This window comes from Bos indicus x Bos taurus, chromosome 15 (assembly GCF_003369695.1).
Source record: "Bos indicus x Bos taurus breed Angus x Brahman F1 hybrid chromosome 15, Bos_hybrid_MaternalHap_v2.0, whole genome shotgun sequence".
NCBI lineage: Eukaryota > Metazoa > Chordata > Mammalia > Artiodactyla > Bovidae > Bos > Bos indicus x Bos taurus.
In genome coordinates this window covers 37407437-37692314 of record NC_040090.1, presented here as the reverse complement: position 1 = coordinate 37692314, position 284878 = coordinate 37407437, and the positions used below count along the sequence as shown (strand labels likewise).

The 284878-nt window shown below is 46.2% G+C and overlaps 11 protein-coding genes and 1 pseudogene across 16 annotated transcripts; 9 read left to right on the top strand and 3 right to left on the bottom strand.

The window, feature by feature from the left end:
- Window positions 1-6136: 6136 nt before the first annotated feature.
- LOC113905622 (interferon-induced very large GTPase 1-like) lies at window positions 6137-48291 on the top strand. Its single transcript, XM_027563159.1, has 3 exons — window positions 6137-6269; window positions 16158-16227; window positions 39163-48291. Exon 3 carries the CDS (start codon window positions 41131-41133, stop codon window positions 45646-45648), a length of 4518 nt encoding a protein of 1505 aa, XP_027418960.1. The 5' UTR covers window positions 6137-6269; window positions 16158-16227; window positions 39163-41130; the 3' UTR covers window positions 45649-48291.
- A 363-nt stretch (window positions 48292-48654) lies between these two features.
- LOC113905016 lies at window positions 48655-64254 on the top strand (annotated as a pseudogene).
- Window positions 64255-67495: 3241 nt separating this feature from the next.
- On the top strand, window positions 67496-69020 carry MRPL17 (mitochondrial ribosomal protein L17). The gene is made up of 3 exons (XM_027563158.1): window positions 67496-67763; window positions 68078-68146; window positions 68476-69020. Exons 1-3 carry the CDS (start codon window positions 67590-67592, stop codon window positions 68749-68751), a joined length of 519 nt encoding a protein of 172 aa, XP_027418959.1. The 5' UTR covers window positions 67496-67589; the 3' UTR covers window positions 68752-69020.
- A 22439-nt stretch (window positions 69021-91459) lies between these two features.
- DCHS1 (dachsous cadherin-related 1) lies at window positions 91460-128083 on the top strand. The gene is made up of 21 exons (XM_027563148.1): window positions 91460-91655; window positions 106028-107938; window positions 113800-113988; window positions 114080-114311; window positions 114421-114657; window positions 114981-116006; window positions 116228-116421; window positions 116630-116726; window positions 116831-116988; window positions 117194-118058; window positions 118147-118386; window positions 118480-118605; window positions 119409-119618; window positions 121373-122251; window positions 122376-122489; window positions 122658-122869; window positions 122958-123112; window positions 123312-123442; window positions 123558-123841; window positions 124200-124338; window positions 125004-128083. Exons 2-21 carry the CDS (start codon window positions 106148-106150, stop codon window positions 127613-127615), a joined length of 9891 nt encoding a protein of 3296 aa, XP_027418949.1. The 5' UTR covers window positions 91460-91655; window positions 106028-106147; the 3' UTR covers window positions 127616-128083.
- A 754-nt stretch (window positions 128084-128837) lies between these two features.
- TPP1 (tripeptidyl peptidase 1) lies at window positions 128838-136747 on the top strand. Its single transcript, XM_027563149.1, has 13 exons — window positions 128838-128946; window positions 129060-129131; window positions 129378-129517; window positions 130791-130941; window positions 131151-131278; window positions 131436-131614; window positions 131795-131993; window positions 132141-132329; window positions 132579-132648; window positions 133106-133226; window positions 133311-133469; window positions 133637-133762; window positions 133961-136747. The coding sequence occupies exons 1-13, from the start codon at window positions 128903-128905 to the stop codon at window positions 134099-134101; spliced, it is 1719 nt and encodes a 572-aa protein (XP_027418950.1). The 5' UTR covers window positions 128838-128902; the 3' UTR covers window positions 134102-136747.
- An 867-nt stretch (window positions 136748-137614) lies between these two features.
- On the top strand, window positions 137615-139049 carry TAF10 (TATA-box binding protein associated factor 10). The gene is made up of 5 exons (XM_027563156.1): window positions 137615-137868; window positions 138007-138161; window positions 138403-138467; window positions 138557-138671; window positions 138855-139049. The coding sequence occupies exons 1-5, from the start codon at window positions 137637-137639 to the stop codon at window positions 138942-138944; spliced, it is 657 nt and encodes a 218-aa protein (XP_027418957.1). The 5' UTR covers window positions 137615-137636; the 3' UTR covers window positions 138945-139049.
- ILK (integrin linked kinase) lies at window positions 138994-146453 on the bottom strand. Of its 4 annotated transcripts, none has more exons than XM_027563151.1 (13): window positions 146349-146453; window positions 145776-145893; window positions 141595-141760; window positions 141333-141428; window positions 141066-141162; window positions 140887-140970; window positions 140702-140787; window positions 140469-140578; window positions 140234-140361; window positions 140017-140138; window positions 139822-139921; window positions 139584-139714; window positions 138994-139405 (listed from the first exon to the last, which is right to left on the bottom strand). In XM_027563151.1, exons 2-13 carry the CDS (start codon window positions 145862-145864, stop codon window positions 139256-139258), a joined length of 1359 nt encoding a protein of 452 aa, XP_027418952.1. In that variant the 5' UTR covers window positions 145865-145893; window positions 146349-146453; the 3' UTR covers window positions 138994-139255. The 4 variants fall into 4 exon arrangements, with proteins under 4 accessions (XP_027418952.1, XP_027418955.1, XP_027418954.1 ...); XM_027563154.1 differs by having other exon boundaries at window positions 145776-145888; window positions 146349-146448; XM_027563153.1 differs by having other exon boundaries at window positions 146214-146413.
- A 72-nt stretch (window positions 146454-146525) lies between these two features.
- RRP8 (ribosomal RNA processing 8) lies at window positions 146526-160527 on the top strand. Its single transcript, XM_027563150.1, has 7 exons — window positions 146526-146762; window positions 147915-148284; window positions 148507-148966; window positions 149057-149186; window positions 149316-149422; window positions 149506-149602; window positions 149830-160527. Exons 1-7 carry the CDS (start codon window positions 146664-146666, stop codon window positions 149947-149949), a joined length of 1383 nt encoding a protein of 460 aa, XP_027418951.1. The 5' UTR covers window positions 146526-146663; the 3' UTR covers window positions 149950-160527.
- Window positions 160528-173229: 12702 nt separating this feature from the next.
- Window positions 173230-235813, bottom strand: DNHD1 (dynein heavy chain domain 1). Its single transcript, XM_027563147.1, is given in 45 exon segments — window positions 173230-173613; window positions 173801-174588; window positions 174810-174959; window positions 175121-175212; window positions 175911-176112; window positions 176201-176323; window positions 176489-176675; window positions 176870-177832; window positions 177954-178132; window positions 178310-178462; window positions 178661-178933; window positions 183612-184083; window positions 184299-184730; window positions 184862-185044; window positions 185288-185437; window positions 189433-189535; window positions 189612-189816; window positions 190016-190224; window positions 190492-192088; window positions 195964-196252; window positions 196494-196686; window positions 196860-197046; window positions 197247-200142; window positions 200243-200340; window positions 200635-200760; window positions 202528-202735; window positions 203276-203370; window positions 203751-203949; window positions 204049-204176; window positions 205989-206338; window positions 206340-206476; window positions 206969-207126; window positions 211820-212063; window positions 212154-212419; window positions 214091-214142; window positions 214288-214425; window positions 214534-214788; window positions 222389-222545; window positions 225468-225578; window positions 225659-225862; window positions 230018-230191; window positions 234014-234827; window positions 235072-235145; window positions 235349-235418; window positions 235734-235813. Coding segments are annotated over 43 exon segments (14355 nt in total). The 5' UTR covers window positions 235136-235145; window positions 235349-235418; window positions 235734-235813; the 3' UTR covers window positions 173230-173262.
- Window positions 235814-246481: 10668 nt separating this feature from the next.
- On the bottom strand, window positions 246482-250512 carry TIMM10B (translocase of inner mitochondrial membrane 10B). The gene is made up of 3 exons (XM_027563146.1): window positions 250390-250512; window positions 250095-250190; window positions 246482-249909 (listed from the first exon to the last, which is right to left on the bottom strand). Exons 1-3 carry the CDS (start codon window positions 250435-250437, stop codon window positions 249697-249699), a joined length of 357 nt encoding a protein of 118 aa, XP_027418947.1. The 5' UTR covers window positions 250438-250512; the 3' UTR covers window positions 246482-249696.
- Window positions 250513-250621: 109 nt separating this feature from the next.
- Window positions 250622-255733, top strand: ARFIP2 (ADP ribosylation factor interacting protein 2). Of its 2 annotated transcripts, XM_027563143.1 has the most exons (8): window positions 250622-250735; window positions 251541-251681; window positions 251938-252034; window positions 253029-253147; window positions 253324-253545; window positions 254083-254240; window positions 254386-254560; window positions 255007-255733. In XM_027563143.1, exons 2-8 carry the CDS (start codon window positions 251583-251585, stop codon window positions 255160-255162), a joined length of 1026 nt encoding a protein of 341 aa, XP_027418944.1. In that variant the 5' UTR covers window positions 250622-250735; window positions 251541-251582; the 3' UTR covers window positions 255163-255733. The 2 variants fall into 2 exon arrangements, with proteins under 2 accessions (XP_027418944.1, XP_027418946.1); XM_027563145.1 differs by lacking the exons at window positions 250622-250735; window positions 251541-251681; window positions 253029-253147 and having other exon boundaries at window positions 251975-252034.
- Window positions 255734-257908: 2175 nt separating this feature from the next.
- TRIM3 (tripartite motif containing 3) lies at window positions 257909-283680 on the top strand. Of its 2 annotated transcripts, none has more exons than XM_027563141.1 (12): window positions 257909-258045; window positions 266438-266603; window positions 273679-273910; window positions 274138-274289; window positions 274487-274667; window positions 274950-275682; window positions 275802-275905; window positions 281010-281177; window positions 281362-281530; window positions 281781-281851; window positions 282831-282971; window positions 283101-283680. In XM_027563141.1, exons 2-12 carry the CDS (start codon window positions 266473-266475, stop codon window positions 283251-283253), a joined length of 2235 nt encoding a protein of 744 aa, XP_027418942.1. In that variant the 5' UTR covers window positions 257909-258045; window positions 266438-266472; the 3' UTR covers window positions 283254-283680. The 2 variants fall into 2 exon arrangements, with proteins under 2 accessions (XP_027418942.1, XP_027418943.1); XM_027563142.1 differs by having other exon boundaries at window positions 257924-258071.
- The last annotated feature ends 1198 nt before the right edge of the window (window positions 283681-284878 follow it).

Below are 284878 nucleotides of genomic sequence, written 5' to 3'. Positions count from 1 at the left end.
ATTGGTTTCAGTATCCCCACCTGAGACTGAGATAGAGTTTACACCGGAGATTCCTTTAAGCAGAACTTAAATGGGAAGAAGAGATGGAAAGAACTAATATTTTGAGCCCCTATCTCAGGTTAAGCCCTGGAATTCTCATTTCATCAACACAATGAAAAGTCACAAGAAGAAATGTTACTGAACTTTTATAAACCTGAGTCCATTAGCACATGTAATGCCAATCTACTGACACCAAGGTTCGGTGAAGGAAGTGAAAGTGAAAGTCACTCAGTCCTATCCAACTCTTTGCAGACTGTACCCATGGACTATATGGTCCATGGAATTCTCTAGGCCAAAATACTGGAGTGCATGGCTGTTCATTTCTCCAAGGGATCTTCCCAACCCAGGGATCGAACCCAGGTCTCCCACATGCAGGCTGATTCTTTACTAGATGAGCCACCAGGGAAGCCAAAGAATACTGGAGTGGGTAGCCTATCCCTTCTCCTGGGGAATCTTCCCTACTCAGGTATCAAACCGGGGTATCCCACACTGCAGGTGGATTCTTCACCAGCTGAGCTACGAAACATGCTGCATTTATTAGAGAGCCATACAAGGAGTCATATGGGCTCAAAAGGTCCAGATTCCCCAGTAGATTTCAGAAAAGTCTTCCTTTTTTTTCAAAGGCAAAGTGAGTGAGAAAATCACAGGTATGTGATAAGCTTGTGTATAATTCTCTGATTGGTTGATGGTGATATAACAAGTTGGTGTCATAGAGGTTAATACCATCAATCCTCAGACTCCAATAAGTCTGGGGGCCATGTTCTCATAGTCATAATGCAGTTAACTCTTACATCTGGTGGAGGTTTTCTAGTATTTGCAAAACAACTCAGGAAGTTGTATCAGACACCATTATCTAAGTATTTCAAGAAGAAACTAAAGGTCCTGTGACTGCTATATGGCTGATCTGTTGTTTAAATTGTTACCAGTTCTCCTGGCCCAGCTGCTATTTTTTGTTACTACAAATTCACAGTCTTTAAATCAAGTCTTGAGCCAGCCTTTTGTGACTCAGGAGTGACCTGGGAGACTAAAGCTTTTCTACAAAGAGGCAGATGGAGCACATGGGAGGGTGGGCAGTTTGGTTTGGGGAAAGCCCTATAGGGTCCAACTTAGTTACTGGAAAACTGAGAAAGATTAAATGTGTCACCAAACTTCTTGGAAGGAAAGTTATGACCAACCTGGGTAGCATATTAAAAACCAGAGACATTACTTTGCCAACAAAAGTCCGTCTAGTCAAGGCTATGGTTTTTCCAGTGTCATGTATGGATTTGACAGTTGGACTGTGAAGAAAGCTGAGCACCAAAGACTTGATGCTTTTGAACTGTGGTGATGGAGAAGACTCTTGAGAGTCCCTAGGACTGCAAGGAGATCCAACCAGTCCATTCTAAAGGAGATCAGTCCTGGGTGTTCTTTGGAAGGAATGATGCTAAAGTTGAAACTCCAATACTTTGGCCACCTCATGTGAAGCGTTGACTCATTGGAAAAGACCCTGATGCTGGGAGGGATTGGGGACAGGAGAAAAAGGGGACAACAGAGAATGAGATGGCTGGATGGCATCACCGACTCGATGGACGTGAGTTTGAGTGAACTCTGGGAGTTGGTGATGGAGCACACCAGGCCTCCCTGAGGTTCATGGGGTCGCAAAGAGTCAGACACTACTGAGCAACTCAACTGAACTGAAAGTTTGCATAGTTAGAAAGTAACAACAATGGAGTTTGGGTCCACTTTCCATGAAAATACATACCTTTAAGAAGACTAGTACTGATAGCCATTCCTAAACTTGACAAATCTGTCCAAATTTTTATATCCCTGTCATCTGCAAGGATAATGCCACCTAAATATTTGCTTAGAAATTCATGTTTTCTAAAGGGAGTAGACTGGAAGTAGGGTCAGACAGCAGAAGCAGGAAAATCTCAGGGTTCAAAGAAGAATACACTCTGCCTTTCTACCTCTACCTAGGGCTAGCAAAGCCCTACTGGTTGCAGCTGGCCACTGTCCTGAGAGGTAGGGGGAGAAGTCCACTGAAGGCAGGATCTGATGCCTCTGTGTCTTTCCCTCTGTAATATTGTTATTTATTTATAACGAGAAGTATATAAGTAATCTTTGTCCCAGTTCATAAAACATGTTCTTGAAATGCTTATAAATTCCTAAGTAATAAGAATGGTAGAACTTTTGTTCTAATGAGGCAACTGTAGTTGTGCCCCTGGATGGGAGATAGTCACCAGAAAGACAAAGCCATGATTAGAAGTTTCATATTTTCAGGCCTCCACTTCCCATTTTCCAGAGAGGGGCTGGAAATTAACTTAAAAATAGATTAATCCTATGTGAGAAAGCCTACATAAAATCCCAATAGCATGAGGTTTGAAGGGCTTTCAGTTTTGTGAACATATCCACATATACCAAGAGAGGGATGGACCCCCTACTCCACTGGGACAGAACCCACCAGACCTCAACCTATGTATCTCTTTATCTGTATGTTCATCTGTATCCTTTATCACATTCTTTACTCAACTAGTAAACATAAGTCTTCCGTGAGTTTTAGAAGTTGCTCTAGCAAGTACATCAAACCTGAAGAGGCAGCTTTCGGGAACTTCTGATTTATAGCCAAGTCATACAGAAGTTGAGGGTAATCTGAAGATCTACTGCCTGAATTTGACATGTGAAGCCAGTGGCAGTCTTCTGGGACTGAGCCCTTAACCTGTGGGACCTGACAGTACATTCAGAAAGATACATAGTGTCAGAATCAAGTTAAATGTAGGACACCAGCTAGTGCTGCAGAATTGCTTGTTGTGGGGAAAGCCCCACACACATGTGGTGTTGAAACAAAGGAAAACTGTTGTTGTTTTTTTTCTAAAACACCTAGGTTGTCTGCTTTTTATCCTCCTCTTCTTCCTCTCTTTTGATGGGATACAGTGTAGGTGACCCAACATGTGCCACTTGGGTGTGTAGATTATTTCAACCTGAAGGTAAGGAAGTTCCAAAAGACTCAGAAAGAAACTTTGAACTTCTACCTAACTGCCTAAGAGAACAGAATATAGAGCCTGTTCCAGGAGGGAGATACCACTAAAGATAACTATGCAACACTATACATAACTATAGTATACTATGAACTAGGTGTGCTAAACACGGAGGAACTTAGCAAGGCCAGTTTGATCAAAGTCCTCTCTGTGTCCTATTCTCTCTAGATTGACCAGTGAACATTTGTTTAACAAACATTAAATCTCTATGTTTTCCTGTGAATTACTTTACTTCCCTTTGAAGTCCCAGACTCCTACCTCTTTCTCCTTAGTCCAATATGATTTATAAATGTACCTCACCTTGCCTTACTATCTTTCAAATTTCTCATGCCTATGTTAATTCTCCAAACATATGTATTAAATTTAGTTTTGTACTGTGAATGTCTTATGTCATTTTAATTATCTGACTAGCCAAAAGAAATAAAAGGGGAAAAAGAAAAATACCACCACCCCTTTTTTTGTTGTCAAGTATCACCCACCTGATTTCAGAAGAGGCCAACAGAGTCCCTTAACAGACATATTCTCTTAGTCAAAGAGCCAGTTAGAAGGAAAGAATCAGGGGGAAATGTCAGACAAGAGAGACCCAGTGATCTCAGCTGCCCTTTTCTCTGTAATCAAGGGGTTAGACATGGATTGGTTCATGCCAGGATTTTTAGTTGAAGCTAAAAGAAGGCTGAAATTAGGGTGAAGCAAGTGAGGCACCCAGACTACAAAATTTACAAAAATTTCCCTTACACCCTAAACTCTTCTCTTGCCTCACCCTAGTTCCAGCCCTGGGTGCTCGGCTCTCTCTAGTATCACTGTGGAGGACTGGGTGATTTCCTTTTTCCTCAGTTTATTCAAAATAAGGCTATAATTTTTCAAAGAGAACTTAAGTTAAAATCTGGCAATAAAAAAAGAAACAAAAAAGCCCAGAGAAAACATCTTTCAAAAAACACTCACTAGTCATTGAACCAAAGTTCATGTTAAAAACAAACATTTCCTGGAATTGAGAGAAAAGTGAAAAAGAAAGCGAAAGTCTGTTTCCTGTATTGGGCGTTGACATGGAGTAATGGGAGGTAAATGTGTGGTGAAATAAACTTGGTTTCAAATCCGATTTTATTCTAAGGGATTGCTTTTAGTCCACTAATTTATACATTTACTGAAATCTTACCATGTACAGAAAGTTTACTCACTCTGTGAGAGAATCTGAGGTGCATCAGACTCTATGATCTCTAGACCAAAGCATAGCAATAGAGAAGACACCGGCACTGACACAAAGCCCAGCACAAGGACGCAAGGACACGCACGTGCACAGAAACACTCAGAGGTGCAGATTGAGCAGTGGAGGGAACCCCGCCGCTAAACACACGTCCCTTGATAGTTCTTGTTCTGACAGATTTGATCATCAACAAATTGTGTGCTGGGGAAAAGAATTCATACGTGAACGTCTACTTCAGGCCAAGCACTGGGTGAGATTAACCTACCTCATTTTATCCTCATTAATATTCTGCGAGTGGATGGTATTACTGAAACAAATTCATTCCACTCCTCAACTGCTCCTCATTACTTAGGTCACCCTCTCCACACACATAAGCAAATATAGCTAGGAACTGCTGGATCCTGGACTCAAACTAATGCCTGACATTTAAACTCTGGCCTACTAGAAAACACTTCCATTCCCATTCTAAAAGCAGGAAAAGGGAAGTCTTATTGGAAGGGTACCATTCAAGCCCTTCTTATAACTTCCTCATGTCTCACGTCACTCACTGAAATAGCTGTTAATATTCTCACATAAAACTGAAGAAACAGGCTCAGACAGACCAATCATTTTCTTATTCAATCATGACATTCTGCTCATCTCTATGGTTCATGCACTATGCATGGGATACAAAGCTGAATAAGACAAATCCCCCACAACTGGGAGGAACAAAGGGAGGTGGGATGTTTGAGGTCTGGGGATGGGAGAAATGAGGGAGACAAGCAGCAGTTACAGAGCAGCACACTGTGACGGGAGCATCGCAGGTGGAGTCAGTGCTCTGAGAGCAGCACAGACAGCTCAGTACAGGCCCGTGTAGGGGGGACGGGCAGGTGCACTGGGAGTGGAAAGGGGAAATATGAGATGACGTGGGTAGCATTTCTAGAGGTCCTGGGAAAACTGAGCATGAGGTTCTCCTCCAAGAAGACATGTGCAGACATACACAGCTTGAAACAGAGGAACAACAGAGCAGGCAGTACTGTTTACAAGCAAAATTATAATGAATTAAATCATGGGGTAAGATAATAATTAATGAAACAAAATGCTTTACATGAGATGTGTAAGGGAAAACAGATTTTTAACATTACTCAAAAGCTCTGCTTCCCTTGTAGCTCAGTCAAAGAATCCATCTGCAATGCAGGAGACCTGGGTTCAGTTCCTTGGTTGGGAAGATGCCCTGGAGAAGGAAATGGCAACCCACTCCAGTATTCTGTCCTAGAGAATCCCATGGACAGAGGAGACTGGCAGGCTACAGTCCATGGGGTTGCAAAAGTCGGACACGACTTAGCAACTAAACTACTACAAAAGCTCTAATACAAAATTAGAGAACAGTAAAATTCTCTTTCTCACTATAAAAACACAGTATGCTTTTAAGAATTTAGCTCATGTTAGTGTTGAATCATCCACATCAGCTAATACACTTTTGAAACTTTGTTAATTTTCGAATCAATCACACAGCGAGAACAGTAAAGCAGTTAAAGCAAGTTCCCTGAGGAAGACATTCTAACGTGCCCTTGTCTCTTTTCTGCAATTCTTTCCCTATCCTGCTTCTCCCATGTTCTTTATCTGGTGCTCACCCCAGGCCACCATAAAGAAACATGCACACACACATTACTCTTCCATTTGCAATAACGTTAACACCCAGGAATCACAGTGTAAACACAATTACAAATCACAATTATCTAATCACAATTATATAAATAAATATAAATCACAATTATAAACAAATGAATGAAAGAATAAATAAATAAATGAGTAGGATTCCTTAAAATCAGCTGATCTTTTAAAAGATGGGGAAAAAACACAAAAGTGAAACCAGTTTTTCACTTCCTGCTTGCCCTTTTACCACAGAAGGAGCTGAGGTCTAGGCTGGAGATTTCAATAAGCAAACTGCCAGACTCAGGAAAGGAACCTGCTCTGCTTTCTCACTCATCTCTCTGGAGCAAACTGAAGACAGGAGCTTGGCCTCCAGGAGACAGGTAAGTGAAGGAAAAGGAGAGTAATGGGTAGACAGAGAGATACAACAACATACTCAGAGACTAAAATAAAAACAGAAATTGATGGAAACGGGAATAGGGGCAGTCAGAGATCAAGGCAGATTAAGGCATGATGAGAACACAAATATGAATCTAACATTCTCATTGTTCCAATAAACAGCTCCAAATCTGAGGGAAAGGGAGTACATTATCAAAAGAGACAAAGAATTTGGTGACTTCTATCGTCAAATAAAAATAAATCTACACTGACATAAAAAGAGACTTCATTTGAAAGGATTATTGAAATAAAGGGAAAGAGACTATTGTAATAGAGAAAACAATTCAAACAGAACTGCAAGCATCTCAAAGGACAGGCAGAAAGGAATTTTCTTTTGTAGGGAAGGGTCAACAGGCTAGAAAGAACACAGAGTAGAGGGTGTGTATAAAAGGAAATATTTTTATTCTTAGGAGGGATCATTAAGGAGGGTTTGTAGGCTGGATCAGAAAGAGGATGGGTCAACATGAAGGGGGCTAAAAAGAAGAGAAGTTTAATTAATGTTTAGTTTCAAACACTCCAACTGATCAAGGGGACAAACAGCTCAGTGAAAGCTTCATGAGGCAAAGAATGGAATTTAAAGGGTCTTTGTCTGATGGTATATTTAAAATAAGTACCAAGAAAGATCTACTGTATAGCAATAAAGAAAGAGAGAGAGAAAAGCAGTTTATTTTTAAAAAGGGGGTCTGTGTCTGGCCTCCTTATAAGTAATAGGGGAACACACCAACGAGTCTTACCTAAGTCATATGCAAAAAGGTGGCTCTTTGCAGTAATTTAATTCTCAGAGCACAAAAGGTTGCATGGAGTTCTTTTAACCATCACTGCTTTCCAAGAGCAAAGGACTCATGAAAAGTTTATTATGACTCATGTAAGTAAGAGGTGCTATGGTAAATACAGAGAAGAGGGGAACTAACTGGACCTGGAAGAATAAAGGAAGGCTTCACAAATAAGGAGAATTGGGTTAGGAGTATAGTGTCCTGGGAAATGCTCATCTAATATAATATTTTGCTGATCTAATATTTGAATTGATATCAAACAGATTAACAGGACAAAGTTAAGTTTAATTACATACTTACAGAATCCCCACCAAGACTCAAAGATGGTCTGGCAACTGAGGCATATATACCATCTCAAGCTAAGGAGAAGGCAGTAGGGATCGGGGCTTCAAAGAGGAGGGAGACAATTAAGAAGATGGGAAGAGCAAATGATTGGTAAGCAAATGTTTGTGATGCCATGGAGATATGTCTTTCTGATAAAAAAGCTGTGTCTGGTAATAGCTCTTTCTGGTACAGTGTTAGTCACTCAGTCACTCCAACTCTTTGCTACCCCACAGACTGTAGCCCACCAGGCTCCTCTGTCCATGGAGTTCTCCAGGCAAGAATACTGAAATGGGTTGCCATTTCCTTCTCCAAGACTTTCTGATACAGGCCCTCTATATAATTCTTTTAGGCAGTTCAAGGAGAGGTAAAAAAGCTTTTCCTGAGTCTCCTGGGTCTTAATTGCCTTCTGCTCAGAACAATCCACATGTCAAAGTGGCAGATTTGGAGATGGCATATTCTGCTCCACCTCAACATACAGGGTTAAAAAAACTATGAGATTGAGGAAAGATGACAGAGTACAGCTTTTAAGGGAAGAAACTGAACTAGAAGTTCAGAAAAGGAAAGAGAGTGGTTGTAAAAAGAATTGGGTTGGGACTTCCCTGGCAGTCCAGTGGTTAAGACTTTGCTTTTTGAGGTTTGATCCCCAGTGGGGGAGCTAAGATGCCACCTGCCTTGCCACCAGGAAACCAAACCATAAGAGAGAAGTAATATCATAACAGAAGGCTCAGATGGTAAAGTGTCTGCCTACAATGCTGGAGCCTGTTTTCAGTCCCTGGGTCGGGAAGATCTGGAGAAGGAAATGGCAACCCACTCCAGTACTCTTGCCTGGATAATCCCATGGACAGAGGAGCCTGGTAGGCTACAGTCCATGGGGTCACAAAGAGTCAGACACAACTGAGCGACTTCACTTTACTTCACTTCAAAGAAAAAAAGGGGGGACTGGGTTGATTGTTGCCAGATTATGAGGGGGATTGAATGCTAGGGCCAAGTATCATAAACCAATAAGGATTTTTAGAGTTTTGTAAACAAGTTAATGACTTACCTATGAGTTTTAGGATGCACTGTGAAAGGTGGGCCATACAAGGACAGAGATACAGATTCGAGAGCTTATTATACAGAGCAGTCAAATAGCGCAAACTAATGCCCAGCACTTAGTAGGTTACTAAGAGGGACATAGTTTAGGTGAAAAAATAGGAAAAAATGGCTTCCAAGAAATAAAAGGTGCCCACATCACCATTTGCCCATCAAAATGGAATAATACCCGCAAAAGGCCAGAGTTAGGAATTCAAAATAAGTTTTTAACTGGATAAGCCATCCAACACCATAAATCCAAGTCCAAAGAGGACCTACAGAAATAGTAAAATCTACAGTAGGAGGTAGAGTTTAAGAGGCAAGCTAACATTTTGTTACTTTTTTCTTTTTTATTGAATATAATTCACATATAATATTAGTTAAACTGTGTGACATGATTCCATATGTGTATATATTGCCAAATGATAACCCACAGCAAGCCTAGTAAACAACCATCACCACACAGTTATACTTTATTTTCCTTATGATGAAAAATGCTAAGGTCTTCTTAGCAACTTTCAAATCACAATTGTGTATTATCAACTATAGTCATCATGCTGCACATAACATTCCCAGGACACATTCCTTTTGTAACTGGAAATTTCAGCCTTTGTACCTCCTTCACCCATTTTCCGTCCTTCTCCCCCACCCTCTGGCAACCACCCATCTGTTCTCTGTATCATTTAGCTCGTTTTTGGTTATGTTATGTTTTGTTTTAGATTCCATATGTAAGTGAGATCATATGGTATTTATCTTTATCTGACATTTTACTTAACATAATGCCCTCAAGGTCAAACCTTGTTGTCACAAATGGCAGGATTTCTTCTTCTTCTTTTTTTTTTTTCTTTTTTTTGCTGAATAATATTCCATTAGAAATGTACCACACTTTCTTTATCCATCCATCCATCAATGGACATTTATGTTGCTTTCAACTTTGGTTATTATAAATAATGCTGGAATGAACATGGTCAGGGAAGGGGAGGATCTTTTCAAATTAGTATTTTCTTTTCCTTTAGATAAATACCCAGTGGTGTCACTGGTGGATCATGATATTTGATAGAAACTGGAAAAGGCTAGGCACTGCATAAAGAGCCTAAAGCAGCTCACGATTAGCAGCAGAGTCCTTGAACACATATTCTCTAACTACATGATCAAAAGCAGTCTCAGGTTACTCTCCATCCAATCGTCTGATTGCTTCTTTGCTAACACTTAACCTGAAATTATTTTCCTTCAAATATTTTGAAGCTTATGGTCTGCCTCCCTCAGTAGAGGTAAACACTAGAGGCGGGGAGCTAACCTGCTTTATTCATTGGTCAACACACAGTACCTAAAGCATTTCCCAGCATGCTGCAAGCCCTCAATAAATATGTGTGAAGTAAATGCTGATGTTTAAAAAATCTTTACCAAACTTCCAATCAGCAGTACTTGTATGATCTCATTCACTCAAAGGCACAGTATCATGATGGGTACAAGGGAGGAGAGCTGGTCAAGAAAGAGAAGCTCCCAGATTTAACAGGACAGAAAGCTGGAAAGCCTCCCTGGACTGGATAATTAGAATGTGAATATCAGGCTTCTAGAGAACTTTTTCTAGAAAAAGGTGAGGGCAGAAGTGAAACTAAATAATAATAAGTGGATAGGATGCATTCAGCAATTTATTTCATCAACAAACATTTACTGAGCCAGAAGTGCTAAATTTGAAATTCCTTTTTGAGAAATCTGGCAATAAAAGAAATATAAAGAAAAGCTTACGGAGGAGGCAAGATCCACTCTATATAAAATGGGAAGATGTGTGTTTTCTTATCCAAAGTGAAGCAACCACAAAGTAAAATACTCAAGATATTTTAGACCCAAGATAAAGATAAAAAAAAAAAAAAAAAAAAGCCCAACGGGAGGTGAGTAGCAGCAGGATTTAGAGAACAGAGTTAGTATTGCAAAGAGGTTGCTGCTGCTGCTGCTAAGTCACTTCAGTCGTGTCCGACTCTGTGCCACCCCATGGACTGCAGCCTACCAGGCTTCTCCATCCATGGGATTCTCCTGGCAAGAACACTGGAGTGGGTTGCCATTTCCTTCTCCAATGCATGAAAGTGGAAAGTGAAAGTGAAGTCACTCAGTCGTGTCCAACTCTTAGCGACCCCATGGACTGCAGCCTACTAGGCTCCTCCATCCATGGGATTTTCCAGGCAACAGTACTGGAGTGGGGTGCCATTGCCTTCTCCCTGGAAAGAGGTTAGGGATGCCTCTTCCTTAGGGACCAGAGGGAAGAACACAAGAATGGATAAAAGACTCTTAATTTGAAGGTGACAATCTTTAAAGATGAGGAAGGTCTGACCACATAGCTTTTACACTCTGTAGAAATGGAAAGAGACGTCACCAAATGTGAGAGAGATGTAATCTTTCCTGCATTCATAGACCCCTCTCAATGCTTCTGGACTATCGGTTCAAAGGACCTACTCAGCCTTTTTCGAATTTATTTCTCTAGCCCCAAAGTGACTGGCACTTAGGACTAGACCAGTAAGTGTAAATTATATGTAAAATTATGAAGATGAGTCGTTTGATTGTAGGAAGTGAAGAGAATGAAGAAGAATCAAACTAGACTTTTTGGGGCCCTGAGACACTGGGAAGATAGCAATAGAATGGATGCATTGAGAAAACAAAAGGCAGAGAGAGGTTTAAACAAGTTACTGGGTGCAAGCTGGGATGCACTTATATTCCACCTCAAGGGTCTCACCTGCTGGTAAGAAGTACAACTCTGTCCTAAGCTGTTCCCATGCTGGTTTCACATTCCCTTGGGCCCCCAGGGATTCAACTTTTTTTCTTCAGTCTCCTCAGTTATCCAAAAACATCCTCTAAACATTTGGCTGCTCCTGGTTCAGGTCCAAGTTCAGTTTCTTTCTGTCCTCAAGACAATGCCTCATGTTTCAACTGTACCTAAGGTATTTGCTACTAATCACTAGGTACATGAAGACAAAAATGCAAAAACTAAGGAAAGGGAAAAGATCTTCTCTTGCTATGTGGTTTTAGAATGCTTCCAGAAGCCTCACTAGGCTAAAAGCAAATTAGAATATGGGAATAAAATGGTCTCAAGGAAGTCATGTCTAAGTGTAAGCATACACTCTTGCATAAATGGGCCCTATGTTTTTGCATTTGAAAGGTCCCACAGAAGATGGAATCATGTGACTTACTCTATCCTAGTTTAAAATTATTTTCTTATTTTTATGTCAATTTTATTGAGAAATAACCTATGCACAAAAAAATGCATCCATTTAAGGTACACATATTGATGAATTTTGACAAGCTGAAACCACTAAACCCTTGAAACCATTCCCATGATCAAGACATAAAATATTTTCATGATCCCCAAAAATTTACAGTGCCCCTCTGCAGTCTATTCCTCTCTCTGCTCCAGTCCCAGGCAACCAGATGTGCTTTGGGTTACTATAAATTAGTTTGAATTTTATATAAATGGAATAATATAATAAGTATTCCTTCATTAATGCCTTCTTTCACACAGCATAATAAATTTTAAATTCAACCATGTTGTTGCTTGTATGAGTAGTTATCCATTTCTATTATTAAGCAGTATTTCATTGTATAGCATATTTTGTTTAACTATTGGATTGGCCAGAAATTTCATTCAGGGGATGTTACACAAAAACCCAAAAGAACGTTTTGGCCAACCCAGTATCTATATATTTATGGATATTTTTAGTATTTCCAGTCTTTAGCTATTATGCAAAAATCTACTATGAACATCTATACATGAATCATTGTGTGGACAAAAATTTTTAATTCTCTTGGATAGATATCTAGAAGTGAAATGTCTGTGTCATATGGTGTGTGCATGTTTCACAAATGCCTAACAAGTTTCTGAAATGGTTACTACCAATAGTGAGCCATGGTCTAGGGGCTCTACATCCTCTCTGACACTTGATATTGTCAGTCTTCTTAATTTTAGTCTTTCTAATGAGTTTGTTCTGTTTTCTCATTGCAGTTTTAATTTGAATTTCCCTAATGACTAATGACGTTGACCATCTTTTCATGCACTTACTGACCACTCAATATCTTCTTTTATGAAATCAGCTATTCAAACACTTTGCCCTGTTCTTACTACATTCTCTTACATATTATTGAACTGTAAGAGTCTTTATATAATTTGGATATCAGTTTTTGGTCAGATATATTCATTGAAAATATTTTCTTCCATTCTTTAGTTCGAACTTTAATTGTCCTAATGTAATTTTCAGAGAGGCAAATTTTTCATTTTGATTGTCTAATTGATCAGTTTTTTTATGGCTCATGATAGCATATTGAAAAGCAGAGACATTACTTTGCCAACAAAGGTCCGTCTAGTCAAGGCTATGGTTTTTCCTGTGGTCATGAATGGATATGAGAGTTGGACTGTGAAGAAAGCTGAGCACCGAAGAATTGATGCTTTTGAACTGTGGTGTTGGAGAAGACTCTTGAGAGTCCCTTGGACTGCAAGGAGATCCAACCAGTCCATTCTGAAGGAGATCAACCCTGGGTGTTCTTTGGAAGGAATGGTGCTAAAGCTGAAACTCCAATACTTTAGCCACCTCATGCAAAGAGCTGACTCATTGGAAAAGACTCTGATGCTGGGAGGGGTTGGGGGCAGGAGGAAAAGGGGACGACAGAGGATGAGATGGCTGGATGGCATCACCAACTCGATGGACGTGAGTTTGAGTGAACTCTGGGAGTTGGTGATGAACAGGGAGGCCTGGCATGCTGCGATTCATTGGGTTGCAAAGAGTCAGACACAACTGAGTGACTGAACTGAACTGAAGAAAGATTTGCCCACTGCAAGGCCATGAATATTAATATTTTTCACTCTTCTTTCATCCAGAAGTTTAATAGGTTAATTTTTACATTTAAGTTTTGGTCTATTTTGAGTTATTTTGGGTGTGGTGTGATGAGGTATTTTGGGTGTGGTATAAAGCAGGGTCAATGATCAGCTTTTTTCCACATGGATATCCAATTGTCCCAGCACCACTTGTTGAATAGATTTTCCACTCCTCTTTGCACATCGGTGTAGCATATATGTATGAGTGTATTTCTAGATCCTCTGTACTCTTCCATTTCCATGGACTTATATCTGTCTTCATTAATACCATCTTGTTCTTGGTGGCTGTGTGTAAGTCTTAAATTGAGACAATGCAATGATCTCTTTCTTTTTTACATACATAACCAAACCACATATACATGTGCAATTTACTTAGGACAAAAGAGTCAAAAAGAAACATTGAGTTAGGGGATGTCAGAGAAGATCTCTGAATACAAGTTACCTGATGTTATTTTTCTGTCACATAGATGTCCACACAACTTTATCTGGGTTTTTCTTAGACAACAGGAAATTAAACAAAGATTAGGCTCTCCTTTTTTACAGGGGACAAGTCATTTAATAATAACCCTAAATTTACCTGATAGTCTCTGAAAATCACCATTTCCCATTGGCCTGACTTTTACCCTAAAGAACTATAAGTCTTTCTCTAGTTCTGTCCAACTGTACCCTCAAATCTGTCTCAGACGGACCATGTTCAGGCTTTTTAGCTCAGGAAATTAACAAACAGATTCTCAGGGGGTTTTCCATATAAGGTCTGAGATTATCAGCTTTCTTTTTATGTGACTATGAAAGATTTGAGCCCAATAACCATAAAACATGTGCCTGTGACTTTACCCTGATTAGGAACAACACAGACTAACTTTACAGTCCTCCTGGGATGGAACAAAGACTGCTTTGGTCTTTGCTCCTGGTCTCTTTGATCCTTCCTATACTGACCAATGACTTCTCAAACCATAGAGAAGATCATGCCATGAGATTAGAGTCTACCAGTATCTACAGTTTAATGAAGTATCACAAATTGACCACATAAGCATGCCCAGATGGAGTATTAGAACACTGCCCATATTCCAGAACAATCTCTCATACTCTTAGCTACTTATCATTAATCTCTCTACTTTGTAACACTTTGCACTAGTCAGTACTCAGACTTGTGATATTATAAATTCATTTTGGCAGGTATTTATCTTTCTGTATATGGAATCATATTATTTGTATGCTTTTGTATTTGGCTTGTTTCAAAATTTAAAATTGTGAGATTTTACCCATATTGTTGTGTTCACCATGATATTGTTTTTATTATTGTATGAATATGTCACCTTTTATTTACCATGTGACTGTGAAAGGACATCAGGATTCTTTCCAATTTTTTACTTTTATTAATAGTGGTGCTATGAACATTCTGGTGGATATGTCTTGATGTGTGTTTAAACAGAGTTCTACTGGCATATACATAAGGATGAAAAACTTGACTTATTCCTGTCACTTATTTGTATGTACCTGTAATTTCTTCCTTTGAATTTTTTTCTTGTCTACTTTTGTGATACCAATTGAGATTTCTTTATTTCATTTTATTATTTCATTAGTTAGGCTGATGGACAGAGAAGCCTGGGGGACTACATTCCATGTAGTCACAAATGTTGGACCTGACTGAGCATGCACACACAGAGAGAGAAAGGAATCACCCTTTTATGTCATTACTAACTTTCATTCTTATCTTCACATTCAAAAATAAATTTTTACCACCTTGGTATATTTTCACTCTCATTACCACCACACACACACACACACACACACACACACACACACACAGTATCCTCACCTATACCACCTTATCCTGTATTGAGCTAATTGGAATTTTTAAAGTTTTTATTGAAGTATAGTTGCTTCACAATATTGTATTAGTTGCTACTGTACAGGAAAGTGAGTCAGCTATACAAATACATATATCCTCTCTTCTTTGGATTTCCTTCCCATTTAGGTTACCACAGAGCACTGAGTACAGTTTCCTGAGCTATACAGTAGGCTCTCATTTGTTACCTATTTTATACATAGTATGTATATGCCAGTCCCAACTTCCCATTCATCCCATCCTCCTTTCCCCCTTGATACCTATCTATGTATTTGTTCTCTACATCTGTGTCACTATTTCTGCTTTATAAATAAGTCATCTATGGCAATTCTTTCAAATTCCACATATATACATTAATATATGATATTTGATTTTCTTTTTTTGACTTAATTCACTCTGTATAAAAGTCTCTAGGTCCATCCACATCTCTACAAATGACCCAATTTCATTCCTTTTTATGACTGAGCAATATTCCATTGTATATATGTACCACATCCTCTTTATCCATTGCTCTGTTGATGGACATTTAGGTTGTTTCCATATCCTGGTTACAAACTCCTGGAGTTAGTGATGGACAGGGAGGCCTGGTGTGCTGCAATTCATGGGGTCACAAAGAGTCAGACACAACTGAGTGACTGAACTGAACTGAACTGAACTGAATCTATATGGAGGTCAAAGATTTCAAATGCTGAAGAGGCCTTCTTCGGGTTACAATCTCCCACATCTCCTAAAGGAAAGCATCTCCCCATTTTGAGACAACAAGAAAATAAGAGAATTGCTAAAACATTAGCAGAAAAGACAAACAGCATCTCTATTAACTTTCAGTCTATACCAAAATGTTGAAAGTTATTTTCCACGTAGCAGCAATTTCCATATGGCTATTTCCTATTATCTCCTAATTGGAAATTGGAAATTTCCAAATTGCTATTTCCTAATATTTCCTATTATCTCATGGCAGAAGCTTCAGGAGATGGGAAGTCACTTCTGAAAGAAAACCTACAGGATCGGCATTCCTGACTGTAGTTATGGTATGTAGTTTCTAGTTAAAGTAAAACTCAAACAAAAAAACAAACAAACAAAAAACAAACCTTGGCCTTAATTTAGACCCTTCAGTCTTGATCTTTCCTTTCATTCTCCTATGTATGTAAGCTTCCCAATCTTTATTGGACTTGACATATTACCGTTAAATCCTATATTTATTCTCCCTGGAGTGGTGGGTCTGACATTCTACTTTCAGTTTTCATGGTCTCCTAGAAATTGGAACCTGCTTCTACCTTGGGGAGCTTCTCTTTTTCGTACATTTCAATTCTTGGTCCCATAAGATGCTCTAGTCCTTGGAATTTATTCATCCCATTCAAACAGCCTTTGTCTCTTTTCATGATGTTTTCCCTGTTACACTTGCCACTTTTCAGGTTACTTTAGTTCACAGGCCAATCTTAACTGAATACCATCTCTTAAAATTTGCATCTACCACCTGGAATAGGTATAGGCACCAAATGAATTCCATGTACAGAATAGCTCAGTTATAATCCTAAACCACCTAAACTCCAAGTCCCTTTGGTCAACTAAAAGGATATCTTGAAGGTTATATGTATCTCCATATAATAGCCATCTTACTTGTTTGGATGGCATACACTCCCTGGGCTATGCTTCTCTCTTAATTCCTTTCTATACTATACCCTGATACACTGAAAAATTCCCTGAAACCTAATCTGCATACGTATTCCTTCCAAGTTCTCTGGTTTAGGTCTTCAAGTCTCCACTAACAGTTCCTTTCTCCAGATTTTCCTAAACTGTGAAGCATGCACTTATAAGTAAGAGTATCTGATTCTCCTTTGGCTAGGTGGTGGCAAACTCCTTTAGATCCTCCACCCCTTCAGTGGAATTTACCTCATTGAGTCCCACATCCCTCTGGGCACTGAGACTGTGGTTCCATCAGAGACTTTAGAAAAATCTAAAGATAGGAGGTGTTACATTTATTGAGCTCTTAGTATACGTCAAATACTGGACTGAGGAATTTACAGACAAATGGATAGAGAAGCTGTGGTATATATGTACAACAGAATATTACTCAGCCATAAAAAAGAATGCATTTGAGTCAGTTCTAATGAGGTGGATGAACTTAGAGCCTATTATACAGAGTGAAGTAAGTCAGAAAGATAAAAACAAATATGGTATATTAACACATATATATATATGGAATCTAGAAAGATAGTATTGATGAACCTATTTACAGGGCAGCAATGGAAACAATCCTAAAAGATGATGCTGTGAAAGTGCTGCATTCAATAGGCCAGCAAATTTGGAAAACTCTGCAGTGGCCACAGGACTGGAAAAGGTCAGTTTTCATTCCAATCCCAAAGAAAGGTAGTGCCAAAGAATGCCCAAACTACCACACAATTGCACTCATCTCACATGCTACCAAAGTAATGCTCAAAATTCTCCAAGCTAGGCTTCAACAGTACATGAACTGTCAACTTCCAGATGTTCAAGCTGGTTTTAGAAAAGGCAGAGGGACCAGAGATCAAATTGCCAACATCCGTTGGATCATCAATAACAGCAAGAGAGTTCCAGAAAAACATCTACTTCTGCTTTATTGACTATGCCAAAGCGTTTGACTGTGTGGATGACAACAAACTGGAAAATTCTGAAAGAGATGGAAATACCAGACCACCTGATCTGCCTCCTGAGAAACCTGTATGCAGGTCAAGAAGCAACAGTTAGAACCGGACATTGACAATAAACTGGTTCAAAATCGGCAAAGGAATACATTAAGGCTGTATACTGTCACCCTGCTTATTTAACTTATATGCAGAGTACATCATGAAAAATGCCAGGCTGGATGAAGTACAAGCTGGAATCAAGACTGCTGGGAGAAATATCATAATCTCAGATATGCATATGACACCACCCTTATGGCAGAAAGTGAAGAAGAACTAAAGAGCATCTTGAGGAAAGTGAAAAAGTTGAGGAGAGTGAGAAAGTTGGTTTAAAACTCAACATTCAGAAAGCTAACATCTGGTCTTATCACTTCATAGAAAATATGAGGAAACAGTGACAGACTTTTATTTGGGGGGCTCCAAAATCACTGCAGATGGTGACTGCAGCCATGAAATAAAAAGACGCTTATTCCTTGGAAGAAAAGTCATGACCAACCTAGACAGCATATTAAAAAGCAGAGACATTACTTTGACAACAAAGGTCCATCTAGTCATAGCTATGGTTTTTCCAGTAGTCATGTATAGATGTGAGAGTTGGATTATCAAGAAAGCTGAGCACTGAAGACTTGATGTTTTGAGCTGTGGTGTTAGAGAAGACTCTTGAAAGTCCCTTGGACTGCAAGGAGATCCAGCCAGTCCATCCTAAAGGAAATCAGTCCTGAATATTCATTAGAAGGACTGATGCTGAAGCTGAAACTCCAATACTTTGGCCACCTGATGCGAAGAACTGATTCATTGGGAAAGACCTTGATGCTGGGAAAGATTGAAGGTGGAAGGAGAAGGGGACGACAGAGGATGAGATGGTTGGGTGGCATCACCAACTCAATTGACATGAGTTTGAGTAAGCTCCGGGAGTTGGTGATGGACAGGGAGGCCTGGCGTGTTGCAGTCCATGGGGTTGCAGAGTCGGACACATCTGAGCAACTGTACTGAACTGAATGGAAACACAGACACAGAGAACAGATCTGTGGACACAGTAGGGGAAGGAAAGGTTGAGATGCATTCAGAGAGTAACATGGAAACACACATTACCATATGTAAAATAGATAGCCAGTGGGAATTTGCTATATGATGCATGGAGCTCAACCCAGTGCTCTGTGACAACCTAGAAGGGTGGGATGGTAAGTTGGAGGGAGGTTCAAGAGGGAGGAGACATATGTATACTTGGCTGATTCATGTTCATGTATGGCAGAAACCAACACAATACTGTAAAGCAATTATCCTCCAATTAAAAATAATAATAAATAAAAATTATTTTAAACACACCCTCCCCAAAAAAGAGGATAAGGGTTTGCCTTACAGATATCAACCAAACTAGAAGTCCTCTAGGAAGCTTAAGGGTATTATTTCCTACTATTTCATCAGGAGGGCAAGGCTTAGAAGGGTTTGTCTGGAAAAGATCTATAAATGTGGTTTTTGCCTAGAGGAGTGAATCCCACTGACATTTACAGAAGATCCACAAAGCTCTTGAGAAAACCTGTTCAGCAGAAACACTACTAAGCTGATGTTGGAGAGAGTGTCTGTTTATGTCTGTCAGATATAGCTGGTTTAGAGTATTGTTCAACTCCTCTATTTGCTACTGATCTTCTAATTGTTTATCCATATGGAAAGTACAGCATTGAAATCTCCAACTATTATTTTAGAACTGTATATTTCTGCTTTCACTTCTCAATTTTTGCTTCCTATGTTTTAGAGTTCTGTTGTTAGGTTCCTAGGTTTATATCTTCCTCATAGGTTCACATTTTAATCAATATTTAGTGTTCCTCCTTGCCGCTTGTAACAATTTTCAGCTGAGTCTATTTTATCTGATCATAGCACTGATATCTCAGTTCTCTTTTAGTAACTATTTGCCTGGAATGTCCTTTTCCTTTCTTTTACTTTTGACCTATTCGTTTTGGATATAAAATGTGTCTTTTCTAGATAGCATGTATAGCATTTTGCTTTTTAATCTATTTTGAGAATATTTACCTTCTAATAGAAGAGTTTAATGCACTTATTACTGATAATGAAACATTTACTTCTGCAATTTTGCTTTGTCTTTCATATGTTTCATATCTTGTTTGTTCCTCAATGTCACCATTAACTGCCTTCTTTTGTGTTTGGCATTTTTGTAGTGTATGATTTTGATTCCTTTCTAATTTATTTTTCTGTATATTTAAAAGTTATTATATCATTGGTTGTGCTGGAGCTTACAATCAACCTCACAAACATGTAAATATCTATTTTGAAATATCATATTAACTTCCATAGGTATGTAAAAATTCTGATCATACATTTCTCCATCCCTCTCCCCTTTATGTTACTGTGTCACAAATTACATCTTTCTACTTTGTGTGCCCATTTAACATAGGCTTATCATTCCCATTTTATGATTTGTCTTTTTGATCAAACTGGGAAAGGAAAAGGAGTCACAAATGGAAAATACACTAATACTGGTTTATATATTCCTTTACCCGTGTTATTTCTTCCTGTGGCTTCAAGTTTACTGTCTAGTGTCCTTCCATTTCCACCTGAAGGTCTCTTTTTAGCATTTCCTATAGGACACATCTAGCATCACCAACTCAATGAACATGCATTTGAGCAAACTCCAGGAAATAGTGAAGGACACGGAAGCCTGACAGGCCACAGTCCACAGGGTCACAAAGACTGGGACACAATTCAGCGACTGAACAAATAGGACACATCTACTAGTGATGAATTCCCTCAGCACTTGTTAATCTGGGAATGTCTTACCGTCTCCTTTATTTTTGAATGATAGTTTTGCCAGGTATAGAGTTATGGGCTTTTTCTTTCTTTAGGTGCTTTAAATATGTCATCGCACTGCCTTCTGGCCTCCATGTTTTCTGCTAAGATGTCCAGTCTTTTTCTTAATGAGTCTCCCTTAAATAGGACATTCAGTTCTCTTCTGCTGCTTCAAGGTTCCTCCTTTGTCTCTGACTTTTAAAAGTTTTATTAGAACATGTCTCAGTGTGGATCTCTTGTGTTTTTCCTTCCTAAAGTTCATTGAGCTTCTTGAATGTGTAGATTCATGTATTTAATCAAAGTATGACTTGTTGGTCATAGTTTCTTCAAAATTCTTTTACATCCCTTTCTCTCTGTTCTCTCCTTATGAAACTTGCATTATTTGATGTTCTATTGTTGATGGTGTCTCACAGATCTCATAGGCTCTCTTCATTTTTGTTCATTCCCTTGTCTTTATGTTCCTCAGACTGGATAATTTTTAAATGACTTCTTTTCAAGTTCTCTGATTTTCAACTCTGACTGCTCAAATCTGATGTTGAAATTCTTAGTGAATTCATTTCCGGTATTGTAATTTTTAACCTAGAATTAGTTTGGTCCGTTTTTATAACCTGCATCTCTTTAGAGGTGTACACTCTTTCAGGAATATCATTCCCCTGGAGTTATACAATTTTTGTGCATGATTTCCTTTACTATTTTAAGCATATTTAAGCCACTTGAATTAAAGGCCTTGCTGAGTAACTTCTATGACTTGATTCCTCATAGTTTCTATTAATTTTTCTATGAATGGGTTATATTTTCTTCTTTGCAAGTTTTTTAAATTTTTTGTGGAAAGCTGAACATTTTGTATTTTATAATAAGATAACTCTTGAAATAATAAACTTTCTCGTGCTCAGGGCTTGTTTTGGTTGGTTCCTGTGGGTTTTGGTTATATGTCTAGCACTTTTCTACCTTTTTCTCTAAAAATATTAGTGGTATGTGCTCTTAGGAATGTGTCCTTTATCTTATGGTAAGTTTATGCATTGTTTTAAGTTTTTTTTCCCTGGAAAAAACAAAAACATACCCAAAGCAACAACAGCAAGAAAAAACATACCCAAAGCAACAACAGCAAGAAAAAAAAAAAACACCTCTTTGCATACTGGCTCAGTGTTTAGCATGCCTTGAATGCTTTGTTGTTCAGTCACTCAGTCATGTCCAACTCTTTGCGACCCCATGGACGGCAGGATGCCAGGCTTTCCTGTCCTTCACCATCTCCCAGAGCTTGCTCAAACTCATGTCCATTGAGTTGGTGATGCCATCCAACCATCTCATCCTCTGTTGTCCCCTTCTCCTTCTGCCTTCAATCCTTCCCAGAATCAGGGTTTTTCTAATGAGTCGGCTCTTCGCATCAGGTGGCCCAAGTGTTGGAGCTTCAGCTTCAGTATCAGTCCTTCTAATGAATGTTCAGGCCTGATTTCCTTTAGGATGGACTGGTTGGATCTCCTTACAGTCCAAGGCACTCTCAAGAGTCTTCTCCAACACCACAGTTCAAAAGCATCAATTCTTGGGAGTTCATCCTTCTTTATGGTCCAACTCTCACATCCATTCTTTTACATTACCTTTCTTTGGGATTGGAATGAAAACTGACCTTTTCCAGTCCTATGGCCACTGCTGACTTTTCCAAATTTGCTGGCATATTGAGTGCAGCACTTTCATAGCATCATCTTTTATGATTTCAAATAGCTCAACTGGAATTCCATCACCTCCACTTTGTTCATAGTGATGCTTCCTAAGGCCCACTTAACTTCGCATTCCAGGTTATCTGGCTCTAGGTAAGTGATCACACCATCGTTGATTATCTGGGCCGTGATGATCTTTTTTGCATAGTTCTTCTGTGTATTCTTGACACCTCTTCTTAATATCTTCTGCTTTTGTTAGGTCCATACCATTTATGTCCTTTATTGTGCCTATCTTGATTCCAACTTGTGCTTCATCCAGCCTGGCATGTGGCATGATGTACTCTGCATATACATTAAATAAGCAAGGTGACAATATACAGCCTTGACATACTCCTTTCCCAATCTGGAACCAGTCCATTGTCCCATGACCAGTTCTAACTGTTGCTTCTTGACTTGCATACAAGTTTCTCAGGAGACATGTAAGATGATCTGGTATTCCCCTCTCTTTAAGAGTTTTCCATAGTTTGTTGCAATTCACACAAAGGCTTTAGTGTAGTCAGTGAAGCAGAAGTGGCTATTTTTCTGGAATTCTCTTGCTTTTTCATGATCCAACAGATCTTGGCAATTTGATTTCTGCTTCTTCTGCCTTGTCTAAATCCTTCAAAAATTAACCAGGGCCTTTACAATTCTGCCTTAGCCTTTAGTTTCTGCTTCTCTTGAACCTAAAGATCATTAGAGGTATAAATCCTACACAGGGAACTTTTTACTGTTCCACTTCCCCACAAAATGTCTCTTCTCAGTCTTTCTTGCCAAGTTTTCAGCATGTCTATTGTTTATCTCAACCTTAACGTCTTCCCCCAGATAGGAGGGGTTGTCTATTTACCTTTCTTGTTTGCAAGGAATGCCCTCCACTTGGCTGCATTCTGATGGAGCTGTGTGCTGCCCAAAACAAAAACCAACTGCCTTCCTTCAGTCTTTCAGATAATCCCCAGAGGGCTCCAAGTAGACAAACACAATCTTTGAGATCAGGGTCTCCTCCTTTCCCTTTGAAAGCAGGGACAAAGGTCTCAGAATGGGAACGTGGCCTATAACTTCATGACTCTCTCAAGCAAGGGAGGAAGGTGGCCCAAAGGCAAGTAAAAATGCCACAACACTCCCCTCCCATTTTTTTAAATTTAAATTTATTTATTTTAATTGGAGGCTAATTACTTTACAATATTGTATTGGTTTTGCCATACATCATATGAATCCTCCACGGGTGTACACATGTTCCCCATCCTGATTCCCCCTCCCACCTCCCTCCCTGTACCATCCCTCTGGGTCATCCCAGTACACCAGCCCCAAGCTTCCTATATACTGCATCAAACCTGGACTGGCGATTCATTTCTTATATGATATTATACATGTTTCAATGTCATTCTCCCAACTCATCCCACCCTCTCCCTCTCCCACAGAGTCCAAAAGACTGTTTTATACTTCTGTGTCTCTTTTGCTGTCTCGCATACCGGGTTATCATTACCATCTTTCTAAATTCCATATATATGCGTTAGTATACTGTATTGGTGTTTTTCTTTCTGGCTTACTTCACTCTGTATAATAGGTTCCAGTTTCATCCACCTGATTACAGCTGATTCAAATGTATTCTTTTTAATGGCTGAGTAATACTCCATTGTGTATATGTACCACAGCTTTCTTATCCATTCATCTGCTGATGGACATCTAGGTTGCTTCCATGTCTTGGCTATTGTAAACAGTGCTGTGATGAACACTGAGGTACACGTGTCTCTTTCAATTCTGGTTTCCTCGGTGTGTATGCCCAGCAGTGGGATTTCTGGGTCATAAGGGAGTTCTATTTCTAGTTTTATAAGGAATCTCCACACTGTTCTCCATAGTGGCTGTACTAGTTTGCATTCCCACCAACAGTGGAAGAGGATTCCCTTTTCTCCACACCCTCTCCAGCATTTATTGCTTGTAGACCTTTTTCTTGATTAGCACACATAAACCTTTAATTGTTTTCCAGATTTTCAACAAAGTAGATTCTGATGTTTTTTCCTCATTTATTGTTTCAGTAGAAGGATGGACCCCTGGAGTTACTTATCCCTTCATATTTGCAGATGTGCTCCCATGTAATTTACTTTTCATAATGGTTGTGCTTAATAACTGTCTTACAAAATCCTGAACATTTAACAATTTTCTCATGAGACAGTATAGGCTGGTTCCAGGATACCATGAAATATGGTCACTGAAGGCATAACAGATGTTTACAGAGGTTTCTGAGAGGGCACTAAGAGGGAATCTATAAGAAAAGTTTCCCCAAATCAGTAAGAATTGAAGGCCTATTACTGAGATTTTATTCCTCCCTGAAAACACTCTTGTATGCTTTTCTAACCATTTTATCACTTATTCTTGTCCCCTACACATACCACACTTCTAATCTCAATGAGAATTTCTCACAACATAGACCCTTACCCGCTCTAGCTCTCAGTTATCAGAACTGCTGAAGATTTTAGGCTCCTTTCAGCATGCAAAGTAATAAAATATTGCAGTATCATAAGATAAGTGTCAGGTAATATTCTAAATCAAGCCTTTGTAGAGGAAAATGTATGAACCAAAATTTCATAGGCTGTGTTATTATTTTAAACATTATGGTTATAACTAGGGTCATAGGGTATAAAAACAGTACTGAAATGTTTATTTCTAAACTAAACTTCTGTTGCAAGAATGAAGTTGAGACAGAGTCTATAGTACATGACAATATTTCCTTATGTGGTAAAGTTTTCTATCCTTGCCAAGACATTGCTAAATTAAAAAAAAAGAAGAAAAACTATTGTTTCTGGAAAATGAGAGAAAGAGAAATAAAACTGAAAGCATTTCCACAGCAGTGGGTAGAAGCAAAGGAGGGGCTCACTTTGACAGCTGGGTGATGAATATGGCTTATATGTGTGATGTTCCACCCAGGGGCACTCACACACAGACACACACAAGATAATCCACTTTATAATCAGTAGTCCTCTTCTTATAATAATATTATATTTATTATAACATTATAATAATATTATAATATTATTATTTATTATATCAATTTATGTATGAATTATCTGTCTCCTCACCCTGGGTGAGCAAGGACGTCTCTGTCTTCTTCAGCGAGCAATCTATAGAACCTAGAACATTACTGGCAAATGACCAGTATTTGTAAACACTGAAATAAATGTAGGGCATCCTTGGTTTGGGCTTCCCTCGTGGTTCAGATGGTAAAGAATCTGCCTGCAATGTGGGAGACCTGGGTTCAATCCCTGGGTTGGGAAGATCCCCTGGAGGAGGGCATGGCAATCCACTCCAGTATTCTTTGCCTGGAGAATCCCCATGGACAGGAGTCTGACAGGCTACAGTCCACGGGGTCACAAAGAGTTGAACACGACTGAGTGACTAAGCACAGCACAGCACAACCTTGGTTTATTTTTGTATTAAACTAGCTTAGATAAACACAAGAAAGAAGAAAACAGTTTCATTGGTCTTAACAATCAGTAAGATGAAGACAGAGTACAAAAATATGTTATTTAACTTAGCAATCAGAGACTGAAGGACAGGATTGTGGTATTAAAAGTCATATGGCACAACCTAAACTTACGAAAAATAGTAAACAGAATGTTCATTAGCTTATTTAGCCATAATATATTCATATTTGAGGGCTTCCCTGGTGGCTCAGATGATAAAGAATCCACCTACAGTGTGGGAGACTTGGGTTCAATCCCTCGGTTGGGAAGATCCTCTGGAGGAGGGCAGGGCAACCCTCCTCCAGTATTCTTGCCTAGAGAATCCCCATGGACAAAGGAGCCTGGTGGGCTACAGTCCATGGGGTCACAAAGAGTCGGGAGCAACTAAGCACATTCATATTTGATGACTCAGAGAGTAAAGAATCCGCCTGCAGTGTAGGAAACCCAGATTTGACCCCTGGGTTGGGAAGATCCCCTGGAGAAGGAAATAATTACCTACTGTAGAACTGCCTAGAGAATTCCATGAACAGAGGACACTGGGGGACTATAGTCCATGGGGTTGTAAAGAGTCAGACACGACTGAGCAACTAAGCACAGCACAGCACATATAGTCATACTTACTACGATAATGTTTCAAGTTTTTGGAAATATTATAGTGAAAGGAATAAACAGGCTGAGAACTTAAAGAGGAGACAAACACCAACCTGTATTTATCTAGAATAGGAATGCCTGAGCATGTCTGGGGGCTAATATGAAACAATCAGGGGATAAGGACATGCAACGAATGAAATAAGGATAAATGAGAGAACAAAGCTCAAAGATGGTGGATAAACCTTATGCATTCTCTGGAGAAGGGAATGGCAAACCACTTCAGTATTCTTGCTTTGAGAACCCCATGAACAGTATGAAAAGGCAAAAGATATGACACTGAAAGATGAACTCCCCAGGTCGGTAGTTGCCCAATAGGCTACTGGAGAAGAATGAAAAAATAACTACAGAAAGAATGAAGAGACAGAGCCAAAGCAAAAACAAAGCCTAGTTGTGGATGTGACTGGTGACGGAAGTAAAGTCCGATGCTGTAAACAGCAATATTGCATAGGAACCTGGAATGTTAGGTCCATGAATCAAGGCAAAATGGAAGTGGTCAACCAGGAGATGGCAAGAGTGAACATCAACATTTTAGGAATCAGTGAACTAAAATGGACTGGAATGTGCATATTTAATTCAGATGACCATTGCATCTACTACTGTGGGCAAGATTCCCATAGAAGAAATGGAGTAGCCCTCATAGTCAACAAGACTCAAAAATGCAGTACTTAGGGGAAAAAAAAAACAGAATGATCTGTTTACTTCCAAGGCAAACCATTCGATATAACAGTAATCCAAGTCTATGCCCCCACCAGTAATGCTGAAGAAGCTGAAATTGAACAGTTCTATGACGACCCACAAGACCTTCTAGAACTAACACCCAAAAAAGATGTCCTTTTCACTTTAGGGGACTGGACTGCAAAAGTAGGAAGTAAAAAAACATCTGGAGTAACAGGCAAATTTGGCCTTGGAGTATAAAATGAAGCAGGCCAAAGACTAACAGAGTTTTTCCAAGAATAAGCACTGGTCATAGCACACACCCTCTTCCAACAATAAAAGAGAAGACTACACATGAACATCACCAGATGGTCAATAATGATATCAGGTTGATTATATTCTTTGCAGCCAAAGATGGAGGGCTCTATACAGTCAGCAAAACAAGACCCAGAGCTGACTGTGGCTCAGATCATGAACTCCTTATTGCCAAATTCAGATTTAAATTGAAGAAAGTAGGGAAAACCACTAGACCATTCAGGTATGACCTAAATCAAATCCCTTATGATTATATAGTGGAAGTGACAAATAGATTCAAGGGATTAGATCTGATAGAGTGTCTGAAGAACTATGGACAGATGTTCGTGACACTGTACAGGAGACAGTGATCAAGACCATCCCCAAGAAAAAGAAATGCAAAATGGCTTTCTGAGGAGGCCTTACAAATAGCTGAGGAAAGAAAAGAAGCTAAAAGCAAAGGAGAAAAGGAAAGATATACCCATGGGAATGTAGAGTTCCAAATAGCAAGGAGAGATAAGAAAGCCTTCCTCAGTGATCAATACAAAGAAATAGAGGAAAACAATAGAATGGGAAAGACTAGAGATCTCTTTAAGAAAATTAAAGATACCAAGGGAACATTTCATGTAAAGATGGGCAAAATAAAGGAAAGAAATGGTATGGACCTAACAGAAGCAGAAGATATTAAGAAGAGGTGGTAAGAATACACAGAAGAATTATACAAAAAAGATCTTCATGACCCAGATAACCATAGAGCCAGACATCTTGGTATACAAGATGTATACCTAGAGCCAGACATCTTGGTATACAAAGTCAAGTGGACCTTTGTTCATCACTATGAACAAAGCTAAAGGAGGTGATGGAATTCCAGTTAAGCTATTACAAATCCTAAAAGATGATGCTGTGAAAGTACTTCACCCAATATGCCAGGAAATTTGGAAAACTCAGCAGTGGCCACAGGACTGGAAAAGGTCAGTTTTAATTCCAATCCCAAAGAAGGGAAATGGTAAAGAATATTCAAAGGACTGCACAATTGCACTCAATTCACACGCTAGCAAAGTAATGCTCAAAACTCTCCAACCCAGGATTCTATACTACATGAACCGTGAACTTTCAGATGTTCAAGTTAGATTCAGAAAAGGCAAAGGAACCAGAGATCAAATTGTCTACATCCTTTGGATCATAGAAAATGCAAGAAAATTCTAGAAAAATAGCTACTTCTGCTTCGTTGACTACACTAAAGCCTTTGTGTGAATTGGAAAAACTTTGGAAAATACTTAAAGAGATGGGAATACCAGACCACCTTATCTGCCTCCTGAGAAATCTGTATGCAGGTCAAAAAGCAACAGTTAGAACCGGACATGGAACAACAGACTGGTTCCAAATCGGGAAAGGAGTATGTCAAGGATGTATACTGTCACCCTGCTTATTTAACTTATATGCAAAGTACATCATGCAAAATGCCAGGCTGGATGAAGCACAAACTGGAATCAAGATTGCCGGGAGAAATATCAATAACCTCAGAAAAGCAGATGACACCACCCTTATGGCAGAAAGTGAAGAAGAACTAAAGAGCCTCTTGATGAAAGTGAAAGAGGAGAGTGAAAAAGTTGGCTTTTAAGCCAGCATTCAGAAAACGAAGATCACAGCATCTGGTCCCATGACTTCATGGCAAATAGATGGGGAAACAGTGGCAGACTTTATTTTGGGGGGCTCCAAAATCACTGCAGATGGTGACTGCAGCCATGAAATTAAAAGACGCTTACTCCTTGGAAGGAAAGTTATGACCAACCTAAACACCATATTAACCGACTCCACTGTTCTTGCCTGAAGAATCCCAGGGATGGGGGAGCCTGGTGGGCTGCTGTCTATGGGGTCACACAGAGTAGGACACGACTGAAGTGACTTAGCAGCAGCAGCAGCAGCAAACACCACATTAAAAAGCAGAGACATTACTTTGCCAACAAAGGTACATCTATCAAAGCTATGGTTTTTCCAGTAGTCATGTATGGATGTGAGAGTTGGATTATAAAGAAAGCTGAGCACCAAAAAATTGATGCTTCTGAACTGCGGTGTTGGAGAAGACTCTTGAGAGTCCCTTGGACTGCAAGGAGATCCAACCAGTCCATCCTAAAAGAGATCAGTCCTGAGTGTTCGTTGGAAGGACTGATGTTGAAGCTGAAACTCCAATACTTTGGCCACCTGAAGCAAAGAACTGACTCATTGGAAAAGACCCTGATGCTGGGAAAGGTTGAAGGCGGGAGGAGAAGGGGACGACAGAGGATGAGATGGTTGCATGGCATCACCAACTCAAGGGACATGAGTGGGTAAACTCTGAGAGTTGGTGATGGACCGGCAGGCCTGGTGTGCTGCAGTCCATGGGGTCACAAAGAGTCGGACACAGAGCGACTGAACTGAACTGAATAGGTATACAGTCATATCTCATTTTATTGTGCTTTGTGGATATTCTGTTTTTTACAAACTGAAGTCTTGTGGCAACCCTGCATTAAGCAAGCCTACAGGCACCAATTTTTTTTTTCTCTCTACAACCCCTGGCAACCACTGATCTATTTTATAGTCTCCATAGTTTTGACTTCAACTATTTTATATAGTTGGAATAATAAAATATGTAGCATTATCAGACTATTCTTTCACACAGCAATGTGATTTAAGAGTCTTCTTTGTCTTTCACAGCTTTATAGATCAATTCTTTTTTTTTTCCTAAACAGTAATAATAACCTAGATGGCGTATTAAAAAGCAGAGACATCACTTTGTCAACACAGGTCCATATAGTCAAACCTATAGGTTTTCTAGCAGTTATGTACAGATGTGAGACTTGGACCATAAAGAAAGCTCAGTGCTGAAGAACTGATGCTTTCAAATTGTGGTGCTGAAGAAGACACTGTCTCTATAAATTACGTTGGGAAGAACTGATGCCTTAACAATATTAAACATAAATACCTCTCCATTTATATAGATATTCCTTTATTTCTTTCATTAGAGTTTTGTAGTTTTCCTTATATAGATCTTGCATATATTTTATTAGGTTTATATCTAAGTATTTATTATGCAAGGGTACTAGTTTAAATGGTATTGTGTTTTTAACCTCAAATTCCAATGGCTTATTGCTAGCATATTAAAAAACAATAGTTTTGTATTCTAACCCTTATATTCTACTACCTTGTTGTATTCAGTAATCAGTTCCAGGAGATATTTTGTTGATTCTTTGGCATTTTTTACATACTGTCATCTACAAACAAAGACATGTTCTATTTATTTCTTCCCAAATCAGTATATTTTTATTTCCTTATCTTATTAACTAACTCTTCCAATAGAATGTGTGATAGGAGAGATGAGACGGGATATCCTTAACCTATTTTTCTTTAAGAGGACAGTTTCTAGGTTCTTAGCATTAAGTGTAATGTTAATAGTAGGGCTTTTGTTAATGTCTTTTATCTAGTTCAGTAAGTTCCCCTCTATTCTTAGCTTGCTGGAAGTTTTAATAATGAATAAGTATTGGATTTTGTCAAATGGGTTCTCTCCATGTGGTTTTTCTTTTCAGTTCATTGTAGTATATTACATGAATTGATTCTGAACGTTGAATTCACTTTGCTTACCTGAGGTAAATCCCACATGGTTGTGGTATATAACTCCTTTTTACATTATTAGATTTAATTTGTTAATTTTTTTTCATAAGAGATATAGGTTTTCGGTTTTCTTTCTTATAATGTCCTTAAATGGTTGTGGTATCAGGGTAACACTGACCTCATGAACTAAATTAGGAAGTACTTCTTCTGCTTCTGTCCTCTGAAAGAGATTGTAGATATTTGGTAGTTTCTTCCCTAAATGCTTGGTAGAATTCACCAGTGAATTCCACTGGGACTAGTGATTTCTGTTTTGGATGGTTGTTAAATATTGATTCAATTTTTTTAACAGACACAGGCCTATTTAGATTATTTATTTCCTCTCATGTAAGCTTAATAGTTGGTCTACCAAGGAATTGATACCTTTTATCTAGGCTATCAAACGAAAGAGCAAACAGTAAAGATGCTTGGAATGATTTCTATTTTTTTTAATTTACCAAGGCTAGACTTATGGCCCAGGATGTGATCTATCCTGGAGAAGGTTCCATGTGCGCTTGAGAAAAAGGTGAAATTCATTGTTTTGGGATGAAATGTCCTATAGATATCAATTAGGTCTAACTGGTCTATTGTATCGTTTAACCTTTGTGTTTCCTTGTTAATTTTCTGTTTAGTTGATCTATCCATAGGTGTGAGTGGGGTATTAAAGTCTCCCACTATTATTGTGTTATTGTTAATTTCTCCTTTCATACTTGTTAGCATTTGTCTTACATATTGCGGCGCTCCCGTGTTGGGTGCATATATATTTATAATTGTTATATCTTCTTCTTGGATTGATCCTTTGATCATTATGTAGTGACCATCTTTGTCTCTTTTCACAGCCTTTGTTTTAAAGTCTATTTTATCTGATATAAGTATTGCTACTCCTGCTTTCTTTTGGTCCCTATTTGCATGGAAAATCTTTTTCCAGCCCTTCACTTTCAGTCTGTATGTGTCCCCTGTTTTGAGGTGGGTCTCTTGTAGACAACATATGTAGAGGTCTTGTTTTTGTATCCATTCAGCCAGTCTTTGTCTTTTGGTTGGGGCATTCAACCCATTTACATTTAAGGTAATTACTGATAAGTATGATCCCGTTGCCATTTACTTTATTGTTTTGGATTCGAGTTTATACACCGTTTTTGTGTTTCCTGTCTAGAGAATATCCTTTAGTATTTGTTGGAGAGCTGGTTTGGTGGTGCTGAATTCTCTCAGCTTTTGCTTGTCTGAGAAGCTTTTGATTTCTCCTTCATATTTGAATGAGATCCTTGCTGGGTACAATAATCTGGGCTTTAGGTTATTTTCTTTCATCACTTTATGTCTTGCCATTCCTTCCTGGCTTGAAGAGTTTCTATTGAAAGATCAACTGTTATCCTTATGGGAATTCCCTTGTGTGTTATTTGTTGTTTTTCCCTTGCTGCTTTTAATATTTGTTCTTTGTGTTTGATCTTTGTTAATTTGATTAATATGTGTCTTGGGGTGTTTCGCCTTGGGTTTATCCTGTTTGGGACTCTCTGGGTTTCTTGGACCTGGGTGATTATTTCCTTCCCCATTTTAGGGAAGTTTTCAACTATTATCTCCTCAAGTATTTTCTCATGGTCTTTCTTTTTGTCTTCTTCTTCTGGGACCCCTATGACCCTAATCTCAAAAATATACAAGCAACTCCTACAGCTCAACTCCAGAAAAATAAATGACCCAATCAAAAAATGGGCCAAAGAACTAAATAGACATTTCTCCAAAGAAGACATACAGATGGCTAACAAACACATGAAAAGATGCTCAACATCACTCATTATCAGAGAAATGCAAATCAAAACTGCTATGAGGTACCATTTCACACCAGTCAGAATGGCTGCAATCCATAAGTCTACAAGCAATAAATGCTGGCGAGGGTGTGGAGAAAAGGGAACTCTCTTACACTGTTGGTGGGAATGCAAACTAGTACAGCCACTATGGAGAACAGTGTGGAGATTCCTTAAAAAACTGGAAATAGAACTGCCTTATGATCTAGCAATCCCACTGCTGGGCATACACACTGAGGAAACCAGAAGGGAAAGAGACACGTGTACCCCAATGTTCATCGCAGCACTGTTTATAATAGCCAGGACATGGAAGCAACCTAGATGCCCATCAGCAGATGAATGGATAAGAAAGCTGTGGTACATATACACAATGGAGTATTACTCAGCCATTAAAAAGAATACATTTGAATCAGTTCTAATGAGATGGATGAAACTGGAACCTATTATACAGAGTGAAGTAAGCCAGAAAGAAAAACACCAATACAGTATACTAACGCATATATATGGAACTTAGAAAGATGGTAACAATAACCCTGTGTACGAGACAGCAAAAGAGACACTGATGTATAGATCAGTCTTATGGACTCTGTGGGAGAGGGAGAGGGTGGGGACATTTGGGAGAATAGCAGTGAAACATGTATAATATCATGTATGAAACAAGTCGCCAGTCCAGGTTCGATGCACGATACTGGATGCTTGGGGATGGTGCACTGGGACGACTCAGAGGGAGGGTATGGGGAGGGAGGAGGGAGGAGGGTTCAAGATGGGGAACACAGGTATACCTGTGGCAGATTCATTTTGATATTTGGCAAAATTAATACAATATTGTAAAGTTTAAAAATAATGTGATGGATTCATTTTGATGTTTGGCAAAACTAATACAATTGTGTAAAGTTTAAAAATTAAAATAAAATTAAAAAAAAATAAATTGGATAAAAATGTAAAAAAAAAAAAATAAAATAAAATAAAATTAAATTAAATTTAAAAAAAAGAAAAAAGATATAATAATTAAAATGTAAAAATAAATAAATAAATAAAAGGCCTCCTGTCTTCTAAAAGAAAAAAAAAAAAAAAAAGAGCAAACAGTTTTTCATAGTACTCTTTTTTTCATCCCTCAAAGTCTACAGAATTCATATCCATAACCCATATTTTACTTCTGATATTAGTAATTTGTCTTCCCTCTTTTCACAGTCTGAATTATTAGTTTTGTTGGTATTTCCAAAGAATCATGTTGTACTTTTACTGATTTTTTTTCTATTGATTTCCTGTTTTCAATTTTATTGGTTTTTTAGTTCTTATTTCTTTTCTCTTGCTTATTTGGATTCAATTTTCTCTTCATTTCCTCAGATGGAAACTTAGATTATTGTTTTCATATAACTATTCTTTTGTTATGTATGCATTCAATGTAAATTTCCCTCTAAGCACGCCCTTTCACTGTAGCCCACAAATTTGGTAAGTTGTACAATAAAATGTTTCTTATTTTATTTTCCTGTGTTAGTTTTACAGTTATATATTCTTGACTCTTATATTTGACATTGTTCTAGAAATTGCAACATATATTCTAAAAAATCAATAGAATCTTTGACCTTCCTCTCAAATACCCCAAGGAACTGAGGGTCTTTTCAATCCATTTGGTTGCAGACTCCAGCCTAAATGCAATTGCCATCATGTATTTTAAACCCCACTGTTTTATGCATTTATTTAGATTTTCCCATATATTTATTCCTTTGTTCCTCACCATCTTTTCCTGCATCTCTGACTATTCATTGGTGATATTTTCCTTCTCCTGAAAAAACATGCCTTAGTAGTTCCTTCAATGTGCATTTCTAGGTAGCAAATTTTGTTACTGTGCTGTTTTCAATTATGTTTTTCTTTCACCATAATTCTTTAAGGATATTTTAAACTCTGTATAGAATCCTACTTTATCAGATGTTTTCTTTCAGTAGGTTTAACCTTCCATCCTACTGCCTTCTGGCTTCCATCAGTGCTGTTGAGGTCATTGCTGTCTCTAATTATTATTTGAAGATAAAATCCACTTACCTTAGACAGTCCTCAGAATGGGAGAAAGTAATACCAAATGAAAAAACCTACAAAGAATTAGTCTCCAAAATATACAAGCAGCTCATGTAGCTCAATACCAGAAAAATGAACAATCATATCAAAAAGTGGGCAAAAGACCTAAAATGACATTTCTGCAAAGAAGACATACACATGGCTAATAAACACATGAAAACATGCTCAACATCACTTACTATTCAGTTCAGTTCAGTTCAGTTGCTCAGTCGTGTCTGACTCTGCGACCCCATGAATCACAGCATGCCAGGCCTCCCTGTCCATCACCAACTCCCAGAGTTCACTCAGACTCACGTCCATCGAGTCAGTGATGCCATCCAGCCATCTCATCCCCTCTCATCCCCTTTTCCTCTTGCCCCCAATCCCTCCCAGCATCAGAGTCTTTTCCAATGAGTCAACTCTTCCCATGAGGTAGCCAAAATACTGGAGTTTCAGCTTTAGCATCAGTCCTTCCAAAGAAATCCCAGGGCTGATCTCCTTCAGAATGGACTGGTTGGATCTCCTTGCAGTCCAAGGGACTCTCAAGAGTCTTCTCCAACACCACAGTTCAAAAGCATCAATTCTTCGGCGTTCAGCCTTCTTCACAGTCCAACTCTCACATCCATACATGACCACTGGAAAAACCATAGCCTTGACTAGACGAATCTTTGTTGGCAAAGTAATGTCTCTGCTTTTCAATATGCTATCTAGGTTGGTCATAACTTTCCTTCCAAGGAGTAAGCATCTTTTAATTTCATGGCTGCAGCCACCATCTGCAGTAATTTTGGAGCCCCCCAAAATAAAGTCTGACACTGTTTCCCCATCTATTTCCCATGAAGTGATGGGACCAGATGCCATGATCTTCATTTTCTGAATGTTGAGTTTTAAGCCAATTTTTTCATTCTCCTCTTTCACCTTCATCAAGAGGCTTTTTAGTTCTTCTTCACTTTCTGCCATAAGGGTGGTGTCATCTGCATATCTGAGGTTATTGACATTTCTCCCGGCAATCTTGATTCCAGCTTGTGTTTCTTCCAGTCCAGCATTTCTCATGATGTACTCTGCATATAAGTTAATTCCTTGAGACTTCAAAGAATTTGTCTTAAAAATTTAGATATTTTAGATAACTCAGTTGGAAAAGTTGTTCTCTCTTCTAATTATGTTTTGGCTGCACTGGGTCCTTATTGCTGTGTGCAGGCTTTCTCTATTTGCAGTAAGTGGGGGCTACTCTAGTTGCAGTGTGCATATGCACACTGCATATATCTCACCCACATCCTGTCTTCACTTCCTTTGCATATATACCCAGGGCTTCTCATTGTTATGGCTTCTTTTATTGTGGAGCACAGCCCGTAGGGCACATGGGTTTTAGTAGTTGCAGCACATGGGCTCTAAGCACAGGCGCAGGTGTTGTGGTCACAGGCTTAGTTGCTCTGTGGCATGTGGGATCTTCCTGGACCAGGGATCAAACCAGTGTTCCCTACATTGCAAGGTGGATTCCTAACCACTGTCCACCAGAGAAGCCCAAAAAAGCTGTTTTTTTAATTACTGAGTCTGCCATTAAATTTAGATTCAAATTTTAGTGACATTGGTGAAGATGGAAAGCACAAAATCAAAATGACTGTAAGATGACATGACAATTAGAGTGATTCAGTAAAGACAAAAATGAAGGAAAAATCTAAGGGAGAGGTGGTAGGGGATTAAAAAGAATTGAGATTTAGGAGAGATTGAAAAGGATAATTTGAAAGGACATGAAACTACATTCACATTAGGAGGAAGAGGATGCATAGGATTATAATAGTGACATTCAGTAGGACAGGAAATACAATAAGAGAGGAAACCTGAATTATGTGTGAAGTTGAAATGTGTGAAATCTCATCTCATATAATGTGTCAAAGACAAGGTGGTTAAAAACATAACATTGAGACAACACTGCATATAAGAGTATTTGGTTCTACATACACACATTAAGATGGAATCAGTAGATAAAGAGAATTTGATTATACATATATAGTTTATAATATAAAATAGATATATATAATGGTATTAACTAGTGTCAGAGGAAGAGTGAGAAGAGGGTGACAAGTATAAATCAGCTAAGAAGTGCATTTTATTTATTGAGATAAATTAACATATAACCTTGCATAAGTCTAAGGTATACAATGTTCTGATACGATACATTTTTATATCACCAAAGGACCAAGATAGAGTTAGCTAACACCTCTATCTCATCACAGTAGCATTTCTTTATTGTGGTGAGAACAAATAAGATTAAGTCCCTTGGCAACTTTATCGTTTATAATACAGTATATTGTTTATAATTGGGGAAGGCAATGGCACCCCACTCTAGTATTCTTGCCTGGAAAATCCCATGGACTGAGGAGCCTGGTAGGCTGCAGTCCATGGGGTCGCTAAGAGTTGGACACAACTGAGCGACTTCACTTTCACTTTTCACTTTCATGCATTGGAGAAGGAAATGGCAACCCACTCCAGTGTTCTTGCCTGGAGAATTCCAGGGACAGGGGAGCCTGGTGGGCTGCCGTTTATGGGGTCACACAGAGTCGGACACAACTGAAGTGACTTAGCATAGCATAGCATACCATTATTTATAATCACTATGTGTGCTATGTGCTCTGCTTAGTCGCTCAGTTGTATCCAACTCTTTGCAACCCCATGGACTGTAGCCCGCCAGGCTCCTGTGTCCATAAGGATTCTCCAGGCAAAAATGCTGGAGTGGGTTGCCATGCCCTCTTCCAGGAGATCTTCCCAACCTAGGGATCAAACCCAGGTCTCCTGCATTGCAGGCGGATTCTTTACCATCTGAGCCACCAGGGAAGCCTAGATGTCTAGGACTTATTTATCTACTGATGGCACATTTGTACCTTTAAACAGTATCTCCCTAATTCCTACACCTTCCAATCCTGGTAACCACCATACTACTCTGGTTTTACAAGTTTGGCTTTTTTAGATTCCACATGTAAGTGATATGATACAGAATTTCTCTTTCTTGGTCTGACTTATCTCATTTAGCGTAATGCACTCAAGGTCCATCCATGTTGTCACACACAAATGGCAGGACTTCCCTCTTTCTTGTGACTGTATAATATTCCACTGTGTGTCTGTGTCTGTGCATGCTGTATCACATATGCTTTATCCATTAAGCCATGGGCTGACACTTAGGCTGTTTCCATATCTTGGCTATTGTTAATAATGTTTCAGTAAACATGGAGGTGCATATATCTCTTCAATATCCTGTCTTCACTTCCTTTGCATATATATCCAGGACTGGAATTGCTGGGTAATATTGTGATCCTATTTTTCACTTTTGAGGAAACTATAATCTTTTCCATAGTGGCTAAACCAACTTAAATTCTCAGCAACAGTATACAAGGGTTCCCTTTTTCTACACCCTCTCTAGCATTTATTATTTGTAGAATATATGATGATGGCCATTATGATTGGCTTGAGGTGATACCTCATTATCATTTTGATTTGCATTTCCCTGACAATTAACAACGTTGAGTGACTTTTCATGTGCCTGTTGGTCATCTGTATGTCTTCTTTGGAGAAACATCTATTTATTCTTTGCCTACTTTTTCCTAATATTCTTTTAATGTAGCTATCCAATTTTCCCAGCATCATTTATTGGAATTTTTTTTCCATTGTTTTCTCACCTCTTTTGTCATAGATTATTGACCATAAGTGTGTAGGTTTATTTCTGGGCTCTCTATTCTATTCCATTGATCTATATGTTTGCTTTTATGTCAATGTCATGCTCTTTTTATTAATGTAGCTTTGTAGTATAGTCTGCATAGGGAACGTGACACATCCAGCTATTTTTTTTCTCCAGTCAGCTTGCAATTGAGTCTTCTGTGGTTCCAAAACAATTTTTAGAATTAATTTGTCCTACTTTTGTGAAAGTATCCTGGGTATTCTGATAGTGACTGTATTAAATCTATAGATTGCTTTGGATAGTATGGACATTTTTAACAACATTAACCCTTCTAATCAAGGAACACAGGATATCTTTCCATTCCTTTTTATCATTTTCAAATTCTTTTATCAGTGTTTATAGTTTTCAGAATATAGGTCTTTCACCTTCTTGGTTAAGTTTATTCTCTGGTATTTTATTCTTTTCAGTATGATCATAAATGGGACTGTTCCCTGAAATTTTTTTCTGATAATTCATTATTAGTGTATAGAAAAGCAACTGATTTCTGCAAATTAGTCACAGAATTCTGCATATTAACATGCAACAGGCTAACTGAGTGTCTTTTCTTCCCATAGCCATGGACACAGCAGAGTCTAGGCCCAATGAACCCCTGTTTAGAGGCAAAAATAGGCAAGATCTCCAAGAGATGCTCAGAGAAGTAGGACTGGCAGTTGAATACTAGTTGTCAAAGCTGCAGGAACACCTGGGTGTGACTTCTGCCCATGCCTTACAACACTAGAAGAAAAAGACCTCCAGAAACTGAAATGCCAGGTGCAACATTCCTGGGAGAAAAGGGCCCTGGAGAAACTGCTTAACCTGTCATGCTCAAATACTCTTTCAGAGTTACAGGAGTCTTGGGTGGAATCATTAAAGAAAAGGAAGATGGAGGCAGAACAGGCACTGCAGGAACAAAGAGAAATGCTGGCAGAACAGAGGCAACAACAGGAAGAGGCAGTGAGGAAAAAGGAAGCAGTGCTGAGGCAAACAATGGAGATCCCCAAAGAAGTCTGGCCATCACCTGAAAACCCCCCAGGAGAAGTCATGCAAGATATGCAGAGACAACTCAAGGTCATGAAGGGGGCACTTTCTCACAGGAAAAATCTTTCAGATAAAGAACTGGTGAGACATGCTTCTGGAGGACTAGCCCTACAGGGAATTTACAAAACCAGTGACCAAAGGTGTCTTATAGGGAAGAAAGAGGAGCTACTCTGCATCCCCACGGAGTTTGTACTCCTTGGCCCTACTCAGGGTACATGGACAGAAATGAAGGAATTTACATCTTCTCAAGAAGAATCCATGTTCACTCAGACTGTAGAGAAGCTGGGCTTCAGTGTAACTGCCTTAGCAAAGGGTGGAGGTTGGGGAATTAGCCTGGAAGCTGGTATGGATCATAGCATGCATTCAGAATCCAAGAAAATACAACAGTCACATTCTACACACTCTTATTTCTGCTCAACCAAGTTCAGCTATATCCCACTGGCCTCCTTCCACTTTCCCATTGACCAGCTCCAACTTTCCAATGCTGCTCTCCAGGAATTAAAATGCATTGAAGACCTTTTGGGTAAGTCAGAAGACCCAGACAAACTACACTTGTTGAGGCATAGGGTTGAAGCCTTCTTCCAGAGGTTTGGTTCTCATGCTAACCAGGGCCCTCTGCACCTGGGAGGAATCTACTGGTGGAAAGCCATTTCAGAGGGTTTCCAAAAAGAGCAGCTGGCAGAAGTGAAACAGCAAGCAGCAGAGGCCCTGGATAGTTACATAAGGGGCAGTTCCAGTGGCTTTGGAGTGAACATTGGTACAGGTCTGGATATGTCAGACTGTCATTTGAAAAAAGCCTCTCAGAGAACAAGCTTCCAAAATCTCCATACCAAAGTCAAATTATCTGTGGCTCAGACAGGTGGCCCACCAGTAGCAAATGGCCTTTCTGACTGGAAAGAAGGTCTAGTTGCCAATAATCAAACCTGGTGTGTCATTGACCGTGGACTTCAGCTGGTACCTGTTTGGGACATTGTCCTCTCTGGCCACAGAAGTGATTTTAAGGATCCTTTTAAAGTAGCTAACTGCCTGAAAGACAGCTATACTGATCTGACTGAACTCACTGCCCAGATCCAGGAGAGAGAAGAATTACTGAATATTAAGAAGGAGGCTAGGATTGTCCTAGAGGATGTGAAATCCTGCGAAGTTTTTAATCCTGAAGAACAGCCTGGAAGGCTGAGAAATTGCATGCAAAGATTGAGTCAAAAAACTGAAAGTAATACCATTTGGACTAATACACGTCTCAAAAACTTGGGTCTGAAGAAATCTCTGGTAAACACTGTCAACTTTTGCAAAAAATCTTCCAATTGTGGAACGAAGTATATTAAATCTCAGGTGAGCAGTCTTTTGGATCCTCACATCCATAAAGTAAAAAACTTTCCTCAGGCTCATTCCATTATGCAATGGATATTTCAGTCAGAACCAAAGGAAGACAATGTCCATATCACCCAATTTTCCGAGTTAATTGAAATATTAAAAAAAAAAAAAAGAATGACCTTAGGGAAGTAATGGCAAACTCTGGATCCACAAAGTTGGTGGAGGAAGCTCAAAGAAAGCTGACTTACAAGGTCAGCTTGTCTCTTGGCTCCTTCTTGAAAAACCTCCAAGAAATGGGGAAGCCAGACACACGCATCTTGCTACTTTTGATAGCATCTGGTGCAGGATATCATGTGGGTGACAATAAATTTCAGTATCCCCTGGGGCATGATGAGTTAGACTTCCTATTGGATAAAATGCAAACTGCGCAAAATAAATACCAAGAGCTCAAAAATATTTGCAACTACAGGGCTCAGGCATTTCTGGTGCTCACAGGTCTGACAGCAACAGTAGGTATCAAAGCTATTTCCCCAGAGGAGAAAACACAACACTTGGCATTGATCAAACAATACATGGGACGATCTTTGACTAAAGAAGTTGTATATGTCCTCACCAATCGCAGAGATCATGATTGGGAAAACCTAGAAAAAGACTTAAGACTGCTCATTGATGGGAAATATGAGGCTGCTGTCTCTTCATTGCAAGTGGAGGAGGTGATAAAAGAATTGCAAAGTGTCTTCCATGAAAAGAAAGAGCCCCATGAACCACATGATAATGAAAAGAAAAAGGAGGAAGTCATAGAAAATGGAGCCTTCCAAGATTTACTCCAGCGTCTAGGCCTAGAACATTACTACCCAAGAAAAATGAGCAGAGCTAACTTCCAACTAATCCACAAGACTTCTGTGTACAACACCCAGCCCTGCTCTGAAAGAGAACTTCCCTTCTATTTCCTACAGAAGCTATTGATGCTGGATTATGGGCTGAGATACCTGATCATCAAACATGAAGAATACACAGAGAACCAAGTCTATTCAAGCACCTCAAATCAAGAAAAGGAGGCTTTTGATCCATATGAAGATCTACCTGAAGAAAGTGCTCATCCTACTGAGCCTTCAGCAGCCACTAATGTCAGACCCTATGTTCACCCTATGGATATTCAGATGGCAATTCTTCACTGTGCAGATGATTTTGCCAGACAACATATTTTGGACAAACTTTCCATTTGTCAGTTTGCCCTCCCCCTTCTCATACCTAATCCTTGCAATGCTCAAATTGAATTCTCTCTCTGGTCTCTCAGTCAAATTCGAAGGAGCTGGCAGCAAGTAGGGAAATCAATAAAAGGGGAGAAGGACAATTACACGAATCAACAGATGTGTCGTGTTTCTGCCCCCATTGTGTCCTTTATTAGAGCTGGAACTGGCTTCTCTGCCTCCAAATCTCAGATCATGAACTGTCTTCTCAGTGAACGCAAACATGATGTCTTTTTTCACCGACACTGCAAAGGCAGCAGCAGAGACTATCTCTTGATGGGAGGAGTGGTGGAAGTCGCCTGGTTCTGTCCTGGGGTGGAAGAGCAGGACAGATTTGACAACTGCTTGACCTTTACCAATCTTCATGGAGATGCAAAGGAATATGAGAAGCAACTGGCCTTTTTGCAGGAGGTCTCTTCCATAATTGTGGTCCTCATGTCAACTTCTGAGGATAATAAAGGAAACCAAAAAATAGTCCGTGACATGTGTCAGTCATCAAAACCTTTAATCTTCTTGCTTGATGATAAAGGGAAAATCACAGTCAATGACTCTGGCCCAAGAGTGAGAATTGGGATCAGGAACAGAAATGAGGCAGAATTAATAGGGGAGCTCACAACTACAATCAGACGTTTGCTGGAGCTCTCTAACACTGCACTCAGCTTGGAAAACTGTGCCCAGGTTGCTCACAAGCAAGGAATGCTTATTGATGCAAACCAGAGACATTGCAAGGAAGCCAAAGAAAAGGCAGAGGCTATAATTACCCTATTGAGAGAAATGGAAATACCTCAGGTCAAGGAAAACTTACTACCTCTTCAGGGAAAACTGTGGCAACTTTGGTGTAAAAAGGACAAAGAACTCTATCATCTGAGAGAAAAGGGGAATCGCAGCATTGAACAACACAAAAGTGAGACTGAGACAGAAAAACAAATGATAAGACATGAACAGTTCAGAAAAGCCTTTCCTCTCAATGCTTTAATGCGTTCTGTCCTTGAAATTCTCCAAAATCATTCAGAAACTCACACCAAACTCTACTTCCTCCAATGGCTGAATGTAGCTTTGGACAACCTGACTGCAGGACACTTGGAAAATCTAAATGAGAAGAAAAAGGAATTGATTCAAAAAGAAAACCAAGAGGCCCCAAAGAGTAGCTCTCTGAAAGACTGGCAAAATGACATAGAAGCTATTTCCAGAGAGATTAATGACTGTACCTTGGGAATTGAGCACATTCTCAGAGAAGTTGGCCAGATCTATGAAGCTCTGGAAGAAGCTTCACCCATGAAAGATACCCTATTTTTCTCCCTTCCCCACATTGCTGCAGATCTGATGATATCTGGGGTTCCCATTGAGCTGCTAGATGGGGATGTTTCATATGTGCCCCTGAGGTGGGTGGCAGCTGTTTTTGACAAGCTCTCTGAGAAACTTGGAAACAAGCGGCTCTTTGTTCTCTCTGTCCTTGGCCTGCAGAGTTCAGGGAAGTCCACCCTGCTGAATGCCCTTTTTGGGCTGCAGTTCACTGTCAGTGCTGGGAGGTGTACCCGGGGGGCCTACTTGCAGCTTCTGAAAGTGGAGGAGACATTCACAGCTGAACTTGGCTTTGACTTTGTGCTTGTTGTGGACACAGAGGGACTTCGAGCCCCAGAACTCAGCAACAAGTCCCAGAATCATGACAATGAGTTGGCAACCTTTGTCATTGGAATTGGAAACTTGACTCTGATCAATATTATGGGGGGAAATCCATCAGAAATGCAAGATATTCTACAAATAGTTGTCCAAGCTTTTCTGAGGATGAAACAAGTAAAAATCTCTCCCACTTATCTCTTTGTCCATCAGAATGTGGGGGAAGTTACAGCTAAAGACCAAAATATGGAAGGAAGAAGGCGGCTAAAGCAGACATTGGACAAAATGGCAGCAATAGCAGCTGAGGAAGAGCAGTGCTCCAATGTAAGCTGCTTTAGTGATGTCATTAAGTTTGACGTCAACACCCACGTCTACTACTTTGCTCACCTCTGGGATGGCAATCCCCCAATGGCCCCTCCCAATCCTCGCTACAGCCACAATGTTCAGGAACTAAAAAGCAGAATTCTTGTGACTGCCCAACAGGAATCGAGGGGAAGCATCATGAAGATATCAGATGTAAAATTCCGAGTTCAAGATCTGTGGAGAGCCCTACTGAATGAGAACTTTATTTTCAGTTTCAGGAACACTCAAGAAGTCATGGCCATGAGCAAACTGGAAACCATGTATAACTCCTGGACATGGGAGCTGAGGAGTCATATGCAGAGATTACAGGACCAGCTGATCAACCAGATTCAGAATGGAAAAATCCAGACACTCAAAACATATACCCTGGAGGCTTCTGTTAGAGAGATATATGAAGCCATCAAGCAAAAACTTGAAAAATATTTTTATGAAGACCCAGATAGTGAAGTGCTGGTTCAGTGGAAAGGAAATTTTGAAAATAAACTAATAACCCTTAAAGAGGAACTAATTTTAGATGTCCAAAGAAAAGCCAAAGAACTTATTAGTTTAAAAAAAAATCAAGAAAAACTGGATAACAAAAAGTCAAGTTATGAAAAGGAATTATTGGAAAAAAGCCGGAATTTGGCTTTATCACTAAATGGCACCGAATTGAGCGAGGAAGAGCTCCATGAGAAATTCAACTCAGTTTGGAAAAAATGGGTCTATGATGTGTCCTCAAGTCTCCCTCCAGCCACAGACCCTGAAATTAAAGTGGATTCTGAAAACATCCTTTTGGAATATTTCAAAAAGGAAAAAGACATAGTAAGCATACTGAAGAACTCTTCTGGAGAAAAGTTTGAAATCAACTATGATAACCATGTTAAGATGAACAGGAAATCTGGGGAACTCTCTACAATGACAATAGAGAACCAGGATATACACTCCATAAATACAACTACTGACTGCCTTATTTCAAAAGTTAATGAAACTGTTAACAAAATATGTCAGCAAAAGCATGATTACAATCTAACTTATTTCCATGAAATCCTGAGAATAATAGAAGAGGAGGTGAAGTCTGAACCCACTCAGAAAAGATACACATTTACAAGAAAATATGAAATAGACTTATCATTGTATTTATTCCAAAGAGCATCAGTGAAGTTTAAGGAGATGCACAAGGCATTCAAGAGGGCAAATGATCCTGTACACTATCTGCAATGCAAGAAAGATGATTTCTTCATGAGCTTTAAGATCTCTTGTCAAGGAGCAACTTCAATTAAAATGTTTGTTGATTTTCTGTGGAAGAAACTCACACCTGCTGTCTCCAGCACCATAAGGAAAAACATGGCCCTCAAAATTGCTGGGGACATTCGAACCACCTGCCGGGCATTCAGTGAAAACAGAGCTAACCTGGAGAAACACATTCTCATCTCTCTGGCAGAAGAGGAAAATTTTGATAACTACTGCCAGTACCTTCATAATCCCAGAATCATTTTTTAAGAATTACATTGAAAACCATGTTAAAAGATATTTGTCTGACACAGGAAGTGAAAAAATAAAGACTTTTCTACAAATGAGTTTAGATGACATCAAGATTGCCATCCTCTCAGCTATACATGCATCTACAGCAATAGCTAAAGATAAAAGCAGCACAGTGTCTGGGTGGTTAGATTTGTTCTGTGATCACCTGGGGAGTACCTTGATCTTCCCACGAAAAGACTTAATAAGCATTGAACACCAGGAGATAAAAGATATCGAGTTTATCAAAGAGGCCATGAGTAAAGCTTTGGATTCTGCAATGAACAGTGAAGAACAGAACTGTTTGTCTAGACTTGTAGAAGAAATGATTCCTGAAATCCAGAAAATGCTCTTTGAACATCTCTGTGGCTGCTGGAAACAGTGTCCCTTCTGTAAAGCAATTTGTACAAACACAATCCCTACCCATGAAGGAGACCACAGTGTTCCCTTCCACCGTCCAAAGGCTCTCAGTGGATGGGGGTGGTATCAAACAGACCATTTTGTCATTGAACACTGTACTAGTCTGGTAGCAAGTGATTGTGATTTTGTTTTGAATGATGGCAGGACAATCCTATATAAGACCTATCGACAAGCAGGAGGGGAATATGCCACATGGAGCATCACCCCAGACACATCCACCCAGCCATACTGGAAATGGTTTGTCTGTCACTTCAGATCAAAGCTAGAAGAAAAACATCACAAAAGATTTATCAATAAAGGTGAAATTCCTGATGCCTGGAACAAAATCACAAAGCAGGATGTGCTTGATGACTTGAAAAAAAATTAATACTCGATGACCAGATAAGAGTTCCAGTATCTAAACCAAGAAGGCACATTACCAGAACAAGCCTAAAATACCAGCCACTCAAAATGAAAACCTTCCTCATATCAATTTTTTTTCAAATGAAACATCTAAAACTAAATCAATCATAGCAAGAGTTGAAGATTTCTTGAGTAAGAACATTATTTTTCTTTGCCTCAATTCCTTCTTCTTTAAAAACAGATAACTGATACATATGAGTACATGATAAAATTGAATAGTCCATTTAATATAACTGCATATTTTATATTATTCTGAATGTTTTTATTTTTAAATATGTAACATTATATAAAGCTTTAAGAAATTCATTTTTATAGAGGGAAATTAAAATCATTGCAGACTGCTACAAAATCTATAGAATAACTATATGAATATTTTTATCAACATACAGTTATTCACTGGAAGTTACAAATTCTTTTCATTTCTAAGTGTATTTTTTTTCACTCTATGAAATTGTGAGGAAGAGTTATTAATGCTTGAATGCAAAAACAATCATAGGAAATTCAAGATTTCCAATTCTCAAATATAATGCCATTTAGAGCTATTTTATTATAGGAATTAAAAAAAAAAAAAACAGAAACTTGGCCAAGATAGAGCCTGCATCAATTCAGGAAACAATATTAAACAAGTATGAAAAATAGAAGTTAAATAACTTTTTCTAATTTAACCATTTTCTCTTCTTCCTGGGCACTTTGGCACTTGCCTGTGCATGTTTTTTTTTTTTAAGGTAAAGAAAAAATTCACTGGAGTTTAGGTATTCAGAGCCTAGAGCTCTGTACAAGTCTGAGAAGGACCCGTTTATGGAACAAGATTTATGACCAGGGAAAAAGGGCCATTTTAATTAAGGCTGTGGACCAGATCGGGGCTTCCCTCATAGCTCAATCGGTAAAGAGTCTGCCTGCAATGCAGGAGACCTGGGGTCGATTCCAGGGTCAGGAAGACTCCCTGGAGAAGAAAATAGCAACCCACTCCAGTATTCTTGCCTGGAGAATCCCATAGGCAGCGGAGCCTGGCTAGCTACAGTCCATGGGGTCACAAGAGTCAGACACATCTTAGTGACTAAACCATAGTGATAATTCAATAAGAAATGTTTCTGAATATTAAAATGTAAGAAAATGCTTATCTCCAATCAAGCACCTTTGTGTCTTTTCACACTATTTGAGCCATAGAGTCATGATCAGAAATAAAAACGGAGAACATGCTGAAGCCAACCAAGGACCTGAGAAGGGAGGAAATCTCCATTCTGCAAACCTATACGTTCTGAAACAATGACTTATGCTAGGTTCTCAAAGCTGATGATCTGAAGGACTCCTGATGCAAAGGAAAAAGTTACTCATGTCTGACATAGAGCCATTCATTGGCTTCTATTTAAGGGTACACTCTCTACCCCTCCACAGTCTGTATGAAAACATACAGTGCAAAGAAGAACAATCAAAGGACTTGGATCTTCAGAGTGGGGTGATAGGAGCACTCACTCTGCTATCTCTGTGCCCCAAGCATACTCTTCAGTTTCAGGTCAAGTGACCATGTCTCCAGAAGAAATCATGAAACAGAAAAGCTGTATAGAAAGCAGTTGTTTGAATAGATGGATTTTCCTTTTGTTCTTTAATAGTCTCACTGAGAGTTGGAGGAGCCTCCAAATAGAACAAAGTTGAAATAGTGATAAAAACAGAACCCACGCACAATATAGCACCTGTCTCTGACATCACTGCATCCTTGATAACTGTGCAATGTTAACATTTGTTCAATGCTTTTCATATTTGTTCAATAAGTCCATTAAAACTTTTAACTAAGAAGTATTATAATTAACTTTGATTTTCAGGCAAAATTCTTGTGTATAAACAAATAATTTTTATCAATTCCTCAGGCATTTAAGTAGAGTGATTACTAAATGCAATTCAGAGACAGTGTCAAAAGTTCCCTACAAAATGGCTAGACATAAGTTGGGAATGAGGGTAGATGGAAACATATGAATATGGTTTTCTGTGATAGTCGTGGAGAGTAAAGTGCCATCAAGGTGGGGTCAGGATCAAAGTGTCAATGGGCTAAGGTCAGTAAGAGAGATATTAGGAACACTGGAGTAGAGTGACAGAGTTCATAGGGATGAGAATCCTATAGTCATGAAAAGTGGGAGATGCTGGGCCCAGTGTAGGTCACAGGGATTAGAGATGGCCAGAGTTGTAAGGTCACTGGAGGTAAGGTTCACATGATCAGTACAGTCTCTCAGAGTCACTGAAAATGTGGATCATGGAAACAAAGGAATTAGGGGTCACCACATCAATAGACGTACGGAATTTCCAGAGTAATTTAAGCAAGAGAGGACAAGTCCTGCAGGAATGGGGCTAGGAGAGTGATGGATTCTAGGACAAGATAAATAACACAAATACGATGTGAGTTGCTTCACAGGTGGCACCAATGGTGAAGAACTCACTTGCCGATGCAGGAGATAAAAGAGACAGCGAAGTTCAACCCCTAGGCTGGGAAGATCCCCTGGAGAAGGAAATGGCAACCCACTCCAGTATTCTTGCCTGGAAAATTCCATAGACAGAGGAGACTGTTGGGCCACAGTCCATGAGGCTGCAAAGAGTTGGACATGACTGAGCACCAGCACATGCTTTAAAAAAGATGGAAATTTGCACTAAGAAGATTTTCACTTAGGTCTCTAAGTAAATGAAATGTATTATGGACTGTTACAGACTAAATATTTCTGTCATCCTGAAATCCATAGGGATTTAAGATAGACTTATATGTCTTTTAATTTGGAGGAGATATCAAGATTGAAGGCAAAAAGAGAAGAGGGCAGCAGAGGATGAGATGTTTAGATAGCATCACTGAGTTTGAGCAACCTTCAGAAACGGCAATAATGGTAGTTAACATGGAGGCTGGGGCTGCCTGCTCATGGTCACTAGTGTCCTCTACTCCTGAACAAGATGCTGAATTTCTCCAAGGTCCATGGGATACAGATTGGATCCTCTGCCCAACAGTTTTCTCACCCTGCCCACCCCTCCCACTGCCCACTTTAGCAGAGACAACTGGAAATATACTGCCAGAAGCAGGAATGAGGGGAAAGTCAAACAGGTTACCCTGGGATGTCAGCAAAACAGGTCAGCAAACAGTTGAAGACATTAGGGCAGTGAATGAACACAGAATGAACACAGAAGCAAAATGTGTTTTTCTGAACACAGAAGCTTCTAATGAACACAGAAGCAAAAATTCTCAAAAAAAAAATATTAGCAAACCAAATTCTAAAATACATTAAAAGGCTCATATACAGTGATCAAGTAGGATTCATCCCAGGATGCTGGGATGGGTCGTTATCCACAAATCCATCAATGTGTTGTGCTGGTAGCTTACACTATCAGGTCATTAAGTGTATGGGCGCATTCTGAAGACTCCACAAAAGCACAACCACAATAAGCCCCTATTGTATATTCAACAACTAAAAGAAAAACCACAAATAGCACCAGCTACCCTTCAGCTCTCATCCCTCAAACCAAATAATGAGAATAGAGGAGGAAAGGAAGTAAAGAAATGAGAAAAAAACAGGCTATGACATACTTACTCCCTACTGTCCAATGAAATTGTAAATCAGGCCTGAACTTGATGGAGGTGGTGAAAGGTGGTCAAGGAGCCAGCTTAGGATTTAATGAGAGATGGAAGTTTTGATAGTAGATAGGACTAAACTTTTTAATGCCTAAGACTTTAGATATTCTAATACCAAAAGTGACTAGAAATTTCCCAAGAATATTACCAGGAATGGGGGAGGGGAGAACCAAAATAACATGGTGGCAAGCAGAGAGTAGAGATAAATAAAGGAATATTCCAATTATACACCACTGAGTCCTACTCATTCAATGAACAGGTTACACACAGATGAAGAAAAATGAGGAAGAGGGGCAAGAGGAGAAATAAACTGGCAACACAGATGAGTCTCTTCTGGAAAAGGAAGGGGCTGCTTCCAGGAGATGTTTTCAATTACTTCTCATTATTAACTAGTACAATATTGTGATATAATAATAAAGATACAAAAAATAATAATAATAATAAAGATACATCCAGTCTTTGTCCAGGTTCCTGGAGCAGAGCTCCTAGAATTTTTGGAACTTCGTGAGTTACAGGGATGAGAGGAGCCTCTTTTGTTACTCCTAAAAAATCCCTGTCGAGAATACTTGAGTTTATGTTAATAAGGTGACTCTGTATGAGCCCCCTAGATAGTTTCAGGATGGAGGTTGCTTGCCAAAGAAACCATGTGATTAGAGGGTTGGAACTTTCAGCTCCAAATCCCTTCACACCTCCAGGAGGATAGAGACTGAGTTAATCCAGAGTTGCCAATGATTTAATCATGCTTATGTCATGGGACCTCCATAAAACTGAAAAGGAAAGGGTTTGCAGAGCTTCTAGAGTGGTGAACACCCCCACACGCAGAAAGCTGGTGTACCCTAACCTCCACAGTCACAGAAGCCCTTGTATTCAGGACACTTCCATACCTCATATTATTTACCTCTTAATCAGGTTCTTCATTTATATATTTTCTAACATCCTTTATCAGAGAAGTCAATGGCACCCCACTCCAGTACTTTTGCCTAGAAAATCCCATGGATGGAGGAGCCTGGTAGGCTGCAGTCCATGGGGTTGCACAGAGTTGGACACGACTGAAGTGACTTAGCAGCAGCGGCAGCAACATCCTTTATAAGGATATATAAATATATATCTCCCATATATATTTAGCTATAAATAAGAAAAGTCCCTGATTTCCACGTGCTGTCATAGCAAATTATCAAACTAGAAAAGAGGGTCATGGGAATCCCAAATTTTAAGACAAGTCAGACAACTTGTAGAAAACTAGGTACCCAAAATTTGCAATTGCTATCTGAAGTAGGAGGGCAGTCTGGTGGGGCTGAGCCCTTAACAAGGGAGGTCTGAACCAACTCCAGGTACTTAGTGTCAGAATTGAATTAAATTGTAGGACACCCAGTTGGTATCTGCACAGAATTAGAGAACTGTTTGGTAGGGAAAACCCACATTTTTAGTGTCAGAAGTGTTCTATGGTTGGGAACAGATCTTAGTAATTATGCTGCTGCTGCTGCTAAGTCGCTTCAGTCATGTCTGACTCTGTGCAACCCCATAGATGGCAGCCCCCCAGGCTCCCCCGTCCCTGGGATTCTCCAGGCAAGAACACTGGAGTGGGTTGCGATTTCCTTCTCCAATGCATGAAAGTGAAAAGTGAAAGTGAAGTCGCTCAGTTGTGTCCAACTCTTAGCGACCCCATGGACTACAGCCCACCAGGCTCCTCCGTCCATGGGATTTTCCAGGCAAGAGTACTGGAGTGGGGTGCCATTGCCTTCTCCATAGTAATTATAACTAGACTTAAATTGAAGAAAGCAGGGAAGACCACTAAGCAATTCAGGTATGACCTAAATCAAATCCCTTACGATTATACAGTGGAAGTGACAAATAGATGCAAGGGATTAGATCTGATAGACAGAGTGCCTGAAGAAGTATGGATGGAGGTTTGTAACACTGTACAGGAGGCAGGGATCAAGACCATCCCCAAGAAAAAGAAATGCAAAAAGGTAAAACTGTTGCCTGAGGAGGCCTTACAAATAGCTGAGAAAAGAAGAGCAGCTACAGACAAAGAACAAATGGAAAGATACATCCATCTGAATGCAGAGTTCCAAAAAATAGCAAGGAGAGATGAGAAAGGCTTCCTAAGTGATCAGTGCAAAGAAATAGAGGAAAACAATAGAATGGGAAAGACTAGAGATCTCTTTAAGAAAATTAGAGATACCAAGGGAACATTTCATGCAAAGATGGGCACAATAAAGGACAGAAATGGTACAGACCTAACAGAAGCAGAAGATATTAAGAAGAGGTGGCAAGAATACACAGAAGTACTAGACATAAAAGATCTTAATGACCCAGATAACCACGATGGTGTGATCACTCACCTAGAATGCATCCTGGAGTGCTAAGTCAAGTAGACCTTAGAACACATCTAGTGGAGGTGACTGAATTTCAGCTGAACTATTTCAAACCCTAAAAGATGATGCAGTTAAAATGCTGCACTCAATGTGCCAGCAAATGTGGAAAACTCAGCAGTGGCCACAGGACTGGAAAAGGTCAGTTTTCATTCCAATCCCAAAGAAAGACAATGCCAAAGAATGCTCAAACTACCGCACAATAGAACTCATCTCCCTTGCTAGCAAAGAAATGCTCAAAATTCTCCACGCTCGGCTTCAACAGTACATGAACTGACAACTTTCAGATGTTCAAGATGGATTTAGAAAAGCCAGAGGAACCAGAGATAAAATTGCCAACACCCGCTAGATCATAGAAAAAGCAAGGGAATTCCAGAAAAATATCTACTTCTGCTTCATTGACTATGCTAAAGCCTTTAAATCTGTGGATCACAACAAACTGTGGAAAATACTTCAAGAGATGGGAATACCAGACCACCTTACCTGCCTCCTGAGAAACCTGTAGGCAGGTCAAGAAGCAACAGTTAGAACGGGACATGGAACAATGGACTGGTTCAAAATTGGGAAGGAGTAGGTCAAAGCTGTATATGGTCACCCTGCTTATTTAACTTATATGCATGGTACATCATGCAAAATGCTGGGCTGTATGAAGCACAAGCTGGTATCAAGATTCAAGGGAGAAATATCAATAACATCAGAAAAGGAGATGACACCACCCTTATGGCATAAAGTGAAGAGGAACTAAAGAGCCTCTTGATGAAGGTAAAAGAGGAATGAAAAAGCTGGCTTAAAATTCAACATTCAAAAAACGAAGATCATGGCATTCAGTCCCACCACTTCATGGCAAATAGATGAGGAAACAATGGAAATGGTGACAGACTTTTTTTTCTTGAGCTCCAAAATCACTGTGTATGGTGACTGCAGCCAAGAAATTAAAAGATGCTTGCTCCTTGGAAGAAAAGTTATGACAAACCTAAACAGCATATTAAAAAGCAGAGACACTACTTTCCCAACAAAGGTCCTATAGTCACAACTATGGTTTTTCCAATAGTCATGTATGGATGTGAGAGTTGGATGATAAAGAAAGCTGAGTGCTGAAGAATTGATGCTTTCGAACTGTGGTGTTGGAGAAGACTCTTGAGAGTCCCTAGGACTGCAAGGAGATCCAACCAGTTGATCCTAAAGGAAATCAATCCTGAATATTCACTGGAAGGACTGATGTTGAAGCTCCAATTCTTTGGCCACCTGATGCGAAGAATGGACTCATTGGAAAAGACTGTGATCCTGGGAAAGACTGTTGGCAGGAGGAGAATGGGACAGCAGAGGACAAGATGGTTGGATGGCATCATCAACTCAATGGACATGAGTTTGACCAAGCTCTGGGAGATGGTGAAGGACAGGGAAGTCTGACGTGCTGCAGTCCATGGGATTGCAAAGAGTGGGACATGACTGAGTGGTTGAACTACAACAACTAAGTCCATTTGGGATATCAAGAGAATTATTACCTCCGTCTTATTTCTTTTGTAAAATATTGTAACCACCCTCTTGATACCAAAGCCTTTTACAGACAAGGGAAAGTCCTAATCATACCATCTTCATCTGCATCCTCATCTCCAATTTTGTTGTGCCTGATAACTACAAACCCTATGCTCTTTTCCTCCACCTCCAGACTCTAAGCCTTTCATGTCTATGGAAGTTTGAAGATTAGAGGGAAAGAGACTGGTACAAACTGCCTGGTCACATCACATCATACTGGGTGAATTCTCAACATCCTTATTTATTTCAAAAATCCCTTTACCATACTGAGGAATGACACTTTTGAAGCGTGATCATACATTCAGCACAATTGCAGAACACCTATTATGGACAGTGTACTCTGACATTGTACCTGTCAGAGTACACTGCCCATGAACTACCACTATTAGTTTCCTATTGCTACTGTAACAAATTACCACGGATTTGGTGACTTAAAACAACAGGTTAATTCTCTTATAGTTCTAGAGGTGATATGTCCAAAATTAGGTCTTATGGGGCTAAACACAAATTATTGGCAAAGCTGCATTCCTTTTGGAGGCTCTAAAGCAAAGTCTGTTCTCTTGCCTTTTCCAGCTTCTAGAGGCTGCCCTCCTTCCTAGGCTCACAATCTCCATCCATCTTCAAAGCTGTCAGTGACCAGTCAAGTTGTCCGCATGCAACATCACTCTATCTCTGACCTCCAACACCTCCCTCTCATAAGGACCCTTCTGATTACATTCGTCACAACCCCCATAATAATCTCCCAATCTTGTGACTAAATATCTTTAGTCACATCTGAAAAGTTCTTTTTGCCATATAAAGCAATATATTCACAGCTTCTGGGGATTAGAAAATAGATATCTTTTTTTTTGCAGGGGGGGAGTTCCTTTATTCATTATATCACACCGACTCATAGAATGAAAGAGAAATAACTCTTGGAGAGTCAGGAGGCTATAAAACCTGTAATTTTTTTAAACCTATTTTTAACTGAATACAAGAGTTATACTACCAAAAAAAAAAAAAAAACCAACAACACAAATTACACATGTATAGCTCATGGAATTATTCCATAACACACACATCAATTTAACCACCATGGAGGAAAAGTTACAGAACATCACCAACCTCCTAGAATCACCTCCCTCACATGTCCTCTTCTAGTAACTATACCCTCTCTCTATTCCAGAGGTTCAACACCATAGATGAGTTCTGTTTTTGAACAGTCAAATTGAATGATTCAGTGTAATTGTTTCATGTCTGACTTCCATTCACTCAATAGTGTTTGGGAAATTTATCTGTTACTAAATGGAACTACAGTTGGGTTTTTCATCATTGTATAATATTCCACTATATATCACAATTCATTTATCCATTATACTACTTACAAACATTTGAATTTTCTTCAGCTTGTGTTTATTTAAATACTGCTGCTCTAAGAATTCTTGCACATGTCTTTTGTAGCATTTACTCACACATTTCCATTAGGTATATACCAGGAGAATAATTTCTGGGTCATAGTTTATCTACATATCTAGATGTCTCTTCAACTTTAGGAGAGAATAACAGTCAATTTTTAAAGTAGCTGTACAAAAGACTGTTCTATATTGATCTATGGCAAAACCAATATAATACTGTAAAGTAAAAAATAATAATAATGATAAAAAAAATAAAAACAACGCATAATCAAAAAAAAAGGAAAAAAAATAAAATAAAATAAAGTAGCTGTACAAATTTATAACCTGGAGCCTGGAAGGCTGCAGTCCATGGGGTCGATGAGGGTCAGACACGACTGAGCAACTTCACTTTCACTTTTCACTTTCATGCATTAGAGAAGGAAATGGCAACCCACTCCACTGTTCTCACCTGGAGAATCCCAGGGACAGGGGAGCCTGGTGGGCTGCCATCTATGGGGTCGCACAGAGTCGGACACGACTGAAGTGGCGTAGCAGCAGCAATATATGAGTGTTTCCATTGCTTCTCATGTTTATTAACACTATTATCACTCTTTTAAATTTTAGTCACTCTGAACTATGTAGTACTAGTAACTCACTATAGTTTGCATTTCCCTGATTACTACTGAGATGGGAATTCCTTCATTCCTTGTGACTATCTGAATATTCACTTTTATAAAGTGCCTGCTCAAGTCTCTCATCCATATTCATTTTGTGGTGATTTTATAGTTCTTTCCATGTAGGCACTTTATCAGATATATGTGTTGCATAATGACTTCTCTACCAAAAAAAAGTACATAAAATTGAAATTTGAATGTCAATTGATTTCTTATGGATTCAGCTATTATTTCCAAACTTGTAACTATCAATTCACCCTATAGAGGTGCCCCCTAAGCACATAAAGCAAATATTAACAGGCATAAAGGGAGAAATGAACAGTAATACAATAAAAGTACAGGAATTTAAGCACGCAGTGTCCGAGGGCACTAAGGCTGTCACCAAGTATACCAGCTCCAAGTAAATATAATATGCCTAGCCACTGTTAACAGAGAAGGCGATGGCACCCCACTCCAGTACTCTTGCCTGGAAAATCCCATGGACGGAGGGCCTGGTGGGCTGTAGTCCATGGGGTCGCTAACAGTCGGACACGACTGAGTGACTTCACTTTCACTTTTCACTTACAGGAATTTAAAAGCCCACTTACATCCCTGAACAGATGATCCAGGCAGAAAATCAATAAAGAAATATGGGCCTTAAACCATGCATTTGATCAGGTTGACTTATTAGATACACAAAAAATATCATTCAAATAAAACAGAATACATATTCAAGTGCCCAAGGAACATTCTCAACAATAAATCATATGCAACTCCATAAAACAAGTCTTAGTATATATAAGAAAACTAAAATTATATCAACTATCTTGTCTGACCACAGCAGGATAAAACAAGAATATAACTAAAAAAAAACTAGAAAAACCATAAACTTGTGGTCTAAACAACATGCTACTAAACAACAAATGGTTCCTTGAGGAAATCAAAGATAAAATTTAAAAACCAATCTCAAGACAACTGAAAATGAAAACACAATGCTCCAAAACCTATGAGGTAGAACAAAAGAAGCTCTAACAGGGAGGTACATAGTAATATAGGCCTACCTAAAGAAAACAAAGAAACAAAAAAGTCTCAAATAAACAAACTAACCTTATACCTAGAGGAATGAGAATAAAAAGTACAAACAAAACCTGAAGCTCATAAAAGAAAAATAATAAGCTTGGAGAAAAAATAATTGAAAAAGAGACTGAAAAGTGAAAAGATCAATGAAACTAAGCTAGTTCTTTGATGAGATAAAATTGATAAACTTCTAGCAAAACACATCAAGGAAGAAAAAGAGAGATAAAATAAATGAAATCAGTAAAGAAAGAGAAGCTATTAATAATTGTGGTTTTGCATTGCTCAACTTTGCTGTTTTTAGATATTGGAATACATTCTTAAATAAATGTGGTTATATTGCACATCATTTTAAAGCTCATTTCTCATTTTATGTTATGTTGCTAATGATATTATTGTGTATTTTATATTTATTTTAGACTATAAGACAAAAAGCAAATTCTAGCAATTTTTTTACTCGAATTCAAAATGGGTTGTAAAGCAATTTGGAGAGTTTTATAAATATTATGAGGTGTTTCAATATATTAATAATTGGTTCCTTTATAATATTTTTAAATTCATTTTACATTATAAAACTATTTTTCAGAAGAACAGAATTCATCAGTCTTGGTCAAAAGGCACAAAAAAGGTTAAGAACAGGTAGGCTGGATAATCAGCAAGGTTTCTTTCAAATGGATGAAGTTTATAGCTATTATCTACTCTGATGGGTCTACTGTCCAACTTTTAAATGGCTTTAGGGTTTCTAAGACAGTGGGTAGGGAATAAAAGGGTGAGCTTCTCTCACATCTCAGTTGGTAAAGAATCCCACTGCAATGCCGGAGACCCTGGTTTGATTCCTGGGTCAGGAAGATCTCCTGGAGAAGGGATAGGCTACCCACTCCAGTATTCTTGGGCTTCCCTTGTAGGTCAGGTGGTAAAGAATCCACCTACTATGCAGGAGACCTAGGTTCAACCTCTGGGTTGGGAAGATCCCCTGGAGAAGGGAAATATCCACTCTGTATTCTGGCCTAGAGAATTCCATGGGCTAAATGAAAGTTCCAACTCCCAGCGATGAAGAAATATGTCAGCTATGGTAAGAGACAGACCCAAAGCAAAAGCAAGTCAGATGCACTGCAAATACTACATACAGTCAGTGTCATGTGTGAGTTCAGATTCATAAGAAGAAATGTGCTAGAGAAAACTTTTTAATAATTTAAACTCAATAGCAAAAGATCACAGAGAAAGGGATGTACTGTGAGAGGTACAATTAGTGAGATGTTTGGTGTTGAAGTGTGATGAAAGGAGAGTTGGACTATAAAGAAAGCTCAGTGCCAAAGAATTGATGCTTTCAAACTGTGATGTTGGAGAAGACTCTTGAGAGTCCCTTGGACTGCAGGGAGATCAAACCAGTCAATCCTAAAGGAAATCAGTCCTGAAAATTCATTGGAAGGACTGATGCTGAAGCTGAAACTCCAATACTTTGGCCACCTGGTGCGAAGAACCAACTCATTGGAAAAGACCCTGATGCTGGGAAAGATTGAAGGTGGGAGGAGAAGGGGACGACAGAGGATAAGATGGTTGGATGGCATCACCGACTCAATGGACACGAGTCTGAGTAGGCTCCAGAGTTGGTGATGGACAGGGAAGCCTTGTATGCTGAAGTCTATGGGATTGCAAAGAGTCGGACACGACTGAGCGACTGAACTATAATGAAAGGTAGCTAACAAGCAATGTACCTAGCCATATAGTAAATTCTCAGCAAATATTTATCAGATGAAAGAGAAAGTGGAAGATAAACAATTGATATAAGTAAAAGTGAAATCATCAAGGGACACAAAGAAACAAAAATCCAAATTTTCTTTTTTACAAACTTTTATTGAAAGACTTTGCAGGGGGTTATTGAGAGCAGCACAGAACTAGGTTGGAGGTAGGCAGGGAGAGGAGATAGGATACATGAATCACAGTCCTTCTCTGACCTTAAAGGACCTTATAATTTCATCAGCAGGCAGTTCATCTCACAAATAATACAAGGAAATGAAGTAGAGAGGGGAAAGAACACACGTGAGGAGAATAAGCCAAGCTGGAATTATCAATAGTCATCATTTCCAGAGGGAAGTGTCACCACAGAGGGTTATGCTGATTTCTATCCAAACTCCATGTCCCTCTCTAGCCCTGGACCACTTCAACTTTAGTTGCATATAGATTAGTGATTTATTTTCCTAAATTCAACTGCTTACAAGATTTCTTGTTTTCATTTGGGATGGTTTGATTAATTATATTCTTCAATATTTCAATGATTCAAATTTGGGAAACTCATTTTCACTAAGCCCAATATGATCACAATTCCATCTGACAACAGAGACGAGCTCTGTCTTTGTCCAATCCTTCCTAGAACGCTGGACTGATCCAGAAAGGTGTGAAGACCCTGACCTAAGAGGAAAAAGAAAATCCAGAAGGAGGTAGTCCCTATGATACTTCACAACATTCAGGATTCTAGGGATAGAATCAAAAGTTGGCTTGGAATCCAATCGACAATTCCTTTTCACCATCATCACTAAATTCCCTATTGAACACTTGATCCCTGTACAGGCTGCAGGACATTGCTTCATGAAGGCATCAGCAGAAGAGGATGCAGTCATTCAGAGTAGAGGCTTCTGACACCAGAGCAATTCTATTCTTAAAATCTCTCAGACAGTGAGTAGCAAGGGTTGGGAGGTAGACATAGCCTGGCCCAGTGTAAGCATAAGAAGGTGAATTGTCTGTAAAGAATTTTAAAATAGTAAGAAAACTGAAAGAAAGTTAATCTGATTTTCATCACATTGCATGACTATGCTAAACAATGTTAGTGATACAATAACTCTCAAAGAAAAATCTTTTGTTTCTCTAAGTGCTAAACAACGGATCGTTGTTGTTGTTGTTCAATTGCTAAGTCATGTCCTACTCTTTGCAACCCCATGCATTGCAGCACCCAGGCTCCTCTGTCCTCAACTATCTCCCAGAGCACACATTAGGCACATTTTGTGCCTCCAATCCTTGTGGTAGAACATAGCTCTGCTTCTAAAACTATAAATTTAAAACAACCCTAGTCATGTAAGATTTTTCTTTCCTGAGTTATCTTTTGCTTTGAGATGAAGTTTCAAATGAGGTCAATCAGACACAAAAGTATCTGCAAACAGCCAGAATATTCCTTGAACACCAGTAAGACACCAAGATTTAAAATTGTTCCTTGAACATCAATCCACAAAATTGTAAAGAAAGCCATTACTGATGCACCAACAAAATGTAAGGAAACTGACATACACAAAAAGAATCAAAGCATGAATACTGCTGGGAGAACAAACAAGAGAGGACAGACTCTCATAGCCAAAAATGTGAGTTTGGCTCATAGTTTTGAGTTTGCTCAAACTCAAGTCTATTGAGTTGGTGGTGCTGTCTAACCATCTCATCCTTTGACACCCGCTTTTCCTTTTGCCTTCAATCTTCCCCAGCATCAGGGTCTTTTCCAATGAGTCAGCTCTTTGCATCAGGTGGCCAAAGTACTGGAGCTTCAGCAACAATCATTCCAATGAATATTCAGGACTGATATCCTTTAGGATGGACTGGTTGGATCTCCTTGTAGTCCAAGGACCCTCAAGTGTCTTCTCCAACACCACAGTTCAAAAGCATCAATTCTTCAGTGCTCAGCTTTCTTTACAGTCCAACTCTCACATCCATTCATGACTACTGGAAAAACCACAGCTTTGACTATCCTGACCTTTGTCAGCAAAGTGATGTCTCTGCCTTTTAGCATGCTATCTAGCTGTGTCATAGCTTTCTTTCCAAAGAGCAAGCGTCTTTTAATTTCACAGCTGTAGTAACCATCTGCAGTGATTTTGGAGTCCAAGAAAATAAAATATGTCACTGCTTCCACTTTTTTCCCATCTCTCTGCCATGAGGTGATGGGATCAGATGCCATGATCTTAGCTTTTTTAATGTTGAATTTCAATCCAGCTTTTTCACTCTCCATTTTCACCCTCATCAAGAGGCTCTTTGGTTCCTCTTCACTTTCTGTCATTAGAGTGGTATCATCTGTATACCTGAGGTTGTTGACATTTCTCCCAGAAATCTTGATTCCAGCTTGTGATTCATCCAGCCCAGCATTTTGCATGATACGATTACAATTGATATCATATTATAATAAAACACATGTAAACTTCAAACTATCACTTTTTACAAACTAATCCACTAAAACATTTTATTCCACAAATTAATTTGAAAAATTATCAGTTACATAGTCAGATTAGGCCATATATATTACTTTTCACAGTACTGATAAACTCATAACAATTTGTAAACTTTCAAGTTCACATCAGGCACATTTTGTGCCTCCCATCCTTGTGGTAGAACATAGCCCTGCTTCTAAAACTATAAATTTAAAATAACCCATCACTCATTATCAGAAAAATGCAAATCAAAACCACTATGAGGTACCATTTCACGCCAGTCAGAATGGCTGCAATCCATAAGTCTACAAGCAATAAATGCTGGTGAGGGTGTGGAGAAAAGGGAACTCTCTTACACTGTTGGTGGGAATGCAAACTAGTACAGCCACTATGGAGAACAGTGTGGAGATTCCTTAAAAAACTGGAAATAGAACTGCCTTATGATCCAGCAATCCCACTGCTGGGCATACACACTGAGGAAACCAGAAGGGAAAGAGACACGTGTACCCCAATGTTCATCGCAGCACTGTTTATAATAGCCAGGATATGGAAGCAACCTAGATGCCCATCAGCAGATGAATGGATAAGAAAGCTGTGGTACATATACACAATGGAGTATTACTCAGCCATTAAAAAGAATACATTTGAATCAGTTCTAATGAGATGGATGAAACTGGAACCTATTATACAGAGTGAAGTAAGCCAGAAAGAAAAACACCAATACAGTATACTAACGCATATATATGGAATTTAGAAAGATGGTAACAATAACCCTGTGTACGAGACAGCAAAAGAGACACTGATGTATAGATCAGTCTTATGGACTCTGTGGGAGAGGGAGAGGGTGGGGAGATTTGGGAGAACAGCAGTGAAACATGTATAATATCATGTATGAAACGAGTCACCAGTCCAGGTTTGATGCACGATACTGGATGCTTGGGGCTGGTGCACTGGGACGACCCAGAGGGAGGGTATGGGGAGGAAGGAGGGAGGAGGGTTCAAGATGGGGAACACAGGTATACCTGTGGTGGATTCATTTCGATACATGGCAAAACTAATACAATATTGTAAAGTTTAAAAATAAAATAAAATTTAAAAAAAATTAAAATAAAATAACCCTACTCATATAAGATTTTTCTCTCCTGAGTTATTTTTTGTTTTGAGATGAAGTTTCAAATGAGGTCAATCAGACACAAAAGTATCTGCAAACAGCCAGAATAGACACCAAGGTTTAAAACTGTTCCTTGAACATCAGTCCACAAAATTGTATAGAAAGCCATTAACTATGCACCAACAAAATGTAAGGAAAGTGACATAGACAAAAAGAATCAAAACATGAGTACTGCCAGAACAGATGAGATGACAGTCTCATACAGCCAAAAAATATTAAGTTGGTGCAAAAATAACTGTGGGTTTGCATTGTTGAACTTTACCATTTGATACTGGAATACATTCTTAAATATATATGGTTATGTTAGGTATCATTTTAATGTGCACTTCTTGCTTTATGGTTTTTTGCTAATGACATTACTTGCTGTCTATTTTATATTTATTTTAGACTACAGAAAAGATTTTAGACAAAAAGCAAATACGATTGATTTTCTTATTCGAATTCAAAATGGGTCATAAAGCAGAGGAGACAACTCGCAACGTTAACAACACATTTGGCCCAGTAACTGCTAACTAATATACAGAGCAGTGGTGGTTTAAGGAGTTTTGCAACGGAGATGAAAGCATGGAAGATGAGGAGTGTATGGCCCAGTCATCAGCGGCTGACAACGACCAATTGAGAGCCATCATCAAAGCTGGTCTTCTTACAACTACACAAGAAGTTGCCAAAGAACTCAAGTTGACCATTCTACAGTCATTTGGCATTTGAAGCAAATTGGAAAGGTGAAAAAAGTCGATAAGTGGGTGCCTCATGAGCTAACTGGAAAGTAAAAAAATCGATGTTTTGAAGTGTCATCTTCTCTTATTCTATGCAATAACAACAAACCATTTCTCAATCAGATTGTGATATGCGATGAAAAATGGATTTTATATGACACCTGACAATGACCAGCTCAGTACTTGGACCAAGAAGAAGTCCAAAGCACTTCCCAGAGCCAAACTTGTACCAAGGAAAGGCCATGGTCACTGTTTGGTGGTCTACTGTCAGTCTAATCCACTATAGCTTTCTGAATCCCAGTGAAACCATTACATCTGAGAAGTATGCTCAGCAAATTGATTTGTTGTTCAGTTGCTCAGTCATGTTTGACTCTTTGAGACCCCATGGACTGCAACACGCCAGGTTTCCCTGTCCTTCACCATCTCCCAGAGCTTGCGTAAATTCATGTCCATAGAGTCAGTGATGCCATCCAACCATCTCGTCCTCTGTCGTCCCCTTCTCCTCTTGCCATCAATCTTTCCCGACACCAGGGTCTTTTCTAATGAATTGGCTCTTTGCATCAGGTGGCCAAAGTATTGGAGCTTCAGCATCAGTCCTTCCAGGAAATAGATGAGTTGCACCAAAAACTGCAATGCATGCAGCTGGCATTGGTCAACAGAAAGAGCCCAATTCTTCTCCACGACAACACCTGACCACATGTTGCACAACCAATGCTTCAGAAGTTGAATGAATTGGACTGTGATGTTTTGCCTCATCCATCATATTCACCTGACCTCTCGTCAACCAACTATCACTTCTTCAACCATCTCGAAAACTGTTTGGAGGAAAAACGCTTCCACAACCAGCAGGAGGCAGAAAATGCTTTCCAGCAGTTTGACCAATCTCGAAGCACAGATTTTTACACTACAGGAATAAACAAACTTATGCCTCATTGGCAAAAACGTGTTGATTGTATTGGTTCATATTTTAATTAATAAAGATGTGTTTGAGCTTAGTTATAATGATTTAAAATTTGTGATCCAAAACCACAATTACATTTACATTTGCACTAACCTAAATGAATAAAGACAATGTTTGATGCTGTACATTTTCACCATGTGGATATTTCTTTTTTAAAGCAATGGATCAAATAACACGTGTCAATATTCAATTTCCCTGAATTTTGCAAAGAAAATCTAACCAACTTTTACCAGTAGAAATTTAGGATGAATTTTCTGATGATGATGTTATACTGAAATGCGGAGATAACTGAAAGCTGCAAAAATTAATCCCAAATAAATGAGACACAGAGAATACTGCAATTTCTGAAATTTATTGTGAACTGTGGTTTGTATAATTTTCTGCCAACATATCCATATGTTTAAGACTTTTCTTATTTGCATAATTGTTGCTTCAGACTAAGGAAATTTTTCAAAACTAAAATTAACAAGAAGTGTTCTCTGGTTATCTAAGAGGAAAACAGAATGACAAATATAAATATGCTTTCTAACAAACATGGGTATGTGTCTAGGGCTTCCGTAACAAAATGTCACAAACTGGGCAGAAATTTACTATCTTATAGTTCAGAAGTCCAAAATCAACTTGTCAGCTAGGTCAAGCATTCTCTGAAGGATCTAGGGAAGAATCTGTTCCACATCTTGTGACAGGGACAGAGTAAAGGAAAGAAGGAGGTGATTAAATAGTTAACCCCACTAAAGGATTGCAAGTAGAAAAATATATGGGAGACCCCTGTAAGTTAATGATTACTCAAGAAAGCAGGTTTGCTTAACCACAAAACCAAGCAGGCTTGCTTAGCAACAAAACCATGTAACAGAAGCAAGAGACATGCCCCAAACAAGAAAACAATGGTAGCATGAGCCCCACATCCTGACCAATGAACTCAGTAAGTTAGGACATGCTCTGTGCACACATAAAAAACAATAATTTGTGGACCTAGCTTGACCACGTAGGGACAAGAAAACTCCCCTGCCCAGCCTGGAGGAGGAACAAGTGATGGAAGCATGACCTCTACTCAAGAATTACGAAGAAGTCTTCTTCTCCTCCTCCTCACTTTTTGATTATAAAACTGTAGCCCAGTAAGTTCTTGGGGTGCAGCAACCTCTCGTCTGCCTGCTTGTAAGTCTCACAAGCGTCCTATTCTAATAAATCAGTTCTTATCTATCACTTTGCCTCTCGCTGAATTCTTTCTGCACTGAGACATAAAGGACCACAACTCTTCAGAGCCTCCCAAAAGGACACTTGACAGTTTCACTTGCTCTTAAGTTTCTCATGTTTGCCAGAAAGCCTTGTCTTGCATTAGACAACTCTGATCTCTGCCTTCCTGGTGACATGGCATTGCCCTTGTGTGTCTCTGTCTCTTCACAAGTGTTCTTTTTATAAGGACACCAGCCATTTTGGATTAGGCATCCACCCTAGTCCAGCTGCAGTCCATGGGGTCGCAAAGAGTGAGACACGATTGAACTGAGCAACTGAACTGAACTGAACTAGTGCAGTATGACCTCATCTTAACCAATTACATCTGCAAGGACTCTATTTTCAAAGAAAGTCACACCCTGAGGTACTGGCTGAAGGAGATACAGGAGGTATGGGAGTCGGATAGGACTTAGCATATATTTTTTGTGGGGGGACACATCTGAGTACATGCTGCTAAGTTGCTTCAGTCATGTCCAGCTCTGTGCAACCCCACAGACAGCAGCCTACCAGGCTCTCCCGTCCCTGGGATTCTCCAGGCAAGAATACTGGAGTGGGTTGCCATTTCCTTCTCCTCCGACCATGGGATTTTCCAGGCAAGAGTATGGAGTGGGTTGCCACTGCCTTCTCAACAAGGAACAATTTTCACTAAGTCATGGCAAAGGAGATCAGGCCTGGGATTTCTTTGGAAGGAATGATGCTAAAGCTGAAACTCCAGTACTTTGGCCACTTCATGCGAAGAGCTGACTCATTGGAAAAGACTCTGATGCTGGGAGGGATTGGGGGCAAGAGGAGAAGGGGACGACAGAGGATGAGATGGCTGGATGGCATCACTGACTCGATGGACATGAGTCTGAGTGAACTCCGGGAGTTGGTGATGGACACGGAGACCTGGCGAGCTGTGATTCACAGGGCCGCAAAGAGTCGGACACGACTGAGCGACTGATCTCTCATGGCAAATCAGCTGACACAAAGGCTTAAAACCAGAAACTATAATGTTATTGTTCATTTCTTTAACACATAAATGCATATGTATGTTTTCCCCTTTTAAAATAAAAAACACAGTGATGTAATTTAAAAATATTAAATCATTGCTTTTCCTTTAAGCACAGTGATTTTTCTTGAACTAGGATGGTTCTATGTGCTTTGAGAATTAAAAATGTCCCCTGCCACATCAGTAAACAAACTATGTTGCAGTCATCAGCCGCTACAGGCACCTCCTCTCCACCACAGTCAACCCCAAGTAAAATCAGGACAGAAACATAACCCTCCTCAGTGAATCATCAGACACTGCAGCCACTCACTGAATGAATAGAGCAACCTGAGGAGACAGCATGAAAAAACAGGACACTAGCCCCCAATAGCTGAGGTGCATATCAAAACAATGATCTCAGTGAGCCTAGACTCTTATATCTTCTCATACATAGAAAAGCACTAAATTCCTTGAGATATCTGGCTTTCTTTAAGAGTAATCTTTTGATGCTCCAACTACCCTGTCTTCCCTGCAAAATCTCTTATATTTTCTGCCCCCCACCCACCCTAAACCCCTTCTACAACCCCCTCTGCCACCATAGCCTCTAGAAGTTACCTTAGCTACTGTATCGTGGGATCAAGTCCTCAGTTTTGTCTGCTAGATAAAACAACTCTCAACTTTAACGTTGTGCTTTTTTTTTTCCAGTCAACAACTTCAAGGAAAGAAAATTTTCACCATCTCCGTTTCTTTCCTATTATTGTTATTCATTCATTTCGCCATTACTACTGAAAACAATTTTCTTTTCAAAATGACACGCTAAGCGTGTCACATGCCCCGCGCCTCAGAAAGAGCAGGTCCGCCGGCCTGAAGACTGGAACACCGCCAGGCACTTTCCCCTTAGGTACTCACTCTCCCAACCAGCTCCTGGCAGAGCTTCCCAGCGCGGGGTCCTATGACCACTGTTGCAGCACCAGAGAAACCGTCAGCCTGCTCACTCCACACTAGGGGGCGCCTGGTTCCCGGGCAAAGCAGCAGCGCTCGCTAGACCAAACTCCGCCCGTCTCTCCTCCTCCAGACGAGGTCAACGCCCCGTCCCCGCCCTCCCCAAGGCTGCCAACGAGGCAGGCTCCGATACACATGCGCAAACACGTCCACCACGCAGCTACGTAGGGCGCGTGAGTCCTCTAAGCTCCGCCTCTCGGCCGCGTCTCTGAGTTTCCAGTTCCGGCCTCACAGGGGCGGGGAGAAGCTGGGAACATGCGGTTGTCGTTCGCCGCCGCGATCTCCCACGGCCGCGTATACCGCCGCCTAGGCCTTGGTCCCGAGTCCCGCATTCACCTGTTGCAGAACTTGCTTACGGGACTGGTGCGACACGAACGCATCGAGGCGTCATGGGCACGCGTGGACGAGCTGAGGGGCTACGCCGAGAAGGTAAGGGGCGTGACCCTCTTGTTCCTCTCCTAGGTCTGGCCTGAGGGGGCGGGATCCGGCTGGAGTTGGGGAAGAATTGGGACCGCCCTGGTAAACAGTGCCGGAAGTCTCTTTCCTTATTACCGTGAGCTGAACCTACTCCTGTGGCCCCTCAAATGGAGACCTGATTAGGACTGCGTGGTTAGAGGTACCCTGAATTAGCGACATGCTTTGCTAGTGTCTGGAATGAATAGGTTGTAGTTTGGCATTAGAGGATTAAGATTGACGCCTCCTTTCTTGCTCGGATTTTGGTCAGTGATGTTGTGTCCTCACAGCTTATTGACTACGGGAAGCTGGGAGACACCAACGAACGAGCCATGCGCATGGCGGACTTCTGGCTCACGGTGAGTGCATCCTGTCCACTTCCCAGATCTTATCCTTTGGTCCCTAAGTGGAAGGGAGTTGTTAGAGGAAAGGGAACTGGGCAGAATTAAGGTAGGCACTTACGGACAAATGTGAACTAAGTTAGAGATATATGTCCTACGTTGAGTTCAACGTGAATCTCAGTCTACACAATTGTCTGTAATTGATCACTTTATAATACCACGTCAGAGGGTGAGGGAAGGGATGTAGGGGGGTGTGTGTTTGGACCCTACCTTTGGGGATGCTGAAAGTTAATGTCTCAATGATGGTGCCTGACTCTGCTGTCTCCTGGAAAACTCTCCCCCTCTAGGAGAAAGACTTGATCCCAAAGCTGTTTCAAGTACTGGCCCCTCGGTACCAAGGTCAGAATGGGGGCTACACGAGAATGCTGCAGATCCCAAATCGGAATCAGCAGGATCGGGCCAAAATGGCAGTGATTGAGTACAAAGGGAACTGTCTCCCACCCCTGCCCCTGCCACGCAGAGACAGCGACCTTACACTCCTAAACCAGCTGCTTCGGGGGCTGCGGCAGGACCAGGAAGCAAGCACCCGCAGCTCCCACCCAGCTCAAACACCAGAAGTTTAACTGAAGCCAAAGGGCATGTGGCCCCCATCAGTGCCCATGATCACAGGCCTTGGGAGCTCTATTAAGCTCTAAGAACTGGAGCTTGAGTTGTAAAATGGACTGTCTGATTGGAGTCTGGAGCCCAGAACTTTCTGAGAGCCAGATACCCTTTTCTTGGCACAATAGGTAAAAATTCATTGTATGTATGTAAACTGATTGTTTTCCCCCCTTTGGATTTCTGGAGAATGAGAACTGAGATAGTAAATTCATGGCATGTTTCTGGCTCTTAATCTGGGTTGTGTTGAATTAACACAGTTTGGTTTTTCTTCATGCCTGATTATATGGGGCATGTATTCTGTAATTCCAAACTAGCCCCCATAGGTGATTGAGTTTTGTTATCTAGCATAGAGACTGAGCCCCTGGGATTTCTTAAAGATTACTTCCTGACAAGGGTAGGAGGGTGAACATCTAGAAGTGAACTTTCTGTAATAATCTGGTACCCTAGGAACCTTCAAGGTTCCATTCCTCTGTTTCTGGACAGGATCACATGTTACCCTCAAGTGCTCCCCTCAAATCCTGAATGGACTTCAGAGGAGAGGACCATCAACCTGGCCAGGAGAGTGGAAGCATTTAGCAGAGGATGTTGACTGCAGGATAAGCTCCTTCCTTTTGGGGTGGGAATGGAGGGGTGAAGGAGAGGGTAGAAGTGGAAGAAAGATTAGGAAGTTAAATCCGTGGGAATTTCCTGGAAGTTTTCATTGTTGTCAAATCTGGGCCTCTCTGGGAACTCGGAAGAGGGAAATCCGGCTTCAGAATGGTCAGGGGATGTGAGAAGTAGGAAGTTCCTTTATGTGCACTAGGAACTGTGAAGCCAGACTGGGCCCAGCCAGCCTGCCCATCCCTCACACTCAGAGGCTTCACTTGGTGATAGTCATGGGAAGTCTTAGAGCTGTCATCCCTGCATGAATACGGGATAGGGCCTAGCAGATCCCAGATTGCTAGTACAGTGGGAAAAAGAGATTTTTATCTTAGGGCAGACCTTCAGAGGGTATTTGGCCCACCAAACCCATACACTGTTTGAGATAATAAGGTTGCAGGTGGAGGGCTCACCAGTCTAGCAGACAGATACTAGCCTTGGTGACAGCTACTCTGGTCCTGTTTCAGGACACCTGCCCAAGTCTGAGAAACTGATCTGCTCCCAACACAGGTCTCATCTCTTTTACTGTACTCCAGTTGGTCTTCACTATTACAAAAAAGCTCTTTCTGACATTATATTTTGAGTAACATATAGTAGACACTTAGAACATTTATTGACTAAACATTGAACTCTGAATGCTTCTCCAAAAGAATTTGTCCCCTTTCTGTCTTTTTTGGCACTAACTCATTTCCCTTAGCCAGATATCTTGGAGTCAGCCTTGACTCCTAGAAAAAGCACTTTCCTTAAAATTAAAACCACATCTTTAAGTATTGGTAACAGGTGGGTTATGACTGGACTTTTGTATCTTTTCCTCTTAGGCCCCAGAAATATACCTTCCTTTGGGGCTTTCAGTAGTTCCCCAAGTGTTTTATTCAGCATCTGCTAGTACCCAGCATCATTTTACGCACTAGGGATATACTAGTTAACAAGTGTTGGCCATATGTCGGGCCCTGGGCTACATACTAGGATATAGAATTGAGAAGAAACAACCTTTGCCATCAAGGAGCTCACAGCCTGATGGGCCATGTCCAGTGCCACAGTGGTCTCAAGAGACACTGCATCCCCTTTAATGTTTTAGTCTGTATAGTAGATAGAGTATGTGAATCCTAAAGCATTTACTAAAGGCTCAGGGATTGTGCAGTGGTAAAGAACTCCCCTGCCAGTGCAAGAGACGAGTTCAATCCCTGGGTTGGTAAAGTCCTCTGGAGTAGGACATGGTAACCCTCTCCAGTATTCTTGCCTGGAAAATTCCATGGACAGTCTGATGGGCTGCAGTCCACCAGGTTGCAGAGTTGGACTGGACTGAACATAAACACTGGGATAACACCAGGGAAATAACAGTGTAGCAGTTTCACTGCTGCTAAGTCACTTCAGTCGTGTCTGACTCTGTGCGACCCCATAGACAGCAGCCCACTAGGCTCCTATGTCCCTGGGATTCTCCAGGCAAGAATACTGGAGTGGGTTGCCATTTCCTTCTCCAATACATGAAAGTGAAAAGTGAAAGTGATGTCACTCAGTCGTGTCTGACTCTTAGTGACCCCATGCAGTGCAGCCCACCAAGCTCCTCCGTCCATGGGATTTTCTAGGCAAGAGTACTGGAGTGGGGTGCCATTGCCGTCTCCAGCAATTTCACTAATCAGGCCTATAAATGGCAAGTCTTCACCTAAATAGGTGAAATATGCCCCCAAATCCACGCTAGCACCTATTTAATAAATTCTAAACTCCCAAGAGAGGCCTATATATACTAAAAATTCCCTCCTCCTTGTAAAGATTCTCTATTCAGGCTCCAGCTTCACCAAGTATGCCCATTCTCCTCAAAACGTAACAAATTTAGTCTCAATAGATCAATGGCAGTGTAAGCTCAGTATCCAAAGGAAACTACTACAAAAGTCAGAGACTTAATGTTACACTCATTTTCTGCAGTAAAATTAGCACGTCATGTGAAATTTATTTCCATATCTCAAATCTGTAAACACGCCTCCCTAGTCTAAAATCCAAGACCTCTCTATCCTGGATTACTCCCACAGCCCCCTGATTTACTTCCCTCTACACTGCAGCCATAGTGATAGGGATATGCTGTCTTAATTCTCTGCTCTTCTTTTCCAATAGGGAAGGAGTCCATATTCCTTACTGTGATTCTCCTCAGTGAGTAGGCATCTGCTCATTGCTCCAACTTCTCTTGTCTCTAATTTTATGTTCCAGAGTCTTGGAGGTTTCCCTATACATGGGCTTCCCAGGTGGTGCTAGTGGTAAAGAACCTGCCTGCCAGTGCAGGAGACATAAGAGACACAGGTTGGATCCCTGGGTCAGGAAGATTCCCTGAAGAAGGGCATGGCAACCCACTCCAGTATTCTTGCCTGGAGAATCCCCATGGACAGAGGAGCCTGGCGGGCTGCCGTTCATAGGATCACAAAGAGTCGGACACACTTAGCACTTCCCTGTGCATGGCTTTCCTTAGTACATTTTGTTCATCTACCACCCAGAGAACTCGCTCCCTTTTACCTACCTGACTTGTACACACTTTTGGCATCTCTTGGGTGACTGCTCTGACCATCTTCTTAGTGACCCTAGGTGCCACTACAGTGTTTTCGTAATGCACTGAATTTACCACATTGCATTACAGTTCCTTGCAGTGGGTTGATTCCCAAACAAATGCCCCAGATTAGTCTAAAGGCAGTCAATGGTACATCCACCCCCTTGCTATTGATGGGTTCAGAGATAGAGAGGTCTTAAATAATTTGAGGCAGTGAGAATCCAGGCTCTGTAAGACTAAGATCACATATTATTCTGATAAACAGGCAACTGGCTCAAGGCTGAAGATGATACTGAGAATGGTAGGTCAGAACAACTAAAAGATACTTTATAATGAGAATCTTTAGTGATTATTCCCATTTGTGCCTGAGTTTTTTCTATGAATTGCTACCAAAAGTAATCTGATAAATTGTTTTGTAGTGTTGAATCTTTAGTGTTTCTCCAAATTTTTTTTACTATGACCCATAGATCAAAATACATTTATGTCAGAACACAATATTGATGTGTGTATATATATATATATGTATATATATATATTGTTGAAACAAAAGCATCACAAAATGTTATTTATAAACATCATGTACATTGATATTGTCTACTCTCTTCTAGTTTACTTTTTTAAAATGAGGGTCCCAACTCACCAAGTTGATTTTACAACTCAGTAATGTTTTACAACCTAGCTCTGAAAAACCTGATCTAAGCCAGCATTATAGTGATTCAGTATTAGCTTTCCTGGTTAAAATCCAAGCTTGTATCCTGGCACAAAGGCCTTCTATGACCTGGCCTCAGTCACCTCTCAGACTTGTCTCCTACCTTAATCCTATAGTTAATTTGTTATTCTCCAAATGTATCATACCTTTCTGCATGATGGTGCCTCTAGTGTAGTGCTTGCCCTCTTTCAGGTTACCTCCTACATGTCATTCAAATCTCTACTCAAAGTCAGTTTTTTGAGGCCAACTTCACATCGCCTTCCATATGGGAATAGGTCCATTCTTGAGTGCAGTAAGAGTCCTGAGGTATGGCTGTCAAAGCATTCTCACACTACTATAGTTGCCTGTCTGCTTGACTGACTCCTTCACTCAACTGAGCACCCAAAGCCAGGAACTGGGATTCACCCTTCTGGATAACTCTGTTCCTACAATTGAACCTGAATTCAATATATGTTTTTAAGATGAGGAGGGGTCACTACATGTTATCTTTGTCATAATCAGCTCTGTGGCTCAGCTCTGAGCTACACTGCTGAATATACCAAAGCTGAAGAAACAGGCTCCTTCCACTCCAGGGACTTAGGTGTTCATAATGACAATCAAGAATGTAAACTTGTGTCTAACTGATTTCCCACACATTTCATATTTCAATTTCCTGAAATATTTCTAACCTACCTACAGACAGAAAATACCTGTACATTTTCCAAGATGTAGCCAGAAGCTGATCTGTTGCCTCCTCTAAGAAGTATTCACTGAATTCCGCAAGCTAAGTTAGTGACTTTTCCAGTGGTCCAGTTTCTCACAGTACACCCTTCGTTTTAGCAATGGCACAGTTACATTGTTCAACACCCATCACTAGCTGATGAATTCCTAGAGGATAGGGGAGATGCCTAATCAACTCTTGGGCCACCCAGTAGAGAACATGGGAAAAATAGGCATCTATAAATGTCTCAACTGAGTCAACATATTGTACTAAGTTCTTCAGCCAAGTTCTGCATTTTAAGTTTCCTAACTCCTCCCTTCCCCAGTTTCCTCTTACTTCATCTGAAAATGAACTTCCTGCGATGCTGATTCCCCATTGTTCACTACTGGATAATGTCCGTACCCATGAAGTTTTCCTCTGTGCCCTTAAATGTGGGGGCATATTGTAGCTCTGACTCAGAGACATGAATTCGGTAGTTAAATTTAAGCTGTCCTAATAATAAAAAGGGTTTCCCTGGTGGCTCAGATGGTAAAGAATCTGCCTGCAATGTGGGAAATCTATGTTTGATTCCTAAATGGTCTGTGTTTTTATTTTGAGGAAAGGAGTTTCAACTTTTGTGACATTTTGCATTCTGTTCCACAATGTATATGTTTAATATAAAAATAATGGTTTTAGTTCTTACAAGTTAAGTATTGTACATTGAACACACACATAACAAATTCTATCAAAATTCATGCTGTAGGAAGATGAACTTTGTTTACACTGTGGCTTCACGTATACTTTGGCACACCACTGTGTGGCCCAGCATGAAAAGCCAAAGCAGTTTTACTGCTTTTCACTTCAAGAAGATGAACATGTGAAAGCTGTACCTAGAGATGTAACTGAAAACTCAATCCCATTGTCCAGACTTAATTGCTAACTGCTTTTCTTAAAACTGGTCTCAGAAGGTTTCCTACACAATTAACCTTTTCCTTTTATCTCACATGGAACAAAGGAAAAGAAAAATAGTTCAGTTTTATATGTGCTGAGTTTGAGATGCCTGGGAGCGTGTGGAGTTTTTAGGAAAGAGTTCTTCCCTGGGAAAAGAGATTTGAGAGTTCTTGGCAGTTAAAGCTAAGGAAATGGATGGGATGACTCAGGGTATATATGTAGAGGGAAAGGAGACTGAGGTCAGACATTAGGGGACAGACAGGATACAGAATATGAAGGAGACTGAGAAATTGCCTTTCAGAGAGGAAAGAGAACCTGCAAAATTCATCACAGTACCCAGTACAGTGTCTTCCTTGTACATAGGAGAGACTCAAAAATTAATTACCAAATGAATTTAGCAAACATAGTCCTTCTTCATTCAAAGCACAGTGCTAGTATAGAGAATACAGGGATGACTCCTCCAGGGCCCAACAGGCCATTTGGAGGGACCAATCATGAATAAGCACAAGATAGTAAGATGGATAGCTAATAAAGTGGTGTGCACAAGGCATACTGGAGTACTAAGAAAGGAGGAGATCAGTAAGGAACTTTTCAGAGGAAACAATGCTAGGGCTGAATCTTGAATGAGTAGGCATTCATCAAGCGTTGGGTAGCAAGGTCCCCTGGGAGGGCACTCCAGGCAGCAAGATCTGCAGGTAGAAGTGTGCTGAATTATGAAACAGAATGGAGTGGTTGAGAAATTCCAAGTAAGTAATTTGGTACATCTGGGATTTAGTTTTGAGGATGAAGTGGAGGAAATGAAGCGAGAAAGCCAGGCAAGATCAGGTTACAAAGGGCCCTGTAAGACATGATAAAGTGCTTGGATTTTATCCTGAAGACTAGGGGAAGCCACTGAAGGATTTTTAAATGAAGAGAAAAGGGATCAGATTTACAATTCAGAACGATCATTCTTGCATCAGACCGGAAGATGGGTTAGGGGACAAGACTTGAAGCAAGGAAATCGAATAAGAGGCTAGTTAAAGAATCCAAGGGGAGTTGAGGGAAGATTAGACTAGGACAGAAGCAGAGGGAATGGAGAGAAGCCAACAGATCAAACAGGTATAAAGGACATAGAATAGACTAGATATCACGTGTGCTTCATGAGGTAGAGTAAGAAGTTAAGAGTCAAGCACAATACCACATTCCTGCTTGGACAGTTGAGTGAAATAATTCCATTCACAGAGAATGAAGACAGCAGAGGAGAAGCAGATCTGAGATGAGCTTTGCTGTAAACATATTCATGTTACAGAGCTGCCTTGTGAAGAGTTGTTCTGGAGTTGAGAGAATATATAAGATAGCGATACACATGTGAGAATCACACACATATGTGGAAACTGAAGCAACTGGACTGGATGAGATTTCCCAGACAAAAAATATAGAGTAAAAGGAAAAGGACAGAGTCAACATTCAAAGGCCAGACAGAGAAAAAGAAGCCCTCTGAGGAGGGTAAAAAGAACTACAGCTAGAACACTGGTGTCTCAAAATCCAGGGGATGTGGGGTCAGAAGCATCTTCCGATTCTGAGCTTCTGGGTACAGACACTAGATGATTTGTGTATTCTTGGAACCTGATGTTGGCCAGGCTCCAAATAGTAGTTATTATAATGAGTATCTTTGGCCATCTGGCTTGAAAATTAGGATATTCACTGTTACCGCTAATGGAGCAGTCTCTTGAGAGGGGCAAAAGCAGAAACCATAAAAACAACTACAAAAGTGTAGTGACAGTGAAAAGGGAGGACAGGGACTTCCCTGGCAGTCCCATGGTTAAGACTGCCTTCCAGTGCCAGGGGCAGGTGGGAGGGGAGTGCAGTTTCAATCCCTAGTCATAGAGCTAAGATCCCACATGCCTTACAGTCAAAAACCAAAACATAAAACACGCAGTATTGTAACATTCAGTAAAGACTTACGAAAAGGGGTAGGGGGAGATAGAACAGAGATACAGCAGCAACTTGAGGGTAAAGGAGATTTAAACAGTAAATTTTGAAGAGTAGTGAATTCATTTTTTGCTACAGCTTGAATATTTGTGTGCCCCACCCCCGAAATTCATATGTTGAAATCCTAATGCTCAGGGACTTCCCTGGTGGTCCAGTGGCTAAGATTCCACATTCCCAGTGTAGGGGGGCTCAGGTTTGATCACTGGTCAGGGAACTAGATCTCACATGCTGCAACTAAGAGCCCTCATGCCGCAACTAAAAAAGATGTCCCAACTAAAGATCCTGCATGCCACGATGAAGATCGAAGACCCTGAATGTCACAACTAAGACCAGTGCAAATAAGTAAAAAAAAATTTAAGAAAGAACTCCTAAGCCCAATTGGATGATATTGGGAGGTGGAGCCTTTGGAAGGTGCTTAGATACTGAGGGCAGAAGCCTCACAAATGGGAATATTGTTCTTATAAAGAGGGCGCAGTGAGAAGATGCCGGCTATGAACCTGGACAAGGGTCCTCACTAGAATTCAGCCATGCCAGTACCTTGATCTTGGATTTCCCATCCTTCAAAACGGTGAGAAATAAATTCCTATTGTTTATAAATAACCCAGTTTGTGGTATATTTGTAATAATAGCCCAAATAGACTAAGACAATTTTATAATGGGTACTTTTGCCAGGCCTTAGTTATGGAGATAGACACTTAAGGATTTAGACAAATTTAAGGGAAAAGTGTAAAATCTTTTGTTGAGGGCAAAGGGGCTGGAGGAGATCTTTCTCATTCCCTACTCTGGCTTCCACCACCTTTATGTAAAGCCTCTTTTCTTGAGAACTCAAAACATGGGTTGTACCACCTCCTCCTGATGTTCTCGGCCTTAACTGCTAGTGGATGCCTAAAGCACCTGCTGGCCCAGTGCACAGGAGGTCAGTTGGCAAGCCTGCACGTTGAACATGTCTGCCTTTGAGGAGAAAGCATGCAGTGTGTAGCCCAGAGCTAGTCACAAAATGGATCAGATTTATCAGGATGGGCTAGAGAGGATAGACAAAATACCAGGAATTCCAAACATGACTGAGAAAACATGGAGCTAGCAGAGATAGGAGCAAGTACAGGATAGTCCAAACTCTGAAGGGGTTTTATAATACTAAGAACCACTTCTCCACATCCATCTTTTTTTATAACTGACTGGGCCATTCATTGCACAAGCCGATTGGGGATGAAGGTTGAAGAAGACGGCTTCTGATCATTCACACATTCATTCAAGTCTTAGGCATAGAGTCTTACCATCCCAACCTGGGATGGTCCATTCAAGGTGCTGGCTCCATAGTTCTTTATTGTTCTCTCCTCCTGAAGCCCATCTCTCCAGCCTGTTCTGTTTACCAGGCCTTCATGTCTTGTTATAAGCACTTAACCTCACCTCCTACTTCTCAAAAAAAAAAAAAAAGAGAGAGAGAGGCTATAAGCATGGTCTTCTCAATTCTCTACCCTCCTGATCTTTATCTACATCCAGGAATTAGGCAATTAGCTGAAAATCTATTTACTGAAGACAGGTCACCCATTGACCAAGCTCCCAAAGGCTCAATTCATCAAGTTTTCCAAAGTTAATCAAGTTTAAAAATTGGTTTTGAGCACCAAAATCTAATCTGATAAAGTTACCAAGTCACCAAAAATTTGTTTCTATCAATAGTTTATAAAATTTATGGAAATTGTGTTGCATGGAAAGGTTTAATAACTTTGTAGGTTCACTTTTTTTTTTCTTCTTTTTAGTTTTCAATTAATTTCAGGTTGACTTAGTTTAGTTTTACCAAAGTCGTCTCTTTAGATCTATTGTGTACCACATTTCAATCAAATTGTATTGAATGTCACTATTGTGTGTGATACTCACATCAGAAACTTAGGATTCAAATACCCAAAACAAATAGGCAATGCTTATTTGATCAAGCTGATAAAAAAAAAAAAAAAAATCTAGGAATTAAAAAAAAGTTAAAAATAGCACTTTCTAACTCATTCTGTGAAGCCATTAGTACCATGAACTAAATCCAGAAAAAGACATTGCAAGAAAATATCAATATCCCTTATGAACATAGATGCGAACTTTTTCAACAGAATACTAGCAAACTGTATCCAACAACATAAAGAATTATAAACCAGAACCAAGTCAGTTTTACTGTAGAAATACAAGGACAGTTAACCATTCTGAAATCAATCAGTAAATAAAAACCAATTGTATTTCTACACACTAGCAAGGAGCAATCCAAAAAATAAAACAATTTCATTATAAAACAAATAATAATAGCAAAAAGAATAAAATGCTTAGGGATAAATTTAACAAAAGTTTACACACTGAAAACTACAAAAGATTATTGAGATAAAATGTAAAATGCCTAAATAATGTAAAGAAAACACATGTTCATGGATGCAAAGACTTAATATTGTTAAGATGCATATCCTCCCCAAATTGATTTAGAGATTCAACACCATCCCTATGAAAGTTCTGCTGCCTTTTTTATTTGCAGAGATACTAAAATTCATATGGAAATTCAAGGGACTCAGAACAGCCATACAAAATATTCTTGAAAAAGAACAAAATGGGAGGACTCATACTTCTTCATTTTAAAACTTATACAAAGTAAGCAAGACTATGTGGTACTGGCATAAGGATAGACGTGTAGATGAGACTAGAATTGAGAGGCCAGAAATAAACCCTCACATTTATAGTCAATTTTCTCTTAACAAGGATGACAAGAAAATCCAAAACAAGTCTTTTCAACAAATAATGATAGAACTAGCTATCTACATGTAAAAAGTTGCCACTACCTCACCCACATACAAAAATTAATTCAAATGGATTGTAGACCTAAATGTAAAAGCTAAAATTATAAAGCTTTTTAAAAATAGTAAATCTTGACCTTGGATTAGATGATGATGTCTTAGATAGGATGCCAAAAACACAAACAAGAAAAGGAAAATAAGAGGGAGAAGGGGCAACATAGGGGTGGGGAACAAAAGGGTTATATAATGTGATTATATGAAATCATGTGTGAAACTGAAAACTGTAAAGCACTACAGAATTTAAAGACTCATTCAATTAAAGTTTTTTAAAAAGGAAAATTAGATAATTATTTAAGGAACAGAATATCCAAGAACTGTGAACTGTGGAAGACAAGAATTGTGGGACAATAACAATATATGTAATGGGAATACGGAAAAAGAGAAACAGAAGAAATATTTGAAGTAATAATCCTTGAGAATTCTCTGAAATTAATGGATGACACCAAACCACATATCCAGAAGGTTCAGAAAACATCAAAATGGACACTGAAAAAACTAGGTGTACAAGACTGCAGAATATTTAAACTACAGAATATTCAAACCACAGGAAATCAAAGACATAAAAAATCCTGAAATAAACCAGAGAAGAAAATATTCAATGGCCAATAAACATATTAAAAGAGGCTGAACATCATTAGTCATTCAGTTCAGTTCAGCACTCAGTTGTATCCAACTCTTTGTGACCCCGTGGACTGCAGCACACCAGGCTTCTCTGTCCATCACCAACTCCCAGAGCTTGCTCAAACTAATGTCCATTGAGTCAGTGATGCCATCCAACCATCTCACCCTCTGTCATCCCCTCCTCCTCCTGCTTCAATCTTTCCCAGCATCAGGGACTTTTCCAATGAGTCAGTTAGTATTGGAGTTTCAGCTTTAGCATCAGTCCTTCCAATGAATATTCAGGATTGATTTCCTTTAGGAATGACTGGTTTGATCTCCTTGCAGCCCAAGGGACTCTCATGAGTCTTCTCCAACACCACAGTTCAAAAGCATCAATTCTTTGGAACTCAGCTTTCTTTATAGTCCAACTCTCACATCCATACATGACTACTGGAAAAACCATAGCTTTGACTAGACAGACCTTTGTTGGCAAAGTAATGTCTCTGCTTTTTAATATGCTGTCTAGGTTGGTCTACTACTCTGTCCAGCCCCCTTCTGTTCCATCCATCCCATCCTCTCCAGCTAAAAAAGCATTCCAGCCTTTTCTAAGCCTTTTCCCTGCATAAGCCCAGAGGATGGATACATAGGATGGAGCCAGAACGGCCATAGAGTTAACATCAGGACCACCCCATATGTCAGCCCTGCACTCAGGCCCTATCTCAGGGGCTCCTGCTCCCTAGTGAGAGGAAGCACTGGCATCTAGTCAAGGTCATGTGCAGAATCTCACCCAAGGTGTCAGAAGACCAGAAACACTGCTCTGACTTGCCAGCCAGCAGAGCTTCCCTGAACCCACACGGGCAGCAAGGGAACCCTTCTCCTCTGGCAGGGGAGCCAGGCCGGTGGGAGATTTGGGACATCCGGACAGCATGGTGCAGAGTCACCTGCCCCTGTCCTACCCCCAGCATCTTGGCCAGACAAAAGTACTTACAGATTCCCGTGTTCAGCTACTTGGTCTTGCTCTGGAGAAGGACATGGCAGCCCACTCCAGTATTCTTGCCTGGAAAATCCCATGGACGGAGGAACCTGGTAGGCTATAGTCCATGGGGTTGCAAAGAGTCAGACACAACTGAGTGACTTCACTTTCACTTTCTAGGTTGGTCATAATTTTTCTTCCAAGGAGCAAGTGTCTTTTAATTTCATGGCCACAGTCACCATCTGCAGTGATTTTGGAGCCCAGAAAAATAAAGTCTTTCACTGTTTCCATTGTTTCCCCATCTATTTGCCAACTTTTCCACTCTCCTCTTTCACTTTCATCAAGGGGGTCTTCAGTTCCTCTTCACTTTCTGCCATAAGGGTGGTGTCATCTGCGTATCTGAGGTTGTTGATATTTCTCCCAGCAATCTTGATTCCAGCTTGTGCTTCTTCCAGCCCAGCGTTTCTCATGATGTACTCTGCATAGAAGTTAAATAATCAGGGTGACAGTATACAGCCTTGACACACTCCTTTCCCAAGTTTGTTGTTCCATGTCCAGTTCTAACTGTTGCTTCCTGACCTGCATACAGATTTCTCAGGAGGCAGGTAAGGTGGTCTGGTATTCCCATCTCTTTCAGAGTTTTCCACAGTTTATTGTGATCTACACAGTCAAACACTTTGGCATAATCAATGAAGCAGAAGTAGATGTTTTTCTGGAACTCTCTTGCTTTTCTATGATGCAGCGCATGTCTGTACATTAGTCATTAGGATGTTCCTGTACATTAGTCACTAGGGAAGTGCAAATCAAAACCTTTGAGATACCACTTCATACCCACTAAGATGATTACAATACAAAAGATGAACAATAAGTGTGTTGGCAAGGATGCAGATATATTGGAGCAGGCATACATTCCTGGAAGAAAGGTAAAATGTTGAAGTTGCTATAGAAAAATTTGGCCCATTTCCTCAAATATTTCCTCAAAATGGTAAACATAGTTTACAATATGAAGTTAACAATATATTATACCAGAAGGGAACTGAAAGAGTGTGTCTGCACAAAAACTTGTATGCAGATGTTCACAACAGCATTACTCATAACAGCCAAAAGGGCAAAAAATCCAAATGTCCATCAACTAATGAATGAATAATCAGAATGTGATATATTAATAGGATGGAATACTATTCTGCCATAAAAGAGAATGAAATACTGATGCATGCTACAACACATATGAACTTCAAAAATAAGCTAAGTGAAAGAAGCCAGACACAAAAGCTACTTACTATATGATTCCATTTAAATGAAATATCCAAAAAGCAAATCTCCAGCAACAGAAAGTAATTATTCATTGCCAGGGGCTGAAGGGAGAAGGAAATGGGGAGTGATTGCTAGTGGATATGGGGTTTCTTTTGGAACAAAACATTCTGGAATTTGACTGTGGTTGATGGATACACAACTCTGAATATACTAAAAGCGACTACAAACTGTACACTTTAAAAGGACAAACTTTATGAAATTGCGTCCCAATAAAACTGTTACTTAAATAAAAAATAAAATCAGAGTAAAAACTTTATTTAGAAGTTAGTAGCAACTACATAATCAAGGATAAGGATCAGCAGAGATATTCCTAAAGTACAGTCTTCCTATAGTGACAAAAATGGGACCAGCAGAAATTCTACAAATGTTTCTTCAGTGTCACTATGGCAGGAGGCCCATTTATTAATGGTCATCATGAGATCCTAGAATAATTATCTTGAGCTAATAAATTTATATAATTAATTTTATCACTGTAGTAATTATTAATACCATTTACCAATAAGTAAAGTGAAGAGGGGAGAAGGCAATGGCACCCCACTCCAGTACTCTTTGCCTGGAAAATCCCATGGATGGAGGAGCCTGTTAGGCTGCAATCCATGGGGTCGCTAAGAGTCGGACACGACTGAGTGACTTCACTTTCCCTTTTCACTTTCATGCATTGGAGAAGGAAATGGCAACCCACTCCAGTGTTCTTGCCTGGAGAATCTCAGGAACAGGGGAGCCTGGTGGGCTGCCGTCTATGGGGTCACACAGAGTCGGACACGACTGAAGTGACTTAGCATAGCATAGCATAAAGTGAAGAGGAACTAAAAAGCCTCTTGATGAAGGTGAAAGAGGAGAGTGAAAAAGTTGGCTTAAAACTCAACATTCAGAAAATGGAGATCATGGCATCTGGTCCCATCACTTCATGGCAAATAGATGTGGAAACAGTGGAAACAGTGGCATATTTTATTTTGGGGGGCCCCAAAATCACGGTAGATGGTGATTGCAGCCATGAAATTAAAAGACGCTTACTCCTTGGAAGAAAAGTTATGACCAACCTAGATAGCATATTCAAAAGCAGAGACATTACTTTGCCAACAAAGGTCCATCTAGTCAAGGCTATGGTTTTTCCAATGGTCATGTATGGATGTGAGAGTTGGACTGTGAAGAAAGCTGAGCACCGAAGAATTGATGCTTTTGAACTGTGGTGTTGGAGAAGACTCTTGAGAGTCCATCGGACTGCAAGGAGATCCAACCAGTCCATTCTAAAGGAGATTAGCCCTGGGTGTTCTTTGGAAGGAATGATGCTAAAGCTGAAACTCCAGTACTTTGGCCACCTCACGCGAAGAGTTGACTCATTGGAAAAGACTCTGATGCTAGGAGGGATTGGGGGCAGGAGGAGAAGGGGATGACAGAGGATGAGATGGCTGGATGGCATCACTGACTCGATGGACATGAGTCTGAGTGAACTCTGGGAGTTGGTGATGGACAGGGAGGCCTGGCGTGCTGTGATTCATGGGGTCGCAAAGAGTTGGACACAACTGAGTGACTGAACTGAACTGAACTGAAGGAAATATTATGTGGCCATATTTCAGCCCATATCTATATACCTATTAAAATTATAAATGTACAAAAAAGTATTAAAAAAAAAACCAAATTATTAGTTTGAAAATGTTGAAAAACAGAAACTCCCCCCCCAAAAAAAAGATTGTTTATATTTGACATTTGAGTCATTTTACAATAGTTACAGAACAAAATACACAAGAAATTCTCATTCTCAAAAGTGGTGGATTCAAACTAAGGAAAACTTTAGACTACACTGAACTTTTGCCAGGCCAGCCCTGGCAAAAATGACTTCAGTGAAACAGCTGCAAATAAATTAAAACTAAAACTGAGCTAAACTACACTTCAGATTAGTCAACTGACAATTTGTAATTTTCAAAACTAGTTAAAATACATACAGCCATGCAAATGGTTGTAAACTTTACACATAATTAAACAAAATTTTGGTAAATTGGCAAAATTGATGAATTTCAGCAAATTGATCACTCTGTGAACTGAAATTTAGAGAACTGGCTCTCCTTACTTCCTATCCCAGAGGACAGGAGTCCTTCTTCTTCTCCACATTTAATCCTTCCACCTGTGTTCTAGATTCCATCTGGTTCTGCCTTCTCTGGCTCCTGCTCTGTGGGAGAGAATCAAGAGTCTCCCTTTTTCTTCCCTAGAGTCTCTACAGGGAACTGAAATCCTTCAGAGCCTGAAAAACATACTTACTCTTGGAAGAGCCCAACTCAAGCAGTGCTGGACTCCGGCCATTTTTTAATACTCTTGCTCACTTTCTCCAGGGCTGGGCTCTACTGAAGAGCACTAATAATTGTGGCTTTCTCATGAGCATTTGAGCAGGGGCTTAGTCTCAGAGCAGTCTACAACTAAACACTGATGCTACCCAGCGCCTCGCCCCTCACTAAGAAACAAATGATTAATAGAGCCAGCAAGAATTGATAGTCTCCCATCCTGTCATTCAGGATCATCGTTTACAAGGCAGGCCTTTGGGGTCACCTTTCCTTTCCCATGTGGTCTTCCTCACACTCATCTGTCCTTCCTTGCCCCTGGTTAATTTACCCTTTCACTGCTTCCCAGAGTTAGCCCTTTCTATCTTGGGCTCTTCTCCCAACTTTTCCGTTCTGAAACCCCAAAATTCTCAGCCCCATTATATACCTCTGTGCCTCCACTTCCTCTAAGAGAGCTGGCTTTGTTTAAGTACAACATTTCTTCACATTCTTCCACACGTCTATGGAGAGGGAAGTTGTCTCCATTCTCGGAGCTTCCAAAGGCCCAAACACACACAAGCACTTCATACCTCCTCCCAGTCCTTGAGAATCATACCATCTTGTTATTCAAACCTCTGCCCTCCTCAGTGTTGTCATGAAATGACCTCTCTTCTTCATCAGAGACTTAAGTGTAGCTGTGCTTGTATCTTTTGTTCTCTTGCTAGCATCTTCAACTCCATGGTCCTTTGAGCCTATAAGGCCAACAGCCATCATCCTCATAACAGTGTCTCCCCTCCTTTAACACTTTCCTCAAAATCCCTAACATTCTGCCTCCCTCATGTTCCATTTTTCACAAACACCAACTCCTCTCCAGAGAGAATGGGATCACCAGGTACAATGGCCTGAAATTCCCATGTCAACCCTCCACCCCTACTGCCATCATAACCTCATACCTGCACTTATCTGCATCCTCACCCATCTTCCCGTTTAGTCTTGAAGGAAGAAGTACCTCTCAAGGTTAAAAACCAGTTCCTTCCAGTAACCATGGTTAATTCCTCACACCTGCCTCTCTTCTTTGGGCCCTTTCTCCACTAGCCATTGCCCCTCCATTAGCTTCTTACCTGCGGTGTTAAATGTGATCCTGCTGCTTACTTCCCAGCAACAGTTCCTCAGTCCTTCTTTTCCCCATTCCTCCTCTCAGCCTCATGTTACTATCCTTTGTCGTTCATTCCCTGCTTCACTCACTGAGTAGTAGTAGTTCTTTATCCTGCTGTCTCACTAGCATTCCTTCTTTATTATGGAAGGAATCTTTATATTCTTTCTTATAGTAAGCATATACTGTGCTTAGTTGTTCAGTCCTGTCTGACTCTTTGCGACCCCATAGGCTGTTGCACACCAGGCAACATGGCGATTCTCCATGGGGATTCTCCAGGCAAGAATACTGGATGGGTTCCCATGCTCTCCTCCAGGAGATCTTTCCAACCCAAGAATCAAACCCAGGTCTCTTGCCTTACAGTCAGATTCTTTACCATCTGAGCCACCAGGGAAACCCAAGAATACTGGAGTGGGTAGCCTATCTCTTCTCCAGGGGATCTTTCCTATCCAAGAATTGAACCAGGGTCTCCTACATTGCAGGCGGATTCTTGACCAGCTGAGCTACCAAAGAAGCCCATATTCAGCATGAATGAATATTATTTATTAATTTGCCCATCAATGAAAACTTAGGTTGTTTCCACATGAAATTAATTAGATGTATGAGTTTACTTCTGGGTTGTCTATCGTGTTCCATTGATCTATATGTCTGCTTTTATGCAGATATACTGTTTTGATTACAGCTGTGTAATACAGTTTGAAATCAGGAGGTGTGATGCCTCTGGCTTCGTTCTTCCTCTGTCTTTGAATCATTAAGATCATCAGCTACATCTTAATTTCAAAGTCTAACGGAGACCTGTGAGACCTCATCTAAGTGTGGTAATTTTTCTCTGATGACAACTCTCATTCTAGAAGCTGTTTCCTTCCTTGGCTTTTATGATAGCACATTGGAAACTACTCTCTTGCTTAGTTCTTATCCTGTTGGCCACTTCTTCCCAATCCCCTTCATGGCTCTTCTTTTGTTATCCACCCTAATGCTGCCCAGGCACTCTTTCACTATATATTCTCTGCAGGTGACCACATCCATTCTCATGGTTCCACTTAACCTCTATAGACTGACAGACTGGTGTCTCCAAAATATCTTTCCTCAGCTTACCTGAGTTCCAAATTTTATACTCAACCACCTCCTACACATCTTCATTGGGATATCTCACATACATATTAAAGTCATCATGTCCAAAACCAAATTCATTATCATATCTCTCTCCTCTCAAACATGCTCATCCTCTTCTTCCCAAACATAGTGAGTAACATCACTAATGTACAGACCAGGAAGATGTAAGTCATCTTACACTCTTCCTACACCAGCACTCCTCACTTCTAGTTAGCCATCAAGAATGTAGTCCCTAGGGACTTCACTAGTGGTCAAGTGGCTGAGACTCCGAGCTCCCAATGCAGGGTGCCTGGGTTTGACCCCTAGTCAGAGAACTACATCCCACATGCTGCAACAAAGATCCTGGGTGCCACAACTAAGACTGGGTGCAGCCAAATAAGTAAATAAAGATTTTCTCACAGACTTAGAAAGCTAATTTATGGTTGACAGGGGGAAGGAACAGTTAGGGAGTCTGAGATAGTCATGTACACTACTATATTTAAAATGAATAAACAACAAGGACCTATTGTACAGCACATGGAACTCTGCTCAATGTTATGTGGCAGCTTGGATGGGAGGAGGGTTTTTGGGAGTATGTATACACGTATATGTATAGCTGAGGCCCTTCGTTGCTCACCTGAAACTATCACAACATTGTTAATCGACTATACTGATTTTATATATGTGTATATTTTATACATATGTATATCTTTATACAAAATAAAAGGTTAAAAATTTTAAAAAAGAATTGTAGTCTCTAAAACTTCTCTCATTTCTCACTCTTCTTTTCTAATCCTACTAACTTAGTTTAGATCCTCACTACAAGCCAGGCTTTGCCAACAAAGGTCCATCTAGTCAAGGCAATGGTTTTTCCAGTAGTCATGTATGGATGTGAGAGTTGGACTATGAAGAAAGCTAAGCACCAAAGAATTGATGCTTTTGAACTTTGGTGTTGGAGAAGACTCTTGAGAGTTCCTTGGACTGCAAGGAGATCCAACCAGTCCATCCTAAAGGAGATCAGTCCTGGGTCTTCATTGTAAGGACTGATGCTGAAGCTGAAACTCCAATACTTTGGCCACCTGATACGAAGAGCTGACTCATTTGAAAAGACCCTGATGCTGGGAAAGATTGAAGGCGAGAGGAGAAGGGGACGACAGAGGATAAGATGGTTGGATGGCATCACTGCCTCAATGGACATGAGTTTGAGTAATCTCCAGGAGTTGGTGATGGACAGGGAGGCCTGGCACGTTGCAGTCCATGGGGCACAAAGAATCGGACACAGCTAAGCGACTGAACTGAGCTGAACTATGCCTGCAATCCCATGCTTTCCTCTATCATTATACTACGCAGTGCCAATGTACAGATCTGTCTTCACAGCTTTTGAATGCTCCTTAGTCATATCCTAACAATGTATCCTAAGCATAAAGCTGGCACATAGTGGCCATTAATATGTATCTTCAATAAAGAGAGGTAAGCAAATTTAGGTTCTCTTATTTGAAAAACTCTCCGGTCCCCTAAAACACCTGTCCCTTGCCCCTGCAATAGATCTCGCTCCTCCCTGTAGTCTAGCCTTTTGAAAGAACAGGCTGCACAGCATGTCTGCAGTTCCTCATCCCTTACCCAGCTCCTTTCCTGAGTGCTGACTAGTTTCCACCCTTACCGCTCCCCTACCCTGTTGTCCCCAAGGTCACCAGTGCTGTCCCTCTGGCCCAATCCAATGGATGCTTTTCAGTCCTTGCCTCCCTGGCCTCCTCTGTGTCAATCAACCCTGATCAGCACTCCTTGCCTCGTGACTCCTTTCACAGCCTTTCACTTGGCTTCATTGGCACTGCATCTTCCTTTTCTTCTCCTTCTCTGGCCACTTCTTCTCACTCTCCTTTGATGACTGTGATTCTTCTCCTCAACACTTAAAGACAGACCCTTAGAACTTCTTAGGGTCTGTCTCAGGCCACCTTCTCTTCCCAATGTACATTCTGTCCCTGGGAAATCTTACTCACTCCCTTAGCTTCATTTACCACATTTCCCCTATAAGTCAACCCAAACCTAAGATGATTTCTCATTTTCCCAGTGAGAAAACCCAGAAAGCTTTTTGACCAAACTGAAAACATGTACCTTCATGGATGAGGCTGAAACAGCCAAAATTCTACTTCTATCAGTTAATGGACTTTATTATACATATATTTAAATTCATATATCATCACAAAGGGCTTCCCAGGTGATGCTAATGGTACAGAATACTGCCAATGCAGGAGACACAAGAGATGCAGGTTCAATCCCTGGGTAAGGAAGATCTCCTGGAGTAAGAAATGGCACCCCATTCCAGTATTCTTGCCTGGAAAATTGCATGGGCAGAGGAACCTGGCAGGCTACAGTCCATGGGGTCACAAAGAATCAGACACAACTGAGAAACTGAGCACAGCACAGGATCATCATGAAATATAAATATTTATGAATAATACATTGATTCATAAATATGGCTTTCTTTCCATATTCCTAGTTCAATAAATAATTTAATGCATCTTTTAACATGAATTAGCCAAAGCAGTATCTTCCTCATTATTAGGGTCACTTTTTCAGCCATCTTATCTATTTTCCAAAACAGATGACCTTCTCTTCAGTCCGAGGGCAGAATTTGGGCGAGGACACAGCACAATTTGAATCCACATGTAATGCAGTCATTGGAAACTTTATCCCAAGTTACAGGTCCCATTTGCATCACACTAAGACAGTTAGTGTTTGGCTTGCATCCTGCAAGAGTATATTCATGACCTCTAAAAACCACTTAATTTTTTTGCCTTTTAAAAATAACCTTTTAGATTTTTTTTTTTTACTGAAGTATAATATTCATATAGAAAATCATCTAAGCCATAAGTGTTTGGCTTAATGAATAGTCACAGAGTAAAACATCCATATAGCATCAATCAGGCCAAGAAAGAGAACATTTCCAGCAGTCTAGAATCCCTCACAAATACTACAGTATTGCTTTTTAAAGCACTGTTTATAAAACATCCTTAGAAACACCCAACACATGCAGTTGTAAGGCTGTATTACCAGGAATAGTTATCAAAGCTGGGACTATCGATTCTGTGGCAAGTGACCTATACAGGCATCCATTATTGAGGACATTTCAGGTTACTGTTCTTGGTCGAACAGTAAAAATAGATAGCGTTTATGGACCACTTACTATGTGCCAAGTATATTTACATATATTAAATAATTTAACCCCAAGTCCTGCTTTGTAGATGAGAAAACTGAGTCAAAGACAGGTTAAGTGAATTTCTAAAAGCCACACAGCTTGTAAATGGCAGGGTCTGGACCCCAAGTCAGGCAGTCTGGCTCCAGAGTCCACAAGCTTAGTCACCATACCATACTGCCCTATCCAGTGGTTTGTTGTTCAAAATAAAGTAAATGAGAGCAAACCCTGTAATATGAGAGACTTTGTAAGGACTCAAGTATAAGGTTACTCCCTCTTTCCTTTGGTATGATTTTGGAAAAACAAAACAGCAAAAACCTCACCCTATATTCAAGCTTATATGGTATTTGCAGATGATTCCCAAATATTTATGTCCATCCCAGACCGCTGTTCTAAGCTGCAGACCCACCTAGCCAACAGGCACTTCAAAGTCAGCAGCCCAAATCAAAAGTCATCATCTTCCTAAATCAGCCTTCTGCAAGGTACTCTTCCTCCTTTCGTCCAACGCAGTGAATGTCACCACCAAACCCAGCTGTCCAAGCCAGAAACCTGGGTGCTATCAAGGATTCCAGCGTCTTCTTCATTGCTCTTGAAAAAAATCACACTCCCTTCTGCTTTCATCGAAACTGATCTCTCTTTCCAGAAGTTCCTGATTTCTTTATACCACTTGCACAAGTCTCAAGTCCAGAATACCTTTAGACTAACAGCCTACACTCAGTCATAAGGAAAGACAGAGAAGAGGGATCAAAACTCTTCTAGTTCTTATAACACTGTACACCTCCATCTGATGGACTTATTTTCATTTTCTCTCCCAGTTGGCCCCTCAAGACCCTTCCCACCTCCCTGCCCAGTTTCCATCTCGCTTTCCTTTTCTGAGAAGTATATACCCTGAGTGAGAACACCCACCCTAAATCTTTTCGTTCCAGTCCCTTCCATCTGGAGCCTCAACTTTGGGATAAAAGAGGAAGCGAGGAAGGGAGAAGTAGGCGACGAAAAGGGGGAAAGGAATAAAGAGCATGGGATAAACAGAAGTGATCGGAGAGAATGGAGAGATTCACTAGGAAGAAGAGGATGGGGAAAGAGAGATGACAGAGGAAATTGGGAGGTAAGGGGATGTGGGGATGAAACACGGAGAAAGGGAGAAGGAGAAGCGGTTGGGGGGAAAGGTGGGGAGACAGGAAAGGAGAAGGGCAGGCAAAGGACATGGGGAGAACTGGTGCGGAGAAGAGGTGAGGCGAGAGGATCCAGGAGAAGGGATGGAGGATAAGGGTCTGGAGAGGAAAGAACGGAGAGATGGAACGAGAAGAAGACGATGGGAAGAAGGGAGAGGGGAACGGGGAGAAAAGGGTTCGCAGGGGAGGAGAATAGAACAGTGAGGGAGAAGAGGGGACGGTGGCGGAATAGGGGGCGGGAAAGAAGATGGAAGAGCAGGACGAGAAGGAGACTGGGACTCAGAGAGGGGATGCGGAGAACGGGACGGGGAAGGGGGACCGGGCGGTTGGACCGGGAGAAGGGAAGGGAGCGGGGACGCGGGGCGGCGCTGGGGCCGGATCCGGCCGGGGATGGGGCCGGGAAGTCGAGGGGCGGAGGGAGGACGGGCTGGGGGGGCAGCGGCGCGGAGAGCGGGTGGGGGCGGAGGCGGGGGCTCGCGGGCGGAGGGGCGGGGGTTCGGGTTACCGCGCGGAGGGCGGGGGAGGGGAAGGGAGGGGAGGGGAGGGGGCGCGGGGCCGCGGCGGCGAATCTCGCATCCTCCGCGGGGCGGCTGTGGAGGAGGCGGCGCCCCGGCGGCGGCGGCGGCGGACGGACCGATCGACGGGCGGGGGCGCGCGGACCGACGGCCGGTCGCCGGGAGCTGCTCGCGGACTGAGAGACAGCGGCGGCGGAAGATGCGCAGCCCCAGGCCCCGCACGGGCGGGCGCTGCCCGGGGGGCTGACCGCGCCGGACGGCGCCCCAGGACCGGGCGAGGGAGCCCGCGCGGCGCGGAGGTTAGTGCCCGCGGCTGCCCGGCCCGTCCGGCCGCGCCCGCCGGCCCGCCGGCCTCTCCCGGGCGGCGGTGGCGGCGACCGAGCCGGGGGCTTTGTTCTGAGCCGGAGACAATGGGGGAGGGGGGGCCTGGGCCTGCGGGATGAGGGCTAGCGTGAACGTGAACGTGGGGGCAGGGCTGGGGGTCTTTGTGCTGCGTGTGTCATCGCGTCGGGTGTGTGGCGGCGTGAGTGTGCCGGGGGTGTGGGCAGGGTGTGTGTGTGTTCCTCCGAGTGTGAGTGTGAGCGCGAGTGCATCGCCTAGTGTGAGTCAGTGCGTGTCACTGGGAAGTTGTGTGTCTGCGTGTATGTGTCTGGCCGTGTGTACGTGCGTGTCACTATGATGGGGTGTGGGTCAGAGTGAGTGTGTGTCTGGTGAACGAGTCCTTGTGAGGGAGTGTGGGTGTGTGTGTGTGTGTGTGTGTGTGTGTGTGTGTTGCCCGCCTCTGTGGGAGCCATGTGTCAGAATGTGGAGGATGGGTGTGTGACAGACAAACTGAGACAAAGAAACTGAGGAGGGAGAAGTAAAGAGAAACAGGGAAGAGACAGGCCAAGCCCAAGCTGGAAGCCTGTCACCCAGACTGTTGAATTTGGGTCCAGGATGCCTAGATCAGAATCCCACACAGGGGACAGAGGGAGGTCACCACCAGCCTCAGCCCACGTGGAGGGGGTGGGGAAGGGGAGGTCCAGAAGCACAATGAACTCAGTGTGGCGTGGGCTGGGCCCGCAGCCACGGGGTCATAGGCCAGAAAAATATTGTTGCTAATGTCAACTCCTCAAATACCCACAGGGGACACAGTCACAGGCAGCACACATCCACAAGAGATGCCTTCACAGCCATCACATGCCCCTCGGAAGCACTGACAGAGCCAACATACGTTTACAGAAGGTGCTCTGAGAACAGTGCACACCCACAGCAGAAATGGTGCAGCCAACACGGGACTCTGTCAAAGCCAGCACACAGCAAGGGAGACACGGTTGCTGCCAGCACCTTTCCTGAGACACTGCCGGAGCAACATGCATCCACTGGGAACCTGTCACAGCCCACCAACATCTAGGTTGTACTTCAGGGCTGTCTGTACATAGCAGGTGTCTCAGAGACCTGACAGTAATGGGATGCTGTGTTGCAGTCACTCTTACCAACACCTTTTTGTACATCCCATAAGAAAAACTTTTAGGTGTCATGCACACGCCACAGACTGAGCAGTCCCAACTGCTGAATAAACTCCCATTAACTTATGATGCTCACACCAAGTCTTCTCACCCATAGACCTCCCAGGGTTACCCTCTGGTTCCTTGAAAACTTGGGGACTTAGATCAATCCTTCCCTCACCCCGTACCCTGCCATGGTTCTAAGTGTCCCTCCAAGTGCAGCCTCACAGTCTTGAGTTCTTCAGCTCCTATTGCCATCTCCTCTCCCAGGACCACTCAGTGCAACTGGTCTGTCTCTGAAATTCTGTACCTGCATTCCACTCTGCCCACAGCCTCCTGAGTCCTTTGAGCTCCCTGATGCCCTCACTCCCATTCCACTTACCCTTCAACCTCACAGTGATCCCTTGCCCTTAACCTTTTTGCTTTTTCCTAATCTTCTCTTTCTGGCTTTATACTCTCCTTCCAGTTTATATGCCCAAGACCATCACTTCACCCACTCTTTGACCGCTCTGTTCCTTTGTTATTGTCTTTAGACCACCCGTCCCACAAAGTCTCAACCCAGCTGGAATCATTTCCCAACCACACCAAGTGATGCTTCTATAAATTCATGCTTCTATAAATTGCACCCTCAACTGGGCCCTCCATAAATAAACAAATAGATGAAATATTTTCTAGTTTTTTACATCCCTTCACCTTACATCCCTCATTGTCTTCAGCAGATTAATTAGTCAACCCACTGGATCATTTATTCTGCAAACACCTATTAAGCACCTACTGTGTGCCAAGCAGTGTGATAGATGCTAGCATTACAAGGGTGAACAAAATAGATGTGGTCCTTGCCCTTATGGAGCTTACAGGCCATGGGGTGAGCACGGTGATGTGGCAGCACGTAGCAGGCCAACCTGAGCCCTTGAAGGGGAACTAGACGAGGGTTTGGGAAGGAAGTGGCATTGAAGCTTATGCTTGATAGATAAGTAAGAGGCTACCAAGCAAAGGAGAGGCGGCGGTGAGGTGGAGCATGTGGAGAGTATGCCAAACCAATGGAGCAGCACTGGAAAACCCACATTAAGAAAGTATTGTATGTCTGAGGGGAAAAGCAATCCAATGAGCCTGGCACTGATAGCACGACGTGAGGGTGGGTCAGAGAGTCTGGGAGAGGTGAGAAAGGGTTAGTTAGGTTGTGTGCTTCTAGGTCACATGATTGCTTCCTGACCCGGGGAGAATTGAAAGTCACCGAATCATTTGAAGCTGTGGTGTGATATGATCAGATTTGTCTTACAGAGACCACTCTGACAGCAGTGTGGAGACTAGAGGGAGGCATCTGAAAGGAAGGGGATAGCTGGCTGTTGTAGGAACCCAGGAGGGGATAATGCTGGGCTGAACTGGAAGAATGGCAGTAGAGGTCGAGATAGTAGGTAGCTTCAAGAATGCTTTAAGCAGTGGGGTCAGAAGGACTCAGTGACAGAATGGATACGGGGGCTGAAGGAGAGGGAGGAAGGAAGGAAGAGCAGACACAACAGACAGACCTGGTCTGTCAGCCACCCGGAAAGTTGAGGCCATCCAGTTTGAATTCCCTCAACTGTTGCAGATCCCATCCACTTCAGCCTCAGGGGAGACCTCACTCAACGAAGTAATCTTGAGTCTTATCCATGTGTCTGGTTTCTCCCTGTGCACTCGTTCCTCCTATGAGCACATGAAGAGCCTCCAGGCTCTCCTACTTTCCTGCACTCTGAAATACCTGACTATCTAAGACGCTCTCTCGCTTTGCTTCACTGCCGTGTTTTGTGAAAAGCTCTTCTGCACCAAACTGTTCCCACCTCCTGACTTCCCATTTATTCCTGCCCCATCTATGTAACTGCTCTCCCTAAGATAACATGACTTCTCGTTTGCCAAATTTAGGGGCTTTTTTCAAAAGTCCTCAACTGCTTGACCTCTTGGAAGGGTCCAACATTGTTGACTGTTATTTCCTCTTTGAATCATTCATGTCTTATGCCTTTTGAACCACTATTTTATTCTGTCAACATTCGATGAGCTCTCATGTCCCAACCACACTGCTAGGTGCTGGGAATATGATGATGGAAGACACTGTTCCTACCCTCGGCAAAGGAGACAGGCAAATAAACAGATGATGATACAGTAGGGTGGGATCTGTGCATCCCTCTCTCAAAACACCTCCTGACTGTTCCTTCTCTGTCTACTTTGGGGGCTCCTTTGGGTGGCACCTAGGGCTTCCCAAGTGGCGCTAGTGGTAAAGAATCCGCCTGCCAATACAGGAGACACAGAAGATATGGGTTTGATCCCTGAGTCAGGAAGATCCCCTGGAGGAGAAAATGGCAAACCACTTCAGTATTATTGCCTGGAAGAACCCATGGACAGAAGAGCCTGGCAGGCGACAGTCCATGAGGTCGCAAAGACTGGACACGACTGAGCGACTGAGCATGCATGCATGCTGTGTGATTGAGTGACCCCTAAGTGTTACGATTTATTAGAGGTCTGACTTGGACCTTCTTATCTCACTGTATACACCCCTCTGGGTGATCTATCGCATTCATTTCCAGGGCTTTAGTTATCATCTGAGTAAGCTGATGACTCCCAAATAACTCTTTCTTCCAGATCTCTCTTCAGACGCCCAGACCTGCAGACTTGCTTCCTTTTGGATTTTTACTACTGAGCCCATACTATAGAGTCCCCTAACATGTCCCAGACCTGAGCTCATCTTTCCTTCCTCCCCAAAACCACCGTCTCCACTCAGTCAACAAGCTACAAAGCCAGAAATTAACTGTAGCCACTCTCTTCTCTACATGTCCTATAACCTAGAACCTCTTAGTTCTTCTTCCTTCCCAGCTTTCTCTGATGTGCCATCCCCTTTTATCCATGGGCTCAGCTACTGCCTCCATCTCACCATATTTTCACTTGAACTACAGCAGGAGCCTCCTAACTTGTCTCCCTAGACAAGTCTACTTCTAGTCTGCTCTTCCCTCTTCCAATCCAATCTTTTCCGTAAAATGCAAATCCAGCCATAGCATTCCCTGCTTGCGTTCTTTAGTATCCTTACACTATCTTGGGTGAGACTTCTACATTAATGAGGCTTCAGAGATCTGTCACGATCAGACTTCCCCCAGCCTCCCCAGCCTCATAGCCTGTCCTGTTTCCATAGTTCCCTCACATTGCAAGTCCCAGCCATGCTGAATTCCTTGTCGTTCTCCAAAGACGCTGCATTCTTCCATGCTTCTGGCCCTTTAGACATACTGCTCTCTGCCTGAAAAGCCCTTTACTCCCTTTGTCTCCTGGCTGACCCCGTCCCATCCTCAGCTCTCTTCTCAAGCTCTCCCTCTCCTGACCACCAGACCAGCTTGGAATCCTCTTGTCTCACTGTTGTCATTGCCTCTTTGCTTTTTCTCTCTCTGCCTGGGCTGGGGCGTCCTTAATGGCAAGGTTACATGTTATTCATCTTCACATCCCCCAGGTTCCTCTATAGACGCTTGGCAATGAACAAATGAATGAATGAGGCACCTCACAGCTCCTCCCTCACTCTCATTCACTCTTCAGAAGACTGACTCCTGGTCTCAGCTGCCCACACAATAGAGTCATTTCCACACATGCCCACTTACCCAGTAGAGACGTTTCCAGTCCCCTCCCCCACAAGTTGTCCTTCCTCCCCCTACGCTCTCCTCTTCTTTCTCTTTCACCTGGGCTTCTCTTTTCCTGGATCCTCTTCCTCTCCCCCAGTCTGTACTTTATTTCTCTTTGATTCAGCTGCCAAATATCTAATAAACACCAGAAATTTGCAGATCCAAATCTGTTGGACCATGTGGTTGTTGGGGTTCTTGGAGGGAGTGGAAGCTGAGGAAGCTGTGACATGCTATCAGGCCACAGAACCTCGGTTCTGCTCCATCTGTTCTACTCCACCAGGCCCCCTTCCTAGGAGGTGTCACAGGCTGCCCCTTCTGCTAACAGCCCCCTCACACATACCACGCTGTGCCCTCCTGTTCCTGGCACCCAGACCCTTCCCGTATCAGGTTCCCAGATACTTGTGCCCTCTTCCTCTTTTTTTCTGTCAGTAGTAACAGAAGTAAGATCAGACTTTCTGATGCCCTGGCACCTGCAAGCAAAAGCCCCTCTGATGGGTTCAAGCTATTGGATCCCATCACCTTCCTGGGTTCCTGCTGCCTGCCCCTGCCTTCAGCTCTGGTGTCTGTGTTTCCAGGTAATCCTCTTCCTTCTGGACATTTAAGCCTCTGCCACTTAGGAGGGGTTTCTCAGTTCCTCTGTCCCCTGTTGAGAGGGCATCTCTTCCTGGCAGTCCACCTAGAACCCCCAGGCCTGTTGTTTATGTTTTTCTGTCTAAGTTGCTCAATGGAGGGAGCTATTTCTTCTCAGAGCCTGGAACACACTCTCATATTCTTGGTGAGGAAGGAGGAAAGGAAGGAGGAAAGGAGGGCTATGCTTCACACTTTCCAGTCACACCATTTGTCACCTGGATCACCTTAGCTTCTCTGAGCTTCCCTTTCCTCAGTTGAATATGGAGGTAACAGTAGAGTTGTTTTGAGGATTGAGAAAGAAAACGGCTATTAAATGTTCAACTCTTAATTTAGTTTGTTTTACTTCCACAATCTCAGTCCCTCCACTACTCTTCTTCTTCTCAACGTCTCATTCCCCCAAACTCGTTCTTCCCTCTACATCTCCAACTTCTCTGCCTTCTCACCAGCCTCCTATGTAGCCTGGACTCTCCTTGTGAGAGTTAGACCTTAAGACCAGGCTCTTGCTGCTCATCCCGCTACCCCTAGCTCCCTCACCCTGCCCTGCCCATCCCTGCCCAAGCCTCCCAACCTGTGAACACCATGAAGGCAGGGATGTGGTCTGTCCAGGTACTGCTATGTCTCTACTGCTTAGTATGGTGTTTGGCACATTGTAGGTCTTCAATAGATACTAACTGAATAAATGTATCAATGAATGCCCTGGACCCATCCCTCCTATTTTTCCCTCTGTCTTCTAGAAACCTCCAAGCCTCCTCTGGTCATTTCCCCTCTCACCACCTGACCTCACACCCACCTGACCCTCAGCCTAGACTCGTAACTGCCGTGTCACTGATCACCTCTGATCCACCTTGTGTGCGAGCTGGAATTACTCTCCTACCCAGAGTTCTCCTCAGGCACCTTCCCTGTTTGGTTGCCTGGCCACTTCCATGACCCTTTATCAGGCTGCTCCAGGTCCTCCAGCAGAGAAGCAATGTTGTAGATGAGAAAGCACTAACTTTGGAGTCTGTCGGAGCTGAGTTCCAGATAATCCTCTGCTACCTGCTCTGAGTTTTTGTCTCCTCACCTGTAGAATAACACTTACCCCAGGGTTATTGTGAATGTCTGGCACGTAGTAGCAGCCAACATTCATTGAGCCTTCACTGTGTGCAGGCCACCATGCTAAGTTTTTCGTGCCATTCTTTCATTTAACTCCCCTATCAACTATATAAAGCAGGCACTTTGATCCCCGTTTTACAAAAGAGAAAACTCAGGCCTAGAAAGATTAAACAATTTTCCCAGGATTACACCAAAAGCTGCAGCATCTGAATTTGACTCAGCAGAGCCCATCTTCCTAACCACTGTAGTAATAGTTCATGCTTGTGCACTTATAAAATGCCTACTCTATGCCACACACTGTTCTAACTACAAGTACACTGTAGTGTTATTATTGTTCCTATTTTATAAAGGAGCAAATGGAAGCACTGAACATTTAAATGGTTCACTAAAGGTTACATAACTAGCAAGTGAGAAGCTGGAGAGAAATCCCAGAGTTGGTTTGGCCCAAGTCCAGTCTTTGGCACTGTCCCGTCCTTCCTCACCGTGACACATTGCCTCTCTTTTCGAGGTGTGCAGTAAGCACATGTTGAAGGATGAATCTATGCTGACATCTTGTCTATGGCTACTTTATTCATTCCCTGTCGTTTCCCATTGCAGGAGGCTTGCTCCCTTAGGAGTCTCCTGAAATGATTCTCCCCAAGATCACTATGACCTTATTACTGCTAAAACCAATGGGCATTTCTCAGTCTTCATCTTACTTGGCCTCTCAGCAGCATTGGACTCTACTGACTCCTCCATCCTTGTTGAAATGCTGTTTTCTTAACTTCTGAGATATGGCCTCCTCTTTGTTCTCCAAGAAGAATCAAGCTCTCCTTGGCTGCCCCTTGAATCTACTCTTCCCCAGCGTTCTGTCCTAGTCTCTTTTTTCTCTCCACACATCCTAGCTGATGGGTCTCCGCACCCATGGCTCTCAGTTACTCCTTGGTTGGTCCAAATCCATATCTCCAAACAGACCTCTCTCCTCAGCTCCAGACCTGCAAATCTGTGTGAGGGACATCCCCATGAGAAGACCCCAACAGGCACCCCCAAAATGGCTCTCCTCTGTGGTATCCTAATGGCCCCACATTGGTCATCAGACCAGCACTAACTGGAGTCAGTCTAGAGCTCTTTTATTCCCTCACCCTTCCTGAAGGGTCAGTGGCCAAGTCTTGTCAACCTCACCTCCTCACATTTTTCTTCTGTGTCTACTCTGTCCCACTGCTACTGGCCTGGGCTGCAAACACCTTATCCTTGGTGCCCCTCCTCCCATGGGTTCTCTTCTCCAGGTCTCCACTGTCTTGCTAGGTCTCTCCCTTCAGCTCCCCTGTAATTTCTGCCTCGATCCATCTTTCCCTTCTCCGTGAATCTCAGGCAGTGTGGAGTGCATACTCCTGGGATAAGATCAAGGCTATGTCAAAAGGAGGACAAAAATAATCACTTTTTAGGTTTTGGTAAGCTAAGTCTAGATGGTCAAACTTTAAAGATAACCACAAGAAATAGAGAAATAAAATGGATAACTTTAAAGTCAGTGAAGTGATAAAGACATACTAGAAATGATAAGAACCTAATTCTGAAGAGTAACTTTTCAGGGGGAGGGAGAAGCCATGCAACTGGAGTGGGTACAATCCGCAACTAGATTAGTAATCGTTAAATAAATAAATGTTTTATTAAAAAAAAAGAAAAGGGTATGTTAACTCAGGACAGTTGTTTCACTCCCAGCCCGTTTCCTCACTGAAAGGTGGGACGCCTCCCTGACCCGGGCTGTTAGGATGATTAAGATGATTAAATAAGGCACCGTCTATGAATTGCCAACACACTAACAGCTCAGAAAAGAAATTTTCCTTCTGCCTTCTCTGCTCACATCCGTCCCGGCCTCTCCCTGAGGTGCCTAATGGGAACCAGTCCTCGGGAGGGACAGAGCCAGGCCCAGGCACTGCCCAGCTGCCCATCCATGAGGTTGTCCAGGGGACATCCAGGGGAGCCAACTTGTCAGCCTTCTCCTCTTCCTCCTGTCTTCACTCCTCCTCTCCTCTTTTCTGCTCCCCACACCCGCTCCCCAGCCCTAACTCCTTCCTTTATTTATGCCCCCCCTCACTCCAGCCCAGCTGTTCCCGTCTCTGACTTGCCTCCCCTTTCTGTGTGAACTCCTCACTCTTTCCTTTGCCGACACACACTCACTCTCCCCCAGTCTTGCTCTCAGTCATCCCCTGTGAGAACTCTCACCCCTCTTCCTTTCTCCTTTATGCCTGGCCCTGTACCTCCACCTCCCTTTGCCCAAGGCTACCCTCTTCTTCCTCCCCTTCTGGGCCAATCTGCCTTTTGCAGCCCCCTCCTCACCCTGTTGTCTTTCTGGTCCCTGCCCCTTCCTGGCCCTGGGACAGGAAGTTGAGGGAGGAGGCCTGCGAGGTGCCAGCTCCCCAAGCCTGCTTCCCCTCTGCACCTCAGGCCACTCCTCTGCTTCCTCCTGGAGCACCCTTCCCTTATGGTCCCCCTGCGACTCCCCCACAGCCCACCTCTTTCCTCTCCCATGTTCCCCCTGCTCCCAGGTCCTGTAGACACACAGGCTGTGTGTGTGTGTTGGAAGGGCGGGGGGGTGTGGATTGACATCACATTGCAGGCCCCAATGAACAGTCTCGCCCCTCCCCCTCCTAATGAGAACCAGCTGTGGTTCCAGAGGCCCAGATGTGGGGCTAGAGGGGGAGAGCAGGATGGAGCCAGAGGACAGAGTAACAGGCCCGGGACGGGGCAAGGGCATGTAGCAAGGAGATCTGGGCGGGGGAAGCACTGTGACCAGTCTAGGGGGAGAAAGAAGACAGATCTGGGTAGGAGGCAGGACAGACTGGGAAAACAGACAAGATGGATGGTTTAGACCAGATCTGGGGGAAGGGGTGGGACAGACCTGGAGAGGGAAAGAGACAGGAACAGGGAGGAGGAGCAAGTCTTGGGGAAGAAGCAGTGAGAAACCCTGGACAGATGGGGAGATGGTGCTGAGAAGAGAGTTGGAGAGAGGATGAGACAGTCTCGGGAGAGAGTCTGGAGTTCGAGTTTGGAGCTGGAAGCCCTGGAGCAGGAAGTGATGAGGCACAGTCCAGACAGGCCTCAGGGACCTCAAGGTCACAGCTGCAGCCGCAGAGCTGACCACGAGTGCCCCGGCAGCGTGTGTGAGAGCGTGCCGGCGTGTGGGTGGGTCTGCCAGTGAGAGTCTGCGCACGGGTGAATGTGGTCTGTCTGTGTCCATGAGAGGAAGGGTGTGTGTGAGTGTGTGTGTGTGTGTGTACGTGTGTGCGTGCTTGTCTACGTGAGGCCTATGGGAAAGTGTCTTTCTGTGTGCATGTGTCTGTGTGGACAAAGGCATGCCTGTGTGTGTCTGTACGTGTGCCTGCATGTGTGGATAATGGAGGAAGGTTCCAGGTGAATGAACGCGTGTGTGTGAGTGATAACCTGCTTCTCTGTATGTGTGAGGAAGGGTATCTCTGTATATGTAAGAGTAGCCTCTGTCTGTGTGAGTGTGTGTATGGAGTGTGCCAGTCTGCCCATACTCGAGTCTGTGCATCTGTGTGCCTGGCTCTGTGTGGGCCTGTGACTTCATGAGGAGGCACCTTTGTGCGTCCACTGTGAGGGTGTATGCAGGAGTTTGCATTGGACAGGGACCCAGGAGGGCACCAGGAGGGCACCAAGGTCTGCACAACTTGGGAGAAGGGGCATCTGCCTGGGCCTGGATGCCTCCTCAAGGCTGATCACTCACCTGAGAGCTACTTCACACCATTCATGCATCTTTTCATTCAGAAAACATGCTGATCATGTGCCATGGCCTGTGCTACACAAAACGGTGATTAAGATACAGTCCTGGCCCTCGAACAGCTGACATTCTGTCTCTGGGTGCAGAGAACCCTAATATAGAATGTAAGAAGTACATTGACCTCACTGTCCGTTATCTTCTCTGCCCACCCTGCTTTCTCTGCACTGACTGATTAAATGAACAGGACCTGTTCCGAACCCTTGACCCTTACCCCAGTCTCGAGGCCTAGATCCCCGACCCTGGCCATTGCACCACCTCTGTACACGGAGCCTCTCCCCTCTCTGGTCAGGCCTGTGTTCACTCTGCCCTTCTTGTTCTCAATTCCTCTGATCTGTTATTCCATGTGGCAGCTCCTTAGGCTTTGCAGACTTGACCTCTGGGAAGAGGGGTCTTAGTGAACCCTCCAACTCTGAAGCCAGGATGAGGCTTCATCCCTCATCAGGGATGGTGCTGGGAACCCAGGTGAGAGCACCTACAAAGTGCCCAACTCTGGGCTCCCATTTCCATCACCTGTGATTTTCACAAAACCACAGATAGTAGGCATTACCATGGCCGTTATATGGATTAGGAAAATAGCATTCAGACTGGACTCAAACTTAGGGTCCCAGCTCTTTTCATTGCCTCACACAGGTGGGAGAGATGGGGTTGGAAGTATAAGTAGAGGGTCAGAAATTCTTATCCCTGGGGAGGACAGGAAGTCCTAGAGCAGAGCAAATCTTGAAAGACCAAAGGACACACTTCAGTAGCCACTTCTGTGGCCACACTTCTGACCATGGTGCCTCGGGGCACAGGCTCACGTGCATCTGTGTGTGACCGAGTTGGCATGTCCAGGGACATTTCCCCTTCTGTCAGTAGGTGAAGGTGGTGGTGTGCAGTTATGAGATTCTGGCCATGCATTCTGCACTGATTGCCTGCTCTCACGATACCTCTACCAAGTGCTGGAGAACCTGAGACTAAGACCCTCAAGCTGCTGCCCTTAGGGATCTCCTGATTGAGTGTGGCAGGAGAGGAGAATCGGGCAGACACATGAGCAAAACAGGGCTGCTATGCAGTCTGTTGTCAGTGTGCATCCAAAGCAGTGAGAGCCCAGTAGGCTACACAGTAGGCACTGCAGGGAGGTCAAGGAGATAGCATAGAAACATCCACAGAAGACAGCATCTTGAAGTTCGAACAGGAGACGGCCAGTTGGACAGGACCTTTAAAGGATATCTCAGGACGAGAGCATAGTTCATACAAGGCAAGAAGTTGTGGGGGGAACAGTTGAGGGGTTTAGTGTAGGAACGCAGGCTGCAGTGGGGGAAAGTGAATGTGAGGCACAGTGGAGAGATGGCGGGGCTCAGGTCAGGAAGGTGTATTAAGGGGGTTGGGCTTTGTCGTGTGAATAGACATTCTATACTTAGTGTCCATGAACCCTTAAAACTGCAGACACAGTTTGGGTGTATGCATCTGCTTTCTTTTTATCCAGAGTGGGCAGCAGTTTTCTGCCATCAGCAGCGGTGAACCAGTGGAAACCTTTTGTCAGGGGTGGTTTGGTGAGAATTGTGAGGATAGCTCCAGTGAGGAGGACGTGGATTAAGGGATCCAATCCAGGAGGCACAGGGAGGATAAAGGACTGTGGAAGGAATCGAAAGGAGGGATGACAGTGCTTGGACCTGGACAGCAGCAGTGTGAAAACAGGAAAGTGCAGGCTTGAGATAGTGTCTCATTGAGATAGTCAGGTTTTGACTGAAGAAGAGCAGGGAAAGCAAGGAGAGTTTCTGAGTGGTGATGCTGTTCGCAGGAAAGGGAAGGGAGGAAGAAAATCAGGTTGAGGTGAAGGTTAGGAATACCTTGTAAGGGAGTCCGTTTTCTGGGGGGTTACATGTCTCCAGCACTCTCCAGAGCTGGAGATTGCAAAGTCATCAGCAAATAGACATAAAATGATCAATACTAAAGCTGAAGTTCCAATACTTTGACCATTTGATGCAAAGAGCCAACTCATTGGAAAAGACCCTGATGCTGGGAAAGATTGAGGGCAGGAGGATAAGATGGTTAGATAGCATCACCAACTGAATGAACATGAGTTTGAGCAAACTCCAGGAGATAGTGAAGGACAAGGAAGCCTGGAGTGCTGCAGTCCATGGGGTCACAATGAGTCAGACACAACTGAGCAACTGAACAACAAAGAAAATAAAATGACTGATAACATTTTTAATTGAAGGCATGGGAGGGGATAAGATCACCGAGGCAGTGTGAAAAGTGGGAAGACGTGCGGCCCTGGACTGAGTCCTGAGGGGCACCAGTTTTTAAGGGCAGAGGAAGAACTTGCCCAGGAGACTGAAGAGTGGACATAGAAGCACAGTGGAAGCAAGAGGTGGGATGTCACCATGTGAAGCCAAGAGGGCTAGGCTTCAAGAAGCCAGTGATCAGTGATTCAGTATTCCAGAATGATGCAACAAGATGAAAAAGTGTCCATTGGATGCAGAGTATAGTGATGGTTGGAAACTTAGTGAAAGCAGTGTCACGGGAGAGGAAGCCTCTCTGCATAGACGGAGGAGGGTGTGAGAAGTGAGAAACTGGCAGAAGTGAGCAAACCTTTCTCCACTGATTCTGCCCTCACTCAGTCACTAAAGGCCTTCCTGGGACTTTAGGCCTCCTTCTCCTTGAATATCAGCAGTATTGGAAATGCTGTCTCCCTTAGCATTGTTGGCACCACCCTTCCCTGGATTTCTTTCTCTCTCTTTGGCCAGTTAAGGATGCCTCTGTTCAGCTAATGGTTCGGGCCAGAAATTTGCCCATCATCCTTGACTCTTCCCACTCCTCATCCTCTGCCTTCAAGCCATCGTCAAGCCCTGGCCATTCTACCTGCTAAACCTTCCGCAGAGCTATCCACTTCTCCCCATGTTCATTGCTGACACTCATCCAAGACTCCATCAGAGCCACACCCTGGCCTGGTGTGTCATGAGGGCTGTCCTAAGATAACTTCCCCATCTGTGTGATCCTGTGTTTACAAAGGGGCAGCAGCGGTGATTTTCACAAGATGTAAGTCATATTGCAGTACCCTCTCTTAGAATGCTTTCATGGCTTCCATTTGTCCTCAGCATAAAGTTCAGATCATCAGTATGGCCTCTGACCCCCTGCCCCATTTCATCCCTTCTGCCTCGGCACTCTATACCTCACACACAGGCCCTACACACCCCCAGACACTCTCAGCCCTTTCTTGACAGTAGACTCTAAGCCTCTCTTTCTGTTCCTTCTTCTGAGTCTTCTCTCATTCTCTTCCCCTTCTCTGCCCACCGTTGTCTAGCTAACACCTACGTTAAGTAGATCCTGACTTGAATGCTGTTTCCTCGGAGAAGCACTCGCTGACTCCTTACTGTGATCAGCCCCTCCTTGCTCTCATAGCTCCCTGCACCTCTCCCTCGAGGGCCACATCACACTGCTAATTACTTGTCCAGTTCCTGGACTGTTTTCTTTATTCACTGGTATGTCTTCAGTTTCTCCACAAAGCAGGTACTCAATCTCTTGTTGAATAGAGTAGAGAGGGAAGTGGAGCCAAAGGGGTGTGTGTGTGTGTGTGTGTGTGTGTGTGTGTGTGTGTGTATGGGGGAGAGGGAAAAGGAGACAGAGAGGAAGGGAGAGAGAGATTTAAGCATATTTAAATGTTACTAGAATACTGGCAGAGAGGAAAATGTTGAGGTTCAGATGACATTGCCAAGCACATGGTTATTGAGGTATTAGTCCTGAATAAGAAGAAAAATGAGAAAGAACTGGCCACATGTTTAAGTCTAGAGATGGAAAGAAGGGAATCTGAAGGCATTCAGACCTGAACAATAGGAATAAAACAATCTGCTGGGAGATGGTGGGGAGCAGGAATCAGGATGGATAGGACCTGTCAGTTAAAGGCTGCGGTGGATCCTGAGGAGCTTCCTGGGCCCAAGATGGTTTGAGGCAGCATGAGGGCCCTGTGGGGAGCTGAACACACTTCAGTCCTGGTGTGGCCTGGACCCCAGCCTCCCTGGAATGTTGATTCCTCCCCCATCATGACTGTTTTCCTTCTAATTTTCTCCCAGGTCAAAGAGAGTGAGCTGGAGCCAGGGTCCAAGTTGGACCTGATCCAAAACCTGAGATCAGGCTGCTCCTGGAGCCTGGCCTGGAGCTGGATCCCAAGGCGCAGCTGGACTGGCCCTGCCATGCAGAAGGAGTGGGCCACTGCACCTTCGTGCCCGGGCATGCAGATCCCCAGGCCTCTCCCCCTGCTGTCATTGCTGATGCTGCTGCTCCTGGGGGCGGGGGCTCCAGGTGCCTGGGGTCAGGCTGGGAGCTTGGACCTGCAGATTGATGAGGAGCAGCCAGCGGGCACGCTGATCGGGGACATCAGTGCAGGGCTTCCAGCGGGCACAGCAGCACCTCCCATGTACTTCATCTCTGCCCAGGAGGGCAGCGGGGTGGGCACGGACCTGGCCATCGATGAACACAGTGGGGTGGTCCGTACAGCCCGTGTCTTGGACCGAGAGCGGCGGGATCGCTACCGCTTCACTGCAGTCACTCCCGACGGTGCCACTGTGGAAGTTACCGTGCGAGTGGCTGACATCAATGACCATGCTCCGGCTTTCCCACAGGCTCGGGCTGTCCTGCAGATACCTGAGCATACAGCACTTGGCACCCGCTACCCACTGGAGCCTGCTCGTGATGCCGACGCTGGCCGCCTGGGAACACAGGGCTATGCCCTGTCTGGTGATGGGGCTGGAGAGACCTTCCGGCTGGAGACACGCCCTGGTCCAGATGGGGCCCCAGTGCCTGAGCTGGTAGTTACCGGAGAGCTGGACCGAGAGAACCGCTCACACTACATGCTGCAACTGGAGGCCTATGACGGTGGTTCACCCCCTCGGAGGGCCCAGGCCCTGCTGGACGTGACACTGCTAGACATCAATGACCATGCCCCAGCTTTCAATCAGAGCCGCTACCACGCTGCTGTGTCCGAGAGCCTGGCCCCCGGCAGTCCTGTCTTGCAGGTGTATGCCTCTGATGCCGATGCAGGTGCCAATGGGGCTGTAACTTATGAGATCAACCGGAGGCAGAGCGAGGGTGATGGACCCTTCTCCATTGATGCACACACGGGGCTGCTGCGGCTGGAGCGGCCGCTGGACTTTGAGCAACGTCGGGTCCACGAACTGGTGGTGCAGGCTCGGGATGGAGGGGCTCACCCTGAGCTGGGCTCAGCCTTTGTGACCGTGCATGTGCGAGATGCCAATGACAATCAGCCCTCCATGACTGTCATCTTCCTGAGTGCAGATGGCTCCCCCCGTGTATCTGAGGCTGCCCCCCCGGGCCAGCTTGTTGCTCGAATCTCTGTGTCAGACCCAGATGACGGTGACTTTGCGCATGTCAACGTGTCCCTGGAGGGTGGAGAGGGCCACTTTGCGCTCAGCACCCAGGACAGCGTCATCTACCTGGTGTGTGTGGCTCGGAGGCTGGATCGGGAGGAGCGCGACGCCTACAACTTGCGAGTTACTGCCACAGACTCAGGCTCACCCCCACTGCGGGCCGAGGCTGCCTTTGTGCTACACGTCACTGATGTCAATGACAATGCGCCTGCCTTTGACCGCCAGCTCTACCGACCCGAGCCTCTGCCTGAGGTTGCCCTGCCTGGCAGCTTCGTGGTGCGGGTGACGGCCCGGGATCCTGACCAGGGCACCAATGGTCAGGTCACCTACAGCCTGGCCCCAGGCGCCCACACCCGCTGGTTCTCCATAGACCCCACCTCAGGCATTGTCACTACAGCTGCTTTGCTGGACTATGAGTTGGAACCTCAGCCACAGCTAATCGTGGTGGCCACGGATGGGGGCTTGCCCCCTCTCTCCTCCTCTGCCACAGTGAGCGTGGTCTTGCAAGATGTGAATGATAACGAGCCGCAGTTCCAGAGGACTTTCTACAACGCCTCGCTGCCTGAGGGCACTCAGCCAGGAACCTGCTTCCTGCAGGTGGGTAAGCCCCCCAACACACAGTGGAGTGGTGCTGTGGACGGGAATGGATCAGAGGGTCGCAGGGGACCTCAGAGCAGGAACCAAGACTTGAAGGTGCTAGCTGTTGATGGTGACATTTGCCAGAGGGTTCAGTCTTATTCAGTGAGCTGCACAGTCTGTGCAGAGGGTGAGGGTTACTGAGAAGATGAGAAAGCAGGGTGCAGGAGCTGGGCCAGGTGATCAAGGGGTTGAGAGAATCAAGATTGGATATTGAGAAATGTGTCTTGTGGTGTGAGGAGGTGAGAGGGGACTCTTTAAAGTTTCAAAGCTGTTCTGCAAGGGCAGAGATGGAGATTCTGCACACCCATGTGGCTCCTGTTCCCCAGGGGAGATGCCAGCATTTACAGAGCCCTCCAATCCTAGATCAGTGCTGGACTGTCCTGGCAGATATATCCATCCATGCTCTTGGAGCTGAGCCCTAATGCGTCTTGGGATCAGGCACAGGGATGAGAGATAACAGGAAGTATTCAGTGAGATCCCAATGTCCAGGAAGACCTCTCAGAGGACGAGGCAGGAGCCCTGGACAGGCTGAGGGAGCCACAGACTTCCTGCAAGTCAGGCCTGGAGGAGATGGGTGGGGAGGCATGCAACTGGAAAGGCAGGCCAAAGCCAGATTGCAGAAGTCCTTGGACACCAAGCTGTGAGGGGTTAGGACTTTACTTGGAAGGCAGAGAGGGTCGCTGAACTTCTTTGGTCCAGAAAAGGCAGGATCAGATGGTTTTTTCTTCGTTTAAGACTTTATGTTTGGGAGGCAGTTTTTGATTCATAGCACTATTAAGTGGAAGGTGTAGATTTTCCATATGCCCCTTCCCTGACTCACACACTGTCAGCATCCCCCGCCAGAGTGGTACATTTGCCGCAACAGATGAATCTACATAACCATCATTATCACTCAAGTCCATAGCTTACATTAGAGTTCGCTCTTGGTGTTGTACCTTCTATGGGTTTGGATAAAAGTATATTGTATGTGTATAATGGACATATATAATGACATACAGTGTAACACATAGAGAGTAGTTTCACTGCCCTAAAAATCCTGTTCCCCTCATCCTTCCCTCCTCACTACAGATTGTTTTTGTTTGGTTTTTTATTTGTTTGTTTTTGTTGTTGTTGGGCTTTATTTGGCTGTGCCACATGGCATGTGGGCTCTTAGTTCCCCAACCAGGGATTGAACCCATGTCCCGTGCAGTGGAAGCATGGAGTCTTAACCACTGACCCACCAGGAAAATCCCATGTTTTATGTTTGTTTGTTTGTTTGTTTGGAAGCTAACTTGCTTTAAGGGTGAAAATAGATTAGATCAATGGTAAGAAATACATTGAAAACTTAACTTAGCACTGTAGGCCTGGCACTGTGCTGGGTCCTGAGAACAAGGAAAGGAGACAGTCTTATTCCCAGGCAGGTCACAGTCTAGGCAAGGAGATACACCAGTAGCTAGTGATACATCATGTGGCATATGAAGCGCTATGGAAGCCTAGAGGCAGACCTTTGCAGAAGCGGTGATACTTTGCCAAGGGGATAATATGGGGTGTATGGACAGGAACTCCAAGCTCACAGAAAAAGCTGAAGGACACCATGATATGTGTTTATGGGCAGCATTGTTCAGGTTGGCCTCAACTGTGCTGATGAGAGAGTTATGGGGAGACAAGAGAGTAGACAGGGACCGGATCATCAGCTTTGACTTTATTTTAAAAATCACAGGGAACCAATGGGAGGTTCTAGGCAAATCTGATATGTCTTCTGGAAAGATTGCTTTGGCTCTCCCACAGAATTATGGATGCAGGAGAGGAGACTGGAGGCAGGGAGGTCTCTTAGGAGGAAATGTTTATGTCTCAGAAGACCCCTGATCATCTTCTAGAAGCTGCTGTTTGCCTAGACTTTCAGGCCAGTGCCTGGACCTGGCTGACCTCCCATTTGGCCAGACTCTGGGTGCTTGCCTGCCTACTGCTGTCCAGCTTCCACCCACTCTCCCATGTGTTTACTCTCCCTCTTGGCCCAAGACCAGTGGGCTGTGGCTTCTAACTTCCCTCCTCACTAGTGCCTGAAGCAAGAGGGCATCTCTCCAGGTGGTTTCCTGGAGTTTTTACTAGTGGTAATCATAGGGAAGCAGGGGTGAAATTGACCACTGGGTGTTCATAACCTTTACAAGAAGTCTTAATATTTGATTCATTCAATATTCATTTGAATATCTGTCAGTAGGGACACAGAATACAGTAATGATTGAGTAACTGCTACCTAATTCATAGAATTTACAGTTTAGAGGGGAGATTCATATGCAAAGAAACAGTTCTACTGCAATAAAAGAAACTTCCATATGGAGATATATATGAGTTACAGATGGGCAGTTTGAATGTTTTCCCAAAGGAAAGGACCTTTGAGCTGAGACAAAGGATAAGCAGGAGCTGACGAGGGAACCAGATAAGGGAAGGGTTCCATACAGAGGTGACATGCAGAGAGAAGAGCAAGAGCCTGACCTGTCTGACATGTTCAAGGACCTACAAGTGGCTCAGTGTCTCTGGAGTTTAAGGTGTGAGATGGAAGAGTGAGATGAGACTGCAGGAGGCCAGACAGTGAGGAATGAAGCCAAGCCAAGGAGTGTGAGCATTTTTATTTAGAAGACATTGAAGCTTTTTGAGTAGAGGAATAATTTGATCATATTTGTTCTCTCAAAAGATGCTTTTGTTAGTGCAGAGCAGTGGTTCACAACAGCTGGTGATTCTGCCCTCTGGAGGGGACATTTGTCAACATCTAAAGACATTTTTGGTTGTCACAACTGGTGGGATTGATCAGTACCTAATGGATTGCATGCGTGCGAGCTCAGTTGCTCAGTTGTGTCTGACACTTTGCGACCCTTTGGACTGCAGCCTGCCAGGCTCCTCTGTCCATGGGATTTTCTAGGCAAGATTACTGGAGTGGGTTGCATTTCCTCCTCCAGGGGATCTTCCTGACTCAGGGATCGAAGCCACGTTTCCTGCATCTCCTGCATTAACAGGCAGATTCTTTACCACCAACTGGGAAGCCCATTTAGTAGATAGAGATGCTGCCAAGCATTCTAAAATGCACGTGACAGCACCACAACAAAGAAATGTTTGGTCCAAAATGTCAGTCATGCGGAGGTTGAGAAGTCCTGGTGTAGAGGACAAGACTGGAGGGTTAGACACCTATCAAAAGGGAACTATAGTAGCCCAGGGGAGAGACGACTCAGGCCTGAGTCAGAACAGTGATAACGGTAATGGAGAGGAATAGACAAATAAGAAGGATAATGAAGATTTACTTGGTCCCCAGTTGACTGATATGTCGGCAGAGGAAAAGGGAAGAACAGATTTCTGGCTCGAGCAGCTGCGTAGATGGAAGAATCATTAGAGAGAGGTTGGAATGATCATGAGTTTAGTTTAGGACAGGTTGGATTTAAGGTGCCTGTGGGACATCCAAGTGGAGATGTTGAGCAGGCATCTGGATGTACAAGTTGGGAGCACAGAGGAGTGGTCTGGGTCAAAGTACAGATCATCATCAGAGCCACAGCAGTGGAAGAGAAGGCACTCAGAGAATGTGTAGAAGAAGATGCCAAGGAAAGGTTCCAGGGAACAACAGTGTATAACAGACAGAGTAAGGGGAGGTGGAGGAAGGCTGGACAGTGGGGAAGCAGTGGCAGGAGAAGCAGGAGACACTCCTGGGAAGGAAGTCAGCATGGAGCAAATGCAGTAAGTTTGTGGTCTAGTAGGAATTTTAGATAGTTCACACATGAAGGTCTTTATTTCCTCCTTGCATTAATGAATTTGATGAGAGCTGGAGGCTGGGGGAGGGTGGGGAAACAAGAGGAGAGAGGTGAGGTTAGTTACAGCTTTCAGGCAGAGCTGGAGAGGGAGCTGACCAAGGTTGGACTGTGAAGAGGGGCTGAGAGCCTGCTAACAATGGAGGCTGTGCCTTTGCAGTGAAACCTCTGAGCAGAGGCTGCACAGGCCAGAAAACTCACTTCTGCCTTGGTCATTTCCAGTCACTGACCCCTGTGCCTTTTGGGGTCACTTCCTGACAACCTCCTTGACCACTATTTATTGCTTTCTTCCTGCAGCAGGTCAGAGGGCAGAGGCCTTTAACAGCTTCTGGAGATGGTGCCGCAGCTGTGCTGCTGCCCACCAGATGGATGTGGGGGAAGTTTGTCTCCTGGGATATCCGGGCCCATGGCCACAGTAAAGAGTTGGAGCAGGAGCTGTTTCCAGGGCTCAGCATGGCAAGGTCTTAGTGTCTCTCAGGAGAGTAAACAATGGCACAAATCACTTCTGTCAAGGGCCTGGGCAACAATCAGAAGTCCTTGGCTCGGCTTCTCTCTGAGCAACATTTTCTGGCTGAGAAAGGGGAACTCTCCAGCTTCCTTTCCACAGCATATCATGACCCTGAGGCCCTCATAGCCACAAAGAGTACTTTGTCACAGCTACAGCAGTCTGCACCAGCTAACCCACTGTTGAGGGCCTAATGTGCACCCAATTTATAAAACTTGCTTTGAAAGAAGTTTTTGTTGTAAGGCAGGGCAATCCAAATGTCTGTTTACTCAATGAAAAAATTTACATAGAGTGCCTACTGTGCGCCTGGCCCTGTCTTAAGCTCTGAAGCTTTTGGAATGGGGTTTCCCGCTGATCTGACTCTGAAATGTTCAGAGGCTCCTGACTTTGGTATCCAATCATAAACCCTACCTGAGCCAATCTGGGAGATGTCTGAGAAGTCACCAAGAAAGCCTTTCCCTATTTCTTAGTTTGGGAGAACCCCTGGAACTTAATGACCTGAATATTGTCCTATAGACCTGCAGTTCTCTGTCTCTCATTTCCAGTGAGATTGGCTCAAGAGATGAAGGGATGTGAAGGATGTATAAGCCACATCCATAAATGCATAGAGCAGACCCTCATCAGCCCAGCGATCAATCAGATCCCACTTAATGACCAAACTCAATAAAGGGCAGGCCTATAACAGCAGTCTGAATAACTCTGTAGGTCAGCCAGTGCTCTGCTTGGAGTGATTCTGAGACTTGGTGATGTTTATTAACTTGTTGTGACCCACCTGGAACTTGATGTCACAGCCCTTAGCACTTTCCTTTTAAATATAGTTGGTCCTCATCCATTTGCAGATTCTGTATTTGTGAATTCACCAACTGTCTAAAATTTCTCTGTAACCCTTGAATCCACACTCATGGAGTTTTCACTGTCATTCCCGGACATGTGCAGAAGGATGGAAAATTCAAGTCTCTCGATGAGCACATTCCAGCTGAGGTCGAACAAGGCAATGCCCTGCCTTCGTGTTTCAGCTCTTATGTTGTAAACAAGGGTCCTTTTCGTGGTCTATTTGGTGCCACATTTTTCACATTTTTGTGCTTTCTGTTTGGTGACTTTGTTGTTTAGAATGGTCCCCAACTGTAGTGCTGAAGTGCTGTCTGTGTTCTTAAAAGCAAGAGGGCTGTGCTGTGCCTTATAGAGAAAATACATGTCAGTTTCACTTAGATATGAGTTGTGCCATTAGCCCTGAGTTCAGTGTTAGTCAGCCAACAATATATATTAAATAAGGTGCCTTTAAACAGAAACACACATAAAACAAAGTTATATATCGATCAGTTGACAAGTCAGTTGTGATCAGAGGCTCATAGGAACCTAACACAAGTGGTGAGATCTGAGCTGGGTTTAGAGTTTAGCCCGTAACCTACCAGTCCCTTCTGTGTATCCACCATCCAAAGACTCTGGGCACCAACTGGCCAAGGGTCTGCTCCTTCTAATTGATACTTAACTATGGCTTTTCTGGCCAAAAAGATGGGGCATCACTCACCCCAGCCTCTCCCCAGGTGACAGCCACAGATGCAGACAGTGGCCCATTTGGCCTCCTCTCCTATTCCTTGGGTGCCGGACTTGGGACCTCAGGGTCTCCCCCGTTCCGCATCGATGCCCACAGTGGTGACGTGTGTACGACCCGGACCCTGGACCGCGATCAGGGGCCCTCAAGCTTTGACTTCACAGTGACAGCTGTGGATGGGGTGAGTGGGCAGACTGTGGGCAGGTTGCGGGGAGGGCACTCAGCAGGGCCAATCAAGACCCACCTGACTTAATGGCTGCATGTCTCACTAGGGAGGCCTCAAGTCTATGGTATATGTGAAGGTGTTTGTGTCAGACGAGAATGACAACCCACCTCAGTTTTATCCACGGGAGTATGCTGCCAGTCTGAGCGCCCAGAGTGCACCAGGCACAGCTGTGCTGAGGGTACGTGCCCATGACCCTGATCAGGGACCCCATGGGCGACTCTCCTACCACATCCTGGCTGGCAACAGCCCCCCGCTCTTTGCCTTGGACGAGCACTCAGGTGAGGATCCTCCCATTCCCAGGGCTTGCCTCCCCACCTGCCCTCCACCCCAACCCTTCCAGTGATATTCTGTTTCCTTATGTATCTCCACTTCTGTCCCTCCTCCCAGGACTATTGACGGTAGCCTGGCCCTTGGCCAGACGGGCCAGTTCCATGGTGCAGCTGGAGATCGGGGCTCGGGATGGAGGTGGCCTGCAGGCGGAGCCCAATGCCCGAGTCAACATCAGCATTGTGCCTGGAACTCCTGTACCACCAGTATTTGAGCAGCTTCAGTATGTCTTTTCTGTGCCAGAGGATGTGGCACCAGGCACCAGTGTGGGCGTAGTCCAGGCACACAATCCACCAGGTATCCCTTATCATTATATCCATGTGGTGCCGTACCCAGACACCCCAATGTAAGCCTCAGGTATAACACCACTGACAGTCCCAATACAAAACTCTCTGGTTCTAGTCCGCCACCTCCTTGGGCGTGGTGTAGGCACTCTGCTTCATCCCCAGGTACACGAATATCAGCCTAGTGCCACCCAGCTTCTCTGCCAACACCTGCCTCTCCCCTAATACTTTGAGAGGCCCAGATGTGGACACTACCTAGCCCTTTTGGGGATCAGAGTCTGGGCTCCAACTTAGAAGGTGTCCCCATCTCTTTTCTGACTGCTCTCTTTTCCCTAGGTCGCTTGGGACCTGTGACCCTTGCCCTATCGGGGGGCGATCCCCGAGGACTCTTCTCCCTAGATGGGGCCACTGGGCTGTTACAGACACTTCGCCCTCTGGACCGGGAGCTGCTGGGACCAGTGCTGGAGCTGGAGGTGCGGGCAGGCAGCGGAGTGCCACCGGCTTTCGCTGTAGCTCGGGTGCGCGTGCTGCTGGACGATGTGAATGACAACTCCCCTGCCTTCCCTGCGCCTGAAGACACAGTGCTGCTGCCATCGAGCACTGCCCCAGGGACCCTCATCTATACACTGCGGGCTCTGGACCCCGACTCAGGAGTTAACAGTCGAGTCACCTTTACCCTGCTTGCTGGGGGTGGTGGGACCTTCACTGTGGACCCCACCACAGGCCACATACGGCTTATGGGACCTCTGGGGCCTCCGGGGGGGCCAGCCCATGAACTGGAGCTGGAAGCCCGGGATGGAGGCTCCCCACCTCGCACCAGCCACTTTCGACTGCGGGTGGTGGTACAGGACTTGGGGACCCGTGGGCTGGCTCCCCACTTCGACAGCCCTACCTACCGTGTAGACCTGCCCTCAGGCACCACCCCTGGAACTCAAGTCGTACAAGTGCAGGCTCGAGCACCAGATGGGAGCCCTGTCACCTACCACCTTGCAGCAGATGGGCCAGGTAGCCCCTTTGGCCTGGAACCACAGAGTGGATGGCTGTGGGTGCGGGCAGCACTGGACCATGAGGCCCAGGAGTTGTACACACTGAAAGTAATGGCAGTGTCTGGATCCAAAGCTGAGTTGGGGCAGCAGACAGCCACGGCCACCGTGAGGATCAGCATCCTCAACCAGAACGACCACAGTCCCCGCTTGTCTGAGGAGCCCACCTTCCTGGCTGTGGCTGAGAACCAGCCCCCAGGGACAAGCGTGGGTCGGGTCTTTGCCACTGACCGAGATTCAGGAATCAACGGACGTCTGACCTACAGCCTGCGACAGCTGTCAGAAGACAGCAAGGCCTTCCGCATCCACCCCCAGACTGGTGAGCACTGGGACCCAGAATCTGAGATCCCATAGCCTCATCCTCGGAATGGTGAACACCCAGACACGATCCCCAGAGCCTGGTCATGGGGACCAGGACTAAGCTCGAAGTTTTCCCCAGGCATTCCTTTCCACACTCCCCCAACCCTAGCCTCTCACAGACCCCAGGCTCTTCATCTCTGGCTACCCCATACATGCTCTCTGTCTATCCTGCACTTGCAGGAGAGGTGACCACACTACAAACTCTGGACCGTGAGCGGCAGAACAGCTACCAGCTTCTGGTGCAGGTTCAGGATGCAGGGAGCCCACCCCGCAGCACCACAGGCACTGTGCACATCGCAGTGCTTGACCTCAATGACAACAGCCCTACCTTCCTGCAGGCTTCAGGGGCTGCTGGTGGAGGCCTCCCCATACAGGTATGTGAAGCTGCAGGGCCCTGCCTTGAAGAAGTAAGAGTATGTGGGTGTCCACTTATAACTCTAGACAGAGGTAAAAGAAACTGCATCTTGGAACAGGTGTGAGAGTAGAAAGGGGGCTTTGTCTGCACAAAGGTTAGGGGAATATATCCTGGGTTGTCTCAAGAACAGAGGGAGACAACTGTAGATGAGTTGTGTGTTCCCACAGGTACCAGATGGTGTGCCTCCAGGAACATTGGTGACAACCCTGCAGGCCAAGGATCCAGATGAGGGGGAGAATGGAACCATCCTGTACATGCTAACTGGTATATGGGGAGTGGAGAGAAGGGAGTTGGTGGTGGATGGCCTGTCCTCATGATACGCCCAGCTCTGAAATGGAAGCCCTCACCCTTGCTCTGCCCATCCCCAGGTCCTGGCTCAGAGCTCTTCTCCCTGCACCCTCACTCGGGAGAGCTGCTCACGGCAGCACCCCTGATCCGAGCAGAGCGGCCACACTACGTGCTCACATTGAGCGCTCATGACCAAGGCAGCCCCCCTCGGAGCTCCAGCCTCCAGCTGCTAGTGCAGGTATGGCTGCCCTTCCTCCAATCTATCCAGGTCTCCTTGGCCACCAACGTGGGCACCCCCTCCCAGAGTGCCATCTTCCTAAGCCCTTGTGCCCTCTCCTCTAGACGGCTACTCTGACCACCCCTCCTAATGCTCAGCAGTCCAGCCCAGATTCCCTTTTACTTGGGTCGCCCTGATTCCGTCCTCCTTCCCGGGTCCATAACAGGTGCTTCCCTCCACTCGCTCGGCTGAGCCTGCACCGGAACCCTCAGAGCCAGACCCGGTGGCGCCTGTGCCTGTCGTGCTGACCGTGACAGCAGCCGAGGGGCTCCTGCCCGGCTCCCTGTTGGGCTCTGTGGCACCGCTGGAGCAGGCGGGGGTGGGCGCCCTTACCTACACACTGGTGGGCGGCGCCGACCCAGAGGGCACCTTTGCGCTGGACGCGGCCTCTGGGCGCTTGTACCTGGCGCGGCCCCTGGACTTCGAGGCGGGTCCGGCTTGGCGCGCGCTCACGGTGCGCGCCGAGGGGCCGGGAGGCGCGGGCGCGCGGCTGCTGAGAGTGCAGGTGCGCGTGCAGGACGAGAACGAGCACGCGCCGGCCTTCGCGCGCGACCCGCTGGCGTTGGCGCTCCCAGAGAACCCGGAGCCGGGCGCGACCTTGTACACTTTCCGCGCGTCCGACGCCGACGGCCCCGGCCCCAACAGCGATGTGCGCTACCGCCTGCTGCGCCAAGAGCCGCCTGTGCCCGCGCTTCGCCTGGACGCGCGCACCGGAGCGCTCAGCGCCCCGCGAGGCCTGGATCGGGAGACCACTCCCGCTCTGCTGCTGCTCGTGGAAGCCACTGACCGGCCCGCCAACGCCAGCCGCCGCCGCACAGCACGCGTTTCCGCGCGCGTCTTTGTCACGGATGAGAACGACAATGCTCCAGTCTTTGCCTCGCCCTCACGTGTGCGCCTCCCTGAGGATCACCCGCCCGGGCCCACGGCGCTGCACGTGGTAGCCCGGGACCCCGACCTGGGCGAGGCCGCACGGGTGTCCTATCGCCTGGCAGCTGGCGCGGACGGCTGTTTCCGGCTACACCCCAGCACCGGTGAGTTGGACCGCTGGGAGGGATGGGAACGAGGAGGATGCTAATGCAGAGCGAGTGTTTTCTTCCAACCTGCCCACCGCTTACCTAGGAGCGCTGTCCGTGGTGCGGTCTCTGGACCGCGAACAGCGAGCTGAGTACGTGCTGACTGTGGTGGCCTCTGACCACGGCTCCCCACCGCGCTCGGCCACGCAGCTTCTGACTGTCAGTGTCGCCGACGTCAACGACGAGGCACCCGCTTTCCAGCAGCAGGAGTACAGCGTCCTCTTGCGGGAGAACAGCCCGCCTGGAACGTCTCTGCTCACTCTGCAGGCAACCGACCCCGATCTGGGTAAGCGTGAGGGGATAAGTTGGAAGAGGGAGGGACTGGGTCAAGAAAGGGTATATTCACCCTGTGATCTTACCCCACGCTGGCTCTCCTCAGGGGCCAATGGGCAAGTGACTTATGGAGGCATCTCTGGCGAAAACTTCTCCCTGGATCCAGACACCGGGGTCCTTACCACTCTTCGGGCTCTGGATCGGGAGGAGCAGGAGGAGATCAACTTGACAGGTATACACTGACAGGCTCCCCAAAGCCTGAGGTGGCATAAACACCATTGTTACATGGGCAGGACCCCCAAAGTACCTTCAAGAAACTTCTACTCTTACAGCACAGCTTGTATTTTTAATCCTTTGGGGGAGTTTGTCAGAGTACAAGGTGAACTGACTTCTAGGCTGTAACCACTGTGATTATACTCTCAAACACATAATGTCACAGCTGTGCCTTCTAGGATTCCCTCAGATTACACTGCAGGCATTTAACAGAGGTGCATATGGAGAAGGCAATGACAACCCACTCCAGTACTCTTGCCTGGAAAATCCCATGGGCAGAGGAGCCTGGTAGGCTGCAGTCCATGGGGTCACGAAGAGTCAGACATGACTGAGCGACTCCACTTTCAGTTTTCACTTTCATGCATTGGAGAAGTAAACGGCAACCCACTCCAGTGTTCTTGCCTGGGGAATCCCAGGGACGGAGGAGCCTGGTGGGCTGCCGTCTGTGGGGTCGCACAGAGTCGAACATGACTGAAGTGACTTAGCAGCAGCAGCAGCAGCATATGGATACTGAGTACCAAAGAGGTTAGCTCAGGCTAACACAGCTTGGAAGTGGCAGAGCTGGGACTTGAACCCAGATCTCTTGTTATCTCATTTAGTGCCTTTCCTGTTACACCACCACATGTATGTATGCATGCCTGAGTGCTTGTGGGGTGTGAAAAGGTAGACATATTCTGATTTTTGTGTGCACCTGGTGAACACATGTGGTGTGGATTCCTCCATGGGAGCAGGATAAATCTCATTGACTTTGCTTCCCAACAGTATATGCCCGGGACGGGGGCTCGCCTCCACTGTTGACCCACGTCACAGTGCGAGTGGCTGTGGAGGATGAGAATGACCATGCCCCAACCTTTGGGAGTGCCCATCTCTCCCTGGAGGTGCCCGAGGGCCAGGACCCCCAGACCCTTACCACGCTGCGGGCCTCTGACCCGGATGTGGGAGCCAACGGGCAGCTGCAGTACCGCATCCTGGGTGAGAACCTTCCCGTACCTACTTGCCCAGGGCTACTTCTTGTTGGCCTGTGTCCCAGACCCAGTGTGCCTGGATCCCCTTTTCCTTCCCTTTATGTTTCTGGGTCTCCAAGCATCTCTTTCTATGCCCCTCCAGTATTTGATCTCCCTCTTTGTCTCTTTTTATCCTCCTGTATCTTTTTTTTTCTTGATTGTCTCTCCCTGTAGAGTAGTTGTTCTCAAACCTTTTCATCTCAGGAACCTTAACATTATTTTTTTTAACTTTTTATTTTATATTGGAGTACAGTTGATTAACTATAACAGTTGTGATAGTTTCAGGTGTACAGCAAAGTGATTCAGTTATCATAAACATGTAATCTATTCTTTTTCAAATTCTTTTCCCATTTAGGTTATTACGTAATGTTGAGTAGAGTTCCTTGTGCTATACAGTTGGTCCTTGTTGGTTATCCATTTTAAATACAGTAGCATGTACATGTCAATTGCAAACTCCCTAACTATCCCTTCTCCCCACCCTTCCCCTTTAAGGTCTCTAAGTCTGTGAGTCTGTTTCTGTTTTATAAATAAATAAATTTGTATCATTTCTTTTTAGATTCCACATATAAGTGATATATATTTCTCTTCCCTGTCTGACTTTCTTCACTCAGTATGACAACCTCTGGATCCATCCATGTTGCTGCAAATGGTGTTATTTCATTTTTAATGACTGAATAATATTCTATTGTATATATGTACCACATCTTCTTTACCCATTCATTGTGGATGGAAATTTAGGTTGCTTCCATGTTTTGGCTACTGTAAACAGTGCTGCAGTGAACACTGAGGGATGCATGTATCCTTTTGGACTATATTTTTCTCCAGATATTTTCCCAGGAATAGGATTGAAGGATCATATGGTATCTCTAGTTTTTAAAGGAACCTCAATACTGTTCTCCATAGTGGCTGTACCAGTTTACATTCCCACCAACAGTTTAGGATGGAGGAACCCTTATATCTTAATTTTTAAGAACTGTAAAGAACTTTGGCTTATATGATATCAGCATTTATTGATGTAATAAAATATGATATAATAATTGAACATTTAAAATATATAATAAACACATACCATTATTTACCACATTTGATATTAAAACTGAGAACACTTTTAAATATCATTGTAAAACAAGCCAATGAAACATACCACTTGCTGTATTTCTGCATAGGCCCAAGGAGATTTACTGTCCATTTTGTTGGACAATAATGAGGTTGCAAAGATTAAACAGGTATGATTGAACACAAGCTAACAAAAGCTGAGTGAATCTATTGAAAACACATTTATGCTTTAAACTTTTTACCTAGAATATTCTTGAAATCACAACATTACATAAGCACACATTCCATTAACCATCCAAGTTATGACATCATCACATGTCATGCAGCATCTGGACTCCGCTCTGCATTTGTGAGTTGATGAGAATGGAAAAGTCATATAATGTCTTAGTATTGCTATGAAAATAGTTCTGATCTTATGTACTCCCAAAAGGGTCTCAGGGGGATTCTTGGGGCCCCCAGACCACACTTTGAGAAAAACTACTTTATAGTCTCTTTCTTTACCTTCTGTGTTTCTCTTTGTTTCTCTGCCTTTATTCCACTTTCCCTCTCCTGCCCTTCTCCCTCTCTCTCTCCCTCTCTCTCCCTTTCTTCTCCGTTGCCTGTAAATCACCCTCTCTCCCATGGGCTGACACAAGTATGTTTCTGTGTGCATGCCCTTCTCTGCAGATGGGGACCCCTCAGGAGCCTTTGTCCTGGACCTAGCTTCTGGGGAGTTTGGCACCATGAGGCCACTAGACCGGGAGGTGGAGCCAGCATTCCAGCTGCAGATAGAAGCCCGGGATGGAGGCCAGCCAGCTCTCAGCGCTACGCTTCTTGTGACAGTGACAGTGCTAGATGCCAATGACCATGCCCCAGCCTTCCCTGTGTCCTCCTACTCTGTGGAGGTGCCTGAGGACGCACCTGCAGGGACCCTGCTGCTGCAGCTGCAGGCTCATGATCCTGATGCTGGGGCCAATGGTCGTGTGACCTACTACCTGGGTACAGGTGCAGCAGGAGCCTTCCTGCTAGAGCCCAGCTCTGGGGAATTGCGCACAGCCACCACCCTTGACAGAGAGCAGTGTCCCAGCTATGCCTTTACAGTGAATGCAGTGGACAGTGCAGCTGCTGGGCCCCTAAGCACCACAGTGCCCGTCACCATCACAGTGCGTGATGTCAATGACCACGCGCCCACCTTCCCCACCAGTCCCCTGAGGCTGCGCCTGCCCCGCCCAGGCCCTGTCTTCAGCACTCCAATTCTGCCTCTGGCCACTCTGCGAGCTGAAGACCGTGACACTGGTGCCAATGCCTCCATCCTGTACCGGCTGGCAGGCACACCACCTCCTGGCACCACCGTGGACTCTTACACTGGTGAAATCCGTGTGTCCCGCTCCCCTGTATCTCTGAGCCCCCGAGATCGTGTCCTCTTCATTGTGGCAACTGACCTTGGCCGTCCAGCTCGCTCTGCCACTGGTGTGGTCATTATTGGGCTGCAAGGGGAGTCTGAGCATGGACCCCGCTTCTCCCGAGCCAGTAGTGAAGCCATGCTCCGTGAGAATGCACCCCCAGGTGAGTCCCTAACCATGTCTCCCAGCTTTGTATCTCTGGATGGGCTGGGGTTGCTCAGTGAAAATGTTCCCCAAACTCCCTCAGTCTAGTGCTCACACTTCAACCAATGCCCTCCTTTCTTTAGGGACTCCCGTTGTCTCCCCCAAGGCTATCCATGCAGGGGGCTCGAGTGGACCCATCACATACAGCATTCTCAGTGGGAATGAGAAAGGGACATTCTCCATCCAGCCTAGTACAGGTAAGGGAAGGAGCAAGGGGCTCTGGGGGACAGGTTCCTGGGGGAGCTCCTTTTTGGGCCCCAGGAGACTCCGGTTGAGGAGGGGCTGCCCTGCAGTGGTAGGCCTCAGAGACAGAGGCACTCGGGCAAGCAAGAGGTCTGTCAGTGATCCATTCTGCCTTCCCCTAGGAGCCATCACAGTCCGCTCAGCAGAGGGGCTGGATTTTGAGGCAAACCCACGGCTGCGACTGGTGCTGCAGGCAGAGAGTGGAGGAGCCTATGCCTTCTCTGTGCTGACCCTAACCCTGCAAGATGCCAATGACAACGCGCCCCGCTTCCTGCAGCCCCACTACGTGGCCTTCCTTCCAGAGTCCAGGCCCTTGGAGGGACCCCTGCTACAGGTGTGGAGTGTGATAGGAAGATGGGGGCAGGGCTGGGCAGACTTTGTCTGCCACCAGCCCAGTGCCAGCAGCCTCCTGTTCCCGCCAGGTGGAAGCAGATGACCTGGACCAAGGCCCCAGTGGACAGATCTCCTACAGTCTGGCCGCATCCCAGCCAGCCCGGGGATTGTTCCATGTAGACCCAGCCACGGGCACTATCACCACCACAGCTATCCTGGACCGCGAGATCTGGGCCGAAACACGGTGAAGCTTGGCTCTGTAGACCCTAAGACTCTTTCCTGGGTCCATGCAATTTCGAGTCCTGCATTAAATCCCCTTCAATCCCTAGGCCACATCCTGAGTTCCCCGCTTCCACCCCTGCCACCTGTCCTGAGCCCTCCTGTCCCTGCCCAGGGTTCTCGCTTATCCCAGGCCCCACCCCCTGATTGTGCTCTGTGTTCAGGCTGGTGCTGATGGCCACAGACAGAGGAAGCCCAGCCCTGGTGGGCTCAGCTACCCTGACGGTGATGGTCATCGACACCAATGACAATCGCCCCACCATCCCCCAGCCCTGGGAGCTCCGAGTGTCAGAAGGTGAGGACTGGGTCAAGTGAGAGGTATAAAGGGTGGTAGGGAAGCATTATTGCCCACCATGGGGCTCCAGGACTGTATGTGACTATAATAAACACACTCGTGCCATGTACTGCAGATGCACTGCTGGGCTCGGAGATCGCACAGGTAACGGGGAATGATGTGGACTCAGGACCAGTGCTGTGGTACGTTCTGAGCCCTTCTGGGCCCCAGGATCCCTTCAGTGTCGGCCGCTATGGAGGCCGCCTCTCCCTCACGGGCCCCTTGGATTTTGAGCAGCGCGACCGCTACCACCTGCAGCTCCTGGCACACGACGGGCCTCACGAGGGCCGGGCCAACCTCACGGTGTTCGTGGAGGATGTCAATGACAACTCCCCTGCCTTCTCACAGACTCTCTACCAGGTGCCAGTGCCCCACCACCACCACCCCCGGGCCCAGGGCTGCTCATGATGGAGGGAAGTGACAACGCTAGAAGGAGCTGTGGTGGGCTGTATGTTGGAACTGACTTGGGGACAGAGCTTGGGGGGGTATAAAGGTCCCATCTCAAACCAGCCTTCTAAGTCCTAAGAACTGTGTCCAGGTTCTGCATTCAGGGCCCAGAAATGGGGGAAGGGGGACAATTCGAATATTAAGGGGTATAAGGGCTCCAAGCTGGAACCGGTGCCACGCAGAACTCATGGGACCAAGCTGCAGAACGCAGGCTGAGTGAGCAGCAAGGCAGCTGAGAGGCTCAGCTATAAACCTTTGTCTTATACCTCAGGTGATGCTGCTCGAGCACACACCCCCGGGCAGTGCCATTCTCTCCGTCTCGGCCACTGACCGGGACTCGGGCGCCAACGGTCACGTCTCCTACCACCTGGCTTCCTCTGCTGAGGGCTTCAGCATTGACCCCAACAACGGTGTGTCCTTCCTGGCATCTACCCCTTATCTTTGACTGTGCTGGGGCATATTTTGACCTCATCCCTAGAATTTCTTGCCTGAACTCCTAACTCCTAGATCTCTGACCTAGGGAGGACATTTCCCTGCTTTTGTATCTTTTCTTTAAAATTAATTAATTTATTTGTTTTTGGCCATGCTGCATCTTCATTGTTGCTTGCAGGCTTTTGTGTAGAGACAGTGGGCAGGGGCTACTTTTCATTGCAGTGCATGGGCTTCTCAATGTGGTGGCTTCTTTCATTGTGGAGCATGGGCTCCAGGCACACAGGCTTCAGTACTTGCATCATGCAGGATCAGTAGCTGTGGTGCACAGGCTCTGGTTGCCCGCGGTATGTGGGATCTTCTTGGACAAAAAATCAAACCCTTCCATGTCCCCTGCATTGGCAGGTGGATTCTTTTCCACTGGGCCACCAGGGAAGTCCCCCTTCGTCTCAGTTTTAAGCACTGTCCAGACTGCATGTCTAGAAGCCATTCCCTGAATCCTGGAGCCCCTTCCATAATCTCCCAGCACACAGGCCATTCCCTGGAATCTGACTTCCAAGGCTAACTCCCCATCCCCGGAGGGTCATTTTGCTCACCCACAGTCTCTACTGATGGCATATTTCTCTTCATTCCGTTTTCATCTCAGGGACCCTATTCACAACAGTGGGGACAGTGGCCTTGGGCCATGAAGGGCCAGGCATGGTGGACGTGGTGCTGGAAGCCCGAGACCACGGAGTGCCGGTTCGGGCCGCCCGAGCCACAGTGCACGTGCAGCTGCAGGATCAGAACGACCATGCCCCGAGCTTCACGCTGCCACACTACCGCGTGGCTGTGACTGAGGATCTGCCGCCTGGCTCCACCCTGCTCACCCTGGAGGCCACAGATGCCGACGGGAGCCGCAGCCATGCCGCCGTGGACTACAGCATTGTCAGTGGCAACCGGGGCCGAGTCTTTCAGCTGGAACCCCGGCTGGCGGAGGCTGGGGAGAGTGATGGACTAGGCCCCCGGGCCCTGGGCTGCCTGGTGTTGCTTGAGCCTCTAGACTTTGAAAGCCTAACCCAGTACAACCTAACTGTGGCAGCAACTGACCGGGGGCAGCCACCTCGAAGTTCGGCTGTGCCAGTCACCGTCAGCGTGCTGGATGTCAACGACAACCCACCTGTCTTCACCCGAGCAGCCTACCGTGTGGCGGTGCCTGAGGACACGCCTGTGGGAGCCGAGCTGCTGCACGTGGAGGCCTCCGACGCTGATCCAGGCCCCCATGGCCTTGTACGCTTCACCCTCAGCTCAGGCGACCCTCTGGGGCTCTTTGAGCTGGATGAGAGCTCCGGGGACTTGCGACTGGCCCGCCCGTTGGACTGTGAGACCCAAGCTCGACATCAGCTTGTAGTGCAGGCTGCCGACCCTGCCGGGGCACACTTTGCTCTGGCACCAGTGACCATTGAGGTCCAGGACGTGAATGACCATGGCCCCGCCTTCCCTCTGAGCTTGCTCAGCACCAGCCTGGCTGAGAACCAGCCTCCAGGCACTCTTGTTACCACCCTGCATGCAATTGATGGGGATGCTGGGGCTTTCGGAAGGCTCCACTACAGCCTGCTGGAGGCTGGGCCGGGGCCCGAGGGCCGCGAGGCGTTTGCGCTCAACAGCTCAACTGGGGAGTTGCGGGCACGAGTGGCCTTTGACTACGAGCACACTGGCAGCTTCCAGCTGCTGGTGGGCGCTACGGATGCCGGGAACCTGTCCGCCTCAGTCACTGTGTCAGTGCTGGTGACCGGTGAGGATGAGTATGACCCAGTGTTCCTGGCTCCAGCTTTCCACTTTCAGGTGCCAGAAGGTGCACGGCGTGGCCACAGCCTGGGTCACGTGCAGGCCACAGACGAGGATGGAGGTGCTGACGGCCTGGTGCTGTACTCGCTGGCCGCCTCGTCCCCCTATTTTGGTATCAACCAGACTACAGGTGCCCTGTACCTGCGGGTGGACAGCCGGGCACCAGGCAGTGGAACAGGCACCTCCGGGGGTGGGGGCCGGACCCGACGTGAGGCGCCACGGGAGCTGAGGCTGGAGGTGGTGGCAAGGGGGCCTCTGCCCGGTTCTCGGAGTGCCACCGTGCCTGTGACTGTGGACATCACCCACACTGCGCTGGGCCTGGCACCTGACCTCAACCTGCTCTTGGTGGGAGCCGTGGCAGCCTCTCTGGGAGTCGTGGTGGTGCTTGCCCTGGCAGCCCTTGTCCTGGGACTGGTGCGGGCCCGGAGCCGCAAAGCTGAGGCGGCGCCTGGCCCGATGTCCCAGGCGGCACCCCTGGCCAGTGGCTCACTGCAGAAGCTGGGCCGAGAGCCACCCAGCCCGCCGCCCTCAGAGCACCTGTATCACCAGACCCTCCCCAGCTATGGTGGGCCTGGAGCTGGAGGACCCTACCCCCGCGGTGGCTCCCTGGACCCTTCACACTCAAGCGGCCGAGGCTCAGCAGAGGCTGCGGAAGATGACGAGATCCGCATGATCAACGAGTTCCCCCGCGTGGCCAGTGTGGCCTCCTCCCTGGCTGCCCGCGGCCCTGACTCCGGCATCCAGCAGGATGCAGACGGACTGAGTGACACCTCCTGTGAGCCACCTGCCCCTGACACCTGGTATAAGGGCCGTAAGGCAGGGCTGCTGCTGCCGGGTGCAGGAGCCACTCTGTACAGAGAAGACGGCCCCCCAGCCACTGCCACCACCTTCCTGGGGGGCTGTGGCCTAAGCCCCGCGCCCACCGGGGACTACGGCTTTCCAGCAGATGGCAAGCCCTGTGTGGCGGGAGCGCTGACGGCCATCGTGGCCGGTGAGGAGGAGCTCCGTGGCAGCTACAACTGGGACTACCTGCTGAGCTGGTGCCCTCAGTTCCAGCCGCTGGCCAGTGTCTTCACAGAGATTGCCCGGCTCAAGGATGAAGCTCGGCCGTGTCCCCCGGCGCCCCGTATTGACCCACCGCCCCTCATCACTGCCGTGGCCCACCCAGGAGCCAAGTCTGTGCCCCCCAAACCAGCCAGCACGGCCGCAACCCGGGCCGTCTTCCCACCAGCCTCTCACCGCTCCCCCATCAGCCACGAAGGTTCCCTGTCCTCGGCGGCCATGTCTCCCAGCTTCTCACCTTCACTATCTCCTCTGGCCGCTCGCTCACCCGTCGTCTCACCATTTGGGGTGGCCCAGGGCCCCTCAGCCTCAGCTCTGAGCGCAGAGTCTGGCCTGGAGCCACCAGACGACACCGAGCTCCATATCTAGGTGTGGCCCGGACCGGGCCCCGACCTGGGATGCACACAGTGTCCCCAATGCAGGCCCCATCTGAGCCTGCCCGGGCAGCCTTGGACCATGATTGGCCACTGGGGAGGCCAGCTCCCCACCCCAGAGTCCTCCAGTAGGGGCAGGTCTCACGTCTTGCTCCAGCACTGGCAGAGCCCCAGTACCGCGAGGCCCGGTTGGGCGCTGACCTATGGCCAGGTCCGACGCAGGGAGAGAGATGAGGAAGGAGGCAGCAGCCCCGGGGTTCCCCTCAGTGAGGGCTTCTTGCCCTGTGCCAGCACCCTGAGATGGAGCTGAGACTTTATTTATTGGGGGGTAGGGGAGTGGGGCCAGCCCCTGCAACTTTGTTCAGGCCCAACTCCTTTGGGTTCCACTGACACCCCTGCCCCTGCCCAGAATCAAGTGCCAATTCTCACTCTGGAGCCTTAATAAACTGCAGTTTGTATCCAGTGTCCGGATCTGTTCTCTGGGCCCATAGGGACGGGGCAGTGATGGAAAGGCTCCTGACACCCTGTAGACACCTCAGGAGGCACAGAGTGGGATGGACATAGGGGTTTCTAGGGTGGGGGTGAGTGGGGATGGCACTGGAAACCAGAGCCTAATCTGAGGCTGTCACATGTCTCTGAAGTCAACCTTTCCCTCTAACATGGGCAAGAGGCCAGACGAAGGCAGACAGCAGGAGCTTGCTTGTGGCAGCAATCCAGAGAGGAATTGGCTGGCTGGGGAGACTTTGGAGATGACCAGCTCTAGGCTTGAGGGTCTTCAAAGAGGTGGGGTTGGATACAAGAGTAGCCAAGTGGTTTATTTGTTTTTTGTGGGGTCATTACATATAATATATTCATATATAATAACAGCTCACATTTGTTGAGCTTCTGCCATGTGAGGCTCTCCGAGGGGTTTGCTTGCTTTATCTCTGTAAATTTTCAGTGCAATCTGCTGAGGCAGAGCAGTTTTAACCTAACAGTCTCCATATTCTACATGAAGAAACCAAGGCTCCGAGAAGCTGTGACTTTCCTGATATCATACTTCTTGTAAGGACCCGGATCTCTGGGTCTATGGGCCTCCAGAGCCCCTTTCTTAAGCACCGCCTACACTGTGGTGAGTCCTGGGCTCACCCAGTGTTTGACAGTCCACAGAGGGAGCATCTGAGTGGCCGCCCCACCCCTTCTCCAGCATTCAGGACCACCCATTTGAGGGCGGGGCCAGCACGTCACTAGTTCCTAGGCAGAGGTGGTGGTGGAGGACTACAGGGTTCATGTGATCTGTCACATGACAGCCGACAAGCCGAAAGGCAGAATGGGACCCCGATCCGGGTGAGAAACTGGGGGGCTCCGGGAGAAGGGAATCACGTTGGAGGGAGTTTATGTTGGAGGGTGGGAACAGCAACAGTCCAGCTCCTGCTGAAACCCATGTGCTGTCCCTGCAGCCTCCTAGGGCTCTTTGCCCTCTTTGTCGCTGGCAAATGCAGTTACAGCCCGGAGCCTGACCAGCAGAGGAGGTGAGTTGACTTAGCACTGACCGCCCCTTCCCCATGGCTTGTCCTGCATCTATTATCCTGGTTCTAGCCTCCCTCACTGGCTTACCAGCTCCTGGTACCCCCCACCATAGTTCCCAGGCTCAGTCTGATCATCCATCTCCTGTGATTCAAATCTGCTTCCGGAATCTTCCCCCAAATCTAGGTCTAGTACTGAACCTTCCCATCCCCACTTTAATAATGAAGTCTGTGTGACCCCTGATCCTGCAGGCTGCCCCCTGGCTGGGTGTCCCTGGGCCGTGCGGACCCTGAGGAAGAGCTGAGTCTTACGTTTGCCCTGAGACAGCAGAATGTGAAGAGACTGTCCGAGCTGGTGCAGGCTGTGTCGGATCCTGGCTCTCCTCGCTACGGTGCTTGACGGGACCAAGGGGCAGGATATGGGATGCAGTGGAGGGACACGGGGCTGGGCTGAGCATGGGACAGTGCAGGTCATGTCAAGGGCATTGTCTTGGGGCCTGCGGAGGGGGTGGTATAGGACAGATGAATGGCAGTGACCCTCACTGAAGAGTTTCTGAATAAAAAAGTGAATGGGAAGTAGACTGTCCAAAACTAATTCACATTCTTCCCTCCAAAACTTTCCACCTGTGTTCATCAGGCTAAAAAACTGAAAGTGGGTATGGTTAAGAGCACAGGCTTGGTGATCAAACCTGAATTTAAATTATGACTCTACTGCTTACCAGCTGCCAGACAAGTGGGGAAGTGGCATCCAGTACATGTAAATTTAGCTCACTACCTCAGATTTCACCTCCAACCCCTGCTAAATTCACTCTCATTTATTCCTCCACTCAAACCCTAAAGCTGTTAGTTCCAGCTCTGAAACAGTCCACTCTCTCATCGTTCCTTGTTGCCACCAACTCAGTTGATTACTCTCTCACATGGACTGCTGCCCAGCCCCCTCGATGGTCTGCCGTCTCCTCCCCTCCAGTCTACTCCCTTTAAACTTCACATTCTCTTCCAAGAGTTGGTGTTTCGCTCTAATGGTCAAGCTGGACCGTGTCCTTCCTCCGAGGGAGCCCCTTGTGGTGGGGAAGGAGTGGGAGTGGTAAGCATGTGAGGGGGCAATCTAAGGCTCACCCAGGAGGTGTGTGCATGATCCATGCAGAACGGTGACTCACCATCATGTTTAGCCTGAAATCAGTAAGTATCAAGATGTGAGTTAAATTAGATATCATCTTATAACTGGTCCTGAAAGTTTTGAAAACTTTTATTGGAAATAAACTTAAAATGAACATTTTTTTAAAATTCCACTGGCAGTCCAGTGGTTAGGACTCAGTGCTTTCACTGCTGTGGCCTGGATTCTATCACTGGTCAGGGAACTAAGATTCCACAAGCTGTGTGGCACACCCCCTGACCCCCAAAAGAACATTTTTAATCTATTAATCTCATTTGTTTTTCATGATCATGCGGTATTTGCAACCTACTCTCCTTTAGGATAAATCCATATTCCCCCAAGTTGAGCCTACACCTGTATGGCCTGCCTTTTTACTAGAAGCTTCCCACCCATCCCTCAAGCCCCTGCTCCAATTTCCCTAGGAAGTCCCAGTGTCTCCTGGTTGAAGTCCAAAAAGAGCAATTTGGAAAAGCAATGAACGAAGGCATTGCTTTTCTACTGAATCCCTGCAGGCAAGTACCTGACCCTAGAGGATGTGGCTGAACTGGTCCGGCCATCACCATTGACCCTCCACACGGTACAGAAATGGCTTTTGGCGGCTGGAGCCCGGAACTGCCACTCAGTGACCACACAGGACTTTCTGACTTGCTGGCTGAGTGTCCGGTGAGAGGGGATAATTGCCTCATAGAGGGTATTGATCACCCCATCAGGGAGATTTGTCTCCCTACCAGGGGGAGGGAGCCAAGAGTTTGCAGGTGCTGTGGGTGAAAATGTATGGGAAGATAACAACTAACTACCCGGTGATGCTCAGGCAGCCTCTTCTGCTCTGCTCCATGCTTTCTGACCTGTGTTTTCTGAACTCTGACCTCCAGACAGGCAGAGCTTTTGCTCTCTGGGGCTGAGTTTCATCACTATGTGGGAGGACCTGCAGAGACCCATGCTGTGAGGTCCCTACATCCCTACCGGCTCCCAAAGGCCTTGGCCCCGCATGTGGACTTTGGTAACACCCAGTGGGGCTGCTGGAGGTTGGAGGGGCAGAGCCAGGGATGGGAGAAGTTCAGGTGCCACAGGGGGTGCGAGTGGGGGTGGGATCACAGCGGTGAAATGAGGGTTGGAGTCTAAAAGATCTCTTCCTCAAGCCTGACTCCTCCCCACAGTGGGGGGACTGCATCGTTTTCCCCCTACATCAACCCTGAGACAACACCCGGAGCCACAGGTGCCAGGGACTGTTGGCCTGCATCTGGGAGTGACCCCATCCGTGATCCGTAAGCGTTACAACTTGACGGCACAAGATGTGGGCTCTGGCACAACCAACAACAGTCAAGCCTGTGCTCAGGTGAGCCATGCAGGGAGCCTCAGCATCCTCGCAGCCTCCTCAAGGTGCCTGACCAGCCTGGTGATGACTCTCTGACTCTAACCCCTGGGCTCTCATCCTGTGATCTGGGACAGCATCCCCTGACCTGACCCTTGGGGCTGTGTCTTCTGACACATGAATCTCCTCTGACTCCCTCTGTAGTTCCTGGAGCAGTATTTCCACGATTCAGACCTGGCTGAGTTCATGCGCCTCTTCGGTGGGGACTTTGCACACCAGGCATCGGTAGCCCGTGTGGTTGGACAACAGGGCCGGGGCCGGGCCGGGATTGAGGCCAGCCTAGATGTGGAGTACCTCATGAGTGCTGGTGCCAACATCTCTACCTGGGTCTACAGTAGCCCTGGTACTGCCTAGGGGACTGATTGGTGGGGACAGAACTGGGGGGGAGTAGTGATCTTTGCGCCCTCAAGGGAATTCCATGAGCTAGAAGGAGATCCTGACAACTTCCCAAATGATTGCCCTTGTGCCCCCTACTCCAAAAAACATCCAGGCCGGCATGAGTCACAGGAGCCTTTCCTGCAGTGGCTTCTGCTGCTCAGTAATGAGTCAGCTCTGCCATACGTGCACACCGTGAGCTACGGCGATGACGAGGACTCCCTCAGCAGCACCTATATCCAGCGGGTCAACACTGAGCTCATGAAGGCGGCTGCTCGGGGTCTTACGCTGCTCTTTGCCTCAGGTGACCTCCTACTCTAAACTTAGACCCCACCACCACCCACGCCCCCTCGAGATGAGAACTTTGACCCCAGAGTAACTCCTGGACCTGATCTCTTAACTCATAATCTGAACTCAACATGGACCACTGACCTGACCTCAACTCTGACCTCTTGCAGTAATAACTAACACGTGAATTTCCTCTCTGACATCTGAACCCACATTCCAAGCTCTGACCAATGAAACTGAATGCTAAACCTGGTCTCTCTCCCAGGTGACAGTGGGGCCGGGTGTTGGTCTGTCTCTGGCAGACACCAGTTCCGTCCCAGCTTCCCTGCCTCCAGGTAAGCACCCAAGCCCACCATTTACTTGTGATCTCATGGTCTAGAACCTTTGCCTTGACCCCACCAGGTGCTCCTGTGGGTCAGCACTCAGTTGTACCTGCTCTGATCGTGATCATGCAGTATTTTCAGTCTCTGCTCTGATTCCTGCACCCCCTCTTCTTCCCGAAGGTCCCAGGCCCTGAATCTCCTGAGTAGGACAGAGATCCCAGTGTTCTGCTTCCTCGGTCCCCAGGCATTTTAGTGGGAGATTTGGTGGATGTTTTGTAGGGAGAAGTGTGCACAGTCACCTCAGACCATGCCTTGAGGGCCACAAACCTCTCAGTCTTCCCCATGTACATACTTCACCAGAGTGCTTTCCCAGTCCCTCCAGCAAGACCCAGGCCACAGTCACTCAGCCCTATGCATTCTGGAGGTGTCTTAGAAGTGCTACATTCTGAGTGCTGTCTTCTGCCCTCAGTCCCTATGTCACCACGGTGGGAGGCACATCCTTTCAGAACCCTTTCCGAGTCACAGATGAGGTCGTTGACTACATTAGTGGTGGCGGCTTCAGCAATGTGTTCCCACGGCCTTCGTACCAGGTACGTGTGTGTTTGTGTTGGTGGAGGAGAGATGGGTGGAATCCTCAGTTCAGCAGATGGTACTTACTCAACAGTGTCTTTCAGGAGGAAGCGGTAACCCGGTACCTGAGCTCCAGTCCCCACTTGCCACCATCCAGTTACTTCAATGCCAGTGGCCGCGCCTACCCAGACGTGGCTGCACTCTCTGATGGCTACTGGGTGGTCAGCAACCATGTGCCCATTCCATGGGTGTCTGGTACCTCGGTGAGAATCAGTCTGGCTCCAAACCTCCACCCAGGGAATATCCCTACCTTCCAACCCAAGACCTTGCACCCAGAACCCCTGACTCCTCAGAGACCTCCTACCCATCCCTCCAAAAAAGTCCAACCACTCTGAATCCCTGACCTCTACTTGCACCCTCACCCTTGCAGGCCTCTACTCCAGTGTTTGGGGGACTCCTATCCCTGATAAATGAACACAGAATCCTCAGAGGCCTACCCCCTCTTGGTTTTCTCAACCCAAGGCTCTACCAGAAGCATGGGGCAGGACTCTTTGATGTGAGTATGGAAGGGAGGGTTGTGGCCACTTTCATATGAAATGACAACATTCATACTCGTAAGAGTATGTTGAGTGCTAAGATGAACTTGAGGGCAATTCTGATGGGGTGGGATAGCCTCTGGAATGTGAATACAGGGTAAGGGGCTATAGTCTGTTAATATCAGCAGGTCCAGATCTGATGCCCACCCTCTCCCTAGGTAACCCGTGGCTGCCATGAGTCCTGTCTAAATGAAGAGGTGGAGGGTCAAGGTTTCTGCTCTGGCCCTGGCTGGGATCCTGTGACAGGCTGGGGAACACCCAACTTCCCAGCTCTGCTGAAGACACTAATGAACCCTTGACCCTCTCCTGCTAGAAGGGTGGGCCTGTCCTCTGCCCCACAGCAGGTGGCTGGGTCCCTTATTCTGCAGTGTTGGAGGCCCTGCTGAACCCTCAACCATTGACTGCCACAAACAGCTTATCTCCCTAACCCAGAAATGCTGTGAGCTTGACTTGACTCCCAACCCTACCTGTTCCATCATACTCAGGTCCCCCAGCCCCTGCCCCAGGTTCCTCAACAGGTGCCATAACCAGCACTATTTGGGAGCATCCCCTGCATACAACCACTCCCACCCCCACCCCCCGGGGCCCCCTGCTCTGTTTCTTTTCAACCAGGCTTTTCCAATGTGTTTTCTACACTGTCTGTGTACACTATTTCACTGCATCCTCACTCCTCAATTCATTGCCATGAGACCTCTACTCTTACTGTTTCACTCTTTCCTTTTCCCTGAGAAATACTCCCAACCTTTGCTTTGTGAGCTCCCTGTCATAGAAGCCTACTGCCTCTTCTTTCTTAGCTTCCAGGGCTTAACTTCTTCTCTGACCACTCCCTCTTCCTCCTTCATTCCCTTTTCCCTCCTTCTCTTTCTCTGCTTCCTCATTAAACGTTGTTGTATTTTGTTGCTCTATCCTTTTGTAAAATTTTATAACTCTTGGTTTTTATTTTATCAAAGTATATGGGCACATTGTCAAATACTTCTTTAAGTCTTACTGCAAAAAAATAGCCACCCCTTGTATATTACCACCATTTCCTGCTACTTGAGGCAATCATTTCAACTGTTTCTGATGATTCTTTAGTGTGTGCTAAGTCGCTTCAGTTGTGTCCGACTCTTTGTGACCCCATGGGCTGTAGCCTGCCAGGCTCCTTTGTCTTTGGGGTTCTCCAGGCAAGAATTCTGGAGTGGGTTGCCAGGCCCTCCTCCAGGGGATCTCCCTGACCCAGGGATGGAACCTGCATCTCTTAAATCTCCTGCATTGGCAGGCATGTTCTCCACCACTAGTTTATCTCTAAATAACATGCTTATATTGCTGTTTATTGATTTCCCCCTGCCCAGTTATAGCCATTACTGACTTCCTATTAGCCTGTGATCATTCTTCTGCCTTGTCCCAATCACTCAAAATCCCCACCACCCATTCTTTTGTCCTCCCAATACAATTCTATCTTTGTCTGAGCTGCATACAGGATTTGCATTACAACTGTGTAAATGCTAATCATACCTAATCCATGTAGTATCATTGCTCTATCCTTTGTCTTTTGCTCTTCTCACTTGACTCATTGTCCACTGGAACAAATCAATGACTGGCATCCACAGCCATCACCGTCTCACTAAATCAGACTTTCCATCCTACAGTGATTGATACCTCAAAAGCAAGATGTGTAATTCACAACATTTCATCTCCCTTCTTCCCAATCCCAAACTGTTCTCTTTTGTTTCTTATTTATCAATGACACTATGCTTGACACTTCCAACTGAGCCAGAAGCCTAAAGTATCATCCAAGTTTCCCATTTCCTTCAACTCCTCCCATCATCACCTTGTCAACAAGTGACTACTATCTACTGACTCTAGCTCTTAAATACATCTTTATCAACCCAAAAGTTCTTCCAATTATATTTCCAAAGTGTATCTTGAATTCATCTACTTCTCTCCAGCTCCACTGCTACTACATTAGCTGTGAGCCATATTCCCGCTCCTCTGAATTGAGGCCCTTGCAAGAAGTGTCCTTACATCCTGCCTTTCCCTAAACCATCTACCAGTTGTTTATTCACTAAGTTGTGTGTGACACTTTTGTGACCCCATGGACTGGGACTTCCCAGGCAAGAATACAGAGTGGATTGCCACTTCTTCTCCAGGGTTATTCCTGACTCAGGGATGGAACATGGGTATCTTGCATTGGCAGACATGTTCTTTAACACTGAGCCACAAGGGAAGCCGCAAAACCAACTACCAGAGTAAGATGCAAATTTCATGAGGTCATCTACTTAATTAAGAGCCTTCAAAGATTACTGGATATAGGTCAAGCTTTTTATCATCACTTACAAGCCTATCTCCTTACTTGCTATTTGTTTCCGAGTAACAAATTGTTTATCCTTCCCTGTCTCCCTGCACCCGCCTCCATGCACTTTCATTCACTGTTGCTCAAGATATTCTTTGCCCTAACATTACCCCTGGCTCCCTGTGCCTGGTTGAGGTCCAGAATTCTTTCAAGACTCAGCTCACCTTCTCTTGTGAATCTTTTGGCTCCCTGAAGCTAGTTGATGTGGGTATGACAGGAAAATCTTAGATTCTTGGTTCTGATATACACTAGAGAGAACCTGGGGCAAGTAAGTTCAACTCTCTCAGACTTTTTCCTCATCTGTTAGGTGAGGATATTGATACCTGCCTCTAATATTCAGGAAATCATTAAGTGGAATAAACTTAATGGAATGCCTAACACACAGATGTAGGCAGCAACTATTAGTTCCCTTCCTCCCTTGCACTGCACACCTTGTGTCTACCTCCAGTATTTTAACTCCCATATATTGGTGAAATGGCCAGTTTAACTGTTTGCCTCCCTTTCCAAGACCACTAGTGCCTGGAGGACTAGAACCTTCTCCTACTTAACTTTGTATTTGCAGACCCTAGCTCAGGACTGACAAAAATAAATTTTTGCTGCGTTGAAAACCCCACTCTTTCACTAGCCGTGATTTTACATAAATTGTTTATTAAGACTGAAAGACAGCCAGCCCTCTGTATCCTCGGGTTCTCCATTCACAGATTCACCTAACCATGAACTGAAGATTTTTTTTTTTTAATTCCAATTATAAAAAACGAAACTTGAATTTACCATGCACCAGTAAACTATTTACATCGCATTTGTATATTATAAGCAATCTAGAGATGATTTAGAGTATACAATGCAAATACTACGCCATTTCATATAACGGACTTGAGCATCCACGGATTCTGGTATACAAGGGTTGGGGACGGGAGTAGGGGGGAGTCCTGGAACCAATCCTACCAACCTCTCACCACCTGTAAGGACGGTGGACTGTATCTCTTTCCCCATCTGCAGCAGCACTGTGTCAGCTGTCCGGTTACCTTCACTTTGGGCAGCTGGCGGGGAAAGAGGCTATTCAACTCCACTACAAACCCTTAAAAGGCTGGATAAAGGAACTAGAAAAGATGCAGACTGGCAGGCGACCAACAGTCGAGAGGTGTCGGGGCGATGAGCCTCAAAGCAAGGATTTTAGGCGTCAGGCTGGGTGAGGGGCCCCAAACCCACAAAAAAGAATCCTCGACATTGAAGGGTTCCCATCCCAGAGGATCCACACTGGAGAACAGCGGGTCCGGACGCGAAATGTCCAAACTAGTGGCAGTTCCTCAACACTTGGTCTCCGCCCTCTGGCCTTTGTCCTGTAGCGGCTGGATGGGTGGGGAATAAAGGAAGGAGGCTTAAGGGAGGAGCAAACGTGGTGTGGGACGGACGAGTCGTGGGCGCGTGACGTCACCCCTGGTGTGTGCGTAACGTGAACGGAAGCGGAAGCGGCTCTGTTCGCCGCCTCTCCCACCGGCCCGATGAGCTGCAGTGGCTCCGGCGCGGACCCCGAGGCGGCGCCGGCCTCCGCCGCCTCGGCCCCGGGCCCGGCGCCCGCGGTCTCGGCCCCCGCCGCGCTGCCCGCCGGCACCGCCGCGGAGAACAAGGCCAGCCCCGCGGGGACGGCAGGGGGGCCTGGGGCTGGAGCCGCGTCAGGGGGCACTGGAGCCGTGGCGGCGCGGGCCGGGGAGCCTGCCGAGCGGCGCGGGGCGGGTGAGGGCCGGGACGGGTGAGGGCGAGGGCCGCGTTTTGGGCTGGGCCCAGCGGCGGGTGAGGGCAGAGGGTAAGACAGACCTAGCGGAACCCTCGAGCCTCCCACCTCCGTGTCTCAGTTTGCTGGTTTTCCTCCAGCTCCGGTGACGACTGGCGGCGCGGCGCCCCCGGAGGGGGCCATGTCTAACGGGGTTTACGTGCTGCCAAGCGCGGCCAATGGAGAGGTGAAGCCGGTGGTGTCCAGCACGCCTCTAGTGGACTTCCTGATGCAGCTGGAGGATTACACGCCTACGGTGGGCTTCCCGCCTGAACAAGGCTCCTGACTCGCTGTCATTGCCAACTTGTGCCACACCATCTGGATTTGCTGCGTCCTCTTGTGTTTATTTCCCTTCCTAGCTTTTGTGATTTTCCCCTTCTGCCCACCCAAACTGGGAACTTCCTGATAGCCAGGCCTGCCCTCCATTTCCCTTACCCCAGCTCTCAGCCCCGCAGTACCCAGGGCTAACGCTTACAGTCGTCTAATTGATTTCTCAGATCCCTGATGCAGTGACTGGTTACTACCTGAACCGTGCTGGCTTTGAGGCCTCCGACCCACGCATGTGAGTAAACTCAGGGCAGGTTAGAGTGTTGGGTTGCTTGTGTGGAGTTTGTTGTCTATGACCTTCTCATACCATTTTTTTCTCTCTAGAATTCGGCTTATCTCCCTAGCTGCCCAGAAATTCATCTCAGATATTGCCAACGATGCCCTACAGCACTGCAAAATGAAGGGCACAGCCTCTGGCAGCTCCCGAAGCAAGAGCAAGGTGTGAGGGGAGGCTCATTGATTCAGTAATTACCTCCTACAGCAGCAGAGGCTTAAATTATCCTGAAACCCCTTTGAGGGAAATTAAGCCTTAGGGGAGGTGAAAGACCTACACAGGGTCACCCGCCTGGGATTGAAATCTGGAATTCCTGTGTTCAGCTGGTGCTCTTCCCTCTTCCCTCAGGACCGCAAGTACACTCTAACCATGGAGGACTTGACCCCTGCCCTCAGCGAGTATGGCATCAATGTGAAGAAGCCGCACTACTTCACCTGAGCCACCCAGTCTAAATGTACTTGTCTGTTCTCTTGTCCCCACACCAGCCTGTTTTCATAATAAACTTTATTGTGACAGGCAGGGCTGATCCCTCCCATGCTGGGAGACACCGTGTGGCAAGTGACAAAGCTTTGAGCCCATTCCCTTTTGGGGCCACAGTGGTAGGGATGGGGGCAGGGGATGGGCCCCATGGCTGGGGTAGTACCATGACTAGTGGCAAGGGAGGCAACCAGAGGCCTGCTGCTTTGGGGAGGTGCACTCCCCTAACCGTGTCCTGACACCTCTGAAGTTCAGACAAGGACTTTCCAGCTCTACTTGTCCTGCATCTTCTCCAGGATAGGCACGATCATGTCAAACTTGGGTCGCTTAGCAGGGTCTTCATTCATGCAGATCTTCATGAGTTTACATACGTGGGGGGAAATGCCTGGTGGGATGGTAGGCCGAAGGCCTTCCAGTGCCACCTGAAAACAAGGAAAAACAAGGTGAGTCTCAGAACTTGAGTCTCATGTGGGGAGAGACGTCTAGCCCTCAGGACAGGATTCTGTATATTTGAATCAGTGTGGCAGGAGCCCAGCCCCACTACAATTGTCACTACCACTACAGTTCCCCCAACACAAGTATATCCAGTTATGCTCTCACCTTCATTCCAATTTCCATGTTGGAGAGGTCAGCAAAGGGTACCTCCCGTGTCACCAGTTCCCATAGAAGCACTGCAAAACTCCACATATCTGCTGAGCGTCTGTTTGTGTCTTCAGGCTTCTTTTGCAGAGCTGGAGGGACAGGACTTATCTGTTCCAGCTGCTTGTCCTGTCTCTGTTCCCTTCCATTACTACTGAGCTGCCCCTTCTCTGCCTCACATCATAATGCCATCACTCACCTTCAGGAGCCACCCAGGCAGGTGCATACATGCGCCCGGGGCACTGGAAGGAGAACTTGACGTCGGCCATACTGATTCGAGCAGTCATGTCCTCATCAATCTGAGGAAAAGAAGATAGTTGTGTGGAAGGAGGTAAGTCCTATTCTAGGGAAAGGACCTCTGGGGCCTGGGCCGGGAGTGAAGTTGTGATCTCACCATTACACTACGGCTGTTGAGTGCATGTCGTGGGATGAGGGGCTCTAGTGTGTGTAGGAAGGCCATGCCCCTTGCCATGTCCAATGCAAACTTCACAGCCTGGCTCTGGTCCACAACAAAATCTAATTGAGAAGGCAAGAGTTAAATCACTTGGAGAGGGTCACAGACTCTCCTTCCCCACACTCTGCTACAGTGAGATTTAGCACCCCGTACTCACTGGTGCCTTCATGTAGCACATTGTACAGGGATCCGTATGGCATCCAGTGTGTGATGAGGGTGGGGTGAGGAGCAGGTGGAGACTGACAGGCACCAAGCACTGGGAGCACATTGGGATGTGAGAAAATCCTGGAAGAGGGAGAGAATGTTCCTGGCTGAGATCCAGCATGAAAGATCTCCTGAGTGCTGGACAGGGTTCCTTGAAATCAAGGCTTCCAGTTTAGGCCTTGCCCCACCTGAGCCGGGGACACTCCTCATTGAAGTCTCTGCTCTTCCTTGTACTCCAGTCTCGAACCTTTAGCATCTTCACGACAATGTCATTGCCCTGCCAGCGGCCCTTCCATAGCTGAGGGGCAGATAAGGGTTAGAAGGCTTTAACTAAGGCCACTGTTTTCTTGCCTACTAGCTGGAGGAGAAACTTAAAACAGGTGCACAACAGGTAATGGGGTGGGGTGGGGTGGGGAGTTACCTCTCCAGAGTGATTCTCGTTGAGCTTCGCCAGGAAGTTGAGCTGTTTGAAGTCAATGCCGGAGTGTTTGTTCAGAGTCCCATTTCCTGAGAGTGTGGGCAGGTCAGGTACCCAGCTTCCCTCTTTCCCAGCCCCAGGAGTCCAGGACTATTCTCTCACCACCCCTCCCCTCACAGCTGACTCACGGGGCCGAGTGCGGGTAGTCCCCTTCCAGAATGTGTCCTTGTATGGTATACGGTTCAGATTCTGGCCCATCTTCTCTGCCCGCTCTGGGGAAGAAAGACAAAAGTCTTGACCTCAGCTGTTGTGTGGAAAGAGACAGGCTAGGACAAGACGAGGACACAAGCAGTGGGTGGGGACAGACCTCGGAGCAGCTCTCTCAGGGGTGGCTTAGCTTTGTCCACAGGCATCTCTCCATACTTGTTACAGATGCTGACAAGGGCCCCATTTGCCACGAGGTCCTGGAATTAAGAGATGGCTGTGATGAGGGCATTCCCAACTAACCATGAGTGCAGATGCAGTACAAACCTTGTGAATGTTGTTCACAGGAAGGGTTGAGGGTTCCAGAGTCTCCCGCTCAAGCTCAGACTTCCTTCCCACCCATCCCAGAGCTCAGGGCCTGAGTACTCACCTCTGCCACCTGATCTTGGCCCCAGAAACAGGCATAGTGCAGGGGCACATTCCCATGCTCATTCACCGCATTGATGTCAGCTTTGTACTGCAGCAGCTGGTCCCCGTGGCCAAACAGAAAGAGGTAGAAGGTACAGTCAGTCCCACATGAGAGAAGTGTACTGAGGCATGCAAGGAGGGAGATGAGTACACATACTTTGTACGTTATATTATAGTGCCTGTGTCTTACTTCCCGGCATGTGCGTCAAAGGGTTCATACATACCTTCTGTACAATATCACGGTGCCCATGACTGGCTGCCAGGTGCAGAGGGGTATCATCCCCACGGTTCATCACATTGATTCGTGCCCCCCGCATGATCAGCATCTCAACCACAGCAGATCGGCCTTCTCGGCAGGCCCAGTGCAAGGGGGAGAAGCCATGATCGTCCCTTTGAGGAAGGCACAAGGGTCATTGATTTGGAAGTGGGATGGGGGCAAAGGCTTTGACACAGGAAAAACTTAATATTCACTCTGCATACTCTCCCTGGGAAGCCTTACCTCTAGAACTTTGATGCTCTTCATGCCAGCAACTCCCAAAGCTGTCAGACCTTCCTCTGAGTGTCAAACCCAACCAACCACTACCTGAAATCCTAACAATTCCTGTTTTCATCTCCCTCTAGCCTTTCTTCCCTGGGTACTTTCTATCTCATTAAATGGTAACATTCTTCATCTGGTTTTCTCTGTACCCCTTTGGCAACATCTGTTAGTTCTTTCTGTTTTCACCACATCTTGTACACTGCCTTACTACATTATGGTACTTGTCACACTGGATTGTAAAAATCTGTTAAATGGGCTGTCTTGTCTATTAGACTAAGCCTCTTGAGAATTGACAACAGCTGTTCAGTGCATGTTAATACGAAGGAAGGGAAGCTTTGAGAAGAAAAGCCACAGTTTATGGAAGAGGAAGCAAGCTTACTGATTGGTTTTGGTTCTGATACTGAAATTAAAATCTAAAAAGGGAATGGAATTAAACTGATGGTTTGGAGGGGTTTATAATGAAAAGGAGAAAGGCTTTGGGTAAGTTATTCATGAGGCAGATACTGCCACATAAGACAGGATTCTTAAGCAATCCTAGGTACAGAAAACAAGAAAATGAGAATGACTTAATTAGAAAGCTGTACCTAACTTTTTTCTTTTCCCAGGAACTTCTCTATTTTATAAAGTTAAAGGTACAAAAAACAACAAAAAAACCCCACAATTGGGTGGAAACTAGGCCTGCCTGACAGCCTGGGGCCATAAAAGGAAATTCCCTCCAGTCCTGGGCTGCAGATCCAAGGGGCGGAGCAAGGGGGCGGTCCCGTGGTCTGGGCCGTCAGCCTCCGGATGCCTTAGTGCTGCGGTCACTTCCCGTGTGGGGGCTCTAGGCGGGGCCTGGAGCCGATCAGGGGTATGGTCACCCCAGACAATCCAGATGTCCCCAAAGCCAAAATGGGTGGTGGGTGTGACCTTTAACTTACTGATTTCCCTCTACAGCTGCCCCCATCTGTTCACAAAGATAACCAAAAGCTTTCCTGGGAGGTATTTCCCTCCCTCTTCCTAAAGCAATCACCACCCCTTACTTATCAGTCAGTTTTGCATCCCAGCTCTTTAATTTGTGCCCCAGTTTATCAGCCGCTGGCAGTCTATGACCCCAGAGAAGGCCAGAGCCTGAGAGCAAAAGTATGGGCACAAGGGTTCTAACCACTGCCAGGCTCCGGTCACCCCAGAGCCTGAACTTTAATCCCAAAGAGACCAGCAGGAAATTGACCCTTACTTCATACCCACAATATAGCCAACTGGGGCCCCGAAGCCTGTCCACTCATACCTGCACCACTTTCACTAATACCACTCTTTCACGTTTTGGCAGCAGTCTTCCTAGATGCCAGCTTCATTGGAAAAAGTTACCTACCCTTTATGATGCCACCAACAAAATAGTAGCTGTGTTCTCTGTCTTTATCAGAGCACCGTTTGAAGAATTATATGAAAAATGGAACGAGTGTGAATTACAGAGAAATAGCATAGAGTCTAATGGGGACCCATAAAGCCTGGATGAAAGTGACAGGTGATCCTTAACTCTCAAACCTAAAATCTATTTTCTCCTCACTTTAAAAAAAATTCCACTATCCTGAATCAGCATCACTACTGCTTTTCTTGCCTTCCTGCCTCAGCCAACCTTAAAGAACTTGTCTACATTCACTTTCTCTACCTCACATTCAACCTGCCCAGGAGACCACTGCCTTGAGGGCAAGCATTATGTCTGATTCTGGACTTCTAGCACCCAGTACATGTTCAGCATAGTTCCTTAAATGAAGGAACCAAGTATAGTATGGTTTTTTCCACTTGTTTTCCTCCGAAACAGCTCTCACAGAGATCATTAAATATATAATTAATTGTAAATTCAATGGTTACACTTCAGTGCTCAAGTTCTTTGACCTCTTAGCAGTCTAGAGTACCACTGACCACTCTCCTTTCATTGAAACATTCACTTCTTTAAGCCTTACTAGTATATTTTCCTGTTTCTTCTTCAACCTCTAGTTGCTCCTTTTTGGTCTTGTAGGTTTCTCATCCCGTTTCATATCCACCTCTTCAGGTGCCATCTACATGCTGTGTGTGTGCCCGTGTGTGCTTGCGTGTACATGCTTAGTCATGTCTGACTTTGCAACCCAATGGACCAGCCTGCCAGGCTGTGTGTATGTGTGTGTGTGTATGTGCATGCGTGCATACAAACTCAGTCATGTCTGACTTTGCAACCCCATGGACCAGCCTGCCAGGCGTGTGTTGTGTGTGTGTGCATGCGTGCATACACACTCAGTCATGTCTGACTTTGCAACCCCATGGACGAGCCTGCCAGGCTCCTCTGTCCATGGGATTTCTCAGGCAAGGATACTGGAGTGGGTTGCCATTTCCTGCTCCAGGGGCTCTTCCAGACCCAGGGGTTGAACCCTCATCTCCTGCAGGCTCCTGCACTGGCAAGTAGATTCTTTACTGCTGAGCCACCTGGGAAGCCCATCTTCATGCTGCTGCTGCTGCTAAGTTGCTTCAGTCGTGTCGGACTCTGTGCAGCCCCATAGACAGCAGCCCACCAGGCTCCCCCGTCCCTGGGATTCTCCAGGCAAGAACACTGGAGTGGGTTGCCATTTCCTTCTCCCATGCATGAAAGTGAAAAGTGAAAGTGAAGTCGCTCAGTCGTGTCCGACTCTTAGCAACCCCATGGACTGCAGCCCACCAGGCTCTTCCGTCCATGGGATTTTCTAGACAAGAGTGCTGGAGTGGGGTGCCATTGCCTTCTCCGATCTTCATGCTAATATCGCCCAAATCTTTGTCTCCAAGTCACATCTCTCTCCTGGAATCCAGCAGCCTATTCCACATTTCCACTTTATTGTCACTTAAATGTGTCGAGTGGAACTCACCACCCTTCAGCCTTGTCCGTATCAATAAAAGGAACCACTATCTGCCCAAGCCAGAACCCTGATCATCATCTTTGACCTTCCTCACTTTCCACACCAAGTCTCACCGATTCTTTATACGAAAGATTTCAGGAATTTGATCACTTTTTTGCCTGCCCCAATTCTAGTCTAAGCCATCACCACTTAAGATGGGCTAGGCAGTTAGTTGCCTCTCTTCACATCACCATTTGCTCTTCACAGAGCATCCAAGATGACACTTAACAAATGGACAATCTCATCATACCATTGCTGCTGCTGCTGAGTCGCTTCAGTCGTGTCCGACTCTGTGCAACCCCACAGACGACAGCCCATCAGGCTCTCCCATCCCTGAGATTCTCCAGGCAAGAACACTGGAGTGGGTTGCCATTTCCCTCTCCAATGCGTGAAAGTGAAGTAGCTCAGTTGTGTCCAACTAGCGACCTCATGGACTGCAGCCCACCAGGCTCCTTCGTCCATGGGGTTTTCCAGGCGAGAGTACTGGAGTGGTTGCTAATTGCCTTCTCCCATTACATGGTTCTAAACCCTTGCCCTTGCAATAAAAACATTATTATAGCCTAAATACTCTTGCATGATCTGACTGACCCTTGCAGACCTTTCCAGTCTTAACTTCCGTCATTCTACACTTGTGCTTAGAGCTTTAGCCCACAGAAGCCCAGCAGTTTTCCCTCCTCTAGCCATATGGAGCTCCGGACAGTTTCTGGCACTCTGCTCCGTGTCTTGCCCCCTAGCTTTTGCCCATGAGCTTCACTGAGGTTAGAAAACTTCTCTGCAGACTCTGCCTGTAAATTCTTATTCAGTCAAGATTCAGCTCAAACAACAGCTTCCGGTGTGGAGACCCTCTGCCCCGCTGACAGGCTGTGCTTAACCCTCATCACACTGAATAGGAAAGTTAGCCGCCCGCACCAGAAGTGAGCACCCCACATCGCGGAAAGGAGTCTGTCTTTGCCCTTCCTCTCGCCCCCCAGCCACCCTAGCTCACCCCTGGTTGAGGTCGTTCTCCGTGTTGTCCAGCCACAGGCGGACCGCAACCGCGTTGCCCTCCCGGCACTGAGTGAAAATGTCGTCCATAGCAGCGTCCCGGCACAGAGTCCCCTAGACTGGGAAAGTGCGGGAACTGTAGAAGGATCTAGGGGGGTGGGTGAGCCCCAGGCTTTGTCCCCTACAGGAGAGAAGTGTGTTGGGCTGGGGGTCTGGGCTCTGCGTCCCCAGCTACTGGATGTGTGAAAGGAGTTAGGGAGGCAGCGGGATGGTACTGGACTGTGTCCCTTGAGCGCGAGGGAAAGGCGGATCGGGCGAAGTAGGCGTTGATTAAGAGGCAGTGTCTCCCGAAGGGATGTCACGAGAGCAAGCACAGAGACCCTAACAGCGAACAGAGCTGGGGGTGGGGGTGGGGGTGGGGAGTTTAGGCGCCGTATACCCTGAAGGAGGCGATCGGAGGTCCTTGCCGGGGATCGCCCTCGTTCCTCACTCGGAACCGAGTAGATGGAGTGAGGGGTGACCGCCTGGTAGAGCTCGAGCCTTGGGGAGGGGGCACGGGTGCCCCCACACTCACCGGGACTCGGGCTAGAGGAGCCTTCTCCGGGGAACTCCCGTCCGGCCGCGCCCGCCGCCCGGCCCCGCCCCTGGCCCTCTCAGGCCAGCGCGGGCCTCCTTCTCCCAGCCCCTCCCTCCCGCCTTTCTTGCCCTTCTAGTCCACCAGTGTTTAAACTCGATGGTTTTCGGCACTGCGCCGGCTGCTCTAGCCACTTCAGCTCTCACTCTTTGGTTTCCTGCCCTGTTCCGGCGTCTCTGAGAGGTCTGATTCCTAGAGACGCTGTCTGCACGTGGAGAAGCGCGTGGATCCCGCAACCTTGCGCTCCCCAGCCCCATGTTCGAGGAGCCGGAGTGGGCCGAGGAGGCCCCTGTAGTCGCGGACCTCGGGTCTGTAGCCTTAGGGCTTCGGCCCACGGCAGTCTCTCAAATCAAGGTGAGTGGCCCCGCAGGGGTCCTCAGAACAGACTCTGCTGGATTCCGGATCTGGGGCGCGCCGTGTGTGTAATTAGGGGGAGGAGGGCCGCCTGCAGCCTCCCCAAATCCGGAATTTCCAAAAAAAAGTGACTTTGGAACTGAGAGAATTGGTGAGTAGAAGTTAGTGAAGCAAAGAGGGTTTCTTGGAAGGAAAGGCATGTGGAGAGACCCGGGCGCAAGGGAGCATGACACAGAATGAGAGGCAGTGTGGTAGAAATCGGAGGGCTACGTTAGAATATTTGCGCATGTTAAAGATAAAAGCCAATGGAGTGTTTTAGCAGGGGAATGATTTCTTCAGATTTGCGTTTTGAAAAGGTCACTGGTTGCCGTGTGGAGATTGGAAAGAGCAAAACTGAATGGCAGTGAAGGGCTGTCAGTACTACTGTTCAAAGGGAGCTGGTGCTGAGGGGGTACTGAGAATCTCCATGATGAGTAACCCGTCTAGTAGGACTTCAATCCAGAACGGTCTCCCAGACAGTGGACCTCCTTTAAGCCTCTGCCAATGTGAGGGCTACTGCACTTGCTCAGGCTCTTTCTGTCCTTCAGTCAGCCTGTGACATGAAATCTGCCTGCTTTATTCCCTCCTCTTCAACCCCTCGACCCATTGCTGTAATCCCCACCACTGGCCTCTGTCTGCAGCTTGTCCCTTTCAGTGTTTTTTTTTTTTTCTTTCAGTTCTTTACACTACAACTGGAGGCATCTTTAATACACACATGTGTGATCATGTCACTCTTATTTTCAAAAATCTTCCTACTTGTTATAAAAAGGTATTAGCCAGAGGTAGAAACCTGAGATTGAGGGTTGGAACTCCTGGTCACTAGCCTTGGTCCTGTAGCTTGTGGCCTTACAGTGTTTTTCTGGGAACCCCATCACCTCATCTATACAATGAAGAAAGTGAGGTGGGTGGTTTCTCTGCTCTCCAGCCTCCCAAAGGTTGAGATGGCAATTTTGAAAGTTCTTCAGGCCCTGGCAGTCTTCGTGATAAGCTAGGTGGTTGATTGGGAATAATCCAGATGCCTCTAACCAGCATCTGAATGAGGTCCCCATCTCTCTTCTACTCCCTAGGCCCCATCCATTCTCGCCCCTTCATTCATCCCTTGTTTTCCCCCAGGGCTCCAACTGCCGCCAGCTCTTGGCCACATTACGGGCCCTGGAGGTAGCATCTCTTCCCCAGCAGTCCCCTAGCCTTCCTGGCAGTGACTCTGAGGAGGAGGAGGAGGTCGTGGAAACAAAGAAGAAACGCCCAAAAAAGGGCTTGTTTGCTGGTGCGTCTAATGAAGTAGAGGAGAAAAGGAAGAAGAAACGTCACAAACGGGGCCCACCTAGCAGTGACTCCAAGGAAGAGGAAGTGGAAAGGGAGAAGTGCCACAAAGGGGCTCTTCTTGGCAGTGACTTGGCTGAAGAAGAGAAAAAAAAGAGGAAATGCCAGAAACAGATCCCTTCAAATCTTGCCCAGCCCCTGGACAGTGTTGACCAAACAGGTAGTATATGGGGATGATGAGGGCTGGGGGTGTGGGGATCAGCTGATCCTACATATAACAGAGTTCCTCTGCCACCAGTAGGTTTGGGGTTAGGGAATAAGTACTTTCACATAGACCACAGTTTCTCTCTTAGGGACGGGGGTATGGCCAGGGTGACGTGCTAAGCCTCTGAATTCAGGGCATCTTGCTCCCCAGTATGCCTTTCTGTCTCTCTTTCTTCAGGTTCTAAAGCTTGGAATTCTAGTGCTACAAGTGATCCCACCAAGCCAACCTGTGAGACCCCTTCCTCTAATCCTCCCCATACCTTGAGTCGCAAGCAATGGCGGAACCGGCAGAAGAACAAGCGTAGACAGAAGAACAAGTTTCGGCCATCTCAGCCACCAGAGCAGGCCCCAGCCCCGGCCCCAGCCTCTGCAGAGGAGGCAGAGGTGCCTTCTGCCCCCAGTCCAGACAACCATGGAGCCCGGGCAGAGGCTCTTCGAGCTCGCATGGCCCAGCGTCTGGACGGTGCCCGGTTCCGCTACCTCAATGAACAGCTGTACTCAGGGCCCAGCAGTGCTGCGCAGCGCCTCTTCCAGGAAGACCCTGAGGCCTTTCTCCTCTACCACCGTGGCTTCCAGAACCAAGTCAAGAAGTGGCCACTGCAGCCGGTAGACCGCATCGCCAGGGATCTTCGCCAGCGGTTAGTGAAAATTGGGTGCTGTGAGAAGCTAGGTGTGTCAGTCCCAGGCTCAGACTGGACCAGTGAGCTCTTCCTCCCTTCCATTCCCAGGCCTGCGTCCCTGGTGGTAGCTGACTTTGGCTGTGGGGACTGCCGCCTGGCTTCAAGTATCCGGAACCCTGTACACTGCTTTGACTTGGCCTCTCTGGACCCCCGGGTCACTGTGTGTGACATGGCCCAGGTAAGCCCCTCTCTCCTTCCATAGAATGCACTCTGCTCACCCTGCATCCTTGTGTCTACTCCTAGCATTCAGTGCTGGCTTCCTCCTTCCCATAATGTGTGCTTAGTACAACATTCTCACTCTCCACAGGTGCCTCTGGAGGATGAATCTATAGATGTGGCTGTGTTCTGCCTTTCACTGATGGGAACCAACATCAGAGACTTCCTGGAGGAGGCAAATCGAGTGCTGAAGCCAGGGTAGGTGGTCCCAGGACACAGATGCATGACTGTGCACATGGCGCATGTCAGTGTACTTACCCAGAACTTTCCGTCCTTCTCAGGGGTCTCCTGAAAGTGGCTGAGGTCAGCAGCCGCTTTGAAGATGTTCGGACTTTTCTGGGGGCTGTCACCAAACTGGGCTTCAAGGTCATCTCCAAGGTGAGGACCCCAGGAAATCTGTCCTGTTTTTGTCACATGTGTGGCCCTTCAGGCTAATAATGGTGTTCAGGAAGGAGGTCATTGTCAGACACAGATGTTTGCTCCTTGAAGGCTTGAGTAGTGGGAGAGAGCTGGGAAGCTTTCTGAGCAGGGGTGGGGCCTGGACAGAGGTGATTTGAAGAGCTGGGGTGAGGACTTAGAGCTCACTGGGTCTTTTCTGTACCTAGGATCTGACCAACAGCCACTTCTTCTTGTTTGATTTTGAAAAGACCGGGCCCCCTCGGGTAGGGCCCACGACTCAGCTCTCAGGCCTGAAGCTTCAGCCTTGTCTCTACAAGCGCAGGTGACCTTTGGAGCCCCCCTTGAATGAGGAGGCAAATCTTGAACTCCAAACTCAGTACTCTGAAGACTGTATCCAGCCAGACTGTGACCTGGGGCCTGGTACCACCCTTACTCCATCTCAAGAAGAAAATGTAATGAAACTCTTGGCTCAACCCTGATGTAAAGACGGCTTCTTGGTTCTAGGAAGCATAAAGTCGTTAGGGCTAGCTACAGAGTAAGGAGTTCATTGTGAGAACACAGGAGTATGTGGGAATTACGGATCCCCTCAGTGTCATGGAAACTACATGGTTTGGAATTCAAGGCATCTCTGGGTTTGGTGTCTGTTTCCATCTCTCAGAAGCCATATGAGCTTTCTGTCTGAGCATCTCCACTCTCTGTTCTAATTTTCCTGTTGGTACATCAGATCCCTCTGCTCACCCAAAGCTTCTACAAAGCTTTAGTCTGCTCGGGCCTTTAAGGCCGCAGGCAGGCATTGCTTCTTGGCTCTAGGGCAGCTTAGCTCTAGAGCAAGTGCAGCAGCCCTCACATCAGCAGAGGCAACTTGGCTGTTGTCCACCAACATCATCTGGACGTCTCGGTCAAGATGGTTTGATTGTCCCTGTACTGAGTACTTTTTCCCCCTGATTGTCATCTCCATCTTCGGAGCTGAATGGCCCTAACCTTCCTAGCATCTGTTGTTCTGTTGGGCCCTGGTGTTTGTCTGGCTGAGAGCACAGATATTGGAATCAGGTTGGCCTGTCATTGACTGCTGAGAACCTTTTACTCTTTGAATGTCTTGCTACTCACTTGGTAAATGATAGAATTACTGACTCAGGATTGTTGTATGGGTTAATGAGGAAATCTGTAGCCAAGGCTGGGCACGTAGGAGATGCTCAGTAACTGTTGCTGTGGCTGTTGTGTGTTGCAAACCTTACTGTTTCTAAAGACCTTCCCTAAGCAGGATTAGGGGTTGAAGAGTAAAGGATGAATTTGTTGATTGAGGAAGACTCTGGGAAAGCTCAAGATAAGCCTTTCAACAGCCTTATTTTATAAGATTTTTAGAGATTCTTAATAGATTGTGAGCAGTTCTTTGAGTGGGGGTGATGTGGGAGCTGGGTCTCTATAAATCACAACTGATTGATGCCATTTGGGGTGGGGATTGGCAGAAGAATGTGTCTGTTGTTTCTGCCTTGCAGTGGGCCTAGATCAGCATATACTAGGCCAAACTATGGGCAGAGAAGACTAGTTCTGGGAGAAGATGACTGGGATGACAAGTCCTTGGCCTCTTCCAAAAGACATCTGCCGTGGGCCCAGGTATAAAGATACAGTCTGTTCTACCTATTTCTAAGGGCTCCCCTACTGGCTCAGACGGTAAAGACTTATTTCCAAGAACAAGACCTGAGAGGAACCACTGGCACACAGGTTCCAGGACTCTGCACCAGTTGAGTGCCTCCAGTAAGGGGGTGTTTTGAGGCAGGTTGTGCAGGCCAGAGGGCATGTTTGGAGGCTGGGCTGTGAACCATCCAGCAGACACTGTTCAGTACCTCTGCACGTGCTTCTCGCTGCCGAATACTCATCTGACTAGCAGAGTCTTACTCATCCTTCCAGACAGCCTAGTTGTTTCCTACTCCATTACTCCCAAAGCAGAACTAATTTCTCCATCTGCATTCTCAAAGCACTACAGGAAGAGGTCAACTGCAACATTTAAATACTGTGTGGCGATTGTTTTGTGCATTAGGCTGCAGTCTTCTCAGCTCATATTTATCTTTGTATTTCCAGAGCTGGTCACTTGAGATCCATCTAAGGAGGTGATAAAGATGACAGGGTTTGTGGAGCAGTGAGAAGCAGGGGTGTTGCAGGAACCCAGGTTTGGCCAGATGATGAGGTCACTAGTGACGGTGCAAGGAGTGGGCAGGTGGGAGAACTTCAGCTAGGAGGACTGGTGGGGCATTGAGGCTTGGTGAGAGGAATTCTGAAGCAGGTCTTGGGTTTCTGGCTTAAGCGACTGGTTGCGCTGGTGACGCCATTCAAAATGTTGGGATTTTGGTACCTAGATGATGATTTGGAAGCGGGACATAAACTCAGCAGCCAGGGGAGGTAATTCAAGTCATCGTAATAGATAAGATATCCTGAGTAAGATAACGAGAAGAGAAAATGGCTTGGAAGAGAACTCTGAGGAGCATTTAATGGATAAGTAAAGGAAAACGAACCAGTAAGGGTGACAAGAGAAGGTGGGGCCAGAGGTGGAGTAAAACCAGGAAGAGTGGGTTTCTTAATGTGGAAGGAATGGGAAGGTTTTAGGCTGTTGGATGCTCTTGAAAGGTCTGTTAAAATGAGAGAAAGGTCAGATTGTGGCAGGGAGAGGATTTCTGCTTAATGTTGAGGGGTTTGAATTTATAGTGGTATTATTCATGAATGTATAGTTACACCAGTTGGCCCAATGTTGTGGTTATCTCTGCCTGCTCAGGAATCTAGGTGTAACTGTAGGAAAAATGAGTACTAAGGGATCATCCAGAGTTGAAACCTTACCACACAATTGAAATGAAATTGAGCAAAGGAGTTTCAGACCATTCACAAATTAGTAATGTCTATGCTGGGCCATGGAACTTTGTAGAACAACTGAGTGGAGTGAAGACAGGAGTAGGTAGTTTCACTGAGGGTAATTAAAAAAGTAACCTGGGAAGATGGGAGGCTGTGGTCAGAAACTGGAATGTCCAAATAGTTCATACTGGAAGCAGAGCAGACCCAGGCAGTGGCCAAGTTAAAGAGTGTAGTTATAGGAGTGAGTGCCTGAGAGGAGTGCATGGGAGGTTGCCTGGAGATTGATTATTGCATGGGGGGCTCAGATATTGGGAGTGGGTCTGCATGGACTTTGAAGTTCTCCAAGATGATGACAGAAGTTAGCATGGAACAGTGCCAATGTCTTGAACAAGGGGACAGATTCAGGAAATCTGCAGACATAGTAGGAGAGGCCGGATAGCACAAATTCAGAAGGACAGAGGGTCACACAGCCTACTAGAGAGACTTCTGTTTGGGGGATGATGTGAGGCTGGTGAGCGCCAGGCAGCCAAGACAATACCCTGACAGTTGTCTCCAACTTACCGGGATCCTCTGGGGATTATAGGGGCAACTGTTGCGGCAGCTTCGTGGGGTGGGAACCTCTTGGGATCATGGGGAGGCAAGCTGTAAAGTCTAAGGACATCTGCCTCATTATAGAACATACATCACCTTTTTACAGTGTCATAGCCCTGTTTCCTCCCAGGTGTTACGTATATTCCTAGATCTTGATTAGTTTTTCCTGTTTTGTTATCATGCTCAACAGGACAGCTGGGGTCTGCCTTCCTCCCTCTCTTGCTTTCCTTCCCTTACTTAAAATTTGGATTCTTTCTTTGCCTGTTCTGGCTCAAGCCACCTGAATAAACATCTTTCTGGGTCTGACTCAAGCCCCCGACTCCCCCTATCTCAGGCCAGCCTCCACCTGCTTTTCCATCAATTCTGAAAGCAGGACTTCTGAGTCTGGGTCATCGCTGCTCCATTATCAGCTTCAGGACCATCTCTCGTTCAAGCCTGGGCTTCAGTGTCTGATACTGAGAGCCTAGACTGAAGAAAGAACAGTGTATACTCCCTTAAGAAGAAGCAGCATACCAGCTGTTTAAGGAACAATGAGATCAGTTTAAGGTACAATTTGAGAATAGGATGAAGGAGTGGCAGTCATAGTAAGAGGTAAATGAGAGTGGGAAAGAGTCTAACTGGAGACTCCACTGGGAGCATTCAGGAAGCTTGAGGTCTTTATTCCTAAAGCCAAGAAATGGTACACCTGGAGTCTGATTCCTGGCCTGGAAATGCAGAGGGCAAGCAGAGGCTCACTTTCAGTGGTGGAGCCCGGGGCGTGCTGCTGCTTTTGCATTGGTGTGTGTTCTAGAATTTGCTGAGGTGAACAATGCAGGAGTGTATCCTGTGCACTTTGTAGCAGGGGAAGCATCAGGTGGTCTAGAGTGCTGTCCAGTAGGACCATTGAAGAGGTAAGGAAGCACAGAGAAGTTAGGAGTGTGCCATCTGGACTAAGGAGGGAATTGTAGGATACCACCCAGAATAAAGCTGCACCCACCAGGGTAAAGGGGACTGTAGAAAAAGGACAGCAAGATGGCCCCTTTAAATCTGTGAGGCCCATGGGGCCCAGAAATATCCAACTGGGCAAAAGCTGTCTTATCCCCTTCCTTCTCTGCAGTTGGGCCCAGAGCAGTCAGCAGCTATTAGGCACAGAGGAGATGGGAAGAGCAGAGAGCCTAGAGATCACCCCCCTGCCCTTCTCCAGTGCAGGCTTCTTGAATTTAGTGGGACAGAGCTGAGAGGTGAAAACAGCTAAAGCCAGAAGAGGTACAGATTATTTATTGTTACATAGGATTAGATGTTGTAATCACTTGAGATTGGGTTTGTATCTTATACTGATCCTAAGAATCTGGAACTGAGAATGAGCCGTAAGTCACAGGCTTGCCACAGCTTTTCTCTGAATGAAAAAAGGTTGGAGGGGTGGTGGGAGACAAGAATACAGTTGGGTTTGGATAGCAGTCTGTGCTCATGCTTCCTCAGCATCCGTTTCAGAGGTTGACTACCCCTGCAGGCACTGTTGTGCTCCAGCTTTTGTTCTTGTAACACAGTCCTAAGGGAACACAGTCCCCAAAGAAACAACATGATCTTGGCGGAGACACAGCTCAGCTCCAGTCACTCAACCACTTAGATAATTGCACAAAGTCCTTTACAGGTTTTCACAGAGACCTCTAGGTTGTCCTCCATCCCCGGTGACTTCCCAGGCTGGCCAGCTGGTTCTGACTACTACAGTCACCACATTACCAATCCATTTGCTTCCACTCCTGTTCCCAGAGCAATTCATTTGCCGCACAGCCAAGTGAGCCTTTTTAGAATGTAAGTCAGATATGTCACTTCTCTGCTTAAACTCTTCAATGGATTCTCACTGTTCTGAGAACGAAAGGCAGACTCCTTTCCAGGGCCTAAGTGATCTTGCCGAGGCCTCCCTCTCCAACTGCATCTTAATCCACTCCTTCCACATGAAAAACTCTAGCTGCACAGGCTTTCTTTTCATTCCTCAAGCGTTCCAAGCCATTTCTACTTCTGGTTCTTTATAATTGCCACTTCGTCTTCCCAGGGCACTTTTCCCTGGTGAGTTCATTTTCATCTTCCAGATCTTCACACTAGCATCACGTTTTCTGTAAAAAACAGGCTAGATTTCACCAGAATGTCCTTTTCCTGGACACATAGTTAAATTACATTTCCCAGCTCCTTGCCTCAAGGTGAGGCTGTGTGCATAGTCCTTCCGGTGGAAGGTAAATAGAAGTGATGTTTCACTACCAGACAGGGCAGTTAAAGAGTGGATGAACCTTCTCTGTATTCTCCACCCCTTCATCTGCCTTTCAAGGTGACCTTGATGCAGGTATTTTGAAGATGGAGTCAGAGAATAGACCTCTGGATGTTTGAGCCCCGGCTTAGAGGAAAATTGCTTGACCAAGAACATCCACGTTGGTTTTTACAAAGAATACCCTCTTTTGCATTAATTTAGTGAGTTTGGGGACTGTTACAGTCGTTAGCATTATATGCCCTGGCTAATATATCTTCTCTGGACATCCTGTCCACCTTAGTCTTAATCACAAAACAAGGAAACCCGTGTTTCCTTCAGGGTGCTTCAGACATTTAATTATTTTACCAGATGCCAGTTTACACTATCCCTTGTCCTATTAATAGGATTGGGGAAAAAATGCTCACATGAGGAAATTGAGAGAATGATTTTACCAGTTACATTTTGATTGTGAGCTCCCTCCCCCCCCACCCCCCACCAAAAAAAAAATCCTCCTAAAGAATATCTCAAGTTAGATTTTTCATCTCATAAGACTAGAAACCTGATGGTTGTTGGCATTGGCTCAGGAATTCAAGGATCTTAGCAGTTAGGTCTGTGTGGTTCTCTTGGTCTCGATTCTCATGGTCACAAGAGACACCTTGTGATTTGATTAATCAGGAACACCCTACTTAGCCTCCTCAGGAGCCTCACAGATTACCACAGTCCCTGTCTTTTTGGTCTTACTTCAAGGGTCCTTCTACATTGTTAATACTCTGGTGTAAATATGTTCCATTATTCCCTAGAACATGACTGAGATCAGTCTGAAACACTAACATTTTAAATACATTTGCCTTCCCCACCCCTTCCCACATCTCAGTGACTTGTCAGCAGCTCCTCCAGTTTAAGGCTGTTCTCCCTCTAGCTCAGTGGGGGTGGGGAAACTCACGGTTCTGTTTACTTCACTCATTCTTTACCCCTCTGTCACTTCTAGGATTGGGATGGGGAAGGGTATATTAGAGGCAAAAAGGCTAAACTTTTGGTTTAGTTTGGCTTTATCAGTGTGTTCTACTAAGACAAGCATTTAAATGGTTCAGTGTGTGAGGTGTTGGGGTTCTTTGGAGCCACCCCCTGCCCCCTGGGGGCTTTTGCACTAACTGGCTCTGGTTCCCTCCTTAAGATACTCATCCCACACCCCTCAGCTTCTGACCCTGACAGTGTATCCATAGCCTCCTAGTGCTAAAGAACCTCACCCTGGCTGGCAGCCCTCCTGAGAGAGGTCTCAGCAAACATCTTAAGAGTGGTTACCTTTTTGGGAGCCCCCAGGAAGCTCCCACATGTTTGTCCAGCCAAAGGGCAGAAGTGCAGCCCGACTAGCATCTGACTCCTCTCCCCTCGCCCTGCCGCAGCTAGCCTGACTCTGACCTCTCCATTCTCTCTGGCTCCAGACCCTTTTAAGTGTCTTGGGTTACTTTCTCCCAACAAGTCTCCACCCCAGTGGCCTTGTTGGAACTGGGGCTGTACGTTTCTGAGTGCAGCAAGCCTCCCGCTAGAGAATGTGATGCTGAATGAATATAAGGTCTCTCCCTGTCATGGGAATACAAAATGACTACAAGTGGTCCTCTTAGAGCCCTCCTCACCTGATTGAGGATAGAGGGAACAGCCCTACTTCTTTACCTTTCAGGGGGACGTTCTCTCTATTCCTCCAAATTCCCATCAATCAAGCTGGTATTTCTAACTTCATGTACGGTAGGAGGGTTAGTGAGCTCTGGATCAGCTTTATTATCTAAGAGTAAATCCTATGTTGGGCTTCCCCAATGGCTCTTCATCCACCTGCAATGCAGGAGATGTGGCAGGAGCTGCAGGTTTGATTCCTGGGTCAGGATCCCCTGGAGAAGGAAATGGCAACCCATTCTAGTATTCTTGCTTGGAAAATCTCATGGACAGAGGAGCCAGGCGGGCTACAGTCCATGGGGTCACAAAGAGTCGGACATGACTTAGTGACTGAACAACATATCCTATATAGATATATCTAGGGCCTTTATTTAATATCCCCTTATTGTGCCAGTATTTTTTAAAAAATATTTATTTATTTGGTTGTCTCGGGTCTTAGTTGTGGTGTAGGGATCTTTCGTTCCGGCTTCTCTTTAGTTGTGGCTTGCGAGTTTAGTTGCCCTGCAGCATGTGGGATCTTAGTTCCCCCACCAGCATTGAACCCATGTTCCTTGCATTGGACGGCAGATTCTTAACCACTGGACCACCAGGGAAACCCTTGCACAAGCATTTTTATAAAATGTGAATTGTTCTTGTGTGTGTGCTTAACTTACCGAGTACTGTCAACAAATTTTGTCTTATGTCTTACTTTTTTCCTTCACTCAACTATATTTTTAATATCTATCTGTTTATCAGGGCTCAGTCAGGAGAATAGAAACCACACTAAATGTTTCAAATAGAGGATATTTAATGCAGAGAATTGATTCCTAGTGACAAAAGCCAAGTCAAAAGAAAATGCTTGATGTAATTAAAAATTGAGAACTGGAGAAATCAGATACTGTCCAAAGGCCTGGGAAAACCAAGCGGAAGAAGCAATGTGATTATCAGAAACCAGGAGCTCAGAGAAGCGGCCGCTTTTGACTGGTCAATACTCAGACTTTGGTGGGGGAGGCTCCCTCCACATAACCTGGCCTTGAAGGTGGGGGCACACGGTCTGACTCTTCTCTGGCTGTCATGCCAGAAACTGATCTGCTGCTGGTATCTCAGAAGTGTAGCGAAGCTGCTGCAGAGTGCAGAAGAAGCCGGTAGCCAGAGCCAACTGTCTGCAGCTGAAGTACGTAACAGCAGCTGGAAAACAGGAATGAAGACCCTCCCCCCTGTGTTTCACTTTCAGTTTCCCTTTATGACATCTCTTTGGCAGAACGTAATGGAACCACCTGGCAGTGGATTCTGGGAAATACAGTTTGCAGAGTCACAGCTGCAGCAACACAACTCCAGAGTGTGTATGTGGGGGTTGAGAGGGAGGTGTGTTGCAGAGGGGGATACAGAGAGTGCAGGAGCCAAAAGAAAATAGATAAATAACCAGAGCATTCCATGTATTAATAGCTGCTCATACATCTAGATTGTTGTTTCTGTCAGCTCTGAAGTTTTTCCTAATAAGCATCCACCATAGTGAGCTTATCCATTCTCCTGGTTGCCTCAAATTCTTTGCCATCTGGATAAATTAAAACCCTTGCAGTTTAGGATTCTGAGTACAAAATGAGTTCCCCCAGTTATATGCACTCTGAGATTTGGGAGGTAAGTGTCATGTTCCTGCTGCTTGGCTGTTGCCAGAGGCAGGTTTAGATGTTGGGCTTTCTGCAGCAGCATTTGCATCGAAGCCAAGGACAAAAGGATGCATACTGTAGTGGCTAAAGTTCAACGTAGAACTGGAGGTTCAATAGGTAAAATAAATCTACTTTGTACAAGTTTGGCTTTGATGGTTAAGAGGGAAAATTATTGGAAGGATATCATAAGTTACTCAGAGAACTAATGGAAAGTCCAGGGAGTGAGGCTTAGAGAACAGACAGGAGCCAGGGGAGGATGAACAGCTGCAAAAACTAAGGTCAACTTTAGAGTCATCATGGTTAGGATGGCATTGCTGGCACCATTGCTACTTGACTTTTTTCCTCACTCTTGTCGGTACATAGAGTGATGCTGAGAATTGCATTTCCCTCTAAGTTCATGGCACTTTAGGATTGGTTCATGAAAGGCCCCTCTCCCATTCTTTGTTATTTTGTTTGTTTCCTTTATTCCCGATTCATACTTCAGTTTCTCTTATAGCTTCACAACATATTTGTTGTGTTCGCCTGGACACCTGTGTATCCTTGGCAAAATAGATGGTGGTTTTGGTATATGTGTGTTTTGGCAGAGACTGCCAGCTGATCCTCACACCCATTTTCTTCTTTGTGGGAAATCAGCTGGACTCTTTCCCAGCTTCCCTTATTCTTAAGTGTGATCAAGTGGAAGATAGTAGAACTAAGGTGTGCTATTCCTACGACCTGGGTCCTTAAATTTTCCTATGCATGGTCCCCCATGTTATTTCCAATTTGGCCTTGGAGCATACGACCTTGAAAGCTACACCTTGAAAGAGCCAGAAGATGGAAGGAGCCTGAACACCACTTAGAGGAGAGCCACCCACCAATTGGGAGCATCTGTTCTGGATGTCTCGTGAGTGAGAAATAAATTTCCATCTTTTTCAGCCAGTGACTAGTGATGTTTCTTTAAAATCCCTTTTAATCGAACACATCAGAAAAGTAAATAAAACAGGGCCCTAAAGAAAAGTAAACAAAAATGTTAAGCCTAATGGTTTATCACAGGCCAGTGCCCAGGTAGGCACCACCTAGACTGAGAAACGAAGTGCTGACAACACCCAGAAGCCTCTTTTATGTCACCTCCCAAACGGGAGCAGCTTTCTCTCAACATTACAGAATTGCCACCATCCTGACTTCCAGAACACTGATTTCCTTGCTTTTCTTTATAGTCTTATGGTTGAGCTGTTTAGTTGCTCAGTCGTGTCCAACTCTTTGCATCCCCGTGGACTGCGCACCAGGCTCCTCTGTCCATGGGATTCTTCAGGCAAGAATACTGGAGTGGGTTGCCATTTCCTTCTCCAGGGGATCTTCCTGACCCAAGGATCAAACCCACATCTCTCATATCTCCTGCACTGGCAGGAGTGTTCTTAACCACTAGTGCCACCTGGCTGAAATACAACCAGTTTTTGTATGTTGACCATGGAGCAGCACCCTTGCAAAGTAACCTCACTTACTCTAGTGATTTATCTGTATTCTTTTATTTTTCTACACATATTATCCTCATAATATGTGATTATCATATCAGTTTATTTCATGCTTTCTAATTCTGTATCATTTATTCTTAGCCATGATGTACTCCAGGAGGTCCATCACTGTGTTCAAGTGATGTTGGTAGAAATCTTTGAATCATTCTCAGACCTGAAGGAAGAACTTTCAGTGTTTCATCACTGGGTGTGATATTTGAAGTGAGATTCTGATTAATGGATGTCAGATTAATAATATGCTCTACTTGCTATTACTTGTATTATGAATCGAATTTTGAATTTTGTCAAATGCTGCTTCTGAATTGAGATGATCATATATTTTTAAAAATTCTGTCCGTGTAGCAAATAAAAGATTTATTTATTTATTTTATATGTGAAATCAACCTTAATTTTTTGGAATAAAATCAACTTTGTTGATTACACCCATTTTACATATTGGTGAAATCAGTTTGATAATATTTTGTATAGGACTTTTTAATCTGTGCTTATGTGTGAACATAAATGATCAGATCAGATCAGTCATGTTGCAATCTTCCTTTTCCCACACAATGCAGTGTTTTTAAGTTCTTTTCATATTGTTCTATGTACTATAACTCACTTTTAACACCGTCTTCAAATGTTCTAATGACTTCCCATCTTATAGTAAGAGTTCTTACTATAGCTAAAAAGGCCCTGTCTTGTTTGGATTCCAGATAGCTCTTGAACACTCACCGCCTTTACACACACCCTTCCAGCCATACTGTCCATTTTGCTATTTATTGAATATTCTGGGTATGCCCCTGCTGTTGCGTTATTCATCTATCTGGAATATTATTTCCACAGATATCTTTATGGCCCACTTCCACACTGTATGCAGGTCTCTGTTCAAATGTCAGTCTATCAGATTAACCCTGTAGCCAATACTTCTTATTTTTCCTCCCAGTATTTTCTACTGCCTTAACTCTGCTTAGTGTTTCTTCACCTTTTAGATTACGTATTTATTTGTTTATGTAGTTACTGTGTATTTCTCTGCACTTCCAAGAGAGCAGGGACTTCTCTTATTTAATACTGTATCCCTGATAGTACATACTTGCATCCAATATCTGTTTAGTGTTCCAGTGTGTATCTGTTTAGAACATTTAGCTTAGCCATTCCTCTAAAGACCTTTAGATTATCCAAGTCCTTGTGACTACAAACATTTTGGGGAAGGATTTTCTTATAAATGTTCTCTTAAATGTAATATGAGTCTTTGTTCCAGATTTCAAGTTAATTGGTCAGGCCAGTTATCCCATAATTAACAACTCTAAAATCTGAACAAAATACAAACAAAAACCAACTATTTGAAGGCCCTGGAAAGTGAACAAAAAGCAGGCAGAAAGCAGAGGAGAATTTACCCATGAAAGACTTTAACTGCAATGGGTAAGAATTGGGATCTTTGTGGTCTTTCTGTCTGAAGGCTTTCCTTCCCCACCCCATTTTCCAGCCCCACCCTATCCCCAAGTTCCAAAAGCAGAAAACCACAGCCTTACTTGCTCAGAATAGCAGAGGACAGAGTTCAGGGCTGGTAAAACTGCTGGAAATGTAAGAGCAGAAATCTGGAAGAGAGAGTGGTATAAGGGGTGAAACCAAAATATGGACATAAACTCAGCCCAAATCCCTGGATGACCACTAAATTACATGTGCATAGTGGAGACTCAAGGGGAGCAAAAATAGCTGACAGAATCCAGTGAGGACTCTACCTTTGAATGATAGAAATGCACTGAGGAAAGGTTTGCAAATTTGCTGCTTTTTTGCCTGTGTGCATTCCTCAATCCATGTCCAACTTGGGATGGCAGCTTACGTGTCAGAAGACAGGGTTTGGCAATGGAGTAAAGCTGGAAATTTAAAAGGAAAGTCCCAGAAGCAAAAGAACCATAGAGATGTGTCCCTAAATCTGTCCAAATCTTTGACAAATGACTAAATTGTGTAAATGCAGGTGAGATGCTCTGAGGCCAGGCTGAAAAAGCAGCTGCTGGAAGCCAAAAAAAGTAAGCAGGTATATCAACTGTTGCATACATACTACAGGAAATATGAAATTTGCGTTTTGAGCCCACTCCCCCCCCCATCTCAAAAGTTCAACAACAACAACAACAAATTGTCAGAACGTAACAGAATGCAAATTTCCATTTGGTTCTTGTAGTTTCTATGTTTCTACAGCATATTATCTATAATACCCAGTTTTCTCCCCAAATTACAAGATATGCAAATAAATAGGAAATTATAGCCCAATTATATAATTATAAAAATATGAAATTATAAGCAGTGACTTAAACTCCAGGTAAAAGAAAGTCAATAGAAACTGACTCTAGTGGGCTCTCACACTGGATTTAGCTATCACATAGTTCAAAGTAGCTGTTACTAATGTGTCCAAATAATGAAAATATGTCTAAGAAATTTAAGGAAATTAAGGCCTCAGTGAATACACAGATGGGGAACCTTGCCAGAAACATAGAAACTACAAGAAAGAACCAAATGGAAAACATCAGTAAAATTACAAACTTCTAGCAGGACTAACAGAGAAAAGACACAAATTATCAATATCAGGAATAAAGCAACAAATAGCACTACAGACTGTGTAGACAGATACATAAAGATAAAGGAATGCTGCAAACAACTCTCTGGAGGTTTATTTAACAACTTCGTTGAAATGGAACAATTCTCCTCCCCCTAAGGACACCAGAATACAATTCATACAGTATAAAATAAATAGCCCTATAACGATTAATGAAATTAAATTTGTAATTCCAAACCTCCCATGAAAAAAATCTCCAGGCCTTGATTGTCTCACTGGGGAATTCGACCAAATGTTTCAAGAGGAAATAACGCTGATTCTTCATAATCTTTTTCAGAAAATAGAAGGGAACGCTTCCCGATTCATTTTAAGAAGCTATTGCTCTGATACCAAAACCAGAAAGAAAGAATGTAAACACAGACTAAAATCCTGATTAATATAAATGTAAAAATTCTTAACAAAATGTTAGCAAATAGAATCCAGCAATATATAAAAATATATACCATGGCCCAGCAGAGTTTATTCCAGGAATGCAAGGGCTGGTTCAATAGTAGAAAATCAGTCAACGTAATCCACCATATTTAAAGGCTAAAGAAAAATTACAGGATTATATCAGTTGATGATAAACAAGGATTTGACAAAATTCAACAACCATTCATAGTCTCAGAAAACTACAAATAGAGGGAAACTTGTTCAACTTCATAAAGAGCATCTAAAAAATCTGCTAACATATTTAATGGGTTAAAAAAAAAAACAAACTTAATGTTTCTCCCCTAAAACTGAAAAAAATGCAAGGGTCTCCACTTTTACCATTCTTATTCATAGACAATCCCAAGGAATCTACAAAAAATTCCTAGAATAAGTGAGTTGAACATCATAACAACATAAAAAGTAGACCACAGAAGTTAACTGCATATCTATGCCGTTTCCTGGTGGCTTAGACAATAAAGAATCTACCTGCAATGCAGGAAACTGGGGTTTGATCCCTGGGTGGGGAAGATCCCCTGGAGGAGGAAATGGCAACCTACTCCAGTATTCTTGCCTGGAGAATTCCATGTACAAAAGAGCCTGGCAGGCTGTAGTCCATGGGGTCACAGACTCAGACACGACTGAGTGATTAACATACAAAAATTAATTGCATTTCTGTACAGTAGAAACACGTAGACACTAAAATTTAAAATAGCATTTACATTTGCTTGAAAAGAAATTAAATACTTAACTATAAATAATACATTTGTAGGATTTCTATGCTAAAAACTGTACAGTGGTGATGAAAGAAATCAAAGATCTAAAAAAATGGGCTTCCAGGTGGCACTAGTGGTAAAGAACCTGCCTGCCAGTTCAAGAGATGTAAGAGATGCTGCTTGATCCTTGAGTGGGGAAAATCTCCTGAAGGAGGGCATGACCACCCACTGCAGTATTCTTGCCTGGGAAATCCCATGGACAGAGGACAATCCATGGGGCTGCAACGTGTTGGACACGACCAAAGCAACTTCATGCATGCAAGCAAATAAACGGAAAGACACACCATGTTCTTGGATTGCAAAAGCAGTAAAGACGTCAGTTGTGTACCCGCATGGGTATGGAGGTCTAAACACAGTTTAGTTCAGTCGCTCAGTCGTGTCCAACTCTTTGCACCCCCATGAATTGCAGCACGCCAGGCCTCCCTGTCCATCACCAACTCCTGGACTTCACCCAAACTCATGTCCATCGAGTCGGTGATGCCATCCAGCCATCTCATCCTCTGTCATCCCCTTCTCCTCCTGCCCCCAATCCCTCCCAGCATCAGAGTCTTTTCCAATGAGTCAACTCTTCGCGTGAGGTCGCCAAAGTACTGGAGTTTCAGCTTTAGCATCAGTCCTTCCAATGAACACCCGGGACTGATCTCCTTCAGAATGGACTGGTTGGATCTCCTTGCAGTCCAAGGGACTCTCAGAGTCTTCTCCAACACCACAGTTGAAAAGCATCAATTCTTTGGTGCTCAGCTTTCTTGACAGTCCAACTCTCACATCCATACATGACTACTGGAAAAACCATATCCTTGAATAGAAAGACCTTTGTTGGCAAAGAAATGTCTCTGCTTTTGAATATGCTATCTAGGTTGGTCATAGTAAGTGTCTTTTCATTTCATGGCTGTAATCACCATCTGCAGTGATTTTGGAGCCCCCCAAAATAAAGTGTGACACTGTTTCCACTGTTTCCCCATCTACTTGCCATGAAGTGATGGGACCGGACGCCATGATTTTAGTTTTCTGAATGTTGAGCTTTAAGCCAAATTTTTCACTCTCCTCTTTCACTTTCATCAAGAGGCTTTTGAGTTCCTCTTCACTTTCTGCCATAAGAGTGGTGTCATCTGCATATCTGAGGTTATTGAGATTTCTCCTGGCAATCTTGATTCCAGCTTGTGCTTCTTCCAGCCCAGCGTTTCTCGTAATGTACTCAGCATATAAATTAAATAAGCAGGGTGACAATATACAGCCTTGACACACTCCTTTCCTGATTTGGAACCAGTCTGTTGTTCCATGTCCAGTTCTAACTGTTGCTTCCTGACCTGCATATAGGTTTCTCAAGAGGCAGGTCAGGTGGTCTGGTATTCCCATCTCTTTCAGAATTTTCCACAGTTTATTGTGATCCACACAGTCAAAGGCTTTGGCATAATCAATAAAGCAGAAATAGATGTTTTTCTGGAAATCTCTTGCTTTTTCAATGATCCAGCGGATGTTGGCAATTTGATCTCTGGTTCCTCTGCCTTTTCTAAAACCAGCTTGAACATTAGGAAGTTCACGGTTCACATATTGCTGAAGCCTGGCTTGGAGAATTTTGAGCATTACTTTACTAGCGTGTGAGATGAGTGCAATTGTGCGGTAGTTTGAGCGTTCTTTGGCATTGCCTTTCTTTGGGATTGGAATGAAAACTGACGTTTTCCAGTCCTGTGGCCACTGCTGAGTTTTCCAAATTTGCTGGCATATTGAGTGTGGCACTTTCACAGCATCATCTTCTAGGATTTGAAATAGCTCAACTGGAATTCCATCACCTCCACTAGCTATGTTCGTAGTGATGCTTTCTAAGGCCCACTTGACTTCACATTCCAGGATGTCTGGCTCTAGGTCAGTGATCACACCATCATGATTATCTGGGTCGTGAAGATCTTTTTTGTACAGTTCTTCTGTGTATTCTTGCCACCTCTTCTTAATATCTTCTGCTTCTGTTAGGTCCATACCATTTCTGTCCTTTATCGAGCCAATCTTTGCATGAAATGTTCCCTTGGTATCTCTGATTTTCTTGAAGAGATCTCTAGTCTTTCCCATTCTGTTGTTTTCCTCTATTTCTTTGCACTGATGGCTGAGGAAGGCTTTCTTATCTCTCCTTGCTATTCTTCTTGCTATCTGCATTCAGATGCTTATATCTTTCCTTTTCTCCTTTGCTTTTCGCTTCTCTTCCTTTCACAGCTATTTGTAAGGCCTCCCCAGACAGCCATTTTGCTTTTTTGCATTTCTTTTCCATGAGGATGGTCTTGATCCCTGTCTCCTGTACAATGTCATGAACCTCCGTCCATAGTTCATCAGGCACTCTATCTATCAGATCTAGTCCCTTAAATCTATTTCTCGCTTTCACTATATAATCATGAGGAATTTGATTTAGGTCATACCTGAATGGTCTAGTGGTTTTCCCTACTTTCTTCAATTTAAGTCTGAATTTGGCAATAAGGAGCTCATGATCTGAGCCCCAGTCAGCTCCCGGTGTTGTTTTTGCTGACTGTATAGAGCTTCTCCATCTTTGGCTGCAAAGAATATAATCAGTCTGATTTCTGTGTTGACCATCTGGTGATGTCCATGTGTAGAATTTTCTTTTGTGTTGTTGGAAGAGGGTGTTTGCTATGACCAGTGCGTTCTCTTGGCAAAACTCTATTAGCCTTTGCCCTGCATCATTCCGTATTCCAAGGCCAAATTTGCCTGTCACTCCAGGTGTTTCTTGACTTCCTACTTTTGCATTCCAGTCCCCTGTAATGAAAAGGACATCTTTTTTGGGTGTTAGCTCTAAAAGGTCTTGTAAGTCTTCATAGAACTGTTCAACTTCAGCTTCTTCAGCGTTACTGGTTGGGGCATAGACTTGGATTACTGTGATATTGAGTGGTTTGCCTTGGAAACAAACAGAGGTCATTCTCAGGTCGTTTTTGAGATTGCATCCAAGTACTGCATTTTGGACTCTTTTGTTGACCATGATGGCTACTCCTTTTCATCTAAGGGATTCCTGCCCACAGTAGTAGATATAATGGTCATCTGAGTTAAACTCACCGATTCCAGTCCATTTTAGTTAGCTGATTCCTAGAATGTCAACATTCACTCTTGCCATCTCCTGTTTGACCACTTCCAATTTGCCTTGATTCATGGACCTAACATTCCAGGTTCCTATGCAATATTGCTCTTTACAGCATCGGACCTTGCTTCTATCACCAGTCACATCCACAACTGGGTATTGTTTTTGCTTTGGCTCCATCCCTTCATTCTTTCTGGAGTTATTTCTCTACTGATCTCCAGTAGCAATTTGGGCACCTACCAACCTGGGGAGTTCCCCTTTCATTTTCATTTCATCCTATCATTTTGCCTTTTCATACTATTCATGGTTTAAACACAATTCCTATCAAAATCCCAACATGACTTGTTTGTAGTAGATAAGATGATTCTAAAGTTTGTATGGAAATGCAAAGGAACTAAAATAGGTGCAGTTTTGAAAAAGAAGAACAAAGTAGGAGGAATCAGTTTACCCATTTTCAAGACTTACTACATAGGTACGTAATCAAGACTGTGTGGTATTGCTGGAGGGGAGTATAGATACAAAATCAATAGAACAGAGAACCCAGAAACAAACCGATACAACCATGCCCAGCTGATTTTGACATAAGTGCAAACACAGTTCAATGGGGGAAAGATAGTCTTTTCAACAAATGGAGCTGGAGAACTTGAACATCCACAGGCAAAAATAAATATATTCATACACACGTAAATCATATCTGTCTTGACCTAGTGTCACACCTTGTACAAAAATTATCTCAAAATGGATCACGGACTTAAGTGTAAAATGATATATAGTATAAAACTCTTAGAAAAGAAACACAGAAGAAAGTCTCTGGTGTCTAAGGTGAGGCAAAGAGTTTTAAACTTGGCATCAAAAGCATAATTCAGAAAAGAAAAAACTGATAGGCTGAGATTTCACCAATATTTAAAACCTTCACTCTGTGGAAGACCCTATGAAGATAGGAAGCTACAGACTGAGAGAAAATATTTGCAAACCACGTATCTGACAAAGAAGTATCTAGAATATATAAATAACTGAAAACTCAGGGGTCAAAAACCTGGTAGCTTTATATTTACTAAAGAAATTGACTTTGTTACTAAAAACTTCCTCAGCAAAACAAAACAAAATCTCCAGGCCCAGATGGCTTTAATGTGAAATTATATCAACCACTTAAATAATATCCATCTGACACAAACTCTTTTAGTAAGCAGAGTAGGACAGAACACTTCCCAAGTCCTTTTGTGTGAGCCTAAGACAAACCCAGAAGCAAAATTACTAGGACATATTGTATTTAATTAATATCACTAAGTGCTGCCAAATTGCTCCCCAGAATACACCAGTATACCCATCTACCAACAATACATAAGGACTCTTGTTTTCCACTGTCTACTCAACATTTCTTACATTAGAAGCAAAAAGAGTGCCACAGAGAGAATGGATTCTGGAGACAAATGCCTGGATTCCATAACTGGCTCTGAATATTTTATAATAAGCTATAAAGGGAGTATAACCTTTAAAAACTGTGAGTCACTATATTATATACCTGCAATTTACATAATATTGTACATCAGCAATATTTCAGTTTATAAAAGTGCAAAAAAGGTGTTGGTGGCGGGGGGTTGACTTGCACGATTGTTAAAAAGATTAAAAGAGATAAGCAATTTGAAAGTGACTATTCCAGTACCTGGCATAAGACATGTAGGATCTGCTCCCCAAAATGGGTTAATCTGTTCATCTAAAAGGACTAAACACTCAAAAGACCCATGTCTCTACATCCAGTGCTGGCACCAACCAGTCTTCCATCAGACTCATACTGCCCAGGGATGGGCTAACCGTTCATCCATGACCAAAGAGGGGCCTCCTTCACCCGATTCACATACATCTGGAGAAAGCTATATTCAGTAGGGACACTCGAATCCCCTTCTAATCAATGGCTCAGATCCTCAGGGTTGATGGTGACTTCAGTTCAGTCACTCAGTCGTGTCTGACTCTTTGTGACCCCATGGACTGCAGCACGCCAGGCTTCCCTGTCCATCACCAACTCCTGGAGCCTGCTTAAACTCATGTCCATCGAGTCATGATGCCATCCAATCATCTTATCCTCTGCCATCCCCTTCTTCTCCTGCCTTCAATCTTTTCCAGTATCAGGGTCTTTTCCAGTGAGTCCTTCGCATCAGGTGCCCAAAGTATTGGAGCATCTGTCCTTCCGATGAATATTCAGTACTGATACTGATGGTGACTGTGCTGGATGCTTACTCTGTTCTTCCATGCAGAAAAAATTCCAGTGTAAGGTAATGCTGTCTTAGTTTCCATGCAAGAGGATTTGTCATCTTGTAGTTTTAAAAAGCACTCTATTTAAATGGTATTAAATGGTATTCAAAATACCATTCCTTGCATGGCTCTCAAGCACAGGCTCATAGTCATATGGTCTAAAATGGGTCCAATTTTCTCTCACAAAGTGAGAAAAGTATGTCAAGTAGAGTGAGAACTTCAAAACTGAGTAAGGGCACACTTTACTCAAAATAAGACCCAGATATTATTTGGTTGTAATACTACAGACTAAATCTTCTTAAAGAAAGAAATATATATAAACAACAAAGGTAAAAAAACAAACTGGCTCTAACTTTGTGACATTGAATAACTGACTGAATCTGTATTTCAGTTTCCTGACCTGTGGTATGGAATAATAATATTATAGTACCTAACTTACAGCTACCAGGGCTCCTTAGGCATTAGTGGATAAACTGGCACTTTCTTCTTTTCTGTTTCAAACATTTCCCATATATATGCTATTTCTGAATAAGGATTTTCAAATTGAAAAGCTGAAAAAAATATGTTTCAGGTGAGCTGCAGAGTACTAGTCAATGAAATTTTTGGTCTTTGGATTATTAATGCATATATAGTACAGAGCCAGATCACAAATTTCCTCACAAATTTGGATATGCAGATAAAATTTAGCTCCTTTCTCAATTACTGATCTGATTTCCCTCACAAGTCGCACTCCCATCCTCCCAGAAGAGGCTAGAAATAAATTTTGTTCAGTCTCTTTAGGTTTCATTTGTTCGCTTTGAAATACATTCTAAAATTCTGAGCATTCTACCTTTGTTCCTCTCCAAAGTGGCAGCTGGGTGTTGCGAGAAGGGCTTGTGTGGCATTTTGATGTCAGAAGAAATGGATCCCTGGCCTAATACTGGCTCTTGGGCATGCACACGCTGGAATCCTCTGGGTAGGGTTGGCCTAGTTCCACACCTGGGCGTCTTGCCAGAATTTGCTTCTAAAGCTCATGAATTCGTGGTCTTGTCTTTTTCAGCTGTTGGAGCCTTTTGCCCCTGCCTGCCAACTTGGCCTCCTCTCAACAACTCTTGTTTGCTGCTGCAGACCTCAGTGATTCTCTGCCTCATATTCCCTTGAGCTTAACAGATCTCTATTCAGTTACTACACTACGCAGGGATCAAGGGACACTTCTTCCTGTCCATGCCACTCTGCCTTCTTATTGCTCTTGTGGCCACAGTAGGTCAGTGTTGCAGAGCATTTCCCTTCTAAAATCACAGGTAGGGAAAAGAGGAAAAGCCTCTTTGCCCTCACTACCTCAGTTTACTTCTGAAGTCCCAGATCATGTTTATTTTATCATATTCCTCCCTCCCTTGACTCCACTTCTTCATCCCCCACCCCTCCCCCACCACCTGATCTTTCAGGACAGGATGGGACATATCTCTTCCCTTTGTCACATGTCTTACTTCTTCCTTCCTTTCATTGTTTGAGACTTTACTTCCCTAATGAGATTTTTTTAATTTTTAAATTTGGGTTTTTTGGGGGTTTTTTTTTGGCCATGCCACTGGACGTGTGGGATCTTAGTTCCCTGACCAGGGGTCAAACCTTGGCCCCATCAGTGAAAACACAGTCCTATTCACTGGACCACCAGGGAATTCCCCCTGAGATTTTAATTTATCTGACAGACAATTTCAACTGTGAAATTGTTGAATCTGGAATATTTTTAGACTCATTGTATTTGGGCTACACTGTCACTTGCTACTTATAACCTCTACTTGTCTAAGTTGGTACTTATAACCTCTGATTGTCTAAGTTTAAAAACAGTTTGCTGTGCATAATTCAAGAATGAATTTCAGTCAATTATGCATCAGTAAAGATTAATTTAAAAAAAAAGAAATTCTAGGTTTAAAAAAAGAATACATTTTGGTCTAGAGAATGATGTGGATTTATAGAAAATATTCTGGTCTAACCAATTGCAGATGGTTTTACTTGTGTATCACTATTGTTCCTGTTCCCAGTGGGGAAAATAGTATTGATGGTACATATGGACAGAGAGTTCATTTATCCAAAAGGACTTCTTTAATACTCTGCTAATCTCCTCACCTAAAGGGATAGCCATGCCCCTGGTTATAGAAAAGAAAAGGGAAGAGTTTCTGAAGAAAGAGGGAGCTTTTGCCTCTTTGCTCAGCCTTTGTTAGGACATCAGTTGCACTGCAGTCACTAGCAAGTGGGGTAACTGAAGAGCCTATGCACTGATGCTCGGTATACATCTCTGCTTGCATTTCCTCCCACCATGTAGCTCGTACCTAATCATACAGCAAGGGAATTAATTTGTACCTAGTAAATTCTGGTGCCTGGGGGCAAGGAGAGGAGCTGGTGTTGGCTTTTAACTGGTACTGTCTGCTACATTCTAACCCAACTTTTATCCAAGAGGTTTGCGCTGGGGTAGAAAGCAATCATGAAACTAATAATAACGGAACATATCAAAGCAGAATTCCTGATTCCCTACCTCCAACCTGTCTCTCTCTTTCTCAAATTTCTCATCTTACTTAATGACACCATGATCCACCCAGTTGCTCAAGTCATCCTAGATTTGCCCTTTTCCCTCACATTCAGTCCGTCGGTAAGTTCTACTGGCTTTGCCTCCAGAATATTTCCTAAATCCATCAATTCTCCATCTCCATGGTTATGATCTTAGTCCAAACTCCCATCATCTCTCACTTGATTTACTTCAATAACCTCCAAACAAATCTTCCCCCTTGTTACTCTGGATTACCTTCCATCCATCTACCCACCATGGGTTTCCCAGGTGGCACAGTGGTAAAGAATCCACCTGCCGCTGCAGGAGACACAAGAGACACGGGGTTTGGTCCCTGGGTCAGGAAGATCCCCTGGAGTAGAAAAGGGCAACCCACTCCAGTATTCTTGCCTGGAAAATTCCATGGACAGAGGTGCCTTGTGGGCTATAGTCCATGGGTCGCAAAGAGTCAGACACAACTGAGCAACTGAGCACATACACACATCCACCTGCCATAGAACAGCCAGAATGGTCTTTGAAAAAGATAATTTCCCAGCTAGTACTCTCCAGTAGATTCTGTCTTACACTTTTAAAAATACAAGCTCATCATCACGATCTGCTCCGGTTTATACCTTTCCATACTTTCGGCTCACTTCGCTCCTCACTCACAGTGTTATAGCTGCATGTTCTGTTCCTTGAACACCCCAGGTTGTTCTTGCCTCAAGCTCTTCGCATCTACTGAAGGCTCTATGTGAAAGATAGGTACTCCTAGATTTTCTCCTCCTAGATCTAGCAGATCTACTCCTAGATCTTCAAATAGCTCCATTTCAAATATTCAGCAAGCCTTCCTTGACCACCCAAACTAGATTAACTGCTCCCCTCCATTCACACTCCAACACATCAGCCTGTTTTGTTTTCTTTATAGCACTTAAAAATCATCAAACTTAACTCATTTATATGTTGGCCTTTTTATTGTCTCCCAGCATTAGAATAGCCTCATCAGTGCCTGGAAGAGCACCTCATTCCAAAGAGGGCTCATAAATGACCATTGAATGAACATAGGACCTTGTGTGTTATTTTGCTTTTGTTTCTTCATGTGTGTGCTGAGAATACATCTTGCGGTGATGACTAGCTGGGCAGAATTGGGGCATTCCCAGTAGTACTACTAAGTGCCTGAAGAAATGATCTTGAGTTCTAATGTTCTCCCTTTAAAAATATCCCTTGTGGGTTTAGCACAGAGCTGAGAGCACAGTTGTGAGCTGGGCAGGGATTCAAAGTCCTATGTGTTAGCCATCCTGAGATCTGCCTAGCCCCTTGGAAACAGGACTAACCCCAGGTCCATCTCCCCACGGTGTCCCCACACTTGCCTCTCCCCAAGGGCCAGGCACACACCCTCTTCTACCTTCAGTGTGAACAGACCTCCTCTTTCTCGGATGCACACACTGTCCCCTCAGTGTGTCACTTTGTCTGTGTGCACACATCTACAACCCTTATAAGTCTCAGAAGCATTTCATCACATCAGTCCAACTTTATTTTGGCTGTGGGCTCAGGACAACGGAGGGCTGCATACGTGGACTCTCCTTTGGATGCAGGTGGCAGGGCTCAGCTTGGTGGGCAGGGGCAGGTGCATCAGGACCTTCCTCCTGTGTAGCCTAGTGGTGCCCAGGGGCCCTTCCAAGTACACAGGACAGGAATACACTGCCAGGCCGCCTCGGGGTGGCAGGTCATTGGCCCCTGGGGCCTGGGCACTGACGCTGACAGGAGGCAGAGGGCTGGGTTGACTGGAGGAGCTGTCCTGCAAGGCCCCTGCTACCGGGTCCCACTTGGCATTGTGAAGCTGTAGTCCAATCAGCAGCAGCCCCATCTCTGGAACTGTGGGATGTGGGCCATTTGCCACCTGGGGGTGCCAGAAACTGATCAGGCACCGCTAAGAAACTAAGGGGTCCCGGTGGAGTCAGATCAGAGAAGCAGGTGAGCTACTGAGGAAGTAGAACCAAGAGGAGCTAAGGTGAGGGGCTTAGCTACACTGCGAGGTGTAACCAGGAATTTGAAGGGGCGGAAACGAAGGGGTAGCACGAAGATACCTGGAAGTGCAGAGGACTGATCAGCTCCTGACGTTTGTGGGGGAGCTGACAGGAGCTGGAGGCTTGGCAAGCTAGGAAATTTGTCGGGGCGACCACAGCAAAGGTAGCTTCCCATCGCAAGGACAGCAGCAGGCGGCGCGGGTGGCAAAAGGCTGACAGGTGAAAGATGCGCTCTGGTACTTGGGTTCCCACACCCAGGTAGCGAAGCAACAGCTGCCCACGGCGCGACAGCTGTCGCAGCCAGTGCCAGGGTGGCTGCGGCCCGGCAGGCGCATGGGGTCGCCAAGGCGGGGGTAGGCGGCCAGTCCAGAGAGCCTGAGCCACCTCGGCACAGCGCCGGGCGGCACACAGGGGCGCGCCCTTCAGCTGCTGCAGCAGGCAATCCAGGTCCCTCTGCAGCGCGCCCACCAGCTGGCTCAGTTCTAGCACCTCCGTCTTGAGGAAGCCCTCCACCGGGAGCGGCGCACTCAACCCCAGCTCCCCGAACCCCACGCCAGACTCCTCTTGGCGCGTGGTCTCGGTCAGCTGAGCCTGCAGTGACTCCAGTCTCCGCTTGGCTTGCGCTAGGCGTTGCCGCAGCCGCCTTTCGGCACGCCGCGAGGTCCCGCGGGCCGCGGGCACCCAAGTAGGTGAACATCGCTGCAGCGCACTCAGGATGGCGCGGCTCTGGCGTCGCAACAGCCATGTCTGGGAGCCAGCACTCAGTCCGCAGATCCGGGGTTCAGGTGGTGTGGGCAGTAGGTGCATCTGAGCCTTGCACTCTTCCAGAGCATCCAGCTCCTTTAGTTCTTAGGGGTTGGAGAGGAGGGGTGAGAGATAAAGACCATCTTTTTCCACCCCAGACCCAAGGAGTAGGCCTTCCTCTGACATTTGAACCCATCATTATCCCATAACTGTGTCAATATCCTCCTTTCTATACCTTTATTGGTACCTTTGTTATATTCCCTTGAGCAAGGTGGCATTACTGTGCTGCTTCCCGCCCCAACACAGATACCTGACTGCAGCTCACCTGGGCTGGGCATCAGAGTGGCCAGCAGATACTGAGGTGTGTGTGGCTGGGCTCCATTCCCGCTGCTGGAGCTCAAGCAGGCTCGCATGAGGCTAACCAGGACCTCCCTGTCCTTGTCATCTCCCACAGGACCCCCATAGAAAACTGAAGCTGAGGGTGAGGTCAGAGCCCCTCAGTTTCAGTCCCTTCCATTTCCACCACCTCCCAAACCGAAGTAGTACATTATGTCCCATCTCAGTGCTCCCCCAGCCCACTCCCTTCTGGGTTCTCCTGGGGGCTGGTGACCACATGGGGGACAGGAGGAGTCTCACCGGCCAGCTCCCTCATGGCAACACTAGGATTGCTAAGGCTGGCCCACAGCTGGTCTTGGATCTGCAGGACGTGGGTCAGGGTCGCTTGACTCCTGAGGGTGGAGAGCAGGAAGTTGGGTTTCAAAACTGTCTATATGCTGAGGATTTTCACATCTTTCTCTCCAGCCCAGACTTCTCTCCTGAGCTCCAAACCCATGAGGCTTATTAGTCATTGCCACTTGGCACCTCTAATTTCCTTTCAACTGAAATCATTTCCCCCCACACCAGCTACCCAGTCATCCAGTGCTGAAATCTGAGACCCATCCTTGACTCTTACTTCTTCCTCACCCCATCTCATTTCTCGATACTGCCAGAGCCTCCCCAAACTATTCTGCTTGCCTCCAGCCCACCCCATCTGATCCGTTCTCCACACTGCTGTCAGACTGATCTTTCCAACAAACAAATGGGATCATGTTTCTTCTATTTAAAGCCCTTTAGTGGCTTCCCACTGTCCTCAGGATCCGATCAGTCCCACAAGCCTGACCCCTAGCATGTCCACCTCAGCCACACTAAAGCCTTCTCTCTCCTGCTAAGCTTAGTTCCCTCTGCTCAGAAAGGCCTCATCTCCTCCTGATCTGCCTCTGCTATCAGGACTCAATTCAAAGCAAGATTCCAAAGTCCTTGGCGACGCCTTCCTTGACTTCTCCTTGCCCTCATATTTTGGAGCTCCCCAGAGATGAATCCCAGCATGTGAAAAATATTCAGTGTTTGTTGAGCGACTGACAGAGCAGGATGGGTGGGGATCCCTCACCAGTGCCCCCTGTGAGCCTGCAGCTTCATTCCATAGAGCTGCCGGTGTAGCAGGAGGCCATGTAGGAGAAGCAGAGGCAGCACCCTGCTTGGGGGTTGCACAGAGAGTCCTTGCTGGACTAGCTCCATACTGTCGACCAGGACATGGCCCAGCTCCAGGGACTGGTCCCAGAAAACAGGCATGGAGTGCTGAGTGAGCACGGCTGGGGAGGAAGGAAAGTGCTGAGTCAGCACAGTGCAGTTGCCCTCTGGGCTCCAATCCAAGAGCCTATGGGGAAGCTCCTTCCTCACCTGGTAAGGAAGCAGTAGCTTCTGCAGACACAGTAAGCCAAAGACGGAAATCCCTGTGGACAGCAGCCACATTCCCATTTGCTTGTTGAGCAAAAAGCAGTTCTAACTCCAGGTCCGAGACCTCTAGGGGTCAGACATGGGGCTGAGATCAATTTCTGGATAGGGATCAGACTTGAGGCTAAGGGGTCATACAAAGGGGATGAGGGGATAGACCATGAGACCCAAGTTCAAGCTCAGGCCCAAGTTCAGGATAAAGTCCTAGAAGCCATCTCTAGACAGCAAACCCACCCTTGGCTCCATCCAACAGTCCCAGCAAGGGCTGCAACAGCTCTTTTGGCCAGTGAGGCATAAGATGACAGTTCTCCAGCACCAGCCATTCCCCCCTGAGCATAGCCTTGTGGAGAGAGCTGATCACGATGGAGACTGGGTCCCAGGTTTCAGAGCCCAGAGCTATCACCTTCAGATGCTTCTTTCCCTGGAGACAAACAACAAAATGGCAGAGTAACTCAAAGAGATCCTAGGATGACCCAGAGGACCCAGAGTAATGCCACAGATGACCCAAAGTCCCTGAGTAATCCAGAAAGAGAATGCTCTGGGGGAGCGGGGGGGTACCACCCACCCCAGCCCTAAGAGCCCCGTCACTCTGTGGCCCAGAGGCTGGGCTCAAACCTGTTTATGTCTGGCAGCCAGCTTCTGGATAACGGTCAGGTGATGCAGGGTGGCAGTGGGATGACCAGGTGGTGGTAACAAGATCAGTATGGGCTGAGTAGCCTGAGTGTGTTCAATGGGGATGGTGTGGGCACTCAGGTTTTCATCCAGGGGCCGGCCCAGGAGGCTGGTGGTGAAGGTTGCCAGGGTGCTGACCAGGCACTCAGGTCGCAGCACACGCCACAGGATCAGCTTCTGGAGGAGGCTCAGTGGGTGAGCCCCCGGCCCTGGTGCAGGGCCCAGCACACTGGATGATAGCGACAGGTAAGCCTGCCAAACACTGGCATGGCCCGCCAGGGATGCACACAGCCCAGCGAATGGGGGCAGCACCTCTAACATCTCACATTCGTGCCAGGTTCTCAGCCCTAGCCAGGCCGGTCGAGCCACACGTGGGACTGGTTTTTCACAGCCTGTGCTGGGAGAGACTGCCAGTCCAGGCCAGAGGGCCAGCCTCTCCAGCTCCGGCGCCTTCCTTGCCACTCGCAACAGAGCCAAAGCACCCAAGACACCCACCAAGGGTACTCGGGTCAGGCCCAGTGTAGCCATGGTTGTACCTAGTAGCTGGTGGGTCAGCTGTCTCTTCAGCTGCAGCAGACGGCAGGTTACTTCCTCCCGCTGGTGAATCTCACCCTTTATGCTGTGCAGAGCCTGTTTGGTGGCAGCCAGACAATCCTCTGGACTCAAACGGAAAAGTGGTAGTAAGTTCTGCAGTGAGCTAAGAGCCTTTATGATGGTCATGCCATGCCAGACCACACGCCGATAGGGTGCCCACAGTGCCACCTCCTTCAGCTTCAGCTCTTCTAGGTCCTCTAAATGGGCATGCAGCTGACACAGCTCCGCCTGGGCCCTCACCACGTCTCGCAGGAACTTGGCTGGTTTCTGACGCCGTGGGCCCTGGAGCAGTAGCATCGTCAGCAGCCGCTCCTACAAACAGTTACTTATTGCATGGACCTGGTCCTTCTCCACGTAGATCCCCGCTCAGTGACATTCATCTCCACCCCCATACTGGGCCCCATCCCAACCCACAGACTGAATCTCCAAGCACCTCAACAGCCCCTGCAGCTTCCCAGGAGTCCAGGAATCTGACGGTCAGGTCCCACCAGTGGGTCTCAAGCTCAGGACGCTCCGTGCATAAGATTTCCCGCAGCATCCGTTCTTCTAGGATTTCTGTATTCACACCCAGGTCCAGCACATTCAGCCCCTTCAGCAATTCACAGCCTAGCACTTGGAGTCACACAGGAGAAATGCTTAACCCCTTCCCTTTGGCAGAGCCAGGGGTGAGGGGCCCAGAGAGTGTGGCTACCAGCTATGGTCCTGAGCCTGCTCTAGGTCAGACTGAGTGAAGCTCGGGCCCTGGTATGTCCACAAAGGTGTGCTGGCAACTCACCCACTGGGCCTCACCTTTTTCCAAGGCATTGAGGGGGACAGTAGTACTCAGATAGAGGCAGAAGCCAGGCTGCACCTGGGGTGGGCTTAGCTGTTCCCGCTGAAGTAGCCATTGCAGTTCTGGGCAGTCTAGGCCCAGCTCCATGTTGGTCAGTAGCACGGGCAGGCCTGCGCAGGGGAGACAAGGACACCTTACCCACCATGTCAGCACCTGGGTGCTCCCATGCACTAAATCTGGCTCCAACCCAGGGTTCTTCCAGAGGATTAGTGCCTGGGGTGGAGGTTAGACTGGGGGTTGAGAGGCCTGTGGGGCCACTGGGTAGGGCAGGACACAGGAGACCTTGGGCGGAGGGCTTGCATTCTCACCATGGGCAGCTGCCTCCTGGAGCCGAGGCCCCAACTCTGGGCTGGCGCCTGAGAAGACTTGGAGGTCGGGAGCGGGTGAGGACTGAGTTTCCTCCTCATCCTGCTGTTCTTTCTCCTCTTGCTCCTGTTGCCCTTCCTTTTCCTCCTTTGTCTCCTTGATTCTCCTTTCTTCTGCCTTCTGCTCCTTTGTTTTATCACACTCATCACTATCATCATCTTCATCTTCCATGTTCTCCTCTTTAGACTCTTTTTTATTTCTCTTAAAGCCCTTCCCTGTGGCAGGAAGATGAAGAGGTGTTCTTCTCAGGGAGGGAATCAGGCTCCTGGGGAGCTTTATTCACCCAAGGACTCCAGCTCATGAAGGAAGGTCTGGTCTGCAGGAAGACACCTTAGGAAAGTCACTTAAGCTCTCTAAGACTCAATTTCCTCATCTGCAAAATGGGTTGATATGAGTGCATTACTAACACCACATAGGGTTCCTGTGAAGATGACGTGAAACAATGCACAGAAAGCACTCCGCTGGCGCCTGGCAAGCACTCAGTAGAGGGCAGCTCTCAGTAACTATAAAATTCCAGGGAGGGGTTCTAGTCACCCCTGAAACTAGCTCCATTTCTGCCTTTCTGTAGGTTGGCTCGAAGAGTCAGTGCATTTCCCTTTTTGCCTGAGCTAATTCTGTCACTAACAACTATACGAGTCACCACTAGCATAGAGATCAGTGCCTGGAAGTATCAATTTGTAAAAGAAAGTCCATAAACTGTGGCCTTGGCCACCACATGGGCAGTGCTATGGACATGGGTGGTTGTAACCAACAGCTATCTGCAGTCCCCTTCTCTTTTGCCTCCTCTACAGCAGGAGCTGGAAAAGATGAATAGTGTTTTGTTTTGTTTTATGTTGGGAAATTTAAGAATAAGTTTTTTAAAAAATTAAGTGTTTAAGAAATCGGCAAGTAGAGGTTGCCAGACCCACAATGTTTGTTTCCTATTGCTTAACAAATTACCACAAACTAAACAGCTAAAAACGACACACATTTATTATCTCTCAGTTTAGTAGGTTAGAAACCTGACCAGACGCTCTGCTCAGAGTTATACTGGGCTAAAATTGAGACTAAAATCATGGGTTGCACTGCTCAACTGGGACTTGTGTGTTCTTCCAGGCTTACCATTTTATGGGTTTTGTTTGTTGTTTTATTGAAGTACAGTTGGTTTATAGTGCTGTTAGTTTCAGGTATACAGCAAAATGATTCAGATATCTATAGGTGTATTCTTTTTCAGATTTTATCCTTTATAGGTTATTACAAGATATTGAATATAGTTCCCTGTGCTATAAGTAGGTCCTTGTTTTTTATCTGTTATATCGATAGTAGTATACAATAATATCTGTTAATTCCAAACTCCTAATTTATCCTCCCCCTCCTTTCCCTTTAGTAACCATAACTTTATTTTCTGTAAATATGCCTGTTTTGTAAATAAATTCATTTGTATCATTTTTTTTTTAGATTCCACATATAAGTGATATATGCTATTTGTGCATCTGGCTATCCAGATTTCTGGAAGATCTTTTATTTTTCTGATGAAAGGGACAGATATTGGCTAGGAGCACCTCTGACATGATGCTTGGAGGGATAGTAGCATTTGATAGCAAATATGGTGGCTTTAAAACAATAGAAATTTATTCTCTTAGTGGCCTTGAGACCAGAAATCCAAAATCAAGGTGTTGGCAAGACTGCACTCCTTCTGAAGGCTTTAAGGAAGATTTCTTTCTTGCCTCTTCCAGCTTCTGGTGGTTCTAGGAGTTCCTTGGCTCGTGGCTACATAACCCCACTGTCTTTCCCTTCACATGGCCTTCCTCTGTGCACCTATGCCTTATCTTCTATCTCTTATAAGAACACTTATCATTGGATTTAGGCCAACCCTGGAAATCTAGGATGGTCTCATTGCAAACCCTTAACTTAATTATATCTACAAAGACTCCTTTTCCAAAAAAAGATCACATTCATAGGTTCTGGAGGTTAGGATGAGGATATATCTTTTGGGTGGACACCATCCAACCTACTACAATGTGATAAATGACTATACCAAGGGTCATAGGTCAGAAAGCTAGAAGATTCTGGGTGCTTGGAGGCAACACTGAAGCCCTATACCTGCTTATCCCGGTCCTTTTTATAGGTTAAAAAGGACTTATCCAATAAAATAAGTCCATTTGTTTAAGCCATGGTGAGTGGGACTTTTGTTACAGGCAGTAAGCAGCAGTGAGGATTTTTCTTTTCCTTACTGGTAAGGTAGCTAAGCTATGTGTAGCTAAAAAGCTGGCTTATCTCATGGGACTTGGCCCCTGTGCTCACTGAACTTTAGTGGACTTAGTAGAAGATGCTGGAGCAAGCTGGCTACACTTCTTCTTAGTGAAACAATCTCCAGAAAGAACTTTAAGGGAATTCCTTTCTTCTCATATCAAGCAGTGTTAGATCACACATGATCAGATACTCATGAGCCTTGCTGACTTCTAAAAAATGATTCTGTACATCATATCACATGGAATAGGAACTCACGGGCTATTGGAAAATCAGGGATGCCTCCAGGTTCATCGCAAGCACTTTTCTCCCTGCATTCCCTGCCTAAGTAGTCTCTCTCCCCATTTTGATCCACATACTTCCAAGTAGGGGCTGCATTCCATGGCCAGTCAGCCTAAGCTCCCCCCTAATACTGTTTTCTTACTACAGCCCTGAGTTAAGGGCCAAGGTTTAGATGGATGACAGTTACACTAAGGCTTAGTGGAATTGGTGGAGTCCCCAGAACCAATGTTAAGAGACAGAAGCCAGAAGTTGGGGCTTAAATTCAACAACGAGAATATATCAAGAGTTCTGGCATCAGTTTAATAGGATCTTTACAAATGAAATCTGGAGGGGAAAAGATGAGAGATTTTAGGGGATTAACCAGAAACTCCCCCCTCTGGTAATAAGTGTTTGCTTAACTTTACAGCACATTCTAAGCCCCCATACCCATTCCAATAGGAAGTGGACATTTACAGTATAACGGCTACCAACAGGGTACTCTTGCCTGACCTTCCTCTCACAGATACTTCTGGGGGACAATGGGCAAGGAAAATTATACTATTTATCAGAACTCAGGGCAGCTGAACTGGCTGTCCAGCAACTGACTCCAATGAATTCAATTAGCCAGTGAAATGATGCTAATCTTTTACCTTCTGTCTGGCATTGCACAGTATCTGCTAGAGACCAATATAATGTGTATTTCTTACCCTTTCCAAGTTTCTAAACAGAAGTTTATTATAGTTATCTTGATTTGATTTTGCTTCTCTTTGCTTATCAGGTGTATTCTTAAGGTGAGATTCACTTAATCTAGGATAGTTTACAGAACCACCATGAAAAGCCATATCCAGATCTGATCAAGATTCAGAGTTTCAGGACTCAGAATTGGATATAGCAGCTGGATGTTTCTTTAGGGTGTCTCTTATTAGAGAGGGGGTAAATTAATTTATAGCTACACATGTGCTAGCGGTATAGTGGATGTTTTTGCAATGGTGTATGGGCACAACAGAAAGTCATATACTGGACAGCCAAGGGATGGACTGTAGTATCGATAGCAGTAAGACACTGGTAGTAATAATGACTACTGACTCAATGGACATGAATTTGAGCCAACTCTGGGAGATAGTGAAGGACAGGGAAGTCTGGCATGCTGTAGTCCATGGGATCACCAAGAGTCGAACATGACTCAGTGGCTAAATAGCAACAAGAACAAATAATGACTAATGTTTTTGAGAACTTATTATACATTAGGCACTGTGTAAACTCTTTTTTTCATGAATTATCTTAATTCTCACAACACTTTATGAGATAGCTATAAGATCCTGATTTTATTGGCAAACAAACTTAGGCTTTCAGTTCAGTTCAGTTGTTCAAGTTGTGTCCGACTCTTTGAGACCCCATGGACTGCAACACGCCAGGCCTCCCTGTCCATCACCAACTCTCAGAGTTTACCCAAACTCATCTCCATTGAGTCGGTGATGCCATCCAACCATCTCACCCTCTGTCATCCCCTTCTCCTCCTGCATTCAATCTGTCCTAACATCAGGGGTCAGCTCTTCGCATCAGGTGGCCAAAGTATTGGAATTTCAGCTTCAACATCAGTCTTTCCAATGAACACTCAGGACTGATCTCCTTTAGGATGGACTGGTTGGATCTCCTTACAGTCCAAGGGACACTCAAGAGTCTTCTCCAACATCACAGTTCAAAAGCATCAATTCTTCGATGCTCAGCTTTCTTTACAGTCCAACTCTCACATCCATACATGACTACTGGAAAAACCATAGCCTTGACTAGATGGACCTTTGTTGGCAAAGTAATGTCTCTGCTTTTTAATATTTTTTAAACTTAGGCTTTAGAGAGATTAAATACCTTGCCTTAGGTCACACAGCTAGCAAAGTGCAAATATTTGACCCAGGTAGTCTGCTTATAGAGCCCCAGTTACAGACTACTTTATTATATACCTTCTGTTCTAGAAATCTATTATTTTTACCAGTACAACCCTCAGCCCCTTCTTCTGGGAAATAAACACTCTTCCTTCCTTCCCCTAGGAAATGCTCTTTCTGATGCTCTACTCAGATGGGTCCCTGATCTAAGCAGAAACAATGGAAATATTTCCCCAGAATTCCTGATAAATTTGAATAGGAAAACTCTGAGTCATAGTCCAAGGTTCTAATAGTGCTGAGCAGACCAGGAAGTGGAAGATTATGGTCAGCCACATAGATTCACAATCATTGCAGTATGGGCCCAAAAATATACATGTGACCTGATTTATGAATATCATATTGGCTGAAGAAATCTGGGATACCCTGGCCATGAATATTTAGTGTCTTCATTGTGAAAGGGAAGAGTGCATGTGGCTGAGAGTGTTGAGCAGCTCAGATATCAGTTTATTATCCCTGGATTTACCTGTGCCATTGGTGGGACTGGTGGCCAAGCGTCCAGCCTCTTCCAGAGGCAGCGGCTTCAGCCAGATGAGGGCTTCGTTGCCGGGGTCAAGCAGCAGGGGCCAACGGCAGCTGAAGTAGTGAGTGCAACTTCGCAAAAGCAGCGCCGCCAGGCGGGCTGACTTTGCCTGGGGCTTCTTGTCTCGGTCCCACTGGAACTGTTCAGATTCGGAGCTCAGCAAGGACACAAGGCTGAAGGGAGAGCGTATGGAGAGCAGAGGGTTCTTTGGCAACCTAGCGACAGATTTCTGCATCTGCTTCAGGGCCTGTGCCACGTCATCTGGGCCCAGCGGCTCCTGACAGCCCCTGCAGAGAGCCAGCCACTTGTCCAACAGCTCCTGGCGTCGCACTGGTGGGAAGGGACCCAGGTAGTTGATGGCAGCTGAACACAAGAGGGTATCTCCGAGCACCGTGGAGGAGTGACCCTTCAACTTCTGGTGTGGAAGGGAAGACCAGACAGTGTGTGGGCTGGCGGGGAGGGTTCAGGTAGAAGGTCTGGTGGGGAGGGAGCAAGGCAGGGTGTGGGGGAAAGCGTGGCAAGGAGGGCAGACTGGGACAGAGGGAGGCGGTGAGGGCATGGGGAGGGGCAGAGGAGTGGTCTGCAGTGCAGAAATGAGCTTTAGGGGGCAATCTAGAAGGAGCTGGTTACCTGGAGTTCCGTAGTCCAGGAATGCATAGGTGTGAGCAGGGCAGCCTCAACCGGCCACTTGTGATGTTTGCCACACTGAGCCTGCCCCAGATTCTCGACCACACGCTTGTGGGAAGTTTGGGCATTTTCCAGATTCTTAGACAGGGCCAAACTGTGCTCTAGAATCTCCTGGGCCTGGAACTCATACTGGCCCAGGCGGGCCTGCTCCCGAGCCAGTGTTGCCTCCACCTGCCGCAGTAGCAGGCCCGTGGGCAGTCCTCGGCGCTGTGCCAGCCCATAGCACAGAACGGCCCAGAGCCAGGCTGCCAGGCTTGCTATAGGTATGCTCACTGCCCGCAAGTCTGCATCGCTCATGCCTGGAGCTTTCAGAGCCAGGTTTAACTTGATTATCTCTGCGTCTGTCATCTTCTCCTTGGGGAAGAACACCAGCTCCTGGGGGAGTTTGTGTTAAGAGGGGTGGAGGAAGACATGGATGCTCTGACCTTGTCCCAACAGCCTCGCTCTGCCAAGTTGCCGCTTTATGCCTGCATTTCTCCTCCTCCGTGGAGCCCCACATTTCTTACCTGATAAAAATCCTCAGAGCATAGCAGCTGCTTGGCACTGGCCCAGCCTGTTTCACGGTGGAAGAGGTCGCACAGAGCATCAGTCACCTGGACCACAGACTCTGGTGGTGCTCGATAGCTTCTTATCTCCTCAAAGTCAGCCACCTGCAGCTGGCTCAGGGGCCCCAGAAATGCCTTGCCCATCTAAACAAGGAGAGACGTGCAGTTGCAGTGAGCTCCCAGAATGTCCTTTCTTCCTTCAAGGTATTTCCAGGAGGGACCATCTTCTCCTAGGGTCTCCAAGGGACCACACCCCAAGCCATCCTATTACCTTTGCCCCAGGAGACTCCATGACAAGCCAACCCATCCTCTCCTCTGGGCATCCTAGGAGAGGTTGTTCCCTTCCAAGAGGGGATCAGTGCAGGGCAGGTGGTAGGAAGAGCGCACCTGCTCTAGGAAAGCCTCATACTGAGCCCGCAGGGCATCCCGCTGCTTGGTCAGGTTCTCAATGAGGTTCTCCTGCTGCCGACACTCTGTCAGCTGCCGCTTGTACAGAATCTTGCTTTGGTCTAGCTGATGATTCAGTCTGCCAAGGCTCTGTGAACAGAGTTTAGGCTCTGCAGCTCCAGATCTTGGGCCAGGTGGGACTACCCCAAGGGAAGACCCCACATGGGCTTGGACTCAGCCATACTCCTGACAGTTGTATGACCAAGTTGACCATTAGGGTGACCCAGTTGAACTCCAAGTAGGCTACAGATACGTGCTGAGCTCTGAAACTGTCATTCCCCAGTCTGTGAGTTATACATCTAGTCAGGCAGCCTCACTGTGTGGGTTGGGTGCTTCTGACCTACCATACAGGCCTAGGCGATCTGAATCCAAAGCCTACGTGCTTAACCACTGGGTGACACTCTATCTTCCTTGACCCGCTAGTGGCATTTGTCACAGAAGAAGCTCCTCCCTGTTGAAACATTCTCCTCTCTTGACTTTCATCAGACCATGTTCTTCTTTGGCTTCTGTGGCTGCTCTTCCTCATTCTCTTCCTCTGCTATCCCTTAAATATTTCTCAAAAAGTTTTCAGGGCCCCCTTATCTTATCATCTTTCTGTGTACCTCCCTAAACTCATGGCTCTGATTATCACTTATATTTTAACAACTCCAAATCCTTATATCTAGCCAGATTCTTCCCCAAGACCCACACCTCCATATCCATCTGCTTAGTGGGAATTTCCTCTTCAGTGTCTCACAGACCCCTCAGACTCCACATATTCAGAAATGAATGTATTGGTGATGGCTCCTCAGATCTCTTACAATCCTATTCATCTCTTCATGTATTCTTTCCTCAGAGATCTGTGGCAAAATACATCCAAGTTTCCCAAGGAAGAAACCTGATGGTTACCCTGACTCCACCTCTTCTAGTCCCCCAAATCAAACCCATCTTCAAGCAAGGCCTTTCTGTTTTATCTGCAGTATGTCTCTCATGTCTACTTCCATCCCCAAAACCATGACTCACACCCACGCGCTCTCACTCCTGATCTTTTGCACTGGCTTCCTAACTCCTACTCCCCCTCCTCTAATCTGCTTTTCATGCTGCAAGCCTATTTGGTTTTCTCAAAGGCAAATATCAAATCATCATGTCTCTTAACACTCGCTGCTGTTATATTTGGTTTACAGTACCTCCGTGACCAGGAGGCTTCTGTTCATCTTTCCAACATCATTTGCTTTTCCTCTCCCAGCAGCGTGCTCTCCAGCCATTCCTGACTTTCAGTTCCTCCAACCTGGCACACACACTCTTGCTTCTGGGCCTTTGCACTTGCTGTTACTTCAGCCTGCAACATTCTTCCCACCCCCTTTCATACCAAATCTCACCTGACCTTCAGGTATCAACTTTGATGTACTTCATCCTTGTGTTTACATATTTAACGAATGCTTTTGGTGCTTACCAATGCCTCTGTGCTACACAGTGTGGTACTATGCTCTCTCTAGGAAGTTTTTTTTTTTTTTTTTTTTTTTTACTTCTTTTTTATTTTTTTAATTATGAAAAGATGATAACACATTTACCAGAAACTTGGAAAATACAGAACAATGGTACATATAGTTCTACTATATATTTCAATTATTTTTCAAGTAGATAAATTAAGATTTTTAGTTGGAGTTCAACATCAAGCTCTCAAAAATTAATAGAATAATTATACAGAGAAATATAAGGATACAGTAGTCCCAAAAAGCACTATGAACCAATTCAACACAAGACTTATACAATTTTAGGAAGTCTTTCTTGACACTTCAGAGCATCCTGGACTCACTCTGTCATAATGCATTGTTTTGTAACTACTTGCACGAGCCTATATCTTCCAGCAAACTAGGTACCATGAAGGACAAGGAGAGCGCCTGTCTTTATCAGGAGGCCATCTACCATCAGTACATGATGACATATTGGGCTTTTGCTACGTGCCAGCACTTTGAAGTACTTTACATGTAAAGGCCTCATTTAATCCTCATCCTAACCCCTCTGGATCTGAGTTTTTTCATCTGTAAAATAGAAGAAAGAATGGCCTCCTTAGGAAAGTGGAGGTGAGAATTCTATCTACCTAGATAGGAGTCGGACACGACTGAGCGACTTCACTTTCACTTTTAACTTTCATGCATTGGAGAAGGAAATGGCAATCCACTCCAGTGTTCTTGCCTGGAGAATCCCAGGGACGGGGGAGCCTGGTGGGCTGCCATCTCTGGGGTCGCACAGAGTCGGACACGACTGAAGCAACTTAGCAGCAGCAGCAGCAGATGTAAACATAAACGTCTCCTGCATTGCAGGCGGATTCTTTACCAACTGAGCCATGAGGGAAGAAGTCAGGATAGATGTAGATATGCACAAAAGTATTAATGAGTGCTCACACAAAAAATACGGAATTCAATTAAGCTTTGCTGAGCACAGTCATAAATAAATGAACCAACTGAATATGAAAGGGAAAAGAGATGGAGGGGTCCAAGATGACTCCTGGGGTTCAGCTTAAGTGACTAAGTGGAGGGCGGTGCCATTTCCTGCAGTGGGCAACTGAAACAAGTACACACGGTTATGGCTGTTAAGTGAATGCCCCTGAGACTATGAACATCTCTTATCCAGCTTTGGGCTTCTTATGTTCTGATCCAAGGATCAGAGAATAATAGCTCCCCTAAACTATATAAAAAATCCCTGGTATTAATCATTTGGAGAAAAAGCAAGACCTGAGATAGACAACTGGAATTTGGAAATCATGGGAAAGAGGACTCCCGTTCATCAATGAACTTCTTAATTTTTTGCATCTCAACCGAGTCTTAATTTTTAATCTAAGCTAGTGATCCTCCATGGTGAATGGTAGGCGGGCAACAGTACTACGAGGACTCCACAGGACACAATGAAAACCACGTATGGAGATACTGTGTAAGCCATGCCCCTGGGGCTGTGCCACGCCGAAGGATAGCCCTGACCCATCAGAAGAGGAGGGTTCGGCATGGGGAGCTGGAAGACCTGAAACCCCAGGAGAAAGCAAGTCATAGTATCTGCTTGTGGACTGATCACTAGTAACTATCTCACTGTAGTTACTCCTGAACCTTCATCAAAGTTTTGTGTAAGCAGGAAAGGGGAAAAAATGCAATATCAGAATTCCTCTTATTAAAAATGAAACAAAAACCAAAAAAATGTCTATTTTAGGAAAGCATTTTTAACTAAGAGTGTTTGACTACAGAACATGTAATGATGCCACTGCTACCAATTTTAGCTAGATATGAGCGGTTTGCTTATTCAAAGAAGGAAATTGCTCTGTATAAGAAAGCAACAGGATTTAGAGTAAGGACTGGGAAAAAAATCTCTTGTTACATAAGCATTGCCTTTGGGAAGCGCTAAAGGAAAAATAGGGTGACTGAACAGCATTGGGAGCAGTGCCGTGGAGATGGGACAGGGAGAGAAAACTCTGTCACTAGGAAATGCCCTGTAGAGGAAGGTGACAGGAAAACTGAGATCTAGTAAAGCATTTAAACCTATTTCTGGTTCTGTTCGAGAATGTAAATTGCCCCCACTGCCATCACCCATCTGCATTTCCCCACTGTACCTGACAGTGTCCATTTTTGTATACAGAGTGTATAAATTTGTATATTTGGTGTATTGTGGAAGGACATGCTGCAGGAACAAAGGGGTATGGGAAGAGAGGACAGCTACAAGAGGTGTGCCAACCAGCAGTGAGCAATAGAGAATCCAGGAGAAGAGGATTAAAGTGAGAGGGGACCATGAGGATGTAATCCTGCCCCATCCCCAATGGGAATCTCTGCAGAGCTTGGGGAGCATACTGAACTTCACACAGTCAAGGTACTAGGGACAACCAGAAGCAGACACTTGGGTTTCATGCATTTAGAGGAATCAGCCTGATCTCAGATGTGCCACAGGGAAGTTTGAGCCTGAGCTCTAGAGGAGGAGGCAGCAGGGATTAGAGACAGCCCCTGGGGGAAGAGGGGCTCTCAGGAGACCAGAACTAAGGTTCAGTCTGGTTGGTTTCTGCAAAGTCATTGTTTGGGCTCCTGCTTTGACCTACTGTACATGCCTCAAACTCCTCTCCCCCTTACCTTATGGGAGCCTTTCAGCTGCTCCTCCAAGTTGAAGACCAGGGTGGTGTGGGCACTGTGCTTCTCAATCAGCATCTTCAGATTTTCCAGGGCATTCTGTATCCTGAAGACACAGTGTGCCAGTGAGTGGACCTGAGGGAGTGGAAGGAGATACAGGGGAGGGAATGGGGGTCACTCACCGCTGGGCCCTGTTCTTAATGTGCAGGGTCATCCATTGCCGCTGCAGTACGAAGGTGTCCAGGAAGTCCAGGAAGGTCTTGGGAGTGACGAGTGACAATTCAGGGCACAGGTGCCCTTGGTAGCTGGCAGCCGAAAGGTGGATGAGAGCCATGGCTTTGGCCACGCTGGGAACTGAGGCCTGGATGTCTGGGAACCTCAAGGAGTCTGCAACAGGCATGACTTTAGCCTGGACTTGTGAGCTTGTAGGGGAAGAAAGGAAAGGGACCCTCTCTCCTTGCTCAGGAAGGAGGGCAGAAAAGGTGAAGGGAGGCTCAACCAGGTTCTAGAGAGAGACTGACCCAAGTATCAGTCCTCTTTAGAACCTGGTCTAGATGAGGGGTGAGGGCAGGTAAGGAGGGCTCACCGTTATCAAGGGGTGGGCTCTCAGCGCCCTTCAGGTGATGCTGGGCCACAGCGACCAGGGAGTCTTGGTCCCAGGGTTCATAGCGGTCAGTGCAGGCGATGGCCAGTTGAAGGAGCCTCAGGAAAAGGGTGGAGGGTAGCTGTTTGCGGGCCTGGTCATCTCCGATCAGGATGAACATGTGCAGGTGACTCCGCACCTGATGGCAGAACCTGTGGGGCCGGAGCTCTGATGCCATCCTCTCCTTCATCCCTGTCTGCCCACAGGTCCCCACCCCAACCCGACCCTCAGCCCTGCTCTTCTGTGATGCCGTCCTCTCCTTCATCCCTGTCTGCCCACAGGTCCCCACCCCAACCCGACCCCACAACCCTGCTCTTCCGTGCCCCCTCAGTAGCCCTTAAGTTTTGTGGGGGCTTTTGGCCTTTGGCCAGGGTGGAACCAGAGCAGAGCGACCCCTGGCTTGGGGGTCTTGGCCTCACCTCTGCCACAGAATTTCCTTCTTGATGTTCTGCTTGACACTAAGGCTGTCCCTGGGGAGATGTCCTTCAATGTTTTCCAGATCTGCCTCTGTGTACAGGTCAGGAAAACTGCCTGAGGTTGCCAGGGCCAGCAGGCGATGAAAGGTAGTAAGATCCACACCCTTGGGCACCAGCAGGGCCACTGGCTGGCCTAACATGCCAGCATGCCAGCTGACCTCCCTTAGACACCGGAGAATGGCTTCCTCTGATCCACACGGCAGACGGAAGAGGCGGGTCTGACAAATGCCAGCAGCCAGAGTGATGGCAGTACGGCGCCCAGTCCCCTGAGCCCCTGCGAGTAAGAGGCCATGCTGCTGGGGCCTGGCCAACACCCGGACCAGGCGGGCCACGTGCCGGGCCATCGAGTGGCACCGGGCAAGGTGGGGGTTCAGCCGCAGCTGAGCAGCTGAGGTGGCCAGCTGCTCCTCCAGGCTCATCCACTGGCGTTCCAGGTACAAGTTGGAGCTCTCAGAGTTGGACTCTAGTATCAGTTCCTGACTGAAGACCAGGTCTGAGGGCTTCTCCTGGGGCCGGAGTAGCAGCATTGGGAGCAACAAGGGTGAGACCATGTCTTCTTGGGCTGCCTTCTGACCCAAGTTCTTAGATTTATTTGGCTGGAGTTTGTAGCTGGAGGTCCTTGTGCCTTCCTCCTGGCTTATCTTCTGACTCATGTTTCCTATGGTCATCTTCCTTACTGGTGCTACGGGTGGTGCTGAATCATTGCATGGTGAGCCTGTGATGACCGGAAGGTCGTACGGGGCCTCCTCCTCCTCCGTCTCACTCCCGCTGTTGCTCAGGTCCTCCCACTGAGCCAGCTCCCCTTCAGATTCCACTTCAGGCACCTTCTCTTCCTCCTCCTCTTCCTCATAACCCTTGCCCAGGCTCTGGGGTGCTGGCCCACAGCAGAAGACATTCTGAGCTACCTCTAGGAGCAGTCTGGCACAGAAGGAGCGTTCCTTGAGGCTGTCCAGCCGGTCACAAAACGTTCTCTGTGCCTCATGCAACCAGAGGCGCACGATGTTGCGCGTGGCCATCATGATCATCAGGCGGGTGCCACGTAAGCCGGACACGCGGCGCAGGTGCTCTTGATGGTTGAGACAGTCCACAAAACCCCGGGAGCCCACCCTGATGGGCAGCAGCTGCAGGCTGCCCAGAAGCTGGCTCACAGAATGTATGGAGAAGCGGTAGTGTGGGCGGAGGGGTGAGGGCATAAAGCAGTTGCCCACTGCCTCCCAGGCCTCCAATGAGGCCCGAACCAGGGCTCTTGCTAGAACACTCTCCCGCTCCACAGAGGGGAAGCGCTCGAGCCAGGCCTGTATGCTGGGCATGTGCCTGCTCAGCAGCGTGGCCTGGGTCACACTGCCCAGGGCCAGCACTGTGAAGAGCCGAGAGAGGCGCGGGCAGAGCAGCTGCTCACAGAAGCCTGGCACCGTGGCAGTGGCCAGGAAGTTGACTCCAGGCTGCAGCGTCTGCAGCTCCAAGGTGCTGTGGGTGTACACAGTGCCATCTATGGCCTGACGCAGAGTCTCCAACAGTGGCTGACAGCTCTTCTCTGGGTCTGGGGGCCATGAACAGAGAAAACCTGCGTGAGGCCGAACAACAGTGTCACCCTGCTCCTCCTCTCCCTGCCTCTGTGGGTCTGCTCCTGGCACACGTGGGGTTCTGAGGAAGCTTATGCATCTGGGATGTTGGGACTGGGTCATGTCTGAGTACATTGTTCTCTCTCCCTAGAAGTGAGTGATTTTTTTTTTTCCTTCTTCCCTGAATCCTACCTCTAAGACCAATTACATATTCATTAAGTGAAGGTTAGTGAACAGAAAGGTTTGGAAACCTGATCTGACCACAGTAGAGGGAAAAGTGCAGTCACTACAGTCAAAGATAATGGAGTTATATCTCATGCAGGCTTTTATAAAGTCAACTTTATTGAGAAATTATTTCTATAAAATAAAATGTACACATTGTAGATAGTTCAGTGACTTCTGACAAATGTATATGTCCGTGTAACCAGCACCCCAGTGATATTTAGGACACTTTCATCACCCCAGAAAGTTTCCTCCTGCCCCGCTGCAGTCAATCACCTATCACACCGTCCCAGGAATTTCTATCTGATCTGACGTCTATCATTATGGATTAGCTTTGCCTATTCTAGAACTTCATACAAAGGCAATCATACAGTATGTGGTTTACCACGTCTGGCCTCGTTCACTCAGCGTGATTCTGAGATTCATCCTATTTTGCGTGTATCAGTGATTTGTTCTGTTTCCTTGCTGAGTGATATTCCATGATGAAAATATCACAGTTTGTAGATCCACTGACACTGATGGACTTTTGTGTTGTTTTGAGGTTTTGACTATTCAGAATAATGCTGCTATGAACATACATGTGCAAGGCTATTTGAGAACATACACGTGCTTTCATTTCACTTCGGTAAATACCTGTGAGCAGAACTGCTGGGTCATATAGTAAACATACATTAAATAGGGAAGAAACTGTCACACTTTTTCTCCCCCTATAGTTGTATCATTTTCCTACCAGCAAAGTGTGAGGGTTTCAGTTGCTCCACATTTCACAATTACTATCAGTCTTTCTACTTAGAATCTTTCCAGTAGGTGTGAAGTACTGTCTCACAGGTTTTACATTTGGAGTTCACTGATGCATAACCGTATCAAACACATTTTCATGTGCTATTCGTCACTCACATATTTTTCTTTTGTAAAGTGTCTACTCAAAGTTTTTTGTCCATTTTTTAAATGGAGTTTTTCTTACTGAGTTGTAAGAGCTTTTTTATGTTTTCAAGGTACAAGAGCTTTGTTAGATATATGTATCTTGAATTTTTTCTATGGATTTTTTTTTTTTTCGTTTTCATAAGTGTCTCTTGAAGGGCATAGGTTTTAAATTTTGGTGAAATATAGTTGTATCCTAAGAAATCATTGCTTCTAGCCAAGTTCACACAGATTTTTCTTCAATATTTTTTTAAGATTTATAGTTTTAATTTTTATACTTGTCTATAATCTATTTATAATTGATTTTTGTGAATGTTGTGAGGTAAGATTCAAGATTCTTTTTTTTTTTTCCTCACACATACATACAGATGTTTCTACCCCAAGAATTATACTTTCCCCCAGTGAATTATCTTGGAGCACTTGTTGAAAATCAAATGACCATAAATGACCATATAGCAGATTCATGATTCTGTTCCATTAGGCTGTATCCATGTCCTTATACTGATATTGGTATTTATTACTTGATTACTGTAACTGTGTACAGTAAGTCTTAAAGTCACTAGTTTAAGCCCTCCAACTTTCTTATTTTTCAAAGTTGTTTTGGCCCTTCTAGGTCTTTCGCATTTCCATGTAAGTCTCAGAAACAGTCTGTCAGTTTCTAAAAAATAAAAAAAAAAAAATACAAAATAAACCAGACTTTCTAGTTTAGACTGGGGCTGCACTGAATCTGTAGATCAGTTTGGGAGAAGGAACACCTTAACACTGGTGACTCATCTGATCTAAGAACATGATATATTTCTACATTTACTTAATTCTCTTTTATCTCTGCAGTATTTAGCAATTTTCAGTGTGTATCTTTCACTAAGTTTATTCCTAAATACTTTAAGCTTTTACATGATATTTTAAATGATACTTAAATTTTTAATTTCTGGTTGTCATTAGGATGTAGAAATAATAATGATTTCAATAGATTGACTTTGTATGCTGTGAGCCTGCTAAATTCACTTATTTATTCTGATAGTTCTGTAGTTTTGTTTTTGCTTTTGGTAGATCCTTAGGACTCTCCATGTAGTAAATCATGTTATATGCTAGTAGAGATAGTACTTCTTTTCTAATTTTAAAGGCTTTTCCTTCTTTCTCTTATTGTATTGATAGCAGTCTCTGTTCACTATTAAAAAGCAGCAGTGAGCGTGGACACTCTTGCCTTGTGACTGATCTTATGGAAAAAATGTTCAATATTTCACAATTAAGTATGTAATTAGCTATAGATTCCAATAGATATCCTTCATCAAATTGAGAAAATTCCTTTCTATTCCTAGTTTGCTGAGAGTTACCATAAATAGTGTTGAATTTTATCAAATGCTTTTTCTTTATCTACTAGGATGATCTTATACTTTTCTCCGTTATTCTCATGTCATGCATTATACCAATTGATTTTTGAATGTTGAGTCAACTTGCATTCTTGAGATATATCCCCACTTGATGATAATGTGTTGCTAAATTTTACTTAATATCTCATGAGGATTTGTTTTGCATTTATATTTATGAAAGATCATGGCCTATAATTTATTTTCTTGAAATATCTTTCAGAACTTGGTATTAGGGTTTGGTGGCCTTATCAAATGAGTTGAAAAGTATTTACTCCATTTTCTGAAAAACTGTAGGTTTCCATTTTTTTCTTAAATATTGGATATAATTGAACTGTGTAATAACCATCCAGGACTGGGAATGTTTATTATTATGAATTCAAATTTTTAATAGATCTATAGGGCTATTCTTTTCCTATTCTTTTTCTTCTTGAGTTAGATTTTGATAAGGTGTGTTTTTCAAGGCATCTGAATTACTAAATTTATTACTATAAGTTTTTCTACAATATTCCCTTGTTATTCTTTTTAATATCTTTAAAATAAAACCTCTTTCATTCCTGATATTGATCATTTATATTTCCTATTTTATTTCTTGATTTGTGTTACTTAGGGATTCATTTATCTTTTTAAATTTTTGCTTTGCTGATATTTTCTATAGTTTGTGCTTTTTATTCTATTTCATAGATTGCTGGTCTGATCTTTATTATTTATCTCCTTCTAAGTATTTTAACTTGCTCTTCTTTTCCTAGATTCTTAAGCTGAAAATATAGATCACTGGTTTCAAATTTTTCTTATTTTCTAATTAGGAATTTAAAGGTGTAAACTCTCTGAGCACTGCTTTAACTACATTCCACAAATTTTGATATATTGTGTTTTCATTATTATTCAATTCAAAATAGTTTCTAATTTCCCTTTGAGTTTCTTCTTTTATGCGTGAGTTATCTAGAAGTGTGCTGTTTAATTTCAAAAATTGGGGAATTTCTAGTATCTTACTGGTTTTTGTTGCTAAAGTCAGAGAAAATATTCTGTAAAAGTTAATCCTTTGAAATTTGTTGAGACTGATTTTATGCATAAGGTCTATCTTGGTGGATGTTCCATGTGCACTTGAAAAAAAAGTACATTTTGCAGTCAGTGGATATAATGTTCTCTAAATGTCAATATGGTCAATACTGCAAGGGATGCAAGGGACAAGATTATTCAGTGAGCATATGTAGACTAAGAAGATATTAAGAATGGAACACTCAAGTCTGGACTGTAGATATAGGTCTGAGAGTCGATAAATACAGCTAAGGATTTTAGAGTCAAAAGAAAGGACGATGACTCCTTCCCTCCCGACTCCTCACCGGAAGCAGCCAGGTGCAGATCCTCCAGCAGGAAGAGGAGAAAACCTTTAGAATCCAGGTGCCGCGCAGTCCATGGGCCGGCTTGTGATTGCCCCTGGACCTCCCGGCTCAGCAGGAGGCGAAGGTGGGTGGTACTGACAGCGGGGTGAACGGGGCTGTTTATGTAAGGGTGCTGTGGCTCCACCAGCACTTCCACAAAGGTTGTCTTCCCTGTTGCTGCCTCTCCAGCCAGCAGCACTGGGTGTCCCTCTGACAGAAGCAGGTCCACCACGTACAAGAGCCGCTCAGTCTGCAGGACAGGAGCAGGGCTTACTGTGGCAGCTCCTGGTTAGCACAGTAATCTAGCTGAAAGTAAAGGTCTTAGGAGGCTTACATTAAAGTTGTATTTGCAGAACACTTCATGTATTCTTGTGATTTTAAAAACGTTTCAAGGAATGGGAGCAGGCAGCCCTCGGCTATGCCGAGGACATGTACAACCCAGGATATCTCTTTGAGCCCCAACCCCAGCTTCAGCCCCACTGTCCTCACACCTGGGGAGAAGGGTAGAAGGTGCCCTGAGTTCCCTTGATGCGGCTGCCCAGGTATTGGCCAGTGAAGGGGGCCAGTGTCCCATCTTCGGGGCATACATGTAGGTCAAACACCGAGTCTGAGGGTGGCAGCTCACAGTAGTTGGAGAGGCAACTAATAGAATCCCTCAGGAAGGTGTCATAGAGGGGCCAGAGCCTGCTCAAATGAACATACGGTGAGAGTGTCATATGGTTACAACAGTTCCATTACACTCAGTTTCCATACACTCACACACCCCACCCTTCTCCAACAATGGCGCCAGGGTTTGGACACCCATGGGTCATTCCATTTCCGCCCTCTCCATTTCCCCCCTCCAGCCCTGTAGATACCTGGAGGGAAGGTGGGCTCCGAAGCCCCAGATCACAGCAAAAAGAAAGCTGCTGATGGCCAGCAAGTGCTCCCTGCGCTTACTAGGCACGGCATCACTGTCAATCTGGCTCTGGTGCAGACAGCTGTTTTTTGAGGCCTTGATGCTTCGAGCCACTATACACTTTGAATCACTATAGCTGAGGTCCTCTATGAAGGTCACCATGGCCAGGAAAGGAGCCCCAGTAGGAAAAAAGAGGAGGGGGTGGGAAAGAGAGTAGAGGTTGGCTATCACTTCTCACTTTCAGTCCCAAGACCCTAGTCCACCTAAGAACCTGGGCCACAAGCTTCAGCTTATATCCCCTCTATCCTCAAGGCCATATAGCTCTCAAATCAGTCCTTGCCTCTACCTGGGATATGTGCCTTCTCCTCCTCATCTATGCGCAGGTATGGGTTGAGCAGACAACGCAAGATGCGAGCCAGGCTGGTGACTTCAGCCACACCTGGGCAAATGGCCCGCTGTCCATGTACCTGCAGCAGAGAGCTAACACCCTGGCAAGTGAGGAACTGGAATGTTGCGGGCACCAGCCCTTCAGCCAGGTGGCTGAGCTCAGTGACAGTCTGGGGCTGCAGGCGGTACTCACGGGGCAAGGCTGCCATCAGGACGCTCAGTATACCCTGCCAAGTCTGCTCCCCCCCACACCACACCAGGGCACAACGGCCCACCACTGTGGGGGACATGCCTGTGGTATCGCCCATTTCCATCAAAAGAAAAGTACCTGGGGGTCGTGCTATTTGCTGACCATTGGGGAGGCTAAGCTGTGGGGGGTCACCTAGGAGGCAAGTGATAGAGTCCAGCCAGGAAGAACTGGCAGCTCCATCACATATTATCCAGTGATGAATCCCCACTGATTCCTGTACCTGCCCCCTCGGGCCCACGGTCCTACACCGACTGGCTTCACGCAACAGCCTGGGGAAGACACCATTGTGCCAGCAGGGGCCCTCCAGCCATCCCAGGAACTCCTGAGGGCTGAGGACGCCTGGATACAGGTGAGTAATTTCCACAGGCTGGCAGCTCTGGGTTGTGGGGTCCTCCATGGCCGCCAGCCGATTCTGGATCTTAAATAAGCTGTGCCAACACATGGTCTTGCCACTGCCTGCTGGGCCCAGGAGCAAAATGCCTGAGGCCTGGCCCAGGGCCTGGCTCAGTTGATCTAGGGACCCCAAAATATCAGGGCTGGGATGCAGGCCTCCCTGCCGTAACTCCTCCACCAGCAGTGACTTCCTCAGCCTGGGGGTCACAGGCTCTGCCAGCACCTGGGAGGCGGTGAGAAAGAGCCCACAGAGCAGCTTCTGGAGGTCCTGCAGATGGGCCCCCTCCAGGAGGCTGAACAGTGGGGAGCGCAGCAGGGTGCGCAGCAGGGTGGCCTCCTCCATGGTGGCCAGGCTGCGGGACTGCTCAGACTCGGGGTCCTCCTTGGTCACATTCAGAGCCTGTATCGTGTCTTCTAGCACTTTCCTGAGGAGGGGCAGGCGGCAGGGCAGGGGCCCAGACACCAGCTCACGCTCTAGGGAGAAGAACTTGGATAGGCGGGTCGCGATGCGGGAAGCATCCCGGATCCCTGCACCCAGCAGGGTCAGCTCTGCCACTTGCTGCAGGTCGGGCAGGGTCAGCGCCACGGGCCGCAGCAGTTGGCGCAGGTTGGCAGGCATGGCAGGGCTCAGGGCCCGCAGCGTCAGGAGACAGCCGTAGCCAAGGCGCATATCCACATGATGTCTCTCAAAGAAGCTGCTGCCGAGGAGCCAGGGGTGGGTGGGGTCGATGGTGCTGGTACTTCGGGAAGCTTCCTGGTACAGCGGGGCATACAGGTGGCGCAGTTTGGCCAAGCGCTGGCCCAGGGCAGAGAGCAAGCCAAGGGGCAAGTGCTGAGCTGCTTCTAACAGCAGCCAGGCACCTCCCTGCAGGGCACCATTCAGGTAGTTGCTCAGGCTGCGGGCCTCCATCTGCGGCAAGCAGGGCATCACCACCAGCTGGCGCCCCAGGGCCTGGGCCAGGCTCTTTACTATGGCTGCCTTGCCCACACCACTGGGGCCCAGTAGGGTCCCGCAGGCCACCTCTTCCAGGGCTAATAACAGCACGAGGGCTGGCCGCTCAGGCAGCAGGCTGGGTAGGGACCCCAGTCTGGGACCCAGGTACTCATAATTGTACAAGAAAGATCGACCCAGCACATCTATCCAGCATGCAGCTGGGGACAGAAAGGTCTCAGTAGACACAGCAGTCTTGAGACCCTGCAGGGGGCTTTGTGGAGCAGTGTGAGGGGAACCCAGGTGATACTTGAGTTGGCGGACCCAGTGGAAGTCTGTCAATCCACTGACCTGGTGCTCTTGCAGCAGCTGGGATATGTCCCGATGGGTCACCGCCATGACAAGCAGGGCACTGAGCAGGCTGGTCTGGCGGACAGAGGGCAGGGGCTGCTCACCCTGAGAGGCCCTCTGGGCCCGGAGAAAATGCACCAGTACCTCTAGCTTGCGCACATGCATGGGGACCATGGCCAGGGTCCTCTCTTCAAGCAGAGCCTCCTCCATGCCGGCCCACCACACCACTTCCTCCGCCACCAACACACACTGCCATGGGAAGGCCTGGACTAAGTCCAGCCAGTGCTGGACATACATCTTCACGGGCAACTGGCTTTCCTGGGGAAACTGGTTTTCCTGCTTGAAGGCCTTGTCTAGGGACGGGCCCAGAGCAAGACGGGCAGCCACGCAGTCCTGCAGATTGTGCACCAGTGCCAAACGCAGACTCTCCTCCAGGGAAGCCAGCCACTTGGGCAGATCGGGATGCAGAGGAAGGGGCCCCCGCAGCTGCACCTCCTCCCCACCCACCCCGAACACCGCGAGTGCCTCCACCTGAGTCTCTATGCTTGGGCTTGACTCCGGGTCATCCGTGCCTTTTGCAGTTTCACTGGACTCGAAGCTCACGGCATGCACGTGAGGAAAGCAGCGTCGAGCCCACAGCTGGGCCTCACAGGACTCCAGTGGGGCAGCCAGCAGGGCCACGAGCTCACTGTCACTGAGGAAGAAGAGGCGGGGGAAGTGGGCGCGCACGGCATAGAGCACACTCTCCAGTGCCATGATGATGCCCTCCAGGTCCATGGAACCCTCCTGCAGCAGTTGTTGCAGCTGCTGGCCTTGGAAAAGAGGGTTCCGCTTGGCACTGGGCACTATGAGTGACAGAACCAGGGGGTCAGCTACAGAGATCTGCATCAGGGTCCGATACTGCGCATCCATGGCCTCGAAACGGGTGCTCTGTGGTAAGAGAGGGCAAGGTGAGGGCAGCGCCCCCACTCCGACCCAGAGCCCTGCTGCTCAGCAGCACTGGTCCACCCTGCCACACCCACTTCCCTACCAGCTCAGGACTCGGAAACTGGATCTGCATCTCATGCAGAACTTTATTTAGGAAGATCCACTTCTGCTGGAAAGTCACCCACACCTGCAGCAGGGCACCTGTGAGGGCAGTCAGGGGAACAATGGAGGGAGACTAGGGTTCTAGCTTCTGCAAGAGGGACCAGCCTCCTCCTGCCCTCTTGGGGCGCCCTACCCCCAAAAAAGCTGCTTAGTAGGACCCCGGGACCTTGCACGAAGGAGAGAAAACCTGCAACGTGAATAAAGACCTGGTCACTTTAGCCCAAAAAATGGCTCTGAAGGTGGTGCTCACTCTGTCTTCCCCAACCCGCACCTCTCTCCCCGTCATCTCCCGTCAGGTCCCACCTATGAGCCCAGCTAGAGGCCTGCACTCACTCAGGCCGTGCATGATGGTCACCCACTCCAGAGCAATTCTGTTTAAGTCTCCTGACTTCTGGATGGCCAGGATCTTGAACAACACCTGAAGGCTTTCATGGATAGAGTCCTGCAGTCTGCTGTAATCTAAGGAAGAGTGGACTTGAGCTGAGCTGAGCTGAGCTAGCAGTCAGATGGGGCAAGGGCGCAGGCGACTGATACCCAAAACACGCTGAAACGCACAGATCTCAAACTATTCTCTGGAAGATATAAACATTTTTTCCTCCACTAGTTGAACCATATGCTCACCAACAGTCAGAGTGTGTTTGCAAAACTGTTTATGTGAGTTCTGTTTATTATGTGAGTTATATTTTAATTATAGAATTTAATCTAGTATTATGTTAATCAGTGAAATACAGGTGGGGAAAGAGTTGCTGGTTCTATAAAAACTATGGAAGCCTTCAGAAGTAAAGGAAAACTATGAAAAAATAAAGGCATGATATTAAATTAGGTGTCCATGCTGTTGCTTTAGTCTTGTCCGGCTCTTTGCTACCCTATGGACTGTAGTCTGCCAGGCTCCTCTGTCCAAGGGACTCTCCAGGCAAGAATACTGGAGTGGGTTGCCATGCCCTCCTCTAGAAGATCTTCCCAACTCAAGGACTGAACCCTTACATCTCCTACACTGCAGGTGGACTTTTTTTTACCACTAGCACCACCTGGGAAGCCCAAATTAGGTATAGACAAGTCAGTTTTTTTAAACTGTGAAATTATAATAAAACTCTAGAAAAATTCTGGACTCAGCTTCATAAGTGTCCTCGTGTCACTTCTCAACTTTCAGAAATGGAAAGTGGAAATAGCAGACAATGTATTAATACTACAAAGGCAGTGCGGAACCTCTATCAGTTGACTGCAAATCAAAGAAAAGCTCTTGTCCTCAGGTTAAAAGGTTAGTAAATACATGTACATTATATGATTTAAGCTAACATAAAAATCTTAAGCCATGTATGCATATTTTATGACTGATTGCCCTATTTAACTTTTTGAATCCGCTGGCTGTTTTTAATTAGACCGGATAAGAGGATTTCTCCTTTACTGGCAGTTCCCTAATTATTCCATTTTAGGTGCCTGGACATACACTGCGCCCTCTGTCTGGCAAGCCCTTCTGCCTTTGCATGTTTAGCAAACTTGTACTCCTTCAGAAGTCAGCGTGAGGCCTTTTCCTAAGGAAACGGAAGACTTCTCTCAGTCTCCTGCTTGTTTCAAGTTGCTCCTCTTTCTGATGGCTCAGTGGTAAAGAATCTGCCTGCTAACCAGAAGACCTGGGTTCAATCCCTGGGTTGGGAAGATCCCCTGGAGAAGAGACCAGCTACCCACTCCAGAATTCTGGCCTGGAGAATTCCATGGACTGTGCACTCCATGGGGTCGCAAAGAGTCAAACACGACTGAGCGACTTTCACTTCTACTTTTTCACTGCTCCATCGCACACCCATCTCTGTTCTCTTGTCCCTGTCTGGGAGTTCACAGGAGACAGGACTTTGGTCTGATAATCTCAAGAGTCTCCTGAATTTGGCTCAGAAGAGGCAGGTGAGTTTGACGAGGGAAGGACAAAGGAATGAATGAGCTGGTGCAGCCTAGAGGACAGAGCATTGAACACTGTGGAGATGTGACCATAAAGGGGAGACCTTTGCTGAAGAGGCCAGACATTGGGCAGGAGAGAGGGAGTGAGGGGCTCCCAAGAAGATTAAGACTGTGTGGGAGCTGCATGGAAGATACTGTCTCAGAAAAGACAGATGGCTCAGGCTGTCCAGGAGGGCAGGGGCCCTGGCTAGAGAAGACAGATCTGGCAGAACTTGGTGGATGAATATGCCCCTCACCCTGTCTGGCTATCACTGAGCCCTAAGAGGGCCTCCTCACCTGAGAGGATGAAGGTGCCGCTGTCCTTGCCCACTACCTGCCACTGAGGGCTGCGGGTTGCTTGCCTCTTGGAGCGCTCAGAGACTGGGGACTCGTAGGGCACATGCAGGATGAAGTTGAGCAGTCGCAGCTGGCGTGCTTCCCAGGCCCGCCGCAGCCTCAGGAGCGCCTCGTGGGCATGAGTCCGTATGTTTTCAGTCCTCCAGATCTGGAAGAACGGAGACTTAGGAGCCGGGACTGGGGCATGGCTCAGGGGATAGCCCTGGAGCTTGGACTCGAGGTCCAGGGCTCAGAAGAGAGCGGGTCTCGGAGAGGGAGACCGAGGTCATTGGCTTCAAAGGCAAGCCGCCAGCATCACACTGTGACCTAGGGCTGCTGCCCTGAAACCCACTCTTTTGCAAAGCTCTGGCCGAGCAGACAATACATCAATCAACTCATGCTCTTTGGGGACAGGGTAAGTATTGGGGGACATCTGCCATCCTGTGTGCCCACCACTTAGAGGCTGCCACCCACTTCCTTCCCCTGTAGAGGAGGGACATACTCTCAGTCACAGAGAGTCTGGAACCACCCATCAGATCCCCATACTCCCCAGGAGGATAGCAATCTCAACCCCCTCCCCACAGACCAATATCTGCCGTCCCCCTTGTCTCAAGGGGCTGCTGGGTCTTAACTGGCTCTTTTAGAGCTTAGCAAACAGGCCTTGGGCTTGAGCTACCCCTCCTCAGTGGGGTTGTTGGGGAGGGCCCACCTGATTGATTCGATCTGTAAACTCCAGCAGCGGACAAGAGAGCAGCTGGCCCACTGTTAGGAGCTCTATGCTGTAGAGACTGCTTAGCCCTAAGGCTGGAGGTGGAGGGACAGCAAGTCAGAGCAACACTCGGTCTTTGGCAGAGCCCAACCTAGCCCAGCCCAGACAGCACATCTCAAAGCATGACATAGAGGCAGGGGCCCAGAACCCAAGGTCCAGAGCACAATTCAGAGTCCAGAACTAAGACTCCAGCCTAAGTCCAGCCCTGGGCAGCAGAGAGGATCCACGTGGTAGTGTGGGAGATTAAACATGCTTGTCTCAGTGAGGGGAAGGAGGCTGTGGTCCATGGGGAAAGGTCAGGGCAGCCCAGGGAGGAAAGATGCTTCTCCAAAAAAGCCATAGAGAAGTGAGTTGTCCCATTGTTCTACCCCTATGTCCTTCCCTCCCCCAGCCCTCTGACTCTAACCAAACCCACCTCGCAGGAGTGCTTGGCAGTTGAGGTTCTGCACCTGGAGGCTGCCCAGCTTGTTCAGCAGGGGAAGGAGGCTGCGAAACTCCTCCAGCATGTGCATGCAGCGCTGCAGCACTGGGCTATGCAGCCCCAGGGTCGCACTTACCCGGGCCGCCTCTGTCAGCCAGCCGTCTGTCTTCTCCTGGGCCAGAGCCAGATTGAACTGTGGGGGGAGAGGCACACCGGCAGCTGGAGACCCTCCCACCCCCAGCCCTAGAAATGCTTCACACCCGGGCAGGGGCTCCAAGGAGGGCGTCAGCACCTTGGCAAAAGCCATGCACTTCCATTCACTGATGTTTTCAGAGATGACTCTGTACAGGTGCCAGATGTGCTGCTGCTGCACGATGGGGCGGGTCCCACAGACTGGCAAGGGCACAGGACTCTCGTCCCCTGTGGAATAGGCTCGGGGGTCATGTGGGGGCATGATCAGTCAAGATCCCATACTGACAGAAGGGAGGGTCCTGAAAGTGCAGGGGACAAGGTTGGGGGGTGGGGGCGTAGTATCCAAAACTGTTCAGTACAATAAACAAAGGGAGAGTTAGTCCAGGGAAAGAAACTCTAGGAAAACGTGATAGGGATGAAAGGGAAGGTGTCCTCGTCTACTGATTAGAGTCTGTCTCTCTTATGCCACTTCAGCCACACCACCCTTCACTATTGCTCAGATACTCCAGCCCTGCTCCCTCTTGATGAGGGCCTTTGACTGGCAGCTCATTCTTTCTGGAACACTCTCTTCTAGAGAACTATATGGCTCACTCCCTTACCACATTGGAGTCCTTGATCAAACGTCAGTTTCTGAATGAGACCTAGGCAGTGCCCCCCCCTCATTAAGAACTGCTATCCACCCTCCCTGACATTCTTGACTCCTCTTAATCCCAAGGACAGAGGAGCCAATTTTTTGACTTCAGAATCCAATATTTAGCCAAGCTGTGATATAAGGACATTATACAGTCATTCTTAGTCATAAATACCTTAGAAATTCTAACACCTCCAACTCCCTTCTTAGAAAAAAACACAATTACTCAAAGAGTTACTGCAGCCATCCAAGGAAGAGGTGAAAAAAACTAAAAAGATGTGGTATTTTTAAAACTGGAAGTGGGTAAACAAAACCATGCAACCTTAGATGTCAAAATAGTTGTTAACACGGTTACAGAACAAAGCAAATGTCAAAGATAGCAAGTAAAATAAAAGACACAGAACAGAAAATAAACTGTAGCATTAATGGTCTAGATCTAAGATCCTAGATTGTTGTATTAATAATAAAAACTGGGAGTTTGGTGAAGAGACAGGGGTGGAAAAAGGAAATAAAATCAGTGCTGTACAGTTTTCCAGGTTAAACCCCACAAGGCCAGAGTCCCCTACTCTACTTTTCCACAAACATCCCAACCACTAGCAGGAAAGGCCAAGGTCTGTGGTCTACATCAGCTAGAGCATGGGATGAGGGTCCCCCAATACTTGACCAAAGGAAGTCCCTTGTTTTAGGATGGTCCCAGAGCATCTCCTCCCTGGGATTGGGGACCTCACAGTCAGAGATGGTAGCGGTTGGCAGCTGGCTAAGAGTCAACTCAGAAGCAATATGCCCTTGCAAAGGATACAAGTGAGCGACAGAAGTGACCGCACCTGTGAAAAGAACCTGCAGCCCACAAAGTCCTTCCGGTGCAGAAGGGAAGCAGCCTAGCCGCACACTGCACAGAAGGGCCAAGACCAAGAGTTCGGTCCGGCTTTCCTCCTCGGGGCCAGGGAAGCCCTCAGCAGCCACCTCTCTCCACCACACTGGCTGGAAGCAGTGGCCATGGAGCATCCACACCCGTTTTTATCTGGGACTTGCTGCCGGCTGTAGGCCTGAGTTGAACAGGGCTACACAACGGCTAAGGACTACAATGAGAACACATTTACATTTCTCTGCACAGGCTTTTAGCCCTCCGATCCCATCACATTCTGATGGAACACTCACCTATTTGCTTTCTCCTCCAGACCATGAGCTCCCATCTAAGCACAACGTTTATCCCCACCCTAAGCACAACACTTGACATACCCAATGGATTTAGATTTTGTCCTGCGATCTTTGCATATGAAAGAGACTAAAATGAAGGTATGTGATTCTAAGACTTGCTTAGGATCACCCAGGACACAACCCAGGATCACACCACCCAGGATCATACCACCCAAGGGTGGTGGTGGCAGAGGGGGCGGGGCCCTGGGTACCAGTGAAGGTGGTGTAGGCATGGTGCAGGTCACAGAGGCTGCTGACTGTGCTCTGGTACTGACGCTCCAGGGAGATTAGCTGGCGCTCGGTGCTCCTCTGCTCCTGTGCAGGGTCCATGAACGGACCAGACAGGGCCTTCTCAATCACGCCTTCCAGCTCCGCCAGTGCCGTGGCCATCAGCTGCTGCAGCTTGGGCACGATGGCATGCCGCTTGCTGAGCAGGAACTCTGAGGCCTGGCTTTTCTCATACTGGAATGACTCCCATGTGTCCATAAGCTGAGGGGCAGACAGAAGTGTGGTCAAGCAGAGCTGGTGGTGGTGGGGAGGAGCAGCGGGAGGGGCAGAGGAGATGCCTTCTCACCGAGATGTCCAGTGCCTCATTCTCAGCACTGAAGAGGCCAAAGTGGTTGCGGATGAGCTCATAGAGTGACCGCGTGTATTCCATTTGCTCCTCCAGCTCAGCGTACCGCTCATTGGCCTCATTCAGCTGCAGGGATGACAGCATGAGACCAGCACCCTCATAGCCCTGTGCATCTCTCTGCACCCATCCTGAGGGCACTCCCTCCTGCTAGAGGCTCCAGGTCCCAGCAGTTGCCTTTTAACCCACCGAGATCAGGGCAGTCCGGGATCAGATCCCCATCTGACCGAGGTCTCCCTGGAGACAGCACAGCTCCTCCCCCATCGAGTCATTGCCCTGAGGACAGGGCAATGGATCTCTACTTAAGCATACAGAGAGCAGAACTCTGTCTCTGAAAGCAGGACTGTCTCTCTCTCATCACATCAGGGCCTCCCCATATCATGAGGATACTGAGGGCCATGTGAACAGGATGAGAACTGGCCAGGGCAGGTCACACAGGTGAATGCAGTTTAAGGGCATCAAGCCCCACTGGGAGCTCAGCAGAGACCGGAAGGGAGTGTGCTTAGCACGTGAGCGGGATGGCCCTGGATAAGCCGGGGAGGAAGGATTGGGAGCGCCCACCTTCTGGGAGCACCATGCAATGGAGTGGATGTCTGAGTTGATGGTTTGGAAGGCCTTCATGAAACCTGTGAGCTCCGTTATCAGCTGCTGACTGCGGCTCTGGCATTCGTTCTGTACCTGTTCAAGAATGTCCTTCCTGATGTTTACCAGCTTGGATTCTGAAGACAGGAGAGAGTGAGGCGTGAGGGGCTGCAGTGCCCAGGGAGCATCCAGGGGAGGCTGGAGTGAGAGCAGCTTGAAGGGGAAGCCAGAGCATGAACTGGTTCCCTCAGTCACTGAACACGTACTGGACCCCTGCCTGGTGTCATTAGCTGCAGTTCACTGGGGCCCGTGCTGGGCACCAGCAGACAAGGGTGATGAGTGAGACAGAAAGGTTCTCACCCAGAGAGGCTCACAATATGGCAGTAGAGACAAATATATAAATGGACAATCACGTATCAGTGCAATAAATGCTCTCCAGCCGGCCCTCAACCTGGCTCAGTGAAGAGGAAGGAAGTCTGCAGAGACTGGGAAAGGCGTCCTCAGGGCAGGGGGCACTGGAGCCGACTGCACTAGGTGGTTAAGGCTCCCAGGGGCACACCCAGTGGATGAAAGCATGTGCAAAGGCAGGGGAACGCCATGTCCCTGATAAGCAGAATGCCCACCAGATAAACAGTTTCTGTCTGAGGAGTCTTACTGCATCTGCTCTAGCAGAAGAAGGACCAAGAAGAGTGTGCACTTTGCCTTTTGTTTTTTAAGGATTAAAGAAAACAAGCTGTCAGGTGGATTTGCAGCTGGAAGATAATCTTGGAAGCTGGCTTTGGCAATATGAACTCCACTGTCGCCAAGGACAGGAATAATACCAATATGATGGGGTCATATGGTAGAGCAAGGATTCAAACGCTGGCAGCCTGGCTCCATCTTGTTATATTTTATGCTTTGAAGGGTTAAAAGTAAATTGACTCATCTTTCATGAGCATCTCTGCAACTGGAAAGTAGGATAGTGAGTTCCAGGGACATATAATTGAGACATACAAGGAATGGATCTGATGGGGTTTTGAAGAAAGTAACCAATAGGAATTGGCACCAAGAGCTGAAACTGAGAAAACCAAGACAAGGGAAAGTAGGATAGTGAGTTCCAGGGGCATATAATTGAGACATACAAGGAATGGATCTGATGGGGTTTTGAAGAAAGTAACCAATAGGAATTGGCACCAAGAGATGAAACTGAGAAAACCAAGACAAGAGAACCTCCAAGGGGTACTCAAGGTTGAGCAGAACACAAAGATGTGAACTTATCCTTTTCCAAACTGTCCCACTGGCCTCTGACAGTAGCTGGACCCTTGCAATGGTGCTGCTTTCTGAGCAGCAGCACCAGGTTGGTGAAGACCAAGAGCTCAACAGTGACACCATGTGGTAAGAAGGAGCAGTAGACTGATAAAGTACCAGGGTTCCTCCGGGTTGCAAGTTGGAGATGGATGAGAAAAGACATTTGAGAGATACTTAGGAGGCAGAAGAATGGAAAGGATTTGGTGACAGGTTGGATGTGGTGGAGTTAGGGAGATGGGTGAGAAAAGTACGAACTCAAGTTTCTGTTGAGGCCAACTCATTATCATTTTCTATTAAAGGGAGCCCAGATAGAAGAGGAGCAAAGTCGCAGGATAAATACATAAGACTAGAAGGATGAAAGTGAACAGAAGAGAACAAGGTGAAACGAAAAAAAAACTAAGCATTTGCTGCATGCCATACTCAATGCTAGGAATATTACAAATAGTATCTCATTTAATCCTCCTTCCCATAACCCAGTGAGTGGCTACATTATTATGTCCATGTTACAAATAAAGAAACAAGCTCAGTGATATGAAGTCATGCAAACCAGTAAAAACAGAGCCACAGTTCTGAACCCAGCGCTTTTCTCTCTCCATCTGTTCCTCTTAAAGAGGTCAGTTGACCTTGGATTAAGGACAAAGAAGTCAACAAATTAGAAAGAACACCGACTTCCTGAGCAAGAGTGGAGCAAAGCCCACTGCAACCAGGGTCAGAAAGAAGGCAGGCCAATCACATGCCCTCCTGCTTCTGCCTGGCCAGCCTGAACCCTCTGTACATTTAGGAGGGAGGGTGGGGATAGGAGTAGGGAGTTCTGTCACCTAGGAGATACCTAAGGAAGCCTGTGCTTTCATCTGTGGAGGGGCAAAGGCAGGGAGAGCTAGGCAAGCAAGCACTTTGATGCCCAGCTCCAAGGCCTCCCACCTTCATAAACCAAGCAGGCCTAGAGGGTATGAGTCTGAAAGTACCTAATCTCTGCAGAAAGCAGACATTGCCATCTGGGGATGTTAGGTCACAAAATAGAACCTCTCAATTTCCTGGAGGAACCAGCTTCCCAATCTACTGTGCTCTGTGTCTCTCCACAGCCATCTCCTGGGTGGAGGCATTTAGCCAGCAAACTGTAGTGTGAGACACGCTTCCCACAGGAAGGGAAGAAGAGAAAAGAGGAACGAGGCTACGTCTTAAACCAGACTTCTCAGAGATCCAGGGAGACCAACAACTGGGCCTTGGGCTCGTGTGGGTAGGTAGACACCTGAAGTGGGAAACTGAGATGGGCTGAGGGGCGAATAGATAGCAAGTGGGCCTGAGCTCCACTTTCCATGTAGTCACTCTGGGGAGATGACTTGCAGGGTGCCCTTATACTCGTGTGACATGAGACAGTCACAGCAGAGCAGAAACCAGGGCATGAGAAAGAGGATCAAAGTTAATGTTCCCAAGACCCCACAGCTCTCAGACGGCAGTGGATACAGGAAACAGTGGAGAGTTGATAGCCAGCAGGCCCGGATGGTGTTCCTGGGTTGAGGGGCGAGGGGCCCTTCAGCAGAAGCTATGGGGGTGGCCAGCCTAGGACAAAGACTGGATGAAGGGTTCACTAAAACGTCAAGGACATGTGGTGTCAACAGGAGCCAGTGCAGAGCCAGGTCAGCAAGGGCAGACCCTCTGGGTTCCTACCAGCTGAGAGAACACCGGCCAGCTACTCCAGCTCAGGACGCAGCTGCAGCGGAAGCAGCAAGGTCAGAAGGAGGGCAGAGACCTCATGGAAGTCAACAGAAGCCAGCCAAGAAGAGCACACGGCCCTGAAGCCCCCTCCAATGCCAGGTGCCACCCTGGGAGGAAAGTGAGCTGAGGACGCTTGAGAAACAGAACAACCCAGAACCGTAGTATGAATTTTGAATTGACCAATTACCCCAAATAGACTGAATTAGACCAAAAGTCCTACTTTAAATGGAAAAAAAAATGTGTTCACTTTCAATTGGAATACAGTTGTCCTTAGGGGAATTGGTTCTAGGACTTCTGAGGATATCAAACCCCACACATGCTCAGTTCCCTTATAAAATGGCATAGTATTTGTTTATAACCTATACATGACCCCCTGTGTACTTTAAATCATCTCTGTGCTGTGTGCTAAGTCACTTCAGTCATGTCTGACTCTGTGTGACCCCATGGACTGTAGCCCATCAGGCTTCTCTGTCCATGGGACTCTCCAGACAACCATACTGGATTGGGTTGTCATGCCCTCCCCCAGGAGATCTTCCCAACCCAGGGATTGAGCCTGCATCTCATGTCTTCTGCGTTGGTAGGCAGATTCTTTACCACTAGCGCCACGTGCGAAGCGCCTTAAATCATCTCTAGTTTACTTAAAACACCTAAAACGATGTAAATGCTATGTAAATAGTTGTAAATACAGTGTAAATGCTATATAAACAGTTGTCGGTTCAAGTTTTGCTTTTTTGAGACTTTCTGGAATTATACCCACAGACATAGAACATACAGATATGGAGGGCCAACTGTCTGTTCTTTTACCATCAGCAGAATTTAAGGCTACAGCACAAGCCAAGATCAGTTAAAGAGAGTAACTTTTTATACATACAAATCGTGGTGTCGATTTTGACTGCTACATGTGGAGAGAGGGCACCCTTGATTCCTGAGGGTCTCAATAAAGAAACTGAATTCTTCTAGCCTAAGGAGCAAGCAAAGATTTTCCTCAGTCACATTTGGTCTGACTCCTTCCACACCATAAGAAGAGAAAATGTCAGGTGACAGAGACACCTTTCCTGAGAAGTGTGGGGGATGAGCTGGGCCAACACAGATGGAGAGGCCGTCCCCTGTAGTGGACAGCTGGCAAAGGGAAGGATGGGACCTGGGGCTTTGCGAGGCTCTACTAGTTCCTGCACCAAAGGTCTCTGGGGGACGCTGAAGGCCCAAAGGGCCATGTGGATACGGTACAGAAGGCGAAAGAGAGAAGGGAGGATAGGACTTCGCTGGTGATGCAGTGGTTAGGAAACCGCCAGCCAGTGCAGGGGACACAGGCTCCATCCCTGGATTCCACATGCCATGGGGCAACTGTACCCACGTGCCACAACCAGTGAGGACGCAACTACCAGGCTTCGCAGGTGGCTCAGTGGTTAAGCCTCCTGACAACCCAGGAGACAGGAGATGCAGGTTCGATCCCTGGCTCAGGAAGATCCCCTGGAGGAGGAAATGGCAACTCACTCCAGTATGCTTGCCTGGGAAACCCTGTGGACAGAGGAGGATGGCAGAATACAGTTCATAAGGGTCGCAAAGAGTCAGATATGACTTAGCAACTGAGCATACACGCACGCTGCAACTACTGAAGCCCACATGGCTAGAACCTGTGCTCCACGACAAGAGAAACCACTGCAGCGAGAAGCCCCTACTCGAGGGCCACCGTAACGCGAGAGTAGTCCCCATTCGCTGCAAGCAGAGAAAGGCCATGGCATGCAGCAACGAAGGCCCAGTGCAGCCACAAATATATAAATAAATAAAATTTTAAAAAGCCAAGAACGGAGGCTAAGCAGCACTCACCCATCTCCGCCCGTATGTTGCGGCAGCTCAGCAGCAACAGCCTGCCTCTTGTGATCAACTCCATGGGTATCCCGGAGACTTGGGCCTGCCAAGCGTTCAGGCGGGTCACCAGCATCACGTAGTTCTTAATAGGATAACCTCTCATAGACTCCAGCTTTTGACACCCCCAGGCTTGCAGGAACTCATAAACGCCTGTCATCCAGTGATAATCCCTGCAGAATTCCTGCACCTCCTGCAGCATGTCCTAGAGGCAGACAAGGGGTTTAGGGCAGAGGCGGGCGGCTGTGACAGGAACTGGTGGCCACCATCCCATTCCTTAAACCTCTGTCCTCACCTCCAGCAGGGCCTGTTGGACAGCCAGTGCCTGCTGGATTTGGGAGCTGTTGTCCAGGTCCTCTTGCAGCTGCTTATAATCAAGGGGTAAGTACTGGCCCCGAAGCCGGTGCCCATGGACCTCCAGGGCTTCAGTAACTGTGCGAGACTTCCAGGGCCACACCAATCCTATATTCGGGCCACAGAAGACGTCCACAGCATCGCTGGGCTGGCCCTGGAACTTGGGCATCATGAAGTCTGAGTCTGAGTAGTCTTCTTCATCTTCGTCTAGTGGGGGACATACCACGATTGTCCATGAGTGCCCTCCAGGGACCATATACAACCTCTCCCTCTACCCTGAGTGTGGACACACACATTACACACCTTACACATTCTCTATTCAAGAGTGAGTTTACACATACATCTATATCATAAGCATAGTGTCAGGGAATCTGTTAGGGTTTAGATGCAGACAGCAAAATTTACTCCAGCTAGCATATGCAGTGAAAGCATTAGTCGCTCAGTCGTGTCCAACTCTTTGCAACCCCACTGACTGTAGCCTGCCAGGCACCTTTGTCCATGGATTCTCCAGGCAAGAATAGTGGATTGGGTAGCCATTCCCTTCTCTAGGGGATCTACCCAATCCAGGGAAGCCCAGTATAAGTAGCTCAGTATAAGCCCAGTATAAGCAATTCTTTTATAAAATTACATGAGTTGTGAATGACTGCAAGAACTGAAAAACAAAACCACTCTAGGCCATGTGTCCAGGGATTAGTGCTGCCTGGCAAATTGGGATGTCATCGCCATACCACCAGCTACATAAACACATGATCATAAATGATTACGAGCCCCACCAGCAGAACAGATGGCATGCGTCCTGCCTCTCTCCCCTACTTACCTCAATTCTGAACTGAAGTCACATATAGCTCTAAATAACCTATGACTCCCAGCCTCGAGGAGGTCTGAGAAACGCAGTCTCAGAAATGCAGAACAGAGGAGGAGGTGCGGAAGGAAGCTGAGCAAGCCAGTCCTCAGCACCTGTCTTAAGGAATATCCTTGAACCCAGCCTTCGCCTTAATTCTTGGGTTTCCCTGGTGGCTCAGAGGTTAAAGCATCTGCCTGCAATGCGGGAGACCTGGGTTCGATCCCTGGGTCAGGAAGATCCCCTGGAGAAGGAAATGGCAACCCACTCCAGTATTCTTGCCTAGAGAATCTCATGGACAGAGGAACCTGGTGGGCTACAGTCCACAGGGTAACAAAGAGTCAGACACGCCTTAATTCTTAGAAACTGGTTAATTGCCAACTTCGGTATTTAAGATTTGCACAAAAAGGGAGAAGAGGCATCAAAATGTTCATAAATTAGATTCATACAGCAAACACGTAAACACCACGGTGCCCCCTCCCAAGGGCCCGTCCTCAGATCTCTTCCCTTCCCCATCAGGACTCACTTTCTAGAACTAACCCAGTTTCATGGTTTTAAACACCATCTATTTTCTCTGGAATTTGTGTCTAACTCAGATCTCTCCCTGAATTCCAATCCCATTTAAACAACTGCAGAGTCCACACCTCTACCTAGATGCCTACCTTGCACCTCAAACTTTTAACAGCCGCAAATGGGCTCTGACCTCCACCCAGTCCCCTCCAAATTGCTCCTCATGCAGTCTTCCAACTTCAGTAAACAGGAACTCCATTCTTCCAGGTTGTCCAATCAAAAACTTTGAAGTTATCTTTGACTCTCTTCTCTCACATACAAAGCACCCACCCATCACAAAATCCCATTGGCACACTCACGAGGAGCAAAACATGCCTCTACCCTCCTACCCCGCAACACATGTTCAGACCCAGGTTAGAGCTGCTCCATCCATGTCCAGTGCCTGACTCTATGGCCATGAGGACACTGCATGTGCCCTTCTCCCTCCTTCCACCCTTCCTCCCCACTGCCTAGGGCTCCTTAAATACCTTCAATATACAGGGACTCCCAGAAGGCCTTCAGGTCTGTAGACTGCATTACCTTCATGCCAAGGTGCAAAGAAGGGGCAGAAAGAGCAAACAATGAGGGTTCAGACCAGGCTGAGGGCTTCTGATTCTAGATAATAGGAACAGGGTATTCCCTGTAGGGAATTCCTCCAGCCAGCCCCCTGCCCAAGCCATAATACCTTCAGGGCAGACGCCTTCGTAGACCTTAGGCCCACAGTTAAAATCTGGATCATATTTTCAATACAGGGCTCATGAGACAGCTGACCACGACTGTCAAAGACCAGCTGTGCTGAGAGTAAAGGTTTCTGCCTTGGGGCCTGTAAAGAAAGGTCAGGAGAGGTTGTGGGGCCAGAGGGCAGTATTGCTCCCCACCAGTCGGCCCCTGACTGCCTGCCCACCTTCCCCCATGCTATCCACCACCTCACTTGCAGGATGTTGGCCACAAAAGAGGTTATCTCCTCCTCTATGATGGACACGAGGTTCTGGCAGATCATATAGTCTACCAAGCGGGCCAGCTGTCCCATCTGCAGCAACCAGGCCTCCGCCTGCTTCAGCCTCTGCTCCAGCTGCTCGCACTGCACCTTCTGAAGGTACACGGAGGTCTGGTCTGTCCTGATCCTCTTGCAGTTTTTCAGCCGCTTCTGCAGGCCCTGTTGCATGTGGTATGTATCCTCGTGGATCTGTCAGGAGAGTGGAAAGTTCACTGGAGAAAGGGGGATGGAGACCAAACTGGCCACCCACTGGTCTGTTGCAAAGCTCTTGGGTCTCAGAGTCTAAAACCTTGACCCTAGATATGCAGATGGAGGGCTGCTTCTTAGTAGAGATTGGCCCTGGAAATCTTTAAGTGACCAGAGAAGATGTGAAATGGAGAACATATATTGAGAGGCTACAATAAGTTGATTTGATAGGCCAGGCCTGTCTGCCAAATGCTCCCAGTGAAGTGAGAGTTGCTCAGTTTTGCAATTCTCTAAGCCAGAGTGGGTAGCTGTTCCCTTCTCCAGGGGTTCTTCCCAAACCAGGGATTGAACCCAGGTCTTCTGCATTGCAGGTGGATTCTTTACCATCTGAGCCACCAGGGAAGCCCAAGAATACTGGAGTGGGTAACTTATCCCTTCTCAAGCGGATCTTCCCAACTCAGGAATCAAACCAGGGTCTCCTCCAATGCCCCCGGCGGGGAACTCAAATAGAAAGTTTGTGCGTGTGTAAATAGAGAGATTTGCCGTGCATAGATTAGACAAAGAAAAAAAAAAGATATTCAACAAATAAGGCTCAGTAATTATTCCAGGTTATGGTGTCCAGTCACTAGGCCTGGGTGATATGGCATGCTGACCAGCATAACATAGCCTTCTGTGAGAGCAGAAGCTCTCTGTGGCTACTGACATAGACTTTCTAGTGGGGGACGGGAAATGTGGGATAAAAGCCTGGGAGCTTCTTTGTAGGTTCATCTCACAGCTGGGAAGTTCCTCAGCCTACAAGAGTGCTGATAGTTGCCACCTCTCTGGCCTGTCCTGATGAGGAACAGCGGGGAGACACCAGGAAGGTATGTTTGGCCAGATGGACCCTTTTGTCCCTGTGCTCTCCTATCCTTTTTGATGATCAACAGAGCTTGTGGTGAGAACTATGAGGTAGCTATGAATTGAATTCTGCTCACCCTGAGCTCAGATCCTAGTCTTCTGAGACCCAGACACAAGGCAGTTAAAACCTAAGCTAGGCATGTCGTATACAAACTTGCCCTGGATACTTGGCGAGGTGTCCTCTTCCATGCTCTAGCAATGCCCTCAACATCCAGTGGTTCCTATACCATAATCCTTAGTCCAGTGCACCATTATCAATTCATGTGACTCGTCCACCACACTGTAAATTCTCCAAGGAATTTACTCCTTATTTGCTTCTGTCACACTTAACCCTAACTGCTTAACACAGAGTCTGGCATGGTTAGTTCCATTGTAAATGTTTATAAAAATAAGGTATCATCTCACATTGTAAGAGGACTTACCGGTGACACCAAGGATAAAACCATGAACAACAAGGTCCTACTGTATAGCACAGGCAACTATATTCAATATCCTGGGATAAACTATAATGGAAAATAATATTTTAAAAAGAATGTATATATATATATATGTGTGTGTGTGTGTGTAAAATAGAGTCACTTTGCTGTACAGCAGAGATTGGCACAACATTGTGAATCAACTATACATCAATAAAAATTAAATAAATAATAAAAATAGAGGGAAAATGGAGATTCTAAAAAAAACACTAACAACAACAATAATTACTACAATAGAGTATAATCTATTTAAAACCTTACCACTAGGGACATTATATCAATGCAAAGAAATAGAAGAAAACAATAGAATGGGAAGGACTAAAGATCTCTTCAAAAAAACTAGAAATACCAAAGGAATATTTCATGCAAAGATGGGCTCAATAAAGGACTGAAACGTATGGACCTAATGCAAGCAGAAGATATTGAGAAGAGGTGGCAAGAATACACAGAAGAACTGTACAAAAAAGATCTTCATGACCCAGATAACCATGATGATGTGATCACTCACCTAGAGCCAGACGTCCTGGAATGTGAAGTCAAGTGGGCCTTAGGAAGCATCACTATGCGAAAAGCTAGTGTAGGTGATGGAATTCCAGTTGAGCTATTTCAAATCCTAAAAGATGATTCTGTGAAAGTGCTGCACTCAATATGCCAGCAAATTTGGAAAACTCAGCAGTGGCCACAGGACTGGAAAAGGTCAGTTTTCATTCCAATCCCAAAGAAAAGCAATGCCAAAGAATGCTCAAACTACTACACAATTGCACTCATCTCACACGCTAGTAAAGTAATGCTCAAAATTCTCCAAGCCAGGCTTCAATAGTATGTGAACCATGAACATCCAGATGTTCAAGCTGGTTTTAGGAAAGGCAGAGGAACCAGAGATCAAATTGCCAACATCTGTTATATCATCGAAAAAGCAAGAGAGTTCCAGAAAAAAAATCTACTTCTGCTTTATTGACTATGCCAAAGCCTTTGACTGTGGATCACAACAAACTGTGGAAAATTCTTCAAGAGATGGGAATACCAGACCACCTTACTTGCCTCCTGAGAAATCTGTATGCAGGTCAAAAAGCAACAGTTAGGACTGGACATGGAACAACAGACTGGTTCCAAATCGGGAAAGAAGTACATCAAGGCTGCATATTTTCATCCTGATTATTTAACTTATGCACAGAGTACATCATGTGAAATGCCAGGCTGGATGAAACACAAGTTGTAATCAAGATTTCTGGGAGAAATATCAATAACCTGAGATATGCAGATATGCAGAAATATCAATAACCTCAGATATGACACCACCCTTATGGCAGAAAGCGAAGAACTAAAGAGCCTCTTGATGAAAGTGAAAAAGGAGAGTGGAAAAGTTGGCTTAAAAATCAACATTCAGAAAACTAAGATCATGGCATCTGATTCGATCACTTCATGGCAAATAGATGGGGAAACAATGAAAACAGTGACAGACTTTATTTTTAGGGGCTCCAAAATCACTGCAGATGGTGACTTACAGCCATGAAATTAAAAGACACTTGCTCTTTGGAAAGAAGAGCTATGATCAATCCAGACAGAATATTAAAAAGCAGAGACATTACTTTGCCAATGAAGGCCTGTCTAGTCAAAGCCATGGTTTTTCCAGTAGTCATGTATGGATGTGAGAGTTGGACCATTAAAGAAAGCTGAGCACCGAAGAATTGACGCTTTTGAACTGTGGTGTTGGAGAAGACTCTTGAGAGTCCTTTGGACTCCAAGGAGATCAAACCAGTCAATCCTAAAGGAAATCAGTCCTGAATATTCATTGGAAGGACTGATGCTGAAACTGAAACTCTAATACTTTGACCACTTGATACGAAGAACTGACTCACTAGAAAAGACCCTGATGCAGAGAAAGATTGAAGGCAGAAAGAGAAGGGGATGACAGAGGATGAGATGGTTGGATGGCATCACTGACTTGATGGACATAAGTTTGTGTAAGCTCCGGGAATTGGTGATGGACAGGGAAGCCTGGTGTGCTACAGTCCATGGGGTCTCAAAGAGTCAGACACAACTGAGTGACGGAACTGAACTGAGGGGCATTATCTTTAAAGTTCTAAGGAGATTCCTAATGGGGCTTCTCTGATAGCTCAGTTGGTAAAGAAACATTGTAAATCAACTATACTTCAAAAAAAATAAATAATAAAAATAGAGAGAAAATGGAGATTCTTATTAAAAAAAACAAAGTAACAACAATAATAACTACAACAGAACATAATCAGCATACATTTTAAAAACCTTACCATTAGGGGCAATATCTTTAAAGTTCTAAAAAGATTTTAAAAACCTAGAATTCCATATCTAGCCATAGTATCATTGAAGTTTGAAGATGAATAAAGACATTTTTAGATATACAAAGACTCTAAAAATTTACCATCCACAGATTCTCTCTGGAAAAAAAGGAGTATATTTCTGACAGAAGAAAATGAATACAAGAAGATAAAGTGGTCTACAAGAAGTTGCAATGAGAAAAAAAAAATTGTGAAATATATTGTTAATTCTAAATGAGAAGCTATAAAACAAAAATATTTGTAACAATGTAGGACTAAAATTCCAGGAGATATCAGAAAAAGCATAATGAGAAGGGTGAAAGGTAGGAAGAGGAGATAAAGAAAATTAGAAGAATACCAAGATTTTATTCTGCTTGGGAGAAAGATATAGATAGAAACTCGGCATTTATTCAGTCAACAAACATTCACTGAGCACCAACTGTATGTCATACACTACAATAAGTAATAGAAACATACTAGTTAATGAAACAGATAAAAATTCCTACCATCTTGTTGGAGTACATACAATAAACATAATAAATAATATACAATAAACATATAAATAGTAAATTTATATTGTATGAAAAAATTATGAGAGCTGTGAAAAAAAAAACAACAGGAAACAAGGAATCAGGAGTGCTGGTTAGGGGACTTCCCTGGAGGTCCAGTGATTAACAATCTGCCTTACAATTCAGGGACGCAGGCTCGAGCCCTGGTCAAGGAAGTAAGATCTCACATGCCAAGGAACAGTTAAGCCCACACCTCAACTACTGAAGGAGGGAAGGAGGAAGAAAGGAAGGAAATGGGTTTATACCAGTAATGCAAAGGTGGTCTAACACTGACAATTCACCACATTAACAGACTCAAGGAGAAAAATTACATGATCATCTAAATAGAAGAAGAAGAAAAAAAAAATCACTGGACAAAATTCAACACCCATTCATGAAAAAAACCTCTTAACAAACTAGGAGTTGATGGAAACTTCTTTAAAAATTGATGAGTATCTAAAACACTCACATATAACATCATTATTTGTTTCTAATCTATCTGAGTTATTCAATAATGCTACATTTTAATGGACAGCAGCATGCTTTTATTCAGCACAGATTATAAGCTTGGTTCTGTAACAGTTCAGTTGCCAGCTGTGATGGTCACTGATTCTGCCTTACTGCCCTTGCACCCCACCTTTGGGGTGACTGCCAACAGGGACTGGTTCCATTCCACTCCACACAGCAGCACAGGAAGTGGCAAGTGTTGCATTTGCTTGTCCTTTCATTTTTTCAATGGTGATTTTTAAAAAGTTAATTTTAATATAGACACGTTTTTTATGGCTTTTAATTTTTCTGTTTTAAGAAACCCTGGGATGATAAAAATATTATCTCATGTTACCTTCTGAAAGCTTTTTAAATTTTCTTTTTGCACTTACTGTGTCTTTTACCCACCATGAACTAATTTTTGTATATTGTATAGCAACTATCACAAAACAGCAATGTTTTAAAATATCATTTATAATAGCAACAAAAAGTGTCTAGTATCTAGCAATAAATCTAATGAACACAAATATATTCAAGACCTCTACAGGAAACCTGCAAAATCTTGTCAAAAGTAATTAAAGAAATAAAAATAAATCAATAGATCTATGTCATTGATTAGGAAACTAAATATTGTTAGGATATCAATTCTCCCCCAAATTGATCTATAGATTTAAAGCAAGTGAATAAAAAAAAATTCCAGTAAGGTATTTTGTGGAAATTAACAAGCTGATCTGAAAATGTATATAGAAATTAAAAGAACTAAGAAACCTAGGGAAATCTTGAATAACAAAAAGCTGTAGGTCTTACAATACCAGATATTAAGACTTATTATTAAGCTACAATAATTAAAATAGACAAATAGATTAATGGAGCAGAAGAGAGTCCAGAAACAGGCCCACACATACACAATCATCTGATTTAAGAAAAAGACACCACTGTAATTTAGTAGGGAAAGGACAGTCTTTTCCATAAATGAGAACAATGAAACTTGACTCTTACCTCACACCATACAGAAAAATTAATTTGAAATAGATCATACAACTAAATGTAAATGATAAGGTAATAAAATTTCTAGAAGAAAATATAGGCGAATACAGGATAGGACACTAACCAAAAAATAATCATAAAATGAGCTTCAAGAAAATAAGAATGTGTGCTCATCAAAAGACACTATTAAAACATTAAAAAGGCAAACCACAGACTGGGATAAATGTCCACAATATTTATATATTTGATACCAGGCTTATATGCAGAATATATAAAAGAACTCCTACAAATTAATAGACAACCCAATCAAAACTGAACAAGAGTTAAATACATCACAGAAAAGAGTACCAAAATGGCCAATAAACATTTGAAAGGATGCTCAACATCACTGGTGATCATAGAAACACAAACTAAAACCGTACACTCACCAATATGGTTAAAATTAAAAACCTCAACACTCTCAAGTGCTGATGAGCTCACAGGACAACTAGAAGTCTGATGGGAATATAAACTGGAACAACTACTCTAGAAACCTGTTTGGCACTGTTAAACATACCTAAACCCTATTCTAGCAATTCCACTCCTGGAATATATACCCCAAAGAAATGAGGGTTTAAGTCTATCAAAAAACATACAAACTTCATAAGATTATCCACAATAGTAAAAAACTGGAACTAACACAAATATCCATCAACAGGAGAATTAACAAATAAATTGTGGCTGCTGCTAAATTGCTTCAGTCGTGTCCGACTCTGTGCGACCCCGAGGCAGCCCACCAGGCTTCCCCGTCCCTGGGATTCTCCAGGCAAGAACACTGGAGTGGGTTGCTATTTCCTTCTCCAATGCATGAAAGTGAAAAGTGAAAGTGAAGTCGCTCAGTCGTGATGCCATGGACTGCAGCCCACCAGGCTTCTCTGTCCATGCGATTTTCCAGGCAAGAGTACTGGAGTGGGGTGCCATTGCCTTCTCCGGAAATTGTGGCACATTTGTATAGTAAAAGACTACACAGCAATACAAAAGAGTGAACTGCTACCACCTATGGTGCTATGGATAAATCTCACTAACATAATGTGAACTGAAAAAAAAAAGCCAGACAAAAAAAGAGTAAATGAAATTTCAAATCAGACAAAACTAATCTATGGTGACAGAGGTCATAACAGTGGTTACCTTTGTGGAGGCACTGATGAGAAAGTACCAGGGAACTTGCTGAGGTTCTATAGACATTATATATCTTGATCTGCCGGTAGTTATTATATGGGTGTATACATAAGGAAGGGTTTCCCCAATGGCTCAGCAGTACAGAATCCACCTGTTATGCACGAGATGTGGGTTCAATCCCTGGGTCAGGAAGATCCCCTGGAGTAGGAAATGTTAACCTCCTTCAGTATTCTTGCCTAGAAAATCCCCTGGACAGAGGAGCCTGGTGGGCTACAGTTCATAAGAGTCGCAAAGGGTCGGACATGACGGAGAGACTGAGCACGCACGCACAGGGGGCATGTACCGCAGACGTAAAGTAGGCACAAGAAGGAAGGACTCCATGACTGGATGCTTCTATCAGCCACGGTGACCTATCAAAAGTTCGAGAGGTTCCGAGATAAGCCCAGAAACACATAAGATCAGGATCCCAACTTTCAAATTCTCTACTGCTCCTGGCACAAATGACTGAAAATCAGACATTGTTATGTTCCTTCTCGACTCTGCTCAAGCCTTTAGGAAAAGATTGACTCTAAGCCTCTGCCTATTTGTTACTAATCCATCCACCTAGAGTACAGGCTGCTGTTGGTAAACAGGACAAAGACTCTGAGCCCACTGCAGAGTCCAGAACACACTGGGAAGCTTAAGCCAAGAGATAGCTGAAACCTTGGCGTGTTCAGCTTGGAGAAAAATCTCACCATAAATGGGAGCCTCTTACCAGATGAAGGATGGATGTGCAGAGACGCAGGCAGCGATAGAGCAGCCGCAGAGCCTTGTGGTTCTCCTTGGCTAGAGCCCGCCTCAGGTCCAGCAGCTCGTAGCACTGATCTGCTTCATGGGGGAGCCAGGACACAGAGTGCAGCTCCTGCAGAAGTCTGGAATCAAGGGTTAAACTGGTCAGAGCTGGCGACTCTGCCCTCCTTCCTTGGACTCTTTTGACGTATTCCTAGCCCAGCTCACCCCAGAATGAACAAAGGTTTAGAGACAGCATAATGTTCCCAGTGACCGACAGTGACAGCCTCCTCTTGAGGGTTCTTTGGAAGAGTTTAAGCCCAGGGCGTTCCTGACTGTGGAATTCTTTGGCAAAGGTTTGGGGTATGCACAAATGTTTACACTGGGTAACCCTTTCTGCCAGGAAAGAAGGTCAAAGAGATCCTAGGGTCTGACTTAGAAGGAGAGACTGCAGAGGCTTCTTCCTTGGAATAAGGAAAGCCGCAGGTCTTTACAGTCTAGACGGACAGGCAGGTTTTATAATCAGAGGTGAAGAAACTCCATCTTCTCTATGGGCTGACCATCCCTGAAGAAACCCACTTCTGTTATTTATTCCCCCCACAACCACCCTGAAAAATCTACATCTCAAAATATCCTTGAAAAAATGGACTCCCTGATAAACAGAGGATGATCATATGGGTACCATTTACTCAGTTCCTACTGAGGCATTGAACATGGTACTTTATATTCATCATCTCATTTAATTCTCACTGCTGGTTCGTTGAGTAAAGAAAGTGAAAGTAAGTTAAAGTGAAAGTTACTCAGTAATGTCCGACTCTTTGCAACCCCATAGACTATAGTCCATGGAATTCTCCAGACCAGAATACTGGAGTGGATAGCCTTTCCCTTCTCCAGGGAATCTTCCCAACCTAGGGATGGAACCCAGGTCTGCCTCATTGCAGGCAGATTCTTTACCAGCTGAGCCACAAGGGAAGCCCAAGAATACTGGAGTGGGTAGTCTATCCCTTCTCTAGCAGATCTTCTTGACCCAGGAATAGAACCAGGGTCTCCTGCATTGCAGGCAAATTCTTTACCAACTGAGCTATCAGGGAAGCCGTCAAGTACAGAATCCGCCTGCAAAGCAGAAGACTTGGGAGAGGCTGGTTTGATCCCTGGGTCAGGAAGCTCCCCTGGAGAAGGAAATGGAAACTTAATCTAGTATTCTTGCCTGGAAAATCCCATGGACAGAGGAGCCTGGCAGGCTACAGTCCAAAGGGTTGCAAAGAGTTGGTTATGACTGTGATTTTTTTTTTTTTAAACAGCTGTGGAAACAGTGTCAGACTTTATTTTTTTGGGCTCCAAAATCACTGCAGATGGTGATTGCAGCCATGAAATTAAAAGACACTTACTCCTTGGAAGGAAAGTTATGACGAACCTAGTCAGCATATTCAAAAGCAGAGACATTACTTTGCCAGCAAAAGTCGTCTAGTCAAAGCTATGGTTTTTCCAGTGGTCATGTATGGATGTGAAAGTTGGACTGTGAAGAAAACTGAACGCTGAAGAAATGATGCTTTTGAACTGTGGTGTTGGAGAAGACTCTTGAGAGTCCCTTGGACTGCAAGGAGATCCAACCAGTCCATTCTAAAGGAGATCGGTCCTGGGTGTTCATTGGAAGGACTGATGCTAAAGCTGAAACTCCAATACTTTGGCCACCTCATGCAAAGAGTTGACTCATTGGAAAAGACTCTGATGCTTGGAGGGATTGGGGGCAGGAGGAAAATGGGACAACAGAGGATGAGATGGCTGGATGGCATCACCGACTCAATGGGCATGAGTTTGAGTGAACTCCAGGAGTTGGTGATGGACAGGGAGGCCTGGCGTGCTGCAGTTGATGGGGTTGCAAAGAGTCAGACATGACTGATCGACTAAACTGAACTGAACTGAACTGAGTAGCAAAAATCTTTTGTTTTCAGATCAGGAAACTGGGGCTCAAAGAGTAAGGTCTCTTGCTAGTGTTTAGGACTTAAATTTGGATCTGTGCATCCAATTATGCCATGATGATTAAGCTAGACTGGAGAAAATCTAGAGCTGAGGTTGTGAACTGGTAGCACATGGGCCAAATTCAGAATGAAAGAGTTTTTGTATGTACCACTAAGAGTTGGCCAGCACAGTGTTTTAATAAAACTTTTTGGTGTTTTAATAAAAATTAAAAGATAACCAGATAAAATTAAGAGATTTTACAACAAAATGTGGATTCCTAGGTCATCCTGAAAAAATAACGTGGCTGACGTGCTGGATCCATATTCCTAATGGTAAGAATCAGTTGGAACTGAGTAGTGACTGTCCTCTTCAGGTGCAATCCCCAAGCTGACTGCAGTGCCATGGTCCCTAATGTCTTGAAAGCAGCCCACTGTGTTTCTTTCACAGCTCTTCCTTGGGCCCTGCAGGCATCTGAGCTTGCAACTCCTATCACAGAAGATAACTGCAATGGTTGAGGAGTTGTGCAGACAAAGTAAGCAAGAACTGAAAACGGGAGAAACTTTTTCTTAAAAAAAAAAAAAAAAGAATTCAAGTAATACCATGGTAAGAGCAGAGTTTCAAATACCTACATTACATCCTCAGATTTGATATTTAATAACTGGACAATCTGGAGAAAGTTGATACAAAAATTTATTAATACATGGATATGTTCAGAATATATTTTTCAGAGGAAAAAACTGGTTACATAACAATTATGTAAAGTATGATTGCATTTGTATATATGATGGGAAAAAAGACTGTAAGAATATGTGACAAAATGTCATGGTTATCTGTAGATGGTGACACTGAAGAGTTTTTCATTTGTGCTCTTTTTGTATTTTCCAAATCTTCTAAAATGATCATGTATATTACTGCTTATAAAATACTTTTCAGAAGTTCACTGCAGGGACTTCCCTGGTGGTCCAGCGGCTAAGAACTCTGTGTTCCTAATGCAGTGGGGTTAGATTCAATCCCTGGTAGGGAACTAGATCAACTAAGACCCAGCACAGACAAATAAATAAATACTTTTTTAAAAAGTCTATAGAAGTTGTGACTTGAAGACTCACCTGCTGACATGGAGCAGCCCAGCTCCAAAGTGGGGGACAGCCAGGAGCAGGTGTTTCTCCAGGAAAGACCGATGCTGGTGCAGCCTCTGCAACTTCACACCCTTCTTCCAGCTACAAACCAGAGGGAAGTGACAGTGTACCGTGGCTCTTTGTGATGCCTCTTCCCAAACCCCATAGCCACCATCACCCACCTGGCTAAGGCCTTGCGTAAGAGGCAATACTTGAAGAATGGAATAAGCTGGAGCTGTTGCCAGAGGACAGAGTGGTGGTGCCAGGTACCCAGTGTCATCGCCTCACTGCCCTCCACGGGATGTATGTGCAGGATCCCAAAGGGAGAGAAGATGTAGTGCTCGGGATTCACCTTGTTGGCTGGCACCACCATCAGGCTGTAAGGCCTTTGAACCAGAGCACGGATCAGTGAGGGCCTTGGGAACTTGTGCAGACTCCAGGGAGGGACAAAAGAAGGGCAGAAAGGGGAAACCAGGAGGCAGAAAGGAAGGTGGAAGACAGTGGGAAGAGGGGAAAGAGAGCAGAATTTTCTTCAAGCCAGAAAGATGTGATATTAAGAAGAAAAAGGAAGCCAAAAACAGGTGGGAAGAAAGAAAAAGGCTACTAGCCAGTTCCAAGAAGTTCATATCTCCAGATGCAGAGAACTTACATCCCATGAAATCTAAGATGTTATCAATTGTAAGCTGCAGCATTCTTTTATGAAACGCTAAAAGAAAAAATGCTATCAATATGATATGCCACCAATTTGTAAGGTGCATGACAATTTCAGAAATGTTGAAATGTGAAAAAAATGTACATCTTAGAAATGATAAAATATGTATATCCTACACGCTGAAATAACATGCAGAGATAATCAGGGAAGGCTGTTTGGAGTAACTGAGGACCGGGGGAAAGCAAGGGTAACTAGAACACTAGACACAGGCCAATAAAGCAGAAAACTGCCATCTAGTGAACCAGATAAATTCCTCCAGAGCCATCTTTTAATCCCAGTAACTTGTCTTATTTCAGGAAAATGCTCCCATATCCCACATTAAATACACTCTATATGTAAGTATATAACATATAAATTATATGCTATATCTAGTTGAAGTAAACTAGTTGCCATAATGCCATGCTTGGGCACATTTAATAAAGCATTTATTAATTTTTATCCTGTGGTTTTCTTTTCATAACTTGGAGTCAGTAATATTTTTAAGCACTAAAAGTATTTTTAGCCTTTTAAAAGCTGTGTGTCCCAAGTCCAATGCATATAATGCCTAAAAGGTAAAACCGACCTCCTCTCTCTCTCTGTCTCCCATCACTCCCCCCATATATTATTAAGCAAATGACTCAAGGGCATATATTTGGATATCAGAATAAACTCAGTAAGTCAAACCATATAAAAACTTTATTTCATTTTTGACAAAGTGACTAGATCTTCTCAAGTATACTATTATCCCCAAATTACAGATGAGAAAACTGAACAAAAAGAAGACATAAGTTTGCACAAGGCAGTTAAGGAAAGAATTTTTGTTGTTTAGCTGCTAAGTTATGTCCAACTCTTTTGTGACACCATGAACTCTAGCCCATCAAGCTCCGCTGTCAATGGGATTTCCCAGGCAAGACTACTGGAGTGGTTTGCTATTTCCTTCTCCAGGGTATCTTCCCCACCCAGGGATTGAACCTGCTCTCCTGCATTGGCAGGCAGACTCTTTACCACTGGGCCACCAGGGAAGCCCAGGATTTAAAAACCAAATCTATCTGACTGAAGCCCCCCTCTCCTAACCGCTGGATTACGCAGCATCCCACAGGATAGCTACCTATCCTAACTGAGGCCTGACTTCCCAAGGGGATGCTCCTTCCCCTGTGGCCTTCTTAATGGAAGCTATTCTTCCTGCACAGGGCAGGAGTCAGGGAGAGCTGAGCAAAGACCCTAAGGAAGTGAAGGAATATAGTCTTCCCTAAGTATAAATCAAAATCTAGGACAGGGGGTTCCCTGGTGGCCTAGAGATTAGGATTTCTGGCTTTCACTGCTGTGGCCCAGGTTCAATCCCTGCCTGGGAACTGAGATCCTTGCAAGTGTGGCAATCTAGGACAAATATAAGAAAATTTTGATAATTGCAAACACACTGAAAGAAAACCTCAAAGTGAAACAAAAAATGCCAGGTTTCCACTTTTACTGAAGGTGCACTAGCAATATGGACCAACACTCCCCTTGAGAACAGCTATAAAAACTGGGCAAAGTATCTAGATAAAACGTGAAAATCATTAAGAGAACTCACAAGTTAAATCCCCTGGGCTTCCAGAGGGGACTCTGGTTATAACACAGGTTGAACCAGAAAACACCTCCCTCCTTGGTGTGGGCCCCCAGCTCTTTTGTTTTAAAACCAAATCTGCTTTAAACCCACTTCTGCTCTTTACTATTCTGAGTCTGATGAAAGGTCAGATCTTCTCTATCTTTCCGGAGCATATAGTAAAACTGACACACCATTGCTCTACTGGAATCTCTGTTTGGAGAAAAGCAGCAACAAGTGCAAAACTCACTTCACTGTGTTTCTTTTTGGGCAGATGCGGGCCCTGTAATTATTCACTGCTTTTTTAGTTCTCTTGCTCATGGTTTCTTGTTTCTCTCTGTGCCTAATTATCTTTGAATATGTTGCTTCTCTGATTATGACTGAGCTGATAGTTGAAAGCCCTAAGCTTGTCATTTTCTTTCTATAGGCTCTCCACCATTGTCAACAGGGCTCCCATCCCACATTGCTACCATTACTGTCACTACAGCTGGACAGTTAAGTGTAGCAGCCACTAGGTGTCAGTAGGTAGTTCATCATCTTCAACTACAGCGACAATTCAGTCAGTTGTGATGTCACCACAGGTCATGGATTACTAGCCTGCTATTTCCCATTAGCAAAAAGCCTAGTACTGTCCAAGGCCAAGGACATTACCAAATCAATATCAGAAACCCATATTTGAGGATTGTTTCCGGAGACCACTCATGATGCCAAGTACTATATCAGAGTCCAGTCAGGAAAACAGAAATTGCATTCAGCATTTCAACAAAGTGAACTCCATAAAGAAACTGTGTTTCAGAAAAGGTGTCAGAGGACACCTGAAAAGCAAAAAGGGAAAACTAAGGTAGAGCAGAGACAATAACTACAGGAAATGGATGCCAGCCCTGAGATTAGAGGAACAAAGGAAAGAGGTTTGGGTTCTCAGAAGCCATGGGTTTGGAGGAGGGGCTTGTAGTACAGGGACTTGGATTTCTAAGGAATGCCACCTGGCTGCTACTAGTAAATAAGGAGTTCAGAGGAGGAGTTCGGAGGAGGGGTCTTGGAGAGCTATGATTCGGAACTCTGATGGGAAGGCGCTACCCCTTGGTTTGGCATTGATCCCTCTTGCAGTGCCAGGATCAGGAAGAGGCTGCTTCAGAAAGTGCCTGCTGCTGGCAGAGTGAACGACCATTTCTGGGGCAATGATATGAAGGAAAAGCAGAGGAAGGACAAAGTCCCTTCTCCTTTTATCCTGCTATCTGGTCTCGTTCTAGCACCCCCTGTTAATCAAACCTAATAGGAAGCTAGCTGAAAAAAGAGAAATGAAGTTTACAGAGTCCCAGCCCCAGCATTACAAAGCAAAGAGAGAAGAGCAGAACTAGAGCCAAGAGACAATTGCTTAATAACGAGCACAATGCTCTCAGTGAGCTCTTGTTAAATGAATTGATCAGTAAATCAGTGGATGGTACAGATCATTAGTCCCACTGAAGTTCAGGAGAAAGAGGTCAGTGTATGCAGGATATATAGATTCCTGGGAATAGATATCAGATACTGCTCAAGAGTATGGACTTTTGAGTTAAGACAGTGCCAGGTTTCAGTCTTGTTTCTACCACTTACTATGTGGTCTTGGACAAGTCACATAACCTGTCTATGCATCAGTCTACTCATTTCATATATGGAATAATAATGGCACCTAACTGGTAGGTGGGGATTAAATGACACAGGTATTAAAAAAAAAAAAGCTTGATTAATGGTAATTACTACTGATATTTCTGGGAAGAGAAGAGACTTGAATAGGCCTTTTAAAAATACTAAGATTTTGATCTAATGGAAGAAAATGAATGAATGACTCTCGAGTCATACGGAAGAAGACTTGTTTTCATAGCACAGAGATAAAACGAGGACCAAAAGGTAAAAGTTAAAGGAAAGTAGTCTAAGGAAAATGATGCCTTGTGAAACACAAAGATTTAAATGAACACCTGATTCTTGCACTGGAGTTAGAAGAATTCACCATCAAATTCCCTTCTGAGGTGATGACCAAATAAAGAAAACAGAGCAAAAAGTAGAAAAGAATGACTAACACGAAAAGCCATGAGAGCAAAGGGGAGCAAGAGGAAGTGAAGAGTGGAGAGAAGGCGGAGAAGGGAAGAAAGAGGGAACCCGGGAGACAGAAGAAATGAGAGGGGAGAGGAAAGACAGGAAAGTAGCAGGTCTGGAGAGGAGGGGAAGATAGTGTAGGGGGAAGTCAGGGAGTGGGAGGAGCAGGTCAGGGCTCTGGGCGTGGGCTCTCACGTAAAGTAACGGCTGGGAGCCACGTTGAGATAAAGGAAGTGGATCTTCTTCAGGTATCTCTCTGTCTTCATAACAGCCATTATCTGGCTACCCGGGAGGGAAATCTGTGGTAAGAAGCCAGTGCTTCTTTTTTGGTGGGTCTTCTCCTCAGGAACTTCCAAGTCCAGCTGAGACCTGTATGATACAAAGTCAGGAGAGAAGAGGCAGAGCAAAGCAGTCAGGTGGCCTCTGTCTGCCAGTGAACAAAGGAGCTAGATTAGGTGCCTGAGAGGGCCTGATGTGGCCTTGTTAGAGCCTGTCAACCATCTACACCCAAAGGTTTACATGCTAAGCAAATACAGCCCAGGCAGCTGCAGTCATTCAGATCTGTGTGTGAAGAACCCTTCCCTTTCTGATAAATGAGTAGTCGTTCTGATTGATTGTGATTACTATGACATCAGTGTTACGTAATACTCAGTAAAAGTCATGGGAATACTTTGTTGTCCCAACTCATCACCTTGCAAGTCCACAGTCTTAGATATCTCCTCTCTGGCAATGTTCCTAGCCTTCTAGATCTCTTATCTTTGTCCCCATTATACCTCCTTTCCAACTCTTCATGATCTCCATGCTTGGGGGTTCTTTCTTGCTCTTTCTCCATCATCACCCAAACTCCACCTTCACATCCATCTCTTCCCAGCTGGGATCCAACTATACATCCTTCAGCACCCTTAAGCCTGCACCAATACCATCAGTCTTCCTACCCTTCTACCATTCCAGCTGATAAAATTAAAATTAATTAAAATTAAATTAAAATTAATTATTAGAGAAGCCAAAAGTCAATTACCTGGACTAACAAATTTGGTTAGAGTAAACTCAGAGCACAAAAATAAAACAAACCAAAAACCCTCTGAATAATTCAGTTTAGACTTAATCAGTCCAAGTATATTCATGCCATTAATTAACCCAAATCTAGATCAACAGAACAAGTTACCCCAGGGCTACAATGCCATCCCTAAAGTCCACATCGGGACTTCCCTGGTGGTCTAGTGCTTGAGAATCCACCTGCCAATGCAGGGGACACGGGTTCAATCCTTGGTCCTGGAAGATTCCACATGCCGCAGAGCAGCTGTGCCCTCGCACCACAACTGCTGAGCCTGTGCTCTGCAACAAAAGAAGCCACCGCAACGAGAAGCCCTGGCACTATAACCAGGGAGTGGCCCCAGGTTTCCGCAACTAGAGAAATCCCATTGGCAGCAATGAAGACCCGGAACAGCCAAAAATAAATAAATTAATTAAATTAAGTGAAGTTCACATCAACAACAGGGTTTGTGATTTTGACATTAGATCAGGACATCTTAATGGTGTAACTGCACTAAAGTTTCATTTCCTTGATAATTAAAGCCCTACTTGTACTAAGCAGGTTCAGAAGATCTCAGAACAGAAATATTATCTCCTGTATAGACTCCTGGAGTCCATTCTCATCTGTGGGCTTGCTCTGCTTGATGTCTTAGTACAAGTCCTCAGGCAGCTACCCCTTGCAGTCTCCTTGACTGCTTTTGCAGGCTTCCACCTCCCCACTCCCACGCCCAGCCCTGCTGAGCTCCCAGTCCCCTTCTTTGCCTCTGTCCCTGCCCAGTAAAAACTGAGGCTCTCAGCCATGAAATAACTCCCTCAAGTTCAGTTGCCTTCCCACACATTTATCTGTACATATTTCCATTCTACTTTTGCCTCCAAATTTGAGTGGAAGGAGTGACCTTCTTCTCTCCAAGACTAATTCCTCCATTTGTGCTCTGGATCCCTTCTTCCCTCTTCATGATGTATTTTTAATCTCCTCTTCTTCCATTGTTAGCCTATACTTATTCATTCACTCTACAAATATTTATTGAGCACCAACTTCTCAAAGACTGTCTTGAGGGCTATAAACACCTCTCCATTTTTTGAAAGTCCTACTCAGACACCACTGTTCTTTCAATCTGCTGTCCTAATCACTCTCTTTCAAGCCAAGCTTCATGAAAGAATGAAACATGATTTCCACTTCTTCCCCTTCCATTCACTTCTGAATGCACTACAGTCTGCCTTCCTCATCAAGAAACTATACTGAAACTGCTCTCACCAACCTCTTCCTTGTTGCTAAATCCAGTGAATATTTTTTCAGATTTTTCTTAATTGTCTTGATAGAGTTTAACACTGACTACTCCCTCCTCTTTGAAACTTTCCACTTTATTTCACTTCCTGACCTTCAAGGTATTTTGTCAACCCAAATTTAAACCCAAACTCCTCTGATGTGCTTTCTCCTAATTCTGATGTGCATGCACACACACAAACACATACCCCTAGAGGAAGAGCCAGGGAAAAGGCAGTGTTCTTTGATTTTGTAGCATTTAACACAAATTGTAATGCTATTTTACTTAAATCAACTAATTTAACATCTATCTCCCTTAACTAAGCTGTAAAACCCCAGGGTGGAGAAGGAAATGGCAACCCACTCCAGTACTCTTGCCTGAAGAATCCCAGGGACAGAGGAACCTGGTGGGCTGCCATCTGTGGGGTCGCACAGAGTCAGACACAACTGAAGCCACTTAGCAGCAGCAGCAGCAGCAGCAAAACCCAAGGGAAGACATTGAATCTCTCTTATCCTCAGCATCTAGCAGTTCCTGATATATATTGTTTATTCAATAATACTTCTTGAACGTATGAATGCCTGGGAGGCCAGTCCTGGGGAATATGGTGAAATTAAGCCATATTAACTAGGCCTCAGAGGTTTACTGTCAGCTCCAAAAAGAGGACCAAGAACTTGACTTCTTGCCAGCATCTCAGCCCATTCTCACTCAATCTAGATTGCTCCCCTAGGAAAGGAGACTTATACTCAGGGCACAGGACAGATCATTGAAAAAAAAGCATCTGGTGGGGCAATTGAAGGCATACACAATGAAAGCACTGGCCACCTTCCATCAGGACTCCAAGAGCCTACCTATCTGCCCACTGTTAAGGCTCTAAGGCTTTAGGAAAAACTTGACCCAGCCATATATAGTGATATAGTGAAATCGCTCAGTCGTGTCCAACTCTTTGCGACCCCATGGACTGTAGCCTACCAGGCTCCTCTGTCTATGGGATTTTCCAGGCAATAGTCTTGGAGTATATTGCCGTTTCCTTTTCCAGGGGATCTTCCCAACCCAGGGATTGAACCCGGGTCTCCCTCATTGTAGACAGACGCTTTACCATCTGAGCCACCAGGGAAGTCTGACCCAGCCATAAACAGAGCTAAAATTGAGAACGCCAAGGTTGATTGAAGGTAAAACTAGCCTTCTTCCCAGACAGTGAATGTATGAATGCCTGCAAGCCAGTCCTAGAGAATATGAAACAGAAAACGGCTTGAGTTTCCAGAATGTGTCACAGAGAAGCTGGCCAGGGGACAGGGAGAAATTCCAAGACTAGAGTTAGAGAACTCTGAGAAGAGGGTGTCTCTGTAGGCATTCTGAAATCCTAAGAGAGCAGTTTAAGAGCCACACTGGGGAGAAAATCATCACCCCAAGGGCCAAGAGTACCTCACTCGTAGGGCAAAAGACTCTGGAAGGATCAGAATGAAAAGTCTTAGCTGGCAGTGCAGCCAACTCTAGTCTGCCTTGGAGCTGGTTTAGCTCCAAGACATGGGAGGGGGCCCCTCCCACATAGACGAGTGGGAGGGGCCCCCAGACAGGCACTCACCTAGGAGCATCTGGAGAAAGAGATCCAGATTGAGTATCCTGCAGTAGGTAGGCCTAGGGGCAAGATTCAGGGATTACGGAACAAGTGAGAAAAACAACTAAGTGCTACATGAGAAAGAACTCTAGAAACTCTTGGAAACTCAGGCTGTTTTCTGAAGCTTTGGCTTCCTGGAGGTTGCCTTGTGATTTTCATTAATTTCTGCATTTTCCTAAGGGGATTAACACTGAGACCACTGGGATTATTAGCAGACAGAAAGGAAGAGGTTTTTTTTCTTTCCTTGGCTCAAAGCCCTGGACTAGGTTCCTCACTTACTTAGTCTCTGTTCTTCCAACAGGCTCCTCCTCTGCGTTGTCAGTGTCCCTGCTTTCATACTGTACTGGGATGTCAGTCGCCAGTGCCAAGGGCAGAAGCCTGAGGCCATCTAGCCACTGGGTCTCTTCCATGGCCACTTCCGCACCGACAATACCCAGGCTGTGCTGTAGCTCGGGCAGGGTCAGTGGTCGCAGCCATGTGGCCAAATCGTCCTCGACTTGCTGCCCTTCCGACTGGGCCTGCACAAAAGGGCATGCTGGGCATGGGGTCCCATGATGGAACCTCTTCTTCTGGGGATAGCAGTCAACATGGGAGGTGCCCTCTAACAATGAGGTATCTCGGGGAAAGGCCTGGTCTATGGCATCCAGCAGATCCAAGTGGAGCTGGGCCTGAACCCAGGGTGCCCAGCAGTATAGCCGCTCTAGGAAAGGCAGCAAGTCAAGGCGGCCAACCAGCAGCGCTCGATATGGGGGCAGCAGACCCAGCACGGCGTGCAGGTAGTTCCACGCCGCAGGGCTGCCATCCTGTAGCACTTTCGAGAACAGGGTTTGGAGCTCAGCTACCAGGAGCTCCAGCACTGTGGGCTGCTCAGACCGAGTCACTGCCTTCAGAGACTGCCTCTTTTTTCTCTGACAGGTTTGGTGCTGCTCTGCTTTGTCCAGGACACCTACAGAGCGTGGAGATTCAAGGGCTTTAGATGATGCCTCTTCATCTGAGACCAAGAGGAGCCAGGCATTCAACTGTTGTCGAACTGCTCCTGCCCATTGCTCAGGATCCAACTGCCAGTTCCAGGCTCCTGGTTGATGGATCTCACCTGCTTGGTACAGCGCAAGAGAGGCAAGAGAAGGGGGCTTAGGCTCTGGGCAGTGTCAAGGGGACTGGGAGAACGGGGAAGGGAGGGACTTAGGACAGTGAGATGGATAGAGCTGCAGTTTCCTGAGACCCTCAACCAACCCTACAGCTTCCCCTTAAGACCGGTGAAAAGCAGGCCCAGGACAGAGGCAGGCCCCTCCCTGCACAGGAGTCCCTTTCCACTGCCCCCGACACCATCCCCTCACCTGGGCTATGGGGCACAGAAGGCAAGGGAAGGGAAGAGAGCGGGATGTGCTGGTGAGGTCTCATGGGGAAGTGCCTGTAGGAGAAACGGATGAACTTAGACTTGGGCTCAGGCTTGCTCTATTCACAGCCACCCCCACACAGAGACTGGCACGCACACGTATGATCACTGTAAGACTTGGATCTCCGGCACAGGCTCGCTCTATTCACAGCCACCCCCAAAACAGAGCCTGACACGCACACGTATGATCACTGGTAGAGGCAAAGTGGCTCACGCACCTAAAAGGGCTCACTCAGAGGACCTCAGAATAGCAGGGAACAGTCACTGGGACTGGAGCCTGGCGATCGCCTGAAGGAGAACAGGTCGTCACGGACAGGCAGCAAAGCCCGGTCCCGTTTGCCCTCCCGTGGACTAAGAGAACGTGTTGAGGATAGAAACCAGAGGAGAGGGTACAAAGGACTACTAAGCGGGATAGAGGCGGGGGAAGAGCGGAGACTGCTGGGCTGGGTGCGGGAGGAAGAGGAGGTGAAAGGGGAGAGGAAGGGAGGGGGTGTGGGAGAACGGGACACTCCGGGCGGGGTGGGGGTCAGTGGTGAGAATGTGTGTGTCTGTGTGTCTGGGAGCAGTGCTGCGAAAGGAAGGGATCCCCAGCAGCGGACTCACCCGCGGCCCCATCCCTCCCAACTGTTAGAACAGTTAGCACGTCGCCTGAGGCCCGAGCCTCCGGTGAGAGCCCATGCGGGGCCAGGAAGGGGCGGGGCCCTGGGGGAGGGGGCGGGCCCAGGCCAAATCTGCCCTCTGCTCGCAGGCCTTGGGAATAGGCAGTCTGGTTGGTTGGGTTTGGAAAAGAACGACTTGTTTGATTTGGGAAAGTAGCAATCCTGCTGGCGTCGCGAGCGGGTGTAGTCCATATTGCCTGTTTATCTATTACTGAGCCTGTAAGTTGCTACGGGCACCCACAACAGGGGTCATTGGGACACCCCAACCCACCCCACCTAGACCACCACACCTAGCAAAAAATCCAAGTAAGACAAACTCCTTGATCACAGGGGAGCTCAAAATCTGGGGGTTTTGGGATAGTGGGAGGGCAGGGGAAAACGCCTGAAGGATTAAAATAAATAGAAATTCAGCATGTGACAGAGTCCCAGCTCCACTTTGGATATCTGATAAGAATCCCAAACTTAAAAACTTAAAAGGTCCAAAACCTGAGTCCTAACTGCCTCCTCCCCCAAATAAGCCTGTTTCTTTCGTTTTCTTCCACATCTCAGTAAATAGCAAGTCTGTTTTTCCAGTTGCTTGGGTCAAAGTTTCAGTCAGTTCAGTTGTACAGTTGTGTCTGACTCTTTGCAACCCCATGGACTGCAGCACGCTAGCCCTCCCTGTCCATCACCAACTCCCGGAGCTTGCTCAAACTCAAGTCTATCGAGTTAGTGATGCCATCCAACCATCTCATCCTCTGTCATCCCCTTCTCCTGCCTTCAATCTTTCCCAGCATCAGAGTCTTTTCCAATGAGTCAGTTCTTCACATCAGGTAGCCAAAGTATTGGAGTTTCAGCTTCAGCATCAGTCCTTCCAATGAATATTCAGGGCTGATTTCCCTTAGGATTGACTGGTTTGATCTCCTTGCAGTCCAAGGGACTCTGAAGAGTCCCAACAAATGTGTCTCCAACACATTTTGAAAGCATCAATTCTTCAGCGCTCAGTTCTTTATGGTCCAACTCTCACATCCCTTACATGACTACTGGAAAAACCAAAGCTTTGACTAGACAGACCTTTGTCATCAAGGTACTGTCTCTGCTTTTTAATATGCTGCCTAGGTTGGCCATAGCTTTTCTTCCAAGGAGCAAACATCTGAATTTCTTGGCTGTGGTCACCATCTGCAGTAATTTGGGAGCCCAAGAAAATAAACTCTGTCACTGTTTGCATTGTTTCCCCAACTATTTGCCACTAAGGAATGGGACCAGATATCATGATCTTCGTTTTTTGAACATTGAGTTTTAAGCCAGCTTTTTCATTCTTCTCTTTCACTTTCATCAAGATGCTCCTCACTTCCTTTCATAAGGGTGGTGTCATCTGCGTATCTGAGGTTATTGATATTTCTCCTGGCAATCTTGATTCCAGCTAGTGCTTCATCCAGCCTGGCATTTTGCATGATTTTCTCTATGCATAAGTTAAATAAACAGGGTGGCAGTATACAGCCTTGACATACTCCTCTCCCAATTTGGAACCAGTCTGTTGTTCCATGTCCAGTTCTAACTATTGCTACTTGACCTGAATACAGATTTCTCAGGAGGCAAGTAAGGTGGTCTGGTATTCCCATCTCTTGAAGAATTTTCCACAGTTTGTTGTGATCCACTCAGTCAAAGGTTTTGGCACAGTCAATAAAGCAGAATTAGATGTTTTTCTGAAACTCTCTTGCTTTTTCTATGATCCAATAGATGCTGGCAATGTGATCTCTGTTCTTCTGTGTTTTCTAGATCCAGCTTGAACATCTGGAAGTTCTCGGTTCAGGTACTGAACCTGGGAGATTTGGGAAAGTAGCAATCCTGAGGGTATCGTGGGCAGGTGTAGTCCATATGCTTGTTTATCTATTACTGAGCCTGTAAATTGCTATGGGCACTTACAACAGGGGTATTTTGGGACACCCCACCCCACCCAACATGCACTTGCATGTATCCATCTAGACTATCACACCCTTAACAAAAATTCCAAGTAAGACAAACTCCTTGATCCAAGTGAGGCTTAACTTGGAGAATTTTGAGCATTACTTTACTAGCGCGTGAGATGAGTGCAATTGTGCGGTAGAACTTATATGCAGAGTACATCATGAGAAACGCTAGACTGGAAGAAACACAAGCTGGAATCAAGATTGCCAGGAGAAATATCAATAACCTCAGATATGCAGATGACACCACCCTTATGGCAGAAAGTTAAGAGGAACTCAAAAGCCTCTTGATGAAAGTGAAAGAGGAGAGTGAAAAATTTGGCTTAAAGCTCAACATTCAGAAAACGAAGATCATGGCATCTGGTCCCATCACTTCATGGGAAATAGATGGGGAAACAGTGGAAACAGTGTCAGACTTTATGTTTTTGGGCTCCAAAATCACTGCAGATGGTGATTGCAGCCATGAAATTAAAAGACGCTTACTCCTTGGAAGGAAAGTTATGACGAACCTAGTCAGCATATTCAAAAGCAGAGACATTACTTTGCCAACAAAAGTCCATCTAGTCAAAGCTATGGTTTTTCCAGTGGTCATGTACGGATGTGAAAGTTGGACTGTGAAGAAAACTGAACGCTGAAGAAATGATGCTTTTGAACTGTGGTGCTGGAGAAGACTCTTGAGAGTCCCTTGGACTGCAAGGAGATCCAACCAGTCCATTCTGAAGGAGATCAGCCCTGGGATTTCTTTGGAAGGAATGATGCTAAAGCTGAAACTCCAGTACTTTGGCCACCTGATGCAAAGAGTTCACTCATTGGAAAAGACTGTGATGCTGGGAGGGATTGGAGGCAGGAGGAGAAGGGGACGACAGAGGATGAGATGGCTGGATGGCATCACTGACTCGATGGACGTGAGTCTGAGTGAACTCCGGGAGTTGGTGATGGACAGGGAGGCCTGGCGTGCTGCGATTCATGGGGTCGGACATGACTGAGTGACTGAACTGAACTGAACTTGAACATTCTTTGGCATTGCCTTTCTTTGGGATTGGAATGAAAACTGACCTTTTCCAGTCCTGTGGCTACTGCTGAGTTTTCCAAATTTGCTGGCATATTGAGTGCAGCACTTTAACAGCATCATCTTTTAAGACTTGAAATAGCTCAGCTGGATTCCATCACCTCCACTAGCTTTGTTTGTAGTGATGCTTCCTAAGGCTCACTTGACTTTGAATTCCAGGATGTCTGGCTCTAGGTGAGTAATCACACCATTGTGGTTATCTGGGTCATGAAGATCTTTTTTGTATAGTTCTTCTGTGTATTCTTGCCACCTCTTCTTAATATCTTCTGCTTCTGTTAGGTCCATACTATTTCTGCCCTTTATTGTGCCCATCTTTGCATGAAATGTCCCCTTGATAGTTCCCCACCCCCACCCCTGCACACATCCCATGTCTAATCGTTCAGCAAAAATTCTGTGAAACTGTGATTTCAAAATATGTCCAAAATCCAAGTATTTCTCACCACTAAGAGCTAAACCCACTAAGTCACTAAGATGGTGAAGGAAAGGGAAGCCCGGTGTGCTGCAGTCCGTGGAGTCCTAAAGAGTCAGACATGGCTGAGTGACTGAACACCACCAAAGAGCTAAACTTTGGTCTAGGCCACTATCACCTCTCAACTGGATTATTCCATCACCTTCTAACTCATCTCTTGGCTTCCACCCTTGCCCATACAATCTGCTTTTTTTAGACCAGCCTGTGGCCTTTTTCAAATACAGGCAGATCGTATCACTACTCTGCTCAAACTCACTAATGTTGTATCATCTCGTTCCCTCAGGAAGTCCTACAAGGCCTACAAGTTGCTACTGCTCAGCTGACTACTACCTCTGTGAACTCTGTCCTTCTCTCCCCATTCACAGAATCACACCCAGCATGCTCCCACCCCAGAGCCTTAGTACAGTGCATCTCTGCTACCAATCATTTAAGAGACAGACAAGTTTTCTGTGCTGTATAACCAACTGCCACAAACTAAGCAGCTTGAAAATAACACCCATTTAGTATCTCACAGTTCTGTATGTCAGTGCCCTCATCATGGCTTGACTGGGTTCTCTGCTCAGGATATCATAAGCCTGAAATCTAGCTGTTGGTTGTACTGAGTTCTTGTCTGGAGGCTCTGGGGGAAGATCCTCCTCCAAGCACATTCTGTTTTTTTGTGCATGTGTGTGTGTATGGAAGTGCAGAGTCTTAACCATTGGATGGCCAGGGAAGTCCCCAAGCTCATTCTTGTTGTTGGCATTTTTCAGTTTCTTGTGGTTATGGGATGGGGTCCCTGATTCCTCCTGGGCATCAGGGGCCAGTCTCCGCTCCATCCAAGAGGCATTGGTCTTTCTTGCCATATGGTATCTTCATCTTCAAATCAGGCACAGTGCCTTAAACCCCTCTCATGTTTCAAATCTCTCTGACATTCTCTTCTGCCTGCCTTTTATATATTTATTTGGCTGTGCCAGGTCTTTGTTGTAGCATGTGGGGTCTGGTTCCCTGACCAGGGATCAAACCTGGGCCCCTTGCATTGGGAGCATGGTCTTAGTCACTGAACCACCAGAGAAGTCCTGAAAACTCCCTGCTTTTAAAATGCAGTTAGGCCTGGCCTATCCATATAATCTCCTTTTCTTACAGTCAAGTATGTCATATAATACAACCTAATCAGAGAAGCAAAACCTGTCATATTCAGTCCTGGGGCTTATACATGGTGTGTACACAGCTGGGTGGGAAATCTTGGGCACCATGTTAACATTCTGTCTACTACATATATGCTGTAATAACAAAAAGACCCTCTAAATACAAGGGCTTAAACAGGATAGAAGTTTATTTTTTCTCTTATAGAACTGTCCAAGTATAAGTACTCCAGGGCTTAAATGGCAGCTTTTGAGTTATTCTGCCTTGTTCAAGGAAGTGTTCCTTGTCTTCAAAGTCCAAGAGAGTTCACCAGCATGTGTGTTGAGCCCCATCCCAAGTAGTGAGATGGGGGAAAGCGCAGAAGGCATGCCCTTACCCTTAAGGGCACAATCTAGCAACGCACACGTCATTCATCACACAGACACACCTAACTGCAAGGAAAGCTACAGAATTTGATATTTATTTTCAGCAACCATCTATCTGGGTTAAAGTCAGGGGTTCAATTAGTAAAGGAAGAAGGGGACAATGGATGCTGGGGACAACTAGAGGCTATAGCACAGTGAACACTCTTCTTCCAGATGTCCCCAAGGCTTGCTCCCTCATTTCGAGTTTTGGCTTCAAGAGACCTCATTAGTGAGTTCTTCTCTGACAACCTAGCATAAAATAGCAACAGTATCCCCATCATCCTTGTCCTTCTTACTCTGCATTAATTTTCTCCATAGCACTTATTACCATCTCATATCAGTACATACTTAATTGCTTATTGTCTGTTTCCCCTGACTAGAAGTCTAAGCTCCATGGTGACAGATTCTGACTGCTCTCTGCTCTCTCTAGTGCTAGGCACCATGAGTAGGTGACCAGAAAATATCTGTGGAACAAATGCATAAATGTACAGCAATCTTCATTAGTGAGAAAGAGGTCAGACTCTGGAAGTCAGACTGGACTGAAAACTTGACTCCAATTATTAGTTGTGAGATATTTTTCTGCAGTTTCATTTTTCTGTGTGTAAAATGAAGTTAATAATAGTACTTACTTTACAGTGTTGTTGTGAGAATTAAATGAGTTGTTATATAAAATGCTTACATTAGAGCCCAGTAGATAATAAGCATGTGATATAACTGATTTGTGCAAACTATGTATTTTTGTTGTTGTTTATGGCACTCTACCAACTGCTGTGGACATAATGGTGAATGAGACATAAAAAGGTTCAGTAAAGGCCATATGAGGAGAGGATGGGTTGCCATTTTAAATAGGGTAATTAGTAAAAGGTGGCATCTAAACAGGAAAGGAAAGGTGGAAAAGAGGGCAGCACTTGCCCCTGTCTATTGCCTGGTTAGTTCTAATTTATCTTTCAAGTCTCAGCTTCAGAATCACTTTCCCAGGGAAGTTCTTCACCCCACACACAGTTAAGTTAGTCCTACTGTCTGTTCTCACTGCAATGCATATTTCTTCTTCGTGACATACATCACAGTTGTGATTACTTGTTCTATATTGACCTTCACCCACATTAAGTTCCAGGAAAACGACTGCATCTTTCTCACTCACCTCTGTATCTTCAGAGCTTAACAATGTTGGTAAAAGCAGTCACTCAAGGATTTGTGAATTATTATAAATATATGGAAGAATGTGGGGCATACCCAGGAAAACAAAGAGTCCAGAGTTAGCAGGATGTGTCTGAACACTACAAGTAAATTGATTCTTTTATAACAAAGGATAAGAGAGTCAAAAGCTGGCTGAAGATGAGGCCAGAGCCCATCAGAGGAAGCTTCAGTTGTGAGGAGGAGTCTGAAGGTCATGGAGGGCTTTAAGTACATGAGTACCATGGTTACATTTCTATTTTACAAGAATCACTCTTGGTTAGTATGGAAAGTGGATTGGCAGTACCTCCCAGTAGCCATTCTTTTCCTTCTTAGTAACAGAACCTCAAAGTTAAAAAAAAAAAAGCTTTATTTATTTATGTATTTTCATGGCTGCACCCGGTCTTTGTAGCTGCACTCAGGTCTTCCCCAGTCGCGGTGAGCCGGAGCTACTCTCTAGTTGCAGTACACAGGCCTCTCGTGGCAGTGAGTTCTCTTGTCGTGGCACATGGGCTCTAGGTGCCCAGGCTTCAGTAGTTGTGGCATGCAGGCTTAGTTGTCCTGTGGCATGTGGTATATTCCCAGACCAGGGGTCAAACTCGTATCCCCTGCATTGGCAGGCAGATTCTTCACCACTGAGCCACCAGGGAAGCCCCAGAACCTCCCACTTTTGACTGGGTAAATGACTAGTAAGATTAAAGATAACATTTCCCAGCCTCCCACATAATATCTGAATAATTTGCTGCAGACAGAGGTTTTTGGGTGTTGACTTATCTTATTAAGGGAGGAAGATACAAAAAGTGAAATTTTGAATGAAAAAAACTTCAAAATCATTGGCAAAATGTCAAATGCAGATTCATTGCTGTTCCTTTTGATTAAAAGCCTTTCTCTTATTATATAAATAGTTGATTGAGCTAGGAAGAGACTGAAAGATACTCATCCAACAAATATTTATCAAGCACTTTTATGTGCCAGGCATGGTGATAAGGATACAATGGTGAGCAATACAGACAAGGACTCTGACCTCATGGGGTTTATAATTACCAAGTGTACAAGCACTACAAGCCAAAGTAGAGCATTTATGGGAGCTGGAGTCTGGGATCAGTTATTTGAGGAAAGTATTTGAACTAAGTACTCAAGAATGAGTAGAAATGAGGTGGGGAAAGGGGGAAAGCACTGCAAGCCAGGAAACAACAGGTACAGAGGAATCAGGTATGACAGGTTAGAGGAACTGAAAGGCCAGAGTGGTTAGAACACACAGAGAGTGAGGTGTGTGGTTGATTTCAATTCAATTCAGCAAACAGTATTAACTGCTCAGTGATTGACAGTTACTGACAAGATTAAGCTGATAGGCCGGGGCTGGATCATGCAGGGCCTTTTGGATCATGTACAGAATGTGTTTTTAGTCTAAAAATAGGGAGCTATTGCAAGGTCTTAAGCATCAGTTTGTGTCTTCTGGCTAATGCATGGAGAATAGATTGGAGGGCTGCAAAAGTGAGTATGGGACACAGGAATTGCAATAATCCTGGTGAGAGATTGTGATGATGAAGAGAAGCAGACAGAATCAAGCGATTTTTAGAAATTTAATTGGACAGGATTTTGGCAGTTGAGTGAAGGGATGAGTGAGGTTTCTAGTTTCTGCAACTGGTTGAGTACTAGGCATAGGAGGAAAAATTTATCAGAAAACATGTTGAATTGGGATGTTTTTGAAACACCTAAATGGAGACATCAATCAAGTAGCTCAGAGGAGAGATCTGAGTCATCAGTAACTAGGGCTCAGCGTGAGGATGAAACAATCCCAGAAAAATTAGACTGAGAAAGAACAGAACCTAGAGAAACTTTTAGATTTAATGGGTGGAGGCAGGTAATCCTACAAAGGAGGCTAAGAAGCTGTGGCCAGAGGTAGTAGTAAAACCATGAGTGGAATCAGACACCAGTGAGAGTGTCAATGAGGAACTAGTCAATATTGCCAGAGGAACTAGTCAATATTACCAGATGCCACTGAAAAATGAAGTAAGCTGGGGAAATAGCCACTGGATTCAGGGATATGAAGGTCACTTGGTGAGCTAGGGTGAGCTCACAAACTGTTTGAATAAAGGCTGCTGTGCTGTGCTCAGTCGTGTCTGACTCTTTGCAACCCCATGGATTGTAGCCCACCAGGCTCCTCTGTCTATGGGGTTTCCTAGGCAAGAATACTGGAGTGGGTTGCCATTTTCTTCTCCTCAATAAAGGTTACAGAAGTCAAAATAGAGTGGGAGGAGGAGTGGGAATGGAGAGGACCTAAGTATTAATATCCAACTGTTCTGAGAAGTTCAGCTGTAAAGTGGAAAAAAGTACATGGTACCTGGGAGATAGAGGGGTCTGTTTGTTTTAACAGAAGCCTTCTGCATATTTAGATGCTTATGATAAGAATTTAGTAAAGTGGGTGCCGAGATCCAGCCCCGGCTGATCCAGGGAATTCGAAGGGGAGACGGCTTCGGCAAACAGGATACAATAACTTTATTTAAATATTCATTAGAGATATAAAGAGTAATAGAATGAGGATAGCTCAGTAGGAAAATTCCGTGGAGAAAAGAGGCTGAGTAGCTTGGTTTACGCGGAAAATCAATATAACCTGTGACATCAGGTTAGCTCTGACCACGGAGGCCGCAGGTGCCCTCTCAAATAGCAGAAGGTGCCCCACCTTAGGCGCCTTCTCCAGTGGGTCTTAGAAGCCCAGGCAAATAAATGGTCGCAGAGGACCTCCGCGCTCCAGATAGAGACTCAGCCAGAATGTGAAAGAAAGAATGACATGGGGAGACGAAGCTTCGGTGAGCAAGGCCTGTAGCTTTATTTTCAATAGGGGCTTTTATACCGTAAGTTGTACATAGAGGATAATAGGAGGTGTGAAATCATGCAAAGTCAGCAGTCTTTGATCCTTATCGAAACCAGGGTTTCTTTCCTGCAAATCTATTGTATACCAATGGTTTAGGTGATTTACATCATTTTCTGGCCAGAAGGCCTATTAACATTTTATGACTCTGACAAAATTTGTCAACTATAAGACTTATTTTCTCTAAGAGTAATTTTTTTTTTTTTTTACTTTCTGATTTCAATTTTATTTTTAAACTTTACATAATTGTATTAGTTTTGCCAAATATCAAAATGAATCCGCCACAGGTATACATTTGTTCCCCATCCTGAACCCTCCTCCCTTATTTTCTCTAAGAGTAATTATTTTAAAGTTTGACACCATACTCCAAAGGTGTTAGATAAAGTTGCATTCCTATAGGGCAGAGGTGCAGTGGGTTTACAACAAAGGAAAGAATTTATTACCTTAAGGGTCTAAAGTTGCTAACACCAAGGCCACTACTTATTTTTTCTACATACCAAATATATTAATTAATACACATTCAAGGATACAATACAGGGGATGTGGAAACTTGGCAGCAAGCATTGGCTCATCAATGAAATCTTTTACTAGTTTTATTCTGACAGTTTCTAACTCTCTGAGAGGCTCTAAGCTATTTGAATATCTTAAGCTTCCCGTGCCTCTCGCGGCTGGGAGACTGTAAACAATCGTATGCATAGCTGTAGGAGTCCGCGTAAACTTGTCAGGCGAGTTAGAGCTATCTGAGGGGTTTGGATTTAAACACTCCTAATGCCCAGGAACTTTATTAACTGGAGCTGTAAGTTAACTCTTTTTAGAGAGAGCAAGATGGTGGTGGGGGACAGCCCCCGCAAAGTCAGAGGTGAGAGCACAAAGCAGTAAAGTAGGCAGACTCTGTTTATGGGGGTAGATGCTAGAGAATTTCCAGGGGGACTCCTGAGGCTCGATCCCGCCTTTGCGTATGCCAAGCCTCCTTCCTCATGACCTTTACCACGGCGGAGTTCCTCACCCTGGCTCGTGGCAAGTGGGGAAAAGTCAGAGGTCTCCAAAGAAGGAAGGACTAGGATTCAGGGCCCAAGCATTGGCACTGGCCTTGAGAGGGATGCCTGTCCTGTTTAGATGGGAGGGAAAGAAGAGAATGGTGCAGATGGAGATGGGTGACCAAGTTGCGAGATGTTATCAGAGCTCTTAATTGATAGCTTCCATTTTTGCCTGTGAAGTAAATATATAAGGTTACTTACAGAAAGTGAACAGAATGGTGGGGATAAGAGGCTTAAGAATATTGGTTTGAAATAGTCACTGAAGGGAACAGGAGAGATGACTAGAAAAATCTAGTGGGATTACAGGGGCAGAGGCTCCATTTGAAGTTAGCCACGGGCTTCCCTGGTGGCTCAGACAGTAAAGAATCCACCTGCAATGTGGGAGACCTGGGCTCAATCCCTGGGTTGGGAAGATGCCCTGGAGGAGGGCATGGCAACCCACACCAGTATTCTTGCCTGGAGAATCCCCATGAACAGAGGAGTCTGGCAGGCCACCGTCCATGGGGTCACAAAGGGTTGGATGCGACTGAGCGACTAAGTACACACAGCACACATGGATTCAGTGATAAAAATTTGCTCTATAGTGACTTCCTTGGGAAGTTTTTTAAGACTCATTCTTTTGACATGAACATTATCTCTGCAGTTTGTCCCCAGTCTCTGTGTCTGCTCTTTAGTATGAAGACAGAATCCCCTATAGGTGGTAGGTAGCACAGCTGGGGTTGGTGTGTATGGGCAGGGGGTGGCTAACCCTAACCCTTCCCATAGCTTTTCATTTGGCTGAGCTGGGTCTCAGTTGCAGCATGCAGAATCTTGGATCTTCACTCTAATATGTGGGATTTTTCAGTTGAGGTATGCGAACTCTCAGTTGTGGCATATGGGATCTAGCTCTCCAACCAGGGATTGAACCTGGGCTCCCTGAATCGGGAACATCAAGTCCTAGCCACCAGACCACCAGAGAAGTCCTCCTTGGTCAGTTTTTAGATGTCCAAAGGCAGGCACAAATGTTTCATTTTTATCAAAGTCCAACAAAGAGATGAAAGGAAATTCAGCCTATTCCAAAAGAATGACTAGAATGGGGGAAAAAAATGGTAGAGGAATAGTTTATTAAACAAAGTGGGAGGAATAGTCAGTGAATAAGATGCAATAGTGCTTTGAGATGGAGCAGTTTAGGGTGGTGACAATATAACTAAGGAACTTATAACTAAGGACATATAACTAAGGGTGTTAAGACAGAGCAGAAATCATTGGAGATTGGGCCAAGGAACTAAGAGACAAAAACACCGAATGGACTGTCTGCGTAACATTTAAAGTATCAAGGGATGGATAGGAAGATGAAGGTCTAACTAGAGGAAAGTAGGAGAGTGGCAGTTATTAAGGATAAGTTCTAATAGAGGGTGGTAGAGTTGAAAAAGCCCAAAGGAATTAGACTTGACAAATGAGCGGGCAGTTAAGTTCTAAAGCCACAATGGCAAGAATAACCCTGTCTCAAGTATGTTTGTGAAAAAATGATAAAGCTTTATCAATGTTTATCATTGTGTTGTGCTTGAAATGTCACATTGCTCTCATGCCAATGGCTAACACTTTTTATGCCAAGACCTGAGGGAGACTTCAGTGACAATAGAAGATGGATAGTAGGAATAAGTACTTTTCATAAGTACTGAATATATTTATACACAGAAGAGATTGAAAAGTTAAGGAACTAATTGGTGGATCAGATTGAGAAACACTTATTTTTCCATGCCTAGGGAAAGGATGACTGCAGATGAGCAAACAAACTTCGGAAGTTCGAAGAACATAGACTTCATAATTCCTTGGTTGTCTAGTAGTTATGGTCAGGGGTTCACTGCCTGGTTAGGGAACTAAGAACCCAGAGAAGGGCAAAAAAAGAACATAGGCGTTAAGAGTCAGATCTGTGTTGTTAACCCTTCTCCAGCAATTACTCAATTATGTGACATGGGAACACAGATAATTCACATCAGAAGTTTATTGCAAGGATATACATAAATGTTGATGTGGAATAATCTTTCAACCATCACCACAGTATTCCCGGTCCCTGTTTCCGTCTTTGGGACTTGGGAAATTCACAAGTGGTTTCATCTGCATTTATACTTTCCAAGAGACTTTATTGGGCAAGCATGAGGCCACTTAATAGGAAAGTTCCTGGTCAACAACTTTTTGTTAAGAAAGGTTCTTAATAAACCTGTACAAGATTTGTTCCGATAAAGAGAGCTACTTTTCTCCACAAGTAACCATGTATAAGGTGGGCTTCTGGTACATACTGAATTCTTGCTTCCTCACCTGTTGAGTGAGGGTAATACCTACATCGGAGAAGGCAATGGCACCCCACTCCAGCACTCTTGCCTGGAAAATCCCATGGACAGAGGAGCCTGGTGGGCTGCAGTCCATGGGGTCACTAGGAGTCAGACACGACTGAGCGACTTCACTTTCACTTTTCACTTTCATGCATTGGAGAAGGAAATGGCAACCCACTCCAGTGTTCTTGCCTGGAGAATCCCAGGGACGGGGGAGCCTGATGGGCTGCCGTCTATGGGGTCGCACAGAGTCGGACACGACTGAAGCAATTTAGCAATACCTACATCAGAACCTATACAAAATGGGTACTCAAAAGATATTTTGAAAGGCAGCCTGGTGGAGTAAAGAAAACATGGATTTTAAAGTCAGATCTGTATTTTCAACATCCTGATATGTACAGGGGTGAAAATATCTGCTTTGTGGGTGGTTGTACTTAAAAAAAATGGTTACCGTGGGAGCCAGTGTCTAAGAACTACTTCCATTTTAAAAATAAAACATGGTCACTTGATATGGAGGAACAGAAGAAAAGTTAAAACAGCCAGAATGACACAGAAAGGATCCAAGAATGGCAAGAAAACTCAGTGATGGAGTGACAGGCCATTCATATTGTTGAATACAGAAGAAAATTCCATGGAGGGCAACAATAAGGAAAGAACAGAGGGGCTGGATTAGAAATCACAGAACAGGCACAGCGGGAACACGCAGGGGTAGAGGAAGAGATGGAGTTGGGAGATTACAGGCAAGAAGTGAGACATGAGGTAACACTCAAGAAGTCCTGAAGATTTGACTTTCTTCCCGTTTCTTTTCATAACCATCACCACCTACTTTTCCCTTAGGTTTTTATCCCTCAAGTCTGAGTGTATTGCAGAATATGGTTCCACGAGTTTTCCCCTTTCTGACTGCTCCTGAAGACAAGAACACAGATTTTCTTTATTTAAAGATTTAACTGCTCATCCTAAGAAGACAGAAAATATTAAGTGAGTAACATCTTCAAGTGGTTGATGTTCCACTGAATTCTTACAAGGTTTCATCTCTGTCTGACGATACTGACTTCCCAGGAGGTAATGCCTAAAAGCCCTGTGGATTCTTAATCTGTTTTCCAAGATATCTCCAAGCGAGCCATTCAGTCAGACAGATTTAACGACAGCTAGATAGAGTTCCCATTTTCTTTCATCAGGGCAACCAACTTGTTGCTATTACCAATCTTAAAATTTTACCCTTAGACCCTGCTTTAACCAGATGCCTGGTTATAGGCTTTCCTTCTACATTCGGAAGGCAACTTCTATGCTTCCAGGGCTGAAGCACTAACTGACAGAATAATAAAGATGGTGCCAACAATGTGGGCAAAACTTCCTTGCCCAGAATATAAACCAAACAGAGGAAAAGTGGGTTTATTAGCTCCAGGAAGAGGAGCAACAGTACCCAGCTCTCGGACAACTCCTCACTTGCTATACACAGGCTGCACCCAGCCCTAGGTCCACTGGCTCCTTTAATTTGAGGGTTCATCCAGCGCCTCCTTTCCCGAGGTTTCCGGATGGCGAGCTGCCGGATGGTGAGGTTTCCAGTTGTTCAGCAGTAGCATGTGGCACAGCTGAGGCAGCCTCGTAGTCTGCCATGCGGCGCTGTACCAGGGCAGGCATGAGCTGCACGTAAGCGGCCATGAGGCGGTGATTAGAATGGATCAGCTTCCCGGCACAGCTGTGCAGACATGCCTCCTGGAAGGAAGACAGGATGGAATCAGAAGTCAAAGGAGTCCTGTCAGGTCCTGCCGCAACTCCAGCCTAGGGGCGAGGGTCATAGAAAGGCCGGGGCCAGAGGTAGGGGAAGTGGCGGAAGAGAGAAGCAGTCTACTGTTAACTGAGGATCGAGGGTAATTCCCCTACTCAGTTCCCCACCTAACCTCCTCAGCATCCAGAGCTCGGTGGTGCAGGCTGGGCACGCAGCGCTGGAAGCAGAGTTCCGTCATCCGATTGTAGACCAAAAGGAAGTCCCGCAGCTGAGAGGAAGGGGGACAAGAAACTCAGCGAAGAGGGGCCACATCTTAATTCAAGGCCGCGCCGCCCGAGCTTTCCCAGGACCGCGCCCCACGGCCCGAAGTTCCCAGCCCTCAGATGCTTGGCTATTTGGGGTTCCCGCTATGCAGACAAGGATGCTAGTTGAACGCATGGCCCTAAGACGACTTAGCTCCCACTCACGTTTCTCAATTGCTGCTGCTGCTGCTGCTGCTGCTGCTGCTGCTCCATCACGCCAGCAGCGTGAGGTCTAGGTCATTTCCTTTTCAGGTTCTTGGTAACGCCCCGGAAGTGACATCTCGTAGCTCCCCGGGGACAGAAGGGTTGGCTCCAGGATCGCCCCGCCCCCAGATTTTAACGTCACTTCCGCCCTCATAATCGGCGACGTGGCCGGCTTCTTCTGCCCGGGTGGGGACGTCACTTCCGCCGAATCCCTGACCTGCTGCTAGGATCGCGACGGGAACTGGAGCCGGAGGTCCCCGCGCGGCCCGGGCCTGGCGCCCTGAGGGGAAGAGCGGCCCGGCCCGAGGTGAGAGGGACATGCATGGGCGAGGGCAAGGTGAATGCACGAACCTGACCAGAGGGCAAGATGCCTCTGAGCCCTGGGGACGGATGAGGACACACCTGATGCCCAGGTGTATGGGGGGGAGGGCGGAGACTCACACACCTGGGGAAACTAAAATGACTGTGGAAGGGATCACCTACCCATGTCCTGGGAAAAAAGAGGTTTTTCCCAGAGGTCGAGAACTTAGACCAACTGATTCAACTAAGGCCTTGGGGGGGCAGGGCCCGAGGAAGAGGAGGTGCATGGGATGGAGGAGGGGGAGACCACCTGCAGGAAAGGGGAAGAAACACGAAAGGAGAGCGAACAGCCAAACAGTGGTGAACATACCTGAATGGTAGTAGACACCTGAGCTCCGGGAAGGGGGTTAATCTCCTGATGGGGAGAAACACCTGCATGGGGATGAGCTTCTTGAGAACACAGACTTTCTCTCTCTTGTTCGCTGCTGTATCTCCATTGTCTGAGATAGTGTGTGACACATAGTAGGCACTCATTAAATGTCTGTGGAGTGATTGAATGCGTGAATAATCAGCGAAGTTCTGCTAGGGTGAGGGGTTCATGGGGACATGACCTCAGGTCACGCACACCTGAGGCCTGGGTATGTCTTTGTACAAATATGCACCTTGGAGGGGAGAAAGACACAGAGTTCAGAGAAGAGTGGTACCAAACCCCAGAACTCTGAAGCCCTGGGACAACCTCTGAAATGGTAGGGGAGACCTTCCTCTTTGGAGTACTGGCCAGTTTCCAGAGCTGTCTGTGTTGGGCTTTGCAGGGCGCTGGGGTGGAGACCTTGACTCCAGTCCCTTCGCTCGCCATGACGGACGGGATCCTAGGGAAGGCAGCCACAATGGAGATCCCCATCCACGGGAACGGTGAAGCTGGGCAGCTTCCTGAGGATGATGGGCTGGAGCAGGTGCTTCTGTTTGATTCTTCATATTGTTTCAATTGAGGAATCCCAACTTATAAACCCTGAACTCTCACCTCTGTTCCAGTAGCCTTCCCCTAACTTACCTAACTCCCTTCAATTTTTTTTACAAATCTTTGTTCTGATTCTGTGCAGACTTCCCTTGTGTGCTCTCTCTATGATGCTTCAATCCAAGCTTGTTTTCACCCCCAAAATGCTTCAGCTGCCCCTATGTTCCTGAAGCCCCCTCTTCTCTGGCCTATAGGACCTCCAGCAGGTGATGGTGTCAGGACCCAACCTCAATGAAACCAGCATTGTGTCTGGTGGCTATGGGGGCTCTGGTGATGGACTCATCCCCACAGGTATGAATGACCAGAACAGGACAAGCTGCTTGAGCGGAGATGGGGAGAGGGATGGTTCCAGGGAGCATCAAAAGTTCAAAGTGAAGTCGCTCAGTCATGTCCGACTCTTTGAGACCCCATGGATTGTAGCCTGCCAGGCTCCTCTGTCCATGGGATTTTCCAAGCTTGAATACTGGAGTGGGTTGCCATTTCCTTCTCCAGAGGATCTTCTTGACCCAGGGATTGAACCCAGGTCTCCTGTACTGCAGGCAGACTCTTTACCGTCTGAGCCACCAGGGAAGCCCTAGACTATGGAAGCATAGACTGTGTCTAAGAAGGCTTGCATTTTGTTTGGAGATCCTTGAACCTTGATCCTTGAACTAGAACCTCTGCTAGTATGAGCCTTATGGAATCTCAGCCCGAAGCCAGCTCCCAGAATTGTGCTTTTGCTCCCACTTGGAGTTTAGCCCCACTTGTACCTTTCCCTGCTGTCACTACCTAAGACAAGCAAAGAACTCTGTTTCACAGCTCTCCTTCCCCCTAACCTGCTCTAGAGCCTGAATCTGATTAGGAACTTCTCAGAGTTTTAATTTGACTCTTAACGTTTAGAAGAACAAACAGTTGTGAATCTCACACTGACTAGAATCAACATGGGAATTGTCAACCGGGTGTTCTGTTTGCTGGACTCACCATCCATGATCAGTCTCCCCATCCATGATCAGTCTCCCCATACTGGGCCTACTTCCTGCTGTTTCCTCTACCCCTGTACACATGCCACTCCCTCTTCCCCCCTTTTCCAACCCTCACTTTAAGAAGAGGCCAATGTGTATTGGGATTTGGGTCTCAGGGCACGATGTATAAGTTTCTCCTAGTGAGTAAGAGAATCTAATTGTCTCTAGCTTCTGCTCTTTCAGGGAAGTCATTTTCATGTGCTGGGAGGGGAGTTGGGGGGGGAACCACAGAGGTGTCTGATTGTATCTGAGAGAGACTGGAGTCAGAGAACTTGGTCCTTTAGGGTCTGGCCGCCATCCATCTCACAGTGCTACTCCTGCTGGTCCTGGAGATGAGGTGGCTCGGGGCATCGCTGGAGAGAAGTTCGACATCGTCAAGAAATGGGGCATCAATACATATAAGGTGGGATTCAGTCACCTCTCCCTTCCCCCAAACTGCCCTGGGTACCTTTTCCCCATCTTCCAGATCCTAATATCCTAGCTATGGCTGAGACTCGGAAGCCTGGGGATGCTGGGGTAGGTGCCTTTTGCGGGGGCAAGGTACTAGGGTCTCTGACCTGCTCCCCCACTTCTCATTAGTGCACAAAACAGCTGTTATCAGAACGATTTGGCCGAGGCTCCCGGACTGTGGACCTGGAGCTGGAGCTGCAGATTGAGCTGCTGCGTGAGACGAAGCGCAAGTATGAGAGTGTCCTGCAGCTGGGCCGGGCACTGACAGCCCACCTCTACAGCCTGCTGCAGACCCAGCATGCACTGGGGGACGCCTTTGCTGACCTCAGCCAGAAGTCCCCAGAGCTCCAGGTGCCTCGGCCAGGCCAAAGAGGGTGGGGGGACTGGGCCGGGGCCCTCCCAGGCAGTCACCCCTCAGCCTCCCTCCCTCCCTCCCTCCTGCAGCCCAGAGGGAGAACCCCTCCAGGGTGGGCCCAGCCCCGCCCCCAGCAGCACTCACCTGTGGAGGCAGCCTAAGGGTTTGTACAGAGGTCCAGAAGTGGGAGGCGGTGGGGGAGGCGGCACACTAGGTGCCTCACAAGTAACCCTTCTCTGCATTGACAAGAATGCCTTCTGTGCTCAGCCTAATCAGAGCCCCTCCCTTGCCTGCTGCACTAGCTTTCCCTATTCCAGTCCTGTGAACAGACCCCCCACTCCCACAGTCCTGCCCCAGGCAGCCCCAGGGTGGCCCCACTAACTTTCTGGCTAAGAGAGCCTTGCTGGAGGCAGTCCTGACTTGTTCCAGTGTCATTGGCTGTTTCCTCCTGGCAGAGGAGGGGGAGGAAGGGCCCTTTAGCTCCAGTCAGGTGGTGACTGTTACTCAGGCCTGTCCCTTCCTTCTGCCCTCAGGAGGAATTTGGCTACAATGCAGAGACGCAGAAGCTGCTGTGCAAGAACGGAGAGACATTGCTAGGGGCTGTGAACTTCTTTGTCTCTAGCATCAACACATTGGTAACCAAGACCATGGAAGACACTCTCATGACTGTCAAACAGTATGAGGCTGCCAGGTGTGGGCACTGGCAGGGCCTAGGGTTTTGGGAGTTGGCTGGCATGGGTGAAAGTTTGAGCTTTAGGGGCAAAAGAATTGAGAAAAGTAGGAGAGTGTGTGGAGGGCAAAGGGGTGGAGACCAGCCCATATCACCCCCTCCCCAGGCTGGAATATGATGCCTACCGGACAGACTTAGAGGAGCTGAGCCTAGGCCCCCGGGATGCAGGGACGCGTGGTCGACTCGAGAGTGCCCAGGCCACTTTCCAGGCCCATCGGGACAAATATGAGAAGCTGCGGGGAGATGTGGCCATCAAGCTCAAGTTCCTGGAAGAAAACAAGGTGCTAACCCCACCCCTTTGACCCAGCCCACCTTTCCATCTGTACCACTGACCTTCCCCTCAAACTCCCCATCACTGAATGGGGAAATGCATCTTGGCTAAGGAGTAGGAACATTCCCCAGCCCACTCAATCCCTGGACCTTTCCCTATCACCCTCCCTCTGATCCCTGGCGCTTTTCTATTAGAGGATTTGGCTGCTGATCCCAAGAACACCACTGGGAAAAAACCACCCCTTGAGCTTAGGTGCCAGAACCCCTGGCCCAGCCAGTCAAGTTAGGTTTCTCCTATTACAAGGCTTTTATCCCTTGACTTTCTTGGTGGAGTTCAGCCCCCACTCCAAAAGCACCATCAGAGCAGAGTCCATGTGCCCCTGATTTGGGTTCAGGATCATAGCCCCTCAGAAAGGGTGTCTGAGTCCAGTCTCAGCTGACCCTGCTGGACCCCCAGATCAAGGTGATGCACAAGCAGCTGCTGCTCTTCCACAATGCCGTGTCCGCCTACTTTGCTGGGAACCAGAAACAACTGGAGCAGACCCTGCAGCAGTTCAACATCAAGCTGCGGCCTCCAGGAGCTGAGAAGCCCTCCTGGCTAGAGGAGCAGTGAGCCACTCCAGCCCAACCTGGCTATCAAGAAGGACATCGGGAGGGGTAGTCCCAGGGTGGGGGAGATTTGGACATGGGACATCCCTTGCCACCTGCACTCTGGCTTGGGTTCCCTATCCCTGGCTGGGGCCTGACAGGGGGCCTGCAGGCCCAGCAGCTGCAGCCCTGTCCTTTATCTTCCTGGCCACTGGGCTTCATTCCCAGATCTTTTCCTTTCACTCCACAGCCAAAGGCTATGACAAAACCACTCCCTGGCCAATGGCACCACTCCTCAGGCCTATCCCCAGTTTCTGGGGTGTGCCCCCTGACCAATGGCAGAGCCTCAAAAGGCCCTGTCAGCCAATGGCAGCTCCCCTGGGCCAATGATGTTGCCTCCAGTACCCTTTGTCCCTCCTCAATGCGTGCCCATTGCAGAGAAGGGGACTGGGACCAAAAGGGTGGGGATATGGGGAGCCCCATTTTTGGCCGTGCATCTGAATGGGTCTCCCCTCACCTGCCCACCCAGTTTAATTGTGCTTAGAGCCCTGGAAGATTGGGACCTAGCACTAGGAATAAACCTTTCATAAAAGCAGGCCCAGTGAGGTCAATTTGTGGGGGATTCTAGGAGGGTGGTCTGGGTGGAGAAATGCTCAGTTTAATCATACATCAAAATCCTGCCATTTTAGGAGAGCTGGGGCCAGATAGCTGAAGTCACAGGTTTCTGGAGAGCCTAGTCCCCTCCCCCAGCCCCAGTAGGAGCCAAAGCTTTATTTGCCCTTTAGGCTTGTGCCAGGATAGCAACGTATCTTAAAACACAGGGCCCAGAGCGGGTTGGGCCTACCAGCCTCCATCATCTGTTCATTCATACAGCAAATATTTACTGTACTGAATGCTTTTATTTGCTGCTGCTAGACCCTGGGGAGACATCAGAGAATAAAACACGGTCCCTGCCCACAGTGCTTACGGCCTAGTGGGGGATAGAGGCAAGTAACTAGGCAACTACAATACAGTGATAAATACTAGGATACAGAAGCACAGAGGATGGATGCTGGATGGAGCCTAGATGGATAGAGGTGGGGATGTCAACTTGAAAGCTGAGAACTGAGGGTAACTAAATGATGACCAGGTAAAGAGTAAGGGGAAGAGCATCTTAGGCAAAGATGCCAGTGTATGTGAAGGCCCTGAGTAGGAACTGGGAGGAATTAGCTTGGCAGAAATGAAGGGGGAATGGCTAGAGGATGACTACAGAGGCAAGGTAGCAGATCATGCTGAGCGTTTTCAGGCTGCTTAAGGACTTGCCCTTTGTACAGAGAGCTGTTGAAGCCTTAACAGAAATTTGATGGCATGAAGGACATTTAGGGTTGAGGAAAGAAGCCTGTGAGGCTTAAAATAGTGTTCTACAGACCCAAGTCACCTCATATTGGGTAGTCTCCTAGCCCTGGCCCCAAATTACAGAGCAATCATGAACCCTGAGGCTCATTCACAGACACCAGAGCACCTGTGCCAGAATTGAGGCAGGTGAAAGTCAAGGCACTTCCCAGGGTCCCTGCTGCACCCAGATGTTGAGCCCAAACCTGAACCTTGTGTGTTGCAAGAAAGCTCCCTAACAGCATTTTCATTTAGTGAGGGTCCAGGTACCATTGCCCTATATCCCTTAGCCAAGGAATGCTCCAGAATTCAGCATGGTCCTCTACCTCAAAAGCTGCAGTTATCTGACAAATTTGATTATTGAGTGGTGGCCCCCCAGCTTATGGGTCACTGGGATACTTCAACATGAAACGTTCTGAGGCTCCAAGTGACTGGAGCCAGGACCTACAAGCAGAACTCAAACCCTGTTTCCAGCCCTTTCTACCTGAGTGAACAGGGTTACTGTCTGGGGAGCCGAGGACCCTCAGTTCTTTCCGTTGCAAAACACGGCTAATGAAAGAAGCTACCTATTGAGATGATGAGTATTAAAGAAGATCATATATTTAAGGTGATGCGTTATGTGTCTGGCACATAATAAGCAGTCCCTGCTAACAGTTACACTTTTTATTATTTTCCACTGGGACTGGTTTTCCACAATGTGATGATTCTGAGAATCGCTCTGGTCTTGGATGGTGGAAGGGAGTCGCTAGATGGTCTGAACCATAATTTCCTCGCGAGGGGGCTCCTGAGGGAGAGCCAGGCACTTTGAGCCAAATCAAGCCCCATCTTTCTCGGCCGTCAGCCCGTTCTCCCAGAGCTCTGGGTACTGCCCTTCCACTTTGGGGCTCTTTCGTCGCCGAGAGATCCGCGCCGAGGCACAGGCGATCCCTGTCTCCCCCGCTCAGCAGAGACCACACTAGCATAGTCCGTAGGAGCCCCCCAAGACAGCCTGGAAGGGCACCTCCGGGAGGCAGCCCTTACCCGCTCCCAGAGTCCGAAAACCCTGCTGCCCAGACGCCTTTTCGTAATGAAGCGTCCGCCCAGTCCCTGAGACCGACTAAGCTGCCCTTTCCTGGAACCGTCAGGACTCAGAGGCAGCTGGCGGGGATCGAGGATCCGGGATCCGGGATCTGGCTCAAGGGTTGCCCAGCCCGACCGCAGAGGCACCGCCTGCAGGAGCCTCAGGGGAGTCGGGGGATCTGAGCGGGTGGGGTAGGGGCGGGCGGGGCCTCCGCGGCGGCGGGCGGAGCGTGGGTGGGTCTTCGGTCTCCCAGCCGACCCCTCCTCCGGCTGGTCCGCAGCCCCGCCCCGGCCCCTCCCTCCGGCCTGTGCGGCTGGTCCGGCGGCGGCGCCGGCGCGGGGACAGGCGGAGGCGCGGGACGTGGGGCGGCGCCGCGGGCACGGCCGGGCAGACGGGCGCTGGCAGCAGGGGCAGCGCCGCGGGCCCCTCGGAGTGGCCGCAGTCCTGGTCTTGGCCCTCCCATCCTGCCTGGCCGCGGTGAGTGCGACGGGCGGCCCCCAGGGGTGCGTTTGTGTTCCTGTCTGCCCGGGTCCGGGTCTGGGTCGGAGCGGCGATGTGTCTGTCCGAGTGGCTGTGGGTGGGGGCATAGATGCTTTTCAAAAGCTGTGCCTGTCTCTGTCCACGTGAGGCGTGTCCCTGTCCGTGAGAGCCGTAGGGGGATTCTTCGGGCTGTGGCTGCTCACGTGAGGTCCATGTTTGAGGGGGGAGGCGCGGGTGGATGGGTGATGGTTCCTTAGAAGAGCGCAGGGTTTGGGAGCTTGTGTATGTTGGCGGAGGGTGTCGAACAGTGCGGCCGAGGATGATGGGGGGTGGGGGCGCGGGTGGGGTTGCTGAGTGGGACTCTGGAATCTAGTGGCCCAGCTTGTCTGAGGGTTCCTTTCTCCCTGGTGCAGACACTTCCACCCCTTGCTACCCTCTCCGTCCTCAGGCACCTAGAGGCCCATCGGCGGGTATAGAGGACAACGTTTCCTCCTCTAGCCCTGGCCTCAGGACGGGCAGCCTCATCCGGAGGCTGTTTCTTGTTGGAAAGGACTCTTCTGTTTCCCATGCAGCCAGAGCCCCGCCTGGAGGACCCCAGGCTCCTCCCTGGTTCTGGCCTCCTCCCTTCTGGACTTGGCTTCAGATCATGGGCTGCAATCCTGCAGGGACAGATGGTTGCAGGTTGGAGGGGCAGGCTGCACCCCAGGGAGGTCAGTCCGCTAAAGGCAGGTCCTGGGCTTGTTCCTGTGCGAGGGTCTCTGATGTGGAAAGCATAAACGAGGACTGGCCCCTGGAGGAAGATGAGATCTGGGAGGTTGGAGCAGGTGCAGAGGTCTTCACAGGTCTCTCCCTGCCTGTCTGTCCAGCTCATCAGTGCCCATTCATCCCCTAAGCAGGGCTGTGATTTGCTGCAGAATTGGAATCAGCTGCAGGCCTGACAGGTGCCCTGCCTCCCTTGGCTTGCATGCCTCCAGTGACAGAGCACTTACTACCTTCTGCTATGGGGAAGCTTCTTTATGTTGAGTGGAGGTCTTTTTCCTTGGAACTTTGTTTCCTTGTCTTGTTATTGCCTTTGATTTTGCCTCTCTGTCTGGTGAGAGGGAACTGCAGTGATTTAAACATGGCTCTCTTGTCACCAACATATACTGAGCACCTCTGTGTGCCAGGTGCTGCCTCAGCCACTCAGGGCACAATGGCATTCTTGCTGAGAGAAGAGCCTGAGCAAAGGCCCATAGTTTGTATAGTATTTGTGTTTAGAAAAACAGAGCAAAATCATTTTGCTAGGCTAGGGTAGAGGGTGTTCAGAAGGAGTGTCATTGGTGCCCTCAACTCAGTAAGAGAGGTAGACAACTACAACCACTATCTAACACACCTAGCCTTGCTGTGAAAACCAGAAATCAAATACTCAAGGTTGTACAAGGTTGAATTTGATCATGGACACATATTACAATCTGTAGAGACCTTTGGCTGGACAGAGAACCTTGGGAATCTCAGATCTGGGGAAGAGAAAGATATGCCACCCCCACACACACAATTTGCAAGTAAGGGGATGGAGTAGGAACTTGTCCAGAGTCTTACCTTGCATTAGTGAGGTTAGTTAGAGTCAGGACTAGCCCCTGAATCTCCTGACCTTTAACCAAGACACATTTTAGGAACAGAAGCAAGGATATAGTCATAGCCTATATCTGAAAATTGGACGAGAAGGAATTGAGAAGACTCCCAGGATTCTGGCTGATGGAGCTAGATGGACGGTGGTGGCTTTTATTGAGATGAGAGATGCAGCAAGATGAATAGGTTAGGGGAAAGTGAAGTCAGTTTTAGACTAGTCTCTAGCATCATCTCTGTACAGATGTCCTAGGTACAGCTAGATATATAGGTCTGGGTTCAAGAAAGTTTTCTGCATAGGAGATAAGACTTTGGGAGTCGTTAGCAAGTGGATGGTAACTGAAACCATGGGAGATGGTGAGATCTCCCAGAGTATGAAAGTGAGGGGAGAAAAGGCCCTAGAACAAAGCCCTGAGGAACTAGACAGATAAGGAATGGACAGTGAAGGAGCAGCCAGAGAGGCAAGTAGAGAACTGACATCAAGTGGGTCATGATAACATCAAGTACAGCCACTGTCTTTTTGAATCTTGCTCTCTTGCCCAACTGGTCCATGTTTCTTAATCTTTCATGCTTCTGTTCCTTGACTCACTGTTTTCCCAATGTACTTATCCTATTTGTCCCTCAAGATCCAGTTCATATATCCCTTCTTCCGAAAGTTTTCTTTATTCTCCTTCCCTACCTTCAGAGTTAGATACTTCCTCCTCTTTGCTGCCACTGTAGTTTGAATATGTTAATATCATGACACTTATCACATTGTAGGTTATATATTTACAAGTCTGATTCCCACCCTAGTCTGAGAACTTGTAAAGGACAGGGAGTGTGTCTGTTTCAGCATTGTGTCTCCAGTAACTGTTTTAAGGGCCTTGTCCAGAGTGCCCAGGAAATTTGATTGCTTGATAGGTTGATCAGCTGATTGAATGGTTCATTCACCTACTCAGTCTAGCAGTAGGGGGCGAGGAGAGTGGTACTGCAAATTTCATCACTTTCCTTCCTTGCCAATCTTACTGCAAGGGTTCCTTGGCTTTGAGGACTTTACCTCCTCCAAGGTTTCAACTGTTCCAGGGAAACCCCAGAGATAGTAACCTGCAGCATTTGTCATTTTGCTGAGGCTTCAAATGATCGAGTAGACTTGGAGGCTAGTGAACAGGAGAAAGTCATTTTCAGAAGTGAGTGAACCTAACTGGCCTCTTGCAGCCACTGTTTAACAATGCCTTGGTCACCCACCTTTACTCATAGCTGTATAAGTAATGTTATACTGGGACTCCTGTGAGGTTGTAGGGGGAAGTCCTGGAGGAAATTAGATGCTGCTTGAGAATTTGGAGAAACTGAAAAGCCTTGAAATACATCCTTTGCAGATGTCAGAGATCTAGTGGAATCAGCACTGGCTGTCTTCATTTGCTCACAATCACCTTCCTCTTCAGCCCCCTGGATCTGGCATCCTTTCCTCCAGCCCTTAGAAACCACACTCCCTGGGGTTAATACCAGCTCTTTTAGAGCTTTAGATCATGGGAACTCTTTGCAGCATTTCACTGTGAAGACTGTTCTCTTATCCATGAAGCTGTCTTCTCCCTTTGCTTTCAGGATATCTTTCCTGATTCTCCTGCCTCTTTGGCTACATCTTTTCAGCTTGTTTGCAGGCTTTGCTTCCTTAAATGTTGAAGTTCCTTGGGGCACAGTCACAGGCTTTCCTTTCTCATCTTATACCCTCTCTGGATGATGTCATCCACTTCGATAGCTTCAGGCACCATGTCTACACCAAGGACTCCAAATTCATTATCTCCAGGCCAGACCTCTTTCCTAGGCTCCAGCTTATCTTTCCAATTGCCAGCTGGATCTCTCCACTCAAAAGTCCTGTAGGCACCTCAGATTCCTTTTACTAAACACTGAGCCTGTCACCCTCCCATTCAAACTGCTTGTCTTTCAGAGTTTCCAAGCTAGAAAACTATGAATCATCTCTAATTCTTTCTTCTCCCTCTGCTCTTCATATCTAATAACTGGTCACCAAGTTCTGGGATTTCTTGCTATGAAATCCACTTCTGTCACCTCCCTTTTGCTACTCCACTAATGAAGGTCACTCTCATCTCTCCTCTAGAATATCATGGCAGTCTCTTAACTTTCTACTTGTGACACCCTTCATCTTTTTTCCACACTGCAGTCAAAAATTTACTCTCCTCTCTCCCTCACCCTGTACTTAAACTCTCTCCACCTCCCCACCCTGCCCCTAAAAGGTTTCCTTTGCTCTTTGGATAAAGGCTTAACCCCCTACCAGTGTAGAGTCAAGTCTAAATTCCTTAATAAGACCAACAAAACATTGTGATCTAACTGCTGCTTACTCCATCTCATTTCTTAGCCCTCCCCTGTCACAGTGTTTGATTCAGTCTCCTGTTGCAAAAGACATGCTCTGTGTAACTCTTACCCATCCTGGAGCTCTTGAATGGCCTTTTCTTCTGGAGAATTCCCTTGACCTCCAACCTTTAGTACCCTCTTCCCCTGCCCAGGATCTAGGTTAGGTGACTCTTAGCAATCTGTCCTTCCCCATCATAGCCCTCACCATATTGCACTGCAGTAATCTATTTATTGGGTTTCCCTGGAGGTTCAGACGGTAAAGAATCCACCTGCAATGCTGGAGACCTGGGTTTGATCCCTGGGTTGGGAAGATCCCCTGGAGAAAGGAACCGCTACCTACTCTTATTTATTAGATTGTGGAATCCATGAAGGCTAAGCTGTGACTATTTATCTTTGTATCCCCAGACCTAGCAGAGGTGCTGAATGAATGCTGAAAGAGGAAACCTTTAGAACCTCAGTTAAAAGATGGGAAGGATAAGGGATGCAGAGATGGCAGTAGGCAGCCTGAGGAAGCAGGGTGAAATCTCAGCTCTGAGTTCAAGATCTTCCAAATGTCTGCTGTGATAAACAGTTCATTTAAACCATGGCCTATAGGACCTTGGGGGCAATGAGATGGGAGTGGTGGGAGCAGAAGCCCAGGAGAGGAAGGGAGCCTAGTGATTTAGGCGAGGGCGGGGGATGAGGGAGTTGGGGAGTGGGTATGACCTAAGCGGCTGCGTGCCCAGCATGTCTGGGTGGGGAACTGAAGCAGGAAGGGGAAGGGAGGGAGGAGCTGTCAGTGCCTGGATGGAGCCCAATCCCCGCCCCTGTGTGACAGGCTGGGAGAGCCCCTTGGGCTTGGAGAGAGGCGGAGCCTGACTTCCAGCTGCCCAAGAAGGGCCGGGTGGACCACTCCTACTCTTCCTCCCAGCCCTGCCCTTTGCCAAACAGAAGCATCAGCTTGGCCCTGGCCTCCTGTTCCTTCCGCCAACCCTCAATCTGTCCTCTTCCTGCTGGGTTATTGTCTTTGTATTAAATCTCCAGATTCAGAACCCATCATTTCTGGAGAAGGAACCTCAGAATCCCAGTGCCCACATCAGGGAGGATGCTCACAGGGATGCCTTCCACCCTGCCCATGCCCACCCTCACATAAACATGAGACACATGCAGCCGAGCCTCTCTCCTGCCCCTCCACAAACCTGAAGAGGGCTCTGGACTGGCCCCATTGCATTCATTCATTCGTCTTTAGAGAGGCCCATGCTGCATTGAGCTGGGCACAGAAAGGGATGGCCTGCCCCTCGTCACTGCCTGTTTTGAAGTAGTCTGATTATCTTTCTGCCTCCTTGCATGCCCATGTTTCTCTCTTAAATGGTTTGCATCCACTATGTTAATTTCTTCATCTCCAGTCATCCTTCCATCACTCTGACTTGGCTTCTGCCCTTTCCATTCCACCACATCCAAATCTGTTGGATACCCTCAGTCTTTATCTTCTTTCACTGCTCCTCCTTTCTTGAGTCAATCTCTTTCCTGGATTTCCTTGATCCCATACACTCTTGCAACCCACTCCAGTACTCTTGCCTGGGAAATCCCATGGACAGAGGAGCCTGGTGGGCTGTCGTCTATGGAGTCACACTGAGTCAGTCATGACTGAAGTGACTTAGTAGCAGCAGCAGCATACACTCTTGGTCTTCCTCCCATCCCTCTGGGTTCTCCTTCACTCTTCACTCTCTGTCTCTAAATGGTCCCATCCATTATCATTGCTGTGCATGCATGCATGCTCAGTCACTTCAGTTGTGTCTGACTCTTTGTGACCCTATGGACTGTAGCCCGCCAGGCTCCTCTCTCCATGGGATTCTCCAGGAAAGAATACTGGAGTGGGTTGCCATGCCCTTCTCCAGGGGATCTTCCCAACCCAGGGATCAAACCTGAGTCTCTGGCATCTCCTGCGTTGCAGGCAGATTCTATACCCACTGAGCCACCTAGGAAGCCCCACCATTGCCTTAAGTATCCTTAATATGCCAGTGCTTCCAAGTCCAAAACCAGTCCAGACCTCTCCCTTGAGCTCCTATATTCTATTCCTTACTTGACAACTCTACCTGGGTTATCACATCTCAGACATAATGTGGCTAAAATAGAACGGCCCAAATCAGTTCCTCAGCTTCACTGTCTCTGGGCACAGTCCACCATCTGCTCAGGCGGGAAACCTGTGAGTCCTTATTGCCTTATTCCTTTCCTCTCCACATCTGGTCAATCATGATATCCTTTTGACTCAACCTTATGGTTATTTCTCAGCTCAGTCCACCTTTTTGCTTATAGGCTGGTGGCTCAGATGGTAAAAAGTCTGCCTGCAAACTGGGAGACCTGGGTTCGATCCCTGGGTCAGGAAGATCCCCTAGAGAAGGAAATGGCAACCCACTCCAGTATTCTTGCCTGGAAACTCCTATGAATAGAGGAGCCTGGAGAGCTACAGTTTATGGGGTCACAAAGAGTCAGACACGATTGAGCAACTAACACACTGCTAATACCCAACATCAGCCTACCTAAAGAACTGGGGTAGCCTCCCAAGGGGTCTTCCTGCTTCCACCTGGCTCTTCTTCAATCCTCGTGGCCACCAGAATAGCTTTTTAATTAATTTATTTTTTTTTATAAATTGGATCATTTCCCTCCCAATTTGGGATAAAACCCAGATTCTTAACATCAAGGTCCTTTGTCATCTCATTCCCAGAGTCACCTCCAGTCTTTTATTCCTTTGTTCTAAGCATGTGGTCCTTTCGGGTTCTCAATGACCGTTTTGCCTAAGAGCTCTCCTTCATGTTGTTCCTTTAGCCTGGAATAAATTCCCTCCCTCAGTCCCTAATGCCTCTACCCTCATCCCTGCCATTTACCTTCTAGCCCCTCAAAACTCTGCTTAAAAATCACCTGCTTGGAAAGGCCTTCCTCAATCACCCAACTGAAACCTCATAACTTTCTCATAGCACCCTTTCTTCTGTATAGCACTCCCTTCCCCAAATTTGTAATTATATATATATATATTCATTTATTTACTTTTTAAATATCTGTCACCACCTCCCCACCACAAGGACAGTGACCATATCTGTTCTATTTATCACTCTATCCCCAGTGCCTGTACAAAGTAGGCACTTAATAGTTATTGAATTACTGAATTTCTTCAATAAATACAAACCAATCCTTATGTCAGACTCTGTGCTAAGTGCTAGGATTAAAAATGAATAAAATATAATACCTCTCTTCAAGAACTCTGTATAGAGTGGAAGAAACCAAGAAACAACAAGAAAATTACAGTGTAGTGTATAAGGGCCAGGATGGAGGAAATACAGGGTGCAGAATGACACAAAGGTGGAGCACCTCATCCAGACCTCAGGAAATCAGGGAAGGCCTTCTGGAGGAAGTGACATTTACACGCAGACGTGAAAGATAAGCAAGAAATTAGTCAGACGAAGTAGGGGTTAGAAGAGGATCTCAGGCAGAGGGAACAGAATGTGTGACTGCCCAGAAGCAAAAGAGAACAAGGAGTTTTCCAGGAACTGAAAAGAAACCAGTGTGACTGCTCACAGAATCATGAGATGTGAGGTTGTAGAGGGAGGTATGGGCCAGACAAAGCTAAGCCTTGTTGGCCAATTTAAGGAGTTTGGACTTTGTCCTCTGGACAATGGAGAACCATTGAAAGAATTTAAACAGGGAGTTAGTGACTAGATGGAATCCGTGTTTAGAAGCTTCATTCTGGCTGCAAGGGGGATTGGTGACAAGCAGGCAAGGAGACAAGGACACCAGTTAGGTTGTTGCTGTATTGTTGGAGAGAACTGGTGACAGCATGAATTGAGGGTGGTATCTGTGCATTTGGAGTAAAGGGGATAAGATATTGGGGAGGCAGAATCCATGAGACCTGGATACTGATTGGATGCGGAGAAGAATGTGACCCTGGGCAGTTGTGCTGGGAGGTGGATCAGAGCACTGCTAGAGGGGCTGTAGGTGGCCAGAGGAGAGACACTCTATCAGAAAAGCCTCCTGGGGGAGGGTTTAGGGGAGGCAAAGGAGATAAAGGGCGGGTGTGTCAGTGAAAGTGTACATCCCTGTACTGTGCACTTGACTGTACTTGACCGACACAAGTGTGAATCCTCAAAACAACCATTTCAAGTAGGGATCAGTATTCCCATAACTGCAAATTATGGAAACTGAAGCACAAAGAGGATATATAAATTGTCCAAGGTCACACAGCTGGGAAGAGGCTGAGCTGGGTTTGAAGTCCAGTCTAACCTGATGCCTGTGCTTTTGACCAGAGCAGTAGGCTCAGAGGGTCCCCAGTCCAGCTACTTCACCTTGCTCCATTCCCGGCAGGGAAGAAATGGGGCTAGTGCTTTTCAGGGACTGTGGGTGGTGGGGATCACGCGGAGGAAGGGAGTGCTGGCTTCCCTGGTGCTGACCATCTCTCTGGGTACAGGCTGGTGTGAGTGGCAGGAGCCACCCGTGGGCACCATGGCGAAAAGGGAGGACAGCCCTGGCCCGGAGGTCCAGCCGATGGACAAGCAGTTTCTGGTGTGCAGCATCTGCCTGGATCGGTACCGGTGCCCCAAGGTCCTGCCTTGTCTGCACACCTTCTGTGAAAGGTGAGGGGGTGTGTACTGGGGAGGGATGAGGACCTTGCAGGCCCTCTGGAGAAGGGAGTGGCGTGTGTAAACCTGTAAGAGGTGAGGGAGATGTGTGCACACGTGGAGGGGAGCAGATGAACCCTGACCTACAGAAGATGAAGGTTTGAACCTGCGAGAGGACCAGTGGTTTCCTAACACTGGGTGGCGCCTCCTGCCGAGAACAGGGCCTTCTGTGCCCCTGCCCAAACCCTGAGGCAGCCTTCGACATCACCAGAGAAATCAAACAGAACTGAGGCTCTCAACCAGCTCTGGCACCAGAAATTTCTGACCAGTGGGAGGATGTTCAAAGCTAGGTCTATCCTCCCTGCCCATCCTCATTGTCATCCTGAGGTACTGAGTGGAAGGCAACCCCTCCCAGCCTCTGGGCCTCTATCTATTATTCATTCACTCAACAAATATTTATTTATCGAGCAACTACTATGAACCAGACCTGTCCCAGGTGCTGGGCAAGCAGTGATAAGCAAAAACAGATATGATCCTTGCTCTTAAAGGGCTGACAGTATAGTGAAAGAGGAAGATAGTAATCAAATCATCATACAGCCGGACTACTGATAAATGTAATATTGCAGATAAATGTAATATTGATACAGATAAATGTAATATTGCACCCTGAATGAGTGCTGCAAATAAAGTGCTAAGATGGGATCTGTTAGAATTTAGAGAATCAGAGAAGGCTTCCCTAAGGTCTGATCCAGAGGCTGGATGGGAGTTAACTGAGTGAAGGGAGTGGTCAAAGCCTTCCAGGCAGAAGGCAGAACACGGGGAGGCCACGTGGCATGGGTACCTGCATTGGGTGAGAGGCTCTAGAGGAAGCCCGGCAAGGCTGGAGCATAGTGAGTGCAGTTGCGAGTGGCCTGGGACAGAGCTGGAACTCAGACAGAGAGGGGCTTTGTTGACCACTTGGGAAATTTTGTTCTTAGCCTGAGAGCCACGTGAAGCCTTTGAAGGGTTTCATGCATGATCACATCTGTATTTTGACAGTATTGTCTCTCTCTTATCCCTTATTGTTCTGCGGTGAGTTACCAGATCCCTGGGTCTTGTCACCATTGCCTCCACCCCACCCTCCCAGCCCCTTCACTGAGCCCAGCTCTGCCCCAGGGATGCTCTTCCCTTCCAGTCCTGCTCTTTCAGGTTCCAGCTCTACTGCTGTCTCTCCTCTTCATCAGCTGGAAGCAGTCTCAGCCTTCCTGTCTATTCTTACATCAACCTGGCTGACTTTACTACCTACCTATGCCCCTTAGTTCTTGACTGTTTCTCCAGGGATGCCCTCCATACCACTTCAGTCAGACACCCTCCCAAAGACACCCTGGATCTTGCCATCACCCAAAATAATGCCACTTCTTCTGTGGCCACAAGCTCCAGCATCCCACTCTTGGCTCCCATCACTCCACTTTCAGTACACCAGCTTTGACTGGGGGTAGATATCTAATGCCCTTGACGGCTCCCTCTTCTCCCAATTACCCGCTCCTTCCTGGACTCCCTGTCTTTCCTACCCATTCTGAATCCTATGCAGACCATACACCTTTGTCCTCTTCCAAACCCATGTGGCAGAAGCCCAATCCTGGATCTGAGCTGTAATTAGATGTCTCCACACCTTCTCCTACACCCAGATCACTGAGCACTCCTGGAAAAAAATCAGTGCCTGAGAAATTATAACAATAGCTACCATGTATTGATTGCTGACTATTTGCCAGGGACTGGCTAAGTGATTTACATGTATTGATTTACTTAATCCTTCCAACAGATACTTTATTATCCCCATTTTTAAAGAAGAGGAAACTAGGGTTCAGAGTCATTAAGTAATTAAGAAATATTTCCAAGGCTCTGCAGCAAGTTAAATAGTCAAGGTCTGAATCCAGATTTGACTGCAGAGTCTTCTCTACCAACTACCACTCACTCATTCACTTATCCCTTGGTCCCTGCTCTCAAAGACTTATGCTCTAGTGAGAAGCGATGGACAGTAGGCGAGCAAATAATCAAACAGGAGAGTCACAGTTTGGACTGTTTTCCAGGAAATAAATAGGGAGCAGGTGAGGGTGGTTGGGCCAGGGGCTAGTCTACAGAGAGTCATCAGGGAAGGCTTCTCCAAGGAAGTGACATTTGATCCAAGACCTGAGGATGAGAAGGAAACAGGCACGTGCAGATTGTTCCAGGCATGGGGATCATCTTTGCACTGTTTCATGCAAAAGCCTTAAGGAAGGAGTAATTGGGGCATGTTCAGAGACTGGAGGAGAAGCCATCGTGCATGAATAAGGAGGAAAGTGGGGTGAAGTGAGGTAGGAAAGAGTCAGAACAGTTCATGGGGGAGCTTGGCAGTTTTAGGAAAGTGTTTGAAGTTTGTTCTAAATGCAATGGGAAACCCTGGAGGATTTTCTTTAGCAGGGAAATAATGTGACATAAATTGGGTTTTTCAAAGCTCATTCTGGCTGCTGTGGAAGAGTGGGTTCTACAGAAGCAAGAGTGGAAACAGGAAACCAGTTAGGAAGCGCTCGTAAGCCAAGCATGAGCAACACAGAGGATGGGGTTCTTGATGAGTTCAAAGGTATTCTGCAGGGTAAACCCCAGATTCAGCAAGCTTGGAAGAGAGCTACAGGGGAAACTAAACGGAATGGTTGAAATGCAGACTTCACAGTTGATGAGACATAGTGGTGCTGGGAACATGGGAGTAGATGGTTGAGGTTAAGTAGACAAAAAAATCCTGGGGATAAGGGGGTACAGAGGCTTAGGAACTAAGAAATCTTTTTTTTTTTTTTTTCCTCACGTCATGCACAAATGTGTGATGTTAGTTCTCTGACCAGGGATTGAACTGATACTCCCTACATTGGGAATGCAAAGTCATAACCGGTGGACCACCAGGGAAGTCCCTGGAACTAAGAAATCTTGATGGTGGGTGGGTTACTCTGTGGATGTCAGAGTCATTGAGAATAAGGGCAGGAGTGTGTGTTAGGGTGGGAGGTGAGTAATAGAAGAAGAGAGTGAGCCAGGAGGAAGACTTATGGGGAAGCAACCATTAAGTCAGCAGAGACAACAGCAAGGTGGGGTGTTGTAGACAGAAGGCCTGAGCTTCCAAGGAGCTGAAGAAGGAGAGTTTAGCAGTGTTCCAGTTGGGGGTGGGGAGGACTCAACCCCACCTTCTGGCCCCGAGGAATGTGGAGTATGAGACCAAAACCACCCGAAGGGGAAACTAGGTCACCGATAAGTTAATATTTGTGAAGCACTTAGAACTGTGCCTGGCACGTGGTGTTTGTTAAATGAATAAGATAATTAATTCAGATCAAGAGGTGTAGACAACATTAAGAGGGGAGATTGAGGATATGGGAAACTTTGCACCAGTCAGATCTTCCCTCCACAAATTGGTGGTCTCCAAACACAGTGGCTCTAGTGGTAAAGAGACCGCCTGCCGATGTAGGAGACTTAAGAGACGCCAGTTTAATCCCTGGGTTGGGAAGATGCCCTGGAGGAGGATACTGCAGCTCACTCCAGTATTCTTGCCTGGAGAAGTCTATGGACAGAGGAGCCTGGCAGGCTATGGTCCATAGAGTCTCAAGCAGTCAGTCACGACGGAAGCGACTTAGCACGTGTGCAAACACAGCGCCATCAGTCTGTTTCTAGCAAGACCCCTCTCCTCCTCCCTTCAGTGCTGAATCCTAGCCTCCTTGTCCTCCTGGACCCGCCTTCACCCACTCATTTGCTTTCAGCCGCTAACCTTGCCTGAAGCAAGTTGCTGCTGCTGCTGCTAAGTCGCTTCAGTCGTGTCCGACTCTGTGCGACCCCAGAGACGGCAGCCCACCAGGCTCCCCCGTCCCTGGGATTCTCCAGGCAAGAACACTGGAGTGGGTTGCCATTTCCTTCTCCAATGCATGAAAGTGAAAAGTGAAAGTGAAGTCGCTCAGTCGAGTCCGACTCTCAGGGACCCCATGGACTGTAGCCTACCAGGCTTCTCTGTCCATGGGATTTTCCAGGTGAGAGTACTGGAGTGGGGTGCCATTGCCTTCTCCTTGAAGCAAGTTAGGCATCCTAAATTTGTCCCCTGGTGCTCAAGTACAGCCACCTCCATTCCCCCTCCCTCTATCCATCTGCTCCTCCTCTTCAAGCCAACCTGAGCCACTCTCCCATCCCCAGACCTTGTCCCATGTCTTCTAGTCGCCTCCCTCCTCTGCTGGCTCATCAGTTTATACATGCTCAAGCCTCCCATTACAGATAAGAACTCTGCTTTGTCCCTCTGTCCTTCCCAGCTGCCATCCAACCCCTCAATCTCCTTTTTACTCAAACTTCCAACCTCCCATTCACTCTTCAGTTGGCAACATTTTCCCATCCTTGCCTTCCCTGACTCAGCTGCTTTTGACACTGATGACTACTCATTCCCTGCTTCTGGAATTGCTCCACTCGGCTACCCTGACACCGTCTCTCCTTCTGTCTCTCTGCCCGTTCCTCTTTGCTCTCCTCATTCAGTATTTGCTGGGTCCTGCTCTTGGCACTGTAATCCCCTTAGCCATCTGAATGTTGGTGGCCTCCCTCCCTCTCTAACCTGCCTTCTCCCCAAGCTGTCTACTGATTCCCTCTGCCTGGATGTCCCAGTGTTACAGTAAACTCAACCAGGCCAAGGCTGAACCTCCCTGTAAACTAGTCCTCTTTCTGTGTTTCTCATCATGGTGAATGGCACCACCATCCACTTAGTCATCTAAGCTAAGATCCTGGGAGTCAACCCAGGCTCATCTTTCACTCCCTGTATCTAATCAGACAACACCTCCCACTGGCTGCACTTCTTAAACACTTGTCAAATTTGTTCCATTTTGGTCTACATTGTTATTGTTCTGTTGCTAGGTCATGTCTGATTCTTTCTGACCCCATGGACTGCAGCATACCAGGCTTTCTGTCCTTTACCATCTCCCGGAGCTTGCTCAAACTCATATCCATTGAGTCAATGATGCCATCCAACCATCTCATCCTCTTTGTCCTTTGGTCTACATTGCTATGCTAAGTCACTTCAGTTGTGTCCGACTTTGTGCGACCCCATAGATGGCAGCCCACCAGGCTCCCCCGTCCCTGGGATTCTCCAGGCAAGAACACTGGAGTGGGCTGCCATTTCCTTCTCCAATGCATGAAAGTGAAAAGTGAAAGTGAAGTCGCTCAGTCGTGTCCGACTCTTAGCGACCCCATGGATTGCAGCCTAACAGGCTCCTCCGTCCATGGGATTTTCCAAGCAAGAGTACTGGAGTGGGGTGCCATTGCCTTCTCCGTGGTCTACATTGCTAGTGCCTAAATCCAGGTCTTCCTCACCTCTTGTCTAGACTATACAAGAATATCTTGCATAAGCACATGCATTACCTTGGATCTGCCTCTCGTGTTTCACTAGCTTTGTTATCTTGGAGCACTTAACTTTTCTGAGTCTGTTAACAAGCATCAAATATACAGTGAGTGGCACATTGCACCTAATAAATGGTAGCTGGGTGCTAGGGAGGAAGATGCTACCACCCCTTGGCTGCTGTCTCATCATATTCACAGTTACCTTCCACACAGAGAGAGTGAAGAGGAGCTTGATAAAGTGTAAACCTGGCTCTATCATGCTCCTGCAACGCCCTCCTGCTGTTGGGATAACTTCTAAGCTCCTCGGTGTGGCCCAGGAGCCCTCCATGAGCTGGACTCTGCCTCTCTCTCCAGACTTCCCTTACCATTCCTTGCCTTGGAGTCCTCTCTAGCCACCTCGAACTGCTTATAATGTCCTAGTCATACTGTGCTGCTTCTGGTCACCTTCTGTATCTGGACCCCCCTTCCTCCTCTCCCTGCTTTCTCTGGTCAGATAAACAATTATTTGTCCCTGAAGATTTTGCTTAAGTCACCTCCTCTTCTGGCTTCCTGGCTACCCACTCCAGCCACCCTTGGCCAGATGCCCTTTCTGTGAATTTCCTTATTACTACATATTCTGTGTTCCATATATTTATTTATTTGTTTTGACTGTGCTGGGTCTTTGGCACATGGGCTTCTCCACTTGTGGCGTGCAGGCTTTAGAGCATGCAGGCTCAGTAGCTGTAGTGCCCATGGTTAGTTGCAGTATATGGGGTCTTAGTTCCCTTACTAGGGATTGAACCCTGGCTCCCTACAGTGAGGGGCATTAACCACTGGACCACTAGGGATTAACCACTGGACCACCAGGGATGTCCTTGTGTTCCTTATATTAATGATCAGTAATACTAATACCCGTACATGAATTTGAGCAAACTCTGGGAGATAATGGAGGACAGAGAAGCCTGGTGTGGTACAGTCAATGGGGACACAAAGAGTCGGGCACGACTTAGTGACTGAACAAAAACAAATACTAATAGTCTACATTATATAGCACTTTGTGTGAGTCAGGCGTTGTCAGCACTTTACATTTAATCCTTCATACTTTGTGAAGCCTGTACTGTCTCCATCTTACAAAGGAGGGGTCCTTAGTACATAAAAAGTTAAGTAACTTCTCAGGGGTCACATAGCGTAATAGGTGACAGACCTGGGAATTGAACCCAGGCAGCCTAACTTCAGGACTCCTGCTTTTAATCATCACACTGTTTACTTCTACAAACTCTAATTTTGTTACTTTTTTTCCTCTATAAACTGGAAGTATTTTAGAGATAGCACTGTGGTTTATCTTTGTATTCCCAGAGCTTGGCACAAATTTGGCAAGAGTAGGCAGTCAATAAATGTTTAATGAGTTAATGGCAGGGGGGTGGGGACAGGCAGTCGCACATTTTCTGTGAGAAGGGTTTGTAAACACCTGTGAAAGGTGAACCTGTGTTTGTGCACACTGTGAGGAATGCCAATACGTCTGCTCTTCTGAGACGTCAGGGGTGTGTTCCCACTCAGTTGTGAGAGAGAGAGGCCTCTTACCCCTGCTGGCAGGACAGGATGCGTGTGCCAGCCAGAGCGGTTTCCAAATGAATGTAACAGCACACCTGAGAGGAGAGGGACTGGCACCCATAGCGGGTGGGGGGGGGGGGCATTCTGACGCCACCTCACCCCTCCATTCCTCTGACGCCCCCTCCTCCCTGGCCAGATGCCTCCAGAACTACATCCCTGCCCAGAGCTTGACACTGTCCTGTCCGGTGTGCCGGCAGACGTCCATCCTCCCCGAGCAGGGCGTCTCCGCACTGCAGAACAACTTCTTCATCAGCAGCCTCATGGAGGCCATGCAGCAGGCACCTGATGGGGCCCACGACCCCGAGGACCCCCACCCCCTCAGCGCAGTGGCTGGCCGCCCCCTCTCCTGCCCCAACCATGAAGGCAAGGTGGGCCCAAGCAGGCCCAGTGAGGCCAGGACTTGGGGTGGAGGGGCAGGAGCGGTCGGGGGAGGGGGCTGAGAGGCTGTGGGTGAGAGGGTATTTCTCTGGGTAAAGTGGTCCAGGTAAGGGGATGCACCTGGTAGGTGAGAGGCAAGGAGGGCAGGTGGGGGAGGGGAGGGGACAAAGAAGTCTGGTGTCTAGTGGATTCCTGACTGGAGTCCTTATGCTGCCAGACGATGGAGTTTTACTGTGAGGCCTGTGAGACGGCCATGTGCGGGGAGTGCCGAGCTGGCGAGCACCGGGAGCATGGCACGGTGCTGCTGCGCGACGTGGTGGAGCAGCACAAGGCGGCCCTGCAGCGCCAGCTCGAGGCGGTGCGCGGCCGGTAGGCACCTGGCGGAAGAGGGCTGGTGGGGTGGTGCTTTCACAGAGGCAGAAGAGAGACCCTGGGGAGGGTGGAGATACAGGGAGGTGGCAGGGAGGGGAATTCACCCAGCACAGCGGTAGGGTCCCCAGGGAGAAGGAATGGCTTGGCACGGGCACCCTCAAGCAGCCCCACTGTGAGATGTTTCCCCTCCCCAGACTGCCGCAGCTGTCCGCAGCTATCGCCTTAGTCGGGGGCATCAGCCAGCAGCTGCAGGAGCGCAAGGCAGAGGCCCTGGCCCAGATCAGCTCAGCCTTCGAGGACCTGGAGCAAGCGTTGCAGCAGCGCAAGCAGGCTCTGGTCAGCGACCTGGAGGCCATCTGTGGGGCCAAGCAGAAGGTGTGTCTGCTCACCCTTTCCCACCGCTGTCTATCCTGAGACGGCCTGCTGCCTTCCCCGCCTTTCCACACCTGTGCACACCTTCCCCTGGCCTCTGCTTTCCACCTCCTCACGTGGTCAGTAGGTGCTGCGGGCATCTGTGTCCTTTGTCCATACTCACCCTCTTGTATTTCTTTCATGCCATAGTACAAGTTCATCAGGAATCACAAGAAACACCCCCTCCCTAGCCTTACCCCCAGCACATCAGTCTTCTCACCCAGACCTCCCGGAACCCCTCCTCAGGTGTTGCAGACCCAGCTAGACACACTGCGTCAGGGTCAGGAACACATCGGCAGTAGCTGCAGCTTCGCAGAGCAGGCACTGCGCCTGGGCTCGGCCCCGGAGGTGCTGCTGGTGCGCAAGCACATGCGAGAGCGGCTGGCGGCTTTGGCGTCACAGGCCTTTCCGGAGCGGCCCCATGAGAACGCACAGCTGGAACTAGTCCTCGAGGTCGACGGGCTGCGGAGATCGGTGCTCAATCTGGGCGCACTGCTCACTACCAGTGCCACTGCACACGAGACAGTAGCCACGGGCGAGGGCTTGCGCCAGGCGCTGGTGGGCCAGCCCGCCTCGCTCACCGTCACTACCAAAGACAAGGATGGGCGGCTGGTGCGCACAGGCAGCGCTGAGCTGCGTGCGGAGATCACGGGCCCGGATGGCACGCGCCTGCCGGTTCCCGTGGTGGACCACAAGAATGGCACGTACGAGCTGGTGTACACGGCGCGTACGGAAGGCGAGCTGCTCCTCTCGGTGCTGCTCTACGGACAGCCGGTGCGCGGTAGCCCCTTCCGCGTGCGTGCCCTGCGCCCTGGGGACCTGCCACCTTCCCCGGACGACGTCAAGCGCCGCGTCAAGTCTCCTGGCGGCCCGGGTAGCCACGTGCGCCAGAAGGCTGTGCGAAGGCCCAGCTCCATGTACAGCACGGGCGGCAAACGGAAGGACAACCCCATCGAGGATGAGCTAGTCTTCCGAGTTGGTACAGCGGGGCCGAGAGCTGAGCCAGAAGGGGCGGGGCGGGATGGGTGGGGCCAGAGGCTCAAAATGACCTCTGTGAATTTTGGTCTGTTTGCGATCCATCTGTTCTGTTCCCCACAGGGAGTCGTGGAAGGGAGAAGGGTGAATTCACCAATTTACAGGGTGTGTCCGCAGCCAGCAGCGGCCGCATAGTCGTAGCAGACAGCAACAACCAATGTATCCAGGTAAGCTCTCCCCTAACAGCAAATAGAGGTTCTCAGGCTATAGCCTACTCAGAAACAGAGTATCTCTGGAAGGAAAGGTGAAACCCTGCAGAGAGTACCTTTTCTTAAAGAACAATGAATCATGGCACCACCCCTCACCCAGTCACTTGCCACCCCAACCTCACTGGCCACAACAGTAACCAGCAGCTTCACAGTTGGGCACCAGGGTTTACTGAGCTAGCAGCCTCTACCTCCCAGGCTGTGGTCAGGCCGGACCGGCTCCTGGACCCCGAAGATCTGGCTCATTCTTCCTTTCCCTCTGCCTCCACCTGAGGCTCCACTGGCTGGCTTACATCTGCCCTTTTCACCACCGTGTGGTCAGGGTGCAGGCTCCGCCCTCCCCTACTATCTTCCAACGTGCCTGTGTATCATCTGTGCTAGTCTCTGCAAATGTCCAGTTGACTAGACGGCCAAACAAGGGTAACTTGTGAAAGCGGTGCCTTCCAGTGGCTAGAACGTAATGCATTTCATAGGCGGTCCTGCCCCTGGCCCTCCTAGTGCCTCGTGCACCTGAGTGGAGCATCCACCACTCAAGAGGATGTGGTCTCTGCTGCACTCTGGGCTCCAGAAAGCTAGAAAATGTGGTTTTCTCTCTCTGATCCTTATAGTGAGCCTAGGAGTGGGCAGAGCCTATGACAATCACCAGGGTGCTAGACGCAGCAGTGCAGTTCAAAGCTCAAGGTCTGAAACCAGACACCTGGACTTGAATCCTAGTTCTGCCACTTACTGACAAGTCATGTGACCCCTCTGATCTTTGGTTAACTCATGTGTAAAATTAGGAAAAGAGTACCTCAGAGAGCTGTCTGACATAATGTACTGTGCTTGACACTGAGTGAACCTTCTAACGTTAGCTGTTGTTGACAATATCATTGTCCAGGTGGGGGCTGTAAACAAAAGCCAGGAGGTGGGAAGGTGCTGGAGAGGGCTGTTCAGGGAGCTGGAGAAAGGGGCTGGAGGGAGACTATATTAGGAGTGAAATATCTGAGGTCACGCTGTAAATGGTTTGGGAGCAGAAGCTATGGGATTTTGATTTTGATAACTGCACAGGATTGCTTCTACCTACTATAAACTTTCAGTTCTAGAAAACGTTTTGTCAAACAGCAAAACTTGTCCTTGAGCCTTACTTCACGGTGTACGTTTAAACTTCTTCCCGACCCTCTGCCTGAGTACCCCTGTCACAGATACGGCTCTCGCAAAGGTCTGTTACCTTAGGCTCAGCTCCACCTGGCCCTTGCTTTCCTCCTAGCAGACTGAAGGAGCCAGGGGCTCTCGCATGAGTGTATTCCCCAGCCTGTTTAGCCTGCCTTTATTCCCACCCTATTGCTAAGCGCAGAGGAAAGGAGAGGCTCAGGTCAGCACAGGGAGGCATTTGGGTCCATCCTGCATAGCATGGAGTGGAGCGAGGTGGATGGGTAGGGCTGGTGATGAGGCCTGCTGTCGTACCCTCCACCTTCCAACTCGGTTCCTCCTCTGTATGCCAAGGGTGCTTTTTGGCACAAAAGTTGAGGTTGGGGAAACTTCTTCTGGGGTGGACACACACGTCACTTTGTCTCCCCAACAAGGGATTGTGCTTGTCTGTTGTTGCCAGGTGGGAACTTAAGAGGGAGGGCCTAGTGCAGCCCCCTCCTCACTCCAAATACTTCCTTCCCCTGCAGCAATCTTCCTGGCCCCTGCCCCCACCCATACAGACACCTCATAGCTGCTAGGAGCCTGGCTTTGAGTTCTAAAGCTGGGTTTCTGCTGCTTTCACTCTGGGGTCCTCAGGTCTGGTATGGGCCAGGCTTCCAGATGGACTGTGACTCCCTCCTTGGTCCATGAGGATTGGAGTCCTCATGAACTTTTCCTCCTTTGGAGCTGGCTATGGTGACGGCCAAGACAAATCTCCTTGTGTTGAATCCGCATCAGCTGACAGGAGAGAAAAAACATTTTGTGATTTTTGAATGAAGGGTTTGATTTGGCTATATTACATCCTTGTGTAATTAATTGTCTGAGTCCAGAAATCTTATCAGCTCTTTTGTGAGAGCATCCTCATTTCTTGCAGGCAGAATATTAATCACATTGTCCTCTGAGCTCCCTCAGCCTTTGGCCCTGGCCCTTTTCATTCTTTACTAGAATCACTGGTTTGCTTGTTTTATTTTATTTAGCCTCTCGCCCAAGTAGACTCAGGTCCTAAAGTTGCTTACTGTTACTGTGGCATAAGAGAGAGATGTTAAGGGTCAAATTAGGGCACTGGTAGATTCTAGAGATAAGTAAGCAAATATGACAGGTTTTGATGAGCCATCAGATATCAAAGGAGAGGGAGGGATCAAGAATTGCAGCGCTTGGTGCTCTGGGTAGGTAGTGTTGCCTTTTAGGAACGGGCCTGGGAATAAGTTGATGAATTCACACGTTCATGTGTGGTGAGTTTGAGATAACTGTGCAGTACCCGAGGAGAGGTGTCCTCCCCGTTCTGGTCTGGGAGTGAGCTGATGGATTCATCCGTTTGTTGAATGTCTGCTGTGCGCCAGTTGCTACACCAGTGCTGCAGTGCAGCAGCACACGAAACAGACACAGTCCGTGCCCCACCTGGGGCTTACATCCTTAGAGGGGAACAAGGCTACTTAGCAGTTATTTAGTTACAGAAGTGACAGTTCTTATAAAAAGAGCTAAAATGTGTATTATGGAGACCTAACTGTATATGTTGATTCAGGTAGTAGAATTGACCATTAAAAGCTTCTCTGCAGAAGTGACCTGGGAATTCTGAGAACTGGAAGGTGAATTGGAGTTGGCCAGTTGTAAGGGGTGGGATAGGATAGGATGAGAAGAGTAAGACCCCCGTAAAGCCTCAGTGTTGAGATAGAAACGAAGCTGCTTGGAGTGAAGGACGCAGATGTGTTGCTTCACTGCCGATCTGGTTGCACCTTTTCGTCTCTCTCAGCCCGTACTGCCTATCTTCTTGTGCTGGCAAGTGCTGTCTAAGCACGGGACCAGGGCAGAACCCAGAGGCTGTTCTGGTCAGACAGGGAGGGCATGATGCAAGGTCCATCTCAGGAAGAAGTGATGTCCATAGGTGGGACCAATTCAAGCATCCCAGCAGGCCTGAAAAATGGGGATGTCGCAGGCGTGGGGACCTCAGTCCACTAAAGAGGGAAGAAGTCTGGATCAAGAACAAGACCAAGGTCTATAACTTGAGTTCTGCAAGGCTGCTCTTGGCTTTGATTTACCTTGTGTCCCTAGAGTTATAACAAAGACTTAGGCAGAGAGAGAGATGTTTTGGCTGTGAGGAATAAGCAGGAAGGCTTAGCTATAGAGAAGAAGAGCATTAAAGTAGTGTTTTAAGGATGGGGAGACCTGACCATGTTGCTAAGGTGGGGGAGGTAGAAGCAGGGGTGAGAGGTTGAAAGGTTTATTCTGTCCAGATTACTTTATCAGCCTCATAACCTGGAGGGTCCTTTCCCCTGACCCTCACCTAACCCTTTCTTGTCTGCTACCAAGTCCTGGTGAGTCTTCCTCCTTATGTCTCTTAAGTCCATCTACTTCCCTCCAGCAAGTGCCCTGGTCCAAGCCAGCATTAGTTCTCCCCTGGATCACTGCAGCACCTGACTAGTCAGCAGTTTCCAGTCTTGACTTCTCCCTGCAGCCAGAGTGCTCTTTTTACTCCTTTTCAAAAAAATTTGGCCATACCATGTGGCGTGCAAGATCTTCGTTCTCCAGTCAGGGATCAAACTCTCACCCGCTGCAGTGGAAGCGCAGCACCTTAACCCCTGGAGTGTCAGGGAAATCCCTAGTGTGCTGTTTCGTAAAAAGCTCCCATGGGCTTTTTCCAGCACCACTAAGCAATTCTTCAATTCTCAGTGGACACTGACCAGCGATCCTATGAATTTGCCTCAATTCTGATACTACCTGGAGATGGCATCACACCCACAGGTTAAAGGCTCAGCCCCGTAAGATGGCCCTCTTCAGAGGCTAATCGACAGTTTAGGTTGTCGCCTGTACTCTGACCCACCAGCTGTAAATTGGAAGCTCCTACATCCCACTCCTTGGGTTCAAATAATTAGCTACAGCAGCTCACAGAATTCAGAGAAACATTTAATTATGTTTATCATATCCTTTATTAGTATAAAGGGTATTATAAAAGATACAGGTGAACAGCCAGAAAAGAGGTACATAGGGTGAGGTCTCCTAGTGTAGGAGCTTTGGTCCCTTTGGAACTGGGGAACACACCTTCCTGGCACCAACCCGGAAGCTCATCGAATCTTGTTGTTCAAGAGGATTCATAGAGCTTAATGTGTGCTCCCCACCCCTTCTCCTTCTCGGAGGTTGGTGGGCAGAGCTGAAAGTTCTGACCCTTTAATCAGATGGTCTTTCTGGTGACCAGCCTCATCCTGAAGCTATCCAGGGGTCCCACTCTAAGTCCCTCATTAGCATAAACCCACAAGGGGCTCCTTGTGAATGACAAAAGACACTGCTACTGATTAGGAAATTCTTTCAGGGTTTGAAGAGCTCCGTGCCAGGCACTGGGGACAAAGACCAAATATATTTCATATTATAGCACAGAGTCAGATCTTATCTTGTCATTCTCCTGCCCAGAGCTTTTCAGTGACTCCTCATCGTATCCAGAATAAAGCCTTCTTCTGTTGTTTACGGAAATGCCCATTGCAGTCCAACCGCACTGGACAAGTTGTGCCCATGCTGGGCTCAAGTAGTGTGCATATTGGACTCTGTGCCTTTTGCATATTGTTGACTCTTTTAAACACCTTCCTCCTCTCTCTCTACTCGCCAGCTCTGGCTCATCTCTTGGCGTCCTTATGAGGCTGTTAACTCAGACTTCCCCTGCTCTTGGAGCCTTTCCTGACCACCCCTCACCCCTTTCACATCCTCACGATCCCAGCCACGCCTCTGCTGCATGTCCCCTAAGGTCTGCCATGTCTGATTCTGCCCTGTGCCCCAAGCAGGGTGTCAGGAAGTGCTGGTTGAGTGATGAATGAATGGGGCGGGGTCTCCTCCCTCAGGATCCTGCTCCGCTCCCTCTGTGCCCACAGTCTCTCCCCTCCTGCCCTCTCCCTCCCTCGGTCCTCTGCTCCAGGTTTTCTCCAATGAAGGCCAGTTCAAGTTCCGCTTCGGGGTCCGAGGGCGCTCGCCCGGGCAGCTGCAGCGCCCCACGGGTGTGGCCGTGGACACCAATGGAGACATTATCGTGGCAGACTATGACAACCGTTGGGTCAGCATCTTCTCCCCTGAGGGCAAGTTCAAGGTGAGAGGCCTGCTGTCACTCTACCCTGCAGCCTTGGTGGCCAGCCGCAGTGACCATTCTAGTGCCTCCTGGTGGTCAGGGCCTGGACTGCCCGATCCATCCTCAGCCTAAGGTTCTGTTTTGGCGCCAGGTTGGGACTGCTCACCCCACCAGGCAGCCCCTAACAGGTAACCCCTTCCTGCAGACCAAGATAGGAGCTGGCCGCCTCATGGGCCCCAAGGGAGTGGCTGTAGACCGGAATGGACATATCATTGTGGTCGACAACAAGTCCTGCTGCGTCTTCACCTTCCAGCCCAATGGCAAGCTGGTGGGCCGTTTTGGGGGCCGTGGGGCCACTGACCGCCACTTTGCAGGTATTGGAGGAGGATTTAGAGACCTAGTTCCTGAAACCCCAGCCCCAGAGAACTCCCTTACATGCCCCAGTTCTAAAGACCCCTTCACCTATATTTTGGCCCTAGGGGACCCCGTCCCTACTGTACCCTAGCACCATCATCCCAGAGACCCCACCATCTCCTCACAGCCCAGCTTTGTCATCACAGAGGTTCTTCCCCGCTCCGCTCAGTCTCCTGGCTTACTGCCAGAGAGCCCACTTTTTATTTTCAGGGCCCCATTTTGTGGCTGTGAACAACAAGAATGAGATTGTAGTGACGGATTTCCATAACCATTCAGTGAAGGTCAGTGCCCTCCCTCCCTCCATGGCCACTGTCCCAGCATCCTTTCCTCCTCCACAAGACCCCTCTCTCTGTCACCTCCCTGCTTTCTCCCCCAAGATCATTCCTTTGCTCAATAAACATTTGTGACGTGGCTGCATTGTCCCAGGAACTGTGCTCAAAGCTGGGAATAATCACTATGTTAAAGCAAATAATGTTCCCTGTCTTCTTGATTTTGGTCTAGTGGGGTTGAGAAAAAGGTGCCAGGATATTGTAATATGATGTGGCAGATGCTGTGTTGCAGGAGTGCAGGTAAACTTGTGAGGGTGTAGCAGGAGCCCTTGATTTAGGTGAGACCGAGAATGACCTGAAGCACAACTGGGAATTAACCAGAAGACAGGGGGACAGGAGAAGCCAAGCAGGCGGAAACTCTTCCCGTGTAGTTCAGGTAGTTCAGATGGTTTGAAGAAACAAGGCTTGCTCACTCCCTGAAGGGGCTTGCTCTCTTCCTAAGAGTTATGAGGAGTCACTGAAGGATTGCAGGCAGGAACGTGATGCAATCTTATGTGTCTTAGAGCGCTCTGGCTGGGGTGAGACTAGAGGCAGAAAGATTAGTCTTCTGCAGTAATCCAGCTGAGCACCATTGCAGTGGCGGTGTATGCACAAGGTACAAATTTGACACAGACTCAGCGGCTTATGGTAGTAACGAGAGGTCAAGCAGAGGAGAAGGTGGGGTTTAGAGTGACTTGTGGCCACGAGGGTGTTGCCAGTCACTGGGAAGTAGAATGAACTGCCTTCCTGGGGAAGATGAGCTGCCCAAGGGACATCAGCAGGGGTGTCCAGTAGGCAGTGGGATGCATGGACGTGAAGCCCAGGGAGAAGAAACTGGTTTACAGCTGCAGATGCAGGGGTCCTCCGCCCTGGGGCTTCACCCCATCCTCCTCCAAGGCCCTGCCTTCTGCCCGAGGCCGGGTCCCCAGCCCCCAGACCTTTTCTCTGCCAGGTGTACAGTGCCGATGGGGAGTTCCTCTTCAAGTTTGGCTCCCATGGCGAGGGCAACGGGCAGTTCAACGCTCCCACGGGGGTAGCCGTGGACTCCAATGGGAATATCATCGTGGCCGACTGGGGCAACAGCCGCATCCAGGTGAGGAAGGCCCAGGGGTGGCATGAGGCTGAGGTTTCCCGCTGGGCCCCATGCACCCCCCTCCCCAAATGCCGCTCATCTGCCTGATCTCACCTCTCCCTCTCCCTCTGATCTCCACTCCCTCCCCAGGTATTCGACAGCTCTGGCTCCTTCCTGTCCTATATCAACACATCTGCAGAGCCACTCTATGGCCCCCAGGGCCTGGCACTGACCTCGGATGGCCATGTGGTGGTGGCCGACGCCGGCAACCACTGCTTTAAGGCCTATCGCTACCTCCAGTAGCTGCACAGGGGGCCTGCCTGGCTCATGGAGGGACGGACATAGGGGTGATTGGACAAGATGGTCTGGCCGGGAGATGGGCCAGACCTGGCAGCACTGAATGTGGGCTGCGGGCGTGGGTGTGCCCGGTGCCCTCCCTCTCCCCCTTCCCAACCCCCCACGGTTGCACTTTATTTATTCGGTTCTTGCTTTGGTGACTGGGTGGGCCTGGACCATGGTCCCAAGGATGTGTGCAGAGCTTCACCCTCCCCTCCCCACCTTACACACCTCCCCGTCTCCTCAGTCTGCTCCCCACCCCCCAGCCTGGGGCCAGAACAGCCTCTTACTCCAGGGCGAAAGTCCCTCTGGTTGTCTCCCTACCACCCTATACACACTGACAGAGGCAGCAATACCCCACCCCCCATATTAAATAAATGTGTTCACCACCATGGTTTTGTTGCTTTCTTGTGGGATGGGGCTTGGAAGGGGAGATGAGGGTACAACCAGCTCTTGATGAAAAGAGGGGCAAGCAGCTGGGTTAGGAGACCCAGAGTCCAAATGTGCCCTGATGTTTTGAAGCTTCAGGAGAAGAGAGTAGAGCCCCTAGAACTAAGCCACCTCTAAATGCCTGTCCCTAGGCCCACGTCTCCTGCAGAAATAGGAAGGTCTTTGGTTCTCTGCTCTAGGGCTAAGAAAGGACCCTTACCCAAACACAACCAGTAGCTGTGGGGAGAACAGTTGTAAGGATGACAGCAATCCTTGAGGCGCAGGCCTGGGTTAGGGACCTGGGCGAGCCGAGGCTATGGGAAACTCGGGGCATTTGAAAACTCAGTCCCGAAGATTTTGAGCTCTGCTTCATCCTCCTGCTCTTGAGCCAAGACTGCTGCCCTTTCCCTACAGTGGAACAAGGGTCCTGGCACCCCCTCCTGAGCTCTATTTGTCAAGGTTTGGCTGCCAATTCCAACACCAGCAGCCCTCAGTGTTTTGGGAGGTATGGTCTATGATTTCTCCCTCTCTACAAAAGGCTGAAGCTACTTTTTACTGCTAAGTAAGAGCAGAGCCCAGTCCTGAATCTGGAGCTGTCATACCCCTAACTGGTAAGTTGTAGCAGCTCATTCATTCTTAGACCCCTTGCACACAGCATGGTAGCTGGCAGAGAATGCACTCAACAGAATTTGGGGAGTGATGGCTCTGGGAAGGTTGAGTATAAGAGGTCATGGGGAAGCTCAAGACTTTACCCTGGTGGAGCACCACCCTTATGGCAGAAAGCAAAGAGGAACTAAAGAGCCTCTTGATGAAAGTCAAAGAGGAGAGTGAAAAAGCTGGCTTATAACTCAACATTCAAAAAACTAAGATCATGGCATCCAGTCCCATCGCTTCATGGCAAATAGATGGGGAAACAATGGAAAACAGTGACAGACCATTTTCTTGGGCTCCAAAATCACTGCAGATGGTGACTACTTCAGCCATGAAATTAAAAGATGCTTGCTCCTTGGAAGAAAAGCTATGACAAACCTAGCGTATTAAAAAACAGACACATTACTTTGCCAACAAAGGTCCATCTAGTCAAAGCTATGGTTTTTCCAGTAGTCACATATGGATGTGAGAGTTGGACCATAAAGAAAGCTGAGTGCTGAAGAATTGACGCT

Coding starts and splice junctions, on each gene's coding strand:
- LOC113905622 (XM_027563159.1), top strand. CDS start 41,131: ATGGCAAACTCTGGATCCACAAAGTTGGTGGAGGAAGCTCAAAGAAAG.
- MRPL17 (XM_027563158.1), top strand. CDS start 67,590: ATGCGGTTGTCGTTCGCCGCCGCGATCTCCCACGGCCGCGTATACCGC. Junction 67,764..68,077: donor TGAGGGGCTACGCCGAGAAG/GTAAGGGGCGTG, acceptor GTGTCCTCACAG/CTTATTGACTACGGGAAGCT. Junction 68,147..68,475: donor TGGCGGACTTCTGGCTCACG/GTGAGTGCATCC, acceptor CTCCCCCTCTAG/GAGAAAGACTTGATCCCAAA.
- DCHS1 (XM_027563148.1), top strand. CDS start 106,148: ATGCAGAAGGAGTGGGCCACTGCACCTTCGTGCCCGGGCATGCAGATC. Junction 116,989..117,193: donor GCCTCCAGCTGCTAGTGCAG/GTATGGCTGCCC, acceptor GGTCCATAACAG/GTGCTTCCCTCCACTCGCTC. Junction 118,606..119,408: donor GGAGGAGATCAACTTGACAG/GTATACACTGAC, acceptor GCTTCCCAACAG/TATATGCCCGGGACGGGGGC.
- TPP1 (XM_027563149.1), top strand. CDS start 128,903: ATGACAGCCGACAAGCCGAAAGGCAGAATGGGACCCCGATCCGG. Junction 130,942..131,150: donor ACTTGCTGGCTGAGTGTCCG/GTGAGAGGGGAT, acceptor TCTGACCTCCAG/ACAGGCAGAGCTTTTGCTCT. Junction 131,615..131,794: donor ACAGTCAAGCCTGTGCTCAG/GTGAGCCATGCA, acceptor CTCCCTCTGTAG/TTCCTGGAGCAGTATTTCCA.
- TAF10 (XM_027563156.1), top strand. CDS start 137,637: ATGAGCTGCAGTGGCTCCGGCGCGGACCCCGAGGCGGCGCCGGCCTCC. Junction 138,162..138,402: donor TGGAGGATTACACGCCTACG/GTGGGCTTCCCG, acceptor TTGATTTCTCAG/ATCCCTGATGCAGTGACTGG. Junction 138,672..138,854: donor GCTCCCGAAGCAAGAGCAAG/GTGTGAGGGGAG, acceptor CTCTTCCCTCAG/GACCGCAAGTACACTCTAAC.
- ILK (XM_027563151.1), bottom strand. CDS start 145,864: ATGGACGACATTTTCACTCAGTGCCGGGAGGGCAACGCGGTTGCGGTC. Junction 140,971..141,065: donor CCTGAGAGAGCTGCTCCGAG/GTCTGTCCCCAC, acceptor TTTCTTCCCCAG/AGCGGGCAGAGAAGATGGGC. Junction 139,715..139,821: donor TGCCTGGGTGGCTCCTGAAG/GTGAGTGATGGC, acceptor CTGTCCCTCCAG/CTCTGCAAAAGAAGCCTGAA.
- RRP8 (XM_027563150.1), top strand. CDS start 146,664: ATGTTCGAGGAGCCGGAGTGGGCCGAGGAGGCCCCTGTAGTCGCGGAC. Junction 149,423..149,505: donor AATCGAGTGCTGAAGCCAGG/GTAGGTGGTCCC, acceptor CGTCCTTCTCAG/GGGTCTCCTGAAAGTGGCTG. Junction 149,603..149,829: donor GCTTCAAGGTCATCTCCAAG/GTGAGGACCCCA, acceptor TTCTGTACCTAG/GATCTGACCAACAGCCACTT.
- TIMM10B (XM_027563146.1), bottom strand. CDS start 250,437: ATGGAGCAGCAGCAGCAGCAGCAGCAGCAGCAGCAGCAATTGAGAAAC. Junction 250,191..250,389: donor AGCAGCAGCAATTGAGAAAC/GTGAGTGGGAGC, acceptor CCTTCCTCTCAG/CTGCGGGACTTCCTTTTGGT. Junction 249,910..250,094: donor GAGCTCTGGATGCTGAGGAG/GTTAGGTGGGGA, acceptor TCTTCCTTCCAG/GAGGCATGTCTGCACAGCTG.
- ARFIP2 (XM_027563143.1), top strand. CDS start 251,583: ATGACGGACGGGATCCTAGGGAAGGCAGCCACAATGGAGATCCCCATC. Junction 253,148..253,323: donor GGGGCATCAATACATATAAG/GTGGGATTCAGT, acceptor ACTTCTCATTAG/TGCACAAAACAGCTGTTATC. Junction 254,561..255,006: donor AGTTCCTGGAAGAAAACAAG/GTGCTAACCCCA, acceptor CTGGACCCCCAG/ATCAAGGTGATGCACAAGCA.
- TRIM3 (XM_027563141.1), top strand. CDS start 266,473: ATGGCGAAAAGGGAGGACAGCCCTGGCCCGGAGGTCCAGCCGATGGAC. Junction 274,290..274,486: donor CTCGAGGCGGTGCGCGGCCG/GTAGGCACCTGG, acceptor TCCCCTCCCCAG/ACTGCCGCAGCTGTCCGCAG. Junction 281,531..281,780: donor CACTGACCGCCACTTTGCAG/GTATTGGAGGAG, acceptor TTTTATTTTCAG/GGCCCCATTTTGTGGCTGTG.